Source organism: Myxocyprinus asiaticus, chromosome 30 (genome assembly GCF_019703515.2).
Source record: "Myxocyprinus asiaticus isolate MX2 ecotype Aquarium Trade chromosome 30, UBuf_Myxa_2, whole genome shotgun sequence".
Classification (NCBI taxonomy): domain Eukaryota; kingdom Metazoa; phylum Chordata; class Actinopteri; order Cypriniformes; family Catostomidae; genus Myxocyprinus; species Myxocyprinus asiaticus.
In genome coordinates, this window is record NC_059373.1 from 18,370,131 (window position 1) to 18,658,488 (window position 288,358).

General features: G+C 38.5%; 11 protein-coding genes across 45 annotated transcripts; 6 read left to right on the forward strand and 5 right to left on the reverse strand.

Annotated features, from left to right (window-relative positions):
• Positions 1–1,119: 1,119 nt before the first annotated feature.
• On the reverse strand, positions 1,120–25,140 carry LOC127421321 (upstream-binding protein 1-like). The gene is made up of 16 exons (XM_051664323.1): positions 24,286–25,140; positions 15,884–16,035; positions 15,694–15,767; positions 15,228–15,333; positions 15,013–15,119; positions 10,072–10,224; positions 9,477–9,587; positions 8,338–8,451; positions 8,060–8,166; positions 7,912–7,966; positions 7,733–7,826; positions 7,393–7,483; positions 7,180–7,301; positions 4,776–4,918; positions 4,400–4,451; positions 1,120–2,839 (listed from the first exon to the last, which is right to left on the reverse strand). Exons 1-16 carry the CDS (start codon positions 24,399–24,401, stop codon positions 2,802–2,804), a joined length of 1,635 nt encoding a protein of 544 aa, XP_051520283.1. The 5' UTR covers positions 24,402–25,140; the 3' UTR covers positions 1,120–2,801.
• Positions 25,141–28,356: 3,216 nt separating this feature from the next.
• LOC127421299 (CLIP-associating protein 2-like) lies at positions 28,357–104,799 on the reverse strand. 31 transcript variants are annotated; one of them, XM_051664236.1, is made up of 42 exons: positions 103,887–104,799; positions 92,936–93,014; positions 88,687–88,790; positions 88,262–88,353; positions 86,301–86,376; positions 82,968–83,065; positions 73,113–73,183; positions 65,064–65,210; positions 63,427–63,503; positions 63,183–63,275; positions 61,502–61,647; positions 59,312–59,447; positions 59,159–59,229; positions 58,981–59,040; positions 58,815–58,892; positions 58,562–58,729; positions 58,424–58,461; positions 58,056–58,220; positions 57,058–57,078; positions 56,299–56,403; positions 54,373–54,399; positions 51,597–51,764; positions 51,256–51,297; positions 50,443–50,550; positions 48,990–49,052; positions 47,099–47,205; positions 46,475–46,498; positions 46,103–46,347; positions 45,827–45,890; positions 42,860–42,916; positions 38,413–38,576; positions 38,227–38,305; positions 34,460–34,603; positions 34,122–34,265; positions 32,664–32,770; positions 32,398–32,545; positions 31,962–32,163; positions 31,639–31,832; positions 30,187–30,315; positions 29,842–30,048; positions 29,423–29,539; positions 28,357–29,327 (listed from the first exon to the last, which is right to left on the reverse strand). In XM_051664236.1, exons 1-42 carry the CDS (start codon positions 104,082–104,084, stop codon positions 29,238–29,240), a joined length of 4,653 nt encoding a protein of 1,550 aa, XP_051520196.1. In that variant the 5' UTR covers positions 104,085–104,799; the 3' UTR covers positions 28,357–29,237. The 31 variants fall into 31 exon arrangements, with proteins under 31 accessions (XP_051520196.1, XP_051520195.1, XP_051520198.1 ...); XM_051664235.1 differs by having other exon boundaries at positions 46,103–46,350; XM_051664238.1 differs by lacking the exon at positions 57,058–57,078 and having other exon boundaries at positions 46,103–46,350.
• Positions 104,800–107,159: 2,360 nt separating this feature from the next.
• Positions 107,160–131,390, reverse strand: LOC127421325 (F-box/LRR-repeat protein 2-like). The gene is made up of 14 exons (XM_051664329.1): positions 130,980–131,390; positions 130,316–130,377; positions 130,144–130,198; positions 129,272–129,346; positions 129,073–129,167; positions 128,619–128,783; positions 117,146–117,272; positions 116,972–117,046; positions 113,815–113,945; positions 113,665–113,725; positions 113,472–113,516; positions 112,225–112,281; positions 110,635–110,847; positions 107,160–110,126 (listed from the first exon to the last, which is right to left on the reverse strand). The coding sequence occupies exons 1-14, from the start codon at positions 131,241–131,243 to the stop codon at positions 110,019–110,021; spliced, it is 1,533 nt and encodes a 510-aa protein (XP_051520289.1). The 5' UTR covers positions 131,244–131,390; the 3' UTR covers positions 107,160–110,018.
• Positions 131,391–134,097: 2,707 nt separating this feature from the next.
• Positions 134,098–145,577, forward strand: LOC127421652 (uncharacterized). The gene is made up of 5 exons (XM_051664780.1): positions 134,098–134,154; positions 134,360–134,427; positions 140,216–140,325; positions 140,821–141,009; positions 141,459–145,577. Exons 1-5 carry the CDS (start codon positions 134,098–134,100, stop codon positions 142,970–142,972), a joined length of 1,938 nt encoding a protein of 645 aa, XP_051520740.1. The 3' UTR covers positions 142,973–145,577.
• A 964-nt stretch (positions 145,578–146,541) lies between these two features.
• Positions 146,542–151,325, reverse strand: LOC127421336 (cartilage-associated protein-like). The gene is made up of 7 exons (XM_051664348.1): positions 150,802–151,325; positions 150,387–150,536; positions 148,733–148,904; positions 148,445–148,573; positions 148,009–148,154; positions 147,836–147,919; positions 146,542–147,508 (listed from the first exon to the last, which is right to left on the reverse strand). The coding sequence occupies exons 1-7, from the start codon at positions 151,258–151,260 to the stop codon at positions 147,464–147,466; spliced, it is 1,185 nt and encodes a 394-aa protein (XP_051520308.1). The 5' UTR covers positions 151,261–151,325; the 3' UTR covers positions 146,542–147,463.
• A 2,140-nt stretch (positions 151,326–153,465) lies between these two features.
• On the forward strand, positions 153,466–171,896 carry LOC127421319 (peptidyl-prolyl cis-trans isomerase FKBP9-like). 2 transcript variants are annotated; one of them, XM_051664320.1, is made up of 10 exons: positions 153,466–153,846; positions 154,308–154,453; positions 160,370–160,559; positions 161,824–161,969; positions 162,049–162,238; positions 168,892–169,037; positions 169,178–169,364; positions 169,825–169,970; positions 170,868–171,031; positions 171,146–171,891. In XM_051664320.1, the coding sequence occupies exons 1-10, from the start codon at positions 153,644–153,646 to the stop codon at positions 171,323–171,325; spliced, it is 1,698 nt and encodes a 565-aa protein (XP_051520280.1). In that variant the 5' UTR covers positions 153,466–153,643; the 3' UTR covers positions 171,326–171,891. The 2 variants fall into 2 exon arrangements, with proteins under 2 accessions (XP_051520280.1, XP_051520281.1); XM_051664321.1 differs by lacking the exons at positions 153,466–153,846; positions 154,308–154,453 and adding an exon at positions 157,859–158,279 and having other exon boundaries at positions 171,146–171,896.
• Positions 171,897–173,824: 1,928 nt separating this feature from the next.
• Positions 173,825–189,037, forward strand: sytl1 (synaptotagmin-like 1). Of its 4 annotated transcripts, none has more exons than XM_051664327.1 (15): positions 173,825–174,163; positions 175,034–175,174; positions 175,749–175,891; positions 176,009–176,168; positions 176,511–176,553; positions 176,677–176,716; positions 176,829–176,893; positions 177,009–177,098; positions 177,175–177,341; positions 178,570–178,672; positions 178,805–178,966; positions 179,060–179,138; positions 179,266–179,365; positions 179,472–179,671; positions 187,810–189,037. In XM_051664327.1, exons 2-15 carry the CDS (start codon positions 175,134–175,136, stop codon positions 187,950–187,952), a joined length of 1,536 nt encoding a protein of 511 aa, XP_051520287.1. In that variant the 5' UTR covers positions 173,825–174,163; positions 175,034–175,133; the 3' UTR covers positions 187,953–189,037. The 4 variants fall into 4 exon arrangements, with proteins under 4 accessions (XP_051520287.1, XP_051520285.1, XP_051520288.1 ...); XM_051664325.1 differs by having other exon boundaries at positions 175,034–175,170; XM_051664328.1 differs by having other exon boundaries at positions 175,037–175,174.
• Positions 189,038–191,261: 2,224 nt separating this feature from the next.
• Positions 191,262–206,226, forward strand: LOC127421320 (digestive cysteine proteinase 2-like). Its single transcript, XM_051664322.1, has 11 exons — positions 191,262–191,458; positions 191,698–191,757; positions 193,044–193,136; positions 193,262–193,434; positions 195,947–196,196; positions 196,289–196,484; positions 197,907–198,097; positions 198,231–198,322; positions 199,033–199,194; positions 205,688–205,877; positions 206,002–206,226. The coding sequence occupies exons 1-11, from the start codon at positions 191,413–191,415 to the stop codon at positions 206,187–206,189; spliced, it is 1,641 nt and encodes a 546-aa protein (XP_051520282.1). The 5' UTR covers positions 191,262–191,412; the 3' UTR covers positions 206,190–206,226.
• A 101-nt stretch (positions 206,227–206,327) lies between these two features.
• Positions 206,328–220,130, reverse strand: si:dkey-166k12.1 (solute carrier family 22 member 13). Its single transcript, XM_051664381.1, has 10 exons — positions 219,416–220,130; positions 216,437–216,540; positions 215,804–215,958; positions 214,628–214,796; positions 213,760–213,874; positions 212,356–212,459; positions 211,911–212,122; positions 210,016–210,124; positions 209,573–209,773; positions 206,328–209,125 (listed from the first exon to the last, which is right to left on the reverse strand). The coding sequence occupies exons 1-10, from the start codon at positions 219,752–219,754 to the stop codon at positions 209,020–209,022; spliced, it is 1,614 nt and encodes a 537-aa protein (XP_051520341.1). The 5' UTR covers positions 219,755–220,130; the 3' UTR covers positions 206,328–209,019.
• A 6,723-nt stretch (positions 220,131–226,853) lies between these two features.
• Positions 226,854–231,833, forward strand: LOC127421345 (proteasome subunit beta type-4-like). The gene is made up of 7 exons (XM_051664363.1): positions 226,854–227,003; positions 229,534–229,740; positions 229,934–230,080; positions 230,517–230,598; positions 230,907–231,023; positions 231,157–231,245; positions 231,689–231,833. Exons 1-7 carry the CDS (start codon positions 226,873–226,875, stop codon positions 231,699–231,701), a joined length of 786 nt encoding a protein of 261 aa, XP_051520323.1. The 5' UTR covers positions 226,854–226,872; the 3' UTR covers positions 231,702–231,833.
• A 24,518-nt stretch (positions 231,834–256,351) lies between these two features.
• On the forward strand, positions 256,352–285,289 carry LOC127421653 (retinol dehydrogenase 13-like). The gene is given in 8 exon segments (XM_051664782.1): positions 256,352–256,529; positions 256,739–256,946; positions 268,738–268,781; positions 273,672–273,806; positions 273,996–274,151; positions 274,154–274,186; positions 274,288–274,446; positions 285,180–285,289. Coding segments are annotated over 8 exon segments (1,023 nt in total).
• The last annotated feature ends 3,069 nt before the right edge of the window (positions 285,290–288,358 follow it).

A 288,358-nucleotide genomic window follows, 5' to 3' on the forward strand; every position in this document is an offset into this window, starting at 1 on the left:
AAAATTCTGACATTTAAAAAAATAAATTATTAAGTAATCAACAAAGCAATCACATTACTAATTACTTTTAAGTTACTTAATACTTCAAGTTTTTTCTGCTCAACAAATTAAAAATTATTCCGGTAACACTTTACAGTAAGTTTCCATCCGATAACATTAATGCATTAGAGCCTTTATTAATCCTTGTTAATGTTAGTTAATAAAAATACAGTTTTTAATTGTTAGTTCATAGTGCATTAACTAATGTTAACAAATGCAACTTTTGATTTAAAAAATGCATTAATATATCAAAATTACCTCCTTGTCCATTGTTGCATGTTTCTCCCTTACAACTCTTCAGTTCTCAAACCACCACATAATTCACATTTTAAATTTATTCCACATAATATATTTGATATACTTAAAAGTAATTGTCAATTGAAAGTTAGTTACTACACTCACTGACCACTTTATTAAGAACACCTGTACACCTACCTATTCATATGATTATCTCATCAACCAATCATGTGGCAGCAATGTATAAAATCATGCAGATACGGGTCAGGAGCTTCAATTAATATTCACATTAACCATCAGAATGGGGAAAAATGTAATCTCAATGATTTTGACTGTGGCATAATTGTTGGTGCCAGACGGGCTGGTTTGAGTATTTCTGTTACTGCTGATCTCCTGGGATTTTCATGCATAACAATCTCTAGTTTACTAAGAATGATGCCAAAAACAAAAAACATCCAGTGAGAGGCAGTTCCGTGGACAGAAACGCCTTGTTGATGAAAGAGGTCAACAGAGAATGGTGAGACTGGTTTGAGCTGACAGAAAGTACAATTGTAGTGAGCAGAATAGCATCTCAGAATGCACAACACGTCAAACTTTGAGGTGGATGGGCTACAACAGCAGAAGACCATGTTGGACACTTTATTAAGACCACAGTGTTCGTAATAAAGTGGTCAATGAGTATATAACCTGATTACAAGAATAAAAATTTTTATGCATTACACTACTTTTGTACTAAAATTAGATTACAGTAATCGGTCACATTATATAAAACACTACATATTACAATAGCCATTTACATCCCATTATAATACATCAAACTGCCAAAATAACCCAGAGACAATATATGAAAATTATTTTATTTCTGGTACAGGCATTAATTGTGTACATCTCAGCACCCCTTATGGAAGAGAGGCTTCTTTAGACAGACAGTGACATGAGAGCACCATGATCATAATCACGGAAACACAGAGGACAGACCATGTGATCCACAGAGGAAGAGAAAAACACACATCTCTATGTATTTATACTTTGATTATTTCTTCACCTGGAAACTTTGTGTACACCAAAATGCTAAGTGAATGTCCAACAACAGCAAGGTATCCAAATGGCATGAAATTTGTTGTGGTTTCAGTTCAGTGCAGACTTGGTCATTCTTTTTTTTTTTTTAAGAATCATAAGGAGTCAAAATTCTAACAACCATGCTCCTCAATAAAGTGGCAAAAATATGCACAGTACATGCCAAAGCACAGCTGCCCAATGCATAACTACTGAGATGACCAACTAAGTCAGCTTATATTCAAGGTGAGAAAAAATAAAATAAAGCCACAGATACAACCTGCCTTGGCTGGCCAGTCAAATGTAATATTCCTGTCCCAAGGCAAGGAAAAGGTTAAGATAAAGGAAAACAAAGGCATTATGCAAAATATAATTTATGGAGGTTTATGCAATTGTGCTTACTTCCCATATTAATAGTTGCATTATAATCTGTGCCAGGAGCTACTATAGAGGGCAGGAAATATTACCAGCCAACAACAATCACCATGTTAAAATCAAAGACTCCCACTATTTTAATACAAATGTGGGGCCCAAGTTGATTCAGTTCAGATGCTTAATTCATCCCGCTAAGCACAAAGTAAATGCTAAGCATCCCAAGAAACTACAGTGTAGTTGTCAGTTTTAACAGGATCTTGCAAACAGTCAGAATGGCACCAGACATGATTGGTCTTGATAAAGGAAGTGGAAAAATGGTATTAGCACTGACAATGTCTTCTACTAAAATAGGATACAGCCAAAACGTAGTCTCACAAACATGATGTTAGCTGCAGGGCATCATACTTAAACTCAAGGATCATTTAATCCAGACAGACATAATAGACATCCTGTGCATGCCTAAGACAGGACACATTTCCCCCACTTTTGAAAGAGGGTTCATTATTCCAATGAGGGGTGCAATGGTGACAATACAAACTGTCTATGGGCCAGTCAAAAGGGGCAGGCAGAAAAATAGCTGACAACTCACAAAGGCGAACAAACTCAAGTACGTACTGTACGTTCATTACTTGCAAAGTGAGGACAGAGTCTGAGCACAGACCGTTTTGCCACAGAGGTGGGGAACAGCCACATTATGACATTACACACTCCATGAACACCATGCTGAAGTAAAGTGGTCACAATTCTCCTCCACTTTCTTGCAGATTCTGCCCACCTCCATCCCTCCCAATTCAACCTTTAAAAACACACTCACACACATATTTAAAAGCCCACGGCTCACACACACTGGCATCAGTTTAAGTGTTTTCAATATGAAACAATTTACACACTGAAGTCAGATTCTAACAGTTAGGAGGCCCTGCCCAACCCCGGCTCTCTCTCTCTCCAACATCGGAGACATGAAGAATGAGAGAGCGAGATAAAGAGAGGAAGAGAGAGAAGGATGGAGGGAGCATGTTCAATGCCCTGAAGTGGCAGTATGGAGCCTTAAGACGTCATTGCACTCTCTGCTTCACATGGTTTTTCAGCCATCTCTACTTCAGGACAAGGTGAAATCCATCGGTTGTGTAATCTGAGGGGAAACAAACAAACAAACAAACAAAACAAAAACAAAGAAAACAAAAAAAGAGGAAAAAGAAAAAAAAAAGGATTTTACAGCTGTGTAATTTCTGCACCACTAGCTAACCCCCCCCCCCAATTTCTTTGTTTTAAATGCCATGCCAGCTTCAATGGCTATTTTAATGGCGAAATCCAGGTTAAAATAATGGTAAAACTACTGAAAACTTATAGATGTTTAAAGAGCACCTATTATGTTTTTTCAAATATTACCTTTCATGTAGTGTGTTACATAGCTGTTTGTGAATGAAAAAAAGTCTGCAAAGTTTCAAAAAATCAAAGTGCACGAAATATGGAGTTATAGACACCCAAAAGAAAGAACCGATTCTGAACACCTGAAATGAGTCGTTAGTAATTCCAGACTTATTTCCTGTACTAACCTACGTAATTTGATAACAAAAATCTGGTCTTCATTGGCTGCTCGCAAACAGCTTTGACCCGTCCTCAAACACTACACTAAGCGGTAGACCAATCACAACAGACTGGGACATCTGACCAATCAGAGCAGAGTAGGCTCTCTGAAAGGAGGAGTTTAGAATGAATCCTTTAGAACGGATCATTGAAGGAGTCGTTTTTGACACTGGGAAAAAAAGGTAATGCTGAATTTAAATTATTAGCAAATTAAAGTGTTTTTTTGACCTTGGATGCATGTAAATCTATTGTATGAGACTATTAAAACAAAATTAGGCACGTTTAAAAACCATAATAGGTGCTCTTTAAGATTCATTTTTAATAAAACTATAAAACTGATTCTGGACTGAATTTGATAAAGGAATAGTTCACCCAAAAATGAAAATTCTCTCATCATTTACTCACCCTCATGCCATCCAAGATATGTATGACTTTCTTCTGTTGAACACAAACAAAATTTATTACCTCAGCTCTGTTGGTGCTCACAATGCAGCTGAATGGTGACCAAAAGTTTTAGCTCTTAAAAGTACATAAATGCAGCATAAAAGTAATCAATACAACTCCAGTGGTTTAATGTCTTCAGAGTTATGATAGGTGTGGGTGAGAAACACATCAATATTTACAGTGATTTTTACTATCAATCTCCACATTCACATTCTACTTTTGTTTTTGGCGATTCACATTCTTCATGCATATTGCCACCTACTGGTCAGGGAGGAGAATTTATAGTAAAAAAAGGACTTAAATATTGATCTGTTTCTCACCCATACCACCTATCATATCACTTCTGAAGACATGTATTAAACCACTGGAGTCGTATGGATTACTTTTATGCTGGTTTTGTGCTTTTGGAACTTCAAAATTTTGGTCACCATTCACTTGCATTGTATGGACCTACAGAACTGAATTTTCATTTGAGTTCTGCAGAAGAAAGTTATACGCATCTGGGATAGCATGAGTGTGAGTAAATGATGAGAGGATTTTCATTTATCAAGGAACTATTCCTTTAAAAACCTTTTCAAGGGCATCAGCAGAATATATATATTTTTATTTAGATTAAATGGGTTTTGGAATAGATTTCCTTGTTTTAAGGAAATCTTTGTACCTTGTATTGTGCTGATGATGAAACTGCTCTCGTCAGGGAAGTTACAAACCATCTGTAAGAAAAAAATAAATAAAATAAAAATAATGTCTCTTTCTATCAGTGCATTCTGTTCCAACAGTACATATTACAAACAGTACACTAGACAAATAAGTCACGTGATGTTCATCACCTATGTGGCCAATTAATCTGTCACACATGATAACATGACAGACAGATTTTATCAGTAGCATTATGCAAAAACATTCAAATGTGCAACCGTGGTTGGCCAACTCGTTCCTTCTACCTGATAACAGTAGAGGAAAAAAGATGAGACTGTTTCTAGTTGCTCTGAGTGGGTGTTTGACTGAGGGAAACAGTGGTAAGTTTGTGTGTTTACCTGGTCACTGAGTAGTATGTGTATTCCTGTGGGCCCCTGTTTGTACACTTGGTTAATGTGGGTGAACGGCAGGGCCAAGACACTGGAGATTTTCCTGGTAAGCTCACAAGCGGTCATCTCCTCAAGGTAAAGAGCGTGGTAAACTAAAACAAACACATATGCTTTAAGGCAATGACAATGTCATGTAAATGATCAAAGTGAGCACTGCTGACTATTTAAATAGATGTGGTCATTTGGATACAATACAAAATGCACAGAAAGGCATGATGAAAGGCTATTATATACTGTAAAACATAGTGTTGGCTCTGATTAAGATGAGAAATTAATGAATCTTTACTGGCAAACAATGCAATTTTAAAAGATCACCCAACCTTATAAAGAAGATTTGCATTTTTAAAATGGTTTAAATCCTGATTATGACAGAATGCAAATTGTAAATTTCATGGTTGACTGTACTACATATAAACATACTGGGTCATCATTAAAATATGGTGACAAACATGTCCCTTGAATTTTCAGTCATGAAAAAGATTTCAAATAGTCAAGAAACTCCATTTAAAAGGCATCATTCCATTACCTAACCTTTTATTAAACAATATGCAATGGTTTAACTCTATATTGTTTTAAACATTTTTTTTTTTTTTAAATATATCTGAATGTCAATTCCCTGAAGAAGAAAAAAAAAAAAAAAAACACTAGTCCCCCTCATCTGGTATACCACTTCTATCACATTTACAGTTATTTATGTGTTTATATTTTTACTTATTTATTTTCTCAGGTCAGGAATTAGTGCAAGACCTAAAAAGTCTGCAAAATAGCTAAACAAAATAAGTACTATTAAATTACTTATTTAATAATTTATATAATTTAAAAAGAATGTCTCGATTTCATATCAATGTTAAAAAGATGTGGAAAAGAATGTACATATAATGATTTTCCCACCATGTTGAAAAAATTGTTAATTTACATTTTAACTGTATTTTTTTTTACATGGTTCATTTAAATACAGTGCTGTGGAAAAGTATTTGCCCCATCCTGGTTTCTTCTGTTTTTGTGTATTTTTCATACTAAATTGTTTTAGATCTTCAAATGAGATATACCATAAAACAAAGGCAACCTGAGTAAACACAAAACACATTTTTCAATTTCTTTTTCTTTTTTATTGAAGCAAAAAATTTATCCAACACCTATATCACCCATGTGAAAAACGAACTGCCCCCTTAAACTTAGTAGCTGGTTGTGCCACCTTTAGCAGCAACAGCTGCAAGCAAACGCTTCCGGTAACTGGAGATCAGTCTTTCACAACGCTGTGGTGGAATTTTGGCCCACTCTTCTCTGCAGAACTGCTTTAGTTCAGCCACACTGGAGGGTTTTCGAGTATGCACTGCCTATCTAAGGTCCTGCCACAGCATTTAAATCAGGTTCAAGTCAGGACTTTGACTAGGCCACTCCAAAACTTTCATTTTGCTTCTTTTGAACCATTCAGAAGTGGACCTACTCCTATGCTTTGGATCATTGTCTTGCTGCATAATCCAGTTGCGCTTGAGTTTCAACTCACGGACTGATGATTGGACAGTCTCCTTTAGAATTTTCTGGTAGAGAGCAGAATTCATGTTTCCCTCAATTACTGCAAGTCACCCTGACCCTGAAGCAGCAAAGCATCCCCACACCATCACACTACCACCACCATGCTTGACCATAGATATGAAGTGTTTTTTTTTTTTTTTGTTTTTTTTTGTGGAATTCTGTGTTTGATTTACACAGATGTAACAGGACACCTGTCTTCCAAACAGTTCCACTTTTGACTCATCAGTCCACAGAACATTCCTTTTATGGGTGAAAGCGGAACTGAACTGAAAATGTAAATATTTTGTAAGTTGGAAAGTCAATTTTGTTTTTGAGAATGACCTTATTAAAGTGTAATTATAAAACCAACATAAAGGGCTCAACCTATTTGAAAACAACACAAATGTGGTGGAATAATTAAATAAGGCGATCATCATAAAATTAATTGCAATCTATTTGATTTATTGTTCAAATATATTAACTGACTGTTTTCAGGAACAATTTTTCTCTCTTTTTTATAAATCTTTAGTAATAATTAAATAGTCAATGGTCCATTAGTGCCAATTACATTCCTATCTGGTGCCATTTTACAATGCAGATGTCAAAAACATTATGGTTACCTCCATACATTTTGCATTTATTAATTTAGCTTGCGCTTTTAATAGTGCGTGGTATTGAGCAGCAGAAAAATGATGCGAACACAAAGTTTGGTTTACCAATAGTAGTGTTTTGGCAACAGAGTTGCAACACAATAGAAGTTATGTTGTTTGTATATTGCTTTGTGTTTTGCTGTAACATGTGGTATGTTAGGAATAAAGCCTGATTAATAATTATCTACCATGTATGGATGTTGGACTGCTGTGTTCTCCATTTTTGCTGTGGCCACGTTTCTCCAGAAGAGGTCTCTCGCACTGAGAAGCTTCCAGTGAGACGTAGAGAGTGAGCCTGGGACGCACTGCCCTGTACGTGCACACAAACAAACACATACACACAATATGAAGAGAGTTTCTCATCATTTAGGTTTGTAAGAAAGCATGTCATATTACCTTACCTTGATTTTAGTGCATTGTAGAGTCGGATTCCATCAGCTGCACCACAAATTTGGACTAAATCCTCACGAGTTAATTTCAGTAGATCAGAACCTGAGACAGGAGAGATTACCGGTTTAATTTTATTTTATGTGATCCACAAAAATAATAATTTGGTTTACTTATAGGCATACACAGGACAAAACATACAGACACAGAAAAGGAGCATGCGGTGTGCAAATAATGGCATGGAGGTCGTTTATGCACCAGGATACTGTATACTGTATAACACGAAGAGGTGCACTTCACTGTGGTGGTGTGTGTGCAAAATGTTTGCTTCATAAACTGTGTGTGTGCGCAAACCTGAGAAATGGGTGAAAATACGACTGAATGAGTTGAATCTGTTCTTAAGGAGCCACTTCTGCGTCTCCTGTATAGAGGCTGTGGGACTCAAAGACTGCAGAAAGTGTCAAACACATTGAGAGTGTTTTACAATTTAAGGCAGACTTGTAAAATCATACAGTTCACAAATATGCACAAACCTCCATAGACATGAGGCTACCAGGATCCCCTTGGTGGTTAGGTGAGGATGACTCACTAAAAACAATTGCCAAATTATCAGATGATGCATAACTGTGCTTTATGGCACATTGTCAAAGAAACAAGGAGACACTAAATAATGTGTATCACCTGTCAGGTACTGTGCTGCTAGGACTGTATGTGTGTGTGCTGGAGGTAAAGGTTGGAGTTGCTGCTGTATTGGGGTTGACATATGCATTATCTGGCCACGGAGAGCACTGAAAACAGAGAAAGAGAGAAATGTAAGAAAGTACATAGCGAATGTCAGAGTAATGTATAGCCCTGCAAACATCAACAAAGAAGGTCTAAAATGAAATATGGATCACATCTGAGGTTTTGGCCATGAGGGTAACACTGTTAAAACACAGAAGAGGTGAATGAGTGCTCACACTTCCTCTCTTGCTTTTGGCGATGGAATCGCCACAGTCTGCAGGAAGTGTTCGCTTGCTTGATTTTTTAAGCTCATGTTCCACAGCCTCCTCAATCACAGGCTCCAACCGAGTCTACACAAACACACAGCCCAGTTAAGACATCATTCAAAGAGGCAGACAGACTCAAACAAGTATAATTCAATCAATTATCAGTGCACAATGTAATACTAAAGAAATGAATTGTACTTCAATAAATGAATTTAAAATGCTACATAGTGGCTGACAAATACTACTCATTTCATCTCAGCAACTCCTTAATTATGGGACTTAAAGGGTTAGTTCACCAAAAAATGAAAATTCTCATCTTTTACTTACCCTCATGCTATCCCAGGTGTGTATGAGTTTTTCCTTTACCAGAACACATTTGAAGAAAAATAGAAAAATATCTAAGCTCAGTAGGTCCTTAAAATGCAAGTGGATGGTGATCAGACTTTTGAAAATCCAAAAAGAACAGATAGTCAGCATAAACGTCATCCATACGACACCAGTGGTTAATGTCTTCTAAAGCGACACAAATGCTTTTGGTGCGAAGAAGATCATTCTTTAAGTACTTTTTAACTATAATCCAAAGCTCTCGGTTGGGACATCCAGGATAAGCACACAAACACAACATTGTGAGAAACATACAGATCCAAATACAGATCTAAACCAAAACCAATGAAACTTCTGTACAGCGTTCCTCCTACTCAGTTGTAAACAGCGCTCCTCTTCCGGGTGTGTCACACGTGTTTCTCACATGCGACACGATTACGTCACACATGCATACCGCTGCTGATCAGAAGCGACGATTTATAGTTAAAAAGTACTTAAATATTGATCTTCTTTGCACCACAAGCAATCGTGTCACTTTAGAAGACAATAACTGCTGGAGTCGTATCAATAACGTTTATGCTGACTTTTTATGTCTGTGATCTTCTGATCACCATCCACTTGCATTTTAAGGACCTACTGAGCTGAGATATTTTTCTATTTTTCTTTAAATGTGTTCTGCTGAAGAAAAAGTCATACATAACTGGGATATCATGAGGGTGAGTAAATGATGAAAACAAACAAAAAAAATTACTTGCACGTTTGAGGGCTGAGCTAAATATACTTGCCTCTGATAAGATAGTGGTGTCATAGGAAGGTTGATATTTCTCTCTCTCTTGTGTGGACCGTTTCTCCATCTTCTCTCTGTCCGTTTTCTGTTTTCTATCTGCTCCCTTTGGCTGTTTATAGGAGGACAGAAGACTTTAGAAAACACAGAAGATCAACAGTCAGGTTTCAATTCAAGTTGCAAATGTAGTTTTTTTCAAAAACAAATCAAGCATTGATTCCATCCAGTGTGTTCTAGAGAACAAAATAGTCACTTCTGGGGAAACTGCCGCAAAACAGAAATGGAAATTGTGGAACTGTGGTTCTTTTATTAAAAGTAGAGACAAAATGCTCTGATAAACGTAAATGTAAATGTGTTTCCATCGTAGTTTATGCGCATGCCCTCTTACCAAATGAAAGCGAATGCAAGTTGTTTATGCACTTTGAATTTTTTTTCGCATCTTGTTGTTTCCATCTAGCAATTCTCATGCAATATCCCAAAATTTGCATAAACAATATGTGAATGGAAATTTGGTTAATGTTACCTCCAGGAAACATGGATCAAAACCAATATATATTTCATGTGATGCATTATTTCTTGCGTGCGTGCTGCGTAACCTTAAAGACTTTGATCTGGCAGCTGGCGGAGTGAAGGTGCTCCGTATATTCTCCACTTTCATTTTGCTTAAAGGTGTCAATCTGGATGCGGAACGGAACTCCTTTCTCTCCACCATGTTTCCGTGGGGTAAACTCTGTACTGATGCAATGAACCTTCATTGAGGAGGAGGAAAGGAAGGAAAAGAATTAGTGTGGAATGCATGGAGCAGTTTTGAGATTATGCTTGGCATGCATTACACCATTTTTGCACAGATAAGGTTGTGCCAGACAAGTTAACAACCAGAATGATATTCATAATCATTTGAAACTTGATCGGGCTGCTCGAATGTCAAAAGATAATTTAAAACAGGCAGTTGCCCAAATCGAAAACCCTTCTGTCTCTCCCCAAATTGTCTGGGACATTAATAAAATGTTAAAGATGTCTGACTCTTTTGGCATGGGGAGCACATTTGCTCTATTGGACTTGTCGGACCACAAAACAATTCCACTGTTCTTTCCACTTCAGGTGAGACCGAACCCAGAGAAGAGGGCGGCGCTTCTGGACAGTGACCATGTTCACATGCAAATAATAAATTACAGCGTTTTTGCAGAAAGCGGCATTCAGAAATGTAATATAAACGAGAATATCATTTTCCTTATGCCGCTTAAGGGATTAAGAGAAAACGGTTTAACACACCCAGGTTTCTCCCAGAAAACGTGGCTTATGGGGCCATGTAAACACATAAGCTAAATTTTTACAGATTTTTGAAGAGTGCGCGTGTGCGTGAACAGACCGGATAACAAATATCACAGGATGGAGCCCAACAACAAGTCAACACAGTGGAAAGATATATTGTAAACATTCCTGGGAGTACAGTGGGAAAAGCACATACACTATAAACCAGTGGTTCTTAACCTTAAAGGTCCCAAAGGGGTCACGGGAAAACTTTTATTTTGAACGAGTGTAAAAAATACTTGTATCATGGCACCACCTACCGGCAACTTGATATAATCTAATTACTGCTTATTGCAATACGTCACCTGGGTCTAGTAATTAGTACATTTGTAGTCATCTTAGTTAGACAGCAGATTAGTCAGAGCGATTTCTAACTGGTGCTGACATTAAAAAGCGTCCAACAGAATCAAAAGGAGAGAAAGCCAGAAGCAGCAAATATGATGAAAAGTACTTGGAATATGGCTTCACTCAGACCAGCAATGGGGATCTATGACCACAGTGTGTGATTAGTGGCGATGTGTTAGCGAATGAGAGCCTTAAACCGTCCAAGATGCTAAGGCACTTCAAAACTAAACATTAATCACTACAAACAAAGCCACTGGTGTATTTTTCAATGAAAACTACAATAGCCACGTGGTCAAAAATCACTCCTTCAGAAAGCTGTTATGGTGAATGAGAGGGCTATTTGTGCCTCGTTCATTACCTCTAGGTGAGATTTATTTTCTTATCCTGCTGGGGGGGGGGGGTGGTAATTATCATTTTTAAAAGGGGATCGCTCTTGCAAAAAGGTTAAGACCCACTGCTATAAACTATACCCATTTATACACAATGTAAAATATCAATTGTCCATCACATTCACGTACACTGGCGGCCAAAAGTTTGGAATAATGTACAGATTTTGCTGTTTCAGAAGGAAATTGGTACGTTAATTCACCAAATTGGCATTCAATTGATCACAAAATATAGTCAGGACATTACTGATGTAAAACACAACACCATCATTATTTTAAAGTCATTTTTGATCAAATCTAGACAGGCCCCATTTCCAGCAGCCATCACTCCAACACCTTATCCTTGAGTAATTATGCTAAATTGCTAATTTGGTACTAGAAAATCACTTGCCATTGTGTCAAACAAAGCTGAAAACTATTTGGTTCATTAAATGAAGCTTAACAGTGTATTTGTTTTTGAGTTGCCACAGTATGCAATAGACTGGCATGTCTTAAGGTCAATATTAGGTCAAAAATGGCAAAAAATGAAACAGCTTTCTCTAGAAACTCATCAGTCAATCATTGTTTTGAGGAATGAAGGCTATACAATGCTTGAAATTGCTAAAAAACGGAAGATTTCATACAAAGGTGTACACTACAGTCTTCAAAGACAACGGACAACTGGCTCTAACAAGGACAGAAAGAGATGTGGAAGGCCAGATGTACAACTAAACAAGAGGATCAGTACATCAGAGTCTCTAGTTTGAGAAATATACGCCTCACATGTCCTCAGCTGACAGCTTCATTGAATTCTACCCGCTCAACACCAGTTTCATGTACAACAGTAAAGAGAAGACTCAGGGGTGCAGGCCTTATGGGAAGAATTGCAAAGAAAAAGCCACTTTTGAAACAGAAAAACAAAAAGAAAATGTTAGAGTGGGCAAAGAAACACAGACATTGAACAACAGATAATTGGAAAATAGTGTTATGGATCTTAAACCCACTGAGCTTTTGTGGGATCAGCTAGACTGTAAGGTGCGTGAGAAGTGCCCGACAAGACAGCCACGTCTATGGCAAGTGCTACAGGAAGCGTGAGGTGAAATGTCACCCGAGTATCTGGACAAACTGACAGCTGGACAGCTTAAGAGGTTCTGAATTTTTTTTTTTTTTATTGTAATAGTAATTCTTCATGTTATTAATGTCCTTACTATACACTGTGAACAAAAGTACCAATTTCTTTTCATAAGAGCAAAATCTGTACATTATTCCAAACTTTTGTCTGCCAGTGTATATGCTCTCATACATTGGGGGAAAGCTGCTTTCTGCCAATAAGCCACTTTCTGGCGTCCATGTAAAAGTACTCAGTGTTGATGTATGGCTTCTGCTTTGCAGAGTAAAGCAATGACTTGAATCTGTGGATGCAGCGGTGAACAGTGTTAAATAGAAAAAGGTTTACCGAAGTATTCCAGAGCTCATGTCATGATATCTATTACATCTGCACCATCAGAGGGATCAGAGATCACGCGCATTCAGAAGGTTTTTAGCTTTGACCTTTACGCACTGAGATTTGACCGGATTCCTTGAAACTTGTTAAGTATATTGTGCACTTTCGAGGGTGAAATGTGTGTTCACAAAACGTTAGATTATTTGCTGATGCATCTGGGGGCAAATTAGCAAGCCTCGACCCATCTTAGCTCTTTTGGAGACTCCTTATATACTATAACACGATTGCCTCACCCGTTTAACATCTCCTGTTTCACATCACTGTTTTATTTCAACTTGTCAGATTGTTATTTGTCCTCGTTACACAGCTCTCTGGAATACTCTATTCTGATTGGTCAATGGCGCCATCTAACAGTTTGATATTTCTCAGTAACAATTGCACCTCCACGTATCAGACGACTCATCCGTGTATTGTGCATTTATTTACTTGACAAGTAGTCTTGTAATAAGGTACACAATGAGCAGTCAGACGTTCATTAATTACAAAATAATTTTTTTAGAATTACGACGCAAACCGGAGGTTGATTTAAGCTGTTCAGGAATTTCTTACTTCTCACATAATTACATAACTTAAATGCAAATCAATATTTTATGTCCATGTATTTATTTATTTGACCTGTAATAAGCAGGATAATGTACAGTCAGCCAGTTGTTATCGTAAAATTAATCCGACAGAATGATCAGGATTCCGACGTGAAGCAGAGGGGTCTTGTATCACCCAAAAATGGTTTATTTTGCGTTAAACTGACTGTACATTACCCCTTACTAAATTGCCTGTCTCATCTTTTTCGGAATGTATTGCAGGCATAAATTTCAGAAAAAATGCATACCTTCAAAAAGCAATGCTGTTGATTAGGTAAAACATGAAGAACATTTACAAATCACTCCTTTTGTTTTTATTGGCATTTTGCATACTGTCCCACCTTATTTTGACTTTATTAAATTAAAAAATGTATTATTTTATCCAATATTTCTGTGTGCAATGTATTTTTAAGCTTATTAGGTTATCGCACCATTAGTATAGCAGCATGCTAACGCCAAACTATATCGAAATCAATTGCGAGTGGAGTTTCTCGTGTGGTGTTATTTGTGTGATGCACAGAGTTACTTCACATGTAGTGTGTTCTAAATTAGTCACTTATGAGGTGCCATGACGGTTAGGATGCTGTCTATGTAGGCAGTTGGCAAATCAATGGGTTTTGGAACAAATAGTAAGTTTAGAGTAGACAGTGAATGCTTATTCAACCAAATTAATAATTTTTGGCTATGAAATGTTTCATAAAATCATGTCATTCTCAGATGTTATTGATTTCCCTGATGATTATCTACAGCAGGGTTCGGTGTAATGCATTACTAAGTAATTAATTACTGTAATTAAATTAATTTTTCACTGAAAAAAGTAAAGGGATTACTCTTAATTTTTCAGTAATTTAATTACAGTTACTTCTGATGTAACTGTGTTAAATATTGTATAGACTATAGAACAATTCTATATAAAATCGAAATTTAACGACTAATGTTAAAATGTATGTTTTCTAATTTAATGCATCCCCATTAAATTCTTTGGCCAGTTCATGAATAATTTATTTGATTTTATATAATTTATTTGAAAGAATTAAAAGAACAATTTCATGCCTATCCTTGTATTTTTCATCTGGTCGAGGTTGATAAGGTATTTAGAAAGTAATTACTTTTCAGACAGAGTAATTAGTACAGTAATCTAATTACACTGTAGAAGATGTAATTAGTGGTTAGTAATTAATTACTTTTTAGAGTAACTTACCCAACACTGATCTACAGTAGTCGATCAATGCAAAAAAATTATCTGTACAATGTTGTAGAACATGTGATCTCACACAGCAAGGCATTAAACATTTTGTCAGCTGCCTCATTGACATTTAACCTGAAACTCAGTGGTATGCTTTTTTTTAGGCTTAAAACTACCACCACAACATGAAAGCATGCTTGTGATTCAAGCTCAAATCTGGTTCATGTGAGAGTGGTCATGTGTACCTGCACGAACACTGACGCTCGCTTAGAGAGATCCCACAGGAACTCTGCAGCGTTTAGCTGGGAGGCGTGTGTGCGGGGCTCTGTGATACCAACTGACATGGGGATATCTGTAACACAAACACATGATGCACAGTAAACACTGTTTGTTAACCTGAGTGAATCAATAGATATGGCAAAGCACCAAAATAACACATGATCACACAACAAGCTCCCACCGATGTCAAGAAGGCGGTCACCAGGCCGATTCCATTTCCAGCCCTCCAGCTGCTGGTGCTCCATGTACTGAAGCCTTCGGTCATGGAAAACCACCCTAACTATACTCTATAATTCACCCCAAACCAAACACACACAAACACAAAAAATCAGAACAAGCACTACTCTTGTAGTGTACACAATGTTTTCTTCACTTAATCTACAATGCCATGGTAAAAGAAATTGCATTTGCAATCTAAATGAAATGTGATGGGATAAAACACCTGGGTAATGTGTTGCATTACAAAGACAATATATAGACAACACGTCTTTCTGTTAGTTTTCTTCGCTGACTGCATGCAAATAAACACAGTGCAACCAGTTTAGTCCCATTCACAAACATATGAGCTGGTTATTTTAATGAATCAGTCAAAAATACTCAAAATCACATGTTATTGTTATTCTGAATCAGAATCTAGATAATCTCACCTTCACAGTCTTGTTGAGTTCTGGCATCTCCCCTATTTTCCTGTTATCAAGCAACCGGATCTCATAAGACTGGCCTACAAGAGAATAGGGGAAAGTGTGTTATTGCTAATGTTACTGCTTCTCTTCTCAACAGGTTTGGGGCTTGTTGATCTCCTTGAAGAGAGAGAGAAAATGGAGAGGAGAACAGTACCTTGGTTTAGGTAGGTGAGCGTCTCCTCGTGCAGTTTAATAGCAGGGGACGTGGCGGTGCACAGCACATACTGAAACGGAGGATTCTTGGTGTCAGACTCCACAGGAACGCTAACGTCTTCCTGCTTAAAGATGGGCAGAGCCAACACATCACTGCAGTGAGAAACAAAGACAAAGACAGACAGAGAAACAGATGTTATGATATGTTGAATTGTTATGTCAGAACCACAGACCCTAGCCCGCTGTCACTATGGAAATGGTTGTAACAGAAACAGGTATGGGAAACCCCCTGCATGCATACACCTCTATAAACATCTCACACACATAGTCTCCATTTCAGCATTCTGAACCACAAACATGCAAAGAACACATGTTCCCATCAGAGTACTGAGAAATGAAAAGGAAAATGGAGGCAAGGTCACAAATCTCTAATGTTTATTCTGCAATTTCGTCACTAAAATCAACAAACGTAATTGCAAAAATGATGTCCGTTTTCAAACAGGCTTCCTGAACAATTCCTCCATCATTCACTGGTCAACAATCAGATAGTCCTGTCCTAAAATCATGCAACTGTTTAAGCTAATGTTGCCATGTCGGGCTGGTCAGGATGCTCAAATAGTTTTGATAGTGCCACAAAGTCACAGACAGTGTTTACACTTTTCAGGATGTCAACCTGAAAGAACTCTGCATTTAAAGGAAAAGTTCACCCAAAAATGAAAATTCTCTTACACAATACAACGATACTTGAACAAAAATGAGCTGCATGGTCGAGCTGCCAGAAAGAAGCCAATGCCACAAAAAAGCCTGGTTACAATATCCCTCACAACACCTTGACACGCCTCAGCTTCTGGCACACTGTAATTTGGAGTGACGAGAACAAAATAGAGCTTTATGGTCACAACCATAAGCGCTATGTTTGGAGAGGGGTCAACAAGTATTGTGCTCCTTGAAACAACCACACCATCTTTTTCCAGAGCAGCCTGTATTTCTCCTGAGGTTACCTGTGGGTTTTTCTTTGTGTCTCGAACAATTCTTCTGGCAGTTGTGGCTGAAATCTTTCTTGGTCTACCTGACCTTGGCTTGGTATCAAGAGATCCCTGAATTTTCCACTTCTTAATAAGTGATAGAACAGTACTGACTGGCATTTTCAAGACTTTGGATATCTTTTTATATCCTTTTCCATATTTATAAAGTTCCATTACCTTGTAACGCAGGTCTTTTGACGGTTCTTTTCTGCTCCCCATGGCTCAGTATCTAGCCTGCTCAGTGCATCCACGTGAGAGCTAACAAACTCATTGACTATTTATACACAGACACTAACTGCAATTTAAAAAGCCACAGGTGTGGGAAATGAACCTTTAATTGCCATTTAAACCTGTGTGTGTCACCTTGTGTGTCTGTAACAAGGCTAAACATTCAAGGGTATGTAAACTTTTGATCAGGGCTGTTTGGGTGATTTCTGTTATCATTATGATTTAAAAAGGAGCCAAACAACTATGTGATAATAAATGGCTTCATATGATCAGTCATATTTTCAAAATCAATGCCAAAATTTCACAATTTCTGCCAGGTTATGCAAACTTTTGAGCACAACTGTAAGTGTGGGTGAGAAATATTTAAGTCCTTTTTTTTTTTACTATAAATTCCCTCCCTTCTCAGTAGGTGGTGATACGCACAAAGAATGTGAAATTACGAACTGTAAAAAACAAAAGGAGGATGTAAAAGTGGAGACTGATAGTAAAAAGGGACTTAAATATTGATCTGTTTCTCACCCACACTTACAACGCTTCTGAAGACATGGATCAAATCACTGGAGTCGTATGGACTACTTTATGCTGCCTTGATCCTCAAAGTTTTGGCCACCATTCACTTGCATTGTATGGACCTACAGAGCTTAAATATTCTTCTAAAAATTTTCATTTGTGTTCAGCAGATGAAAGAAGACATACACATCTGGAATGGCATGAGGGTGAGTAAATAATGAGAGAATATTCATTTTTGGGAAAACTATCCCTTTAAGCTGGGATAGGAGAAAGCATTGTAACATTGAAAAAGCTACAAACTTTACCTTTAATGACAGCAAATGTGATGTACACAATATTGTGGAAAAAAGCAATTATTTTTACCCAAAATGTATTCAAAATTCATGAAAACAAAAAACAAAACAAAAAAAACCAATTGTATATAATTCATTAACAAGCCTAAAAGTAGCTTTTTGAACTGGCAGAAGCGAGGATTTACGGTTAAATCGGCCAAGCAGAAATGGTTATCCAATGATGTAATCTCAAAATGGCCAAATATTGTCCAATTATTTGTCCTGGCAGATATATTAATCTATCACTATTTTTTTTTTCTCCCCTTTTCTCCCCAGTCTGGAATGCCCAATTCCCAATGTGCTCTAAGTCCTCGTGGTGGCGTAATGACTCGCCTCATTCCGGGTGGCGGAGGACAAATCTCAGTTGCCTCCACGTCGGAGACCGTCTATCCGCGCATCTTATCACGTGGTTGTTGAGCACGTTACCACGGAGACATAGCACTTGTGGAGGCCTCACGCTATTCTCCGCTGCATCCACGCACAACTCACCATGCGCCCCACCAATAGCGAGAATCACATTATAGCGACCACGAGGAGGTTACCCCAAGTGACTCTACCCTCCCTAGCAACCTAGTCAATTTGGTTGCTTAGGAGACCTGACTGGAGTCACTCAGCATGCCCTGGATTCAAACTTGCGACTCCAGGGGAGTAGTCAGCGTTTTTACTCGCTGAGCTACCCAGCCCTCAATCTATCACAATTTTTTATTATTTTCTATGGTAATCAGCATGCTGCACATGCTGTCCCCAGTGTATTTATGGCTTCTTTATAATTAAAAGTCCCACGTCAAGCACCAGATCTTATTTTTTTTCTGGTTATCATTGGAATTTGGTTGCACAATAAACAGCATTTGGAACTATAATCCACTTGAACTCTTGTATCCTCTGTGTCTGGGCTGCCCCGTCACAGTAAGGAAAGACTAAGAAAATGTTTAACACATTTTATATATTGATTTAAATAAATAATTTGCTGATTAATTGGTTATGAGCTTTCTTTTCTTTGACTTTCTATCTTTCTTCTGAATAACCATATAAATCGAGCAATTCTGTCATTTGGCAACTAAAAAAAATAATAAAAATAAATAGAAATTTGCCACCTACATTTTTTATTTTAGGAACCAATGGCTCCATAGTAATTTTTTTCTTCTTCTCTGGAGCCCCGCAAGACGTAAAGATTAGACGGTTAGTCACTTACTAACCTTAATAGGGTAAAGATACTTCCAATATTCAATCCAACATTGCAAATTCATTGCCATGATGTCAACACTTGTAAACCCTCTTAACGATTTTAATCGCACTAAAATCATGTAAACATGCATGTTGTCATTTTGGGGCTATAGTTTTGAGGGTGTATGGCCCCATTCACTTCCATTGCAAGTGCCTTACTGTAAGCATAATGTTTTGCTTCTTATAAGTAAACAAGGGACTAGTCCAAATTATTTTCTCTCCCTGCAGACAGTAAACACTGTCTGCAAGGAGAGACGGTTGAAGATTGCCATGACCCTGTGCATGACATTTATACATACTCCTTTGCCACTCTGACACATGTAGAGGCGGTATCAGGTCAGTGCAGTGACAGCAAAAGAAGCCGAGTCAGTAAGCTGGCAGTCTGCTTGTCATGATGTGATGTGACGTTTGTAACAGTGCTGCCCAGCAATCTGCATCTGTTTTCTGAAATATAAGCAGCCCCACTGTAACATTCCGTTCCACAGCTGCTCATTCCACATATAGGCATGATCGCATGCTAGACAATCTGCACCTCACACCCTCATTCACCTCTGGGGCTACACAAAAACATCACATTAGCACTTCGTCACAGCTCCGACTTACAGACACTGTGGGAAAATGGATAAGCATATCTCCATACTAACTAGATCCTAACCTGATCTGACCCGGTTCTGGGAAGACACCTGCTACCAATGCAGCAGTAGTAGCCGTGCAGCAGCCGCTACAATATGTGCTAAAAACACCAATACCAGTAAGAACTGTCCTTATTGACATAATATATGTCAATAGGGATGGTCTGGATGCATTTGGATGACCATGTTAACTGCAGAACTGCAGGGTGCTGGAAGAGTAATGAGAAACTTGATAGCACAGGGGCAAAACATGTGAACAGCTCTCTTGCGCTAGTCTAACACTAGAGTGCTCCTATGTCCCGTCACTAACAAAACTTGTAAATTCAACCACTCACTTTACTCTCCCTCACACGCAGCATTGCAGACATTTGCATACATACACTTGCAGAATAACAGAGTGCTCCAGAGAAAATGCTGATTCTGCTTTTTCCACCACAACCTCCCAAAAGCCCGCCAGATCTCAGTGTCACCATTCGGTGCAACCCGACCTCAGATGCATAATGTATATTCCATTCACGTAGTGAACATATTTCAAACTCCTTGTGCCCAGATGGGAACAGCAAGAACCACTGATGATCTGGAAAGGCTACATACACCGATCAGCCACAACATTAAAACCACCTGCCTAATATTGTGTAGGTCCCACTCGTGCCGCCAAAACAGCGCCAACACGCATCTCAGAATAGCATTCTGAGGTGATATTCTTCTCACCACAATTATACAGTGTGGTTATCTGAGTTACTGTAGACTTTGTCAGTTCGAACCAGTCTAGCCATTCTCTGTTGACCTCTCTCACCAACAAGGCATTTCCATCCACAGAACTGCCACTCACTGGATGTTTTTTGTTTTTGGCACCATTTGGATTAAATCCTAGAGACTGTTGTGTGTGAAAATCCCAGGAGATCTGGCACCAACAATCATGCCACAGTCAAAATCACTGAGATAACATTTTCCCCCCATTCTGATGGTTGATGTGAAGATTAACTGAAGCTCCTGACCTGAATCTGCATGATTACATGCACTGCTGCCACACAACTGGCTGATTAGATAATCGCATGGATGATTGTTGGTGCCAGACGGGCTGGTTTGAGTATTTCTGTAACTGCTGATCTCCTGAGATTTTAAATGTCAACAAAGAATGTATATGAAATACGAGCTTGCGCCCGTTATAGCGCTAATTTTCACAACAAGGAAAAAACACCTAAAAATAATGATGAGACAGAGGTTTGGGAGACGTGGGTGATGTTTTTATTTTCAAATTATTTTCTGTCTGCTGCTTACCAATGTCTTTTACTGCTGTTGCACACTGCCGGTCTCTCGCTCATCAGGAAGAGTGTGCACACCTGACAGCTCGTAAGATAATGTTAAGCAGGTGAGACTTAACATTTATGCAGAGCAAACAGATAGAACAGTGCATACAAGATGATTGATAGATTTTTTTAAATAACAATCCCACTATTTATGCCGCTTTATCACCTGTGGTGAGGAAATGAGAAGCTGACATCTACACTCTCACAGAAGCAGATATCTCGTATAATCAACCTGGACCACCAACCTGTAGTTATAGTTAAAATCAAAAAAATCAAAAGGCCTCGGATAGATTTATTCTAATTAAAAACTTAATAATATTAAATAAAAAAATGATTAACAATGCTATCAACATATAAAAGTTATTAATCAGTTGAATTATGTTTTGAAAACCAATTTCTTAAATGTATTTTCTTGTGTAAAGAGGTCAGCGTTTATCTTTTTATGATGACAATACTGCCATACAAAGGCTGTAAATACACTGTACAGTGCACCAACAAAACAGTTACTTAACTGAGTGTGGATTTTGTAATTACTGCAATATTCTATATATACTGCATAATATACACAGGGCAACTTACAGTCTAAGAACCCCAATTTTGGTCAAAAAGTTACTGTGTTTTGCATTTGCACAGCAGAATAATCAATAAGAAAAGAATTGGATTGAATCGTGAGGTGCCTAAAGATTCCCGACTCTATATTGAAGCTCATTAAGTGTTGTATAGTATAATCGGAATATAAATTACAACTACCAAATGCATCTACACTGCGCAATAGTTACGTTTCACACTGCGATTGGCTGCTTTTCATCCCTTCAGTCAACCGAGCAAGCACGAAAAAATTTGTGAGAGACGTTTTAGTCAGCTTGAATGAAATTAAAAGCATCAAATTTTACTTTAAAAGTTTACAAAGCCTGGCCAACTGAAATATGCAGTATCTGACTGTTGTATTGTGTGACAGAAACATTAATTGTGTTCAGCAGTGCCAACTTAGAGTTCTTAAATACATTTAAGAGGACCACACTTCAAAAATTTAACATTGTGCTTTTATATATTTATGTTCACAAGGTGAAGCAGGTGAACATGAGCTGCTGTTTTTTTTTTTTTTCAGACAGCCTTTCAAATGAACTGAAAATATTAAATTTGGTTTATAAGAATTTAAACTCCTTTGTCATGACACACTATGTTCCTGAATTTTGTCATAATTGATGAGGTCACTTTTCTCATGCCTTTTTGTGCATGTTACATTGTGGCACATTATCTAAAAAAAAAACAACTGTGCTTCAAAATTTTTGACTGTGATCCTAATTTTTATTTCTTTTTTTACTTAGGAGCACAACTGCTCCTTAAAAGAATTTAAGTGTAGAACCCTGCTATCCCAGGTTAATATGCAGAGACAACTATAAGTAAGCCATTCATAGGCTGATTTTATCAAAAAGTGTAACTGTGGCACTATCATTGCTTTTTGGGTTTGTGTACCCCAAACAGCCCTACAAAGCAACACTGGCTCAACCAATGGTGTGAGTTTTGGGGGCGGGACTATCTGTTTGTTCAACCAATGGAAGATGGGGGAAGTGTTTCCTAAAACCAGTTTGAAAACAGTCACTATTTTTGCAATTCTTTTGAGTGCTGGAAATGCCTCAGTGGTTACACATTACATCTTTAATAATGGGATATTCATAATTTATATAATTTGATTCTGTATTTTTTGTTATTTTTATTTAATTTGTGAATGGAATCAATAACAATTGTTAATAACAAAAAATAATGGGATATTCAGACAAGATTCCTTTTCAAACAGGTTTCCCAAACAATCTCCCATCTTCCATTGGTCCAACACTCAAAAGCATCATCTGCTGTTAAAGGAATAGTTCACCTAAACATGATAATTCTCTCCTCATTTACTCACCCTCAGGCCACTCCAGATGTGTATGACTTTCTTCTGCAGAACACAAATGAAGATTTTTAGAAGAATATCTCAGCTCTGTAGGTCCATACAATGCACGTGAATGGTAGACAGAAATTTTAAGCTTTAAATAGCATATAAAAGGCAGCATAAAATGCTTCTGAAGACATGGATTAAACCACTGGAGTCTTATGATCTACTTTTATGCTGCCTTGATATGCTTTTTGAAGCTTTAACATTTTGGTCACCATACACTTGCATTGTATGGACCTATAGAGCTAAAATATTCTCCTAAAAATCTTAATTTGTGATCTGCAGAAGAAAGTAAGTCATACACATCTGGCATGAGGGTGAGTAAATGATGAGAGAATTTTCATTTTTGGGGGGAACCATTCCTTTAATGGGGAGGGGGTGAGTATTGACAGGGAAATAAATTTATTACATGTTTTATGTTTTAAATGGATCATAAACTGCTTCCAATCTTACTTTCTTGGCTTTAAAGGCCAATAGCAAAAACTGTGGATAAGCTATCTTGAGGATAATGGTGACCATCATCTTGAACATTTTATATATTAACAACTGGAGTATCCCAAACTGTTAAATGACGTCACGATGGACCGCTCTGTTTGCGCAGTATCATATGACGTAATGGAGTTTAACTTTCGCCTCAATTTCTACAACCACTAAACTCGGTATTCTCCAGCTAATTAATCCCCAGCCAACTAGACATGCGAACTGAACTTATTCTGCCTTTGATAATAATTAATTTAGCATCTCACAGACAAGAAGAGCAAAGAACACCCTGTTCCAGGAAGTAACGTTACTTCAAATGTGACTGTTGTGCTTTCAGTATAACCACTGCTTTATGGCTCCTAAAAAGGAGTGTGAAGAAAATGCATTAATACCACTTTATATCAATGATGTGGTCTTGTTAGTTCTCAGGCTGGTCAGATCAGATAACTCATTGTCTATTGTTTTGAGCTAGCTATAGCCACTATAGCCATATTTGAAAAAGCCGACAACGAAAACTAATTTCGCGAAGAACGAACTGATGAATACTGGCGTCAAAACAAGAGTCTGCGCAACCTGTAAGCAAAACTCGGCGGGTATCATGTGTGTTCTACGAAACAAAAATTGAGGGGGCAAAACAGCTAGCCAACAAGCTCGCCATCAAAGGTGTATCACTCCCGGCTTAGAGACTCTTGGAAAGCTGGTTATCAATTCACACGCTGCTCTAACCTCATGCTGTACGCGCCAGCTCCCAGCTCCTGACCAATGCCAGATAAACTGGCATCAAAGTCGTGCACAAGCCCAGACTCGATGGTAGCATCGTCCATCTTCAGCACCCACGCCATGGCGCCCAGATCCTTCTCCTCCGACTCTAACCGGAGGGCCGCCAGCTTCACCTCGTACCGACGGCACCTGCGCGGAGCTCGCGTTGCAGCTGACGGACCGCAGCTAGTCCTACTAGAGTTGGTAAGGTGGCCACCCGCGGAAGGCTAGCTCATGAAAGCAGGGCAAATGGCTCGAGCCCTGACTGTCGTGTGTCTCGCCATTGCTTCAGCTTCACAGGAACACAGGCGAGAAATATCAGTCTCAGGATGAGTTGAGGCGTCGTGAAGTAAACTCAGCCCTCGCCGTTATGCTCATCAACACTGTATTATCCAGTGGCGGAAACCTTGCGTCTTACCACCCTGTCTGCATTAGCACATCATCTCTGCATGTGATCTTCCATTATATAAAAGCAGGGTGGGAGGACGCTGTTGACAGTCACCGCATTCACACGCAATGTCCGCCCGAGTTAGGGCTGGCAGACCTTGCTCGCTTTGATCTCCGCTGCTGCAATAATCCTAAACGCAGTGAGGTGGCTTTGTGTTCACTGTCTTCCGGAAGCGCTCGCCTAATTTCATCGGGCTGACCCGCCGGTGGTTTAGACTTGACACTTTGTGTTTTTCAGCTGAGGCCAAAGACCACAAACATCGACACGGCCCTCCGTGTGTACACCATTCAAACACCAAACGCTAGAATTCCACAGCCGCAGGAAGGATCCGCTCGGGAACCTGCCAGCCAATCATATTGCTGCTCTCAGCACAACGGAACTTCGCTCAGCCAATGGGCTTCCAGATATCTGTCGTCATCGTCTCCCTGGCTGAAGGGAACTGATACGCTGCTGGCACTCTCATCTTCCAAACAAACTTTAATCTTTAGGAGTAATTCAACTATGGGCGAACAAATGATACGACATATCACCTTGGCAGAAATGTATCGAAGCCGTTCATGTCACATGACAACATTTGTTTTGGTGAGTCATAATTATGAGATACTAAGTCATGTTTATAATAATAAAAAGTCTTAATTATTAGATTCAAAGTCATAATTTTGAGAGAAAAACAATTATGAGAATGTCATAATTATGAGGTAAAAAGTAAAAATGATGATATAGTAGGCTAAGCCATAATTTTGAGATTAAAAATTATAATAATGAGGGGAAGTAATAATACAAAAAATATATTAGATTTGTATCTCATTATGACATACTATTTTTTTTAAACTTTTTATCTAATAATTTTCACTTTTATTTTATAATTATGATTTATGTCCTAATTATTAGATTTAGTCATCATTTTGAGATAAAAAAAATAATTATGAAATAATAATCATAATTATATTAAAAATCAAAAATATTAGATTTGCATCTCATCTCTCAATTTAATTTTAATCTCATAATTATGACTTCTTAAAATCATGACAATCTAAAAAATATATATTTTGATTCTATTTTAGAATTGACTCTTTATCTCAAATATGACTTGTTGAAAAATGTCTCATAATTTTCCAAAGCATGATTATTATTTTTTCAGTGTGGTGGAAATAGGCTACCATAGAAATGCAAACCTATGAAATAACTGGCAAAATCCTTTTAATAGTACATTTAATGATAAGATTCATTTTAACTTTTAATATGTAACTTTCATGGGTTGGCATTATTTTGACCAACAAGTAACCAACACATTTCTATCGTTCTGTTGTGTTGAACTTGGACTCATAATTTGTTGAAATCATAATTTATTTTTGGTTCAAAATTGGAATAGATGCGGACAGCCAGAGTAGCAAAGTCTAAAATCCATTTGATAGGGTTGGAAGGGTAGGTTCACAAGACGCTGTAAAATTACATGAAAATATACACTGGTGCTTGCTGTTCATACTGTAGATAAATAAGGCACAGTGTGAGATGATCAGCTCCCAGAAGGGAACTGTTTTGCTGTGAAATTCCATTCTGAAAAAACAGGTATAGCCACTCAAGGACATCATTTGGGTTTTCCTTTATCAGTCTGATGATGTTGTTTGGACAGGACATGCCTTCTAACATGATTAGGCTCTGTAAACTATAATGTTCATTGGTCAACCTACATAGGTGTTTTCAATGGCAGATAATAGAGATAACTAGAGCATGTTGATGACTGATATAATGCTGATATACACCGATCAGCCAAAACATTAAAACTACCTGCCAAATATTGTACCTAGTACAGTATATGATATAGGCTAATACAATTTAAATAAAGCAATTAAAAAGTACACATACCGAAATTAAACCAAGACACTTCCACAGAATGCACAAGAAATATGCATTATCCATTGACTTTAAACTGACTGTCAATATATCAAGCAAAACAGACTGTAGGTGTTTATTGTTGTTCAGTTAACAGGGTGACAGCAGGGAAATACTTGATTAGTTTTTGCTGAGATCTTTGGTGTCCCTCAGAATGGAATTTCCATGTAAAAATTATATTGGAAATGCAACATACTGTATGTGTATATGGATAATTATGGTATTTTTGATGCAAGTTTCTATTTCTTTTAGTCCTGAAGCTTTAGTGGGGAAAGAGGACAAAAATGAAAGTGTCACCTAAACCTCTCAAATAGGTTGTCCATGGCCAAATATAACCATCAAATGTACAGAGGACCCTTAAAATGATTTTTTTATTTTATATTTATAACTGTTGACTTATTTAATTGCTCATTACAGTTAACTGACTATATTTGATCTGTCTCTCTTCTAGAAATTTCCTATATTATTATTATTTTAATATTGCCTATTTAAAATGTTTGGTATGTCAACATGCTTACAGTGCTTAAATTTATGACATTCAATTGTCAAATTAGCGTGATGTGAATCAGTGTTTCTCAACCAGGGGGCCCACTCAGAGGCCACAGTACTCTTCTAAGGGGCCTGCAAAATGACTCAAAATTAATTTACAATATAAAATATAAAATGTTAAAATGCTGAAATTTTTAAACTTAAAATGCTAAAATTCTTTAAATTAAGATTTAGGCCGACAACTTCTAAACATCCTCTTTCTGAAACTTAAGAAATCAATAATGTAATTGTGATCATTTAAATTTATTGACACCTCTATTTTCGAAAGGGAGGGGGACTTTGAATATCGTCTCCGACAGTGAGTGGCCTTGGAGTCAAAAATGTTGGAAACTACCAATGTAAATAGAGTAAATCTGAGCTTTTGTCAGTCAGTTTTTTCTCACAAACTAATGAATGTGCCATTTGCCCGTTTCATTTCCTTTTTTTATTTTACACTTTATATGTTATATAAAATATATTACTTCCTATGAAGTCACTAAGAAGCAACCTAACTCAACATTAAGAAAAACCCAACTCAACATTAAGCCCCCCCCCCCCCAAAAAAAACAAGTTATCCAGTCATATTGTGCTCGGTCTTACCACATGTAGCTGTAGCACTGTCTCTCTTGAAAGCCTCTAGTATGCAACTGCCAGAACCAGGTCTGGCTCCACAGGGGGCCTGTCCCACCCAATCATGGGCTTGGCCCACCTTGATAACCGCACCCCCTGGAGGGTTCAATGGCTCACCTTACATTTCAGAGCTGGAGCCGGACCTGGCCAGAACAGCATTGCATTACTGGCAATCTCCTGATCAATTAGAGAACAAGCGGTGACAGCGTCCTCTTCTGCGTGTCATATCTAGCTACTCTGTTCCTTCCTTGTTATTCAGTGAACTCAAAACCACTGAAACAGTACAGGCGATCGCCCCTCCATGATGTTGCATTATAACATCAAAACAGAGGCAGGGATGTTAATTTTGTGCAGTGTTCAATTGCCATTTAATGTCATGTAAATACTCCATAAGACCATGTAGCAGAACAACATAACTCAAATTACAGGCCTTAATAAAATTAGTTGTATTTAGAGATGCCATAGCATCTAGTGTGCTGATGACATTAATAACATACCAGTAACTTTACCACACAGTAGGGTACCTACGTTTAATCTAAGGGCGCATGGGTAAAAGATGAAGAGACAGATTGTTCGTGACTGTACATTTTTCTTTATTTTAATTTTATCGTTAGCACAGTTCTAGAAATGCATTGGGAAGAGGGAGAACTTCCTCACAGGGGAGAAAGACTGACACTATAGGAAAGAAGTGACAAGACAGTTGCTGCATTTTGATGTGTAAATACATTTCTACAAATTTTCCATCAGTGAAGAATGACTACGCTACTTAAAAGAATTCACGCGCCCTCAAGGACATCACGAGATCCTCTCAAATATTCCTTTGTTATGTTATATATAGATACATATTACCTATGTGGTGTGGCATCACATCTGGTCTCACAGGAGAGTCTTGGGTGCGGGGCGACAGACCCATGGCCCATCAAGCCATGGACGCAACCACATAAAAAGGTTTTATTCATGACATGCATTTAGCCAAGCAAAGTATGCTTTATAATAGAGCAAGCTGGACCAACCGCTCACTGTTATGAACTGATATGACCATTAATAATCAATAGTGAGCAATTAGGAACGTTAATGACATGTTGCTCAGATCAATGTGTTTTTAAACGTCATCTTAAAAATCTGCGTTATTCAAAAGCTCTTTGATAAAAAGAAATGATCTGCATAATGACATCCACAACATCCCCCTCTTGCCATAGCCTCTGTTCTGAGTTGCCCACAAATATCACTGCCGTCTCCCAATGCCCTTTTGTCTGGAAGGTAGTGTGGGGCCAGAGGAGGGTGTGTAGGTGCATGTGGCTTTGTGTATTTGTTGGCAAGTGTGTGTGAGTGTTTATTTGTGTATGCATGTGATTTAAAAAGCCAGCTAGGGTCCCCCTGCACTATGAAAGTGTTGTAGTTCTGAATCTTGACGACAGAGCTACAGGACCTGCCCTCCCACATCTGAAGACTGGTCACTTCCACTGGAGCCGCTCTGAGCTCGCTTTATGTACAAATTCAACAGTTTCAGCTGAAAAGAGAGAGAACGTATGTTACAGCATACTCCAAAGTTTAGCTCTGCAAATTTGAAGAAAATCAGGTCTTCAACAAGAGAAAATGGCTCACCTTGCTGCCAGACAGCTGGCTAAGATGAGGTTTAAGATCCTCTCCAATGACAGCATAGATGGCCACCAAGCAAAATACACACGCTTTTCGTACACTGCTCTCAGAGTTATCATAACCCTACAAAGAAAAGCACATTTATAAAATCGCAAGCATGCAAAGACCATTTTCACCAAGAGCATACAGTATAACCATACAAGATCCTCATTCCTCAAATAAGTCAATGGTTTTATTAAAGAAAATATTGCATACGTCCATTAGGGGGTGCCCGTAATGTTGAATAATATGCAAGAGGAACAACAAGTTTATTTTGTGCTTTATTGCACCAAATAGTGTATAGGATTCTTGTACAGCATCTTGAGGTATGAAGACATCTCCACAAACCAAAGCATGATGATCTGGCTATATAATATAGTAATTACCTGAATGAGCCCCGGGACCATCTCTGGGAGCATTTGAAGTAGACCCTCTTTGGGCAACCGGTCAATGACTTTGGTGAGCATCTTGATGGCAGCCAGATTAATGGGGTAGTCGGCCGACTGGATGATGGGACACAACACTTTGATACACTGATCGGGACTTATAGAGGTGGCCAACATAGATGCCGCCTCTTCTGCAGCCCGCACCACCTGATACAGAGTAAAAAGGACATTTAGGCTGGCATAAAAAAAAAAAAAAAAAAAAAAAACTCAGTTTAATGTGTCTATTGGGTTGCATGTCTATCTAAACGATCCTGAGTGTGTCATTGATGTTTTGTTATGCCTGACCTCTTTGTGTGGGTCTTTATGTGCTTCCAGGGTCTTCATGATTGTGAGTTCTGCATAGTTTTTAAATCTCCAAGGTTGCCTGTTAAGGATCTCCTTCAACACCCGCAGTGCTAATGCCCGGATGACATGCTGAGAGAGGGTAAGAGAAATATAGGTAAGTATATAAGCAAATAAAATAATACTTATGTCTAGGCCCAGACAGAATCTATTTTTTAGAATTCTAATTTTTTCAAATTTTCTATGTTGATTTTAAGGGAAAATCTGCAGAAATCTTCAGAATGGAGTAAAACATAGTAAAATTTACATTGTTAAATGGAGCTTACACTTGTACTACACTCTTATTGGTAGTTGAAGAATGATGCAAGTTGCCTAAAATGCAGCTTATATGACTTAAAATAATGTTTTATAACAGCTTTTAATAACTGAGATACCACAAGGAATTTGTACTTTTAGAAATTCATTGTCAGTTCATGTAAAATACACTGGTAAAGGCAAAAAGGTGATTAAAATGGTTTAAAACTTAAAGACCCCATTTACACCTGGTATTAAGATGCATTTCAGTTGATCTGATCACATGTAGTCAGTGCTAAATACAGGTCTAAACAAGGTCTAAAACATATTGTGATCGGATAACAAAAACCACATTCGGTAGTAGTCAAAAATGCATGTAACCGCATCACATCTGAGGTGTAAACACTAATCCATCCTGTATATGTCCCGGACAGAAGTGAAGCACCACTTCTCACCTGTCAATCAACCGCTGCGCTAAAACAAGAGTTTAAACCGTGCCGGTTACGATTGGCTTTAAAAGGAAATAACCGTACGTATGGAAAAATTGAAAAAGCGGATATATACACCAGCATGGAAACTTCACAGATCTCCTTCAGTATGTCTGATATCAACATGCAGAAACACAGATGAGAAGCACGAACATCTGAAGCTACTTTAATACCGATGCTCCACTAAAACAATGGTTAATTCTGCTTGAAATGTTGCATTTGTGCCTAAATTACATTTTAGCCGCATTTGGGAGAAACAGCGTGCTGTTTTTCCCCGCTTTGTCTTTCATTAATTCTTTGCGGTTTATTATCATGCTGTAACACACTGACAGAGTGATTGATGTATGTCACCACGAAACCCATCGAAATCCGAATACAAGTGGTCACAGGAGACGCATTTAAGCGACCAGGTGTATACAGTGATGTGTCTCACCTGACCACATGTGATCGGATCACCCGAGATGCATCTTAATACCAGGTGGAAATGTGGTCAAATGATCACCATTTACAGGACCTAGCATATACACTTTCCCTTTTACATTAATTTATATTTCAACCTAAAATCTGGAAATGAAAAATCCCACGGACACAACTACCTGGGTGCAGATTCCTACTCATGACTCCTATTTGAGCTGTAAGAACTTCTAGAGCAACAGCATGTGTTTGTGTGTACCTCTCCATCGCCAAGTGTCTCAAGAAGTAGCAGAAGGATTGTTTTGAAGTGCTCGTCCCAAACATGTAATTGTGTTTCTCTGATCAGCCGCATTAGCTCACACAATGCGGACTTCCTCTCTTCCACTCGCTCGCTATGATTCGAGAGCTCCTTCAGAAGCTCAGCAACCACCTCAGACTGGTCCACACCACTGTCTGCAAACACCACCAGCAGAAAGGAAATCAGACTCACTCACATGCTTGACTTCATCAAGCTGTTATAAAGTCACATGCAATTGCTTAGATAGTACACAAACAATTCACTTAAGAAGTGCACTGTCTTACCATCTGTGAGGGACTCAGTATCTTGGTCTGCATCTTTCAGGCATTTATTAAAAGGGGAGGAGGTGAAGGAGGAGTCAGAATAGCTGACTGGCTGGTATTCTCGTGTTGGGCGGGGACTTGAGGAGAGGAGCGGTATAGTATTTAGAAGAGAGGTCTTGTTATCTAGCGCTGTCCGGCCAGAGTCTGTAGTTTCAGCACCTCTCTGCACAGATACAGGCTGAGGTTCAGGACAGATTTATAATACATCAACACATAAGTGACAGGCATTTAGATCTGTGTACTTTATCATTTTAAACACTAATTTTTCAGTTGAATGAAGATTAAACAAAAGAAATTAACCAACGAAAGGCCAAATAGAATCATAAGCTCAGTGTTGCTCATACAAATAAGTGATATTTCACTAAAAAGAATGTTTTGGCAAGAAATAGATTATTACTTCTTCTCCATCCCCATCTCTTTTTTGCAGTGGTTCTGTCATGTCCTCTTGGCTGCGGACGCTTAAGTTCTGGATTGCCTGACTGACTCCTCTCAGAGAGCTGTAGATCTCCTCAGAGTTCATGTTTTCTGTATCGTATTCAAATGCACTGTGCACACATAAAAAAAAAAGGTAACGTTTTGTTATCCAGAGTGGCTGATCAAACATCAGTTTTATTTATGTTGCATCAAGGTTTGGATTCGGTGGACTGGAAGTGAATGCCGTACCTTGGTGAAGGTGTGTTCTGTGATGTGTTGGTAGGGGAGGTTAAAGGACTTGACCAACTGGCTGGTGATCTTGGGGTGTGTCGGGTGAGAGGGCTTCCCATTGGAGCCTGCAAAAGCAAAAAATGTCTTAGTGCTGAAGGAGAAGCGGGTGTCTTTAAAGCTGCACTACGTAACTTTGTGCTCTCTAGCGACATATGTGGTTGAAACTTAAAATTGCAAGCAATTTGCGGAAGGATACATTACATCAGTCGTATTTTGGCACTGCTCTTCTGGCGGATGAATCTCCCAATTTTAGCTTACCTGATCATCGCCTGTGTGTGATCATGACTGGCGCCGGAGTCTTAACGTGCTATTTTCATGTTGATGTTGTACGATTAAACATTTGAAATGAAAATATTACATGCTTTGACGAAGTTGCTTTTCTGACACTACACTTAAAGCACTTTTAAATAGAGAACAGGGGACTCTCCTCAGCCACCACCAGTAGATCTTAATATGATTTTACAAGTTTTTTATCTACTAATGTTTGAATTGTACTACAGTTTTCAATTTAAGAGTTTCAACTCATGATATGGCTGATACGAGTTCAATAGAAGACTTTATTATAATTGTACTATATTGTCCAGCCTCAGTTACTACAATAGCATGTCTATGCAATGCACACAACACCGTAAACCTAAAACACAAAACGAGGATTCAGTAATGATGGGGATAAAATATACTTTATTAAACGTAAAAATAATATGTTTAAATATGCAATATAACAATTACAAGAAGTAAATTCCAGAAGTCATACATTGCGATCGGTTAACACACGAGTAATGTTCAATTCATACAAGTGAAGGATAACAAGCAATATAAGCTTCAACAACCCTACCAGAAAACATATCCAAGCCTGATAGCAGGTAAACAACTTCACCAAACAGATAACAGATAAACATCCATCTAGACTCCAACAATGCTGTCCTGAACTGTGTGAGTGTTACTGAACTGAGCTGAACAGCGTAGTTAGTTTCTCCAACCAGAACATGAGACAGCCAGCACTTCTTTCTTGTGTGTATGGACATGACGTAATGACGCAAGAATGAACATCACAAGCCAGCGATTTCACGACAAATCGAACCCGACAGCTCAAAATACATATCGTTTTTATAGGCTTACCGTAGTGAATCGGGGTAAGGTAAGGACATTGTTTTGAACACTGATTGCTTATGTACTCAATCAATAAATGGCAATTTGTTAATTTTGTTAATTTTTAACCAAAAAAATCTTACATAGTGCAGCTCTAAGTTTTCCTGAATGTTTTTTAATGGTCCTATAAAGTTTATTGTCCCCTTGGTTTTACTATGCTTATTGTTACTGATGTTTACATGATGTTTTAGTAAAAACTTTTTTTAAAAATCTTGGCATTACTAAAATAAATGGGAGCAAGCATGGTGCATTAGTAACGTTTCTCACCTGGGCTGTGTTGCCTGTGTTCCGCAGGTGATTCTGCAATAATCTGGTGGCTCCATCTTGAAAAGTTTTCGGCAGTGCCGCTAGAAGCATTGTGAATTCTGGTGTGTTCAGTTGGAATAGTGAAATCAATACAGACTGTGCTGCCTGTAATCAAAGGATATGATTAACTTCAAACCAAATTAACACCACCAGAAGAAACAATTTTCAACTATAAATACATGGAAGCCTCACAATTTAATGATTTAACTGAAGGATTTTTTGGGGCATTGACACAATGCAGGACATTAATAAAACTCTTATATTTTGTTTATGCAAGAATGAATGTGCATATTTTGTACCTTTCTGACGTCTGAGCTCTTGGGCTCAGTGGTCCATGTGATGATACGTGACACTGCCAGTCTGGTTTCACTTGAGTTGACAAAATCCTGCGGCTCCATTTGTAGTGTCAGTGTTTCTATGTACTTCAAAATGGCCACCTTCACCTGAAACATTATCCTCATGTTACAACCCTGCAATACAATTAGCTATCTGCTGACTAAAGCAAATTACATCAAGATAGTAACATTCATTACTCCTTCAGTAATATGTCTCCTTTATGGTGCTAAATGCTAAATCCAAGCTACAATTTTACCATCTCATCATAAAAGTCTCATTCACTTAAACATTTCCACAAACTGTACAGGAAAGCCACTCAAAAATCAAACCATTTTAACAGAATTTCCACATCATTAATGCTGCAATCCATCCGTTACCAGCAAACATACTAAGTCACAAAGCTTAACGTACAGGTGCATCTCAATAAATTAGAATGTCGTGGAAAAGTTCATTTATTTCAGTAATTCAACTCAAATTGTGAAACTCGTGTATTAAATAAATTCAATGCACACAGACTGAAGTAGTTTAAGTCTTTGGTTCTTTTAATTGTGATGATTTTGGCTCACATTTAACAAAAACCCACCAATTCACTATCTCAAAAAATTAGAATATGGTGACATGCCAATCAGCTAATCAACTCAAAACACCTGCAAAGGTTTCCTGAGCCTTCAAAATGGTCTCTCAGTTTGGTTCACTAGGCTACACAATCATGGGGAAGACTGCTGATCTGACAGTTGTCCAGAAGACAATCATTGACACCCTTCACAAGGAGGGTAAGCCACAAACATTCATTGCCAAAGAAGCTGGCTGTTCACAGAATGCTGTATCCAAGCATGTTAACAGAAAGTTGAGTGGAAGGAAAAAGTGTGGAAGAAAAAGATGCACAACCAACCAAGAGAACCGCAGCCTTATGACTGTCAAGCAAAATCGATTCAAGAATTTGGGTGAACTTCACAAGGAATGGACTGAGGCTGGGGTCAAGGCATCAAGAGCCACCACACACAGACATGTCAAGGAATTTGGCTACAGTTGTCGTATTCCTCTTGTTAAGCCACTTCTGAACCACAGACAACGTCAGAGGCGTCTTACCTGGGCTAAGGAGAAGAAGAACTGGACTGTTGCCCAGTGTTCCAAAGTCCTCTTTTCAGATGAGAGCAAGTTTTGTATTTCATTTGGAAACCAAGGTCCTAGAGTCTGGAGGAAGGGTGGAGAAGCTCATAGCCCAAGTTGCTTGAAGTCCAGTGTTAAGTTTCCACAGTCTGTGATGATTTGGGGTGCAATGTCATCTGCTGGTGTTGGTCCATAGTGTTTTTTGAAAACCAAAGTCACTGCATCCGTTTACCAAGAAATTTTGGAGCACTTCATGCTTCCTTCTGCTGACCAGCTTTTTAAAGATGCTGATTTCATTTTCCAGCAGGATTTGGCACCTGCCCACACTGCCAAAAGCACCAAAAGTTGGTTAAATGACCATGGTGTTGGTGTGCTTGACTGGCCAGCAAACTCACCAGACCTGAACCCCATAGAGAATCTATGGGGTATTGTCAAGAGGAAAATGAGAAACAAGAGACCAAAAAATGCAGATGAGCTGAAGGCCACTGTCAAAGAAACCTGGGCTTCCATACCACCTCAGCAGTGCCACAAACTGATCACCTCCATGCCACGCCGAATTGAGGCAGTAATTAAAGCAAAAGGAGCCCCTACCAAGTATTGAGTACATATACAGTAAATGAACATACTTTCCAGAAGGCCAACAATTCACTAAAAATGTTTTTTTTTTTATTGGTCTTCTGATGTATTCTAATTTTTTGAGATAGTGAATTGGTGGGTTTTTGTTAAATGTGAGCCAAAATCATCACAATTAAAAGAACCAAAGACTTAAACTACTTCAGTCTGTGTGCACTGAATTTATTTAATACACGAGTTTCACAATTTGAATTGAATTACTGAAATAAATGAACTTTTCCACGACATTCTAATTTATTGAGATGCACCTGTACATAACATTCAACAGTAATTGCAAGAAATGCAGCAAGACAGCAGGAGGCTTGAAGCTGGAGTGAGCGGAGACGGGTGTGATTGGACACAGCATAGTATTTCGAAAACAAAAGCTTATGCATCTCATTGTATTTGTGGTGCCAGGGGATTCATGCTTGCATTCATTGATGCGCCAATCTCTCTCGCTCTTCCTAAGTGGCAGACATATATAATCTATTTAAGAAAACAATATACTTCTTTAAAAGACCTCCCCTGATCAAGGTAATAACTAGGCCAAAATGGAATTTGAGCACTTTTTCATATTTTATTCACTGATTGAGGGGGAAAATCTGTGTAATTGTGGAATGCATTTAAATATGGTAAAATGTGTTAAATAAAGTTGTGAGTACTGCGGTCTTATTGATAGCTGAAAGCAATAAAAGATTAGAAAATATTTAATAAACAAACACACAAGGGTCAAGAAATGTGAAAAACATTTCTGAATAATGGCTATTCTAGTTCTGCAAAATAATAATAAAAAAAAAAAAAATTAAAAAAATAAGTTGAGCAAAAATGTTTGTCGCGCTTCAACTGATACTGATTTTTATGACCTATACATTTATTTTTAAGTGTAAAAAAGATATGCAAACCAATATTTAATTGTTTTATTTCTGACAAAATAACAACTAAACTAATATACTATGCATGGACATTAAATTATCATTACAATGAAAAATGTTGCTTACAATGCTAAGTGACGCATTTCTGTCAATCTTCTAACTTAAGCATGAATGGCTGGCTGTTACATAAACAGTCAAATAATTTCAACATATTAAAACATTGTTACTTTACCTGTGAACTCCACTATTTTCTAATGAATGCAAAGTGGTGTAACAAAGTTTTTGGGTGCTATTCTTTAGAGATGCACCATTGCATTTATTGGTTGACCCGATATTAAAGTAACAATGACCAAAAAATAAAAAATATTTATATATATATATATATATATATATATATATATATATATATATATATATATATATATATATATATATATATATATTGGTCAAACTGATTGTAAGACTCGATTTACTAAAAGTATTCTACTCATGAAAAGCTGGGAGATTTAGTTTGTGAAGGCTGTGCATTATAGATGTGTGAATATTGTTAAAAAATATCGGTCAAACCGACTATCTGTCTTATAACTAAAAGTATTCCACCCATGAGGAGCTTGGAAATTTGGTTTATGGGGGCTGCATGTAATAGATGTGTGAATATCGGTAAAAATATTGGTCAAAATGATCATTGTCTCTTTACTAAAAGTATTCCACTCATGAGGAGCTTGGGGAATTTGTTAGAGGGGGCTTCATGTTATAGATGTGTGAATATTGGTAAAAAAAAAAATATCGGTCAAACCGATTATCGGTCTCTTTACTAAAAGTATTCCACCCATGAGGGGCTGGGAGACTTTGTTTATGGGGGCTGTGCATTATAAGTGTGTGAATTTCAGTCAAACCGATTACTGGTCTCTCTCTACTGTGTTTCACACAGAAGAAGCTGGGAGATTTTGTTTGTGGGAGCTGTGCGTTATAGAATTGCTTCCCCTGTGTCTCACTGACCTGTACTACTTGGTACCACACTTGGATATTTTCCTGCAGTGTGCAAGCATGCCATCGCTTTCTGAGGGGAAGCAATTCTATAGCCCCGCCCCCATACCGGCAACAGCGCCTTTTCCCCTGTTTAAAAATGCACTTACCTTTAGGTTGGGTGTCTGTGTTTGGTCAACTGTGAATCTCATTAGGATGGTGAACTGTAGATCATTAGGGAAAGATTCTCTGAAGAAAATAAAATAAACTCTTGAGCATCGAGCACACTGTGAACACACCAAGTACAACTTTATTATCCAGACTTCATATCTCCAGACACAGTACATCCAACACACCTTGTGACATCTAGGGCTTTCTGTACTTTGGCTTGTACTGAGCCAAGCAGATCTGCTCCCATTTTCTTCAGCAGTTGTGTGAGCAGCACAAAGAGCCAATCCTGCAGGTCATCCTTATGAACTACAATGAAATCCACCAGTGTCTCCAGAAACATGCTAAAAACCTGCACAAAATTTGTCAGTAAAACATATCAGCATTATACAACAACAGCTCTATGAAACAAAAAAACTAACCATGTGCAATAGTAGTAAGCAGTATTGATAAATTCATGCATTCATTTTGTTCGATCTGAGGACATTCATTGTTTGCATTTGTTATAGATAGTTACGGCAGATGTTTTTTTTTTTTTTTTTTAATCTCTCAGCAGGAAAGTATCTAAGTAGTGCCATTGCCATCTCCCCCCTTTGTCTGAAATGTATAGAAATCCATAAGAATCCCCAATTGAATATCCCAAGAGATCAGAATAACTAAGAATAAAATAGTAAGAAAAAAAGTAATCCTGATGGTCCATACAATTAGTCCAGTGTTGGACAAAATGGTTAAAAAAAAAAAAAAAGCTTTGGAATATTTGTCTTGATGACATTTGACAAAATGATAGTTAGTGACTCTGAATATTATATTGACTTGTTTCACTTGGAATGGGAATGAATCACAGCTTTTCAAAGGGCATTGTGGGGTTCAAACTGCTTATCTGGGGAGATGATAAAGGTGCTACTTAGCTATTTACCTACTCAGGAAGTTAAAAAATAAACTGCCCTATTAAAGAATGAAGTTGTTTAAAAGAAACAGCATGCTAATTGTTACAGGAGTGACATTAGAACCAATATTCTGAAACATCAGGAATCCAGAATATTGATAGGATACTGCATTTTAAATAGGGGTCTGTTGTTTTGATTAACAAAACAAATTTGATAACAGCAAAGCAACAGATTAAGAGCAGGAACAACAGATTTTTTGTCATCTGTCAGACATCAGAAATTCATCATCCTATTTTGTTACTGATTAGTGTATTAGTAAAGAAGATCTCCCAGTTAGTGTCCCAAACATACAGCCAAAAAGACTGTATAATTGCTTTGCAGTAGGGGACATGTATTATTAGAGCAGCATCTCAGTTGATGGGTATAGTATAGGCATGACACAAAAACAAGCAGTCAGTCAAAATAAAACGCTTTGCACAAAAGTTAACCAAACTTACTCTCTACAGTTCCATCACAGGGTAAGGCATGAAAGAAAACAACAAAAAACAAAAAAAACGGGTGAATTTTTATAAACGCATACAAGTTAAAAACTGACTGCAACTTATTTATGGAAAAAGACCAAATCAATAATAATAATAATAAATATATATATATATATTAGGGGTGTAAATCAGACGTTTCATCACGATACAACCTTATATCAATTCTCTTGGCCTGCGATCCGATATTTGCCGATACCTCAAAGTCTGCTGTGATACAATTTAGATTCAGGTCCCTGCGATCGCTATTCCGATATTATGTGCCTATTTTACACAATCAATAAAAAAATGTTGGCCCTCAAATGCAACCAAAATATGTGAATATTTTATTGAGCTCTCTTAAAAATGCTAATTTAGAATCCACATTGGGACATCCACAACAAAATAAGGTACTTCAGATGTTGAAAAAAAAATATACAGATAATAATATAAAAAAATAACGTCACACACAAGTGATCATCAATCGTTTGATTACAGCTAATTTTTCAGTTTAATCCAATTCAAAATACTTAAATACCCATGACTTGTTTCCAACTATCTGTGCTATCGGCGGTTTTCTTGGCTACAACTTCCACAGTTGTAATGAAAAATTCTGTTACAGTTAACTGGGATAAATGTTAGTAAGGTTTTTGATGTGTAGATATGTAAAGTCTTATAACTGATGCTGGAGTTGGGCAGCAGGTGTTTCTCTTTCCTTCAGAATGTCGGCGTTGTCAAGATGTTTCACATGGTTGAACTTCTCCATGGTATTTTAAAAAAGTAAAATTCAAATGGGTCGTATGTGCAATGATATCGATGGAAGCCCAAATTAATCGCGCATATGAGCCACTCTGCGTTTGTCACGAGAGTTCACATTATATTGAGCGCCCGGTTGACGTGCTCACACTGATCCTGTCACTGGTTTGGAGCTCGCGTTTCACGGGAAGCATGGTTGACGCGTGCGCAGGATAGCAGAATACAATTTGGCTTCAAAGACCCCACGCACATCCGTGTCCCACATGAAAAGCGTATTTAGCGCTCAAAGTCAAATGAATGCAATAAGGTTGCTTTATCACCTGAAGGAAATGTGTACAGACGTGGCTGACATGAGAGTATTAAAATATAGGTACATCTTAAAAAAATTTCTATATCGATATTTACGCGTTGTATCGATAACACTGGATTGTTGGTTATTGGACTGATGCATCGATCCAGATCGATGAATCATTACACCCCTTATATATATATATATATATATATATACACACACACATACACACACACAGGCGGCCAAATGTTTGGAATAATGTACAGATATTGCTCTTATGGAAAGAAATTCGTACTTTTACTCACCAAAGTGTCATTCAACTGATCACAATCTATAGTCAGGACATTAATAACATGAATAATACAATTTCAGAACTTCTTAAACTACTTCAAATATTTCTCATCAAAAAATCCTCCACATGCAGCAATGACAGCTTTGCAGATCCTTGGCATTCTTGCTGTCAGTTTGTCCAGATACTCGGGTGACATTTCACCTCACGCTTCCTGTAGCACTTGCCATAGACGTGGCTGTCTTGTCGGGCACTTCTCACGCACCTTACAGTCTAGCTGATCCCACAAAAGCTCAATGGGGTTAAGATCCATAACACTCTTTTCCAGTTATGTGTTGTTCAATGTCTGTGTTTCTTTGCCCACTCTAACCTTTTCTTTTTGTTTTTCTGTTTCAAAAGTGGCTTTTTCTTTGCAATTCGTCCCATAAGGCCTGCACCCCTGAGTCTTCTCTTTACTGTTGTACATGAAACTGGTGTTGAGCAGGTAGAATTCAATGAAGCTGTCAGCTGAGGACATGTGAGGTGTCTGTTTCTCAAACTAGAGACTCTGATGTACTTATCCTCTTGTTTAGTTGTACATCTGGCCTTCCACATCTCTTTCTGTCCTTGTTAGAGCCAGTTGTCCTTTGTCTTTGAAGACTGTAGTGTACACCTTTGTATGAAATCTTCATTTTGTGGCAATTTCAAGCATTGTATAGCCTTCATTCCTCAAAACAATGATTGACTGATGAGTTTCTAGAGAGAGCTGTTTCTTTTTTGCCATTTTTGACCTAATATTGACCTTAAGATATGCCAGTCCATTACATACTGTGGCAACTCAAAAATAAACACAAAGACAATGTTAAGCTTCATTTAATGAACCATATAGCTTTCAGTTGTGTTTGATATAATGGCAAGTGATTTTCTAGTACAAATTAGCAATTTAGCATGATTACTCAAGGATAAGGTGTTGGAGTGATGGCTGCTGGAAATGGGGCCTGTCTAGATCAAAAATGACTTTTTTCAAATAGAGATGGTGCTGTTTTTTTACATCAGTAATGTCCTGACTATACTTTGTGATCAGTTGAATGCCACTTTGGTGAATTAAAGTACCAATTTCCTTCCGATACAGCAAAATCTGTACAATATTCCAAATGTTTGGCCGCCAGTGTATATACATATACACTAACGTTCAAAAGTTTGGGTCACTTACTCATTCTTTATTTTTATTTTTTCACATTTTAGAATAATAGTAAAGTCATCAAAACTATGGAATAACATAAATGGAACTATGGGAATTATGTTGTGACTAAAAAAAAATCCAAAATAAATCAAATCTGTGTTATAGTTTAGCATCTTCAAAGTTGTCACCCTTTTCCTAGAATTTTCAGAAATGTACTCTTGACATTTTCTCAACCAACTTCTTGAGGTATCACCCTGGGATACTTTTTAAACTGTATTGAAGGAGTTCCCATCAATGTTGGGCACTTATTGGCTGCTTTTCTTAATTATTCGGTCCAAGTCATCCATTACAAAAACGTTTTTTTTTTTTTAAATAAAATGTTAGTTTTGTAATGAAATAAATTAATATGGTGGCACAATTATATTTTTGTCTACAAAACTAAATTTCAAACATTTAAGCATACGCCTTCAGATCAAAAGATTTTTAAGATCATGAGAAACATTTCAGTCAAGTGACCCCAAACTTTTGAGTGGTAGTGTATATCTATATATAATTATTATTATTTCACTGCTGTCAAGGAAAAAGTTTAACTTGCATACACTAAAAATTAAGAAAAAAAAAAAAAAAGAAAGAAAAAAAAAAGTGATTTTTCAGACCCCTGAAGAACAGTTAAGGGAGCTGTACAATGTGATTGTATTGGACAGAAGAGTGAGAATGAGTGTGTATTATACCTTAAAGGAGGCAGAACTGATACCGGATTCTGCCGTGCCGAAGCCTCTGGAATCACGCTGCAAATCAGAAAGAGGAGCGGGCCATAAGCCCAGCAATCAGATACATGGGGCGGAGCTACGGCCTACCCGACAAGATAGAGGATGCCAGAAGGAGATTCCAGGACAACGTTTCGAGTAAGAGAGAGAGAGAGAGACACCTCAAACGCAGGTTAGTCTGTGTGTTCGTGTGTGCGGGACTGGGCTGTCAAGGGTAGGAATTGGCAGGGAACCTGGCGATACGATATTTTATCAATATTCAAGTTGTGTCGTATTATATCAATAAACCTGCAATGTTATATTGCAATCTTTTACTCTATTCTCTTTCATCTTTATTGGACTTTGCGCATCTAGTGCCCTGCTTTATTTCACTGTAGAGGCATAGAAGCAGCACGTAGGGTGTCAGTAAAGAAATAAAAAAAACGATGCGAGGGAGTAACGTACCTTGGTTTCAGCTAGAGATGTCAAAAGTACTGGCACAAGGGTACCAAGTTAATACTAATATAAAAAAAGATGTCACAATACCAGTGTTTGGCCAGTACCCCCAGTACCAACTCAATTTGATACCCACACACTGTCTGACTTGCACACAACTGCTTTTAAATGCTCACACACGAATCTGTCATATTTGGAGTAAATAATGAATGTGCAATTAATCAAACTAAAATTGTGATGTCCTAGTGTGATTATTAAACTGCAAAATGCTGCAATCTTAGTCTGCATGAACTGCGTGCTTTAAAGTGAATGTGTGAATTCGGCCGCTCATACTCATACACTGGAAACTCCAAACAACATTGAGAATAATTTGCATTGTATGAGATGACAAAGCAGAGCACTAAGCTACTGTGAAGCACGCAGCACATGTAGACTAAACATTTATATAAATAAATCACAGCATTTGCGCTTTAATTATCACAATGAGCCATGTAGCGAATTGTTTATCAGGACAAGTGAAGCCTCCGTCAAAAAGTCAAAATAAAAGCTAGACACTTGAAATTGAAGATATTGTGATGGAAACATATTACAAATGTAAAGTAAAATGAAATATTCACTGTAGTAATAATAATGAAAATATTAAAAGGGGGCCTCGGTAGCTCAGCGAGTAAAGACGCTGACTACCACCTTTGGAGTCGCAAGTTTGAATCCAGGGCGTGCTGAGTGACTCCAACCAGGTCTCCTAAGCAACCAAATTGGCCCGGTTGTTAGGGAGGGTAGAGTCACATGGGGTAACCTCCTCATCGTCGCTATAATGTGGTTCTCGCTCTCTCTTGGGGGGGGGGGGGTGCGTGGTGAGTTGTGCATGGATGCCGCGGAGAATAGCGTGAAGCCTCCACACGCACTATTTCTCCACGGTAACGCGCTCAACAAGCCACGTGATAAGATGTGCGGATTGACGGTCTCAGACGTGGAGGTAACTGAGATTCATCCTCCGCCACCCAGATTGAGGCGAGTCACTACGCCACCACGAGGACTTAAGAGCGCATTGGGAATTGGACATTGGGGAGAAAAAGGTGAGAAAAAAAATAAAACATTAAGCAATATATCACAAGCAAGAGTGCTGTTTTACTGGATAAAAGTTTGGTAAAAAATGCAATGGTATGTTGAAAAGTAATTGTTCTATTTTCATTTGTTTAAAGTTTTAGGAATTGATTAGACACCATTTTGATGATGAAATTAAACTTTTAAACATGGAATTCTTAAAAAATAAAATAAAACAGGATTTGGCAAAATATAAAACAGATTTCAGTAGGGCCCTATTTAAAAACACATAAGCAATGCACCAAGAAACACTTTAAGGAAACATGCATTTGTTTTAATTTATTATATAAATTAATAAATGAATGTTAAATCTAAAAATGTAACTTCTTTAAATAGGCTTAAGGAGTGTTCAAAAGCACATATAAGCATATTTTAACTGTGGTATCGAAATTGGGATCGAAAACCGTGAAATTTCACTGGTATCGGTACAAACAACTGAAATTTTGGTATCGTGACAACTAGTTTCACGTAAACCTTTGCTGTCTATGGAGAATTTATAAACTTATTTTCTTAGCTCTAACAGAGTTTGCATTTTAATTTAATATAAAGTGTTTGTTAACCTACCTAATTTCATCTTTCAAAAATCTAGACATTATATAATACTATTTATCTGTGAAAATTATAACTAAAATATCAACACAGTATCATTTACACTACGTTGACAATTTCCTGTGTGGTGCAGTTTTTTTGTGCATTTTTCTTGCAAACCTGTCATGAAAAGAACTTTGATTTCTCTAGCCAGGTTGCCTTGCATTCTAATAAAGAACATGTTATTTGAATCATGTTGGAATGACTTTTTAGTTGAGTACATTTAAATGTTGAAAAATCTAATCGTTAATCATCCTTAAGTTTGAAGAAAAAAAATCTAGATTTTTTTTTTTTTGCCATATCGCCCAGCCTTACTGACAACAGATAAATACTGTATTTAAGTTTGTAACTATTTAGAATTAAAATACTTAAAATGTATATAGTAAAGGTTCTACAAAGACGCCATCATCTCATCTTTTACTTCTTTGGAATTGAGACAGCCCCAGTATGAGTATGCGTGAGTTCAAACATGAAAGAAAGGAAAGATACGAAGGCAGTTCGGGACTGCTGAGAAAAGACAAGCTAACTGACTGGCAGCATCGGAAATCCACTCAAACCAAACCATGCGATTAGCCACGGTCTTCAACCCGAGAGTTAGTGTGCACAACACATGCCCGATTGTGTGGAACTGTGTGTGTGAGTGTGTGTCTTTGGCGAGAACACGGGCTGTGGGTGAGGCAGAATCCGATATAGTCAAGCGGGTTTGGGTCATGTATGAGTTCATATTGCTGGTTTATGTCTGCAGAAGTGTGTGTGTCTTTATGTGTGTGCTGGAGCACGTGTGAAAGCGGCATGCGAGGGTACCTTGCTGTGTGGGTCTGCAAACATCCTGGTGAAAATTTCACACAACCTCTTCAGCTCGACTCGACTAAAACAGACAGAAAAATAGAATTAGCCAAACACAAGTTGCACAGAACCCCAGTGAGTTCACAGAAAATTATCAGGAATGAAATGAGCCAGTTTGTCAACATGAGGAAAAAATAAAAATAAAAAATAATAATAATTAAAAACTCACCACAATGCTAGGGTGTTTGATAAGCTGAAAACTCAAATGTATGTATGATTGTTTGCATGGATTACCTGAGAGTGCGTTGGTTCTTCAGCAATGCCTGCAATCCCATCAGTCCCTCTTTTCTCTCAGACCAGTTGGCAGAGGCACAGCGATTGAGCACTTCGGCCACATCCTCAGTCTGACGCATATATGTTGGAATACTGCCGTTCCGGGAGCTGTACGAACGCTCCGAGCATGCGCTGGATGCGTCGCTGTTTACATCATCATCAGAGTACATCCCATAGGTGTCATACCGCCGCCGGGCTGGTTTCTTCTGCTTAAAATCATTGAGAAGAACAAACCTTTCAGCCAAGAATAGTTCTGGCAAGTTAAAATTGTACTTTTAATGTTAGGTTAATGCAGAAAGCCAAACAGGGAGACAGAAAGCCAGACAGACTAACCTTGCCCTGCATATCTCCTAATAGCTGGCAGCATTGACAAAGCCAAAGGTTTAAAGTTAAAGCATGACAGAGGAGTTAAAGACAAGACAATTCAGCACATTATACAATGGTTAAGTGAATTTTTATGTTAATCTGTGAGTACGGTCGCTTACAATACTCTTGCAGAATCTGGAAGATCTTTATAATTTTATAATAATAATAATAATAATAATAATAATAAAAGAGCCATCATAAAAATAGCATTTTGTTTATTTACTTCTGCCTTGATGACAGATATTTAGATATATTCTACAAGACAAAATAACTACATTTACACAAATAACACTGCAAGCAAGTTATTCATGCTTGAAGAGGCAACACCCAAAATTCAGAACAAAGAGTTTAATTTTTTTTTTTTTTTACCAGGATAATGTGTGTAATTTCAGTTATTATTTGGTCTTGTGGAACTATATCATGAATACTGTTTTTTTAAGGCAGTACTAAAGGAAAACAAAACAGTTTATGACCTCTTCTTTTTTTAAATAGCTAAAAATCTTGCCAATTCTGCAAGGTGCATGTAAACATACTGGCACAACTGTTTATGTGAATGGTGAGTAATCAAAATGCATGTGTATTCCTATTTACCAGAGCATCTGCCAGGGCTTCCTCCACATCTGATCCAGTGTTCAGCACTCTCATGGCACTAACCGAGGATGAGAGACGACTGGACTGAGATATACCCAACCCAGAACCTATAACACACATTGCACATTTTACAAACACACACAGGCACTGATACAAATAACACACGCTTTTCCAAAAAAAAAAAAAAGAAAAAAAAAAAAAAGACAAAAAAGACAATGCATGCAGTGATCTTATTAAAACTGAACAAATATCAATAACATTCACTCACAATTCAGGATTAAAAATAATTTGAAAATACAGAAATCCACACTAGATAACCAAAAACAAATGATAATCTAATAATATTTATGAAAACAACCACAAATGCCCATACAAAAAAAAGAAAGAAAAAAAAGAAAGGACAGCACGACAAAACTTGGGTTAAATTCGGGAAAACACTGAGAAACAGGTGAATCCACAAATAAATCAACTTGAATTGACAGCAAAAAGCTTCAAATGCACAGTGGCCTCTTTGTGCTTTCATCTTGAATACCTAAATATTCCCCCTTTTCACTTATGACACCAAACAAACCCCTTTTCTTTCATTTCATTCCTTTCTCCATTTCCTTAATCTGTTTAAATCTTAAATCTTCTGAGCCCAGTTGCAAAAAAAATCCCTTAAAGCTGAAGTATGTAATTAGCCACTAGCGTGACCAAACGAAATTGTAAAAAACATTGTTTTCAAACAGCTTCTTCAAACACTCCCCTGTTGGCTATTGATCAAACAAACAGTCTCGTCCCAAACTCACACCACTGGTTTAGCCAATGTTGCGGTGTCGGGCTGCTCAAGTTTTAGCCATTTTTATAGCGGCACAAAGACACAGCGTTCACATTTTGAGGAAATTAACCTACAAATGTCTTAAAAACATACACACTTCAGCATTAAAGGGATAGTTCACCCAAAAATTAAAACTCTCATGCCATCACAGATGTGTATGACTTTCTATTTTCTGCAGAACACAAACAAAGATTTTTAGAAGAATACTTCAACTCAGTTAGTCCATTCAATGCAAGTGAATGGTGACCAGAACTTTGAAGGTATAAAAAAAAAAAGGCACCATAAAAGTAATCCATATGACTCCAGTAAATCCATATCTTCAGAAGCAATATTATAGGTGTGGGTAAGAAACAGATAAAGTCCTCTTTTCCTATAAATTCTCCTTCCTTCCCAGTAGGTGGCGATATGCACTAAGAATGCAAATAGTCAAAAACAAAAGAACAACAACTCTTAGGAGAAAAGAGCGCTTAAAAAGGCTGTTTGAAAGTGGAGATTTATAGACTTAAATATTTATTTGTTTCTCAGCCACACCTATCATATTGCTTCTGAAGACATGGATTAAACCACTGGAGTCTTATGGATTAATTTTATGCTGCTGTTATGTGCTTTTTGAACCATCAAAGTTCTGTCCACCATTCACTTGCACTGAACAGACCAATAGAGCAGAGATATTTTTCAAAAATCTTTGTTTGTGTTCAGCAGAAGAAAGTAAGTCATACGCATCTGGGATGGCATGAGGGTTAGTAAAGGATGAGAGAATTTTCATTTTTTTGGTGAACTATTCCTTTAAATTAAGAAAACCCCTAGTAATAATTATAAGTGTATTATCACTATGGGTCTTGTCAACTTAAGGGGTTTATTGCAATCTTGATCTCTTCTTTGTTGTCTCACATTTGCGGCTGTTTGCTGAGTGTCACACTACAGTTGTTATCGAGGTAATGGGAAGAATGGTTGTTATGAACACTAAACGTAAAGCATGCAGGTCCGATCTAGGCAAAGCAGAAAGATGGGATGAAAAAATTAAATCTGAAGTAACAATAAAAGAGGCCTGTGCTGGCTGGGGTGACAGTTCACCTGCTGCCCCGAAGGCATCTGGGGCATGAAGAGCACCAGTTGAGCGCGAATAATGCCGGGATGCTGCAACACACACACACACACACACACACAAGAATGCACACAAGCACACACACATGCATAAATTACCAGGCCAATGTTCGAACTCTAGAGAAACTCCCAATTAGTACTGATGTGAGAATGTGCCATCACCAAAACACACATGCCCCACTGTAACAAACAATCACACTTCAAGTGTCAGTGCTCAAAGGTACAAGTCCAGTTCTGCATAACAGCAGGAATACTGCACTTTCAGCTGGGTACCCCTCCAACTTTTCTTATGATAAAAGTACCAAAAGTGAGTTTTAAATGCATCATAGCTAACATTAAACATATGATGCTGGCATACGTCAGTCTCTATCTATCAAATGTTCTCATCCTCATTCTACTTTGTGTCTATCAAAATAATGTGAAAACTCCAATAAAACAGCAAAAAAAAAAAACTGTGAACGCATGTATAAAGTAACATTAACGACTATAGCTTAGAATCTCTTTCCCCATTAATAACTTTAATTCTGTGTTTGTTGTCTTGAAATATTTGAAAATGTTTGCACAAAAGTAGTAATGCTTTGAAAAATAGGAGTTCCAATAGCACGATAGTGCTCCATACTTGTGTAATTGTTCAAATCAACATGAAACAGCATTCGCAACCCATTTAACTTCCTTAATGTAACAAAGTATTTATGAGTGAAACAGGATACTCAATGAGAAAAAACAAAAACAAAAAAACAATTAGGGCGGCCTTAATTTTATCATGAAAAGTGGTCTCTATATGACAGGTGGTTTGGTGGTGTTGAAAAATAAGAGGCTGTTTCAGAGGCAAGAGACGTTATCGTATTTTGGTGAATAATTATGAAAACATTTTTTTTTCCCTTTGGAATAACATGAATCCTTCACAATTAGACCAGGAACATGCATTACAAAAGTAAATAGGATCCATTTTCATTTCATATCGACTTTGATAAAGGACCACTTAAAATATTCCTTGTTTGAGGTTTTGGCTTTTAAAGTCCTTTTCTCTGGTGTGCTGTATTTAAGCACCATCTCAGATGAGGCTTATGTCAGCATCCACCAGCATGTTGAAAATGTGAGATCAGGAAAACAAATTAGGCCAGGAAAAAACTGCTTACAAACCAAGCAGAGCCATATGTGAGGTTGTACAACCCCAGATATTTTCTACAAGTAAATAAGATTAATGTGATGCTGGGTCACTGTTCAAACATTCCCATTTGGTAGCTGCAAAAGTATCAAAGCAAACCAAGTCCAGGCAATAGCTTGACTTTCAGTTTCAAATTAAGTGAAGGAGGGCATTTATCACTTTTCAACATAGCATTATCTTGTCTAATCATCCTGGCTACTGCAGAGTTGAGGTTGATTGGTCCCGGTAGATGAAATAGCTGCCATGGCTACTCACCGAGCGGCGTGAAGGAGCGCACGGGGCTGGTGTCTCTGCTGCTCTCTCGGCTGGCCTCGCGACTGCAGCCCTGACTCACGCTAGGACGTGGTATACGACTACCCCTCGCTGACCCACCCCCAAGATAGGGAAACAGACCAAGAAAAGAGAGTATAGAAAAACAGATAAAGAAGAACAGAGAAATTGGAGGATATAAGAGACAGTAAAAATAGAAGAAACAGACATTTACATAGAGAATTGTTAAGCAATGAAATATCAATGGAGTTGTGTTAAGTTTGAAAAATAGAGAGGGCCTATTACAGAACCCTGAGGCACCTCTCAGACCGTAGGAAGGAAGGCAGCACAAAAACCATCAATATTTGTACTAACTTCAAGAGCTCATGCACAGATTCTACATTAGTAATAGATTAAAAATGAGCAGATATTCACCAACAGGGGAAGGGGTTATTAGAAGGGAAGTAATTACAGGTTGAATTTTAGTAGTACATGGGAGGTGGCAGGTGTGGATCTTTGCTTTTATATCCTGTCTCTTAACTGATGTTCATCTGCATTCATGAGATGGACTTCATTCATTCATTCATTCATTCACTTAGCAAAGAGCAGCACCAAGCTGTGGGGTTTAACATCATGACAGACAAGTGGAGACCCAGCTGGTTAATGTGATGGCATGTTCTGCTTTCTCAAAGCAGCGTGTTACACGCAACACAGCACAACCTCCAGCATGAAACCGCATTAGGATGACAGCCCCAGCTCAGACAGGTAGATGGATTATCACTATGGGATGGCTGACGGAGACCAAGACACAAAACATACCTCCTTTGGATCCATTGTAGATGTGGCTGATGTTTGATGGAGCTTTGATTGAAAGAGAGAATTTTGATTTTGGTAAGAACACCAAACTGTAAGCAGTCACCCATTACCAACCCTCACACAAATACAGACATTTATGTGAAGGTACTGAATGCCCAGAAGCGATGCAAGAATTTTGTCATCCCACAGATTTTGTGAACACACAGACTGATCAAGGGGATCTTTTATTCATCAGGCAGAAAAGATAAAGAAACAAAAACAGATCCTAATGGGATAGGATTTTTGGGTTGATAGCAGAAATGTCATGTGATCCATCACGATTACAGACAGAAGCATGTGCTTACCGACAGACAGGCGTGTGGGGCTGGAGTCTCGACTGCAGCCCTGACTGCGTGGGATCCGACTGCGACGGTGAGAGCCTGGAGCTGCACTGACACGCTGCGCTCCCGTACTGAGCGTGCTCAGAGCTGTGCTGGCCAACACCCGGCCTGGGGAACCCGAACGAGAACCCGCTGTAAATACACAGAAAACAAGAAAGAAAAGCAGTGTGAGACTAACAGACTGTTGAAAATCTACATTATCCAACAGATAAGTGTTTTTATATGCACACACAAACTGCTTTATAGCTAGATGTTGAACAGCAAACACATGACTGTCCACCAAAGCCAATCTCAAACATAATCACTGACCTAATTAGAGGTCGACCAATAGTGGATTTTCCCGATAACGATAAACAAGCTGGTGGAAAAGGCTGATAACCGATTATTCGGCAAATAGTTTTTAAAATCTTCTAAGAGTAAAAGATTTAGTCCTTCCTTACTGTGACTGGCACAGACATGGAGACAACAAGAGTCCAAAATGAATATAATCCCAGGTGCGATTTATTGTACAACCAAAATACCAATTATAACCAGAAGATTTACTGCATAACGTGATACTTGTAACTATGAACAAGCACAAACTACACGGGAACTCTTATTTTGAAATGTCTGTGCTAGCAGCTCATACAAACACACAAGCGAAACTAAACATGCACTGTTACAATAATCTACAGTGTATTACAATATAAACACACCATGAAGTAAATATTGTCATTTAGGCCAAGAAATACTGTATGAGCAGTAATTCTTCAACAGCAGATCATCATTAAACCAGCTTCTTATGTGTCAGGCTCTGTGCATAGTACAGTGACATGGCACAACACAATTCACACAGAGTCTGTGATTGTCTTTATTTCACCTCAAGAGGCTGCTGTTATACTGTAAAACCAAAGAGTTCTAACTGTAGAACCATCCAGTGCTGGAAACAGAGAAATAATGATCACAAAATAACTAATCGGCAACTATCTGGGTTTATTTTTGCCAATAACCGATAGTTTCAAAAAAGCAACTCACCGCAGATATATCGGTCGACCTCTAGACCTAATCATCAATGCTATGCTGACATTTGCACTGACAAATTTGAAGTAAACAGCAATAACTCACAAAAATAACAACCACAGACATAGACAGAAGACATTATGACTTAAAGGGATAGTTTACCAGAACTATCCCATTATTTACTAATTTACTCACCCTAATGCCATCCCAGATGTTGAATTACTTACGATCACTTTGGGTGAAAAACAGATCAATATTTAAGTCCTTTTCACTATAATTGGTTACTTCTGGTTGCTCTCCAATGAGCGTCCATGAGGGAATCAGTTCACGCTGCCTCTCGTGTGACTGAAGCGTGCTGGCATGTTCAAATGAAAGCAAAACAAATGAAGCATGTGAACAGTGTTCTCTTGTAAACAACTCGAGCTGCACTTCCGGTTGTATCGTGTCAGTTCTCAGGGGGAAAATGCCAACACGCTTAAGTCACACGAGAGGCAGCGTGAACTGGGTCCTCTCAGGAACGTGCACTTGAGAGCTAACAGAAGAAACGATTATAGTGAAAAGGACTTAAATATTGATCTGTTTCTCACCTAAAGCGATCGTATGGCTTTAGAAGACATTAATTTAACCACTGGAGCCGAATGGATGATTTTACTATAATTGTCCGTGCTTTCTGGAGTTTTAAAGTGCTGATCACCATTCACTTGCATTTTATGGACCTACAGAGCTGAGAAATTCTTCTAAAAATCTTTGACTGTGTTCTGCAGAAGAAAAATCTGGGATGGCATGGGTGAGTAAATGATGAGAATTTTCATTTTTGGATGAACTATTCCTTTAAAAATGCTAGTGTTGTGATCCTAATTGTGCTGACACCAAAAGGGAAGAAGTGGAAATGTACAGACTACACAAACACAGATGAACAAGCCTACGCTGCACTCTGACACGCCAATCACCAAATTCCTTCCAAATTTCCCACTTCATAAGGCGTGAGTTTTAATTAATTTAGAGGTTTGACAAAAAGCACAACCAACAGGGCATCCAGAGCGAGCCAAGCTTAAACACCCTCCATGCAGTGAAGAGAGTGGAGGCTTCTGGGAGACCCCTTGTTTCTTGTTCAACCAGGAAAAGGGAAGAAAGGATGGAAACCCATAGGATGGGAGTGATAAGACTATGAAATGAGTGACAGATGAAATGTTGAAACTCTTACCACCAACAGGGGTAGCAGACTGTGATCCTGAGCCAATGAGGGGGGAGGATTAGGGAGAGGGGCGGGGCCATGAGACCCATTGGGCAGGGAGGAGGAACAGCATATTAAACGGATACAAAGCATTATGGAGTAAAAACATGCAGTGTGTTGTGATGCACACATTATTTAAATGAATGAAACCATCAGGCTGCAAATGAAAACAGCGATACGAGACGCGCACATAGTCGATAAGCCCCGCGAAACACAATTGCATTCAGATGTTACTCCACAATTAACACCGTGAAGGCACAAAAAAGATGACACAACATGACTGTTTTTGCCACTGCTTTGGATTGATGTACCATCAACACTCTCAACATGTTTGTGTTGAGTTTGTGTTTCTATACGCCTGCAGGCAGAAATGGACTGATACCGTCACACCCAAGTGAAGACCACACAGCATGCAGGGCACTTAAGACATAGAAACGCTCGCGCACACACACTCTCACACACGTTTGCATGAATTAACACACTCGCCAACATGTCAGACGAGGGTACCTGCCGTGCAATCAGAATCGTCGGAACCTAGAGGCACAGAAACAGTTGGGAGGAGCTGTTGGTTACATCCTAAGAGCAGGATGACTCCTTAAAAACTCACACACATGCAGTTGACATTGTGTGTTACAGCACGTGGTGCCAGGGATGACTGTTTACAGTCAGGTCCTACTGCATTCTTACCCTATTTGTATAAAAAAAAAAATCTTACATTTCTAGTAGTTGGGACATTCCTATAATGCAGTACATGTTTATGCCCATATCATATATTTCAAGCAAAACATGTTTTCTTGGTCAAATTGTTTAAATTGGTAATTAATTTATATTTTTTTCCTATGTCCTCAATATGACTTTTCATCCCACTAGTCTTTTGTAATATCCCTTTAACAACAAGCCAGTTCCTTAATGCAATCACTATCATCCAGGAAGTGACATCATTTTTTTTATGGGAAAACAACAGCACAAACATCAGTATCGATAATGTATTTTATGAATTCTGTGATGTTTTGTGGTTTTAGTTGGTTTGTCTGTCTCTAATATATTCCATATTGTATGCTAAAATTACAGAAATGTCTATAATAATATAAAAATGTCAAAAGTTGGTAAAAATAAATAAATACATTTTTAATTAAAATTAAGTTGACATCCTCATGTAAGCTAACTTGCAATCCCTTAGTTAGCAATGGCTATTTTTAACTCCAACCTTCTAGGCATCCTTTAATTGTCTTGCCATTGTGTAAATAAGTTATAATTAATAAAGTGTAAGTGTATGAGCTTGACCAGAGCAGACTTCTGAAAATATGGTATACCCCTTTCTAGAAATACTTTAATCAGCCGTGGCCCATGCATTTTAAGTCTAGGCCTTCAGTGCGATTCATGCCATTAAGAAAACACCGTTTCACAATGAATAAGACACCGTATGCCCATCGTACATTACATGGCAGTCAACTAATAATACCAATTGACATTTTAAAAACACGTCCACGCATGAAAGCCATTACCAAGGAGGTCTAATACCAAGAAAAAGCTCTCTAATAATATTTGTGATTTAAATTTTGCTTGCAATAAATTCTGTTTTGTCAGGGTACACAGTTACTTTTCAAAACTTGATCCGACACTGAATGCTCAAGCAGCCTAATTTACACTTAGAAAACTCCTGATGTTGCTATAACAATGCAATAAGCACTCACCAATTTGCTTGAAGTGAAAAACAGTCCTCCTTTCCTGTTTAATTAATCAATCGCACGATCATGCAGAACATCTTATGTTTTTAAATCCATAAGGATCTCTTTCTCAATGGCGATAGAGGCAGTGATGACAGCCGACTCAGCAAGATCATGCGCTCTTCGCTTTCAAATTACATTCATCACTTAAAGCGTGATTGCGTCACTCAAGGCCAGCTAGAAGGCCTGGACTGGGACATATCCTAAAGACCACACCCACCAAGAACAAATAAATAAATCTGATTGGCTGAAGAATCTGACAGTCTGACAATACATTGGCAAAAAGGTCAATGAGAATGAAAGGATGAAAACATATTTTGTTATGCCAACAGGAAGGCTTTGCTGGTCCTGAGAAATCGCCATTGCCTTTAATTACAACACAAGCATATTCATTCTTTTAAGTTACATGTACAGCATAACAGGAATGACCCAAATGGATAAAATATAAAAGTAGTGTATGAAGCACTTTTGTGGAGTGGACAATACTCTATTCTAATGGAAAACATTTTGCATTGACAAATATTTTCTGAGAGTTAAATGCATATGAGAAGTGTAAGCTGGTACAATATTTTATGGTCTGTTATGTGAGCTAAACAAAAGACATTTGTGAGTAAATGTATATAATATATTCAGTACATTTGTGAGTCTTCACTACAGATTTGTAAGAACACACAGCGTGTATTTGTGTGTGTATATAGGTACTTACGTTGTGACTGGGATGCCATCTTTGACCGGGTCCGCCCTCTCGAGTCAACCTGACTGCTGCCCACACTAGATGCTGTTGATAAAGTCTGCTTAGTCCGTAGTCGCCCTGGAGACAAACAGACATCATATATAACCTCATGCTAATCTAAACACTCCATCAGAATAAAAATGTAAAACATTTCTTGCATCTCGCTGGCCCACACACCCACCGACTGACTCCTATGAGGGAATGGATTCATGGTCAAGTTAGAGGAAAGACAATGAGACAGAATTGAGAGTATGAGAGTGTTAGATCTAGAAGGGAGATTTTGAATTAAGCACGTCAATTTAGCACAATCGCAAGCCGAAAGCCACTGGCACCTCCTTAGGCTTCTGCTTGCAATACCACTCGGCAGCAGCAGACGGCAGCAGCGCTACATCACACACAAAGAGCTCCACCCACTGTGTGAGAGGATCATATTCCTTATTATACCTAAGCCATTGAAATAACTACAACAAAAAGCAGAAACAAACTTTCCACCCAACACAATGAGAAACATTAACTATGCAAGCATAGTTCGATATTGACCATAGAAAAGCTTCGATAAATCACACCAAAATTCTGATCAACTATTCAAACACAAACAGTAGGAAAGCATGAGCTGTGAGAAGGGAGTCGATTAGTAAGCAGTAAGAAAGAGGAAGGAGAACAAATAAGAAAAGGAGAGGAAATGTAGATGATGAATTGAACAATAGATGGGCAAATGGCAGATGATCTTACCATCTTTTTCAGAGGCATCATCTTAAGCCAAAGAAGAGAAAAAGGAGCACAGCAATCCAGTTAGAACGAAACACACACTCAACAGAACTACACACATTCCAACAACCACACTAGTACACACATGTAACTTTAAACAATTAAGAAAATTCTTCACTTCAGCTGGTTTTGTATGTGGTAAGTGTAGGAAAGCCGTGTGCTGTGTGAGAGGCCGATCAGCAAATTTGCTTGTTTGACCTGTTCTGCGTTTTCATGAGTTAAAGGACTAGTTCACCCAAAAATGAAAATTCTCACATTATTTACTAACTCTCATGCCATCCCAGATGTGCATGACTCTGTTTCTTCAGCAGAACACAAATGAAGATTTTTAGAAGAATATCTCAGCTCTGTTGGTCCATACAATGCAACTGAATGGTGACCAGAACTTTTAAGTTTCAAAAAGCAAATAAAGGCAGCATAAAAGTAATCCATACGACTCTAGTGGTTTAATCCATGTCTTCAGAAGCTATATCATGGGTGAGAAACAGAGCAAAATTGAAGTCCTTTTTTTTACTATAAATCTCCACTTTAATTTTCACATTCTTCTTTTGCGTTTTGGAAATTCGCATTCTTTGTGCCTATTGCCAATTACTGGTCGAGGCTGGTCAAAGGTGGAGATTTATGGTAAAAAAGGGCTTAAACATAGATCTGTTTCTCACCCACACCTATCATATCACTTCTGAAGATATGGATTAAACCACTGGAGTCATATGGATCAGTTTATGCTGCCTTTATGTGCTTTTTGGAGCTCCAAAGATCAGGCCACCATTTACTTGCATTGTATGGACCTACAGAGCTGAGATATTCTTTTAAACATCTTTGTTTGTGTTGAGCAGAAAAAAGAAAGTCATGCACATCTGGGATGGCATGAGGGAGAGTACTGTTAATGAGAGAATTTTCATTTTTGGATGAACTATTCCTTTAATTTAAAAAAATGTGCATGACCTATTCGTAGCCCCTACCGAGAGATGCGTATGATCCGGGTGGCAGGGCTGATGCGACACGCCCTGCCCCTCCAGCCTGTCCACTGTGTCTGGCTTTAGCACCAGCGGCAGCGTTAACATCCACATCGCTACGGGAACGCTGCAAAGAGCCTGGAGATCCTGATGACTTTGAGCTTGCAGGCACTAAACAAGTAACAAAACAAAATTAAACAAAAGAAAAACAAAACACATCACAAAGAACAATAAAACAAAACAAAAAAATTTGTTATGTGCATATTCATATAGATTTAAGTTTTTAATAAAACATGGCAGGGTTTTTGCACATAAAAACAAAAAGTTGTCACATTGATCACTATGAACACAAATAGCAACATTAAGGATCTCACCTCTGCCTGGAGCAGCTGACCACTTTGACAGCGGCCGACTGGAAACAAACAAACAAAAAAAGAACCAGTCTAAATTCAATTTCACTGCCAACTCATGTCAGTTGTGTAGTCAAATGAGGCAAAGTGAGAAATTCATACTTAAGGCTTTCCTGGGAGCTAGAGGACGAGCGATCAGATTGTGGAAGAGATGCCACGCTGCCTGAGCTCTTTAGATACGACTGTAATGTCTTCTGATAGGACGATTCCAATGAGTTATACAGAGACTCCGCCTCCCCGGGGAAATGAGCCCGCAACCCCCAGTATGCCCTGCGGCAGAGAGAGAGAGAGTGACATGAAATAAAACACAAAAGGAGCAAAATACATACATTTTGTCCATGAGTACACCACTCACTTCCTGGCCTCCACTCGAGCCTCTGAGTCTGCATCTCTGATTCCCTTCTTAATACTTTCCACCAACACAGCCGCATGCCTGAGACACAGCAGACAGATAGAGCAGTTATGTAGTGCAGTATTGGGCTGTCAACATAAGCAGGTTGAGCAAAGATCCTGTGTTGTACCTCTCCAGAGAGTGAGTCTGCCATTCCTGCAGCAGAAGATCTAAAAAGTCATAACAGCGCCTAAAGAGTAATAAATAAACAGAGATACATTTACATATCCAAGGATGAAAAACAATTATATTTCAGCTATATCACTATTGCTCAGTTATAATGTGTTTGAGCAGAACTGATGTCTAACCTCCGGACGGCCACAGACTTTGATGTGCAGTTACTAGCGATGAGTGGAATCAATCGTGGGACGTGAGTGTGCTGTAAAAGAAAAAACACAGTCAGAACACACAGATGCAGTACATACTGACAGATTGAACTTGTGGATGGCAGTGTGTCTCACCCGTATGATGATGCGTATGGCTGCAGTGCCAGATGTGGCCATCACTTTGGCACAGTTTGGGATGAGATTGAAGAGTACTGGGACAATTGCCTCTGCACCATGATCAAACTTATTCCCCAATAATGTGGAGAGATGCCTGCACAGAAAGACAACAAAGCCACAATACAGCAGTGACTTTCAACTGGTGGATTGTGACCCAAAAACGGGTCATGCATAGTTAGGATAGCAACAGAAATAGGGTCGTCAACTTTTGAAAAGACAGTTCCTTTATCTTTTGTTGTCAATGTCAAAGGCCATGTGTCCAATAAAACTATTTTGCCTTAAATGTATGTCCCTTGTAGAAGCCACCTAAATTAAAGGAATAGTTCACCCAAAAATGAAAATTCTCTCATAATTTACTCACCCTCATGCAATCCCAGATGTGTATGACTGTCTTTTTTCAGCAGAACACAATTTAATATTGTTAGAAGAATATTTCAGCTCTGTAGGTCCATAAAATGCAAGTGAATGGGTGCCAATGTTTTGAAGCTCCAAAAAATACCATCATTAAAATAATCCATACTATTCCAGTGGTCTAATTAATGTCTTCTGAAGCAAAACAATATGTATGAAATAGATCAATATTGAAAACTTTCTTTACAAAAATGTTCGCTTCCAGCCAACTCATTGACGAGGGTGGAGTTCATACTGCCTCTCGTGTGACATAAGTGCGAAAGCCTCCTCTGCACAGATATTCATACGTAGATCCCTCATTAGCAGCTGTTTCTTTGGACCGCAATACTGTTTCCACATAAAAGCAGTTTATGCAGCGGTCTGAGCAAGGAGCTCGGTCTGAGGCATCTAATCCACTCACTCACTTGCATTCAAACTGATTCAAACAGCTCTTCTTGTTGACCGTTCCAAGATGGCGCCGCAGTTGACGTATTCAAACCAGCCGAATGAGGCATCTATGTATGATTTCTATGCTCCTCTGTTGTAAACAACACTGCGCTTCCTTTTTTTTTTTTTTTTTTCATATTTCACTTGTCAGTTCTCACGTGAACTTGCCAACACGCTTGACCTCGACCCTTGTGAATATTAAGTAAAAAAAAGTTTTAAATATTGATCTATTTCCCAGGGCGTGCTGAGTGACTCAAGTCAGGCTTCCTAAGCAACCAATTGGCCCGGTTGCTAGGGTGGGTAGAGTCACGCTGGGTTAACTTCCTCGTGGTCGCTATAATGTGATTCTCACTCTCAATGGGGCACGTGATGAGTTTTGCTTGGATGCCGCAGAGAGTGGCGTGAAGCCTCCACATGCGCTAGGTCTCCGCGGTAACATGCTCAAGTCACGTGATAAGATGCGCGGATTGACGGTCTCAGACGCGGAGGCAACTGAGATTCGTCCTACGCCACCCAGATTGAGGTGAGTCACTACGCCACCATGAGGACTTGGAGCGCATTGGGCATTCCATAATTGGCGTTTTGTGTCAGAAGACATTAATTAATCCACTGGAGTCTTATGGATTACTTTTATGATGACTATAAGTGCTTTTTGGAGCTTCAAAAATTTGGCACCCATTCACTTGCATTTTATGGACCTACAGAGCTGAGATATTCTTCTAAAAATCTTCATTTGTGTTCAGCAGAAGAAAGTCATACACATCTGTGATGGCATGAGAGTAAGTAAATGATGAGAGAATTTTAATTTTGGGGTGAACTAATCCTTTAAGGAGATGCAAATGTGTGCCCTCATCCAAACTATGAACAAAACTATGCAACGAATAAAGAAAATACGACACAGGTAACTTTAATAAGTTAATAATTTTGCATATTATATTATTGGGCCTATTCAGTTCATGGTAGTATTCATTAATTTCCATTAATACATTCCCAACTTTGTCAGGTCGCCACTTGATGACCAATGAAAAACCAGCTGAGAATCAATGCTCTAAATATTTGTTCTTTAAAATGTTGAAAGCTCCTTTTAGCAACAGAAACAAAAAAGCAATTGCGAGTCCACTAATCGAAATCCAATTGACTAAACATGGAAACTGCTTTGCTTTAAAAGCTTCTTCACCTCATCCTCAAGCCCTTAATTAAATGGCTGATAGAAACCAGATCTCAATAATCTGCATAACGTGCACACACAGCTTTCTAGAGCAAGAAATTGGAGTTAACATCCCTGTCATTTAAAGATGTCGAGACACTCACGCCATTGTGATGCAAGCCTCCCGCACCACCTGAGAACGCAGGTCTTTTGCAGACAGCTTAAATGCGCCATCCAACAGGCGCAGGTGCTGGTAGAAACAATCATAGTCTGCTGCCCCGGCAACCAGCAGAGATCGGATTTTCTTTAGCTGTGGAGAGAGAAGGGGGAAAGCAAAGTGAGACCCATGACATCACAGAGTTTATTACATTTTATCACAGATGAATGGAAATGTATAGGAAAAACTACAGTACATAAAAACCAGGAAACTTCAAATGCAGTTAAAAGCTTTCAAGTTTTCATAAAATATTTTGTTTTATTTTAAAAGAGAGAAAAATTAAACTGCCCAAAGAGTAAATAAACCACTTTCTATGGTCACAAAGAAGACTTTAGGTCGAGTGCATCCCAATGTCATCTTGTCACCTTTTGAACTTTTTGAAGCCGTTTCTCATGGGAAACACTAATACGGTTTGCCAACCACCACATTTTGCCAAATATTTATTCAGCAAACAAGCTCAGCCACTTGAAAAAGCAATATGGAGACTATAATGGTGCTGTGTCTAAAGAGCAGAGATTTATTAAGTTGGATATGCGTCCAAAAGAGCAGTTCACCCGAATATGAAAATTCTGTCATTATTTACTCACCCTCATGTCATTCTGAACCTGTATGCGGTTATTTTTTTGGTGGAAAAAAAAAAGTAGTAATTCTCAAAGAATCCTTACACAGCTCTAAATAGTGACATATGGCTGTCAAGTTCCAAAATGGACAAAAACGCCATAAAAGTAGGACATACGTCTTTTGCGCAATATTCCAAGTTTTCTGAAGCCATGTGATAACTTTGTGAGGAAACGATCCAAACTGTATTTACTCACTGATCATCATCTCCACCGGAGCTTATTTCTAGGCCACATTTGCATCCAGATTCAAAAATGGTGCATCAACATCATTGACACGGGCGTGTTTTTGAATTCTGGATGCGAACATGGCCTAGAGGCGAGCTTTGGGGGTGGGCAACATTATCAGTGAATAATCACTTAAATTTTAGTCTTATCCCCGGACAATCTATTGTATGACTCCAGAAGACTTTGAACTCAAGTTTTATGGACTACTTTTGTGATATTTAGGTGTGTTCTTTGACTGCCATTGTCACAATGAACTGTTATGGTATGGCAAGAGCTTTGTAAAGATAATTATTTTTGTGTTCCATGGAAAGAGAAAAAAAAAAAAAAACAGCAACACGAGGGCGAATAAATAACAAGATTATACTTTTTGGGCGAACTATTCCTTTAAAAGGTGCACTTCCCTTTAAAAAAAGTTGTACTACTTAAAAATTATTTTGAAACATACGCATGTATAAAATCAGACTTCAGTCATATTAGTTACTTTATAAAATCTTTTAATCTACATGGAGAGGGTCCCCTCATGGGGACAGCCATGTTAGGATCACATGACCAGCTGAACACTACTTAATCTCAGTAACCACCCTGTTATTAGACCCTTTCACTCATGGATTAATCATGGCTGACTGGGAATAATTAATTTCTACAATGGCGTTGGTAACTGAAAACATTTGCATTTGAATGATGCTGCATCCATGCTACTTGTTGTCAGTGCAAGTCCAAGACGACAAGCATGAAAAATTTCTGAGTGCACCTTTAAATTGTGTTAAAAAACGTTTTACTAACCGCGCTAACTCTATGGTCCCAGTCATGTTTATCATCAGACAGAACCTCACGGATCTTGTTCAGATTATCCTCCAGGTCCCGTGAAGAGTAGATCTATAGAAAGACATGGACACAGAAAAAGAAATGAGTTGTAGATCAAACAATTACAAGCCTTTGATCAAACATCATAACATGAAACTTAAAGTCACAGGTGGATTTGAAAGAATTCTGTAATACCTCATTTATATGCAAGTGTGTTTCTCACCTGAACACTGGGGACGTCTGTGAATGCTTTAATGAAATCCTCCTCATCCACAGCTCCTGCCCCCTCTTTAGAGATACCTGCAACACACCATCCACTTCAGTTAAACACACTCACTCTAACAGCTGTCAGTACAACAGTTTATGGACACATTCTCTAAGACATTTTTCTCAATCACACTGAGAGACAACCAACAGACTGCTGCAGTTGTCGCCATAGAAACAGAGCACAATGAGGTGTTCCTATGGCAACTGTTGTATTGCTAGGCGAAAAGGGGGGGGGGGGGTGTTCTGTGTATAGTGTGTTTAAATGTGACATACATAGGTGGAGGGAGGGAACTCATTTGTTCTTGTGCAATTTGTAAATTACATTAAATTATAAAGCAGTTCAACAACCCTTTGCAGTTGAAATCTTGCAAAGGCCTCTGATATCTTATGAATGAACAGATCCATCCTGCACATTAACATCTCTCAGTCCTAATGGACTTCCTGTGTTTTCTTGTCTGCCTGTAACTGAATGATCAATCAAGATACCTCAAGAGAAAGAGGCCCAGAGGAGAGATGGACAACACCCACACAGGGGAGAAAGCCAAAACAGCCTGATAAACACATCAGAATCAGAGATCTGTCAATTATTCTTCAAGAAAACCCCATGTCAAAGCATTCTAGTTAGATTTTGAAACCAAAAGCTAAACACAATAATGAGCCTCAGCACAAACATCAATCCGTCATGAAAGGCCTAATACCTGCACTCTGACCCCAGCTTAGCTGGGATATGTGAAAAAAAGAATTTCACTGTATATGTGCGATAAATTAATAAAATTATTATTATTATTATAATTATAATATAGACTGCCAATGATGATTTAAGTATTGGGGCCATCCTCTTGTTCTTAAGAGTCTGTGGCAACGTAAAATGTGTTAAATTACATAGATTAAACAACTTCAAATAGTTAGACTGCCATACTAAATGATATAATCGAAAGTATAAAAACACATTGAAAGTACAACTAATTTATGGACCTCAAAAAAAAAAAAAAAGAAAAAAAAGAAACTAAACAGCTCTTTTTTCCTAGTACTTTGCTATGCGCTCTAATTTAAATATTTTTGTTGTTCCTGGTCCATCAATAAATACTGTCACACAAGCACCCTGAGACCCAGCAATAAGTTTGACCAGAGAGGCAAAAAGGAAGTGAAATATCATAAGACACCCTTGGACATGGAGTGATACTGGGCAACAAATATAAATATTGGTGACACATTTAAAACTTTAGATCACCATTGACTTGGCCCCACTGACTTCCATTGCAAGTGTCTCACTGTAACCGAGATTTTTGCTTTAAATAAAAGGAGGGACAAGTCGAAATTCATTTTTGTGGTAATAAGCATTATGCCACAAATGTTGTTGATTGAGCTTGTATTGAACCCGGGTTATTCCTTTAAAGCAGCAATGTATCCTTGCAGCACACATGAATAGAGTCCGTCAACAGTATTTTAGATCGATTGCATTAATTTTAAGATTTTCCCAAGCCATGTGCATATTAACATTGCTTTCAAGCATCAAAATCTAAAGACTAAACCTCAGTTACCTCGTCTGAATTTAAATGTAGTGTAAAAGTGCATGTGTGTGTGTGCACTCACCTGTTTTGCTAGCTCCAGTGCCACTGGGTCTTCTGGAACTGCTGGCAGAGTCTCCGGGTTTCTTGGGTATTTTGGGCACTTTAAAGGCAGCCTGAGCCGAAGATGGCCTGCTTCCATCCACAGAGTCATCATCGTCAAAACTACGATCTGAGAAAAACACAAAAGCAGCGGGAAGATGAATCAATCAACTGTCAAGATCTGAACGTGAGGGCAGCTTAATATCAATAGAGCCGTTTCTGGATCAATAGTAATTTCATTGAGGTTAAGTACCAGTTGCAAAACAATTCCTTACGTTTTAAAGGGAATAGTTTGCTCAAAAATGACAATTCTGTCTGCATTTACTCGCCCTCATGTTGTTCTAAACCTGTATGACTTTCTTGCATGGACCACAAAAGATGATGTTAGGCAGAATGATAGGGACTTACAGCCTCAGTCATCATTTATTTTCAATGCATCTTTTTCCTTCCAATGAAAGTGAATGGTGACTGTCAGTCGGTAACTGTGTTCCACAGAAGAAAGAAAGTCATTCATGTTTAGAACAACATGAGTGCGAGTAAATTTTTGGGTCAACTATCCCTTTAATACACAACTCAAATTTTCTTTCAGAATAGATTGTTGACTCAGTCAACAATTTCCTGCACAAGGATCAGCAAAAACTAATTTCTGTATCAACTTGCATATAAGGATTGTCTCATATTCTCATTCTAAAGTAGTCGGTTCAATAATAATAATAATAATAATAATGAATAATATCAAGTAAGTAAATTTATTAGAATATATCAATGAGCAAACCAACCCCTACTGAAACCAAAGACCTTTAGTTTGCCAAGTATGGGTCTCATTTCCTCCCTTCCACAATATCAGCTTTAGTAATCAATGACCAGCCCAGAACCAGAACCTATTACGGGCCTATCAATTACTCACTTGCGAAAACAAAGTAATACAAGGTAATCTGAATCACTTGCACACATATACAGACAAAGAAATGCCTGCATACAACTCAAATGATTGCAGAAATCCACCCACACACACCTACATGCACATGCACAGATTGTGTGGTTCCAGTAAAAAGCAAGGCTTGAAAAATGCAGACAGCTCAAAAGTGGCACAAATCTCCATGGCAATATTACCTGGGCAACACCCACTTTCGGCACAGTCGTAAACATTACCATTCATTTCAAACATACAGTATAGGCTACATATTTTAAACAGTTATATCTTGAGAAAGCACTCACAATCACAGATGCGTTTGCAGATAAGGCGCCTCATGCCTGTAGGCAGGCGTGTCTCTCTCTCATATCTGAGGCAACACCCAAGCTACTGCTCCCATGACAGCGGTTCTCATGGCGACAGAATACCCATAGACGAATTGGCAAGGCATAAACCAGGGTTTACAGAAACCACCACCCAAAAGCTAGTTGGCATCTTCTCTATCAATTACTCTCTCTCTCTCCTTCCCCCTCTTCCCTCCTGTCTCTCTCAGCCTCCTCCATCACTCCCTCGCACTTTCCTCCCTGCCGTTCCCCCTCCTTCACTGAAACCCAAGAACCAATCAGGAGAGTGATGACATCATCTTTAACCAGCCAGTGAGCTTTGAGATTTGAGGCTGCATCTTGCATGTAAATGAGCTCATTTTGTCAGAAGCTCAAGCTAAGCTAATTAGCATTAAAGGCGCTGCGTTACCATCTTAGATTAAAGGGGTATGAAAATTCTGTCATCATTTGCTCTCATGTTGTTCTAAATATGTATGTGGAACAAAAGAAAGTCATACAGGGTTGAACATAACACATTAATACAGGACATGAGAGAAGCCACACCCCTACAGCCAAGACCTGCTCTTTGAAAGTGTGTATGTGTGTGGGCAATAGGCAGTGTGACACTGATACTAGGCCAAGGGGGCTGACCGACACATTATGGATGCTGACCCCACTAGCACGGCTCAAAGGGCTCTGTGTGCCTGCCAATGTGTGTAGCATTATTAGCATAGTAGCATAACCGCCCTTTGTTCAGACATGAGGGCCTGAATAACAATCCAACAAGGACGAGCCAAAAGACTATGAGAGAAAGATCAAGTGAGAATAAGGCAGAGTAAAAGGAACAAAACAGCTACAGGAAGCAAGAGAGAAGAAAGTGGGAACAAGCTGAAGGGAAGAGGAGAAAAAGGGAGGAAAGGCAAGGACAGACCGAGGGAGCAAGCTGCTCTCAAAAGGCTGTTGCCATGACAACAAGAGCTGCCCGCGTCAGTGAAATTGAAATTACAAAGATCTGGCTGAATCTGATTTGAATCTGTCTGCCAAAAATGGCCAGCTGAGATGAGAAAACAAAATGTTTTAAATGCTTTAAACTAATGCTTAATATTTAAGTGATTATGAGGAAGAGGGGTATTATTCAGAAGAACTGCAACATGGCAGAGGCCATGTAAGGGATGATATGTAGTCAGCCGGTCATTCTGACAAAATAAACCCAGACAGGGTGATCTTGTATCACCCTGAATGGGTTTATTTTGCGATAATGACCATCTGATTGCTCATTATCCCACTTATTACAAGACTACTTGCCAAATAAATAAATAAATAGACATGAAATACTGATTCGCATTTAAATTATTTGATTAGCTTACTTGTAGAGATCGCACAGCGATTCGAAAGCAGGGAAGATGACTTGCAGTACCCCGATGACTAGTCTAATTTGACTTTATCCATGAATGTGTGGTCATTAATTCAAAACATCAGACCGCTGCATATTGCAATTGACTAATCAGGATTCCAGGTATTCCTAAGAGCCGTGTTATAATTAAAAATAACAGAAAATGGGGGCCTGGGTAGCTCAGCGAGTATTGACGCTGACTACCACCCCTGGAGTCGCGAGTTCCAATCCAGGGTGTGCTGAGTGACTCCAGCCAGGTCTCCTAAGCAACCAAATTGGCCCGGATTTGCTCTCAATGGGGCACGTGGTAAGTTGTGCGTGGATCGTGGAGAATAGCATGAGCCTCCCGTGCTGCGAGTCTCCGCGGTGTCATGCACAATGAGTCACGTGATAAGATGCACGGATTGACGGTCTCAGAAGCGGAGGCAACTGAGACTTGTCCTCTGCCACCTTGACTGAGGTGAGTAACCGCGCAATCACGAGGACCTACTAAGTTGTGGGAACTGGGCATTCCAAATTGGGAGACAAGGAGATATAAATTAAAAAATAGATAAATAAAATAAAATATGACTGCTAGGGACGTGCTAGTTAGTGACCTCAATAACAGACAAGTAGATTTTTGGATGTAGTGACCCATTACTAATGACTGACTACACACAGCAATAATTTACATATTTCCTACTCACAGACCTGAAAAGACACAAACTCACTGACAGTCTCAAGAATCAACCACCCAATGTGTGCCATTAACACCACATCTCCTGTTATTGCTCAGTGTTTAAGTGTGTTGATGCCTGATCTCTCACTGGTCATTCCGTAACTTAATTAGCCATTTAGTCTGGTTATCAGGATTACGGAGCACAAGAAGTGAACACGCTGAGAGCAGTTTGTGTAGTAAGCCCAAAGCATACTCAGTACCCGAACGCTTTCACAATACATGGCGCTTCATTTATAGTCTACATACACACGCTATCTCTTAAAGTACTTCAATTTCCAGGGCAAAAACTGGAGTCTAATAATGGGTAGCCGCGACAACGAAATGCCCTAGAAACCGGGTCACACTTAAAACTCCCAAGAGACAAAACCCACTGACGCAGAAACCAATATAACTGTACCACATAGAGACATAATACCATATACTTTGGTTAAACTCCATTATATTAATACTTGCAGACTTTGAGGTCAAGCAGGTTCAAACACACACTAAAAAGACACATGCAAATAATAAAAGGAAGATCTCAAAAACCCATAGGAGTGAGTATATTCTGCACATAATATCCGCATTGTCCTTATTTTGGTAAGCTGCTTCATGCACTTAGCCATATGTTCAAAACAAATAGAGCCTAAAAATACTGTAAATCTAATGTACACAGACAACAACAAAACAGCTCACAGACAGTATATTTATCTATAATACTTTGATTTAATAAACACACTCACCATCTCCATCCTCACCAACAGACATGGCTATAATGCTTCTGAGAAGAGGCAGCTCTTTCACTCTCTATGCCTCTCTCTGTCACGCCGTGTCAGAGTAATGCAGTGACAGGCACAGCTCTCTCTCTATAACCCTATCCTCAGTGGCTCTATTGGCAAAGCCCAGTTTTTGCTTAGGAAAAAAAATCTCTTTGAATTTCTACTCCACTTTCTTCTGACACTAGTAAGGAAGTTGGCTGCATAGCTATTGACCCCTTCCTGTTCTTATACTGAAAACTGGCAAGAAATATGTTGTGGCTCCTGGTCAAGAAAAACACTTTTGGAAGATCGCCAATACCTTTGAAGAGCCATTGAAAAGCGTAAGATCGGCCAGATCAGTACATTCATCTGATTTTGTGCATTTAACTGCCCAAAGAAACATCATGTCAATGAGGAAACTTTATTTCCCTGTCTGTTTCAAACCATGGTTTTGCTTTTGAGTTTTATCAAACTAAAGTAGGTACTCCTATACCAATATATTGGCCAGTGTTAGCAGAACTCTAAAATCTACAATCCACATTATCCACTGAAAATCCTATTTCAGTTGACCACTAGAAGTTACTGTTAATTTATAGCTGATATATGAAGAAAATTGAGAATGACTGAGATTATTGTGTCCTACATAGCCATAAGTAACATCCAACACCCTTGTGTATAAGGGCTGGATATCGAAACAGATTTCCCAATTCAATTTGATTACAAATCACAAGCTCTTGATTCAGTTCAGATTCGATTCCGATTAGTAAATATTTTAGTTATATTGTCCAATTTGCTTACATATTAAATCAATTCTCTGTCAGCTAATGCTGTTTATTATACAAGGGACCTTCTAACTAGGTACATTACGAAAATTAAAATTTTACAAATTTTGTTTTATCATTAGTTTTTTTATTATTTTCACTTTGTTAACAATAATAATTTTCCAGAGAGAAAAGGAATTATCTGAAAAATAGTTACACTTACTGTCATTACAGCGCTCTTTTTTTTCTTTTTTCTTTTTTTTTTACATTATAAGAGCCACATTTATGATGTCGCTGTGTTTCAGCACTGTCACGTTCGTAACGTTTTAATAATTCAAACAATATTCATTCAAATAAGTTTATACTTTCTGTACAAAGCTAACTTATGTTGATGTTTAGTATGATGAACAATGGACTCCTTTACTTTAAACACACATAAAAATGCGTTACGGACGTCACCTTTATGGATGCTTCATGAGAATCACAAACTACCACCGCTCGTTCTTTACCATGATGATATTGCTTTGATCTGTGACTTGTTTCAAGCAGCCGCATTTATCACCAGCATTTGGGAAGGGACAATTTTGACAAACATTGCAGTTTGAATTGTAATATGATAAACATGATATTGCTGCGCTACTCTGCATGTTCCGCTTACTCCCGCCAGGGTGCCACTCACTCGCACAGCTCTGTCTGAAGTGGTCAATACAGATTTTAATCCACAGCCTTTTAGGGCTTAGTTTTCGTGCAAAGCCATATCGCGATTTCAGTCTTATTTAAATCCATCATACAGCCTTGATGGATAACATACAGATGTCTCAGAGATCAAAGTCTACAAGTGTTAGCATTTTGATATACTGGTCATGAGCACTTTAAGTTTCCCCTGCAAATGCCACATCCGTAACACTGGAATTGACGATGTTAGCACGTGCTCAAAAAATCTATGTAAATACTTTTAAATAGTACAAATTATGCAATTAATCAATAAACATGTAACAAAAAATAACATGAAATATGTTATTTATTCATTGAATTCATGGATTTGTTAATTTTTATAAAGTCAAAATGTGAACAAAATGATGAAAAACTAATAAACTATAATTAGTAAAAAGTTTATTTTCAAAATGTACACAGTCAGAAGGTCCCCTGTATAATTTACAGCATTAGCTGGAAAATAATTTCTTTCATATGTAAGCAAAAGGGACATTATATCTGAAATATACCAATATGAAACGACATCAAATCGAAATTGTAATCGAGAACTTGTGAATAGGAATCGAATATAAAAATCTGTATCAATAACCAGCCCTATTGTGTAGCACAAAATTTGGTCGCACATGTGAGTGACTGACTGGCATTGTAGAGGGGTTGCCACAAAGGGTAAAAGATTAATCTTGGGATTAAAGAATCAATATCAGGATCATTCAAATGAAGTTTGCAATGTGTCGGAAAAATCTATATTTTTTCCCAGCTCCACTTGCGTGTCTTACTACATACATAATAACTAACTGCCATCAGAGACAATTTACAGTACTACCAAGTCACCAATAAACAGCACCATTTGGCCAACTAATAAACCTTTAAACTCAAGTCAAAGATGCTGTTTGAATCAATAAAAACATGTACAACCACATAAAATCAATGACTGTAACCATAAACAGTTCTATAGGTTCTTAACAACCGAACATAATCACTGCAACAACTTGGAATACACCTCGACCATTCTACACCACAATCAAAAGTGAGAAGCACGAAAAGAGCAGCACAGAGTGATCCGGATGGACATCCGGCTCTTCCATAACAAAACATATGCCAGACACATCATGGAGATTTCCAAGGCCATGGAAGTCTGACACCACCTACCCTTTTTAGATTCCAGCACTCACGTTAAATCTAACTCACTGGAGACAGAAGAGGCACGGTGAATTCCAGCATTTGGAAATAGCCAATCAGTTTAGGTTGATGTTAACCCTCTAGCAGTTAGAAGTTAATGCTAATGAAAAACTAAAAGTTGAGGATTAGCATTTAGATGAATGTAGCATTCCAGTTAAAGCTGGGGCTCAGATGTCAAAACCTTGTGTTCGGTACTGTGGTTAAAGACGCTGCCAAACACTAATATTAGCATTGTAGCTGAAGCGGAAAATAAAGGTGATTTAAAGGTGTTTACACGATTTAAAGGTGAAATGTTTTTTTGTTTTTTTATGTAAAAATACTTTCTGCAGGTTAATATGCAGAGACAAGTATAAGTAAGCCATTACTAGGTTGATTTCCGCAAAATCCATTTACATGCACTGTATAAGCGGCATACTCTATACTCCCATATACATGCAGCTCGTTCGGTAAGCAACTTTCTCCACAGCTAAGTAATTTTCCTGCAACGCTTGTGTTAATAACACACATGGTATCCGAGGAAGACTTCACTATTTTACTCTCTGTTGATTCACTTTATTTCCAGATATTCCAGTGTTATTGCTGTGTTTGATCCTTAACTTACTATCATGACCTGCAGATGAATTGCATATTGGGGGATTCCCTCTTACATAAAACTCTGGGATTCCCCCTATGTATCAGTGCATATATGTGAATGTTAGGGACAGTCGATATTTTTTCATTCGTGTGTATAAATGGGTAGTTTATAGTATATGTGATTTCCCACTGTACACACAGAAATGTTGAATTCTTTTCGCTGTGTTCACTTGTTATTGGGCTCCATACTATGACGTTTGTTATCCAGGCACACGCACTCTTCAAACACCCATCAGAACGCTGCTTGTGTTTACATGAGCACATTAAGCCACGTTCTCAGAGAGAAACCCAGGTGTGTTAAACCGCTTTCTCTTAATCCCTTAAACAGCGTAAGGAAATCAGCGTTCTTGTTTATATGACGTTTCAGAATGACACTCTCTGCTAAAACCCTGAAATAAACCGTTTTCTTAAGTGCATGCCAACGTGGTCATTGTCTCACTCCAAAAGTTGCTCTACTTGTTTTGAACAACCCGAGCTTAACATGGCAACATTGCTCAAGCAGTGGCGTGAGTTTGGGGTGGTACTATCTGTTTTGTCAACCAATGGAAGACAAGAGGTTTGTTTGAGAAATTTGAAAACTGGATAATTATAATTAGCAATTCCGTTTGGTGATGCTAGTGCCACACTTCAGCTTTTGACGAACATACCAAGTCTAACTTACCTTGACTCAGGCTGAGAGCCATGTTCCCAGAATTCAACACTTCATCAAAACGGCTCAGAATAGTCTGTAACCTGCAACACAGAGAACAGAGAGGATTAGAGATTGATAGTAAAATCATGAAGGAAGAGCCAAATTCCATGTTTTCCATTTTATTTTTACTTCTATACTGATCCTCACAGCACAATCCAAAACTCAAAATATGAGTTTTATTTATTTTGGTCAAATACAGTGCTGCACAGTAGAGCATCACGGTATTAATGAAAACAGTGATGAAACTCTTGCTTGTGAGACTTTAGTTAAATATAATGTCATTATTATTGATATATAATTGTCTTATGGTACTAAGAATAGTGCCCGACCGATATATCGGAAACCGATATGCGCCAATATGAAAACTTTTTTCAGAACATATAATGCAGAAAACAATGCTTTAGAATTGGTGTCATAGCGTAGTTATGTCCAGCAGAGCGTGCTCCGACTCCACTGGTTACAGAGCTGACTCTGAGCTGACGGTGGTTCTGCAGACAGGGCGGAGTTAAACGGTGTGGATTTGAGCGATCTCTTTTCCTTAAATTGCTAACTAATTTGTGAAATACATACTGGAAAGTTGATAAAAAAAATGACCCCATCGTTTTATATATCTAACATAACGTTAACCCTGTCCCTGACAACCATGTCACTCATGTTTATCACATCTGTTTGCTGTTAGCCAGCAATAGTTTGTCAGTGCATTCAGTAATGCAGCAGATTGAAAGGTAAACACCAGAGCATCTTTTTGCAGCTCAGCAGACAACGGTGCGGTGGTGGATTCTGTGTGGTGAGTGTTGATTTCACGCTTTGCTGTTACCTAATTGGTGAGACGCAATGCTGGAAAGTAAATAAAGTCCATCTTTTACTCTCAGTGGCAACGAGCTTACAGCAAACTAGCTAACCACGTAGCTACTTTCATGCCTTGTCAGCATGTAAACATGTATTCACCAAACTGTTTTGTTCAGGATTCACAGTTTGGTACCCCCTTCAACTGAACAATTCCAGTCATTGCATTTACAAAATTTTAAATTTAAAACACTGGTTTTCCAGACATTAAAATAGGATGTGTAATAAAAGTAGATTTAATAAATATTATATTCGCCCTGTGTAAATAATAATATATAGGAACTCTATCTAAAATAATTGAGGGGTGATAAATACTAATACAACAGGCTGGAAAAATAGACATTTATTCATTTTAATACATTTATTATATTTTGAATGTGTTGAAACTTGACACCGGGCGGCGCACCCTAATAACGGCACCGTTAAATCGGTTTCATGCTGAAGAGCTGCTTAAAAGTACGTTTTTTTTCTTCTCTCACATAAATGTAAATGAGTGTAAATGCCAACATCATCATATATGTCGAAAGGACTGATGCCTGTCAACCAAAACATGAGCTCACTGATGTCATTAAATTACATAAAAATGCCTTTTTTATTCCATCAGTTACTCCTGATAGGAGGCTGCCGTATCTATTTTGGTTTATACATAGTTACGTCCTACATAAATGTAATGGTGCAACACTCAAATATTTAGTAGAGCGTAAATTGTGACTTCGTGCCCATTTACGCCACAACTAGGCTAAGTTGTAACATACATATAGCTGGTGCAACCAGCCCAGATGTTTATTTAGCTATTTATTTTATTTGAATTTATTCTTTATTTAAATGGTCAGCATTTGACTGATACCAAACAGTAATACTGATGTTTATTTAGCTATTTATTTTATTTATTCCTTATTTTAATGGTCAGCCATTGACTGATACTAAACAGTACTGATGTTTATTTAGCTATTTATTTTATTTGAATTTATTCTTTATTTTAATGGTCAGCATTTGACTGATACTAAACATACAGTACTGATGTTTATTTAACTATTTATTGTATTTTTATTCTTTATTTAAATGGTCAACATTTGACTGATACTAAACATACAGTACTGATTTTTATTTTATTTATTCTTTATTTAAATGGTCAGCAATTGACTGATACTAAACAGTACTGATGTTTATTTAGCTATTTATTGTATTTTTATTTATTCTTTATTTTCTCAGTTTTCATTTCTAGAATTTGTTGACAATGTATAATAATAATAGTCAAATGTTCTTTGATAAAAATATTTAAGAAAGCAGCCTTCTGAGTACCTTTGCATAGTCATATTGGTGCAAAATCAGTGAACAATCCACACAGAAAAGGTCTGTTTTCATTCCAGCTCAAAAATTAAATATATATTGGTCACCATATCAGTAATCGGTGAATTTTCCCTCTCTAAAATCGGTATCGGTCTCAAAAATCCCATATCGGTCGGGCTCTAACTAAGAATTAGAATTTTCTGACAATTCTTTCATATGTCAAGCTTTACAGGGTTAATTGTGTATTTGTACATTCATTTTATCCCAAATATATCAAATTCCGTGACATTCCGCGTTTTATAATTCTGTTTTTATGACTGGATTCCATGATTTCGTCCGTGTTTTCCGCAACATGGAATTCATAGTGCCCTACAACAATATACCTTAAAAAAAGTTCATCCATAAATGAAAATTGTCTCTAGTCACATTACAGCTTGTCTATTGAAGTCCTTGAGTTATCCTAACCAAGAAAAGATCACAACCTACAAAGACAGACAGACATAATGGGAAGGTATGGGGCAATCAAAACCCAATGACCACTTTTCTCCTTAAGTTTCATTGCACAAAAATACATCCTGCATTTTTCATGCTGAATCATGCTATAGCAACATCCCCAAGGCCTTAATCTTTCCATCAAAACAATGCTGCTTCTGATAGAGAGCAATTACAGATATAGACAAGTTTAACTGTTATATACATTCTCAAATACTACTGTCAGAAATGTATGTCACTTGTAGTAAGTCTTCAGGGAAAGCTACTTACCAAACCTCACTTCTCAGCATTGGAACAACACATTTCATTTACAGTACTAGCATTTCTTGAAAGCTGCCCAGTAGGTGGCAATTAGTGCCCGACCGATATATCGGTCGGCCGACATTAGCCTTTCACCGATATATCGGTATCGGCGTATATGTTTACCAATATGAAAACTTTTTTTCAGAACATATAATGTAGAAAACAATGCTTTAGAATTGGTGTCATAGCGTAGTTTGTCCAGCAGAGCACGCTCCGACCCAATTGTTTACAGAGCTGAGCTGACGGTGGCTCTGCAGACAGGCGGTGTTCAGCGGTGTCTTCTCGATAAGTTAACTAGTTTGTGAAATACATAATGGAAACTTAATAAACAATGACCCCATCATTTTCCCTTTTCAATATAACTAATATAACGTTAACCCTGTCCCTGACAACCACGTCACTCATGTCTGTTTGCCGTTAGCCAGCTTTAGTTTGTCAGTGCAGTCAGTAATGTAGCAGATTGAAATGTAAACATCAGAGCATCTTTTTGCAGCTCAGCAGACAACGGTGCGGTGGTGGATTGTGTCTCTTGAGTGTTGATTTCACGCTATGTTATTACCTAGTTGGTGAGACACAATACTGGAAAGTAAAATAAACAACATCCGTCTTTTACTCTCCATGACAACGAGCTTATAGCTAACTAGCTAACCACGTAGCTACTTTCATTGCTTGTCAGCTGAGTGGAAGCTAATGAGTAAACATGTATTCACCAAACTGTTTTGTTCAGGACTCACAGTTTCGTACCCCCTTCAACCGAACAATTCCAGTCGTTGCATTTATAAAATTTAATAATTAGAAGTCTGGTTTTCCACATTTGAAAGTTTCCCCTGAACTTGTACAGCAGAATAGTGTAACACCGCTGCCGCTGTTAATCTTGACTCGGCAGTATTAATATAGTCAGCATTTGACTGATAATAAACAGTACTGATGTTTATTTAGCTATTTATTGTATTTTTATTTATGCTTATTTTCTCAGTGTTCATTTCTAGAATTTGTTGACAATGTATAATAATAACGTCAAATATTCTTTGATAAAAATATAAGAAAGCAGCATTCTGAGTACCTTTGCATATCATATCGGTGCAAAATCAGTAAAATACACATAGAAAAGGCCTGCTTTCATTCCAGCACAAAAATGTAAAATATTGGCCACAATATCGGTAATCTGTGAATTTTCCCTCTCTAAAATCGGTATCTAAATCCCATATCGGTGAATCGCCAAAAACAAAAGTACTCTTAGGAGAGAAGAGTGCTTGAGGGCTGTTTGAAAGGGGAGATTTACAGTAAAAAAAAAATAAAATAAAAAAAAAAGGACTTAAATATTGACCTGTTTCTCACCCACACCTATCATATCGCTTCTGAAGACATGGATTTAACCACTGGAGACATATGGATTACTTTTATGCTGCCTTTGTGTGCTTTTTTTGAGCTTCAACATTTTGGACCCTGTTGACTTGCACTATGAGGACCAACAGAGCTGAGATATTCTTCTAAAAATCTTTGTGTTCAGCAGAAGAAAGTCATACACATCTGGGATGGCATGAGGATGAGTAAATGATGAAAGAATTTAAATTTTTGGGTGAACTATCCCTTTAACAGGCTGCTAAGGGATGTAAATACAATATTAATTGCATTTATTTTTTCCAAATATTTCTTCCTCAAAAGTACTAAAACAATTGTTAATGGAACCGTTAAGGAACCGGAATCGTTAAGAATAATCAGAATTGTTACATTTCTTATGACTCCCATCCCTACTCATAAGCCCAACGTACAGCAGTGTAACAATAAAGACAAAGACAATGAACAAACTATGATGCTTAATTCCTGCATGAGTAGCATAAACAACTGCTCATGTTCAGGTAAAAGTGCTGGCTCAACAGTCCTTGAGACAGACAAATGTGAACCAATATCCTGTAATATCATGCGTGCGCTCACTTTCTCACATGCAGTATGCATATAGACGTACATTCAAGGCCACATGTCAGTGCATCCCTTTGGTTAATGCAATGCTTGCAGATCAAGCATGTTCTTATACACAAACACACCGATCATCAATCCCTATTAACACAACCTGGAATACATAGACTTTCAATTAATTGCCAGCAAAAGTCTTCATCAGCCAACTAACAAAGGACAATGCATCTATGTGAACTTCTGCAGTTAATCCAGGATGAACTTCAAACACATTAGTCATTAATCTTATAGTTCATACAAAATCTTTGTTTAAACACTGACCCTTCACACTTACTTAGTTTCCTATTTTTAAACCATGACTTGCACTGCACATAAATAACTAATATTGGCATTATATTCATGCGGTTTAGCCAGAGGGGAACTGGCCCCCACAGTGAGCCTGGTTTCTCCCAGTGTTATTTTTCTCCATTAACCAACATCTTATGGAGTTTTGTGTTCCTTGCCAAAGTCGCCTTCGGCATGCTCACTGGGGTTCTAAATACAATTATTTAATTATTTATTTTTATACACAATTTACAATCATATTTAATCAAACTACACAATGACGACTTGAAGATTTTACAGATATTACAGTTTCATTTTCTGTTAAAGCATGATTTACTGTAAAGCTGCTTTGAAATGATGTGTGTTGTGAAAAGCGCTACATAAATAAAAATGACTTGACAACCGATTTAGGATCTCTGCTCTCTCTATCTAAAATGGTGCAGTGGCAGAAAGACAAAACAGCCTCAAAGGAAACAAGACCGAGAATGAGACGTGGACGAGAATAAGAATAGAATTAAGGAGACATGCGACAAGAGAAAGGAAGAGAAAGGGTAACAGAGGAACAGCATGAGGTCCCACCCACCTGCTCAGTCATACTGCCTTTGATATGTGGACGAGGAGCGTTGAAAAGACCAGTAACTCCTGACGAATGCTATGCGTGGTGAAAAACTAAGAAACTACCCACCAAGCGAGTGTGTGTGTGTCAGAGACAGCGCAAGGATTCTATTCCCCTTTACATAACCTCATGTCTGGAACACACACCAGGGGGAGGGGCTAAAGCTCAGAGGCTCAGGGCTCACACCCCTCCCCCTCCAGGCACAGACAAACACACACACACACACACTCCACACTGCCCCCCATCTTGCTTTGATTCAGATTGCCCTCTCGCTCTCCTTCCTTCCTGTTTTGACTGACAGGGCCTCCCGCTCACGGCCGTGTCCTTTCAAACCGTATCCATGTCAACAATACGCATGTCCTTTCTTACACCCTCCATCTTCCTCTCACATAAAGGCAGCACAGACGCCGAAATACAGTTTTTGTATATACACTAGCTTAGAGTTATAATTTTTGGACCCGTGTCTGCAACCCCCTCGAGTGAGGGTAATCAGATCATATCATATCAAGATGATGTAATGAAACAGGATTGCAAAGGCAAAGTGTAAGAGACAAACAACCTTGGCCCTTTCAAAATTATACATACACAAAAAAGGAAATGAAAATGTGAACTTATAAACCTAACAAACAATGAAAACACAAATCAAATATTCCTTAAAGGGATAGTTCGCCTAAAATGAAAATTCTTTCATCATTTACTCACCTTCATGTTGTTCAAAAACCCACATGACTTGTTAGGCAGAATACAGAATGTCAGTCACCATTCACTTTCATTGAGTGAAAAAACAAACAAAAACAAACATGTAATGACAGTGAATATGACTGAGGCTAAAATTCAGCCAAACGTCTCCTTTAATGTTCCACGGAAGAAAGTCATAAAGGTTTGGAGCAACATGAGGGTGAGTAAATGATGACCAAAATTTAATTAACACTACCCTCATTCAGACAACACACATTTGTGAGCACTTGACCAGCTGTATTGTCAGAGATGTGTGTCAGAGTCATAGCCATGTCACACACCAGACAATCTGACACATCACACTGTTACTATGGAAACCAAGCTGAATATATACCAGCTTCGACCCTATATAATCTGTATAGAAACATCTGGATTATGCTAAAAGTGAGTCACTCTGTGTGTATATTAGATCTGAACGCTGATTCTGCCAGAATGGAGAATTAACATGAAGGACAGTGCCAAAATCTGGGACCATGAAACCATGAGAGAGGGGGAAAAACTGTTCTACTGAAATATAAACCACTATGAACACACAAAATAAATTGATTCAGCATCATCCCTAATTGGCATTAAAATAGTCTTCATGAAATGTTCAAGATGTGGCCAGTGAAGACTGTCCAACAGCCTGAAGGATCTTACATCAGACAGAGAGGAATGCAGGAGTATTAGACACTGTCTTGCAAAAAACTACAATTATCACAGATTAACATAATGTACTGACGTCAGCCTCCAATATTTCATCAGTTTGCAATGAAAGTTTAAAAAAAAAAAAAAAAACTGTAAAGTGTTCTTTAACAGGAAACTCTGATTTGAGAGTTCAAATTGCAGTACAAGCATGTCCAACACTGTGCATGTACTGAAATTCTTAACAGTTCCGCAATAATCTCAGTAATAGATTTCTATGCCGCTATTCTATGATGTTTTTTAAATGTGCTGTTTGGTTATTTGAAATCGATAGCCTGATCTCAAGAGCAAATGGAAAACCCATCCCTCCAACGGTAGCTATCCATGGGGACTAAAAAAATATAAAGACTTTAAAGGAATGTTTCATGCAAAAATGAAAATTATGCCATAATTTACTCACCTTCGTGTGTTCCAAACCCATACTACTTATTTTCTTATGTGGAACACAAAAGATGTTAATAAATATATCGTTGTTTCCGTTTGTCTTTTCAATGCAATGGCAGTTGATAGTGACTCATTTAAAATCTTAATAAAAGGACCTAAGAAGTATCATAAAATTAGTCCATGAGTCTCATGGGTCACATTCCAAGTCTTCTAAAGACATCCGATATGTTTTGATGAGAAACAACCTGAAATGTAAGTAATTTTTTAAGCTGAAGTCTTGACATGAGGACTTGGGTTGCTTAAAACAACCTGGCATTAAAAGGAATATTCTGGATTCAATTCAAGTTAAACTCAGTCGACAGCATTTGTGGCATAATGTTGATTACCACGAAAAAAAAATTTCAACTCGTTCTTTTAAAAAAAGCAAAACCCCACCTCTGGAGTCGCGAGTTCGAATCCAGGGTGTGCTGAGTGACTCCATCCAGGTCTCCTAAGCAACCAAATTGGCCCGGCTGCTAGGGAGGGTAGAGTCACATGGGGTAACCTCCTCATGGTCACGATTAGTGGTTCTCGCTCTCAGTGGGGTGCGTGGTAAATTGTGCGTGGATCACAGAGAGTAGAATGAGCCTCCACGTGCTGTGAGTCTCCGCGGTGTCATGCACAGTGAGCCACATGATAAGATGTGTGGATTGATGGTCTTAGAAGCGGAGGCAACGGAGATTTGTCCTCCGCCACCTGGATTAAGGTGAGTAACCGTGCCACCATGAGGACCTACTAAGTAGTGGGAATTGGGCATTCCAAATTGGGAGAAAAGGGGATAAAATTTTTTTTAAAAATCGAGGTTGCAGTGAGGCACTTACAATGGAGGTGAATGGCGCCAATTTTTGAAGGGTTTTAAAAAGGCAGAAATGTGAAGCTTATAATTTTATAAAAGCACTTACATTCATTTTTCTGTTATAACTAATGTATTATTTCAGCTGTAAAGTTGTTTTAATTGTCATTTTCATTGACGTTTTAGGGTTTGTTGACATTACATTGTCATGGCAATGAAGTTGTAAAATTGGCTATAACTTTACACAGAAAAGGTTTGTAAGCGATTTTATCACACTAAAATCATGTTAACATGCATATTGTTTATGTGCTGTTGCTATACTTTTGAAACAGTGAGCATTTTAATTTGTACAGATTGGCCCCCATTCACTTCCATTGTAAGTACCTCACTGTAACCCAGATTTTTGCTTTTTTTAAAGAAAAGGAGGGGAAGTCAAAATAAATTTTTGTGGTAATCAATATTATGCCACAAATGCTGTCGATTGAGTTTAACTTGTACTGAACCCGGAATATTCCTTTAAGATGCGTTTTCGGTTATCTGACCACATGTGGTCAGCCAAGACGAATTCCTGTTTCCACCTGGTACTACCCATGGGTCTCAAATGTATCTCCTGTGACCACTTGTGTTTGGATTTCGAGGGGAAGATCTCATTTCATGATGACATACTGTACATCAATCATTTTAACACAACTAGGTTTCTGCCAGTGAATGCGGCTTATGTGGCCATATAAACGCATAGGCGTCGTTCTTAAGGGTTTTGAAGAGCGCACATCTGGGGGAAATTACATCAGGGTGAAATTACGTTGCTGTGGAGAATGTTGCTTTCTAACAAAGCCACATGCATATGGGGGTAAAGATAATGAAGCTTACAAAGTGCATGTAAATGCAAAAGCCACTTTTGTGTCTTAAGAAGGTTCTCGCAATAATCAGCTTTCTGGTGTGCATGTAAACAAGCTCACTATTCACTGCCATTGCATTAAAAAAAATGTACAGCAATATTCATTAAAACATATACCATTGTGTTCCGCATAAGTCATACAGGTTTGGAACGACATGATGGTGGTGAGTAAATGACAATTTTCATTTTGGGTGACTTGTGGCCTCTGGAGTAATCATACCAATCCTGAAACAATCTGGTGGCAAATCACACTAAACACAGGCAAAGTAAATACAGTCTGTGGTGCGGGTATAACACGTGTCTGGGTATTGGACAGAATCATGCTTGTTGGCTTGGCGTAGTGTCCTTATGTCCATAAAATCTGACATTTTGGATTCCAGTAAGCATGTACTTCTGGTGTAGTGTAGAGAAGGTGCTGCAGTACTGGTTTTTCTGTTGTGTCTGGTTGGAATAGTATGTGAGTGTGTGCGTCTATATACTGTATATACGTGTAACAACACTAACCGTGCAGATGGTAGATCTCTCTTGATGAGGTCTGCTCTCACCCTCTCTCCTACATGTCGATACACTTCCACCAGGGCTGTTATAGCTGCCTCCCGAACCTGTAAACAACGCATCCTTTAGTACAACTGTGTTGTTTTTTTAGTAGTAAAACTTACAAAGTGACAGATCATGATTATATGTACTGTACTGTAGTGCAATCTTGATTGGGATAGAAATGCAAATGGTGAATTAATTGAAAAAAAATTATAAATATAAGAAAAGAACAATAAATGTAAAGGTTCACTAAAATATAACAATAATAAGAAAAGTGCAAAGACGTAAAATGTATTATAATTCAAAAGGTTAACATTACTTAAAATATCAGGTGGTAAAACATTTTGGTCAAAGGGGTTCAGCTGACAAAACAAGTTTAGGAACCCCTGATGTAGACTATACAAATGTCATTGTATGTACAAGAGAATGTAAACCTCTTTTTGGAATTAACATTTAAAAAGAATATGAAGGGCCTGGGTAGCTCAGCGAGTATTGAAGCTGACTACCACCCCTGGAGTTTGAATCCAGGGTGTGCTGAGTGACTCCAGCCAGGTCTCCTAAGCAACCAAATTGGCCCGGTTGCTAGAGAGGGTAGAGTCACATGGGGTAAACTCCTCTTGGTCATGATTAGTGGTTCTTGCTCTCAATGGGGCACGTGGTAAGTTGTGCGTGGATCGCAGAGAGTAGCATGAGCCTCCACATGCTGCGAGTCTCCGCGGTGTCATGCACATTGAGCCACGTAATAAGATGCGCGGATTGAATGTCTCAGAAGCGGAGGCAACTGAGACTTGTCCTCCACCACTTGGACTGAGGTGATTAACCGCGCCACCACGAGGACCTACTAAGTAGTGGGAATTGGGCATTCCAAATTGGGGAGAAAAAGGGGATAAAAAATAAATATTAAAAAAAAATATGAATCACCATGTTTGAAAAATGGTGTGCATTTACAGTAAACACAGTCAATGAATGGATTAGTCTATTTAATATTAAAATAAATCAGCTATAGTATATATAGAATATCGGCAGAAACCAAGAAATAGCCCGTATATGCAGCGACTATCGATTGAAGTCGCTAGTCTCTATACTGTGAAGTTGCTAGTGGGAATTCATACAGCTGTCGCTGTAACGTTATTGGTGGACTGCACGTCTTGGCATATCTCTTGAAAATCTGATCACAGATGACAAGGCATTTTCCTAGTAAAACTAAGATTTAATTCATATTTAACAAGGAATCAGTTTTCTTGTCCCTAAAATTGCACATTCTGCAGGGGAGAGTGTTTTTATATGAACTGCAGCAGTGCTCATTGCATCATATCATTAATAAGATTAACAATCTATCAATGTACGAATCAAACTCACTCAGACTGCCGACAATCTCTTTTCCGCGCATCATTCTTTATTATATCCATGTATGTGGTTACACACAAATCATATAAAACATTGAAAATCACTCACAGAAACGTATCTGTCTTGCCTGCACTCAACTCATTATCTCACAGGTGACGTGAGTTCCACTGACACGCTCTTCATTTCAATTGGTTGTCACTCCTGAAAGTCGCTCCTCATTTGCATAAAGTTGAACTTTTCTTAACTTTGCCGTGTCGCTTGCCATGCCCACATCTAGTCGCTAGAGGTCGCTTACACTTGTGCTCACGGAAGTCTTTGGCTCTCGCTAAAAATTCATGAGACCTAGTCGCTTTGTCGCTGTAAGTCACTGCATGTGTGTATGGGGATTAAGGCACCTGTGGCTGCACTCGTTTTTTTTAGAGAACCTTGCCAACCAAAGAATTAATTAATAAATAAATACAAGACTTGCGCATGCGCTTTAACTGTTTAACTCATTCACGTGTGCATGGTTTCAAGATGATTTGCAAATTATAAAATGGAATGCATTTAGAAAAAAAATCATGCGTACAGAATCTTTTTTAATTTATCTTAATAATAAAATTGCCATACATTGACGGATCATTCTACGTACATCTCATAAATGAGGCCCCTGGCTGCTGAAGCAAAACTAGTTCAGAACAGGTTTGGGAATTGTAAGGAATTTTATGATTACAGTTCCTTAATGATTCCAGTAATTCTTTTAGTACTTTTTTTTAAAGAATTATTTGGAAATGAGAAATGCAATTCTTATTGTATTTACTACCCTCTGCTGTCTGTTACCAAATAATGAGATCATTTCAGATTTGTACAGAGCAGATATAACCAATCAGGAATAAATTTTATACAGTTCTTGTAAAAGGTGTGTTTGCAGACTTTTTAAGAGACATAAATACAATCCAATAATTGATCCTTACTCTAGATAATGAAATCTAAACCAACACGAAATGTGATGGCAGATTTCATTCATTCATTTATTATTTGATAAAAGTCCACTTATTGCAACAAAACTTGTGTATCTTTAATTATACATTGTCATATGAACAACCAGTCAGTAAATGCACTGCTTGATTTAATAGAGACACAGCAGGTCATCATTAAATAAACAGTAACAGTTCCAGAGACAGTTTAGACTGTGTTTTGTAGCCTAATGTTGTATTTCAGGCTTGTGAGACTTCAACAGTTCTTATTTCATTTCGAGTTGGACATTCATAACTTGCACACCAGTATAAGATTACTTGTACCGGAAGCGCCATGTGTTTTGCGCTGTTGATTCAAAAGAACCGGCGCCTGTGAATAATTCTTTCGGGAATCGAACTGTACCGGAAGCGCATATGTTTTGCGCTGTAAAAAGAGCCAGCTCAAGACTCGTTCATTTGGGAATTAAATACACTGGTAGAACTGTGTGTTTTTATGCTGTAGAGTCAGTAGAGGGCAGTGCTGCTGCAGAGATGTTCTGCTGGAAACACTGTCAGAGTTTTTGAGGACAGTGTTCCAGCTGCATCGGCGAAAAATTGCACGCTGGAGAACCGAAAGTCATTTTTTTTTTTTTAAAGAATGGAACCGGTTCTGAACAAAAACCGGTTCTCAGTTCCCAAGCCTAGTTAAGAACCTCTGCTCTAAATGACCTCACTCTCAACCCCCCCACCCCAATACTATCTAATGCTATCTAATGCTCATATCTGTGAATGATCTGTTCCCACAGCAGGAGCTCCAACTCAGCTGCACATGTCTAGAAACCAAGCATTAGTGCTGACTGCCTCCCTTGTGCACGCACGCACATGCACACACACAAAAGAACAAGAGAACAAGACAGAAACAAGGAGTGTGTCTTACTCCCTTTCCTTTTTCACACACATTCCAAGCATTGCATACATACACAGACTGACACACAATCAGACACAAGTAGATTGATACCTGGGGGTTTTGGTCTCCTGTTAGTGTACAGAGATGTGGAACAAATTTACTCAAACTCAAAGGCTGAGCACCATACCTAAGAGAGAGAGAAAAAGAGAGAGAGAAACAAATAAATACTGAGTGCAAGTCAGCTTAGACTGCAGACAGTTCACCACCCATTCAAATTCTACATGGATGCATGTATTGTGCTTTTACCACCATATTTCAATATATTGCAATTCTTTTTCTTCACTAGCTGATCAGTCATGATGTCAATTTGATGGCCAACCTGAAGGCTAATGTGCCATGGGTTCCCTCTGGAATTTCTAATGGCTTATGTGAATTCAGAAACCATTGCATGCTGTAAAATGTAAATTGCTACATAAGGACTATGACCAATGAATTAAACATCAGGAATGACATTCTTCCTGGGTTTTAGGACAACAAACTGAGCATATACTTGCTTCCATACTTTAGATCCTTGTATCAATACATTTTGTGTGTGCATTCATGCAATCTCCTACAGCTTAATGAATGAAGCAGGTCGTCAAAATAGGCACAAACTCTGAATCATGCACAGATGTTTTGCACGTTGCAACCCAATTATGATATCATGATGCAATGCGATGTACTGAATCGCTTTAAATGTATCGCAATGTGTATAAAATTGTAAGGTTATTGCTGATATCCAGCACTAGTTCTTACTATCTAACCTTTAATATAACACAAAACCCAAGGTCAAACTTGTTTCATAAGGAACGCAAAATAGATGGTTCCTAGCATTATTTTATTTAATAAACAGTGTTGTGTTGTATTAGGCTAAGTGCATACTGAAGTGATCAGGTGTAAATGACAGCTCCTTTGTCTACTGTGAGGGGTAACATTACTGAGAAAGTTCTGTTTACGTACATGTGCATATGCAGCACTTCAGTGAGAATGTGTGTTAATCTGACCTTCCTGGTATCGATACAAACAGGTAAGAGGATTATATGGGTGGGCCGAGTTTGTTAACACTTGTTCAGGGATTGTGAGAGCTTGTAATGAGTAAATGAACAGTGATGGTTCACCAATGTGTTTTGATTGATAGTGACTGAATGAAGAGCCTTTAGATTAGAGATTGTTTTAAATATCAGTGAATTCAGATGTCAACAACGGTGGTTTGGAATTCTAGGATGATGAATTTAATGAGTAAAATTAATACTTTTACACATCAGCTTAAATTCCAAATGTACACTCCTTCTGGGTCCCCATACATTTTGAATGAATTTCCTTTGCCTTTATGACTTTTCTAGTTGTTTGTGATTACTGGACCTTATTAAAAGGATTTTTTTTTTTTTTTCAGTTATGCTAGAGAGATTGTACTCTCAAAGATATATTTCTAGCAATTAAATATTTTAAAGCTCATAACTTAAAGGGACTGATCACCCAAAACTGACATTTCTGTCATTATTTACTCACTCTCATATTGTTCCAAACTCTTATGCATTCCTTTTTGTCCAGTGGAACACAAAAGGAGATGTTACGCAGAATATTAGCCTCAGTCACCATTCACTTTCATTGTCTAGAGAAACGATGCAGTTAAAGTCAATGGTGACTGAGGCTAATATTCTCGCTTACATCTTTTTGTGTTCAACGAAAGAAATAAAGTAAGTCATACAGGTTTGGAACGAATGAGGGTGAGTAAATCACGACAGAATTTTAATTTTTGGGTGAACCTTCCCTTTAAATTTTACACTCATTGTAGAAATTTCCATGGTTTTCCATGACTTCAAGGCATGGAAATCACAGTCTTAAAATTCCCCGATATTTCCAGGTTTTCTATGAATGTGGGAACCCTGCTCATATCAGTGTTTAAACTGAGAGAATATGGTTGCGTCAACAATCGTGATATGGAAGACCGGTGCCCCCTGTTGGACAAGACACACAACAAATGTGTGTTTGTTTACAAAGTGAGAATGTCTGGGATTGTATGGGAGACTTACGCATTTAGTGTGGCAACCAAGCACAGGCAGAGTCCCTCTCTACTGCGGAAATTTTTGTGTTTGAAGCCGGGAAACAGCCTCTCCCAAACATACTACACAAAGAGACAGAAGGAGAAAAGAAGGGCAGGGAGACCAGAGGTAAAGAAAGAGAAAGAGATTCATGTAATTAACTCATTACAAAGCATTACTGCAAAAGCAGGAGAGAAAAAGAGGATATGCTCAGATGGAAGTAATGAATTACTGGCAGCTGAAACTGGCAAAGAGGATCCAATGTGGTTCAATTCAGAAAGCAGACACAAACAGTGGCTTCAGAGCAGGTTTGTTTGTCTGTATGAATACTGTAGATGCAATAGCTTGGGTGTGTGATCATTTAAAAGTGAACTGGCACTGTACGGTTAGGTCACTTTTGGAGCGTGGTCGCTCACCATGGGCGTTGCTGTCTGATCCATCAGCTTCAGAATGAGCGCTTGTGTCTGTTCTCGAACCTGGTCCTTTGCGTCACCCAGACGATCAACCAATGCAGGCACCACTGAGAGAGAAAACTGATTTTGTATTTTAAAGAGATCAATAAAAAAAAAACAACTATAATAATTTACTCACTCTCATGTTGTTCCTAACCCGTTTGACTTCCACACTGAACAAAATAGGCAGAAAGTTAGAGACTAACAGCCTTACTCACCATTCAATTTTGTTGTATGGAGAAAAAAAAAAAAAAAATCTATGAAAATAATGGTGAATGAGGCTAACATTCTGCCTCATTTTGTGATACCATGGAAGAAAGATTTTGATCGAGGTTTGTAGGGGTGTAACGATTCACTTGTTTTCTGGATGCATCAATAACTAATCCTGCCGATTTATATGCATCGAACTTGAAATATGATTTTTGAATCAAGAATCTTTAGTGTTGTTGGTCAATAATCTATTTAAAATGCTAAAAATCGAATGAATCGCGATTCAACAAAATAGTGTACAATATTTTAAAATATATAAACATTTAATTAGTTTAAAGTGTGATTTAATGGAGACATGAGCCTGAGCTCTTATAGCTCTCCCTCACAGACACGCTGCACTCTTCTGTCGCCCTTTATGGGATCGCGCCCACTCTCAGTTCTCTCCGCAACTCTCATTGAAACTTTTTCTGAACAGCTTTCGAGCACCTCGTGTCTGATCTCTTTTTAGAACGGCCTCTGACCATCACATGAGCAAATGGCAGCTTGCGCTCGTCTCGAGTGAAACGCGCTCAAAGCAGTGTACAGCTGCCAAAGCATTGCGTGGCCACTACTGAAATAAAATGCTTTCAATGCAGGGAAACTTAGCCGTTATTTTCCATTAGTGCCATTTTACTGGTACAATTGTTTAGTTGGGGACTTGGCGGGCAGAAAACATTTAAGTTGAAATCATCTAGTTGATACTGCTTTTCTCTTTTCCTTATTTGTATATAAGGCCTTGAGGAAACTAAATGTAGTCATATGATGTTACTTTAATGCTGTAATAAATGGATTGTTTTACCGATTCAGGGTTCCCATGGTCATGGAAAACCTGGATATAAGGGAATTTTAATATTGTGGTTTCCAGGCCTGAAAAAGTCATAAAAACTAATCAAATCTTAAAAGATCTGTCTTTTTATAGTGAAATATGGAATACTTTTGTAGTTATGCTTGGATCTAAAATATTTTATTAGCACATTGCACTCTGTTGTATTCCAAAAAGCCTGGATCTACATGTGTTTAAGTTCAAGCTGCTTTTGGTGCAATAAGCTATATTAAAAGAGATAATTCGCCCTAAAAATGAAAATTCTCTCATCATTTACTCACCCTCATGCCATCCCAGATGTGTATGACTTTCTTTCTTCTGCAGAACACAAGATTTTTAGAAGAATATCTCAGCTCTGTTGGTCCATACAATGCAAGTGAATGGTGATCAGACCTTTGTAGCTCCAAAAATCACATAAAGGAAACTTAGAAGTAATCCATATGACTCCAGTGTTTAAATCCATTTCTTCAGAAGCAATATAATAGGTATGGGTGAGAAACAGATCAAACTAAGTTAATTTTTTACTCTAAATCTCCACTTTCACTTTTTCATCTGAAAGTCACAAGTGGTGCCTGTTTAGTTTCACTTTCACATCTGAAAGTGAAAGTGGAGATTTAGAGTAAAAAAAAGGATTTAAATATTGATCTGTTTCTCACCCACACCTATTATATAGCTCCTGAAGATATGGATTTAAACACTGGAGTCAGATGGATTCTTTTAGGTTTCCTTTATGTGATTTTTTGGAGCTACAAAAAGTCTGATCACCATTCACTTGCATTGTATGGAACTACAGAGCTAAAATATTTGTGTTCTGCTGCAGAAAGAAAGTCATACACATCTGGGATGGCATGAGGGAGAGTAATTGATGAGAACATTTTCATTTACGGGTGAACTATCCCTTTAAGAATTTTGTCTATTCTTTTTTTTTTTTTTTTTTTTTTGGCTTGCCTAAGACACATTAGGGTATTTTAAGAATCCTATAAATGTATAAATGGGGGGGGGGGGGGTGGATCGTTTCAGCGATGCATACTCAAACGATTCTGAATCGATTCTCAAAAGAATCAGAATCGATACTGTGTTCAGTTTAAATCACGGCAGAGCAGTGGCGCGCGCCAAAGACAGATGTGGAAACAAAGATACGACTTCACTAAAGTCAAGCGCACTCACTAAAGTCAAGTGCACAAACACAACTGTTTGCAGACCAGCTGTATCAAACACATGACCATTTGTGCCCGAATGAAACTACGATCCCGAAATTATTTCACAAACCCACGCACATAGCAACGGGAGAGTTTATTCGTGATAGGAAGACAACAAACAACATGAAAGACGAGCTCGCACCCATTTTTTGCACCGATTTGCACACAACGGGGTAAAACAGAAGAAAATAATGACGAGACAGCAGTTTGGGATATGTTGGTGATGTTTTCGTTTATTTTTTTCCCCGATGCCTTTCTCTACTCTTGCGTGCTCTCCATTTCATTGGCTTTTGCTTTATTGCCGGTCACTCGCTTGTCAGGACAGTGCGCACACCTGATGATAAAGGTTTGAAATCCATCGTAGCTTTTGCGACAGGGTCGTGCGATCTTCTACTCGCAGAGCAAACAGATGGAACAGTGCATACCAGACGCTTGATAAATGTCTGAAGCAACAACTGCGCTAATTAAACCGCTTTACTATCACCTGTGCAGGTGAGGAGAGAAGCTGACAGCTGCACTCTCACAGAAGCAGATATAGCTCTCATCCTGGACCAGTAACTTCCAGTTGTGGTTAAAAATTAAAATGAATAGCATGGCATAGATTAATTTTAAATAATAATGAAATACTATTAAATGATTTACAATGCTTAAAAATAAAAACATGTATATAATCTGTTGAAGTAAAAGTATTCAGTGTGTTCTGATGGAGAACCAATATTTTTTTTCTTGTGCTTTTAAGAGATTTTTTTCTAAGGTTCAAAAGAAAGAAACGGAAAAACTGAGATACTCTTTTAAATTATAGAACCATTTATTTAATCTTGTGGATGTTCCATGTTTTGTTCACAGCTCATACTGAATGTAAAAGGCCAGTTTATGTAATGTGACTTGTTCTGATTTTTGAAAACAGCTGTTAAATAAAAAGCTGAAAGGGAAAAAAGACAGTAAAAAATAAATTGACGAAACTGAAAAAAGAAAAAAATTGAAGGACAAGATGTATCGTGATGCATCGAGAATCGTTTTATAATCGAATCGTTACCCTTTGAATCGTAATCGAATCATGAGGCCAGTGAAGATTCACACATCTATATAAATGCATTTTAAACAATACAGAATCGACTAGAACTTCACTGTAAATACTCATCCTGAATCGAATCAAAAACCTATGAATGCTGAATTGATTTGCATTTGACCCAAAGAGTTACACCCCTAGAGGTTTGGAACAACATGAGGGTGAGTAAATGGTAACAGAATTTATTATCAGGTAAACTATAACTTTAAAATCTAATGCAGAGACAACTATAGGAAAGCTATTTGTAGGTTGTATTCCCCAAAAAGACAAACACTGGAGCTATCAAGCTTTGCTCAGTTTGTCTGAGCATCACAACATAGCAATATAGACTCAACCAATGACAAGAGTGTGGTTCGGAGCGATCTATTTGTGTGACCAATGGAAAACAAGGAAAGTGTTTCAGAAACCTGTAGGAAAACAGTCATTTTATATGCATTTTCAGTTGATGACAGTAGTGGCATAGAAAAGACACTCTTCACCTTTAACTTAAAGTTTTAACATTAAAGTTTAAGTTCAATTGGGCAAACACAAACACTCTTTATATGAAGTCATCCCATTCCCTTCTCTGTGTTCTTTTGGTTCTATGTTTTCATGATGAATGAGGTATGATGTGTATGAGTGCGGGGTGATCTGTTATGATCATAACAACCCGTTTCCTTGGTAACATGAGGAGGTAACGCCAAAACAGCTGAGAAACTAGAACTGAGCCTGTGGATTATGTCATGTGCATGACAAGTTCAGTCACCCTGGTATTTCCCTTTCTGCTGATTATGCAATGGAGATATCTTGAGCTTATAGTGCCTTATTGTATTAGTATGGGGGACACAATGTAAGATTTCCGTAGCAGCACATATTGAAACACAATTGTCTTACCTGTGCCAAAATAACCTCTGAAGCGATCAGTCATCCGATCCACGAATGCGCTGACAATATCGATCCCCATCAATGCAACCTGACACCAAACAAGAAAGAGACAAATCAGCTGAAAATGTCAACTCCTAGATCACTCTTGCTCTCATGTAGGCAAACTGCATGACAGCAGAATCAGTAAAACACAAGATGCCCAAAGCAGAGGAGATATGCAGTTTCACACCCCTGATTCTCCCCTAATTTTTTACGCAAAAAACTCTTGGTGCTGCCTTTAATTTTCGCTGATTCTAATTTTTTTAATCATTATACAATATTTCGTTTTTTGTAATACAGTAAAAAAAAAAAAATACTGTTATGTAATAAGAATCATCACTGAAAATAATGGGAATAGTACAGCTACAACAACTGGACGCATTACAATAATGAGGATATGGGGGTAAAATGTGCTCAAGTGTCCTGAAAATAGCCACAATGCAAAAAAGCATTTTTCACACAAGAGCAATATTTAGCCAATTAAATGTATTAGGCTAGTACTATAAATTGTATTAGAACTATTAGTGTCTGCTGAGTCTTTAAGAATGATTATTGTTATTGTGCTTGTGTGCGAGTGAACGAGCGGGTGAATTAAAATAAGAGATTGTGAGTGTGTGTGTGACATAGTGTATTGAGGATTGCTGCAGTGTATTTCTTGGCAGTGCAGAATGGAAGTTCGCATTCCAAAGAAACAATCAAATATTCACTACATCCCAGAAGCTCCAGTTATGACCTATTTTAGGCAAAGCATCCAGAGAGAGTTGTGTGTAAGGGCAACAGTGTTTGTGCAGTGTGCACCTGCATAAGGAACAACTGCACCTGGAGATTTCATTTGACATTGTTGAATGCATTTCAACTGGACTCAGCAATGAGCCTACTCATACTTTTTAAGAAAATTTCTCAAGACAGACAACCTATTCAGTAAGCATTTCTGGCTCTATCAACTTGTGGTCTATTTAGAAAACATCTTGTTTATAAATAAAGGATATTCTTTCACTATAGTATAGTATACTTTTATCAGACCCATTGAGCGGTCAGCATAATAGTACCGGTACTTCCCTCTATGAAGCACTGCTGTCTGATTCCTGCCAATGTGTTCTTACCTAAAAGTACCAATAATTTCTAATAAAAAAACTCAAAATATAAAAGTTATTTTAAAAATTTAATTCCAACAATCAAAAAGCACAAATATTTCGGTGGAGGGATGAAAACGGTCTACCAGATCTTCTACCAGTACGCCAAGGAATTTTACACCCTGCATTTATCAAACCACATATACTTGTAGCAAGTCTGCAGCTGTGTCTCTAATCTATGAATCAGCCCTATCATTTGTAGTCTGCAATCTCAATGAGTCTGATGTCATAGCAGTCCATTAACATCGGTCCCTGAAGACCTGACCTATCAGCTGAAGGTGAAACACAGATGAACCCAGATGGAGCACTTACAGCATGAGGCACCTGAAAGATTTTCGATGCATCTTTGAAGATGTTCCTATTCCAAGCATGTTCTGGTTCATGCAAACAGTGACATTAAAAAGGGAATTAAAGCAGAACGGATCTTATTTGACTCAGTATGATGGTCTTAAACAATAGCAGCGGCATGAGCCAGCAAAAGAGCTCTCCCTGGCTTCTCAATGTAATACAGAAAGAAGCAAAGATGAATGCTTTCTTAATTAATACAGCATACTCTTAAGTAACTGTATTACAACAAGCATGTGTAAATGGGGTGAACATATATAACTGCACTGGCCCTCTGACATATGTGACATGTGGCTTTTACTGCCTCAGTGCAACTGAACAATACCCAACGCGACCCCTCCCCCATCCTCATGGAACCCCCCACTAGCATACCCAATCTCACATAGACACAAATGAATCTATAATTTATATACACTTCTTTGACTGTACTAAAGTTTGATTCTAGTGGTCAACCGATATATCGTAGAGGCCGATAAATCAGCTGATATTCAGACTTTTTTTAATTATATGCATCGGCCGATAAATTTTCCTGTTTGGCCGATTTGTTTCTTGAGGGCGCCGAGAATCGCCTGCTTGCATGTGAAGCGACTGAGACATGTAAACGACCAGTCATGGTTCGTTTTCTTGTTACGTGCCATCGTGTTACTACAATAATAGACAACACAGTGTCATCTAAACAGTCCGCATATAAGAGCTGCGGCAGACACGTTTGAGGTCAATGTTAAAGTGCTCGCCTGTTTCATTCTACCTCACTCTCCTCAACAGTTCTCTGTAACTTTTAACGGTCTTGTCTAATGATAAAAAGGCAAATAATCAATAAAACTTCTATTATATACCGTTTGCAAATATGCAGATATCTCGTTTAAACAGGTGTAATAAACCAACCTCACATAACTTCAGCAGATCCAGCATCCTGTGAAGCGCTCATTTACCTCTCAAGCATGTATTCTAACGGTCACTCCTCTACAGTTCCCTGTCACCTTTAACTTTCTTTTCTAATGATAAAAGGCAAATATCAATAAAACTTCTATTATATACTGTTTGCAAATATGGAGATATCTCGTTTAAACAGATTCACAAACCTCACGAAACTGCTAATGTGGACACAGCTTTGTGTAAAAATGAGTAAATATAGTGCTAAAAATAAAAAATTGATAATTTTATGTTAATTTACTATTTTAAATTCTGTGATATATCGGCCACACTGCTCTCTGGATATAGGCATCGGCAATTAAAAAACTCATATCGGTTGACCACTAGTTGATTCTCACAAAACCAGTCAAGAAATTGTCCAGGTCATATTTTACTCCAAAATCAACAAGCAAATAAGAAATTATCTTTTGTATACAGAAAATTATGTCTATTTTTTAGGGTCATTAAGATTTTTTACATTTTGATTATTTTCATGAAGGTTATGCATTTTACCCCAAATTCTAATTAGTGCAATGCGTAAAAGATGGCCATTTTATCTCACATCGCCAACATGGGGGGGGGAATTCCCCCATGTAAAAAATATTAAAAAAAATAAAATAAATAATAATAAAAATATATATATATATATATATATATATATATATATATATATATATATATATATATATATATACATACACACACACACACACACACACACAACCGGTCAAAAGTTTTGAAACACTTACTCATTCTTTATTATAATTTGTCTTCACATTTTAGAATAATAGTAAAGTCATCAAAACTATGGAATAACATAAATGGAACTATGGGAATTATGTTGTGACTAAACAAAATCCAAAATAAATCAAAACTATATTATATTTTAGCATCTTCAAAGTAGTCACCCTTTGCCTAGAATTTTCAGAAATGTACTCTTGACATTTTCTCAACCAAATTCTTGAGGTATCACCCTGGGATGCTTTTTAAACAGTATTGAAGGAGTTCCCATCTATGTTGGGCACTTATTGGCTGCTTTTCTTTATTATTTGGTCCAAGTCATCAATTTCAAAAACTTTATTTTTTTATTACAATTTAGTTTTATAATGAAATAAATTAATATGGTGGCACAATTATATTTTTGTCTACAAAACTAATTTCAAACATTTAAGCATATGCCTTCAGATCAAAAGATTTTTATGATCATAAGAAACATTTCAGTCAAGTGTTTCAAAACTTTTGACCGGTAGTGTATGTGTGTGTATATGTGTATATATATATATATATATATATATATATAAATAAATTGTAAATTATTTAGCTGTAATACAGTAAAAAAAAAAAAAAAAAAAACTGTTGTGCAAATGGGAATCATCAATGAAAATTATGGGAATTGTAAAAGTAACATCCATACAAGTTGCAGAAATGAAAAAAGTAAAATGTGCTTAAAGGGATAGTCCACCCAAAAATGATCATTCTATCATCATTTGCTCACCATCATGTTGTTCCAAATGACTCCTTATGACTTTCATTCTTTCTTTGGAACACAAAAAGACATGTTAGGCAGCATATTTGTCACCATTCACTGTTTTTACATCTTTTTTCATATAATGAAAGTGAATGGTGATTGACATTCTGCAATTTGTCTAATATCCAAAAAAGAAAGTCATGCAGGTTTGAAACAACATGAAGGGGAATAAATAATGACATTTTTGGTTGAACTATCGCTTTGAATGTCCTGAAAATGTCACAATGAAAAAAACAAAAACAAATAAATAAGAATTTTCCTTTTTGGGTGAAGTATCACTTTAAGTGTCCTGAAAATAATGTCACAATGCAAAAAAATAAATAAATAAAAAAATAATAATAAAAATACATAAATACTAAAGTTTAATTTTTGGGTGAACTGTCACTTTAAGTGTCCTGAAAATAATGTCACAATTAGGGCTGTTACAATTATGAAATTTGGCTGACGATTAATTGTCAAACAAATAGTATGACAATTAATTGTCTGTTTTAAGGCTTTCATGATTAATTGTTATATAAATTGTCATTTTTTTTAAGGTGTGCTTTTTTCTGCATGTGTGCTTCATACACCTTAAGTCATTTTTACATATTTAACTTCAAATATATAAATCAAATAATAAAGTAGGGATAAACTATGATTTGCTTTTAAGACTTAGGAATGACATGAAAAATAATGTATTAAATATTAAAATATTTCTAAATACTTAAAATATGTCTCTTTTTGGTCAACTTTAATTTACATTTACACTTGTTTTTTGAACTCATTTGAAATATAATATAATAAAATTATATTTATATTATACAAAAGTCAAATATTTATTTTCTAATTTCTTCACTTTCACACATTATTTTAATGCTCTAATTAAACCCACAAGCCTTTATTTCTCATGAAGCAAAACCTCTGAGATTTCATTTCATCATTTTATCACTCCACAGAAATAGAGCAAGTGTGCTTCTTATGAATCAGAGTGCTTGATGCACTCTTCAGGACAGGTGCTGGTTGACCTCCGCGGTGTGGCTCAGTGACGCTCGGAATCGGAGTTCAACTGAATGACATACAAACGTGCCGTTCATGGCAATTATACAGTATATTTGCTTAAAATTCCCTTATTTGGGCATTAAAATGTGACTGGAATTTAAATGGCCAATAAACACGATTGTCTCAAATAACCGCGGTTCGATCAAATAACCGTGATCAGATGGTAACCGTGATTTAATAATTGCGACAGGCCTAGTCAAAATGCAAAAAATACATATAATTTTTAATTTTTTGTGCGAACTATTGCATCCCAAGTGTCCTGAAAATAATGTCACAATGAAAAAAAAAAAAATTAAGAATTTTCATTTTTGTGTGAACTATCTTCTCAGTTACGTATGTAACCTCGGTTCCCTGAGACGAGGGGAACGAGACATTGCGTCACTAAGCTGATGCTATGGGGAGTGTCCTTCTATACGACCTAGTTGAAACCTCTCTACAATAACAGCAATTCTAAAATTGGTTATGGTGTAAGCCACGTCCTTTTAGGTGCGAATCTGTCCGGTATAAAAGCAGATCCGCAAACACCATTCTTGTCTAGAGCGCTTGTCATATAAATTGTCATTTCTTTTCTGGGTTTGACAGTGGTTTTTGAAAGACCCGGACCAAACTCCAGACATGAATTGTCAACTGACAGTGCTTGCAAATCACCGACCCGTTTTACTGAGGTCAAAGCCAGTAGTAATGCGGTCTTAAGAGAAAGCACACACAATTCAACATAGCCCAGAGGCTCGAAGGGAGGCCCCGCGAGCACTTTAACGACCAAAGTCAGGTTCCAAGTTGGGACTGATTGCTGGGCGAGGGGGATTTAGCTTCCCCGCCCCCTTAAGGAATTATGATTAAATCATGTTTGCCTATAGAGGTGCGTGATATGTAGATATAGTTGCCACATAGTCGCAACTTTGAGCATTAACAGAGTGAGCATTACGTCCATTCGTTCTTAAAGAAATTAACGAATTTCACATATGGGGCAGTTCACTGGGTCTTTGCCGTGTGAAAAGCACCAATTAGTGAACACCATTTCCATTTCAGTGTGTAAAGGCATCTCATAGATGGTGCTCAAGCCTGTAAAATGGTGTTCATAAAAGACTGAGCCAATTCTGGCTCATCCGCTGTGCTCTGTTCAAAGTCCACACCTGTAGGCTTCACAGCTCTGGCTGGGGATGCCAAATCGTGCCTTCAGCGGAATTTCCCATGGAGGTCCGTTCAGTATTTCTACCATCTCCAGATACCAGGACTGATTGTGCCATTTCAGAGCAATTAACAAGACTGTTTTCATGTCCACTCGGACTTTGTTGATGACAGAATGAAGGAGGTGCACCAGGGGAAACGCGTACTCGCCAGCGCGTCCTGGTGACTTATGTTGTCTGAACGAATCAGAATGTGATGATTCACGATGATGTCGGAATGAAAAGCTCTCAAAGCTAGAAAGACAGCCAGTAGCTCTAGGTGGTTGACATGCCATGCCCGTTTCGCACCTGTTCAGGTGTCAAAAGTCGGGCGTTCATCACACACCGTGCCCCAAACTGTGTTGGATGCATCTGTGGTCAGCACTTTCCTTCTGAAAATTTGACACCATAACACCCTGTTGGTAGAAGCCGACAATGTCCATGGTGGTAGAGCAGCCAGACAGCAGCGAGTCACCACGATGCGCATGCGCCCAAGGCTCCAGGTGCAATGTGGAATATCACTTGAGTCAGTACTGGAGAGGTCTCATGTGTAACAGACCTAACGGTCTTACGGCGGATGCTGCTGCCATAAAACCCAGCATTCTCTGAAATGACTTCAGTGGTAATGATTTTCCAGTTGGACTGAGACGGACACCGAAAAATGGTCTGTACGCTCTAATTTGTGAGGTGCGCACGCATGCTCACAGAGTCGAGACGAACTCCTAAAAAGGAGATTTACTGGCAGGGGAAAAGTGTGCTTTTTCCCAAGTGACATTAGACCAGATTTTCCATATGGCAAAGCAAGAAGTCTCTGTGTTCGCTCAGTAGTGCCTCTGATTGGCTAGTAATAACCAATCGCTGAGGTAATTCAAAAAACACACACCGTTCATTTTCAATGGGGCAAGCACCGCATCGATGCATTTCGTGAACGTGCGGGGAGCCAGAGACAGACTGAAATGAAGGACTTTAGATTGAAGTTCCTTCCTTCCTACAAAGCCGCCTGTAATGTGGTGCAATTGGTACATTAAGTACGTGTCCTTCAGATCTATTGACGCAAACCAGTCCTGAGGACGGACATGTGATGAGATCAGTTTCTGAGTTAACATTTTGAATGGGCACGTTGCGAGCGCGCGATTCAAATGTCTCAGAACTAGAATGGGCCGAAGTCCGCAGTCCTTCTCCGGAATGTGGAAATAACGGCTGTAGGACGGAGGGACAGCTGTGTGTGTGTCGCAGTCTGGGGCAATCTCTGTCGTGTTTTTTTGCGAGGAGACTGTGAATCTCTGTGCGCAATATCGGCATATTCTGTGGTCAGACCACAGATTACAAGCGCCAGCGAAGCGAGTTGGCCAACGTACAAACTGAATCGCATGACCGTGCTCGATCGTTTTAAACAGCCAGTCTGACACGCCCGTGAGGACTTGCTACGCATTCGCGCAACGGGACAGCAGGCTTATTAATTAATCTGAAACAACCTCTATCGCGTTCTTTGCGAGAAGATTCTGTATTTTGGCTCGTAACACCGGCGCGTCTTCGGACAGAACCGTGGAAGACAACACCGTTGAAACGGATAGCCGACATGGAAATTGGATCGTATAACCACGTTCAATCGTTTTTAGCACCCAGTCAGAATTCCCTGTTAAGGGCTCGCCACGCATCCGCATAACAGGACAGAGGGCAATTTGATTTGTTAATTGTATGATATAATGCACCGCTCACCATTGGGAAGCGGTTGTGCATAATGTGTGGGCTTTGAAGTAGGAAAGCTCTTTATTGAAAAAGTGTGAGCGTCTCGTGCATGTGCATCTAGCACTGTACTTTTTTGCATTCTTTATTGCACATGATTGAATGTGAGACACAGAAACAACATACTGAACAACAATATTCCTTTCCCGACAAACAGCAGTGGGGAAAAGGGGAACAGCATTGTGTTTCAGGGGCACTTTTGCTGCGTGGGGGGGTCCCCTCGTCACGGGGCTTGCACTGAGGCAACTGCCTTCATTTGGGCCATTGCTTGATTGGCTTTCCCGGTGGTTCGGTGGCGACATTTGAGGCAGCAGGCATGGGGTTCTTAGCCGGGTGCTGGCCTGATACAGAGCAGGAGCGAGCCGGTTGTATTGAAGTACTGCTCCGTTTTGGCATAAAATGTCTCATAGCCTGTGAGTGTTGACAAGTCGTGAAATAGCGCTCAGCAAATTTATCCACAGAGCCTCCAAAAAGGCCGGCTGGAGACACCGGAGCAGCTTTTTCCGCGTCACGCATTTCTGTGAGGGTCAGCCAGATGTGACAATCCAAAACCACCAGGTTGCTTATTGACTTGCCAATGGCCTGTGCAGTGACTTTCGTGGCTCACAGCGCTAAGTCCGTAGTGATGCGGAGCTCTTTGTACATCTCTGGATTGTAGCCTTGCTCGTCCATTGCTTGAGGAGCTTAGCTTGGAAAACTTGGAGCACTGCAATCGCGTGGAGTGCTGGACCTGCTTGGCCCGCCGCCGAGTATGCTTTCCCAGCCAGTGCGGACATCAGTCGACACGGCTTGGAAGGAAGAACAGGGCGTGATTTCCACGCCCTTCTACTCACCGGGCAGAGATGTGCCGCTACCGCCTCTTCCACAGGGGGTAGCTGGGCATAAACTTTGTCTCTTCCCTGGTGTCCACTTTAGTGAGGAGAGTGGAACCACTGTGCGAGCGAGCTGAAAAGGACGCGCGCCAGGCAGAGTAAATGTTCACCGGAACACTGCAGGGGAGCGGAGAGTCTTCTAGTTGCCATGAAGATCCAGCCTGCTGACTCATACAGTTGCAATCAAAATTATTCAACCCCCCCCCCAAGACAGTAAGGATTTACAAAGGTAAGCTTTTCTGATGACCCAGAATTTTTAAACTTTACATCTATATCAGTTGAGTGACACATTCAAAGTCATAGTGTGAATATATAACCTAATATTTCTAAATAGCAGGATTTTTTTTTAATACATAATTATTATTGCATGTAGCGGTTTCTTAAATATGTAAGGCTACACAGATAATTGTTTTAAAACAAAGTCATCAATCTGCAGTGGCACTTAAGTTTTAAAATTTAAGTTTAGTGTCGTAAGCAAAAAATGTATTTCTATGCAAAAAATGCAATTAAAAATAAGCTGTCTCAAAAGCTAATAGAGGAGATTATTTCATTACACAAGAAAGGTCATGGCTAAAAGTAAATTTCCAAGGCACTTCAATTTCCAATAGACAAAGTTGGCAGCACCATTCATACATTTTTTAAATACAGTACAACAGCAACCTTGTTGGGGTGTGGAAGAAAGCAAAACTTCAAGTGAAATGTTGACTTGAATATTCAAGAAGTAATTAGGAAAGACCTGTGGAGTCCTGGAAGAAGGTTTTACAGACGTATGGCACTAAACTGAAAATGAGTTTTAGACCCATGGGTCAGCAGTACGTCTGGAGTAAGATGACAAGGTGATGACAAGAACGACACCATCCCCACAGTCAAGCATGGAGGTGGGTCAGTCCTGTTATGGGGGTGTTTTGCGGCTGCAGGAAACGGCTATCCTGACTATGTGACTGACACCATGGATTCTTTCAGGTATCAGGCCATTTTGGCATGAAAAATGTGATGCCTTCAGTGTGTAAATTGAAGCTCGGTGATCACTGGACTTTCCAGCAAGACAATAACACCAAGGATACATCCAAGTTGTCCAAAATCTGGTTCGGGGATAGGTCGTGGAATGTCCTTAAATGACCCTTTCAATCCATCATTAAAATCCCATTGCAAACCTTTGTTGGGATTTCAAGGAAGCAGTGGCAGCACAGAAACCAAAGAATGTCAATGAGCTGGAAACTTTTGCTCATGAGAAATGTGTAAAATTTCTAATAGAGAGGTGTACGAAGCCTGAGAACACTTACCGGAAACATTTATTTGCTGTTATTAAGGATAAAGGATGCTCCACAAATGACTGACTTTAGGGGTTTAATATTTTTGACATGACATTTGTGGAGAGAATTAGTTATTTTTTATTTTAAAATTTGGGTAAACTGAACACTTTGTTCTCAAAATCACTCAAATGTGTATTAAAAACGTACTTTGTTTACTGAGGTTTTAGTTGATGTGTTTTAATTCACATCACCAGAATGTATTGCTGGTCAGGGGGGTTGAATAATTTTGATTGCAAATGTATGTCGCCGGTGAAGTAGTAGAGGACTTCCAAACGAGAGATGTATGGCTGTCTTGAGGGAAGAAAATTCTGAAGAATGGTGTTTGCGCACCTGCTTTTATACAGGACAGCTTCGCGCCTAAAAGGGCGGGGCTTAAACACCATTATTTTGGATGGTTTCAACTCGGTCCTATAGGAGTACACTCCCCATAGCGTCAGCTTAGTGACGCAATGTCAAGTGTACTGAGTGGTAAGGGAACGCTTGAAGAGTCCTGAATATAATGTCACAAAATGCAAGAAAACAAATATATTAATTAATCATTTCATTTTGGGGTGAACTGTCGCTTTAAGGGCCGTGAAAAAAGTCCGATGCAAAAAAAATTAGAATAATAATTTTTTTTTTTTCTTGTATTGCTTTAGGGTTAAATATGGACATTTTCGTGAGAATCACCCAGAAATGAAAGAACATCCACAAGGTAGCCTGATGCAATTAGTGAATTACATCGTCTGGTTAAGATGAAATAAACTGGTGGATCTGGCTCCTTTGCTCAAGACTGTAACATCATACAAGCAAATGGCATAAAACACACTTTTCATGTTTTGTTTACCAAAATATGTATCCTTAAAAAAACAGGCCACTCGCTCTGTACCTTGTAATTGCTTGAATTGACCCATCCCGTCAACTCGTCTATGGTTTTATCCAGGCGCGGTTTGTCCTGCTCCACGTCCCAGGATCGTTGGGGGTCACTCAGGTAGTCTATGAGATCCGGGCCGACCTGCAGCCTCCGGGTCACGTCCTTCTGCAAAACTTGCTGATAAAAATAGTCCATGTTGTCATTGTCCTCCATCGGGACGCTTTGTGGTTAGTCCTCCAGTTGCAGAGAAACAATAACAGTCGCTGAATTACTGTCAAGAGTCGCGTCAACAACACAAGAAAACTGAAACGTGCACAAAGAGGAAGTCCAATACTGCGTTTAAAGAAACTCGAGTTTCTGATCTTTGAAAACTAAGATTACAGGACGTTAAAGTATGAGTTCAGTGCATTAAAGATGAAGTGACAGGAAATAAACAACTTAGTGAAAGTTTCCAGGGCCGAATATGTTTAATAGTTATTATTCCTCGAACAAAAAGCATGAGAAATGTGAGCGACCAGAGAGACACAAAAGGGAATAACGGTGATCCACGGCGGTACGCGTATAAAAACAGTGGAAATGTGTCCGTGAGAGTGCAGCAAGCAGTCTCGGTAAACAGTGCTAGCTTGAAGCCTTTATGGTCGAGTATCCTGGGGCCTGCCGCCGGGGCTCTCTTCTCTCCTGGCCTCCATTGCAGAAAAGCCCGCTTCACGCCGGAGCTGGAAAGCGCGCTAAACGCTGCGCTACTCTCGAAGCGCTCGTGTTTACACTTTTATCCAAAAATAATCCGGAGTGTGACAGCTTCCTTAAAGCCCAGGACTCTCCTGTTAATCGCGGCTGCTGAACCGCCGGTGTCCGATACCACAGTACTGGAGTGTTGAATAGCAAACGATCCCGAACAAGAGTGATTCGGCCGAGGCTTGGAGGTCCTTCAACGCCGCACAGATGTCCAGCATGCTGCCTGAATGAAAATATGTGCGTTATCAGAACCCCTCTACGAAGGGAGCGACCTTCAATGTTAGCAAAACATAGCGTGACGCGGTGGAACGATGGCGAAGAGACCAGAGGCCGTTTATTTTGAATGGATGTTAATGGGGGAGATGCTTCAGAACGCCGAATAAACTGCTTTTTAGATGAAATATCACACCACTTAAGGAACTGAATACATCCGATAATCTTCAACATGTTTTATACTAAACGAGTGAACTCTATGTGGAGTTTACTACGATAAAATTCATGTTTTATAAGAGAAGTCAGGAACCATTTTGCGACAAGTAGTTGACAGTTTACGGCTCTCCCCGTGCATACATATGGTATCCGCAAATTGTGACTTACTGTCGTAACACGCTAGTTGACCGTTACGCTCTCTCCTATGGAAAGCTGAGGTACTTTTAGAAGTATAAAAGAATCTCTGGCATTACTGTAGGATGAGACTTCTTATTAATAAGACGCTGTGTGATACTATCAGGAGAGATACATATTTTTTTATTATTATAAAAACAAATTGTTGTTATTATTATTATTAATATTATTATTATTATTATTGGTGGTGGTAGTAATGTTATCAAAAGAATCCAGTTCCTACTTCAACGAGAATATGATATTCTGATGCTGACTGATGCTGTTCAAGTATGTTTACATTTCTCTTCATTATTCTTCGTGATTAATTACCGTAAATTAATTACCGGACTGAGTAATAGATATTATGAATGATTTATTTAAAACTGTTTCAGAGATGTCTCTTCTCTTTTTTTTTTTTTTTTTTTTTTGCATTTATCAGCACCAAGCAAATTATAGCTGAATAATGTACGTTTGTATCTTAATGACAAACTGTATTGATTGAGTTCTAGCACAAGCTGTTTTAGATGCTTGGTCCTTCGTCTCCGTCTCCCCCTAGTGGCATTTATTTGTCAAACTCAAACGTGAGTGCTCCTTTACACTCATATGCACCGATCAGCCACAACATTAAAACCACCTGCCTAATATTTTGCAGGTCCCACTCGTGCCGCCAAAACAGCACCAACCCGCATCTCAGAATAGCATTCTGAGATGATATTCTTCTCACCACAATTGTACAGAGTGGTTATCTGAGTTACCGTAGACTTTGTCAGTTCAAACCAGTCTGACCATTCTCTGTTGACCTCTCTCATGAAAAAGGCGTTTCCGTCTGCAGAACTGCCTCTCACTGGATGTTTTTGTTTGTTTCTGGCACCATTCGGAGTAAATTCTAAAGAAAGTGTTGTGTGTGAAAATCCCAGAAGATCAGCAGTTACAGAAATACTCAAACAAGCCCGCCTGACATCAACAATCATGCCATAGTCTAAATCACTGAGATCAAAAATTTTTCCCCCATTCTGATGGTTGATGTGAACATTAACTGAAGCTCCTGACCCATATCTGCATGATTTTATGCACTGCAGCCACGCAATTGGCTAATTAGATCATCGCATGGATGATCGTTGGTGACAGATGGGCTGATTTGAGTATTTCTGTGACTGCTGATCTGCTGGGATTTTCACGCACAACAGTATCAAGAATTTACTCAGAATGGTGTAGAAAAGCATCTCAGAATGCTATTCTGAGATGCGGGTTGGTGCTGTTTTGGCGGCACGAGGGGGACCTACACAATATTAGGCAGGTGGTTTTAATGTTGTGGCTGATTGGTGTATCTACTCCTATTGCTTTTGCGCATTGGCTACAGGGTGCAAAACACAAGGAAATTAGCAAAGCACGTAAAAGCTGAAAAAACAACAACGAAATTAAGCCATAACACAACAGCAAAGCCTAAACACAATGGAAATACGTCACAAGACAACAGAAAAGCAAAAACACAATGGAAATAAAACACAACACAACCAAACTATGCCACAACACAACAGAAATAAACCACAACACAACAAAATTAAGCCATAAAAAATTGCTTAAAAATATTTATTTTCTGTTAATTTGATTGTCGCATCTTATTTCCATTGTGTTGTGGCTTAATTTCTTTGTGCTGTGGTTTATTTCCATTATGTTTTCAACTTTTGTTTGCTTTGCTTATTTTATTTTGTTTATTGTGTTTTGCATACTATTTCATAAATTATATGCACTGCTGTATGTGATGCAGTATGCACTAGTATATGCATAAATACTTCAGATATGTGGTGCATACTATATTGTGAATATTCTAAATTACCTACTACATGGAGTACACTACTGACTAGTATAAAGTACTCAGCACAGCATAATTATCACTTTGCTCAGAACACAAATTGAGATACATTCTACAAATTGTTTCAGCCTGCTATTTTTATTCCAATAGTAAAATAGTAAAAAGAACTTCAGTGCAGTTTGACATTTTTGTTAGGAGCTTGTAGTGCAGCTAACTACTTTATCAAACGAGTAGTTTGAGTGTAGCTTACTTTAAATTATCAGCAGCTTGTAGCTTGTCAAGCTAAATTTTAAAAGTATATATTGTAAATAGGCAGACATATACATACATATCTAAAGGACACATGTTAAAGAATCAAGAAAGACAACAACATACAGATACCAACAGAACTAAATGACATCACCGTGTCTTATTTTTTAAGTCCTGGTCAAGTAGATTAGTATAAATCATGAAGAGATCAGAAATGCTAGCTGGAGAAAATGATGTACTATTAAAACCACCAAGCCGCATTTATTCGTTTCGATAATGAAAGGTTTGGAATCATAAGAACCAATCCAGAATGTGACACACTGTTCATAACTTTTATTTAAAGAAATGTCACATTAACAACCAGAACACAAGGACATTCAGGTAACTTGTTTCATCTTTGTCAAAAATATCAGAGAGAAGGGGAACCGATCAACTGTTAAAGAGCAATTCAAAACAAACGTCACTTTCTGTAACAGGTTTAGTATTGCCTTCCAAAGCGACATGGTCGATATAAGGAATATTGGAATCACTGGTGTATGCATTGACAGTAAATGATGTAGTACTTCATCATAATCAGATCTAATGGTAAAAACCAACTAAACAGGGAATACAAGAGAAAAGAAATGTGAAGAACTACACCGCAGCCCTGAGTCAAGCATTTCTGTGGCTGTAATTCCATCCCTCCCCCAACTGCAAAATCAAAGGCACTCACAACGAAAAAGCATTTATATTGATTAGATGATCCACCCAGCAGCTGTTTTCATCAGCATGACTCAACATGTATTTAAAGAAATATGCAGCATTCTTAAAGGGATAGTTCACCCAAAAATTAAAATTTACTCACCCTCATGCTATCCCAGAAGTGTATGACTTTCTTTCTTCTGCTGAACACAAAGATTTTTAGAAGAATATCCTCACAATTGCTTCTCACAATGCAAGTGATTTGGTACCAAAACTTTGAAGCTCCAAATGCAAATAAAGGCAGCATACAAGTAATCTATAAGACTCCAGTGGTTAAATCCATGACTTCTTAAGCAATATGATAGGTGTGGGTGAGAAACATTTCAATATTTAAGTCCTTTTTTACTATAAATTCTCCTCCTTGCCCAGTAGGTGGCGATATGCAAGAAGAATACAAATTGCCAAAAACAAAACAAAAAGAATGTTAAAGTGTCAGTGAGAGTGGAGATTTATAGTAAAAAAAGACAAATATTAAACTGTTTCTCACCCACACCTATCACCTATTGCTTCTGAAGACAAGGATTAAACCACTGAAGTCGTATGGATTACTTTTCTGCTGCCTTTATGTGCTTTTTGGAGCTTCAGAGTTCTGGCCACCATTCACTTGCATTGAAAGCACCAACAGAGTTGAAATATTCTTCTAAAAATCTTTATTTGTGTTCTGCAGAAGAAAGAAAGTCATGCACATCTGGGATGGCATGAAGGTGAGCAAATGATGATAGAATTTTCAATTTTAGGTGAACTAATCCCTGTAAACCCCGTTGAACATAAGTTTTATGCATCCGATGGTATACTTTAAATTATATCATGATTGCATTGTTAAAAATGGCCATTTTTGCCTGATTCTTATTGTTAATTTTTGTGTAACATTATGCTGAGATCACATCTATAAGCTCGATGACATGTAATTGGCAGTGAATATAAAGAAGTGAGGATACAGGGGCTTCTCTCTAGAACCAGGGACATTGCCATGAGAATACTATTGAGACTGTTGCCTAGGAAATGCCTGAATAAGGAGTGTTCTGGATCCTGTCACACACCACAGTTACATACGCCTGGGCTTTCAATATTGCACTGAAACATTGTGAAAGTCAAATGTTAATCTATCCCATATGACCCCCCGTCCCCCCACCCCCACCCTCACTTACCCTTAGTTAATGAATATTGTCTAAATTTGAACATTCACATCAATTATGATGTTAAATTAACTCCGCACTGGAGCGAAATCAACTGGCATGCACAATCTCAGTCTTTCTCAATCTCTCATCCCCTCACTCGCTCACTTGATTTCAATTGCAAATGTTGTTTTTCTCTCTCAAAATGAGTGTGAGCACTAACAGAAAATAAAAACCATTTTACTTCAGTTTTAATACGGGTTGATTTTGTTGTAGTGTTATGTTTTGTTTTCTCTGTTTAAACATTCTCACACACACGCAAACCAGACGAAACGCTCAAACGTCCTGCTCCCAGGTTTGAGAAAGTCACATGATCAAAGAGCGGTAGGAGTATCCTACAAAACTCCAAAGGGTTTTCTGTTTTTGCTATCGGTTCTCATCTTGAGAGAATGCATTCCTATTGGTTGAGGAAGAGGAGCAGGACCTAAACACTGTGTAGCTGTCATTACGGCATTAAACATGCCTCAAAGTTCTTTGTGTATTCATTCCATATTCTGTAGTTCCATAATGCTTTAATTACTTCCTCAGATTTGTTTTCTATATATCCAAATATGAAATATTTTACATGGTAGCTCCTTGATTTTCTTCTTGTATATCCAGTAGGTTGTATTGTATGTACGTAGTATTTATAGGTCACGTTGCATTGTATTTATTTTGCGTAACTTGTTCAGGTCCATCCTGCTGCCAGGCAACCGCTCAGCGAACAAGCCATGCCTCCCATAGCCACATCCCCACACAGAGTCTCATAGTGGTGTGGAGCCGGGGCAGGGCGGAGTTTAGAGGTTGACTGACAGCTTGACTTTCTATGGCATCTCTCAGAGGCTCCTCCTGTCAGAGTATGACACAGCATCGGCAGAGACGCTGGCCACTTCCATGCACTGAGGGAGGGGGTGTGACTGGGGCAAAGTAGGCATGGACTTTGATATCAGGAAGGTGAGCCTACAGAAGAAATAAAAACAGCAGAATGGCAGAAAATGCAGCATTTGACATCATAACACCTAACAAAGCATGATACAACTGCTTTCCAGCGACAAGTAATACTTCTGTCTTTGGAGAAATCTCCAAAAGAGTTGGTCAAGATAACACGCAAATAACATTTGAAATCAGCAATTAAATCTGACAACAATCATTTGATAAACTGTGCTTCTTTAGCTCAGATCATAACAAAAAATAACACTATTTTTCAGGCTGGAAACATGGAAGAGATTTATTGCTTGCCATCTGGTTAGGATACAGTGCAACTAGTCACACCGTCATGTGTTCAGTAAAACAAAGAAACAGGTGTACAGTGTGGGTATCCACCAAACTTTAATGGAAGCACAGCAAACAGATATTGTACATTTTAATTTTGCAAATAAATCCGGATCATTTTAGTCTGTATATGGTCATTACAGTTTAGACTATGTGTGGTAGTTGTGATGTGGTCTAGCTATTGTGTTTCACAGACCCGAATGCGTTTGATGCCCGCGCGGGTGACCTGCTGGCAGTCATAGAGCTCAATGCGTTCCAGACGCTGGCAACTTTTGAGATGTTCCAGTGTGATGTCTGTGATCAAGGGGCAGTTGTCCAACTCCACGACCTGCAGACGCTCGTGACCACACACACTGCTGCTCAGGTGTCTGATTCCATCATCTGTTATCAACTCACAGTGAGACAGGCTCTAGAACACACACACACACACACACACACAGCAAGGTACGAATATAAAAAAAGTGAGTCACACAGGAAACAAATGTACACTGGTGGCCAAAAGTTTGGAATAATGTACAGATTTTGCTCTTATGGAAAGATATTGGTACTTTTATTCACCAAAGTGGCATTCAACTGATCACAATGTATAGTCAGGATATTAATAATGTGAAAAATTACTATTACAATTTGAAAAACAAATTCAGAACTTCTTAAACTACTTCAAAGAGTTATCATCAAAAAAATCCTCCACATTTGGAGGATCCATCATGTCAGTTGTCCAGATACTCAGGTGACATTTCACCTCACGCTTCCTGAAGCACATGCCATAGATGTGGCTGTCTTGTCGGTCACTTCTCACACACCTTACAGTCTAATTGATCCCTCAAAAGCTCAATGGGGTTAAGATCCATAACACTCTTTTCTAATTATCTGTTGTCCAATGTCTGTGTTTCTTTGCCCAATCTAACATTTTCTTTTTGTTTTTCTGTTTCAAAAGTGGCTTTTTCTTTACAATTTTTCCCATAAGGCCTGCACCCCTGAGTCTTCTCTTTACTGTTGTACATGAAACTGGTGTTGAGCGGGGAGAATTCAATGAAGCTGTCAGCTGAGGACATGTGAGGTGTCTATTTCTCAAACTAGAGTCTCTGATGTACTTATCCTCTTTAGTTGTACATCTGGCCTTCCACATCTCTTTCTGTCCTTGTTAGAGCCAGTTGCTCTTTGTCTTTGAAGACTGTAGTGTACACCTTTGTATGAAATCTTCCATTTTTTAGCAATTTCAAGCATTATATAGCCTTCATTCCTCAAAACAATGATTAACTGATGAGTTTCTAGAGAAAGCTGTTTCTTTTTTGCCATTTTTGACCTAATATTGACCTTAAGACATGCCAGTCTATTGCATACTGTGGCAACTCAAAAACAAACACAAAGACAATGTTAAGCTTCATTTAACGAACCAAATAGCTTTCAGCTGTGTTTGATATAATGGCAAGTGATTTTCTAGAACCAAATTAGAAATTTAGCATGATTACTCAAGGATAAGGTGTTGGAGTGATGGCTGCTGGAAATGGGGCCTGTCTAGATTTCATCAAAAATGACTTTTTTCAAATAGTGATGGTGCTGTTTTTTTACATCAGTAATATCCTGACTATACTTTGTGATCAGTTGAATGCCACTTTAGTGAATTAAAGTACCATTTTCCTACCGAAACAGCAAAATCTTTACATTATTCCAAACTTTTGGCCACCAGTGTATGTGCTCTATAATTTCTTTATAGAGAGCCGCAAATAACAAGCATGGGAGGAATACTCCCACACACATTTTCTTGAACTTTCTTGGCACTCACCAGCGCCTGCAGCCGAGGGCAGTGGATTGAGAGCTGAACTAGAGTGTTATCAGTCACCTAAATTGGTTGCACAAACACAGAAAATTTAAATTAGCATTCCTACATACCAGGATAAGAAGCTGTAAGGAAACAGCAATAAAAAGGAAAACACTCAAATAACCTTTAAAACTGCACAAATGATACCCAACATTTTGTTTTATTATTATGCATTCGGTCTCAGACATTTGGCTCATTGGTCACTTCCACCTGAGAGAGCCCCTCCCTGGTTTTGTATTGAACAGGAAGTTCTTGCCCCTATTTCACCATTGTAAAGCCTTTCTATCAAACTAACCGGAGAAGTTATACCCCGTTATCTCGCATTTGCTCTCGGTATGGACAAAAGTGTCCAAAGTGTTTAATTCAGACATTTATTTAAATGTTGCCTCGAGCATATGGCAGAACCCCAAATTATGTATTAATAAATCCCCTTTCTGTTCGTCAGAGTGGATTGTGAAGGAGGTTAATACACTCTGTGACCTATATGAGAATGGAGTGTTGAGATCCTTTGAAAATATGGACATTTTAGGATTCCCAGATCTCAGTTTTTTAGGTATTTACAGCTGCGCCACCTGCTCTGTACTGTTTTAAGGAGTAGCATACACCCGCCTAAAGTGGCAGATACTCTGGGAGAGGTGATTACTGCTTTTTGGAAAAGGTTGTGAGGCATCAGTATATTACTCCCTGTGGTTTAGAACTAGGATTCTAAAACATGTCAAGTCTGCATCTAGAGATGCAAGAATGTAACAGCATTATTGATAAACTGATATTTCAGATGTTAGTTGGCAATTTTGAGATTATCAACATCGCCGAAAACTGCTTCACTTGGCAATTAACAGACGTGGTAGTTCACTCGTAACGGTTACAAAATCTACCAACAGCTGCATTATATTGGTCATCTGTATTATTATATCTAAATATCTGACACTGGAAAAAAAAAAAACAGATGACCACTATACCAAATTCTAAATTTTAAATGTACATTATACAGTAGATGTAAATATTACGCATAATACACTCAAATGCAGCAAGAACTACACCATGAAGAATTAAAAAACAAAACAATACAAATCTACATCCTCTTGCATTTGCAAATTATTTCAGAATTCCTCAAATAAAATGGCTCAAATAGAATAAAATGGGTCAAAGCTAATGACTAGGCAATATACACCAAATAACAGCTTTTCCTCCATGAAAGGCTTAAAACTCACCAAAATACATTCCTCTAAATCCATCTTCTCCAGATCATGACAATTCTAAAACAGAAGGTATAGTTTGTTTAAGATCAACAAGAATCGTGCTATCTCAGAGATGTCTTATAATCTCTGATTCAAGCAGAGTTTAAGAACACAAAGCATGCTCTCCAAAACGCATGTGTTTTGGGGTGTTTGTGCGATTACTCACCCTGGCTAGAACAGTGAAACCAGCATCGGTCACATGTGAGCAGCGAGCAGCCTCTAGGATCCTGAGGAAAACACACACAATGTGAATGAATGACTCTGTGTTGTGTGTGACCGCGTGTGCTTGTCTGCGTACAGATGAAGAAGGCTTTACTTGAGCTGTTGGCAGTTGAGGCCGAGTGCGGTCAGGGAGGCGTCTGTAATGTTGCTGCAGCCAGACACACACACCATCTGTAGTTTGTGACAGCCCCGGCACAAACTCACAAAGCCATCGTCTGTGATTTGCTGCAAGACGGATAAACCATCTTAGTGTAATATCTAGTTTGTATGTAGAATTGCATTTCTTGGATTCTTCTGATTTCTCTTTTTTTCAGCATACCAGGGTATATATGTAACGTTTTTATACCACATGATACAAAATGAAATATTATCAAATGGATAGATCCGACTCGAAATTCTGATCAGATGAGCCGCATTTGAAGCTGTAGTAAAATTACTTTAAACGCTCACATGTGATCGCACATTCAATATTAATTTGCCAAGTTGCTACATTGCTTAGCAACTACAAATGGCCTATAGTTAGACTAATGAAAAATATTTCTTGGTGATAGAATTGTTTATTCTGATAATCATTAATAATACATAACTGTTAGTGGGCCTGAGTAGCTCAGCGAGTATTGATGCTGACTACCACCCCTGAAGTCGTGATTCCAGCCAGGTCTCCTTAGCAACCAAATTGGCCTGGTTGTTAGGGAGGGTAGAGTCACATGGAGTAACCTCCTTGTGGTCGTGATTAGTGGTTCTCGCTCTCAATGGGGCACATGGTAAATTATGCAAGGATCGTGGAGAGTAGCATGAGCCTCCACATGCTGTGAGTCTCTGCAGTGTCATGCACAGCGAGCCACATGTAAAGATGCGTGGATTGACTGTCTCAGAAGCAGAGGCAACTGAGACTTGTCCTCCACCACCCGGACTGAAGTGAGTAACCGCGCCACCACGAGGACCTACTAAGTAGTGGGAATTGGGCATTCCAAATTGGGAGAAAAGGGGGATAAAAAAATAAATAAAATAAAAGAAAACATAATAATACATAACTGTTTATTGACCATTGGTGTCTTTGATCATAGCCGCTTTTTTAGAAAAGCAATAATGTGCTCAAGTCTTTGTGTCACAGTGATTTTATCGCAGATAAGTGGGTTTAAGAGCAACTCTTATGCATGTTAAAATTACTATAATGCTAATGCATGGCCTCTCATGGCTTATAGACTGCAACAGTCAGCTTTCCAGAGGTATAAATCCCACTAATTTTCTCCAAAGGCAAATTGCAAAGCTACCGTGAGCTCAGAGATTGTTCATTAATGGTACACGCTTCTATCAAAACTATCAGTCCACATTATTTTAACTTCATTGTTTGAAAATCATGTTTAATCGCTGAGGCTCCGATAAAGAACTACATTTTCCATGATCCAGCAGAGAAAGATCCACCAATAAGAGAATAACAGCCAACAAAGCATGCCAAACAAACTCTGAAGCAACCACCCACTCCCATGACTTACTGTGAATGATGCAATCAAGTCAGTGACTCTACACTCTCAAACTACTAGTATGTTTGCAAATATCTGAATATTTGCAATGCAATTAAAATGTATTGTTTCTATACCTAAAATCTTTAGGTACAACTTTAAATTAATAGTTTTACATTTTTCCATCTCTTTTAATTCAACTATGTCATAATGCTTCATGGGATTGTTGTTCAAACCCTCATTAAAGACGGTACATATACAGTCTAGTACCACTGTCAATTTGTCAGATTTTTAAATACCTTTTTGCTTCAAATGAGGGCTGGGAAATCGAACGCATTAATTTCTGCGATTAATAGGTTTTGTTAACGCATTAAAAATAATTATGCAATTAATGCTATATCTGTTTTAACTAATGTTTTTCCCCACTTTCTGTGGCTAAAATCAGCATATATAAATTTCCAGGAGGTACACGCTTGACTCAACTGCACACCCTAGCACAGAAACTGATTGTGTAAAGCAGTGCACACTTATTAATTACGCGGAACGCATCTCCCGGGCATGATAATGATGGGAACGTATTTTCTGTACAGAGAATGGAGACTTTACACGCAGTTGGTGAACCAGGCCTGGGAGTGATACGGGCAAGCTGCTGTATCTCTTTGCATCACTCAAAAACACTTTCTCACTGTCATCTGAACTAGTGTCAAAACCAAAACTGTGCGAATGAGACTCGGCGTGTACGCGATAGAGACTAAAGTACCTAGCCGTTCAACAAGCTGCAGCCAGGTATACTTGTACAGACTGAACGACAGCCAGAGAAAAATATATTAAACTTCAGCAAATCAAACTTCAGCATTCAGTATGTTTTATATTTGTATGTATAATGTCTAAAAATGCATTGGCAATGTACACTTAAGTTTCTCTTTCCAATAAAGTTTGATATGGATTGAATCTTACTGACTGATCCTATTAATAAAAAAAGTCGACTCGAAAACGGCTAAAGTTTTTGCCCAACTTTGAATTACAGTATGTTAACTGATTTTATGGCATGTACTATACATATACTTGTATTAAAGATTTATATCTGTAAAAATGTGTCTAATTAACTGTATCCACAAAAAACTTAACATTTTAACATGTACATATTTAAATATTTAAAATAAATGACGACTAACCAATTTCTTTATTTACAATTTCTCTAAATAGTTCTTTGAGACAAAGTATAAAGTAAATACTGTATATTTATGATTATATTTTTTTAATGTTTGTTGTAATGTATCTTGTACCATGATTAATCACGATTAATCATAGAAAAATGTTTGACTGGTAAACAAATAAAATAAAATAAAAAATCGATTCACAGCCCTACTTCAAATCAAAGTTTAGAATGGTGTGACTCACCTCAGAGCTGGATGGTTTGGTTCATTGTTTAGAACTTTTTTATGAGGATTTTATGAAATCCCTATGGAAGAAATGAATGGGAATAATACTTCCAGAACTGAGATGGCTAAAAAATTGTGGGCGGCCACTGTTGCGCTCAGTTGCTTTATTATAACACTGATAGTTCCGATTTTATATTCTGATTGGATTAACCATGTTCCAAGCTGTTGTGAAATGTTGCTACATTGCTTGGCAACCTCAACTACGTCAGGCTACTGATCTATCGCACTTGGAAGAACTAGTTGTGCATAAAAACAACCCTTACCCGTGGTAAAATCACTGTAATGCTCAGCCTCTCATGGCTTATTGCTTTATTTAAACCCAGTAAAGCAAAGATTGGAGTCTTACTGTGCAGGATTGCATGTTGATTGTCATGAGCACAGGACAGTGCTTTTGAAGGTGCTTCAGTGCAGTATCATCGAGCTGAAATGACACTTTGCACAGTTACTTAAACTTGATAAGTGCTTTTTCAATTTCCATGTTCAAGTAACATAAGTGTTTTGTGTGTGAGTGTGTGTGTACTTGTGTGCAGCCTCTCAGGAACAGTGCTCTGAGGCCTGCGCATCCACGGCTGAGAGCCTCAATGCCATCACTCGAGATCTGATCACACCAGGACAGGTTCAGATTCTCCAACATCCGGGAGCCCTCACTAGCACACAGACAGAGCCAATTACAACCATGATGCAACCAAACAATGTCATCAAAAACAGAAAATAACCCAAATACCTCTGCAATATTCTGCCCTACAAGGCGTGGCAGGATATAAACATAACATACACTAATCTACCAAAATTTAGTAATTTAACCCTTAAATGCATGGGCTTTTCACCAAACATTATTACATATTCAGGTCTTTACCGACCCGGCACATATATCTATCACAAATGCATCTAAAAATTGCCCAGAAGTCAATTAGAAAATAATAGAATATATTCTGATATATTTTAATGTTTTATTTTTCATATATCAAAGAGATGATGCAATAAATATATAACAGGATCTCTTAACTTTCACACTAAAATTTCATGAGATGCAACTGGCTATCAAACACACACCGAGCTACACATTACACTTACGCTACACATAAGCTACACATGTATTTTCTCAGGCACTTTCTGAGTCTAAACAGACACACAACTTACAGTACATTTCAGTAGTACACCCAAATGACAATAGCTTCATCATACAATGAATGTATTGTACTTGATATAGTTTACTTCCACATTGCTTCTTTGTCAAATACCAATGTCAAAAGAAAATCAAGTCAATCAATGAAACATAAGCATCACAGAAATACAGGCTGCTCTGGAAAAAGATGGTGTGGTTGTTTCAAGGAGCACAATACGACGATACTTGAACAAAAATGAGCTGCATGGTCGAGTTGCCAGAAAGAAGCCAATGCCACAAAAAAGCCCGGTTACAATATGCCCGACAACACCTTGACACGCCTCACAGCTTCTGGCACACTGTAATTTGGAGTGACGAGACCATAATAGAGCTTTATGGTCACAACCATAAGCGCTATGTTTGGAGAGGGGTTTTCCAGAGCAGCCTGTATTTCTCCTGAGGTTACCTGTGGGTTTTTCTTTGTATCTCGAACAATTCTTCTGGCAGTTGTGGCTGAAATCTTTCTTGGTCTACCTGACCTTGGCTTGGTATCAAGAGTTCCGAATTTTCCACTTCTTAATAAGTGATTGAACAGTACTGACTGGCATTTTCAAGGCTTTGGATATCTTTTTATATCATTTTCCAGCTTTATAAAGTTCCATTACCTTGTTACACAGGTCTTTTGACAGCCCTTTTCTGCTCCCCATGGCTCAGTATCTAGCCTGCTCAGTGCATCCACGTTAGAGCTAACAAACTCATTGACTATTTATACACAGACACTAATTGCAATTTAAAAAGCCACAGGTGTGGGAAATTAACCTTAATTGCCATTTAAACCTGTGTGTGTCACCTTGTGTGTCTGTAACAAGGCCAAACATTCAAGGGTATGTAAACTTTTGATCAGGGCTGTTTGGGTGATTTCTGTTATCATTATGATTTAAAAAGGAGCCAAACAACTATGTGATAATAAATGGCTTCATATGATCACTATCCTTAAATAAAAGACCATTTTTTTTGCATGATCAGTCATATTTTCAAAACCAATGCCAAAATTTCTGCCAGGGTATGCAAACTTTTGAACACAACTGTGTGTGTGTGTGTGTGTGTATATATATATATATATAGACACACACACACACACACACACTACCGGTCAAAAGTTTTGAAACACTCATTCTTTATTATAATTTTTTTTCTTCACATTTTAGAATAATAGTAAAGTCATCAAAACTGTGGAATAACATAAATGGTACTATGGGAATTATGTTGTGACTAAACAAAATCCAAAATAAATCAAATCTGTGTTATATTTTAGCATCTTCAAAGTAGTCACCCTTTTCCTAGAATTTGCAGACATGTACTCTTGACATTTTCCCAACCAACTTCTTGAGGTATCACTCTGGGATACTTTTTAAACAGTATTGAAGGAGTTCCCATCTATGTTGGGCACTTATTGGCTGCTTTTCTTTATTATTTTGTCCAAGTCATCCATTTCAAAAACTTTTTTTTTATTATTACATTTTAGTTTTATAATGAAATAAATATGGTGGCACAATTATAACATTTCAGTCACGTGTTTCAAAATTTTTGACCAGTAGAGTGTGTGTGTGTGTGTGTGTGTATATATATATACAGGTGCATCTCAATAAATTAGAATGTCGTGGAAAAGTTCATTTATTTCAGTAATTCAACTCAAATTGTGAAACTCGTGTATTAAATAAATTCAATGCACACAGACTGAAGTAGTTTAAGTCTTTGGTTCTTTTAATTGTGATGATTTTGGCTCACATTTAACAAAAACCCACCAATTCACTATCTCAAAAAATTAGAATACATCATAAGACCAATAAAAAAAAAAAAAAAAAACATTTTTAGTGAATTGTTGGCCTTCTGGAAAGTATGTTCATTTACTGTATATGTACTCAATACTTGGTAGAGGCTCCTTTTGCTTTAATTACTGCCTCAATTCGGCGTGGCATGGAGGTGATCAGTTTGTGGCACTGCTGAGGTGGTATGGAAGCCCAGGTTTCTTTGACAGTGGCTTTCAGCTCATCTGCATTTATTGGTCTCTTGTTTCTCATTTTCCTCTTGACAATACCCCATAGAGTCTCTATGGGGTTCAGGTCTGGTGAGTTTGCTGGCCAGTCAAGCACACCAACACCATGGTCATTTAACCAACTTTTGGTGCTTTTGGCAGTGTGGGCAGGTGCCAAATCCTGCTGGAAAATGAAATCAGCATCTTTAAAAAGCTGGTCAGCAGAAGGAAGCATGAAGTGCTCCAAAATGTCTTGGTAAACGGTGCAGTGACTTTGGTTTTCAAAAAACACAATGGACCAACACCAGCAGATGACATTGCACCCCAAATCATCACAGACTGTGGAAACTTAACACTGGACTTCAAGCAACTTGGGCTATGAGCTTCTCCACCCTTCCTCCAGACTCTAGGACCTTGGTTTCCAAATGAAATACAAAACTTGCTCTCATCTGAAAAGAGGACTTTGGACCACTGGGCAACAGTCCAGTTCTTCTTCTCCTTAGCCCAGGTAAGATGCCTCTGACGTTGTCTGTGGTCCAGGAGTGGCTTAACAAGAGGAATACGACAACTGTAGCCAAATTCCTTGACACGTCTGTGTGTGGTGGCTCTTGATGCCTTGACCCCAGCCTCAGTCCATTCCTTGTGAAGTTCACCCAAATTCTTGAATCGATTTTGCTTGACAATCCTCATAAGGCTGCGGTTCTCTCGGTTGGTTGTGCATCTTTTTCTTCCACACTTTTTCCTTCCACTCAACTTTCTGTTAACATGCTTGGATACAGCACTCTGTGAACAGCCAGCTTCTTTGGCAATGAATGTTTGTGGCTTACCCTCCTTGTGAAGGGTGTCAATGATTGTCTTCTGGACAACTGTCAGATCAGCAGTCTTCCCCATGATTGTGTAGCCTAGTGAACCAAACTGAGAGACCATTTTGAAGGCTCAGGAAACCTTTGCAGGTGTTTTGAGTTGATTAGCTGATTGGCATGTCACCATATTCTAATTTTTTGAGATAGTGAATTGGTGGGTTTTTGTTAAATGTGAGCCAAAATCATCACAATTAAAAGAACCAAAGACTTAAACTACTTCAGTCTGTGTGCACTGAATTTATTTAATACACGAGTTTGACAATTTGAGTTGAATTACTGAAATAAATGAACTTTTCCACGACATTCTAATTTATTGAGATGCACCTGTATATATATATAAAAAAATTGTAAATTATTTAGCTTCTACATAAAAGCAATTGATACAGCCTTGGTGTTTCCTTTAGTTTTCGCTTATTTGACATAAATTAATTAAAAAAGAAAACTAGTACAACAGCATCTTTTTACTGTAATATACAGTAGTGTGTATATATATATTTGAAATAATCATAAAACATTTATTTATGGAAGCGCCAAAAAAGCAACACTATTACATATCCCGCGTCTTTAATGACCATATACAATTTTGGTAATTAAGCAGTTATATATATATATATATATATATATGCAATTTCGCCTTTTTTATTACACTATTCAGAAGAGAAATGTTGAGAAATACTAAAAAGGAAAAAAACTGATGAAGTACATGGGGTAGGATGAGGTTCTAGGTCACTTAAGGTATGCATTAAAAGGTTAAAGACAAATAAATTCATACCTTAAAAAAACATGCAAAATGAATACCCATTACAGTTAAAAAACAAAAAACAAAAAAAGATTACTGTTATATATATATATATATATATATATATATATATATATATATATATATATATATATATATATATATATATCTCAGTTGAAGTCAGAAGTTTACATACACCTTAGCCAAATACATTTAAACTCAGTTTTTCACAATTCCTGACATTAATCGTAGAAAACATTCCCTGTCTTATGTCAATTAGGATCACTATTTTATTTTAAGAATGTGAAATGTCAGAATAATAGTAGAGAGAATTATTTATTTCAGCTTTTATTTCTTTCATCACATTCCCAGTGGGTCAGACGTTTACATACAATTTGATAGTATTTGGCAGCATTACCTTTACATTGTTTAAATTTGGTAAAACTTTTTTGGTAGCCTTCCACAAGCTTCTCACAATAAGTTGCTGGAATTTTGGCCCATTCCTCCAGATAGAACTGGTGTAACTGATTCAGGATTGTAGGCCTCCTTGCTTGCACACGCTTTTTCAGTTCTGCCTACAAATTTTCTATCAGATTGAGATCAGGGCTTTGTGATGGCCACTCCAATACCTTGACTTTGTTGTCCTTAAGCCATTTTGCCACAACTTTGGAGGTATGCTTGGGGTCATGGTCCATTTAGAAGACCCATTTGCGACCGAGCTTTATCTTCATGGCTGATGTCTTGAGATGTTGCTTCAATATATCCACGTAATTTTCCTTCCTTATGATGCCATCTATTTTGTGAAGTCCCTCCTGCAGCAAAGCAACCCCACAACATGATGCTGCCACCCCCATGCTTCACGGTTGGGATGGTGTTCTTCGGCTTGCAAGCCTCACCCTTTTTCCTTCGAAACATAACGATGGTCAGTATGGCCAAAAATTAACATTTTTGTTTCATCAAACCTGAGGACATTTCTCCAAAAAGTAAGATCTTTGTCCCCATGTGCACTTTTAAACTGTAGTCTGGCTTTTTTATGGTGGTTTTGGAGCAGTGGCTTCTTCCTTGCTGAGCAGCCTTTTAGGTTATGTCGATATAGGACTTGTTTTACTGTGGATATAGATACTTGTCTACCTGTTTCCTCCAGCATCTTCACAAGGTCCTTTGCTGTTGTTCTGGGATTGATTTGCACTTCTCGCCCCAAACTACGTTCATCTCTAGGAGACAAAATGCTTCTCCTTCCTGAGCAGTATGAAAAAATGATTTTTAATGACTTCGGCTTAAGTGTATGTACACTTCTGACTTCAACTGTGTGTGTGTGTGTATATATATATACGGCAGAAGGTACCACGTTCATCTGTACAAACAATAGTACGCAAGTATAAACACCATAGGACCTCGCAGCCATCATATCGCTCAGGAAAGAGACGCATTAGGGGGTCACGTGACGCCATGCAAGAAGCAGATGTGTGAGCGACAAGCTCTGCGCACTTTGCTAAATTTTTTATTATTTTCATGTTATAATCTGGTGAAATTTGATACACCCAGTTACACATTTGCTCTTTGAGGCAAAACATGGCAAAGAAGTCAAAATCCTCAGGCTCTGGAGACATTGAAAGACACTTACGTGTTCAGGATGAAAGCCCCGACAGGCCTACAGACCGGGGACTCGATTTGGATGGCGCGGCGGGAGAGGTGATCCAGCATCAGTTGTCCAACATGTCGGTGATGCTGACGAAGGTTCTTGCTGACTTGGAGGATCTCGCTGTAATACGACGATCAATCACGGCAATGGAAATAAAATTCTCTGAGTTAGTTACAAGAGTGACTGATGTTGAGAGACGAATCGATTGTCTAGAATCTTTGGAGAGGGAATTAACCGCTAATCCCCCCACGACCAAAGTTGATTTGGAACATTACCTTGAAAAGCTTGAAGATCTTGAGAATAGAAGCCGCAGGAATAACGTTCGACTTGTTGGAATTCCGGTGCATGAGGAGGGCAGAAATAAGGTGAAATTACTAGATGAGCTTTTCCCGAGTCTGCTCGACATAACAGGTCATAAACTGGAATTCAAGCGAGCTCACAGAGTCCAAGCTCACAGATTTGCTGAGGGAGAAAGGCCCCGATCAATCCTGGCCAAATTTCTGAGATCATCCGATAAAGATCTTGTGTTGCGCCAGGCGAGGAGCAAAGGGAAGCTTTCTTGGAAGAACCATAATATTTTCTTGTTCCCGGACTTTGCGAGTTCGACAAGAGAGAAATGCGATCGGTTCAAGGAATGTAAGAAAGTCTTACATCAGCGAAAGATCACTTTTGCTCTGATGTTTCCGGCCAAACTGAGAATAGAAACAAAGGATGGTCGCAAAGTATTTACATGTCCAAAACAGGCAATATCTTTTATAGAATCAATGGGTGAGTAAACCATTGGGTGTTTCTCATGTGAGTGGGTCGACTCGCTGTACTTACTCTGGCTTTTGAGGAAGCTGGGCGTCATTTTGATTTCTTTTTTCTTTTTGCGTTGGCTCCGCTGAGCGGCTGGAGTTTGTTTTGTGAATAACATTTTTTCTTAAAGAAACTTTTGCATTGACGAAACATTACTTTTGCATTGAAGTTCCCGGCCAGTTTGAGAGTGGACACTACGGATGACCGCAAAATATCTACATGCTCACACAAAGGATGTCTTTTATAAAGTTGACGGATTGTGTAAATCATGGTATATACTTTTATGTGGCCTCCAAGTGAATTGACTCGACCATCCGGGGAACCGGGATGCCGGTTTTGTTTCTTTTTGTATTGGTTCCGCCTAGCGGCTGGAGCTTGTTCTATTGAATAACACTCCTTTGGAACAGCTGTGGATTAATCTGTTCATTCTTCGTGCTTATTCCTCCTGCTGGCTGGAGTTTGTTTTGTTGAGTATTTTTACAGGACATTGGAATGATTATGTCATCCGCTGAACTCATAACAGCTGGCTCACTGAACATTCGTTTGTCTGTCCGAGGAATCTGAACGGTTTTATATCAGTTGGAATTTGTTTTGTGGAAGATCACACCTTTGAGACAGTTCTGTGAATGAATCTAAATGTTCTTTGTGTTCATTCTTCCTATTGGCTGGGGTTTATTTTACGAAGTATTTTCTGTTTTGTAATTTTGCCTCACAAATTTGTGAGGCAAAATTGAGCAATCCGATGGCCAAGTTGTCGTGGGGGCTCGTGGCTGTTCATGGACCTTTTGAGTTTAGAGGGACTGTTGCCGGTTGTCGCTTTTGTGCGTGGGGTTAATGCGCACGTTTTTCTTTTTGCTGTTTGTTTTGTTCGGGGGGAAGTTCGGGGTTTGATTGTTTCACTAATGGGGAATTTGGTCTGTATAATTTTGTTTTTGACACGCAATTTATTTTTTCTACAATATCAAAATGTCAAATGTTAATGAGTGGATTCTCTCTCCACATGAAATGTAAGTGGGTTGGGGCACCCCATAAAAAGAAGGAAGGTTATTACTTTTCTTAAACTTAAGAAATATGATATAGTGTTTCTTCAAGAAACGCATCTTTCCCCGCAGGAAGCTGAAAAATTTGGGAAGATATGGGGTGGACATGCTTTCTTTAGTGCTGGCTCAAGTAAGAGCAAGGGAGTCATTATATTGATTAATAAACATCTACAATTCAAATGTCTCAAACAGACTAAAGATAAATTAGGTAGAGTCATTATTGTTTTAGCTGGAATTCAAGGGCAAAGGTTGATTTTGGCTAATATTTACACAGCTAACGCTGATGATCAGGGCTTTTTTATAGATCTTGAAGGGATGCTGCAAACCGCTGGCATCCCTCATGATATAATATTGGGAGGAGACTTTAATCTTTTGATGGACTCAGTCCTTGATCATAGTGAAGCAAAAGTGTGTAAACCCCCTAGAGCAACATTGACGCTTCACAGGATGTGTAAAAATCTTGGTCTTACAGATATTTGGAGACTTTTGGACCAATCTGGTAGCGACTATACATTATTTTCATCAGTCCATAAGATTTATTCTAGAATAGGTTTTTTTTATATCCAAATCACTCATTTCATCTGTTGTTGATTGGAAATATCTTAGTCTCAGATCACGCCCTGGTGAGTTTAGAGGTGTTGCCATATACAGAGAAAAATAAATCATATAGTTGGCGCCTTAATATGTCCCTTTTTCAAAATCCTGATTTCCAACAAATGTTAAAGGCTGAACTGGTCCTCAGTATCCTCTGTGGGAGTGGCTTGGGAGGCACTTAAGGCGGTTCTTAGGGGTCGGATCATACATTATGCCTCATTCACCAAAATATCCAAAGCACAAGAATTTGGAGTTGGAAGGAAATATTAAAAGTGCCGAGGCAGAGCTGAAGTGCCGTATGTCATCTGTTGGCCTCAGAGAATTGACCCGATTGAAATATAGATATAATACTATTTTGTCGCGGAAAGTGGAGTTTTGGTTATTCGGGGCAAGACACATCTTTTGGCTAGATATATAAAGCAGAGAGAGTCTTTTTCTACCATTCCCTCGGTGAAATCTGCGGGTGGTGAAATATTTATCTCGGCCATTGATATTAATAATGCTTTTAAAGAATTCTACTTTGATCTCTATAGTTTCACGTCTTCGTCTACTGATGAAGATATTAGAAACTTTGTGGAACCATTAGATCTTCCTAAACTGACGACTGAGCAAAAAAATTATCTTGATTCTGAGATAACCTTGGAGGAGCTTGATGAGGTAAATAAGGCCTTGCCTACAGGCAAGGCTCCGGGGCCTGACGGCTTTTCCTCTGAATTTTCAAATCTTTTGCTACAGAATTGGCTCCACTTTTGTCAGAAGTTTATACAGAATCATTAAAGAATGGAAAGCTTCCGCCAACCATGACACAAGCCCGGATCAGTCTGATTCTTAAAAAGGACAAAGATCCAAGCGAGTGTAAAAGTTACCGCCCAATTTCCCTGATCCAGTTAGATGTAAAAATTTTGTAAACATTCTGGCTAATCGATTAAGTAAAGATATATGGTAGAATGGGATTATCTTTAAGTTTTTGGAAATATATGGATTCGTAAATAATTTTATTGAATGGATTAAGTTACTTTATAGACACCCTGTAGCAGCGGTACAAACAAACGGATTAATTTCAGGTTATTTTACTCTGGATAGGGGCACCCGGCAGGGTTGCCCTCTTTCCCCATTATTGTTCTGTCTTGCCCTGGAACCATTAGCAGCCGCGATAAGAAAGGAGGATGATTTTCCAGGGGTGACGGCAGGAGGTATGGTGCATAAGATTCTGCTTTATGCAGATGATATTTTATTATTTGTCTCTGAACCTACTAGATCTATGCTTTGCCTCCACAGAATTATTAACTCCTTTTCCAAGTTCTCAGGATACAAAGTATATTGGTCTAAATCCGAAACTTTGGCTTTGACAGCGTACTGTCCAGTAACGGCCTTCCAGCAGCCCAAACAGGGAATTAAGTATTTGGGAATTTTATTCACAGCAAATTTGACATTTGGCTCATTGGTCGCTTCCACCTGAGAGAGCCCCTCCCTGGTTTTGTATTGAAAAGGAAGTTCATGCCCCTATCTCGCCACTGCAAAGCCTTTCGATTAAGCTAGCTGGAGAGGTTAAATTGCACCCCGTTATTTTGCATTTGCACTCGATATGGACAAAAGTGTCCAAAGTGTTTAATTCTGATATTTATTTAAACGTAGCCTCGAGCATATGGCTGAACCCTAAACGATGTATTAATAAGTCCCCTTTCTGTTGGTCAGAGTGGATTGTGAGGGGGGTTTATACACTTGGTGACCTATATGAGAGTGGAGTATTGAGACCTTTTGAAAATTTGGTTCAACATTTTGGCATTCCCAGATCTCAGTTTTATAAGTATTTACAGCTGCGCCACCTACTCTGCACTGTTTTTGGGAGTGGCACGCCCCCCCCCCCTCCTTTGGGAATTATGTCGTGACTAAACAAAATCCAAAATAAATCAAATCTGTGTTATATTTTAGCATCTTCAAAGTAGTCACCCTTTGCCTAGAATTTGCAGACATGTACTCTTGACATTTTCTCAACCAACTTCTTGAGGTATCACCCTGGGATGCTTTTTCAACAGTACTGAAGGAGTTCCCATCTATGTTAGGCACTTATTGGCTGCTTTCCTTTATTATTTAGTCCAAGTCATCAATTTCAAAAACTTTTTTTTATTTTTTTTTTATTACATTTTAGTTTTGTAATGAAATAAATTAATATGGTGGCACAATTATATATTTGTCTACAAAACTAATTTCAAACATTTAAGCATACGTCTTCAGATCAAACGATCTTTAAGATCATGAGAAACATTTCAGTCAAGTGTTTCAAAACTTTTGACCGGTAGTGTGTGTGTGTGTATATATAAAAAATTATTTTTTTTTTTTTTTTTTTTTATTTCACCTTTTTTTATTACATTATTCAGAATAGAATATTAAGTACATCAGGTAGGATGAGGTTCTAGGTCACTAAAGATCCGTGGTATGCATTAAAGGGTTAAAGACAAATAAATTAATACCTTAAAAAAACATGCAAAATGAATACCCATTATAGTAAAAAAAAAAAATAATAATTTAAAAAACCTTAGAGTACTGTTTACTTTTTAAGATGCACTTATATTTTAAATTCATACCATGGTGTTAAGTTGTGGGAACAAACACCCATGATCAAAAAAGGTAACAACGAGTTCATAATTGTTCCTAAGTCTCTGTTTAAATATTCACTCTTAGAATTTCCTGTTCCACCAGCTTATACAGTATAATCTACTACAACGGTGTAAAAGACTGTGGTTTTATTTAAGAACACTTTCAATCATTAACAAAGTCACCTTCTTGACACAATAAAATCAGAGCTACGGCTTATGGATCCCCTGAACTCCCTTATCTCTCACATGTTATCTAATTAAACAACTGAGAACTATGAAGTTAAGAGATTCAAATTAATCTGACATTGAATTAAGCAATGAATACATGGACAACAAGTAATGGATAGCAGACATCCAAGGCAGAGCAGCAGAAACTGGGCTTTGCTTGAGTACTCCCTGATTTAATCTTAAATCCCACGGAATGGTTTAAAATAAGCAACAGCTGTCAGGCATGATAGACTCCTGATGCCCAGACTTAAGTATATTGCCGGTTAACCCAAACACTTGATAAATGATTCATTAGGCAAAAGAATCAACCAGCCATGGTTTTGACCCCCTAGTCCTTATAACTGCCACTCACCTTAAGGCCTTAAGTGCATGATTGGTGATAGACACGCAAGAGGTCAGGTCAAGGTGACGGAGCTTGGAGCAGAACTTGCTAAGGCTGATGCAGGTGGAATCAGTGATCTTGGTGCAGCCGTTGAGGTTCAGATGCTCAATGTTGCGACAGTTCTGAGCAAAGGTCCTGTCAATCAAATAAAACCTCACAGCTGTCAATAATGTTCAACACAAACACTACAAGCTATAGCAACATTGTAAACATGGACATGGCCTCAACCAGGACCATGGGGAGAGAAAACATCAAACAATAAAACAAAAATCTGTATGTAAAATCTGAGTCTTATTGATTAAATCTGTATGTAAACATAAATAGAACTGAAATCATATTTTATACTTGAAGATGAATTGCAGGAACTATGCAACTTTACAATGCATTTTAATTAGCAAGTATTGCAAAAAGTAGTACAGCTCACTTCATGGAGGCATCGCCCACACTGAGGCAGCCCCTTAGACTGAGCTGCCTCAAAAACCCTCCACATCGCTTTGAGATGTTCTCCACCACTCGACCCTATAAGAGAGAGAAATACAGAAAGAGCTCAGGCACAGAGGATCAGGGATAATGTTATAGTCTATGGATTCAGTAGACACTCTTTACAAACTTGCTCTTTTCACCTCAATATCTGTCTGAAAGTTGAAGAGATCAATCTTCTGCCAGTTGCTTCCATCTAACGCGAGAACATTCCATGCCTTTTCATCCACAGAGAAAGGGGGAATGATTAAGTATTGTTAGAAAAATACCTTTAAGAGTTAGTTCACCCAAAAGTGAAAATTCTCTCATTTACTTACCCTCATGCCATCCCAGATGTGTATGACTTTCATTCTTCTGCAGAACACAAATGAAGATTTTTAGAAGAATATCTCAGCTCTTTTAGTCCATTCAATGCAACTGAATGGTGACCAGAACTTTGAAGCTCCAAAAAGCACATAAAGGCAGCATACAAGTAATCCATACGACTTCAGTGGTTGAATCCATGTCTTCTGAAGCTATATGAATTGTCAGTGAAAAACAGATCACCATTTAAGTCCTTTTTTACTATAAATATCCACTTTCACCAGCCCTCCTAAGTGCTCTTTTCTCCTGAGTTCTTCTTTTGTTTTTGTATATTCGCATTCTTCGTGCATTTCGCCACCTACTGGGCAGGGAGGAGAATTTATAGTAAACAAGGACTTAAATATTGATCTGTTTCTCACCCACACCTATCATATCCTTTCTAAAGATATGGATTTAACCACTAGAGTCTTATTGATTACTTTTATGCAGCCTTCATGTGTTTTTTGAGCTTCAAAGTTCTGGTCACCATTCACTTGCATACAGATCTGAAACATTCTTCGAAAAACATTTTATTTTGTGTTCTGCAGAAGAAAGCCCATCTGGAGTGGCATGGGGGTGAGTAAATGATGAGAGAATTTTCATTTTTGTGAGAAATATCCCTTTAATAGTAGTCTGTTTAGTTTATTTTAATTGAATAAGCAGTTGAACATACCTTGGATACTTGAGCACACCTACACAATGTAACAACATCCAGGTAGGAGAAAATCCTAAGGAAGGAATGAAGGAAGGATGGAAAGATGGATGGATAATGAAGGTTATTACAATGCAATCTGCCATATATTGCAATAAGTGCATCTGATCACACATTATTGTGACTGACTCACCTGAGCAGAAGCTCTTTGGGAAGTTTTTTGTTGATTGGGGCCTCATCACTGTTTGAGAACACCTGGAAAATATGAAATCAAAGAGATGCTTTCTTATGGCATCGGTTATGCCGGTACACAGCTAATAAGCTCAGTGTTGTTTCAGACACGCCTTGGCCTGGTCCAACTTTACATTTGACACTTATACAAGAGGGGCGAATAGGGAGTGTCTGCAACAGTGACTAAATGAGCCTTCATTAGATAACCCTGTTAGATTATGACACATTCTCAAGCCCTCGCAGTCAAGATACGTAAGCAAGCCTATCAGCTTGATATAAACTCCACGAGCAGCAGCCAACTCCAACGTTAAACGGATTCAGGCGCAGCGCCCGTTGCTGACACGGTCAGCTGGTGCCGTTGTGTTAGGACGGGATTACCCTTGACGAACAAAAGCCTCAACACGGCACGTAAAAATAGAGCCGTGCTCGGTCCAAAACACACAGTCCCTTCCAGACATACACGCACGCGCACCCACCAACACAAACACACACACACTCAAATGCACAAAGATGCGCTTCAACACACTGTCATCCCTCAGACAAGCCTGCCACCGCCCGTTTTCGTTTGCTCGGACAAACTATAACAGCTAAACTCCCATGTCCACGGTTCACTCGATATGGTTTACCTCAAATCTGCTCTTGGTGATGCCGTTCATGTCTGTTGCAGTGTCAACAATAAAGACAGTCCGGCGACGCGAGCGCTGCGCACAGCGACGTTTGGTCGTTTTGTCAGCGTTGGTGATCAAACTATCACGGGACAGAAGCGCAGGTGTAACGAGTGACTTGCTAGCGGTTCGTGTCTGTGCTGGTAACCGGAGAAATCCCGGGCTGGCCGCCGTCCGTGCGCTCCGCTTTGAACCATCACACAGCCAAAATAACAATAATAACATGGACGGAGCAGACTGCTACTGCTCTAACCTCACTTCCGCCTCGCGAGCAGCCTCTCTGACTACATTTCCGTTCAAGCGCAAATTCCTGCCTGAAGTGTGTGTGCTTAATCTTCAAACGACACCAATAAAATTTAAGGGGTGTCTGGCATGTTATCTTAAAATACTCTCCTCTTATTTAGCACTTGGGTGAAGATGCACTCTTGAGCTTTCAAGGGCCCAAAAGAGTGGCTGATGTGACGTCACTTTTGCGGGAAAAACACGCGTGGTGGATTTGTTTTGATAATGGTGACGCGTCGATTGGCACAGATGAAAACGCATGTACGTTGGAAATGGAAGTGTCTCACACGGGCAACGGAGATGGGACACTTTTCCTTAAAGATAATAAGGACCATCAACGATAATATTTTAACTTTTTTTTTTTTAAATCAAAGGTTATAATTCCTGCTGTATACACGATATAATGCTTTTGTAGGTCTTGAACAGGTACAACGTATACTGTCTTTGTAAATTGTGTCAAAGAAAATGATCTGCATTATGTCAGCATAAGTTCACATGAGTCTGACTGCTGTAAGATGTTCATTTTGTACATTAATGTGAAAAAGTTTTTTTAAAAACCAGCACTGGATTGAAATTAAAGGGATAGTTCATCCAAAAATTAGAATGAATAATTATTCACCATCATGCCATCCCAGATGTGTCGTGTGTTACTTTCTTTCTACTGCTGAACACAAACGAAGATTTCTATAAGAATATCTCAGCTCTGTAGGCCCATACAATGCAAGTGAATGGTGGCCAGAACTTTGAAGCTCAAAAAAGCACATAAAGACAGCATAAAAGTAATCCATACGACTCCAGTGGTTTAATCCATGACTTCTGAAGTGATATGATAGGTGTGGGTGAGAAATAGATCAATATTTAAAGGGATAATTCACTCGTTTTTCACTGTACATCTTGCTATTGCAGTCTCTAGGCACGATTATGATTTCAAGATCAGTTACACTTCATAGTGCTTGATGCATGCACAGAGCGAAACGTGATGCTGCTAGGTTGTGTAATCGAGCATGAAATCATGATTTCCAAGGAGATTGCTGATGCCAATATTTATTGTGAAGAAGAAGTTGGTATGTTCTCACCCAAAACCAATTAGATCCAGGAGCGGACTGGCCATCGGGAGAACCGGGACTTTTCCCGATGGGTCGGCCGTGAAACTGGGCCGAATGGGCCGCGATAAGCTGAAATGGGCCGCCGCATTATGCAGAACGGGCCACAAAACAGCACCGCGATATGCCGAAGGGGGCAGCGATATGCAGAAAAGGACAGCGACACCAACAACCTTTGGGCCAGTTTCTATGTAAAATCCCGGGCCGATTTCTCTTCCCAGTCCGCCCCTGATTAGATTGCTTTAGAATACATGGATTAAACCATTGAATTTTATGGATTACTTTTGTGCTGCCTTTATGTGCTTTTTGGACCTTCAAAGTTTTGTTCACCATTCACTTGCCTTGTGAGGACCAACAGTGCAGAGATATTCTTCTAAAAATCTTCATTTTTGTTCTACAGAAGAAAGAAAGTCATACACATCTGGGATGGCATGAGGGTAAGTAAATAATGAGAGAATTTTCATTTTTGGGTGAACTATCCCTTAAAGTCCTTTTGTACAATAAATTATCTTAGCTGCCCCAGGTGGCAATATCCACAAAGAACGCAAGTTACCAAAAACAAAAAGAATGTGAAAGTGGAAATGTATAGTAAATAATAATAATAAAAAAGACTTAAATATTGATCTGTTTCTCAACCACTCCTACCATGTAACTTCTGAAGACATGGATTTAACCACTGGAGACATATGGATTATTGTTATGCTGCCTTTATGTGGTTTTTGGAGCTTCAAAGTTCTGGCCATCATTCACTTGCATTGAGATATTCTTCAAATAATCTTTGTTTGTGTTCTGCAGAAAAAAAAGAAAGACCTGGGATGGCATTACGGTGAGCAAATGATGAGAGAATTGTATTTTTTGGGTGAACCCTTTAAATGGACAGAGTAAATAATTTTGACTTCTGCGCTTTGTCAGCACACCAGCAGAGGGCGAAAGATTGCACCTGTAATTAACTTGGTGAGTGTCAGTTTACGGTCATTATTCGCTTTTTGGAACATTGAAGTGAATGTGTATTTAGAGCGCGAGAGATCAGGCGTAAGCACGCGCGCGTGCGCGTGCCTGCTTTAGCTGTATTTGTTTGGCTAAAGCCTCGATGAAAATAATAAGGTTAGGAATTAGGGGCACACGCAGCTCCGTAATTAAAGTAAATAACAGTAGAAGTTCAGTTCAGACATCCCCAGCCTGTGCTGGCCACAGTCCTGCCACTTTCTCATTAAAAAACAAACATACTTGCTAGTTCACACACTCACTATCTCTTTCTCCAGCACAGACATTCAGATAAAAAGCCTTTGAAATGGTATGAATGTGTTTAGGAGTGTGTGTTTGTGGGCGGTGGTGGGGGGCAAAGACACCTATTATGCTTTCGAGTCTCATAGTGTCCAATAGCGCCCAAATTGGGCAGCTTCATCAAAGTCACTGTGTCTTTAGGTTGGCCCGAAGAATTTGCCTGAATCGCTTTCAGACACAGTTGGTTTTGTCCGACTCGTTTCTGAGCTGTCATGCAGCCAGGCGCTATGGTGACAAGACGCACCTAAATTAAGACTCCGGTCCGAAAAGAGAGAAAAAAAGTAATTACACGGTGACAAACTTTTTTTTACGTGTTATTGGACCACGGACCATTATGCCCTGGACTCCCCATGGCACACTGGAACAATCCCAGTCCTTAGAGCCTCTGTTCTCAGCACAGGTTTTGAGTCATGACGTATTTACTGACAACGCCGTGCGAGTTTTCGCACGAGCGCACCAGCAGCTCGGTAATGCACTTCTTGGTCAGATAAACCTCCCCTTGCACTTCTGCCACTGCGTATGTTTGTTCTTTTCTCTAGGCTAACAGAATCACCGGACCTGTCCTTTTGGAGTGCGCAATTAAATTTGGGATTTTCACCTTTCTTCTCTGATTTGGAAAAGTTTACATCAGTTTTCTGTTCAGCTTCACAGCATGGGGCGACCCTGTAACAGAGAGCTGGCGCTCCTGCCACTGCTGGGATACTTGGCTTACTTGACAGTCGGTCACACTCGCGCGGACGGTGGGTTTCTCTTGATGATTTGGGTGCGGTAATTTGTTTCACGCGCCACTGCAATCCACATTTACGCGTGGTGATGTATGGATGCCCACGCGTGTGTTTAGGTTCCAAAAGATTAGACAGTGGTGTGCATGCATGTCGTTTTTGTTCTTGGTGAATATATATGCTTAAAGGGAAAACTGTGAGTCTATTTAAATCAAAAGTTGACATTTCAAGCCCGTAATAGTTCAAAGGCGCACCTCGGCTATCAATAGCCTTTGCGCTTTGAAGTCTTTTTGCTCCTCTAAATAAGCATTATTAGGTTTAATACATCACGTACGGATATATTTATCAGTTAAGGTAAATTTAAATAAATAAATAAAACAATTATAAAAAAGTGTTTATTGTTAAAAATGCATATTATTGAATATAGACTGCATTCAAGACGATTAAATGCTGCCTCCTGCTTTATTCAAAGGCTTTTGAGTGAAAATAACACAAGGCTCTTGTATGTTGAGAGATTTATTGGTTGGCCTTTTTCTTTAGGGTTGCTCTTAAACTTTAGTTTTAGTTTTTAAGAATTAAAATCTCTTAGATAAAGGTGTAATTTATTGATTTCTTTTTAATGGTAAAAGACTGTAAAAAAAATGCAATAAAAAAAATTAATTGGTTAATGGGTAGTTATATATATTATTATTATTATTATTATTATTATTATTATTATTTAGATGTAAAAAGTGTTATTTTACCATATAATTCATGTTTAAAATATTATGTTTAATAATAAATTAACAGAACTTACATACTTTTTACTGTCAAATATAGTTAAAATTTTGGTAAAAAAAACAAAACAATCGGCTGTTCCCAGAAGTCCCTGCGTGACCCATCACATTTCGCCATATTTCATGGGGAAAGTTAGGTTTCTTCTTATTTTACATATCAGTTATGTACATTGTGGTGTTCTGTGGTATATTTGAGGTACTTTAGTTCATGTTTATTACATTATTTTAGTGTCACATCATAACAAGTGTCAAGACATCATGTGGCCTAGCTACTACTGTGATTAACAATAAATTTTAAAATGGAAAAGCAGGCTTTAATTGTACCAGAAGGGTAGTATATTAAGTTTATAACATTAAATAATGTTAAAGGTAGTAAACTGTAAAATACAGGCATTAAAATGACATCCCCATAAAGCCTGAAACTTGATCGCTGTATTTTTTACGGTTACTTTCTGCCAACCACAGCTGGCAGTATTTTACCATATATTGAACAGAAATTATGTATATATTCGAGACTCATCAACATGACACTAATGAATTTATAACAAAGGGTTGATAAATGACACTTTGTTTGTGGTGGGTCATTTAAGTGTGCTGGATTAGTCAGATGCTTTAATGACTTGACATTTTAATGAACATGACTCAGGCTGGATTTACCTCACTGACACCAACCTGATAAACTTATCTATTCCAGTCCAAATTCATCCCAAACAATGATGTTAACTGATATGTATTTAGATTAACATAATGGATTTGGTCATATTACAATTCACATTCATTATTTAAAGGTCAATTTCTAAATTTTTTATTTGGAAAGCAGAGAAAAGATGCCCGGCTTGAGTACCATTTTATTATCTTTAAACAACATACTGTATGTTTGGTGAATTGATCAAGTGACCTCTTATAACTTATTTCTGACCCAAAATGAGCTTATCTAACCTGATAACTCGCAAAGCTCTTGAAGTAAAACTGAAATATTATTCTCTGATGCTGACACACACACTGAAGCAGACTGAAGATATCTGTGGGCTCTGTGTAAGTTCTATTTCAGAGGGTTGTCATAGGAATTGACTCAAGCTGGTATTTTGGTCCTCTGTGTGAAACTGTGACAAACTAATGATGTAATAAGTAGTTGCCTTATGGAAGAGTCATTGTGATGTTACAGGTGCATGTATGGAATATAACTGCTCAGGGTGGGGCTTGTGATTGAATGGTGCTGACTGTAGAGTTTGTGTGTATGTAGATTGATTTTGGCACCTACAGTCATGAATTCTGTTTGAAGCTGATCTTCATTCCTCTCCACGTTCTCTGTATCTCTGTTTCCTCAACCCTCAGTTGTCATAGTTTCACACCACCGCCATTGCTCCAATACACACACAAACACTACCAAATGATTAAAATAAACTCAGCCAACACTCAACTCACTTAATGCTATTCAAGTAGTATCTTATTTTCTAAAATTGCCTAATTTATGCCTTTTGCAATACAAAGTTTTGATGTTGTAATTCATACCATTCATACCACCTGTAGACACCATATCAGCTTGCTGCTGTTCAAACTGAGTTTGAGTTAATTAGCATTGCATTCTCCTAATTTCTTGATGTCCTTCTCATTTCCCCCATTTGAGGTAATGTGTTGCCATTAATCTAACGGCACTTTCCATGAATAGGGTACAAATAGGGCCTGAAACTCTTTTGGCAAGAAAAATTAAGTAATTCTTTTCAAATAAATGGGTAGTGAAAGGTGTTTAACCTTCAGAAAATGTTAATTGTCAACCTCGGGAGGTCAAACAAAATATTATGTCACCCATATTTAATCTATATTAATTTGATAATGTTTGCAATCCTGTTACTGAAAACTGTCTAAATAAATAATAAAAAATACAGTTATTTTCTAGCAATAAAAATACTTAAACATAAAAATTAAAGAGACAAATAGATTATTAATAAAATAATAAAACAAATCATTTTAAATATTTTTGCTGCCTTGAACTGTTGAATCAAATCAACAGATTATGTCAAAATTATGACATTGTTGTATCATTTTAGTTGTTGAATACTGTACAAACAAGAAGGACAAGAACTTTAATGTGGGACAGTCAAAACTTGCCATTTTAAGGGGGAATGCAGACTTTTGAGATTATTTTACTTTTTAAATTACACTCATTGACCACTTTATTAGGAACACTGTGGTCCTTATAAAGTGCCCAACATGGTCTTCTGCTGTTGTAGTTCATCCGCCTCAAGGTTTGACATGTTGTGCATTCTGAGATGCTATTCTGCTCACTACAATTATACAGAGCGGTTATCTGAGTTACCGTAGACTTTGTCAGCTCGAACCAGTCTGGCCATTCTCTGTTTACCTCTCTCATCAACAAGGCGTTTCCGTCTGCAGAACTGCCGCTCAGTGGAACTTTTTTGGCACCATTCTGAGTAAACTCTAGAGACTGATGTGTGTGACAATCAGGAAATCAGCAGTTACAGAAATACTCAAACCAACCCGTCTGGCACCAACAATCATGCCACAGTCGAAATCACTGAGATACAATTTTTCCCCATTCTGATGGTTGATGTGAATATTAAAAGCACCTGACCTGTATCTGCATGATTTTATGCATTGCACTGCTGCCACACGATTGGCTGATAAGATAATCGCATGATTAAGTAGGTGTACAGGTGTTCCTAATAAAGTGCACGGGGAGTGTAGGTTAATTTTATGTTAGATAATAGTTTCTATAATATAGTATCTAACAGATCTATAAAAAAAAAAACAAAAAAAAACATGGGATTTGTGTCTCTAATGCTTTAAAAACATCAAAGTACATCATATTTGTGGAAAGTGCCTGATGCAAAATGTGCTTTTTAAACACAATATTTAAACTTGTATGTCTATGCCAGTCTCTTCGCTAGGACGGGTATTCTTATTGGAGTTACAAAGTGTTTCAAAAGGCGGACAGGATGCTGGATTTGAGGCAGCAACAAATGCCTGTATTGCTCAAGGGGCCCAGGTGGCATCTGGGGCCGACGTGCATCATGCGGTGTCGGAATGTGCTTTCTCAGCCTGCTCACGTGGTTGGCTCTCTGGACCAAGCATTGGGTAAGAACATGAATTACCTGAAAAACAGAACTGTTACCGTACCTACCTCCCTTGGGCTTAGGCTTTCGGTCAAAGTGTCAGTGCTGAGAATGGTCACTGTGCATTTTGAGACACGATATTGAGATACCTTGTTTCTTTGTGTTAATATCTGTGTCTTTGTGTCTGATTAAAGGACACAGAGTATCCTACTTGTGAATTCAGGCAGAACATTCCTATTTACACCTCAGTTATGTCAGGGCCTGAGAGAAATGGACCTAAGCCTCTGCGAGAGAACATATCAGCACCTTTCCTTTGTTCATTTTCTGTGCTGTTGCTTAGATGTATTTCTTTACCACTGAGCACAACTCCCCAAATAATTATCACATTCGAAATGTGACCAAAAACTACTTATTCTTTGTAAAATGGAAGAAACACAGTGGCCCAAAAAGTATTTGGACTCTAAAGCCACACTTACAAATATGCATGTTATTGCATTTATCTAACACAATATCAAACCAAGTGGACTCTGTAACAAATGATACTAGACCTTTCCTCAGAACAACTTTGGTTTTATTTGCCATTTTTGCAATTATTTTTAACTAACTGGTCCGAATGTCGTTTTTAGTGGATGTACAGTATGTAGTCAATTCCTTTTAAATTCACATGGGTATCTTTAAGATTAACCATATGTGTACTTCATCACATTAACTATAGACATATTCCACTAACGTCTGACAACAAGAAAGTGTCCTGTATATATATATATATATATATATATATATATATATATATATATATATGTTGTTTTTTTAAAATAAATACCACTTGTGTTGGTATTTTGTTATCTAACGCAAACACCTATTGGGGAAAATTTTTGCTTTCGCCAACTTTCAGAAGCAGATCAGAGAAAACTTGCACATAAAGAATAATTTTTCATTATAAGTTTTTTGTTGTTTGAAATCTCTCTCTCTTTTTTTTTTTTTTTTTTTTTTTTTGCTTAATAAATCTATTTCCTTCTGTCTAATAGGCTAGGCCCCTAAAATTCAAAGCTTTCTGTTATGATGAAGTGTGAATTTATTCATTTATAACAAGGACAAACCTTTGCTGAATATCAGTTACATCTGCAAGTCTCGGCAAAGAACTTTCAGAAGGTTTCCTTTAAGAACAACCTATAGATTACACATGAATTTCTTGGATATGACTCATAAATTTCATTTAAATTACGTACATATGGACCCCCCCATACAATCTAACCTTGAGAAAATCTACCTCAGTACAGCTCAGCCTTAAAAAACAAAACTTTGACACTGGGCTAAGAGAGTCCAGTCTCACAAGTACTCACAGTCTGGTGAGTAGATTTGAGCCCCCTTCTGCACCCACTCAGACACAGACATACCCACATACTCATAAGTCTGATTAAGACTTCACAGCCAAGTGTTAAAAGGTGAGGTAAGCAACTTACTACTTGCTTCATGGACATTTGGAGGAATGTCTCTGAAAGATACAAGGGACAAAACAGAGAGACATTCTTGGCTATAGATCCAGTCAGTATATTCAGAAACCTTGGCTGACATACTGAAGTCACTTTTATTATATATTCTTTTAGATACTATTAGATAAAAGTAGTTTTTTCACTCAGACAGATCAATAAATGCACACATTCAGAGAGATACTTAGACACACAAGCTTGGACATGCTCACACACACATAGGCCTATGATAGAAAACAGACCTGCAAAGTAAATTTATAAAAACACTGGAGACATAAGCAATGTGATAGGGATATACTACCTAAAGTGCATGTGTGTGAGAGAGTGAGAGTGGACGTGTTGAAATAGTGCAAATGCTTATCCCCTATGTTACCTTCATAAGAATAAAGACCAAAAAAAATGTGAAAGAAATGGAGAAAGAATTCCTGTAATTCAGTTCCAACTGTATTCCACTGTTTGATTTCAGGACCACAGTGTGCAGAGATGTCTTGGGGAGTTTGAGGCCAGTCGACGTGCAGCTGGAGAATGTAACTGGGGACATTGAGAGGCTGGGCGTGTTCTGTGTGAAAGATAGCGGTCAGTTTTAAATCATTAAAATGAAGAAACTGGAGAAGGGAGCTGTTTTTCCACTTATCACAAGGACTATTTTGTGTCACAAATACCTAAGTACTTTTATGCAATTTATGTTTGGTCTGACATACTGCATTGAATTACTACAGACACAGGCAGAAACAAGAGACTTTGCTCTATATGAATTCTTTACATTGTAAAAATTATTTTCTCAATAACCATATTTGTTCTGCTTTCCATATCTAAACATCCTTACAAGATAAATTTACTAGAGATATCAAGAGTAGGTCTTGAATTAAGTTTATTTTTCCTACTGCATTGGCAAATATAGTAGTTTTTTCTCATGTTAAGCATGAATCTTACAAACAACAACAACAACAATTTACCATATGTTTTTACTGCAACAAACAAAATAAAGATAAAGAAAATGATTGCAGTGTATTTTATGAGAACTCTTCACTTTCATTATTTGCCCTGTTCCTCTTCCTCTTCCTCCATCAGATGCTCCATGTGGACAGCCACCTTCATTCCCAAATTCACATCTGCAGGGGAAAACTGGACTAGACCTGGGGGATGAACTCCTGTATGCCTGTAACCCTGGATACAAACTCCCCAATACAGAGACAGCCTTCAGCCTGCTTTGTGATAGCTGTGGAGAATGGTATGGCCTGGTACAGCATTGTGTCAAAGGTGAGTTGCAAGCACAATGATTTGAGTGGGTTTGCAGACCAAAGGTACATTCACACTGACTGCGATTTGCAGAACAAAGTGATTAGAAGTCACTGGGTTGAGAGTAGGCAAATTGAGCCAACATGAGGGGTAATGAGTTGAGAAGAGTTCAACTTCATGCAAATGTGCAATGATTTGATACTTAAACTACCAATATGAGTGCAGACATTGAAGCTCACCTGATCAGCCACCTGATATAATTGGATACAGCAATTAAGTGGTAACACCTACTAGTTGAACAGAACAGAGATTTGGTGACCTCCAGCACTTTAACCAGTGTCAGTGTGAACGCACATTGAGCCCAAAGGCCTGTTTAATGGCTTAGAGGTGCAGAAGTCTTGGAGTTCATAGGTTTTATTTGTCTTCTGGGTGTAGCCTCAATAGACCTCAAAATGTTTGATTTGTTGCAGATGATCCTGAAGGCCACATCGACTATGACGATAAGTTCACAGATGGCCATCTCCTTCAGAATCCAGGGGAAGTGCATCATGTTTCTTTGATTCCAGGAGGAGCAGAGACCACAGATGATGAAGAAGAGCAATCCACTCCTGAACCAGAGCATGAGCAGACAGCCATGTCAGAGGAGGAAGAGAATGAAGATGATTCTACAGTATCAGTGACTGAACCTCCAGTGTCTCAACTCAGTCAGAAGCATATGTTCTGGTTCCCCTCAGAGGCCTTTCAGGATGAGAAAGAGCCTCCAGTTATCACCACAGATTCTTCTGTTAAAAGCCCTATAGAAGACCAGAATCACAGCCAATTGAAGCCTGACATCATCACAGAAGAACATGACCCTAACCCTGACCCTGATTATGACTATGCGACAGATCCTCCCACTAATTTGCCTGTCAGTCCCAGTGTTGGCAGCACGGAAGACTCCTGGCTTGATGGATATCCTGTTCACCAGGGGGAAGATAAAACTGGCGGTGAGTCAACGGGGGAGGCAGGACCAGAACATGGACTGGATACAGAGAGCGTGACTGACCCTTCAGAAGTGGAGATGTTTGAGGATGCAACCAAAAGCCCAGTGGAAGAGGATATTGGGGGTTTGATTGACCACTCGGAGGAGGAAGACATTGAAGGAGTTGTCAACAATCACAAGGACACAAAGTATAAAGACAAGATCCACAGGAAAGGAGAGGAAGATGAGCTTAGCAGAGGGACAACCAGACTTGAACAGGAGGAATCCGTTGGAGTAAAAGAGGATCCAGTGGTAACACATTATGGAGAAGCCACGGAGAAGGATGAAATGGGGAAAGAGACATCCATACCAGAGGTAACGGAGTCTGAAGGAGAGATTGATGGATCTGAAGAGTTGGGATTTGACAGTGTTACTGAAAGCCCAAATGCTGTGGAGATGGAACCCACAACTTTTGTCAGTGTTACTCAGATGACAACAAGTGCAGACGATATTGATCTACACAAGCAACCCATGATGTACACACCAGCGTCCGCTCCGGAGAATGTGAGCACCAGCCAAGAGGGTTTAGAACCTGAATACACAACCACACCTTCGGGGATGGTATTTCTCGATGTTACACCTGGTTTCACTGATGATCTCATCACCAAGGCCACACCCATTATTGAGGTTTCTTGGGAAACCAGTGACAGTGGCCACATTCTGGAGCTTGACCCTGACCATGACACGACAGAAATCCCTGAAAATAGTGAGATAGAAAGAGGTGGAGATCACAGCCTGGACCAACAAGAGCGGGCTGGGGAGGGTAATTGTGCAGAAGGCCTCTGCCATGTATCTGGTCGTGGACCGATGATTGCCGCCATTATCGTTGGCGTAGTAGCAGCATTAGTAGGCGTGGTCTTGGGAGTGTGGTGTTACAAAAAGAGGCTACAAAAGAGCTCCCACTACCAACTCAATGGAACTAACAGTCAAACACAGTGCATTGAATTACAACAGACTGTGTGATGGCCATGCACATCCTCACAAACCCACACAGCTTACACAAACATCAATACAAAGCCATTAATGTGTGAACATTACAGTCTACATTTACACTAACACAAAAAGTGTCCCTGCGTTCAAATCTCCTTCACCACACAAAGTCTGTTGGATAGGATTGTGTAATACTTATTTTTGATAATGTTTCTGTTTTGTTTTTTCTTTTTCTTTTTTCATTGTATTTTCATTGTATTGTGTTGATAATAATTGACACTTCATAATCTTTCAATTAGGTGTCATGGATCTAAATGTCTTCTGTTATTTTGGATGGACTGCATTGGACTGCAGGTCATTGCATTTGTATGCATAGTGCCCATATGTCCTTGTTAACAGATTATGTGTATGTATGTGTTTATAGCTCTGTCCATTAGTGAGTGAGTGTGCGTAAGGAGTGTGTGTATGATTGTGATTTGGCTATATGTATGTGTGTAAGAGACTGAAAGAGAGAGAAAGAGTGAAAAAGAGAGTGTGGTTGAACTTAGCATTCTGTGCATGTGCATATTGAAAGTTTCTAACTCTCACAGACAGGTGAGACATTCTGTTCAGAGGAACTGAGGGTGAATTCTGATTGGCTTTCAGCACATATATGCCTAGCGCTCGCAGAATAAATAGCTTTTTCATCCCTAAATTTAGAATACAATGAGCATTTGTTCAGTTTAAGCCTTTTTCCTATAAATAAGTCCAGTTTTTTGTGGTTGGGCTCAGGACTCTATTGAAAGAATTTAACTCACAGACAGGTGAGACATTCTGGTCAGAGGAACTGTGGGTGGATTCTGATTAGATTTCAACATATATAGAGCTTGTATAATGAATAGCTGTCACCCACCAGTTTAGAATACCATGAGCATTTGTTCAATTTCTTTAAGTCTATATCAACACTAATCCATTTTTGTTTGAAAATGCATTGATTTCGCTATATGTTTACGCCTCTCATCCACACTGAAACAGGGTTTTCCTCCACTGAAAACTGAGAATTTTGAAAACTCTCTCTAGTACCGCATACTTTGCAAAACTATGACATTATGAAACAGATAATGGACGTTTCAAAATTAAACGAATTAGTGTGGACAAGGCCTAAAAGTTCATGATAGCATTGAAGTATACTTAGATTTAAGGAACCGTTAGGAAAAGTCATAAATTAATATTTTATATGTCTTAAAGCCAGTATTACACTCCTCACTTAGGTATCAAATAAAATATTAAATAATTAATTATTATACTTTTTCACAATTGTGTGATTGGTTTAAACAAAAAACAAACCAAAAAATAAAATAAAAAAATAAAAAAACATTTTGCCCCTCAAAGTAACGATCAAGTCATTATTCATCTCAAACTAAATTTATAAGGGATATTTGTATCAGATGTTTATTACAAATGATTTTTTTGACATTTTAAAACCAGTTAATTAAAACAAAACAAAACAAAACAAAACAGAAATCACATAATGTGTCAAAACTATTGTCAGTGTTTAATTAAAGCTGTAATCGGTAATGTTATTTTTTGGGGGATTTACAGCTGAAATCAAATACATATATAGAATGCTAAGATGTTTTTGTTTTCCCACACATTTCAATTGTGATTTTAGTTTATAAAAGATCTAGTGAAGCTAGATTAGTCAGGCTATTTTCAACATGTTGTTAGTAACAAAGTCTTAAATTGTTGTTTGATTTTATCATAAATGAATAAGTAAGAGTGGAGTAACATGTTTAACTTTTGTTTTGCAGAGTAATTTTTCAATACTTTAAAGATCAGCTGATGTACACAAAATTAACTTTATTTAACTGTTAAGATATGTTTGAAGGTTGTTTGTTACGTAAGGTGCATTATTTTTTTTCATGTTTAAAATATATATATATATATTTCCAGAACTGTGCAGCTGATGTTATATTAGCTTTGTTCTTATTGTAGAATAGGCCTATACACTCTGACTGTGTTATCTGAAATAACTCTCTGTTTAGTTGAGAGGTTATATGGTCTCATTTACTTACAAAACATAAGTCAGATCAAAACAGAATATAGGACATAATTTAATGTCATTGCAAATTTCTGGTGTCTAATTTCTAGTAGATTTAATGCAAAGTATTGTGAACCATTAAAAGTTTAGATGAAAAAAATAAAATAAAATCAGTTCCACTGGGCTCTTGTGCTGGTCAACGCATTAAGGCAATTTTGATTGTTTATAAGCTTTGTGAGGAAATAACCTAGGAAAGACTGGCCCAAATGAACACTTTCCAACTTGAAGTAACAAATAGATACTTCATAACCATTTTGGGGCACTTGTGGCAATTGGAACTCAACATTTTATTTGTGCTGAAATCATATCAAAGTTGTTTTTCTGAATTGTTAAAGTGTTGCTTTTTTTTTTGTGATTGTTGATTGAGTTGTCTCTGAATAGAGTTCTTGAGTGAATGAGTGAAATCTTTTCATCTGTGATTTGTTCATTTGCATTAGAAGTCAAAACTGCTTGTTAATATCTCCCATTACACAGTAACAATGTCAGTTAAATGTGACATGAGGGTATCTGACTAAATATAGCTGTGAAAAACTAACTGACCCTTAACAAATAAATTACTTTGGGGGAAAAATGTCAGCTTTAGTTTTCTTTAGTGTCAACATTGTCGTGGGAGCTAAAGTAAGCTTAAAAAAATAATTTCCTTTCTAAAATAAGACTGCAAACATTTGCATAGTGTGGTCAGGTGTCTCTGTATGTGTGTAAGGTCTGTAAGGCCAGCAGGGCTTAACCTGATGTCATGGGAGAGAGAAAGAGGTAGTCATTGATTAGACTATTTGAACTGTTGTTTTATGTTTTCTGTGTATATTCTGTCACTTTTAGACAGTAAAACAAAGAGTCTCAGAAAAACTTTACACAGTGGGAGAATAGAGACTTGTATAAATGTGTTTGAACATGGAGTATCTGTGCAGTTTATCACACCATAGTAGGAAAAACCCACAGGGATAAGAAGAAAAGGGGGGATGTGGTTTGGGAGTGAGCGAGGTGGAGGGAGGCTGGACATGAGTACATGAGTGTGTACACATGCTTAAGGTCCAGTGTTGGATGAGAACAGACCAAAATTAATTGCAGTCTCTAGGCACAATCGTGATTTCAAGCTTGTTTTCTAGTGCTTGATGCATACGGAAAGCTCTAGATGGCGCTATAGGAAGTGTAATCGAGTTTGAAATCATGATCACCAAGGAGACTGCTGTCAAGATTTATAATGAAAAAAGAGTTACATTTTGGTCTGTTCTCACCCAAAACCAACTGGATCACTTCAGAAGACATGGATTAAACCACTGGAGTTTGATGGATTATGTTTATGCTGACTAGATCTGCTTTTTGGAGCTTCAAAAGGCCTGGCCAACTTTCACTTGCATTGTGTGGACCAACAGAGCAGAAATATTCTTCTAAAAATCTTCATTTGTGTTCTGCAGAAGAAAGAAATTCATACACATCTGGGATGGCATGAGGGTGAGTAAATGATGAGAGAATTTTCATTTTTGGGTGAACTATTCCTTTGAGTCTTTGGTAAGTACATGAGTTTGTATGATTTCATCGATCATCCTAAACTTTTATTGTATTCTGTTTCACACATATTTTGAAATATTGACAAATGAACCTTTGTGAAGTTATCAGCAACATATTTAAGCCATTATTTGGTACAAAAAGATTGTGTGAGGCTTGTCAAAAAATTGACAAAGACAAAGGTGTCTTAATGCTAATCTATTCTTCCAAAATGCCAAGGATTTTATAAAGATACTGAAGCACACCCACAAGCAGCTTTTTTTATCCAGTGATGAAAATATTACTGCATGCCACTTCAGGTAAAAAAATAAAATAAATAAATAAATTATATATATATATATATATATATATTGACTAAAACAATACAACAAGAAAGGTATAGAATATGACTGTTGATTATTTTGGTCATGTTGAGTCATAATTACAGAACTTTAGGCATTATTGTTCTTATTCACATTATTTATTAAAATAACATCTGCATCTGAAATTATCAGCCAAAGAATACAACATTTTCAGTGTTTAATCAGTTCTTGTAGCTCAGGTCTGCCCAAATATCCTCACTTTCCATACTAGATGGTACAGAGACATCCCAAAATGATCTAAACTTGGATACTCTATATTAAATTAGTTTAAAATCAGCATTGGAAAGCAAAGAACAATCAAAAGACCCTTTATTAAAACAATCCAACCAACAAATAAAAACATGGCAGTGATTTCTCACAGTGAGTTGACAGTGACTGATATTCAGATTAATCATTATCTTTTTGAGCTTTTGATGTATGTGCAATATGTACTTGTAAAAGATTCTAACGCTTCCAGTCAATCACCAATCCCAAAATAAATACAAGAGCGACAATGGTAAAGTATGGAAAATACCTTTGTGACCTTTTCACTCTTCAATAATATTTTTTTTATTCAGTGCACATGCAATATTTGTCTTACTCAGCATCAAGGAATTCATCAAGAAACTCTAAAACTTCACCCTGGAACAAAAAAAAAAGGGAGTTGGAGAAACAGGGAGGGAGAGAGAATGGTTGGTTTTAATGTTAAGAACTGTTTATTTTAAATCTACAGTCATTTCACTGCACTCCAATGGAACAATGCTTAAAATAAAATATATTCCACTACTAGAGAGCGGTGTGAAGCTGCGAATGTCTAATCAACCACAGGGTTACCCTGTAAGCATGGGCTACACCCCAGTGCACAAAAGTTTTATTACAACTACTTCTCTGAGGACTATAGCTCCACACACGTGAATATTCAACAAACCACCCCAATCAAAAAATTCTTAAACACTGTGCAACTCTCACCTCATCATCCTGCAGGAGCTTCTGTTTGGCAAATTCCAGAAGCTGCAGCTGTAATGTTGTCTGATTGTGGTACCGAACTGCCTCCTGTCAACATATGAACACACATTATCAGTAAAACATCAGACTTTGAAAGGAAACTGCTCAGGCAGTGGCATTTGAATTGAGGCACTCACCACTCTAGGCAAGAAGTCCTCATCGGTGAGACCAAATTTATCTCTATGGTAATGATAATACTCCACATTATTCTTCATCACCTCATCATTGGGATCAAAGAGCATGTAGCTGGCCACACATGGTACAGCATTCTTTAAATCATTCACTGAAGGAGATTGAAGACGTTATTGACATTCAGTGTTCACATATGTAGTTTAAAGGTTAAGTGTGTAATTCCTAAACCACTAGAATCATTAAACAGGATTGCAAAAATTAAGTTGCAAAATTATTTACCAAACACTCTCCCCATCTGCCATTGGTCATCGCAGTGTTTATACATTTCAAGGAAATAAACATACTAATGGCTTACTTTTAACTGTCTCCGCATATTAAGCTGGGATAGGAGAAAGTATTTTAAAAATCTTCAACTTTAAACAGAGAATCTTTTAGACTTACATTTGTAATAGGCAAACTGGAGATAGTGATACATGGTTGCCACAAATTTCTCAACAACAAATCCACCAACAACTGGCGTCAGTTCAGTCTCACAGCGAACCTTTCTCTCCAGAACCTCAGTGTAATGATCTAGAGAGTAAAAAACAGACATGGCAAGTGAGGAAACAATGATGTACCATTGTTGCTATGTTTCAGCTAATGTTACAAACAATTACAAAGGGAGATGACTGAGAAAAAAGGATACAAAAAGACTGACACAAAAGAGGAAAGCAATGGGTATATGCCAACCTGCAATGGAAGGATAAAAGTCTTTGAACTCTTTGATCTGTCTGGACCCCTCTGAAGCTGCGATGCACTCGTCAAACACCTTGAAAAAATCTCTCAGTGCCAGCTCCATATCTGACACTGATGTTCTGAAGTTATCGCCATTGTACGCCCGGACGGCCCGAATGAACAGCATCTGAACAAGTTGACAACTACCATTAACAATGTCCAAGTCCTAAGTATTAAATACTACACATTTATTACAATTATATACATTTAATGGGATAGTTCACCCAAATAAATGGCCCAAATAATTTACTCACTCTCATGTTGCTCCAAATCCTGTATGACTTTCTTTTGTGGAACACAAAAAGAAGATGTTAGGCAAACTGTTAGCCTCAGTCACCATTCACTTTGATTGTATGGAAAAAAGATGCAGTGAAAGTGAATGGTGACTGATGCTGTCTAACATCTTTTGTGTTCCACGAAAGAAAGGAAGTCATATTGGTTTGGAACAATATGAAGATGAGTAAATGATGGCAGATTTTTTATTTTTGGGGGAACTTTCCCTTTAACAGAGCTTGGATTGCAGGGTAAAACAGTAAAATATCTGATGCCAATGCATGTACATTTTAGATCAAGTTAACATCACTGACATTGTAATTTGTTTGGTTTACATTGCTGACATGGGTTAATTTGCCATTTTAGGCAGAAATGCAAAGACGTTTATTTAAGAATTACTTTGTAGGGGGCCTGGGTAACTCAGCGAGTATTGACGCTGACTACTAACCCTGGAGTCGTGAGTTCGAATCCAGGGCGTGCTAAGTGACTCCAGCCAGGTCTCCTAAGCAACCAAATTGGCCCGGATGCTAGGGAGGGTAGAGTCACATGGGGTAACCTCCTTGTGGTCGCTATAATGTGGTACTCGCTCTCGGTGGTGCGCGTGGTGAGTTGTGCGTGGATGCTGCAGAGAATAGCATGAAGCCTCCACACGCACTATGTCTCCGCGGTAACGCGCTCAACATGCCACATGATAAGATGCGCGGATTGACGGTCTCAGACGTGGAGGCAACTGAGATTCGTCCTCTGCCACCCGGATTGAGGCGAGTCACTGCGCCACCACGAGGACTTAGAGCGCATTGGGAATTGGCCATTCCAAATTGGGGAGAAAAATAATTACTTTGTAAACTTTATAAAGTGTCCTGCAAATGCTACCTTCAGAAGTTATTTCTGCTTAATCTAACCCAATATTTTTGTTGTTGTAACTTTTGTTGTTGTAAGTTGATTTAGTGATGTTAAATATATTTTTAAGTAGTTTAGAACCAGTTTATTTAGAGGTAATCACATGAAGCACATTTTTCCACACACACACACAAAAAAGTTCATCTACAAATTGTGCATCATGTGGTGACATCTAAATTAACTGGCTTGATTCAAGTCAAAAAATGTATTTAATATCACTGAATCAACCTGATTACATTAGGTTACACCAACAAAACAAAATTTTAAAGGATAGATCAGGTAGAAATATCTTCTTAGGGTAAAATTTGGAGGGTAAAACTTATTTTTTTTTTTTTACAATGACATTTATTTTCAGTTAATCAATGCTAGATGGATTTGAAGGAATTGATCTCTCAGTGATATACTCGCCCAGTTTATATGTGAATAGATGTCTTGCCTCATATGACTTGGTCTCCAGGTCTTTCATATGTTCCTCAGACCCAGGTAAGCTCTTGTAATAGTTCATGTTCCTCTGCATCATCTCATCATCTGGATGCTTCAAGAGGAAAGTGTGTGCAGCAGATACAGCCTTGGCCAATTTATCACTCTGGAAAAAATATGAAAATCCATTGTGTCAGACATTTTAAAAACAAAACTCCCACACAACACTTACTATACTAATGGGGAAAAAACATGGTACTATCATGTTTTTGGACATTTACCATGGTAGTTTTCTTTGAAGTAGGGAAGTACTTTGCAAGTACCACGGTATTACCATTACTGTATAAATTCACTTTACATTACTGTTTAAACTGATGTTGGTTTTTAAGAATAGCCTAGCAAGAGTGGAAGTTTATGTACAGTAGTCTCACTTTAAAGTAGGCAAACTGCAGATACTTGTAGGGTTCCCGTTTCTCAAACTCTTCGATAGTTTCACGGCTGGGCATCGTCTGTTTGAAGGCTGGTAACCCCTGTTTACATCGCCTCAGACACTGCGCCCGCTTCATCACATTACCGAAGGCGTGCAGCTCGGGGAACTCTGCGAAGCGCGTCTCGTCGTCGAGGCGTACCGTGCTGCAGTTGAGGTTGCAGAAGGCCTCGCTGTCTCTGAGCAGCCGGTACAGCCGGAGACTCACCTCCAGAAACTCCACAGTCTCGGGCCACTTTTCCTCGTTGTACTGGTCCAATGCGTGGCGATACGCCGAGTCGAGGGGCATCAGCTCGTGCCGCGGGAAACTGCGAAAATTGTATTTCTCATACTGTGCAAGAACGCAAAAAGAAAAGCAGAATAAAAGAAACGCGAGCTTCAAGCAGTGCGATGAGGAGGCCATGGTCCCGTTTAGGAAAGGAGTAAGACCCGCCTGCAACCTCTCCACGTCCCCAAAGTCAGCAAACTCCCTTCCCCCCAATACAGTAGAAGAAAACTGATTGCACTGATTTCTGCTCCACACAGGGTTGCAAAACTAACCTAACCCTAAAAAAATATATAATTAATGAAATAACCAAGTTCCAGATACCATGACAGGAATTAAAGCAATATTTCGTTCAAAACAAGTTAAGCTCAATCGACAGCATTTGTGGCATTATGTTGATTATCACAAAAGCTAATTTCGACTCGTCCCACCTTGAAAAAAAAGAAAGAAAGAAGAAAGAAATGAAAAAGAAGAAAAGGCAAAAATCTGGGTTACAGTGAATGTAGTGAATGGGGCCATTTTTTGGAGGGTTTAAAGGCAGAAATGTGAAGCTTACAAAAAACAAACACTTAAATTAATGTTTCTGTTAAAACTCATGTATTATTTGAGCTGTAAAGTTGTTTAAATCATTGTTTTTAATGGTTGTTTTAGTTTATAGGGTTTACGCCATTACATCCTCATCCTCATCAGAATCTGGAATTTGTCTTGGTGACAGAAGCTTCCAGGGATACTTTTGAAATGTATTCCACTACAGATTACAGAATTCATGCTGTAAAATGTAATTTGTAACGTATTATGTTAGATTACTCAAGGTCAGTAACGTATTCTAAATACTTTGGATTACTTCTTCAGCACTGGTAGATTTTTTCACTTGTTTTGACTATAAAAACTCTGCCAGTACAGTAAGACAAAATACACATGTTAAAAATACATTCTCTGAAAAACCTAAATATCTTATGCAGTGCTGTTTCTAAAACAACATTAATCTAATTGATCTTGTGTTAAGGGTTTTTAGATATTTTTACAGGAAAACAATACAAAAATTATCATCAAGAATACGATTTTTGCACTATCAAAGTCTTACTAGAAAAAAAGAAATTATGATCCAACATTAATTTTTTTTATAAAAAAATATGTTCGTGCCTAGTAACGTGCATGTAAAATGGCTAGAAATAGCATTTTAGCTTAGCATAAAGCTGACACTTTACACAAGGTTTATTTCTATTTCTTCTGCTCCAAACTTACTTCAAACTTACTTCTCTGTCTGCTCGTATGAATGAAACACATCATAAGAAAGTGTTTCACCGCTGTTCAAATGCACTTTGGATCACATCATTTATATGTATAAATGTTTTCCATCTGAAAGGACTAAATATTAAACGAAACAAATGACAATAAAATGCAAAGTAATCTCTTCAGTAATCAAAATACTTTTTGAATGTAACTGTATTCTAAATATCAATGATTTAAATTGTAACTGTAGTGAATACAGTTACTTATATTTTGCATTTTAAATATGTAATCCGGTTACATGTATTACATTACTCCCCAAACCTGTTTATATATATATATATATATACACGTATGTACAAATACAAATCTGTTATATACAGAAGCAAGTGAATGTAATGGCAGAAGAGGTATGGTATATTGGATAAATATAAATAGATTAAGCTGTGTATTGCACATAATTATTGCTCAGTGGGTCAGTTTTAACTGTTCATGAGGTGGACATGGCAACAAAGTTATAAAATTGGACATAACTTTACACCGAAATGGTTAAAGCGATTTTATCACACTAAAATTATGTTAACATGCGTATTGTTTATGTCTTGTGACTATACTTTTGAAACAAGGAGGTTTTTAACGTTTACGGATTGGCCTCATTGGCTTCCATTGTAAGTGTCTCACTGTAACCCAGATTTTTGCTATTTTTAAAGAAAAGAAGGGATGAGTCGAAATTAATATTTGTGGTAAATCAACATCATGCCACAAATGCTGTTGATTGAGCTGAACTTGTACTGAACCCAGGATATTCCTTGAAAATATAACTGACCAAAGACAATGACTGTATTGGATGTAAGAAGAATAAGCTTGTATGTACCTAATATATTATTACATTGACATTTATTAAAGCCTACTTCAATATAATACAGGCATATGAGTGTATGTTGAGAATTGGTCTAATATAAAGCACCAAGGACCAATAAGGCTGTTACATTACGTGATGGGCCTTCTATACTTCCATACTCATAAAACCCCCTTCACAAAATTTGAGCCGCCCCTCTCTGTGCCACGTAGAAAGCATTCCAGCCTCCAGGCTTGCGTTTCCGCATTTCCCGAGCACACTCGAGCCCTTAACTGCGCATTCTCTGAGAAGTTAGAGGGAGTTTGAAGAGCGTTTTCTCGTCTACACACTTCCTCCTCTCAGTCATAGTGAGAGGGTTTGGCTTTGAGGAAACTCTGCTGCATCTCATCGCAGGAGAGGATCAACCAGCCTTTTGCAAGACATAGACGGAAGATGACACGGTTAATGCTAAAGATGATTCTTCTAGCATTCCTAGTGACTTTCGTTGCGTGTAACGCGCCGCCTGTACCGTTAGATGACATCGTGATAGAGAAGACTTCCACTCCGGAGCGCTGTGAGCGGGCGGTGAAATCGGGAGATTTCGTTCGCTATCATTACACCGGCATGTTCCCCGATGGAAAGAAGTTTGACTCTAGGTTAGTGCAAAATCCAAGTCTGACCTAAATTGGTCAGCTTCTCACCTGGCCTAAAGCCAGATGCGTTTGTAACCCTGTTTATAGACTGTTGACCTCAGAGCCACGCAGGCAGAGATTTGTCTTTTTTTTTTCTTTTTTTTTTTTTTTACTTTCGTAAAACCCATAATCTAAATGAACAGCTGATGCATAGCAATGTTCCAATTTGCAGTAGAGTAATTGAAATGCATGATTGCATGCATGCATGCATGAATGAAAGAATGACGATGGGTAAGAGAAAGGGGGATGGCTGTGATTTTCAATATATGAAACAAAGCAAAACAAAATTGTTCCTAAGTTTAAAGGGCTGCATCTCTTTTCTGAAATCAAACTGATTATAAATAGACTTTTATCAAATATTAGATATAGCATTACAAATAAAAACTTAACTCTCTGTGTTTCTTGATATATGTGTCTGTTTGCAGTTATGACCGTGGCACCACCTATAATGTGTTTGTTGGTCAGAAGAAGCTGATTGCTGGGATGGACAAAGCTTTATTGGGCATGTGTGTTAGCGCAAGATGGATGATAAAAATCCCCCCTCAGCTTGCCTACGGCAAAGACGGTTATGGTAAACACACTCCTTTTCAAAGCACAGCTCTCTGTTTACCACTTTTGCATAGATGCATGTCAGAAATAGGCCACCTTGTTAAGTAAATATCTGTCTGTATTGATGCTATCCGTACATTTACACTTATACAGGCACATACCTTTTGGTAATATCTGTGAACCTCATTGAGACCTACAATACCCATGATTCTCTGATGAGTCAGAGTGGTTCATGGGAGGTCAGGGTGGGGGTGGGGTGGTGGGGATGCTCAGAGTAATTAAATGAAGAATGTTGAGCCCTGTCCACTTGTTGAAACTAGCTGTGAAGTTAGTGTGTGCGTCTGCCCAGTACAAACAGACAGATGTGCATCATTTCACTGCACATGAGGACATTAGATTCACACATATTCTCAGACACATTAATCTCATTATAGTTTATAATGCACTTCCACTGCAATACACAACACGCAGGGTGATCAACCACCTCCCCTCATTCTGTTTGTTACAATTAGCTGCTGCAAAAATGTATAAAAAAAAAAAAAAAAAAAAAAAAAAAAAACATTTATTGTCCTTCTTCAGAGTAGCTGGTTTTATGTTACATTTTATAATTCAGAATCAGAATTATGTTTCTGCCAAGTAAGTTAGAGGAATATTCCAGGTTAAATACAAGTTAAGCTCAGTTGACAGCATTTGTGGCATAATGCTGATTACCATAAAAAAATAATTTAGACTCACTCATCCCTCCTTTTCTTTAAAACAAAGCAAAAATCGAGGTTACACTTAGCCCTTTTCCACTGACATGGTTCGGGGGCAGTTTCCTTGGCCGGTGCGAATTCTTGAACTGTTCCGTGTGTTTCCACCTCAGAAAAGGCCGTTCCGTAGCCAAAAACCTGGTTCGACACCAGCCACAAAAGCTTGCTGGTCTCCACCCAGGAACTGATTACGTCAGGGGGTGGAGGGCAGGATAATGAAAATTAATCTACGAGAAGATTCAGCATGAAATGATGCACGCCGGTGTTATAGATCAGTTGGGGATCATGTTAACTGGGGATGTGTGTGTGCATGTGTAACCGGTCCTGTTCGACCTGCTCCGAGTGGGATTCGAACTAGGGTCTCCGGCATGGGAGGCGGGCTTGCTAACAAGGAGGCTAAAGGCTACAGCCTCTAGGGTCAGTTGCTAGCGCACCTCATGAGGCCAGGGGAGTGACAGTTACACACACCGCACAGCTATCACGTACCAGCTGGTTCCTGTTACACTCAAACCCCTAAACTTCACTCCCATCCGGGTCACGGCACCACTGTAACCGGTCCTGCTCGACCCGCTCCTAGCAGGACTCGACCGGCGCCTCCAAGTCTCCAGCATGAGAGGTGGGCCTGCTAACAAGGAGGCTAAAGACTACAGCCTCTATCGTCAGTCGCTAGTGCGCCTCTTGAGGCCAGGGGAGTGAGATTTACACATACCGCACAGCTATCACATACCAGCTGGCTCCTGTTACACGTGAATAATTTTACTTGCCTTTTCAGCAGATTCATTCAATGTGAATTGTCAATATGTAAAGAAAAGACGTTTTGCACATTATAATTTTTTTTTTTTAATCATTATTAAACCGAGTTGTTTCATCGATGTCTGTTCTAATGAATTTTACACAGATTAAGAGTGATTTTAACGGTTTCACAGAGTAACATCTGGTTTCCCCATGTTAACGTGGGACATTGGTTTGAATGGGAACTGACGATTACACTTGTCAAAAGCAGTGAATCGCAAGTGGACATTTTTTTATATGCAACACTAAAGCATCATAGATTGATGTCTGTCAATAATACACTTTCAATTGCTTTTTTTTTTCTTTATAATGAATAATGGCTTAATTAACCATGATAGTTTGAGTAACTTTCTCCTACCATTGAAAATGAACAAAGTGATGTACTAGTTAGAGCTGGGGTGCTGGTTCGGTGGCAAGTTGCACTGGTAGTTCACTCATAGCCCTTTTTCACCGAAATTGCAATGGTTCTCGTAAACCGACCGCGTTTTTCCACTGACCTGAGAGCCGAACTGTGACATAACGGGTTACTGTCTATGTGGTAGTTTCATTTCTACCTCAAACATAAACAAACATGGTGCGTCACAGTATGTTTGTATACAGCTTTTACTCTTGTTTTTGAGGACATATTTAAATATACGGATTAATGCAATCCATCGTTATTACATTGCTCAACAAGATTGTCAAAGACGACATCTACGCTAGAGACATGTAATGGAATTAATTTATATTGTATGAACTATGGCTTAACTTGCTAAACTCTGTAAGCTGTTATAGTGGAATCATTATTAACATTGGTGTAGCAGATGGTTATATTAATTTTGCCATAGCATATAATATAATGTTTACTTCTTGATTGAGAATCCCACCAGTTTACTAAACAGATAGCCGGGATCTTCCAAAGTTAGTGAGTAGCTGGTCAAAAATGCCCTTACTGAACAAAACAGTGCACAAAATAAGAGGACTACAGTGTAAGAAAAGCTAACAAAGTTGGCAAATATAACAACTTACTGAGATCAGCTGCAGAGGACACCGGCGAGTCACTGTTAATCACGAGCATTACTGGCTGAATTTAATTAAGATTAAGTTAAGAGTAAATGCTGTACACAAACACTGTTGTGATGTGCTATGTTTGTTTATGGGCAGGTACAGTAGTTGCGTAACCTAGTGGTTCTCAACCAGGGGGTCGGGACCCACTAGGGGGCCTCAGCACACTTCCAGAGGGGCCTTAAGATCTCTTAAAATTATTTAAAATAAGGTAGATTATTATAATTTGTATATAATTCATAATTCATCTTATTGAAAATGCTAAAAACAAAAATTATAATATTTTTATGAAGAACATACAGTTTTAGACATTTCTGGAATCACAAAAATGTATCATGATTAATAGCTTTAATCTATTGATGCTAGTAGTTTCTTACATAAAAAAAACAACAAAAAAAAACTTTGAAAAAGAAGCTTGATCCTCATTACATTAGAAGTAGCAGAGGAAATATCTTGTAATAGATATGTCTTATAAATATCTAATAGCCTACATGGGGGGCCTTCAAATATTTTCTCCGACAGTGGGGGGCCTTGGAGTAAAAAAGGTTGAGAACTACTGGCGTAACATATTAGGTCACCATTCGGTTCGCATTATTTTTCCCCCACCCATATTCTGGTAGGTCCCGCCTCCTGCGTTCGGATTGGCTACTGAGCTACTTACAAGCGGTCTGCGATTGGCCAGTTGAGAACTCGTTCATATCCACCTTTTTCCTGAATGCGGAAGTTGTTCCACGATTTGACTGTTTTCAATTTCCGGTATCCAGTGTTTTCACCCGCATAGTATATTCTAGCGGGTAATGTAAAGTTTAAGGTATTACATTTGTATAAAAAAAAAAAAAAAAAAAAAAAATGCCGATACTTCATAGAGTCGAGATGACCGTTTTTTATCGACAGTGCCTTACCAGAGTGTGTAGATGACATGAAGCGATGGTCCGAAGTTAGTTACGTTGATATCATTCATTATTCTGAGTTGTTATGGCAGCCAACAACGGCACAAGTTGAGCCTGAAATTAATTTTTACACCAAGTAACACTTAAATGGTTGTTGTTCTCCTCTGGATCGCTCGTTTTGGCAGTTTTTACTAGAGAAACAGATCAATGTTTAAAGGAGCAATATGTAACATTGCCATCAAGCGTTTAAAAATATTGGAGAGAGTTGTCTCCCCCTCCCCCTCAGACTCGAAGCACACGCGGGTTGCCAGGTTGAGGACAAGCAACAGGAACGAGCAAACTGACAATGGCAAGCGACGAGCCTTTCACTGTAAGTTGATCAGCTAATGTATACGTTTGCAATGTTTATATTGTTTGCAAATTATATACCAGCTCATGTGGATTTTTTATAACTCTGTCAATGTTAGCTAGATGTATTGTTGGCTTCCATGGCTGCAGCGCGCTGTGTTTTCCCGCTAACTTATTTCTAATCTGGCAACCCGGGGTGTCGAAATACTATTGGGAAATAGGCAGTGGGCGGGATCACACTGGCCAAAACACAAACAGAAATTCCGTCCCGGAATGGACATTTCAAAGTAGAATATACTGGCTGTAGCATTGTTTTCGTAGAAGCTTGTATTTCAACTTAGCATATTTCCTAAATCTCTAACATATTAAGATAATTTTATGCTTTATTACAGTAAATATTACATATTGCACCTTTAAGTCCTTTTTTACTAAAGTGAAAGTCAGTGACTTAAATGTGTATCTGTTTCTTGGAATATGGTTTACATTACAATATTTTCAGTTCTAATGGTGGCTATGTGCTTACCACCAATTGCTATGTGCTTAACTGATCAATTTATGTTCCACAGCATTCAAATCAAATCAAATCAAATCACATTTATTGTCACACAGCCATATACACAAGTGCAATGGTGTGTGAAATTCTTGGGTGCAGTTCCGATCAATATAGCAGTCGTGACAGTGATGAGACATATACCAATTTACAATAACATCAGATTCTCAGAAAAGTCTGAAATAGTTCATTACAAAAAATACACATTCTCTCATGGGAAGTGATGGTTACCTTGATATTTTTATATTCTTATATTTGGTATACAGTGAAACCATAAATGTGGGAGCCAGGCAAATTTAATTTGTCATAAAAAAAAAAAATCTCATTCATATCACTAATTATTTTCTTTCCAGTAGATTTATTCAGCCATTTACTATTAATAAAAAGAAGAACACAAACAGTTTTTCTACTATCGGAACGGCAAAGTGTCAGAAGTTTTAGAATTACCTATGCCTTATCTTGAAGATAACCATCCAATCAGAAGGCGTCGTCAAGCTGGTGACGTATAGATAACTTTTGACAATTTGATGTGTAATTATTTCAATAGTGGGAGTTGACGGAATACAGGTGGGGGGAAAAAATCCTGATAGGTAGCATATATTTTCAGGACACCGGTTTACGAAAGGCTCCAGATTGCTCCGCCAGTGAACCAGCAGATTACAGGCTCAGCATTCGAACCATTGCCATTTCGGTGGAAAAGGGCTAACAAAGGCACTACAATGGAACTGGGGGCCAATTTTTAAAGGCAGAAATTTGAAGATTATAATTTTATAAAAGCACTTCTTCTGTTAAAACATGTTATTTGAGCTGTAAAGTTGTTTACATTGTCATTTTTACAGTCATTTTGGGGTTTTAGGGTTTGTTGACATTACTTCGTCATGGCAGCAAAGTTGTAAAATTGTCTATAACTTTACACAGAAAAGGTTAGTAAGTGATTTTATAGCACTAAAATCATGTTTAAATGCATATTGTTTATGTCTTGTGGCTATACTTTTGAAATAGTGAGTATTTTAATGTTCAAAAATTGGCCCCCCCATTCACTTCCATTGTAAGTGCCTCACTGTAACCTCAATTTTTGCTTTTCTTTTAAAGGAGGGGCAAGTGAACATACATTTTTGTGGTAATCAACATTAAGCCACAAATGCTGTCGATTGAGCTTAACTTGTATTGAACCCAGAATATTCCTTTAAGCATCCATACACAAGAAATTTGCCTGGATGAGCCATAAACACACATAGTGCACAATAAACAAACAAGGAAAACACGGTGTAAAATAGAGAGCGGAAAGAGTACAGAATATTATTCTGTGAAATCCCCCATGTTTTGGCACAGTTGAAACAAATAAAAAAAAACATTCAACATGAACAGGTATACAGCCTCATTCTACTAACAACAAAATAAAGTTTTATTAGATTAAATAGTTGATCTATAAGTGAATTGTATAATAGTTCATAGTTAATCATTAAATTAATTAATTTTTAAGTAGTTAAAAGATGTGCAGATTTTCAAAAATATTTTCAGTGCTTTATTTCTTACAATATTTCTGTGTTGTTCCATGTCAGATGACATCATCCCCCCAGATTCCATCCTTCACTTTGATGTGTTAATGTTGGACATTTGGAACACAGAGGACAAGGTGCAGACACAGACCTACTATAAGCCAGAGAGCTGTGGCCGCACTGTGCAAGTGTCTGATTATGTACGTTACCACTACAATGGTACTCTGCTTGATGGCACGCTTTTCGACTCCAGGTGAGATTAATCTATCCACAATAAAATATGTTGAGCTCAACCAATAAACGCTATAAACAATAAGGAAAGAGCTAATAAATAAAGTTCAGAGTTGGGAGGACCATTTTCATATAATCTACAGTATAAAATATAATAATTGAGGTAAATGAATAACTGTTAACTCTCTTAAATATATGTCCTTGAGGGAACTGTTTGTGAACCATTTTTACATCTCTTTCATGCACTAAATATATATTATTAGTATATAATAAAAAAATACATGCAAACATGTGAGTTTTGGGAAATAAAAGTGTTAAAAACTATGGGCTCTATTTTCATGACCATGCTAGGTGCAGCGGTATGCGCAACGACCGTGCTCTGCGTCTTTTCTCATTTTCACGAGAGCACTAATTCTAAGCGCAATTTTTGTGCCATTGCAAAGCGCAAGTGAGCGTGAGTGGGAGTCTGCGCTGTCTGTGGGTGTATGCTCGCAAACTGTGAATTGTATGTAAATGAAGTGGCAAAGAGCTCAATTTGCTATTTTCCTGAGCAATAGATCAATGCACTAAGACGTCTGAGAACCGTGTCTATTTTCAAGTCTAAACTCAGTTCCTGCACTTGCAGTTTGGAGATTCCACCAGCAGGTGGTAATAAAGTTAATATTCAAACTCTGAAGATACAGTGGAAAATCAAATGATGTCCCTGACAATCACTGTTAATACTAGTCATGATTTGTGTGTCAGTAGATCAGTATGATAAATTATAGTTATATTGTCTGTATTTTAACGGATCCTACATCTAATTAGTCCTATAAGGAACTTGTTACTGTCATAGATATGTGCCTGACATTCAACAAGTTAATACGCAAAAAAACGTAAGTCCATATTTCTATTCTTCCAGTTCATTGCATACAGCCTATTTAAACAACCAACTTCTTATGAATGTTATTAAAGCTCAAAAGTAAATGTAATACTGTTTATCATTAGTAGCAGATGGTGCAATAACCAATGGAGAGCCTGCAAATTAAATTGCACTTGACCCAGCCCATTAGCGCTTTGCACTTGCGCCTAGACTTAGGCTTTTGCTTGCACCAAAATGGCCATACCCACTGACTTGTTGTGTATTTTATATCACATAGTGCTGCGCTTAAGATGTAGTGCTCTCAAAATAGGGCCCAATGTCTCCTAAGTATAATTATTTATTTATTTTCAATTATGTAATACATTTTTTTGCTGTGTGGATATCTAAGATCTAATGTGCAATTCCTGATTGTTTCATTCTACAGTCACACACGCATGCGCACTTATGACACTTATGTTGGGATTGGCTGGCTCATTGCGGGAATGGACCAGGGGCTTTTGGGAATGTGTGTGGGAGAAAAGCGCATCATCACCATGCCACCCTTCCTTGGCTATGGAGAGAAAGGGGATGGTGAGAATGATTTTATAAATATAAAGATTATTTAATGTGTGAAACAAGTGTTACAACATCAGTTTATCTCCAATTACAGGAAGTGACATCCCTGGTCAGGCCTCTCTGGTGTTTGATGTGGTTCTGTTGGACCTTCATAACCCCAAAGATGAAATCACTGTAGAAGTGCAAAACCTTCCAGATCCCTGTCCACGCAAGAGCAAAGTTGGAGACTTCATGCGTTACCATTATAATGGAACCCTGCTGGATGGGACATTTTTTGACTCCAGGTAAATCCCCTGTATTTTAAAATATATATATTTTTTGTTTAAAGTGAGATACAGTGAACTAATGGCAGGGACAATCTCCCTAGAGAAACCTGGACTTGAAGGGATAGTTCACCCAAAAATGAACATTCACTTATCATTTACTCACCCTCATGACATCCCAGATGTGTATGACTTTCTCTCTTCTAAAAATCTTTGTTGTGTTCAGCAGAAGAGTATTTCAGCTCTGTAGGTCCATACTGTTGGGCCTCATGTATTCAGGTAGAAGACAAAGGCAGGCCTAACACAGTCGTAAAAACATAACTCAAGCCCCCACCTTCTAAGTCGTAAATTTTACTGATAAAAATCGTGCCAAAATCAAACAAAGGGAGTCCAAAACAGACTACAAATCCATGAAGCCTTGCTCACTAAAGGACTGAGCTCTCAACTCCTATTGGATGAGGCACACAACAGAACGTCCCTCAAACATGACATCATCAGGAGTTGAAATACCTCTGAAATGTTTCGTGAATTTACTTCCAGCGACTTAGTTCACCGAATATAGACGTAGCTTTTTGCTGCTCTCAGGTGCAACCTCGTGGCACAAGGAAGTAATGTCCAACTTGAAACTGTAGCCATACAATCTCCATCTCGCTGGACGAGTTGAGATTACTCTGTGTTCAACCAAACACTCTAACGGATCCGAAGGAGACCGCCAAGCAATTCGCATCTTCATCTGTTTGCCTGCAAAAGTGAAGAGATTAAAGATTTCTCTTCCATCTTCAATCAAGTCGACATTTCTGAGTTCTCCGCCAGCCCGCCGAGAATCAACAGCCGTACCGCCCACCGACAATCAACAGCCGTACCGCCCGCCGACAGAGCGAGGAAACGGCCTCCCATCATCACACGAGCCTCAAGGAACCAGGTCAAAGTTAAAGGATGGAGGAAAACACATTCTACCTGTGTCCTCATGCGATTCAAGTAAGAGGTTACGTCTGGGCAGAGATAGAATATTATAGCGTGTTATTCTTGTGTTTCAAGGTTTTTGCTTGTACAGTTTACGGACCGCCATTTCCGCTCATTATTAATACTCAGGGTATTAATTATCACAAATTTGTTTTGCTGTATTGTGGTCCAACCAAATTGGATTGTGCAATTTCGCCATCGCGGGTGAGACAGAAACTGAGTTCATCCATTAAAGAGTCAAATAACGCAGACCCGCTCGTAAAACCGTGTCTCTGAGTGATGAACACAGCTGCTTTCTCTCCCGCTATCGCGAAATCAGCTTTAGGGCTGTCACTTAATCATCTCTCTCTCTCTCTCTCTCTCTCTCTCTCTCTCTCTCTCTCTTACTAATCAAACACACACACACTGTATAATAAATTTGACCAGGTCTGGAGGAGGAACGAGCTTTCAAGTCTCTTTTCCTTCACAACCTCCACGAGTGCGTGCGATATGACGTCACGATGCACTGCAGAATGGGCAACCCCACCATGCAGGAAATCAGAAAGTACATGCAACTGGCATGGGAGACACGCGTGCGCCCTGCCCGAGGGCACGAAGGCGACGCCAGAGCCCTGGGGATCCAAGCCTCATATGCAGGGTAGGCAACAGAACCAGGGTGGTGGTAACCAGACACACCCCCAGGGTCACGGCAGGCCTAAACAACAAAACGTTCACCGGCTGAAAACAAATGCGCGTTTCGAATGAAAACCCAAACAAGAAGGTGAGTGGGTAGGCAAGGTTTCAAATCCCCTCAGAGAACAAGATTTGAGAGAGGAAATGGAGGATATAAGGAGACGCTTGACTGAGTTAGTAACTAAGCTTGATGTGCTCCGTTGTTCACCAGGTCCGTCGACTTCCTCAAAAGGAACACGGCACTGAAACCCCGTCAGTATGACTAGACGATGTACCCCCTCCCGTTAACGCCAAAGTTTACTTTGTAGGTCGGGAAAAGAGGAACAGTGTCCAAGTTGCTCCCCAAAATAGTCACTCCTAACATGCCACACCCTCCTTTTCTGACCTTCTTGGGCGATCTGTACCGTAAGGGCAATGCCTGACACATGGGTCATTCAACTCCCACGCACTACTCAACACCGGTTCCGAAATAGTCTAATGGGTTCAAACACCTTCGCAGAGGTGACTAGAGCAAAGCTCTCCCTTGGCAAACCGTTATAGACAGAGACCTGTAACGTAAGCATCACAAGCTACACGCAAGATAGGTCGTCTGTCACAAAATGGGCCTGGATTGACACCTTTCAAGGGATGATGCTAATAGACTCTGTTTACATATGTCCCATTAATACGGAACCACTGTTAGTTGGCCAGGACCTACTGAACCGATTGGCTCTGCTCACTGACTGCCGTCGTGGACACATGTGGGCTCAGGTTGACATACCGAGACCACTTGGTCCAGAAAACAGTTCGCCAGCTTCAGATGCACACGTCGCCATCGTCCAAAAATCCAGCAGAGATGACGACTCCAATAAGAACAATTACAGGGCCTGGGTAAAACCCTCCAGGGTACTATAGTCACTGTAAATTTGCAATCCGTTCTTATCAATAACACTTTGCACACTTTAGGGAGAGAAAACAACTTATGCGTGTATCGTTAGAGATCTAATGCAGGACCTCCTCAGGGAAATTAGTTCCTCAGTCAACAGTCTGAGTGGTGGAAGGATTCCAGCTTACCTGGTATCCCTAGACCTTGTCGAACAAATCCTTAGATCTGCTACTATCTCCGTTGTGCAACCTTCACAGATACACATGGCATATAGTTTTGGCATTGAAATTCCAATCCATGTAAATCCTCAGAACCTCAAAACAGGATTTATCCTCAATCTACCGTCATAGGCAGAATATATATAGACTAAAATCTGTATTTAATGTTGGTTTTCAGAGAGGTAATGCACACATTCACCTCAAAACACCACCAACACTCGCCTACCATGATGAGGACCCCTCGCTCTACCTTATCTCTAACCTAAACATGTGTACCAAGACAAAGTACATTCATTGGGTTTGTCAAAACGCAACCCCTTTGTTAGAGAGGTGACTAACTACCTCCCTGAACAAGTGTCATGGTAGCATGTCCATCAAAGATGAAGGAACAGAGACAAAGGTAGAGCGAGCAGGCAGTCGCTGGCTCGTCAACACACCAGCCACCGAAGTCATACGACTGCCATGATACAGCCACTAAGCTAAGGCCATTAAACTAAGGCTACCAAACCAAACGGTGTTCTTAATGGTTCCCCAAGGAGCCATCGTGCACATTGACGATATTGTCCTCCATCATCTCAACGTCGACAAAAATGACGCAGAAATTGAGATCATGGACGCATTTAGAGGTTACAGCCTCACCGTTGATGACACCCTTCAACAGCAGCTTCAGGCTGAAGGGATGGAATTAGTGAAGTTCAGTCTCAAACCGACTGGCTTGACCACTATATTTCATAGTCACATAAGCAGATCGTCATCTTACCGAGAACACCCTATTAGTTTGGTTGCCCTCTGGCTCCTCCTTAGTGGTTGGATCATCATCGCAATTATTGCACACGCCATGTACAGGTACATTCAACACCTACAGGCCAGACTGGACTCACTTCTCATACAGCCGTGTTTTACACACCAGTCTGAGTCCATCCCACAGGTTAACCCCATCATTTCCAAGGATACGCCTTTTAACCTTTAACCCTCCTTTCCTCTAACATTTTGTTCCTAGTAACCAATGTCAGGTTCTACTTTGATTTTGTGTTATGACCAAAGAACAACAAAGGATTGTGTTATGGTTAATGCTGTGCCTTCCAATAACTTGAAATGTTTATGTGTGATGAATGTAGTTTTAGAATTAGCTAGAAGTTCTATGCCCAGATGTGCCTCAGTCTCTGTCAGACGATAAAGCCTCTGTGAACTCTAATGAACTGTATGGACTGTGCAACCATTTTTCTTTCCTATCAGGAATACATGGATGGCGTAACCCACAGGTTACTGTGAACTGACAAGAACTGTTCGGCCCTTCAGTTGCTCTAAAGATGCTGGACAACAACCAACTCTTCAGAACAAAGGGGGGAATGTTGGGCCTCATGTATTCAGATAGAAGACAAAGGCAGGCCTAACACAGTCGTAAAAACATAACTCAAGCCCCCACCTTCTTAGTCGTAAATTTTACTGATAAAAATCGTGCCAAAATCAAACAAAGGGAGTCCAAAACAGACTACAGATCCATGAAGCCTTGCTCACTAAAGGATTGAGCTCTCAACTCCTATTGGATGAGGCACACAACAGAACGTCCCTCAAACATGACATCATCAGGAGTTGAAATACCTCTGAAATGTTTCGTGAATTTACTTCCAGCGACTTAGTTCACCGAATATAGATGTAGCTTTTTGCTGCTCTCAGGTGCAACCTCGTGGCACAAGGAAGTAATGTCCAACTTGAAACTGTAGCCATACAATCTCCATCTCGCTGGATGAGTTGAGATTACTCTGTGTTCAACCAAACACTCTAATGGATCCGAAGGAGACCGCCGAGCAATTCGCATCTTCATCTGTTTGCCTACAGAAGTGAAGGGATTAAAGATTTCTCTTCCATCTTCAATCAAGTCGACATTTCTGAGTTCTCCGCCAGCCTGCCGAGAATCAACAGCCGTACCGCCCGCCGACAATCAACAGCCGTACCGCCCGCCGACAGAGCAAGGAAACGGCCTCCTGTCATCACCCAAGCCTCAAGGAACCGGGTCAAAGTTAAAGGACGGAGGAAAACACATTCTATCTGTGCCCTCATGCGATTCAAGTAAGAGGTTACGTCTGGGCAGAGATAGAATATTATAGCGTGTTATTCTTGTGTTTCAAGGTTTTTGCTTGTACAGTTTACGGACCGCCATGTCCGCTCATTATTAATACTCAAGGTATTAATTATCACAAATTTGTTTTGCTGTATTGTGGTCCAACCAAATTGGATTGTGCAATTTCGCCATCGCGGGTGAGACAGAAACTGTGTTCATCCATTAAAGAGTCAAATAACGCAGGACTTTTACGAGCCCCGCTCGTAAAACCGCGTCTCTGAGTGATAAACACAGCTGCTTTCTCTCCCACTATCGCGAAATCAGCTTTCGGGCTGTCACTTAATAATCTCTCTCTCTCTCTCTCTCTCTCTCTCTCACTAACCACACTGACACACACACACACACTGTCACACACACACACCTTATGTGTTATAGGATTATTTTGATTTCCATATCTAATCATATCACTGTTTAGTTTGTAGTTGTAAGTCGGAAGTTTATTGACTGCATTGTATTAATTATTAATTGATATTACTGCATAAATAAACTTTGTTTATATTACAAAGAGAAGTGTTTTGGTTTGTTTTGCATACACCTGTGTCATGCTGACGGGATGTCAGTGCTCGGATTCAAACCTTCATTCATTGTTTTTTTTCCCGAAAATCGATATTCTTCGGATGTCGATTTTCCTAAGAAAACAATCTAATATTGAGACTGTTTTACTATTCGGTTATTAGTCCCTGATTTCAGGGTGGTGCCCCGTCAATGTTAATCCTTATTTATATTCTATTGATTTTTGATAATTGATAATTATCTTTAATGATTGAATTTGAATGATCAATAAGCTAGTGTTAATTTTAATTAATGTTTCACCGATGTTAACAATTAATGATTATCTTTGATAACTGTTGATTTAAAGGATTTAAAAAAGCTAACATTGATTCTAATCAATGTTATATTGATTTGAATAATTAATAATTATCTTTGATAATTATTAATTATTGCTAATAACCAAACTTGCTCCTAAACGTAGCACACTACATTTACTGGAGTTCCATATGAGGTTTTAATGAGTTAGATCCAATTAATTAATTTAAATATTAATTAATAACTACAGAAATAATTATTAATTATTTCTGATAGTAACACTGATTTAAACAACCAGTAGCACCTACAATACTATGCAAGTGAATGGTGACCAGAACTTTTGAAGGCAGCATAAAAGTAATCCATACAACTCCAGTGATTAAATCCATATCTTTAGAAGCGATATGATAGGTGTGGGAGGGAAACAGAACAATATTTCTGTCCTTTTTTACTATAAATCTCCACTTTCACTTCCACATTTTTCTTTTGTTTTTTGGTAAATCACATTCTTCATGCATATCGCCACCTACTGGTCGGGGCTGGTCAAAGGTGGAGATATACAGTAAACACTGAATACTGTAAATATTGATTGATTCTCAACCACACCTATCATATCGCTTCTGAAGTCATGGATTAAAAGCACTGGATGTGAAGGATTAGGTTGATTGGACACTGGAATCAAATGGATTACTTTTATGCTGCCTTTATGTGCTTTGTGGAGATTGAAAATTTTGGTCACCATACACTTTCATTGCATGGACCAACAGAGCTGAGATATTCTTTTAAAAAATGTTGTGTTCTGCAGAAGAAAGTAAGTCATACACATCAGGGGTGGCATGAGGGTGAGTAAATGGTGAAAGAAAATTCATTTTTGGGTGAACTATTCCTTTAAGGTTTTTCCTCAAAGACACAGTGCTAGTAGGGCAGGAGTAAAAGCTCAGTTGCCCCATTTAGGATCAAGCCTGATCTATTAGCCTAACACCATATAATGTGTAAATGCTTATATTTGTGTTGATGTATGTTTCAGTTACTCGAGGAATCGCACATATGACACCTATATTGGTAAAGGCTATGTAATCGCAGGAATGGACCAGGGGCTCCTGGGTGTGTGTATTGGAGAGCGCAGGAGGATTACTATCCCACCACACCTGGCATATGGAGAAGAGGGCACAGGTGAGCAATATGTGTGCATTTGAATTTATGTACTGCATGATCACTTTTTTGATAGGTAAAAAAAAAAAAAAAAAAAGAATATAAAATGAACTTCTCTCTCTCTATAAATCTGCATAAATCTCTTTTAATCCCTCATACAGGAACCAAGATCCCTGGCTCAGCTGTGCTGGTGTTTGATGTCCACATTATTGATTTCCACAACCCATCTGACAAGGTTGAGATCACCAGTGTGAAGCCAGAAAATTGCACCTACAATGCAAAACGTGGTGACTTTGTCAAATACCACTACAACTTCACTCTCATGGATGGCACTGACATTGGATCCACGTGAGTATCTATCTATCTATGTGTCTGTCTGTTTGTCTTTCCATCCGTCCGCCTATCTCTGTCCATCTGTCTGTCCATCTGTCAATCTATCCATCTGTCTAGATATCTGCCTGTCTGTCTGTCTGTGTCTATCCATCTGCCTGTCTGTCTATCTGTCTGTCTGTCTGTCTGTCCGTCCATCTTTCCATCTATATATCCGTCTGTCTGTCTGTCTATCTGCCTGTCTGTCTATCCATCCGTCCGTCTATCTATCGATCTGCCTGCCTGCCTGCCTGTCTGTCTTTCTATTTATCCATCCGTCGATCCCACTATGTGTCTGTCTGTCAATCTAAGCCTTTCCAGCTTAACATCACAAGTTTAATCATGTCATTTCTAATGAGAAAAAAGAATGGTGATAACTATGTTTAGAATTTTTTTGTCTAAATTAATGTTTTACCACTGTGTTTGTGTATAACTACAGGCACACCTTTGGCAAAACATATAATGTGGTTCTGGGGGCTGGACAAGTGGTCATAGGCATGGAACAAGGGCTTATGGGAATGTGTGTTGGAGAGAAGCGCAGGCTAGTTATTCCACCTCACCTTGGCTATGGAGAGAGGGGAGTTGGTAAGACACTCTTCTCACAGACACAACTCACATATACATACAATTCAAAATATATCCATAATTCAAATCCCCCTTATAATCTTATTTGATTCTGAAGAGAATGTGCCTAGAGCACCATGTCAGACAGGTTACCAGTCTTACTAGAAGTCAATAAAATGTATCTAGGCAAATCAAAAAGTCAAGATGTTATGACAATGCTCATTTGTACTTCTTGCATGGAGATTTATATCGCAATTTGTGGTGGACCCACTAGAGGGAGCCAATGGAACCCCGCAAATTCTTTACCAACCTGTTATTACAAACTCAGTTGAGAAATATGACTTAGGTGCTGATATGTTGGCTTTTTATGGGAGTTTTAGTCTTTTCAAATAGCTTCAGCTGTGTCAGCGAATTAACAGCTTCTAAATAATGGGTTTGGCTATTTCAGCTCATTAATAACAGGTGCAAAATATAAAGAATACAGCCATGCAATTTCCTTAGAGCACAGAAGAACTTCTGCACAAAACCCAAACCTGAACCATATTGGACACCTTATGGAAGAATTGGAACACTGACTAAGAGGAAGGCCCCACTGCCCAACATCAGTGCCTGACCTCACTGATGCTCTTGTGTCTGAATGAAAGCAAATCCCTGCAGCCATGTTCATGTTCTGTCATCTAGTGGAAAGGCTTCCCAGAAGAGTGGACACTGCTATAGCAGCAAAGGGAGGACAAATTCCCAATTAATGCCCATAATTTTGTTTAATTAAGTGTCCAACAAGCACATAAGTGTGTATTGTTTGGGTGTCAGAGGGTATAAGGAACCAGCAGCTTTAGTCATCTGGTTCAAGCCTCTCTATTGCACACAAACAGAATTTTTGCTATGCTTTCCTAAAGTTTGTACCATTTCTTTGCTCAGATGGGGAGGTCCCTGGCAGTGCTGTGCTGGTTTTTGATGTTGAGATGATGAACCTGGAGGAGGGTCTTCCTGAGGGCTACATGTTTGTGTGGAACAGTGATGTCTCTCCTGACCTTTTCAATGAGATGGACAAGAACAAAGACTCACAAGTGGATCCCAGTGAGGTATATTGCATGTGACTATGTTTGTGTGTGTGTGCAGTACATCTGCAAATAATTTAATACTGCTTCCCTTCTTCATTTTCATCTTTGTTCTTGTTTGTCTGTCCCTTCCTACAGTTTTCAGAGTACATTCTCCAGCAGGTGGAAGAGGGCAAAGGTCGTCTGGCGCCAGGTTTTGAAGCTCAACGTACCATAGAGAACATGTACAGTAACCAGGACCGCAACAAGGATGGGCGAATCACAGAGGATGAGTTTAAACTCAAGGAAGATGAAACAGCCACTCATGATGAGTTATGAGGTTGGACTCAGGAATGGAGGGGCGTGATTGGTTATGTGGTTAAATATTATAAAAAGTGGAAGTGAAGTGTCACTTAGTGCTGTTGATGTTGTGTTTTAATGTTTGTCTGAGAGAAGTGTGCATATATGAGTGTGCTTAATTGTGTTTATATATGATTTTTTTTACATGTCTGAGTGTTTGAAAGAATCTGGATTGATACAATAGTGCAAAATGTTACTTTGTAAAAAATATCCCTTAAAATAAACACATTCCAACCCCAATGGGTTTAACTTTTTTAATGTAACTACTATTTTATTACTATAAAATTATACACTGAAAATGTGGTCACCTGTAGTTGTTACCTCAAAGATCTATTTCTTCTTGATCTAAGCTATGTTGATGTTACCTAACTTTTTAGGATGATTAAGTCAGATTTAAAAAAAAATTATTTGAATAGATCCAGTTAATTTAGACGTTACCACATTAACCATATTTTTTAAGTTACCTGACAATGATTTTTTTTACAGTGTAATATTAAAATGATACTTTTTAAACACATGATACCATAACCACTGTGTTGTTTGCCATGTTCATTTCACCCACAGATTCCTGAAACATAACCTAAGTAAACAGGTTATGTAAAAGCTTGCAGCTTCCTCTTGAGTTAATTAGTTGTGTAAAAAGTGGTATCCTGCATTTGTTTCCTTTAGGAGCTATTCTACTTGACCTAACCCTCAAAATCAGGTTGTTTTTAATGATGTTAAAGGGGTCATGGCATGAGGAATACATTTTTCCTTGATCTTTTAACATTTAAGAGGTCATTGTACTATAAAAACATACTGAAATTTTAGAACTCGAAACGTCCTCGCCACTACATAAAGAGCATTTTTTAAACCAAGCTGCCAAAACCACTCGTTTTCTAATTCCTCCACATTGTGAGGTCAGTCAGTCAAGAGCCAATCATAACAGTGGGCGTTTACTGTCAAGTGTTAAAGGAGAAGCACCACCAAAATCAAGCGTTTCTGACAGAGGGTCAGAATGATGTTTTACAAATATATGACTGTCTTTTTGTGCAAAAAACTTTAATAATATGAACCTCAAGGAGCATGCTGAAATAATAAAAAGGCATGTCATGACCCCTTTAAATAAATTTCAGGCTTGAATAAAATCAGTTATTTAGATTTTACACTCTTTAAAATAAAGATTCCTAAAGTGTTTTTTTTTTTTTTTTTTTTTTTTTTTGCTGTGATGACACATTTAAAAATGTATTTTAGCCTATTTTTAACATTTACGCATTTCAATTTCATAACAAAATTCCATCAAACTGAAATGTGTAATGTTTAACAAAATAAATGAATAAAAAAAATAATAAAATAAAAATTATATATATATATATTATATTATTATTATTATTAATTAAAGATTACTCAAATTTAACGTAATGAAATTTTGTTATAAAACTGAAAAGCGTAAATCTTAAAATTATTATTTTTTGAATGTACAGGAACCATTTTTGGTTCCCCAAAAAACCTTAAAAGAACCATTTTTGAAGGACTGTTTTAGTCTAAAGAACACTTTTCCACTGCAAAGAACCTTTTGTGCACTGGGAAGGTTCCATGGATGTTAAAGGTTCTTCATGGAACCATACATGCCTATTAAGAACTTTTATTTTGAAGAGTGTACCATATAAAGTACATTTTTAGGTTTACCTTTTTTCAATGTACCTTTCATTTTAGGCTTTTACATTGTGGCTAATTTACTTGGTGCCTTCACTTAATGTAATCAAATGTGACTTAACCCTTGTGTTGTGTTCAATTTGTCCTAACACATTTTGTATTCTCGGTCAAAAATGACCGGCAAACTAAGATTGTTTATAAATCTCTCATATTGCATATTTCTTCACAATATTTTGCATTAGATCTATTTTTAAAATATATATATTTTTATTGCTAGAAAGATTAATTTAACTGAGCTCATGCCAGTCCAGTGGGGGGCACTCCCATCGGATATAAAAGTAATTACATAATAAATGAATAACCACTTGCTTGATCTGAACAAAATAGGTGTAATTTTAAAGCTTAGAATCTGGACTTTACAATGCATATAGCTGAATCTAATTCTTCAATAATGCTTTTTCATTTACTGACTCATTTGCAAATTTGTTAGTAAGGGTTAAATATTTAGATATTAGGATATTTGTTTGACTTTTTCAGTTTTGAGGCATATCATTTAGAAAAACAACTTTTTCACGGTTAGCACGTGCATTCTGACCTGATGATAATAAAATGTACGTCTTAGTAAATGGGAATTGTCAGGTTACATGGTTAAATGAACACTGCCTACAAGTAACATTAGCATCTAAACCCATGTGTGCCAGGTGTTTTCACAATCCTCTGTACCAGTGTATGTTGTATGTTTAGCAGGTGTGGGCTGATAGCGACTCCAAACCGGAACTGACTGTATCAGACAAGAGTAGTACAATGCGTACATACATGAACATTCCAGCAACCACAATTCATTTAGTCGGTAAACTTTGAGCAAAACACACTTCATATCGACACTCGAGACAAAATACACAACAGCCACGGATAATTTTACTCCCTGCCACAATATACAATAATGACAGAAAGGAAGGAGTGAGAGAGAAAGATACCATACGGTGTGAAGTGCTTAATAATTACATACATCGGTGATGTATGTGAATCCGGTTCGTATTTTGCTCTGCGCCTGAGGGCGGTGTGTGAGTGTGCCAATCCAAATCAGACTCACACGGGACTAGTGAAGAGACGACCTACACAACTGAAGTTAACAAAGAAATAACGAGGAGAATGAATGAGCCAGAGCATCTTAGATAAGAGGTATGGAACTTTGTCGATTAAAGTGATAATTGTTTGCTTTTTCCTCAATCTTATGCACGGTCCTTTGAATCGGTGCAATTGAGCGCTGACAGGTGCAACTCAGTCTGTTAATTTAGTCTCAAGTGCTTTACGCTAAATTGTTCGAAAGTCTTTAGCAGCAAGTTCATGGTTATATGCGGTTTTGTAGGGTTAAGTTTCCCAGTGCACCACCACAGATGCAATTAATATGCTATCCGAAATCTAATGAACATCTAATCGTCAACGCGCTAATGTACTTAAATATAAACTACATCCAGCTGCTGTATGTTGTCGAGATTGAATTATAATAGATCATGTTTTATGGAAGTAGATCTAAAAACACTGCGGGCTCGATTGCAATGAATTTGTTTACTTTGTTTTGCCTTGTTTGCCACTGTTTGTTGTGCGCGTGCGTGAGTGTCGCTATTAAGCAGCATCACTCTGTCATTAGATTCAGACTTCACATATATTGTGCTTTTTCTTGTTTTAGGGAACTTAAAGTCGCTTTATTGCAACTGGAAAATATAAATAATAATTAATGAAGGTTAGAGGGTAAAAAGAATCCCAATTTTATAGTTGAAAATATTGAGAGAAAAAAAAAGTTCTTGTTCTTGTGATGGGGTTACCCAACAGTAACATCCCAAATAGTAGTCACTTTGAAATCTCTCATTTGTGCATCCATCACCATAAGAAAATGATTAATATTTAAAACACCCACACAGTAGTGTAAGAATTCACACTGAACCAATGTAGTCATGTGGTCTGATAACGACACCTGTCATGCCATTCACTTCCCAAATATTTATCTGTAAAACTTGGGTGTGGTTTCTCATAAATCATCACCTTATAAAGCAGGTGTGATCTGTGCCGGTGATGGAAGGGGAACCGCTACTGGATCTTGGTCACTTGACTGAGGAGGAGCAAACTGTTATTCTCAATGTGCTGCTGAAAGATGCTCAACTGCGTAGCAAAGAGGAAGGGAGAGTACGGTTAGTGAGTGTACCATGAGTATATTTGGCAAATATAAATTAAAGGGATAGTTCACCCAAAAATGTTCTCATTTACTCAACCTCATGCCATCCAAGATGTGAATGACTTTCTTCTGCTGGACACAAATTAAGATTTTTAATAGAATATTTCAGCTCTGTAGGTCCTCACAATGCACAAAGGCAGCAAAAAAAATAATCCATAAAACTCCAGTGATTAAATCCATGTCTTCAGAAGTGATATGATAGGTGTGGGCGAGAAACAGATCAATATTTAAGTTATTTTTTTATATAAATTCTCCTCCCTGCCCAGTACGTGGCGATATGCACAAAGAATGCAAATCGCCAAAAACAAAAGAAGAATGTGAAAGTGGAGATTCATAGAAAAAAGGACTTGAATATTGATCTGTTTCTCACCCACTCTTGTGAAAGTCATACACATCTGGGATGGCATGAGGGTGAGTAAATGATTAGAGATGTTTCATATTTGGGTGAACTATCTCTTTGAATGTGCACACATTCTATGTGTATGGTCAGTATATGTTCACAATGAAAGGTGAATAATTGTGCGTTATTTTCAGTAAGCTGCACCAGACAGAGTCAGACCCTGTCCGTCTGCGCTCACTTTCTGGGGCGTGGTTTCATGAAGAACGCGCTAAGAGATATCAGATAGGAGGATCTGATGTTGTGCATGCATCTATACGCCGAAAAAAGCGTGATAAAGGTCACATGATCTCTTACACCTCCCTATAGTGTAGTTGCACATATGGATTTGTGTGTAAATACTCAAGGTTTTCTTATTGCATCCTTAAATTCACTCTGTTTGTTTTTATGTGTGTAGGTGTACCCCTGATGGCAATATTTGGTGGAGAAAAAAATAATAACTCCTCTTCTCCATTACCTGAGCAGCAAGAAGGAAGGTGTGCAGAGAAAGAAGTGCATGAAAATATAAGTGTAACAGTGGATGACAAGAGTCAGGGAGAAAAGGAAAGTGGGGAAAGGTTGGTGCAACCTTTGGTGTCATCTCTCTACCTTAACTCTTTATAAGGTGGCCTTCAGACTAGCCATGCAATACTGCCAACAAACAATTGAATGCATCGTAACAGATCAATCTGTACACTACAGTGAGGATACATACTGATTATAAGGGTCCATTGTATGATGAGTGCATGTCAGGGCTTGATTACCGAATGAGAAACAGGCAATTATTGGATTTTAGAATTTAAGTTGTTTAAAAACACTTTGTAATCTTATATGTGCCAAACATTTTATATGCTATTGGTTGAACATCTAATACATTGTCATGAATAATTGTGTTAAATACTTTTTCGTCTCATTCCCAGGGTGGCCAGTGAATCTAGCCCTAAGATAAGACACGTCATAAAGGTAAGCTTATTAGATGTTTATTTAGTTTGTATTTAGATGTGTGTGCAAGAGAGATGTACATTGGCATGCTGAAATATATGTTAGTGCATGTGAGGCATATAACATAATCTTTCGCTTTAACAGAACAGTGCAGTGGAAAGAAATGGTGTTTCAACTCTTGAAGGTAAAATAAACTACTGGCATCAGAGTCAAATCATAGGATAGCGTAAAATAAGTGGCATAAGAACAGATTAGATCTCAACTCTGCTGACTTCTTTTTTTACCCAAATGTTCAGGAACTGTTGTGGAGTCAGGGGACATAGTCAGTAGGATTCTGCCATGTGCATCACCGCCTCTGCAGGTCTGTTCAGCAAAGCCAGCTATACAGATACATACAGCACATCACTGAAAACTACCAGTATATGCCGTTGTTGCATTTTGTTTCTTTGTATGTGACCTTTAAGTTATTTGTGTAGGTTGACTCAGAGGGGGATATTGACTCTTTCAGCACTGAACTGGACCATGCTAGATTTGGCTCAGTTAGCAGCTTGATCTCCCATCAAATGGTAAGACACACATACATACTCTTTTACACCAACAGAATCATTGAAGATATCAACATGCCAGTTTTTGTATGTGTAGATGAGTGGCAGTTTGATGAGCCTGTACAGCGTGGGGGATTTCAGGGATGTTGTTGTATCAGGGCGGATCCAGTTTTCTTTGCAGTATGATGACAAGAGGGAAGAGCTACATGTACGCATTATACGCTGCCAAGACCTTGCGTCGGCCCGCAAAAAACGATCAGACCCGTAAGTACACAGACAGCGGCGATGGTTGATTTGGGGAGTGTTTGTACAGACACAAATTTTCCATTCAAGTTCTGCTGATTTGTATTCTTTCAGCTCCACGCCCCACGGTGAGACTGGTTTCCACCAAGGTTATTTTTCTCCATAACCTATATGTTATGGAGTTTTGTGTTCCTTGCACAGTCACCTTTGGCTTGCTCACTGGGGGACTAACGACAAATGATATTTTGAAGGCATTTTCTATTACCACGTTTTTAATCGAACCGCACAATGAAGACTTTAAGATATTACAGCTTGATTTTTTTTGTTACAGTGTAATGTTCTGTAAAGCTGCTTTAAAACGATGTGTGTTGTGAAAAGCGCTAAATACAAAAAAATTACTTGACTTTCCATTTTTTTATGACACCAGAAAGGAAAACAGTCATGTTAATGCCCAGCAAAGGCAAAATGAAGTAACTACTACACCAACACTGAAATGGCTTTAAAAATGGCTTTAAAGTTACTTGTTTTTTGTTTGGATTTCGTAGTTACTACAATTTTCTCAGAATCTGAGAATAGTTGAGCCAAACATGTCTGTCTCAGGACAGATTGTAGTCAAAGGGGTCATTCAGAGCGAACATGTTCTTGTGTTAAAAGCTAGATGATGGAACCGAATGGATCAAATTGAACTGAAATGTTTCTCCCCATCCCAGAGTCTGTGATCCATTGGCATCACCAAACTCCTTTGAGATGCTTTGCCAAGCCTTTACTGCAGCCATTTTCAGCTGTTGAATGTTTTAGAAAGTTTCTGCCTTCAGTCACCTCTTCACTGGGTGAAATGCAAGTTCACTCGCATTTAACTCCGATGAACTCCTCTGCTGCATTGGCAGTGTGTTTTTGGTCATTGCCCTGTTGCAATGTTCCGCCCAAGGAGTCTGGTCTCGAGACACGTTTTTAAATGTTGAAGTTCTTTTAACTTGACATGGTGTCTTAAAAACATGGTGCTCCTGTGCAAGATACTGAAAAAACAGTAAGATCTACAGTTGAAACATCAGCGGTCAAAGATGCTCATCTTGCACATTCAAAACAATGACAAATACAGTGCATGCTTAATCATGTTTGGTGTGAACTGCCCATAAAAGACCCAATTTCTGTCATAGCTAAATTTTGCCGTTGCACAGCAGTATGTCTCCCAGATTTCAGATTTACATTATTGTTCCACTGAAGGTCTCTATCCCTCTCTTACACCCAGGTATGTGAAGGTTTACCTTCTCCCAGACAACACATCCCGCAGTAAGAAAAAAACTGCAGTGAAGAGGAAATCATTAAATCCAGTCTACGATGAAACCATGAAAGTGAGTTCAGCTCAATCAATTATATCAAAAATATGGGCTTCTGAAGATTTTACCCTTAAAATGCATTTTAAATACATTGTTAAACTTACTGGTTATTTCTCCACTCAACCATAAATTGTTGCTCTTGGCCAGTACAAAGTGCACAGGCTGGACCTTCAGGCACGTGTGTTGAGTATGTCTGTCTGGCACATGGAGCGAATGAGAAGAAATGTCTTCCTGGGGGAGGTGGAAGTGAGGCTGGGTCAGTGGGACTGGAGCCAGAGCCAACCAACCTGGCACACTCTCCAGCCAAGAGTGAGCCAACCACATGACAGAGATAGTTTATTGCAGTACAGTTATTGGACTAAGGTTAATTTCTAATCATGAGTCTCCTGCGCTTTGACTTAGGTTCGAATAAGTCCAGATGCCATCATCAGTAGGGGGACAATTCTGTTCTCAGTTAAGTTTATACCTCCAGACACAGAGGGTGAGTATAAACAGACACTTTAAAAAAAATATATATATATTTTAAATCCACATTGTGGTGTGTACAGGTACAGCATATTAGGCTTCTTAATGTGGACATTTAATTTTTGTGTGTTTTATGCATGTAGAAGGTGGTTATCCACTGACTGGTGAGCTGCATATTTGGTTGAGAGAGATTGTCGGTCTCCTTCCTACAAAACGTGGGGCACCCAATACGTATGTGAAAAGGTATGTGTGCACATTCATAACTGATCGTGTATGTTTATTTATTATTATACTGTATAATTTAAGTGTATCAGTATTAAATTGTATGGTGTGTGTTTTATATGAGCAGTGTGGTACTGCCAGATGAAAGTGGTGTCAGTGGTCAGCAGACTCGTGTGGTACGGGGTTCTGTCAACCCACTGTTCAACCACACCATGGTTTATGACGGGTTTCAGTCCAGTGACCTCATTCAAGCCTGTGCTGAGATAACTGTGTGGAGCCCACAGCCCTCCAGCTGTCTTGGTGGAGTACGGCTCAGCACTGGTTCAGGTAATGCAGATTGAGGTTTATTATTCATATTAAAGACCTTAAGCTTGTCTAGAATCTGGTATGAAAATATAAAAAAAATTCTGATTAACATTTTTATTGATTCATATAGATAAAGAAAAGCAAAACATATATATATACAGAATCAACATTTAACCCCACTATTACCCCATCCTGACCCTCAACAACATCCCTGTGGTAACACATGATTATAGACACACACAAAAAAAACCATAAAACAAAAATATATAATAATCACACAGATTTAAAACTAAACTTCTCTCTCCACTGCCCCTCCCCGAGAGCCCTCCAAAAATGCCAAATAACTTCCTCATTTCCATCAAATGAATCCCAACTCCCCAGCCTTCTACATGACGCTTCCTCAAAAGCTGCCACACTCCCCATCTCCGTGGACCATTCTTGAAATATTTATATTTATTTTTCACATATTATACATTTGCGCACATACAGTGAAATTCTTTTTTTTTCACATATCCCAGCTAAGCTGGGGTCAGAGTGCAGGGTGAGCCATGATACAGCGCCCCTGGAGCAGATAGGGTCAAGGGCCTTGCTCAAGGGCCCAACAGTGGCATCTTGGCGGTGCTGGGGCTTGAACCCCTGACCTTCTGATCAGTAACCCAGAGCCTTAACCGCTGAGCCACCACTGCCCCTGATGAGGGTGCTCCAGCCGACTTCCATCCCCTCAAAACAATTTGTCTGCCGATCATGACACTGTTTAGAACCCAATTTTTTAAGTGTTTATCCCCCAAATTTGTGACCGCCCCATCGCCCATAATCAGAGGTAGGTAGAGTAGCCAAAAACTGTACTCAGGTAAAAGTACAATTACTTTAAAAAATAATTACTCAAGTAGAAGTAAAAGTACTAACATAAATAATTACTTGAGTAAGAGTAAGAAAGTATCCAATTAAAAGAGTACTCAATAAGTCAAAGTGAGTGACAATAAGGAGGTTTTAGACAGAATGTTTGCCTGAGTCACTATTTACTTTCAGTGAATGTGTTTTTTTTCTCCATATTTTGAAAGTGAATGGTGACTGAGACTGTCAGTCCCTAACATTCTGTCTAACATTCTGTCTAACATATTTTGGTTTCCACATAATACAAAGCGTCACACTGGTTTGGAACAATATGAGGGTAGGGAAATTATGACAGAATATTAAATTATGGCTGAGCTATCACTTTAAAGAGATAGTTCACCCAAAAATGAAAATTCTCTCATCATTTACTCACCCTCATGCCATTCCAGATGTGTATGACTTCCTTTCTCCTGCAGAACACAAATTAAGATTTTTAGAAGAATATTTGAGCTCTGTTGGCCAAAATTTTGATGCTCCAAAAAGCACATAAAGGCAGTATAAAAGTAATCCATAAGACTCTAGTAGTTAAATCCATATCTTCTGAAGTGATATGATAGGTGTGGGTAAGAAACAGATCAATATTACATTCATGTCATTTTTTGCTAGAAAGCGGGGTGATATGCAGAGAAGAATGTGAATCACCAAAAACACAAGAAGAAGAATGTGAAACTGATCTGTTTCTCATCCACACCTATCACATCGCTTCTGAAGATATTGATTTAACCACTGGAGTCGTATGGATTACTTTTATGTTGACTTATGTGATTTTGTTTAGCTTTAAAATGTTGCCACCCATTCGTTTGCATTGTATGGACCTACAGAGCTGAGAAATTCTTCTAAAAATCTTCATTTGAGTTCAGCAGATGAAAGAAAGTTATACACATCTGGGGTGGCATGAGGGTGAGTAAATAATGAGAATTGTAATTTTTGGGTGAACTATCCCTTTAAGGGCTCTTGACAGATCTGGATGAATTTGTCAATAAGAAGAGAGGTTTGGAAACATTTCTAGTAATTATTATAGTGAAAACGTGAAAATGTCTGTCAAGGACATTATATATAATGCTGACATATAAACCAAAGCAAGATCATGCTTTATTAATGCCTTCTTTTGCTATTTCATAGCTTTTAAAGTCCTGCGTGGATTCTTATTTCAGTGTAGTTACAGTTTTCAGTGTCGTAAGTGTTTAGATCATTAGTTCTGTACAGCAGTACCTCCACTCTCTAAATGCAGAGTACACAGCCTAGTCCGTAGGGCACCAACTCACTCACTGTGTCTGAAACCGCCCCCTATCCACTATATAGTGCATTATTTCGGGTGTCTGCCATTTTGTAGGAGTGTCTGAATTCTGAGTGAGCCACTCATTCCCTACTTTTGTTCACTCATTCTTACCCACAATGCACTCTAATTTCAAGTGTACATTTGATCCACCACAGGGAAGATGTACGAGCTGGGAGTTTACTGCTTCCTTCACTCCTGCAATGTTTTATTTCATGCTGAATGTAGTAAATTACTTTTTGACAAATCATTACTTGATTAAAATAACATATAGAGAGACATACAGATACATTTTAAAATGTACTCTTTATTTGATCAAATGTGTTTACTCTTTATATTAACACACAGTATATATAAAAAATGACAAACAGAATTAAGATTTATTGTATTAATATATTATTTAATAAGAATAACAAGTAAGGCCCAAGTATTTTAAAAGTGTATACGTGACGTTGTTTCTGAAACAGCCCCAGAGCTCCGACACTCGGTGTATACATCAGCGTTCGAATTCACTCATTTCGTTCACTAACTGCCATTCACTATATAGGAAATAGTGAACGATTGCGAACACAGCCACTCTCTTCACCATACGATCGCCTCGCTCCCGCACATCTCTCACACGCGCACCCTTATCTCTCACACCCGCGCCCTGTGCACCTCACTGTGCACGTACAGAAATGCTGTCTGTTCGCACTCCAGTTGTCAATCACGTGAATGGCAGTGATTTACACTTAACTTGGATGTTTACATGGATTTATCCGCCTGAAGTAGCTGCGATAGTTTCCAGTACCCCCGCGAGGGTGCGGGGTAAATGTGTAAATACTGCTCATGACATGCGGGACGCGGGACAAAGCGCACTGATATATTGCTGCACTGATTTAAAAATGTACACTTAAAAACATATGTCATGAGCCCACTTCCAGAATCACCCTGAAAATGACCATCTCATTACACAGAAAAGCCCGCGTTAGGATTAGAGCCAAAACTAACTTACCTCAGAGTGCTGCCTTAAGTTGGAGCTGTGATTGTAATCTTGAAATATCAGCTTGACTTGGTGTTAAATGAAGGCACTGCATGACGAAACTATTCTTTTTTTTTTTTCTCTTTGTGGAGTAAAGAAAGTGTTTCACATTGAAGAGCTTGATGCTGCAGCAGTGATTGAGTGACAGTCTGTGACAGCTGCTCAACACGCACAGCTGTGTGAACTTCCGTTCTCATAAAAGTCCCATTCAATAATCTCTCAATATATTACACATTAACTAAAATTAAACTCAGTAATGTAACGACCGGAATGCCACCCACTGTAAAGAAGTAAAAGTTAAAAAAATTCATTAGAAATTTACTTGAGTGAGAGTAAAAAGTACCCACTTTTAAACCTACTTTTAAAAGTAATTTTTTTTTTTTTTTAAGTTACTCAAGTAAATGTAACAGAGTAAATGTAGCACTTTACTACCCACCTCTGCCCATAATACAGAGTCTGGGGCAGAATGAAATTTGAGTGCCCAAAACGTCATATATGAAACTCTGAACCTTCAACCAAAATTCTTGGATCTTAACACTCCCCCAAAAAACATGGGTTGTGTCTCCATCTTCTGATTGGCATCAGCAGTAGGTGGGTGTGTCTTTAAGACCAAGCCTATACAATCTAGAGGGGGTCCAGTAAAATCTATGTAAAATCTTGAATTGCATAAGGTGAACCCTTGCATCTCTAGATGCAGACTTGACATTTTTTAGAATCCTAGCCCACACTCCCTCCTCCAATACCAAATTTAAATCTTTCTCCCATAATCTCTTAAGAGAAGTTGAAGCTCTGTCCCCCAGACACTGAATTAGCAGGGAGTAATACACTGATGCCTCATGACCTTTTCCAAAAGCAGTAATCACCTCTCCCAGAGTATCTGTTGCTTTAGGGGGGTGTGAGTTACTCTCAAAAACAATACAGAGCAGGTGGCGTAGCTGTAAATTCCTATAGAACTGAGATCTGGGAATCCCAAAATGTTTAACCAAATTTTCAAAAGATCTCAACACTCCACTCTCATATAGTTCACCGAGTGTAGTAACCCCCCTCCCAATCCACTCTGACCAGCATAAAGGGGATTTATTAATACATAATTTTGGGTTCAGTCATATGCTCGAGGCAACATTTAAATAAACATCCGAATTAAACACTCTGGACACATCAAGTGCAAATGCGAGATAACGGGGTGTAACTTCTCCGGTTAGTTTCATAGAAAGGCTTTGCAATGGCGAAATGGGGCAAGAACTTCCTGTTCAATACAAAACCAGGGAGGCTCTTTCTCAGGTGGAGGCGACCAATAAGCCAAATGTCTGTGACCGAACGTATAATAATAAAAACAAAATCTTGGGTAGGCCTAGCCCACCTTTGTCAATCAGCCTATGCCTTACTGAAATGTAATCTGGGACGTTTAACATTTCAAATGAAGGACTTTGCTATGCTATCAAATTGCTTGAAATAAGAGAGGGGGACATCTACAGGGAGAGATTGTAGCAGGTAGTTGAATTTTGGAATACAATTAATTTTAATAACATTAACCTTAACAATAGATAAATGTAATAAAGCCCACCTGCCCACATTGCTCGAAAAACTTTTTATTAAGGGGTCAAAATTAACTCTAACTAAATCAGACAAATTTGCTGGGAATAAAACGCCCAAATACTTAATGCCCTGTTTGGGCCACTGGAAGGCACCTGGCTGGAAAGCCTTTATTGGGCAGTACGCTGTGAGAGCCAAAACTTCGGATTTAGACCAATTGACTCTGTATCCCGAGAACTTAGAAAAGGAATTAATAATTCTATGGAGGCAAGGAATAGATCTAGTAGGGTCGGAGACTAATAATAATCATCTTCCCTTCTTATCGTGGCTGCTAATGTTTCCAGGGCAAGACAGAACAATAATGGGGAAAGAGGGCAACCCTGACGGGTGCCCCTATCCAGAGTAAAATAATCTGAAATTAATCCATTTGTTTGTACCGCCGCTACCGGGTGTCTATAAAGTAACTTAATCCATCCAATAAAAGTATTCCTGAACCCGTATATTTCCAAAATCTTAAAAAGATAATCCCATTCACCCATATCAAATGCCTTTTTGATGGCAGTGACCGGAGTCTGACCATTCACCACTGACCACATAATATTGATGAAATGCTTAATGTTATCAGAAGAACTACGGCCCCAAATAAACCCCACCTGATCTGTATGTATAAGAGATGTCATAACTTAATTGGTTAGCCAGAATTTTTGACTATTTTTACATCTAGCTGGATCAGGGAAATTGGACAGTAACTCTTACACTCACTTGGATCTTTGTCCTTTTTAAGAATCAGACTGATCTGGGCTTGTGTCATGGTTGGTGGAAGCTTTCCATTCTTTAATGATTCTGTATAAACTTCTAACAAAAGAGGAGCCAGTTCTGTAGCATAAGATCTAAAAAATTCAGCGGCAAAGCCATCTGGCCCCGGAGCCTTGCCTGTAGGCAAGGCCTTAATTACCTCGCCAAGCTCCTCCAAGTTATCTCAGAATCAAGAGAATTGTTTTGCTCATTCGTCAATTTAGGGAGTTCTAATGGTTCCGCAAAGTTTCTAATGTCTTCATCAGTAGACGAAGACGTGGAACTATAGAGATCAAGACAGAATTCTTTAAAAGCATTATTAATATCAATGGCTGAGGTAAATATTTCACCACTAGCAGATTTCACTGAGGGAATGGTAGAAAAAGACTCTCTCTGCTTTATATATCTAGCCAAAAGCTTCCCTGCTTTGTCCCCTGACTCAAAATATGTCTTGCCCCGAATAGCCAAAACTCCACCTTCCTCGACAAATTAGTATTATATCTGTGTTTTAATCGGGTCAATTCTCTGAGGCCATCAGACGACATTTGGCGCTTCAGCTCTGCCTCTGCACTTTAAATATTCCCTTCCAACTGCACGAGTTCTCGTGCTTTGGATTTTTTGATGAATGAGGCATACTGTATGATCCGACCCCTAAGAACCGCCTTAAGTGCTTCCCAAACCACGCCCACAGAAGATACTGAGGTCCAGTTGGTCTCCATATAGATTTCGGCCTTTAGCATTTGTTGGAATTCAGGATTTTGCAAAAGGGATACATTAAAGCACCAACTGTATGATTTCTTTTTCTCCGTATGTGTCAACACCTCTAAACTCTGAGACTAAAATGTTTCCAATTGAGCAATCAACGACAGAAGAAATGAGGGACTTAGATATAAAAAATAAAAAAAATGGACTGATGAAAAAAATGTATAGTCCCTACCAGATGGGTTCAAAAGACTATAAATATCTGTAAGACCAAGATTTTTACACATCCTGTGACGCATCACTGTTGCTCTAGGGGGCTTACACACTTTCGCTTCACTATGATCAAGGACTGAGTCCATCAAAAGATTAAAGTCTCCTCCCAATATTATATCATGAGGGGTGCCAGCGACTTGCAACATCCCTTCAAAATCTATAAAGAAGCCCTGATCATCAGCGTTAGATGCGTAAATATTAGCCAAAATCAACCTTTGCCCCTGAATTTCTGCTAAAACAATAATGACTCTTCCTAATTTATCTTTAATCTGTTTGAGACATTTGAATTGTAGATGTTTACTTATCAATGAAATGACTCCCTTACTCTTACTTGAGCCAGCACTAAAGAAAACATGTCCACCCCTTATCCTCCCAAATTTTTCAGCTTCCTATGGAGAAAGATGCATTTCTTGAAGAAACACTATATCATATTTCTTACATTTAAGAAAAGAAATAACCTTCCTTCTTATGGGGTGCCCCAACCCATTCACATTCCACATGGGGAGAGAGACAATCCACTTATATTAACATTTGAAATTTTGACATATTAGAAAAAATAGATTGTGTGTCAAAAACAAAATTATAAAGACCACATTCCAACATTAGAGCAACAAACAAACTCCGAACTTCCCCCAGAACAAAAAAAAAAACAGAAAAAAGAAAAACATGTGCATTAACCCCGCGCACGACATCGTCAACCAGCATCCATCCCTCTAAACTCAAACAGTCCATGTACGCCTACGAGAGCCCCCGCGACAACTTTGCCATCAGATTGCTCAAGTCCAGTGCTTCTATACAAATTTTGTGAGATAGAATTACATAACAGAAAATAATCTATAAAACAAACTCCAGCCAATATGAGGCATAAGCACAAAGAGCATGTAGATTCATTCACATAACTGTCCTGATGGTGTGTTCCTCCACAAAACAAGCTCCAGCCGCTAGCGGAACCAGCACAAAAAAAAAAAGCCTGTTCAGTTTCCTCGGGCAGTCAAAGCTGAGCACATTAGTGTCTTTTAATGTCTCCAGAGCCCAAGGATTTTGAATTCTTTGACATATTGTCTTCCTAGAACAGTTATGGAACAGAGTGTATCGAATCTCACCGGTTTATGACATTAATAGTGTTAAAACTAGCAAAGTGCGCAGAGCTCGCCGTTCACAATGTCCGAACCTCGCATGGCATCACTTGACTCCCTCATAGCTGAACAACATTAAAATTAAGTGGAATTCAATATGTGAACATTGTACATAAGTCCAGTCTTTTTCACCCCAATTTGGAATGCCCAATTCCCAAGTCCTAAGTCCTCGTGGTGGTGTAGTGAATCGCCTCAATCCTGGTGGCGGAGGATGAATCTCAGTTACCTCCGCGTCTGAAACCGTCAACCCGCGCATCTTATCACGTGGCTTGTTGAGCGCGTTACCGTGGAGACATAGCGTGTGTGGAGGCTTCACGCCATCCACCGTGGCATCCCCGCACAACTCGCCACGTGCCCCACCGAGAGCGAACCACATTATAGTGACCACGAGGAGGTTACCCCATGTGACTCTACCCTCCCTAGCAACCGGGCCAATTTGGTTGCTTAGGAGACCTGGCTGAAGATAATTCCAGTCTTTAACATTTTACCTAATGTTGTCTTTGGTGTCTTCTCTTGTGTTTTGTGACAGGTGTGAGTTACGGTCAGTCTGTTTGCTGGATGGATTCCACAGAAGAGGAGATCAGTGTGTGGTCAAGTGTTATTCAGAGCCCTAACAGCTGGGTGGACACTTGTCTGCCAATCAGAACCAACTTACAGCTCTGCACAGAGTAAAATGTGTTAGACCTATGCATATACAACATGTGATCTTGGCTGTGCAACATTCAGAGCAATTAATCATTTCTATGTAGATTATTTGTGAGATGCATAAATTGATCTAAATTGATTTTGATTTCATGAAAAATTCCCTAATGAAAGTTTGTATTTCATTTGATGGCTATAAGAGAGAATCAGGATATAAGTGAGAAACCCAGGGCAGAATTTTAATATGAATTTAGAAGTACTCCAGGTCAGCAAAACTTCACATTTTTTGCAACAGAACAGAAATTAGATCAGCCACCTCTACATAACACATATTTTGTCCATATGTAGTGGATTTGTTGTAAAATAATAATAATAATAATTTCTTTATATTGCAAATGAATACTATAGTTTGTGTGTTTAAATGTTGTCACCATTAGGGGATATGAGTGTTTTTGCTTTTGTCATACGAGTTTGTCATACAATATTAGAATCTGAATAGGAAAAGAATGAGAAATCACAGTCGTAGCATAAGTAATTCAATTAACTTAAGCTGTCCTCAGATAGGGATAGTATTTATATTTTTTCCCAGAATTTTTAATAGCTATATTTTTTAATAGCTATATTTTGTTTAATGGAGAAACCCCATCTTCAAGCTATTTTCGGGCCAGTTAAGAAAGTGCTGAAGTAAGTTTGTCATGTTTAATGATCCTGCAAATTTGATCCTTTTAAAATTTTGTAACAGGTCTTGTTTGTAACAGTTCTCAGGATGACTCTGCTTGTCAAGTCCCATTTGTAATGAAAGATGCTAACTGATTATTACAATGTTTTCTGCCATTACAAATTTATATAGCATCAACAAAAATGACTACTTATAAAATAAAGGTTTACTGATGTTGTATAACTTTTTTGCAAGACTACCCAATATAATCCTTTGCTTGCTGTAAAGGATTAGTTCACCAAAAATTCAAATTCTCTCTTCGTTTACTCACCCTCATGCCATCCTAGATGTGTGACTTTCTTTCTTCTGCTGAACATAAAAGAAGTTTTTAGAAGACTATCTCAGCTCTGTAGGTCCTCACAATGTAAGTAAATGGTGAAGTAATCAATAAAACTCCAGTGATTAAATCCATGTCTTCTGAAGTGATATGATAGGTGTGGGTGAGAAACTGATCAATGTTTAAGTCTTTTTTTAATATCTTTAAAAAAAAAGATTTATAAATCTCCACTTTCACTTCCACATTCTTCTTTTGTTTTTTGGCCTTTCGCCATGCATTGCCACCTACTGGTTGGGGCTGGTCAAAGGTGGAGATTTATTGTAAAAAAAAAAGGACTTAAATATTTATCTATTGTTCTTATTTTTTTCAAAATGGATCCCTTACAAAATAAACTTACTTTGTACATACTTTTATATAATATATAGTAATTGTGATTTTAGTAATTGCTGTAGATGTTGTAACTTGATGTTTGCCACAACTGTTATAAAAAAGTGAGTCTGTTAAAGGAATATTCTGGGTTCAATACAAGTTAAGGTCAATTGACAGCATTTGTGGCATTCTGTTGATTTTCACAAAAAATTATTCTGAGTCGTCTCTCCTTCGAGGTTACAGTGAGACTTACAATGGAAGTGAATGGGGCCAATTTTTGGAGGGTTTAAAGGCAGAAATATCAAGCTTGTAATTTTATAAAAGCACTTACATTAATATTTCTGTTAAAACTCATGTATTATTTGAGATGTAAAGTTGTTTAAATCGTAATTTTTACAGTCATTTTAAGGTTTGTTGACTACATCGTCATGGCAACGAAGTTGTAAAATTGGCTAAAACTTTACACAGAAAAGGTCAATAAGTGATTTTATCACAAAAAAATGTTTACATGCATATTGTGCATGTCTTGTGGCTATACTTTTGAAACAGTATTTTAATGTTCAAACATTTGCCCCCATTCACTTCCATTGTAAGTGGTGCACTGTAACCTCCTTTTTTTTGCTTTTTTTTAAAGAAAAGAAGGGACGAGTCAAAATTAATTTTTGCGATAATCAACATTATGCCGCAAATGCTGTCGATTGAGCTTAACTTGTATTTAACCCGAAATATATTCCTTTAAACTCAATCAACAGCATTTGTGGCATAATGTTGATTACCACAAAAATTGACTCTTCCCTTTTTTTCTTTAAAAAAAGCAAAAAATGGAGGTTACAGTGAGACACTTCAGAATCAGAATGAGCTTTATTGCTAAGTATGCTTACACATATAAGGAATTTGTCTTGGTGACAGGAGCTTCCAGTGTACAACAATACAAAACAGCAACAAGACTTTAAATAAATAATTAAAAATTTAATAAAAAATAAATAAATATTGAAAATAAAATAAAGTATATATAGAATACACAATAGACTATATATATATATATATATATATATACACACACACACACACATACATACATACATATGTACATATATGTAGTGCAAATGTAAATACAAATCGGTTATATACAGTGCAAGGGAATGTAATGGCAGAAGAGGTTGGATGTGTTACAATGGAAGTGAATGGGGCCAATTTTTTGAGGGTTTAAAGGCAGAAATGTGACGCTTATAATTTTATAAAAGCACTTATATTAATATTTCTGTTAAAACTCATCTATTATTTGAGCTGTAATTGTTTAAACCGTCGTTTTTACGGTCATTTACATTTTGGGGGGTTAGAAAGCTATTTTATCACACTAAAATCATGTTAACCCACATATTGTTTTCATCGTGTGGCTATAAATTTGTAAAAGAGAGTTTATTAAAGTTTACGGATAGATCCCATTCACTTCCATTGTAAGTACCTCACTTTAACCCAGATTTTTTTTTTTTTTTTTTTTTTAAGAAAAAGAGGGGCATGTCCAAATTAATTTATGTGGTAATCAATATTATTCCACAAATGCTGTGGTTTGAGCTCAACTTATTTTGAACCCGGAATTCCTAATTCCTTAAAAAAGTTATTTTTCTCCCAGAATGATCTGTTGTTGTAGGTCTACATTCTTTCATTCTAGCAAACACAGTAGTTTTCATCTCACATTTCAAGCATTTCTGCAGTTACATCTCATCTCTCATTTCACTACACTTGTCTTGAGGTGAGGGAGAGATTAAGTATTTCGGTTTTGCGTTTAATTCTGATTCATGCTTAACAAACACATGTATTTATTTAAGATGTTCAGTAAATCTTAACTTTCTTTTTGTAAACGGTTTAACCACCATAAAGCTGACAGAGGAAATTGCTCCAAGTAAACAGATGACTAAAATCATGTGATCAACGGACTCTCGTGTCATATGACTTTAATTCAGTCCCTCCCACGTGTGTTTTTATTGGGCCGTTTCCTTATCAAGTCTTGTCACTGTCTCAAACACTGGTCGTTTTGGGTTGGTTTCGGGACTTTTTTATTGTCCGAAGAAAGACAGTTTTCTTTCTCTATACTGTGACTGTGTAGTTTAAGATCTGTTTGCACTATGTGGCTTCTTCTAGCGGGAGTTGTGCTTCTGTGGCGTGCCTCAGGTAAAACGTTGTTTATGAGGAACTTAAGAAACATAGGCAGGAGGCGACAGCTTAATATTTTAACTAGAACGCGTGTGATTGTTGATAAAATCTCAAAATTGTTGATGTTATACCTGTTGCGTTATTTTTCGCACTTATCTTTCATGAAAATGAAATGGTATATGTCACGCAATGCCGAAGAGAATGAATGGTTAAAAATGAATAAATTGCCTGTGATCTCTTTGTATTTACATCCCCAGATGCTTATCTACTTGGTGGCAGAACAGTTCCTGATTTTGGAAATAAGTATCATGTGAAAGGTGATTTTTTTTTTTTTTTTTTTTTGCTTAAAGGTGCAAGTTTTACTTTATTATTATTAAACATGCGTATAACATCATGACCATGATAAACACACGAGATGAAGACTCCAGTCATATCAGTAACCTTTTTAATGCTGTTTTACTCTACATGGAGTGGGTCCCCCTCATGGGGGCTGCCATGTTAGGATCACATGACCAGCTGAGTACTACTAGATCGCATCATCTCAGAATTACCATAATAACGAGATTCCGACTTGCAAAAAGCATTCACGTCTTTGTAGAACTGGTAATTACAAGTTGTAAACTCAGAATTTTATGAAAGCTCCAACTTGACAGTTGTGATGTAATTTATAAAGAACCAACTACCACCCCTGGAGTCGCGAGTTCGAATCCAGGGCGTGCTGAGTGACTCCAGCCAGGTCTCCTAAGTAACCAAATTGGCCCGGTTGCTAGGGAGGGTAGAGTCACATGGGTTACCATCCTCCTGGTCGCTATAATGTGGTTCTCGCTCTCGGTGGGGCGCGTAGTGAGTTGTGCATGGATGCCGCGGAGAATAGTGTGAAGCCTCCACACGTGCTATGTCTCCGCGGTAACGTACTCAACAAGTCACATGATAAAATGCACGGATTGACGGTCTCAGACGCGGAGGCAACTGAGATACATCCTACACCACCCGGATTGAGGCGAGTCACTACGTCACCACGAGGACTTGGAGCACATTGGGAATTGGGCATTCCAAATTGGGGAGAAAAGGGGAGAAAGTCAAAAAAAAAAAAAAAAAAGAACCTATATGGCAGCTGCCTCAACAGTTAAAGGTAACACATATTTCTGTTTGTTGTGCCAATGATTTTTTGTTCTTAAACATTTTTCAAGAACCTACAGATGTGAAATAATGAAGTGATAAATATTTTGCTGTTATCAGATTCAGTTCTTATTGTTCACAATATACTACTAGCAAAAAAAAAACAAAAAAAACACGTGACTTCAAAATTCATGTTTGAGGTATGACTGTGTAATTTATGTTCTATAAGAAAACATCCAAGTATCTTCAGGTAATGTTTACCACAGACCATATTTACTCATATATTCAAAACTGCCATTATAAGAAAGTCCAGAGGAAACCCATGGGTCGAAATTGCTAATTCTCTTCCAGGTTTTTGAACTAAAACCTGAACAGGTCTATTGACCAGCACAACAGAAATAAAAATTACTGAGAGCACACCACTTTTTCCAGTATGTTTGTTCCCAATATGTTGCATATCATGAACATATTTCCCTTTTTGTAGGTGTTATCTCTTTGCCTTATGCTGAGATAAAGGAACCATTTGAAGCTTGGTATGACCTCAAGGGGAACAGAAGTCGGATTGACTATTACCACGGTCGGTAATCTCCTCCCAAAAAATCATCTAGCACTGAAATTGTTCAACCATAAAATACAATAAACCACAAGCTACAGAAATTAATTTTGTAGTCAAGTTTCTGTGTATTGGTGCCTCTTATGTAGGTCAGGTGAGCACTTTTCAGATTGGAACAGACTTGGACTATGGTGCCAGCTACAAGATCACACCAGTTACCACTGAGACAGAATTCAATACCATGAAGTGTTTCCAGCTCAATGGCACCAAGGAGCTTCCAGTTCTTCCACAGATAGCACTGCCTGATCTGCAGGGCTTTGAGGTATGTGCTTGGTCTGCTTTAGAAAACTGAGTATTGGAACATGTTGGAACTGCAAGCCTGCTGTGTGGCTGAGATTTTGACACACCAGTAAAATAGATTAATGAGCTCTCTAATGATCCAGTCTAGCTAACCACATTTTGGAAACCTATTACATCCCATAAATGACCAAAGTTTAGCCATGAAACTCTGTATGGTGGAAGCTGATAGGTTTTTTGACTTGTAATTGTGTAGCCAATCAACTTGCATCTCTCTCTTTTATGGAGCTAATTTAGTGCCAAAACTAAACAAACAAATAAAACGCTTTGCAAACAAACACAATCTGCTTCTCAAAGAAAATCTCGACTCTCAAACAAATAAAAAGCTATTTGCAAATACAAAGGGCTGTTTGAGAGAAAATTAAGGGAAGTTGTTGTGAACCAATGGCTTAAACAAATGCGCTGTTTTATAAGTATAATAATGTGTTTCATATGAGCATACATCATATTTCTTAAAGAAATACAATCTATTCTACAAATGCTACACAATCACTTAAATACACACCACTTGTGTCACGTGACTTTTGGCAAAATTTTCTCAACCACCATCTTGATTTTATCACAAATGCGTCAATGTAGATTTTTAAAAAAAATGGGCTGAGCAATGTCTTTTAAAACAGTAGATGGTGCAGTGCTGCCACAAACTTCTTTAACAACTTATTCAACAATAATTGTCTAGTAAGAATGAGATCCTTTCTAGTAATTACAAGATATTGTGTCATGAACAAATGTTTTTTTTTTTTACTGAATTGGGCAAAAAAAATAACATAGTAATATGATAAAAATGAGATAATTGTGTCATCCTTTCTCATTTTAACTAGATGTTTTTGGCTTGACAATTAATTGACAGCTTATTAATGTGCTTCATTCACTTTTGTCCTTGGTACACTTTCTGTTCAGTAATCGGCACGTAGACAGCTCATTAACAAGTATAATTTAAGTGCATTGTTAATGTAGCTGTCTTTTCCAAAGGTGCTGGGAGCTGATCTACAACTGAAACTTTAACCAATATGTCCAAGTTTGTCTCCTCAACACGAAAATAATGTTGAACATAATGCTGCCAAACATGGAAATTGCACATCATCTTGTATAGGTCCTTATTAAGATGATTAAACATTTATTTAATAAAAAACAATTATGGCTTTGGTAAATATATACTACTCCATATCTACTGTAGAGATACTTTGTTCATTCATTGATCATCTGGTTTCAGGACGAAGCACTGTGTATCATAAAATAATAAACAACATAAGATGAACTTGAAAGCATGCAGCATTAAAGTTGCAAAAGTTGCAACATTATTAGGAAACCCAGCCTTAGACTTAAAGCTATTAAAATTTCTTTATAGTTTAAAGTAAGGATAAAGTGTATAGAGGTCAGTTAAATTAACTATACTATGATGATTACAAATGCTGTTCCTGTTGGTTGGTTTCATTTCCAGTTATTCCATACTGAGCAGCAAATGTACCATGGACATAACAGTGAATGAAGTACATTAATAAGCTCTCAATTCATTGTCGCATTAAAATCATCTAGTTAAAATGACAAAGGATAATTCTCTTGTTTTAATCTCGTTATTACAAGAACATTTCTTGTTTTTACCAAATCAGATGATTTTTACTAGAAAATAGTTTTACTTTAAAATATCATTATTTATGGCATATCATCTTATTTCTCGTTCTTGAGGATCTTGTTTTTACTATAAATGAGTCATTTTTATTATCTAGTAATAACGACATAATTGAGTGAAAAAAATATAAAGTTTTTGGCAGCACTGTGCCATCTACTGTTTTAATAGACGTTGCTCAGCCCATTTGTGAGCAAATCTACATTGATGCATTTGTGAGTAAATCAAGACCATGGTTGAGAAAATTGTGCCTAAAGTCACATGACACAAGTGGTGTGTTTTTGTTAAGTGATGGTGTAGAATTTGTAGAATAGATTGTATTTCTTTGTGAAATATGATGTGCTCATATGAAACACATTATTATACTTGTAAAAACACAGCACATTTGTTTAAGCCATTGGTACACGACAACTACCCATCATTTTCTCTTAAATGGCTCTTTGCATTTCCAAATTGCTTTTTATTTGTTTGAGAGTTAAGATTTTCTTTGAGAAGCAGATTGTGTTTGTTTGCAAAACGTTCTACTTGTTGGTTTAGTTTTGGCACTAAATTAGCTCGATACGCTTTGTCTAACATTTAAATGACTCAGTTTTGCAGATAAGCTGGTTTCTCTGCAGCACGCTGCCAGAGTTTTTTCCTGAAATCCTCCTCCACCCCAGCTTCACTTGTCTAGAACTGCTACATGGGGATTGTTTGTAATGCCTATTTGTGCAGCAGCATGTCATACATGCTTGATGCAACATGTCTTGCGTTTTGTCTAATTGTGCAGCATTAGCAGTATAAATTATGATTGCATTAATTGTGACGCAAACCAGAGCAACAAATGTGTATGAAGTCATTGTGTTTGCAGTTTGAGAAGATGGAATATTATGCAGGTGTTCTGTGTGAGGTCTGGAAAAATGTCACAGTAGTTGGCCATAAAAAGAGCACATATCGTCTGTGGGTAACACGCCCGGAGGAAAGAGATTCCCCAGCCACGCCCTGCCACTATGAAATGATGGGCTTCAACACTCTTTTGGGCTCCCACTTCGACAAATACCTCATCGACTACAGTGACTACAGCTCCCAAATGGACCCTGACATTTTCAAACTACCTGAAGGTATATACAGTAAATAAAGAGCACACGTTGGTTACATGCCTCTGTTACACTTGAAAACCACCTAAATGCTCATTAAGGTATTATGCCTTTAGGAATGACCTGTGGTGCATATCCTGGTCCTGGTTTGGAGCATTGGCTTTTGGCAAACCCCATTCAAGATCTGGTCAGCACCTCTCCTGTTGGCCATGCACATCGTATGTTTGGCCACTTTAAAAAAAAGTATGATCGTCAATATGACAGCGAGAAGGAGCATGAAGAGCGTGAGCACAACTTTGTGCATAATATTCGGTGAGGAAAACACATACTGTTCATTTACCATCTGCAAACTTGTGTGTGATTTAAAGATACACTACTGAGAATTTCTTGTTTAATTTTGCATCATAAAAATACCATTTATTAAACCAGTACAGTTCTTCAGTTCTTGTCTAAACCCTAGTCACTATGGTAAGCCTACAATAACGATTTTACACTCAGAGCTGTCACGTATTGTGGACAATTTGGGGTGTTTACATTATGTCCACAAACAAAGAAAAAAAGGTCTGGCGGCAGTCGGCAGATATGCTAATTACTTGCTCAAAGGACATGTTTTTCTAGTATATGTCTTATAGGACTTTCTTCTCACTATCAGTGATAGTATTAGAGGTCAACTGAAAGTGGATTTTGCTGGTACGAAAACTAAGGTGGTGGAAAAGGCTGATAACCAGTGAACTGGATGATAGTTTTTTTAAATTGATTCGTAGAACGTTGAAAAGTTTTCTTAGATTTTCCTTACAATGATAGGCACAGACATAGACGCTAAAAGAGTCCAATATGAGTAAAATCCCAGATGCAGATTATTGTGAAACCAAAATCCCAATAATAACCATAAAAAATGATTTGCAAAAGATTTGGTGCACAACTTTTAATTATAAACAAGCCTAAAATTCACCGTCGACACTTGTTTTAAAATGGAGACTTTTGGCACAATTCGGAGTAAATTCTAGAGACTGTTGTGTGTGAGAATCCCAGGAGATCAGCAGTTACACAGATGCTCAAACCAGCCCGTCTGGCACCAACAATCATCCATGCGATTATCTAATCAGCCAATCATGTCGCAGCAGTGCTTAAAATCATGCAGATACGGGTCAGGAGCTTCAGTTAATGTTCACATCATCCATCAGAACGGGGAAAAAATGTTATCTCAGTGAATTGGACCTTGGCATGATTGTTGCTGCCAGACAGGCTGGTTTGAATATTTCTGTAACTGCTGATCTCCTGGGATTTTCACACACAACAGTCTCTAGAATTTACTCCGAATGGTGCCAGAAATAAAAAAACATCCAGTGAGCAGCAGTTCTGTGGACGGAAACACCTTGTTGATGAGAGAGGTCAACAGAGAACGGCCAGACTGGTTCGAACTGACAAAGTCTACGGTAACTCAGATAACCGCTCTGCACAATTGTGGTGAGTTTCAAAAATCAACTATCTGCACCGATATATCAGTCTACCTCTAGATAGTGTACCACAGACCATCAGACTAATCTGCACAGAAGAGCAGTGATTAGTTTTACATTTACAAAACAATGTTTATCCACAATTGACTTGCAGTTTATGTATTTCAACCACAGATGTCAACAGAGAGCCAAGAATTCTGTAGTGTACCTTTTTCATACAGTTATGCTTTCTCTTTTTTTATTTATTTTTTTATCTTCTCTCACTTTGCTCCCTCAGGTATGTTCACTCTATGAACAGAGCTGGTCTTTCGTTCTCCCTCTCTTTGAATCACCTGGCTGATCGATCAGAGGCAGAGATGGCTGTGATGAGAGGAATGAAAGGGAGACGGACTCACAGAAAGGCTCAAGCTTTTCCTTCTGATCTTCACTCTATTGCCACCCCTGATTCAGTGGACTGGAGGCTGTATGGTGTGTGTTTCTAGACAACTTTTTTTTGGACATTTGTGATAGTCTATCTGTATCTGTGTTTGTTTAAATTAAGTTTTGCAAGAGTGATTCAAATTATACTTAGGCATATTGTTATAGTGGTATGTGTTTTCAGGTGCTGTGACGCCAGTGAAAGATCAGGCTGTGTGTGGATCCTGCTGGAGCTTTGCCACCACTGGAACACTAGAGGGAGCACTTTTCCTAAAGGCAAATCCACACAATACACTACGCAAACAACACAGTACAGTCAAACAGCAACAAACCCTAGACACCATGTAAAGTCTTACATTAACTCGACAATAAATGTAGACAACCCAAACTAAATGACTTATGCACAGTCTTGCTTGACAGAACTGTAAGTAGTGTTAAATCTTATTAAAAGGGATAATTCACCTGAAAATGAAAATTCCCTGTCATTTACTCATCCTCATGCCATTCCAGATGCAAGCTCTGAAAATCAGCTCTGAAAATCACATGAAGGAAACAGAAGCAATCCATATGACTCCAGTGGTTAAATCTATATATTCAGAAGCAATATAGTAGGTGTGCATCAGAAATAGATCCAAATTTAAGTCCTTATTTTACTCTAAATTTCCACTTTCACTTTTACATATGAAGGTGGAGATTTAGAGTTAAAAAAAAGGACTTAAGTATTATTTAGTTTCTCACCCACACCTATCATAGCGCTTTTGAAGATATGGATTTAACCACTGGAGTCATATGGATTACTTTTGTTTGCTTTGTGATTTTTGGAGCTACAAAGTTAATAAGATCAATAACAAAATGTTTATTTTTTTGTTAATGTTATATTGCGACAAATATATTGGGATGAATAAGAGGCAGTTAAAAACTTACTGAGTGCACCTTTAACAGTTTTCTCCTTTTTTTCTCTCTCTCTCTCTCTCTCTCTCTTTCAGACAGGACAGCTGGTATCCTTGTCCCAGCAGATGCTGGTGGACTGTACCTGGGGATTTGGGAATAATGGTTGTGACGGAGGAGAGGAGTGGAGAGCTTTTGAGTGGATGATGAAACATGGTGGTATTTCTACTGCAGAGAGCTATGGTGCTTATATGGGCATGGTACGTGCACAATACCAAACTAATACCAAACACCTCAAACCTAACCCAAATATCTTACCAAGACATTTCATATAGTTTCAAATGGTTGTTTAGGTCCTCACTCTGCAAACTTTTCATAATATATGGAATATTATATTTTCTAAAAGTACCTAATAACAAAAAACACAGTCATTTGTAGAGCTGGGTATTGACACAGATTTCCTGATTCAGCTTGATTCTGATTCTTTTGGGTATATTACATTTATAATGTCCATTTTGATTACATTTGAAATTCTCTCTTGACTAATGCTATTCAGGGGACCTTTACCTTAGTACATGGGGCAGCTGTGGCTCAGGTGGTAGAGCGGGTTGGCCACCAATTGCAGGGTTAGCGGTTCGATTCCAAGCCCACATGACTCTACATGCCAAAATGTCCTTGTGCAAGACACTCAACCCCAAGTTGCTCCCAATGGCAGCTCTGCTGTCATTGGTGTGTGAGTGTGAATGGGTGAATGGGTGAATGAGTCACAGTGTAAAGTGCTTTGGAACCACTAAGGTTAAAAAAGGAGTTATATAAGTGCAGACAATTTTATGAAAATATTTATTTTACAAATATTATTAATAGTTTATCATTTTGGTCACATTTCACATCCAAAGCCTTGAAAATGCCAGTCAGTACTGTTCAGTCACTTTAAGAAGTGGAAAATTCGGGGATCTCTTGATACCAAGCCAAGGTCAGGTAGACCAAAAAAGATTTCAGCCACAACTGCCAGAAGAATTGTTCGGGATACAAAGAAAAACCCACAGGTAACCTCAGGAGAAATACAGGCTGCTCTGAAAAAAAGACGGTGTGGTTGTTTCAAGGAGCACAATACTTGTTGACCCCTTTCCAAACATAGCACTTATTGTTGTGACCATAAAGCTCTATTATGGTCTCGTCACTCCAAATTACAGTGTGCCAGAAGCTGTGAGGCGTGTCAAGGTGTTGTCGGGCATATTGTAGCCAGGCTTTTTTGTGGCATTGGCTTCTTTCTGGCAACTCGACCATGCAGCTCATTTTTGTTCAAGTATCGTCATATTGTGCTCCTTGAAACAACCACACCGTCTTTTTCCAGAGCAGCCTATATTTCTCCTGAGGTTACCTGTGGGTTTTTCTTTGTATCCTGAACAATTCTTCTGGCAGTTGTGGCGGAAATCTTTCTTGGTCTACCTGACCTTGGCTTGGTATCGAGAGATCCCAAATTTTCCACTTCTTAAGTGATTGAACAGTACTGACTGGCATTTTCAAGGCTTTGGATATGTTTTTATATCATTTCCAGCTTTATAAAGTTCCATTACCTTGTTACGCAGGTCTTTTGACATTTCTTTTCTGCTCCCCATGGCTCAGTTTCTAGCCTGCTCAGTGCATCCACGTGAGAGCTAACAAACTCATTGACTATTTATACACAGACACTAATTGCAATTTAAAAAGCCACAGGTGTGGGAAATGAATCTTTAATTGCCATTTAAACCTGTGTGTGTCACCTTGTGTGTCTGTAACAAGGCCAAACATTCAAGGGTATGTAAACTTTTGATCAGGGCCATTTGGGTGATTTCTGTTACCATTATGATTTTAAAAGGAGCCAAACAACTATGTGATAATAAATGGCTTCATATGATCACTATTCTTAAAAGAATTTTTTTTTTTTTGCATGATCAGTCATATTTTCAAAATCAATGCCAACATTTCACAATTTCTGCCAGGGTATGCAAACATTTGAGCACAACTGTATGTATATGTGTGTGTGTATGTGTGTATATGTGTGTGTGTATATATATATATATATATATATATATATATATATATATATATATATATATATATATATATATTAGGGGTGTAACGGTACACAGAAGTCACGGTTCGGTACGTACCTCGGTTTTGGGGTCACGGTTCGATACGAGTTCGGTACAACAGGAAAAAGCAACAAATCCCAAATGCTAGGTTTCTTTTCATTTATTTTGAACAGACAGTAGTGCAAATTACAGTTTGTTTCGCCTAGCGGCATTTAGTACCCCCTGAGGTAGTTGGTACAGTACAGCCTCCTTTAGTGTATTAAGCACTAAGCAGTAAACAGAATGCACTCTTGCATAGGCCATATTTTTTTGTAGGGTTAATAAATAAACAAAAGGTATTTGGTCACAATCAGCTACAAAACTGAAAAGCATCTCTTGTGTTATAAAAGTACAAAATAAATAGAATAATTAAAAGTAAAACTTGTGCATTAGGAGAAGCCATTCTTGTTTTGGGTTGGTGCATAGATGGTCTCTTCTTCTGCTCTTTTTCCTGTGGTGGCGGTTAGCAAGCAGTGTTGCATTACCGCGCGCGCCCCCTTCTGGATTGGAGTGTGGATCGCCTGTGACATTCTCGGATTTCTTTGTCTGACTGCATGCACCGAGCTGTGACGTCAGTACCGTGACGGATCAGGATGAATACATGTACCGTTACACCTCTAAAATATATATATATCAGATTTTTTAAAATCTCAGATTTTGCTGTTTTGGAAGGAAATTGGTACTTTAATTTACCAAAGTGGCATTCAGCTGACCACAAAGTATAGTCAGGACATTACTGATGTAAAAAAATACAGCACCATCACTATTTGAATGAAGTCATTTTTGATCAAATCTAGACAGGCCCCATTTCCAGCAGCCATCACTCCACCACCTTGTCCTTGATTAATCATGCTAAATTGCTAATTTGGTACTAGAAAATCACTTGCCATTATATCAAACACTGCTGAAAGCTATTTGGTTCATTAAATGAAGCTTAACATTGTCTTTGTTTTTGAGCTGCCACAGTATGCAATAGACTGGCATGTCGTAAGGTCAATATTAGGTCAAAAATGGCAAAAAAAGAAACAGCTTTCTCTAGAAACTCGTCAGTCAATCATTGTTTTTAGGAATGAAGACTATACAATGCTTGAAATTGCCAAAAAAAACTGAAGATTTCATACAAAGGTGTACACTGCAGTCTTCAAAGACAAAGGACAACTGGCTCTAACAAGGACAGAAAGAGATGCGGAAGGCCCAGATGTACGACTAAACAAGAGGATAAGTACATCAGAGCCTCTAGTTTGAGAAATAGACGCCTCACATGTCCTCAGCTGACAGCTTCATTGAAGTCTATCCGCTCAACACCAGTTTCATGTACAACAGTAAAGAGAAGACTCAGGGGTGCAGGCATTATGGGAAGAATTGCAAAGAAAAAGCAACTTTTGAAACAGAAAAACAAAAAGAAAAGGTTAGAGTGGGCAAAGAAACACAGACATTGGACAACAGATAATTGGAAAAGAGTGTTATGGATCTTAAACCCATTGAGCTTTTGTGGGATCAGCTAGAATGTAAGGTGCGTGAAAATTGCCCGACAAGACAGCCACATCTATGGCAAGTGCTACAGGAAGCGTGGGGTGAAATGTCGCCTGAGTATCTGGACAAACTGACAGCTAGAATGCAAAGGATCTGCGAAGCGGTCATTGCTGCACATGGAGTATTTTTTGATGAGAACACTTTGTTGTAGTTTAATTCAAATTGTAATAGTAATTTTTCACGTTATTAATGCCTGACTATACATTGTGATCAGTTGAATGCCACTTTGGTAAATAAAGGTACCAATTTCATTCCATAAGAGCAAAATCTGCTTTGTGATGGCTACTCCAATATCTTGACTTTGTTGTCCTTAAGCCATTTTCTAACAAATTTGGAGGTATGCTTGGGTTCATTGTCCATTTGGAAGACACATTTGCGACCAAGCTTTAACTTCCTGGCTGATGTCTTGAGATGTTGCTTCAATATATCCACATAATTTTCCTTCCTCATGATGCCATCTATTTTGTGAAGTGCACCAGTCCCTCCTGCAGCAAAGCACCCCCACAACATGATGCCTCCACCCCCATGCTTTACGGTTGGGATGGTGTTCTTCGGCTTGCAAGCCTCACCTTTTTTCTTCCAAACATAATGATGGTCATTATGGCTAAACAGTTCAATTTTTGTTTCATCAGACCAGAGGACATTTCTCCAAAAAGTAAGATCTTTGTCCCCATGTACACTTGCAAATGGTTGTCTGGTTTTTTTATGGCAGTTTTGGAGTAGTGGCTTCTTCCTTGCTGAGCAGCCTTTCAGGTTATGTCGATAAAGGACTCATTTTACTGTGGATATAGATACTTGTCTACCTGTTTCCTCCAGCATCTTCACTAGGTCCTTTGCTGTTGTTCTGGGATTGATTTGCACTTTTCGCATCAAACTATGTTCATCTCTAGGAGACAGGATGCGTATCCTTCCTGAGCGGTATGATGGCTGCGTGGTCTCATGGTGTTTATACTTGCATATTATTGTTTATACAGATGAATTTGGTACCTTCAGTCATTTGGAAATTGCTCCCAAGGATGAACCAGACTTGTGGAGGTCCACAATTTTTTTTCTGAGGTCTTGACTGATTTCTTTTTGCTTGACATCATGGGAAAATCAAGAGGCATTGAGTTTGAAGGTGGGCCTTAAAATACATCCACAGGTACAGCTCCAATTGACTCTAATTAGCCAATTAGCATATTAGAAGCTAATTGTCTAATTGTCTAAAGGCTTGACATCATTTTCTGGAATTTTCCAAGCTGCTTAAAGGCACAGTTAACTTAGTGTATGTAAACATCTGACCCACTGGAATTATGATATAGTCAATTAAAAGTGAAACAATCTGTCTGTAAACAATTGTTGGAAAAATTACTCGTTGTACGCAAAGTAGATGTCCTAAACGACTTGCCAAATCTATAGTTTGCTAATATGAAATCTGTGGAGTAGTTAAAAAAAAGATTTCAACCTAAGTGTATGTAAACTTCTGACTTCAACTGTGCGTGTGCGTGTGCGTGTGTGTGTGTGTGTGTGTGTGTGTCTATATATATATATATATATATATATATATATATATATATATATATATATATATATATACACACACACACACACACACACAAAACAGTTAGTTCCGGTCCTTGAATCTGATTGGACGAGAGATGTTCCATGAGTACTGATGGACTCGCACCATCAGCACTCCGACACTTCACTGTATCACTCCGCTTGTCTTCGTACTGTTTTTAATTCAAATGTAAGAGCAGTGCAGATGTGTTAAGAGCTATCTGTCTCTTTACATTTAATTTTGTGACATTACATATTTTAGCCAGCAGGTGGCGGCAGAAGACCATTTTTGTGTGTATTATGAGCCAGTTGGTGACATGGAGTCAGCATCACTCAGTGTTTACATTTAACAACACTCCGTTATCGCTCATATTACTACTACACTACTAAAGCTAGGAAATAACTTTAAACGGCTTTAAACTAACAACTTCAGCATTAATGCTGATCACAGCTGAGAGACAACTCAAGGTGCTTACCTTTTACCGGAGTTTCCACATTGGAGAGAAAATACTGTTCAAAATGGCAGAGGAGATTGTGGTTTCTATAGTTAAAGGCCCTTGCGTACCAGCTACTGCGAAATAGGGAGGAATACCCCCGTTTGGACGGCTATTTTCCACTGAGAAAATAGGATGAATATCACCAAAATGACATTCTTCAGAAAGCTGACTAACACACTACGGCATTATTAACAGGTGATCGCACACGCTCCTCTCTCTCTCTGTCTATCTATTCTATGGCACTCAGCCTATGGCATCGTGCCTGCGGCCGAATCACAGCAGTGCTGATCTGGGCCATATAGCACTCTTGCTCATGTGATATTGCTATATATATATTTGTTTGATGTTTGTTGTTTACATGCATTATTTGTACTATATGTAAGTATTTACATTGACTTGTAGAGCAAGTGCAAAAACGGCAGTTCAGTGAGCGTCAACAGGTGTTTTTTTTTTTTGTTTTTTGTTTTTTTAGAGCACTTTTAGAGTAATCACACAATTTCTTAACTGCACCTGTGCTATGTGTAATTTGAATTAAATGTTTCCAGATTTTTTTGTTTTGTTTTTATCAACAACTCACTGTAAAGAACAGAAAGGGCACTAAAAGTGACATTATTCAGTGACAAACGTATTGAGTGGATCCCGTCTTTGGACACACACTACTAACTTTTGCTCTCAAAAGGAACTCTGTGCTCAAGTTCTTCTTCTCTGTACTACTAAATCTGTGATGAGAGAAATACACATTTAACATCCATTGGCTAGTAATCACAGACATTTTTAGTCGTATAATTTGGTCACATATGCAAGTTATTTACTCTCATTGATCTTGGGAGTTAAGAATCAATATCGGGATCGTTCAAAGGAAGATCGCGATGCATCGGAAAAATCGATATTTTTACCCACCCCTAGTCATTTGTGTTTTGATCGATCTAGCCCACCTACTAGAATTGTTGCTTTCTTCTAATTCAGTTTTTGATCCATGAGATACATGGTGATATAAGTGATGAGAATGAGACTAGTTTATTTTACAGCTTGTATAACTCTAGCGTATGTACTGTGTATGTGTGTTTCAGAATGGTTTGTGCCATTACGATAAGTCCTCCATGGTGGCGAATGTAAGAAGTTACACTAACGTGACCAGCGGTGATATTGTTGCACTGAAGGTTGCACTCTCTAAATTCGGCCCTGTTGCAGTCAGCATTGATGCTGCTCACCGTTCCTTCGCCTTTTACAGCAATGGAGTCTACTATGAACCAGCATGCAGTGAGTCTTCTTGAATATATGCTTTAACATACAGCCTCACAAAAGTACACTAATATTCTGTGTATGATCTTACAAATGCATATAGTGTATGCAGTTCCTTACGCTTGCATTTCTATTTCCACAGAAAATGCGACGGATGACTTAGACCATGCTGTGCTGGCAGTTGGTTATGGGATACTGGATGACCAGCCCTACTGGCTAGTGAAGAACTCTTGGTCGACTTACTGGGGCAATGATGGTTATATACTGATGTCCATGAAAGACAACAACTGTGGTGTGGCCACTGATGCTACTTATGTCACATTAGCCTAATACACACACACACACACACACACACACACACACACACACCCTCCTACAAATCACACAAGACAAGAAAGGAATAGTTTGTTTTCGTCAGTTTTAATGCAGATTCTGTATGATGCACCGTTGATCACAGTTTTATTGTGCTTCAGTTGTAATGTCAATAAATGGAAAACTTTGATAATAATAACAACAAAATGTTCTTTTTAAAATCACGTTAGGACATTCCATCATGCGGCGTAGCACACAAACCTCAATACAGAAACAAACACGCATATACTTGCTCACAGGCAGTGGTCAGCATTTAGCTGGCATATATATGAGTTTCATTTGACCCAAGTAAAAGTCATACTCATGTTATCTTCATGGTTGTGGTAACAATCCAGAAGACTTTCTAAAGGGTGGTTTTGCTCTGTTGGAAGAGCCTCTTTCCATTTTGTCATATTCTAATACAGTGCCCTTCACAGGAGTACCAGGCTGTCCCACTTCCAAATGAATTAACATCACAGAGAAAGAGCATTTAAATGTAATAATCATGCACTAACATAGAAACATTTTGGTTAAGATCTGATCCCCTGGCTAAATATAGTTGCCAAACTCTGAGAAATCAGCAAATGAGTGTACCCAAAGTAAAATACAGAGTGTATTTTTTTTTTTTTTAAAGACAAATTGCATAATAAAATCGTTCTTTTCTCTCAAATATTTTCATGAAGTAAAACTACATTTTCCTATTTTGAAAAGTCAATGTCAGGATACGAATGCAAAAACTAGACTTTATCATTTGGCAGTGTGTGGCTAAGGCTGGACAATCCATGGGTCCAGAACTACGACCATCATCGTGTATGTGTCATTGTTTCAATCAAAATCATAAACCCATAGAACATTAGTGCCACAATCCATAAAAAGAATTAAGTTCAAATCTATCATCAGCATCTGTGGCATGCTGTTGATTACCACAAAACATAATTTTGGCTTGTCTCTCAGTCAAATGTGTGTTATTTGAGCTGTAGCAACCTATGTAAGTTGTCTACATCATGCATTTAGTGGTGGGCTACTGTTATGGTTCTGTGTTACTAATGTAATTCCTGTGGTTGGAGATTCCTCCACGTAAACAGTACTTTGGAAAAGGTTATGTCACATCTCTTACTGGTATTTTTGTTACATAGTCATAACCGGAGTAATTTTATCACACATTGGTCTCTTGTTAACCTGTATAAAGTTTGAGGTATACTTGCAAAACACTGTATTTTGACATTTATTCCTTCACAATGCCTTGCCCCATAGGCTACCATAGTAAGTGTATTACTATAAAAGTGATTTTTGTTTGTTTTGACAAACTAAGGGACAATTTGAAATTATTTCTTTGGTAATTGACAGCATGTCACAACTGATGTGATTGATAGAGCTCAACTTGAGTTTAACCCAGCGCATTGCTTTAAACCTTAAAATTTTTCTATTGTGCGTATGACGTTTTCTTTACTAAAACAATATGAAAAACAATTGCAGTCATATAGACAGCAGTTAAATCAGCACTAAACTCTTTGATATTTTTCTCTGTAACTACCTAACTAAGATTATTCAGTATACACACATGCTATTAAAGTAATTTCAGCCAGGCAGAAGCTTTGGGCTTCTCAAGCAAAACTAAAAGAAAATTTCCCCCCACAAGAAAAATCTGTGGTATTTCTTAAACAGTGGAGGTATACTTCAAAATCTACACAGAAGGCACTGATTAGTTCCCCAATAGACCAAACTCTCAAATGTTGTCTCATGCTTAATGCTCAGTATTGTTAGCAGTATTGTTAGCAAGGTCATTTGGACAACTGTAAATCATAAACTCCCAAGTCTATAGGTTCATCTTAAACATCTTAAACCATTCAATTTGTTTGGAGTACTGTGAAGAAGGTTGGCATCCTGCTATTAAATTTCTAATGAAAAATTCTAAAGATGATACACAAAAAGACACTGTATGGAACAGACTACACGCTTCATTAGAGCACACTACAGTTCAAATAATCAGTAAATACATCAGTACCTGGATAAGCAACAGAATCATCACATACTGTATACAGTTAATTTATAGTGAAGTGATATTATATGTGCTTAGTGATATGATGAGGTTTACAGATGCAGTTCTGCTGAATTAACTTTTGCATATTTAACTTCAAGTTGATGGTTACTTAAATAGGAAGACCGATGTGTAAGTATATGGTTGTGTGTTTGATTTCAATCTCTGTGAAGCGGAGATATATGGAGACATATGTACTGTATATCAGGGAAAGTCATGTATGTAATGTGTATGCAGAGTTTAAAAAAATTTTTTTTTTACATACTGGTCATTTGAATTAATTGGTGTAGATGAAAGCCATAAGGTAAAAATAAATACAGTATTATTTTCTGCTTTCTCATTCACAAATGTTCTCCACATGTGTAGGTATGTTTGGGGTATCTCTCTTTATTTTGCGTAGAGAGGCCCGATAAATAAAGTGGTTGCATAGAGAGAAGCGATGCACCAATCACATTGTGTTCTGACCCACTGTCATGCATTATTTAAAACTTTAGACTTTAGTTTATATCAAAACTGCTAGTCCCGATGCAAATCAGTAAAATCTTCAACCTACAGCCGAAGTCATTTTAAAAATATTTAGAAAAAGTTCAAATATGTGTGAAATTGGCACAAAAGAGGCATTGTTGTTTTGTATCAAAACCTGAACAAATCCGAGCCAATTGCAAGTTGCATCGTTCATCAGCAGAACTGATAATCTAACAGCTCTTGAAAGGGAGTCTGCATAGTGTTTTTGTGTATTTGTGTGTATGCATTTTATGTGATCATTTATTTCTATCTGGACTCATCTGCTAAACTCTGCAATTCCTGCCCTTCTGTACTGCTTGCTGATTGGCTGGTATGTACTGGAATTTGTCCATCATATTTCAAAGGAGTAGACCTAAAGGAGGGGAGAGGAGGAGAAAATAACACAGTATGGTCAAAGGGACTGTTATTTAAAAAAAAGTGTATAGGAGTCCAAAACTAACACACACCAAGCCTCAAATGCAAGTTCAATTTGCTTTGACGTGTAAATAAAAGTTACTCATCATGTGGCAAATTTGTTAGGAACTACAACATTACAGGGTTTAAATCGAATTGTAAGATCTACAGTATAGTTCGCCGACACTCACTGATGTAAGTGATGTGATCAGTTCAAATAAAGACATACAAACTGTACACATATGCAAGGAAAACAGTTAAACATTTGCATTGACATACGGAACAAAAACATAACTTGCAATGTATTTTGGATTGCATGGATGGTAAAAAAAATATTCAAGACCATTGGCAAAAAGGTCATTTTAGACCCTGTTTCCAGGTGAATATGGTGATTTGGAGTATTTACTTCTCTGCATCATAAATGCTGTCTGGTAGTGGTTGATTGACTGTCTCAGGCAATGCCAGGGCGAGCACTGCAGCGAGCAGAGGGGTGGAGCCAAATATCACCATGGGCACAACAGGTGCATGGCGTCCAAGCAGATTTATTAGCGGAGCTAAAACTCCACCCATCCTTGCAAACATAGAAGACACACCAATACCTGTCTGCCTGTAGGAATAAAGCCATAAAAATGTTAACAAACAGGCCGCTTTTGCAATGGTATTAAAGAATCTAGATGACACTGCTTCTATCGGGATTCACAAACTGCCAAACTGAGTCTTTAGCTCAGACTCAGTTCTTGATATCAGCTGCACTGGTTTTCACATGCATTGTACACTGTAGTGGCAATTATATAGTTTCATATTTCTGAATACTGTATTTATTTATATAGATTATGTGAATGATGGTACCTGAGAACAGTTGGGAAGAGTTCTGCAGAATAAATATAGATGATGGCAAAAGATGCTGTAATTCCAAATTTTCCCACCATGGCCAAAGCAGCCCGAATTTGAGCATTGTCTGAAAGAAGGAAAGTGTGAAAAGAGTACTGTAACCTGTAAACATGGGCATAGTAGAGATGGGCATTTTGTACATGTTGTACACTCGAGTAGACATATATCAGCCGACTAAAGCACTCAGGGGGGTTCCATTTGCACTATTTTTAATTGTGGGTCAGCGTACATATGCATCAAATGTACGTCTTTGGCCCTAACTTCATGCCTTGCTGTTTTTTAAATAACATTTTGGACCATGAAAGTGACACTTTTAAGACTGTGGGCTCTATTTTCATGACCGTGCTAGGCACAGCGCTATGCACAATGACCGTGAGCAACTTCTTATCTAATTTTTGTGAGAGCACTAATTCTAAGCGCAATTTTTATCTGTGGGTGTATGTTAATAAAGTGCCGCAAAGCGCAATTTGCCATTTTCCTGAGAAATAGGTCATTGCGCTAAGACATTTCAGACATCTGTCTGTTTTCAACTTAGTTCCTGCATTTGCAGTTTGGAGACTCCACCAGCAGGTGGTAATAAAGTTAATGTCCAATCTCAGAAAATATAGTGAAACATCAAATTATGTCCCTGACAATCACTGTTGTAGCCGTTTTATGAAACAATTTATGAGATTTGTGTTAAACTGTCTAGAGGTCATGATTTATCTTTCAATTATTATTATGTTTATATTTACAATTGTATTTATGATCTAATTGTATTAGTAATTTTCCACCTGTTGTCACAGAGTGATTTTTAAGTCACTGCAAAAGGGGTCAGAGGAGGAAGTTGGAGAGGGTAAAATGTTTGGAATTGGGGAGGTGGTTTTTCAATAAATGAATTTAATTTATAAAGAAAAATAGTCTGGTAGAAGTAAAGTGCGTGCAAAGAAAGAAAAAAAAGATCCCTCGATCCACAGTCTAACCTGGAAGGCTGATAAAATTACTGTTAATACTAGCCATGATTTCTGTCAGTAGATACAGTAAATATGATTAATAATACTACTAATGGGGGCCTGTGTAGCTCAGTGTTAAAGATGCTGACTACCACCCCTGGAGTTCGCTAGTTCGAATCCCAGGGTGTGCTGAGTGGCTCCAACCGGGTCTCCTAAGCAACCAGTTGGCCCGGTTACTAGGGAGGGTAGAGTCACATGGGGTAACCTCCTCGTGATCGCTATAATGTGGTTCGCTCTAGGTGGGGCGCGTGGTGAGTTGTCCGTGGATGCCGCGGTTGATGGCGTGAATGCCTCCACACGCGCTATGTCTCCGCGGTAACGCACTCAACAAGCCACATGATAAGATGCGTGGGTTGACGGTCTCAGACGCGGAGGCAACTGAGATTCGTCCTCCGCCACCTGAATTGAGGCGAGTCACTACGCCACCACAATGACTTAGAGTGTATTGAGAATTGGGCATTACAAATTGGGAGAAAAAGGGGAGAAAATCCAAAAAAAAACAAAAAACAATAATAATAATAATAATAGTAATAATAATACATTCTCTATAATTTACCTGAGCCTACATCCAAGTCCTAACGAGAATCACATTTTCAAAAATTGCTATCTGTTGGACCACAAGGTAGCGCTGAAAATTACGCCGTAACCAATCACCAAAATTAAAATTGAGGCACTTTTTGGCTCCACTGTGTATAACGTGTTACAGGCTTCAAAAGGTGTGAAATGTTTTGAAGTAGAAAAAAATGTCAAGTCACAAACATTTTTTCTTGTAATGATCAATCATTGCTGTCACTGCCGAGTACTGGAAAATGTACTGAAAGAAAGAAAGAAAGAAAGAAAAAAGAAAGAAAGATTGGTCACCTGCAGGAACAGTGAGAGTGAGTAGACATGCTCCACCTCCTACAGCGAGGAACACACTCTGTGGGATTCTCCGACTGCAGGGCAGGAGGACCAACACCAGCGACCTTGCAGGAATTTCCACCAATCCAAACATGAACTGAGTAAGGTAAAGATCTGCCCCTAGGTCAGACACACCCAGAGACAGCCCATAATACACCAACACATTAACAAACCTAGAGAAACATAGAGAGAAATAGTCAATCAATGTGCACATGTTCACATGTGTAGTGTAGGGAATGGTTTCAAACACTGAACATGGTATACATATAACTGCAAACAATAGACTTATATTACATATGGGTAGTTGATGCATAACATGTAAATTTGTGTCATTTTCCCAAAAGTATTCCATGTCAACAACCCGTCTATACAATAGCACCACAAAATGTACTCATTGTAATCTCACCAGATGTAGAAGAGTATGAGGGCCCTCTTCCTCATCTGTGGAGTTCTAAGCAGGTCAACAGCAGTGTATTGACTCCGCCCTTGTGGGACCTCATGTCGCTCCACCTGTGATAGCAGAAACATACTATGAATGAATTAGTACAGAGAATCTGACACAGTTAATTAAACACCATTGAAACTTGTTAAAGTTTGCACATATATGTGACACTCAAATTGTGTTAAACTTGCAAAGATGACACCAAGGTGCTGATGTTCGCTCAACAGACTGTAACAAATGTTTTTTTAAATAACATCATAGTTTCCACTACTGCAGCATTCCTTAACGGACAATTTCAAGCAACTTAAATGTATATATTTTCAGTGGTTTTATTCATTATTTGAGCTCCATATTGCAGAGTAGATTGATTTTGGATTGTTCATTAAACAGTTTTGCTCAGAAAGTTGATATTTAACTATATCATATGTGCTTTATTAACAGAGCGATTGTGAAGTACTGGAAAAACATATAACTATAAATACATTCATAAATAATACCCCATCGAAAAATGGATCCGTCAAAATGATCTAAACACTTTGAGGAGCCAATAAATTAAAATATTAAAGGAACCGGAGACCACCCCCCCAGACAGCTATTTTGCGAATAACCGGATTGGATTCTTGCTGATGCAGATCTGAGCAGATCCCTTCCTGTTCGCTGGAACTCCACCTCGGCATGCACTTCAAGTCCTCGCAAGCAAACCCCCCCCCCCCCCCCCCACACACACACACAATTTCCATTCTTTTTTTGTTTTTGTTTTTGTGCTGGTAGGAAATAAAGTTTGCATAAGTTAAAACAGTATCAAGTTGATTATACCTAATTCAACCACTCTGAATGTACTTGTAATTAAACTAATGCTTGAAATAGAAGTAGAAGCTGTAAAAATTTAGTAGAAATGCCAGAAATTAATATGTTGTGAAATCAATGAGTCAAATCAATTAAATAAAAATAATGTTGTTATAACAATGTTGAAATGTTTTTTTTTTTATAATACTTATTGTAATAAATTATATATATATATATATATATATATATATATATATATATATATATATATATATATATATATATATATATATAATTTTGACTTGTAAAGCAAAATGGGGGAGACCTTGTGTATGTATGTACTCACTCAATGGCCTTATGATGCGAAAGTCATCTCCTTGTTGCCCTGGTGATGTTAACCACTAGCTTCAATCTATCACTTCTTAGAGAATAATAAACAAAGGCCCCCTTGGTAGACTGGTTGCTAAGGGTGGTGATGGTTGTTGTCATGGTGATGCTAACGGAGCTAATAAGAGGTTTTATGGGATTTGAAAACTATGCCAAAAGCGTGACGGGGAGAATAAAAAGGGCGGAGGGTTCTACCTGAATAGTTGGAGGTAAGGTGCGTCCATTGACCACAGCTGCCTTACGCAGAAGAACAATTGCCTCCTCTTTCCTGTTATTCACCAAAAGCCAACGGGCTGAATGTGGAAGAACCCTGAGACAGAGGAAAAGAGGACGATGTAAGGAGAAATTTATGTTGTCAGAGAGGAAGTGGGAGAGTCAGAAACAGACAGTGATATAGTGAGGGACAGAGAGTCTTAAGTACTGCTTTTTATGTACTTTTTTTATAAGGCAACCACAGAGTCTCTGTGCCTAGTTAAGGCCAAATGTAAGGCAAAATGCATAAAAAAAAATATACCATCAATGCTTTATAGTTGTACTTGTGTACACTTGATGAATATTTCTTTATTTATTGACTCCTTTCTTTTTAATTACTGTTAAATTATAAACATTTATACTGTATTTAAAAGTTTTATGCACATACTGACAGTATGATACTATATAAACATTTACATAATATATTTGTGTTCTACTAAATAGAAAATATTTGTGTTTTAATAAATGAACATTTAAATAAGCTTGCAATAATAATAAAAAAATATTTTTTTAACAAAACATAAAATATGTGTTCTAAAATGTGAACACGTCAAAATAAGCTTGGAATAATAATGAACATGTTTTATAACACAACAGAAATTATTTGTGTTCTAATGATTGAACATATCAAAATAAGCAATAAAAAATGTTTTTTATTTTTTTATTTTTTTAAACAGTTCTCACTTCTAATAAGTGTTGTGCAAGTATTTAATGCTGAAAATATTCAGTAGATCTCCTACATGACTTATTACAACTGATGTTGTAACTATATTATAACTAACGTACAACACAGGTGTCTGTGTTGTCTCACCAGATATAGAATATGAAGAGAAAGCCTGGTGCAGAAATTGCGAGCTGCAGCTTTCTCCAGTCTCTGATTAGATAGGCCACACCCGCCAGCAACATGTAGCCAAAACCAAAGAAGTAGTCGGTGAAGATGCCTGCCAGCATTCGTCTCTGTGTGCATGTCCATTCTGTGCCTGAGGAAGAGGGGTTTGGTAGGAGGTTAAGATTTTAGGGCTGGCTGGGATTGAGGTTTAAGGGCTAAATTAATAGGGTGTTTTAGGGCAAAGAAGAGGGGGGAATTTGTTACTGTTGGCATATACAGTAATTGTGTCAGTGTCATATTGTGGTAAAATGTATCATAAATGCCCTACTTGTTACTTATGCCACTAAATTTCAAGAGATTAAGTTAGTGTGCACATGAGCAGGAGCTCAGTATGTGAATTTTCAAAATGATCTCATTCACATTCATATGTCTTCAGATGTAAAGTGTACAGATACATTTTTGAACAATTCAATAGATACTGATACAAATATTATCAACCTATGGACAGCACCTAAAACGTCATCCTAAACATATGTTCTACTTTATAGATGTACAAAGGTTTACAAACACTTTGAGGTTCATAGCTTATTGAATTCATAAGTTGATATTATTGTATTAATAATAAATTAGATTAATTACATATCATATTAAAAAACTGCTATAAATAATAGGCTTTACCGTCCATTTTTTGATATTTTAGGTATATGTGTTTTTTAAAAACTTTAAAAATGAACTTGCTAGAACCACATTTATATAAGAATACAATATACCTACGAATTATTCTGAGATCTTGTTGGAATTAAGACTTAAGTTAATTGTCATTTAGACTATACTTTTAACCAAAGTGTCATAAAGTAACTTAACTGCAGGAACAATCTGTCACCTTTAAACTGGGGATAAAAGCATTGCTTAAGGGCATAATGACCAAGGTCAAGGGTCATCCAAACATGCAACATTTTGTGTTACAACCTATAGATCCTCAATCATGCCATTAAAGCTCTACTCATACTCTATTATTAGTAAATGTTTGTTAACTTGCCAAATGATCATCTTTTTTTCGCCAAAGAACAGCTTGACGGGACGTTCATGATCCAAAAACCTATATGGTTACAGTTAAGGTTCTGTATATTAATGGCTAGATAGTTCTCCGAGACTCACCTAACACAAAAGCATTGATTATTACGCCCGAGACTGAAGTTCCTATGATGAAGCGTAGGGTGACATAAACAGGGAAGTTTGGAGCGAAGGCAGCAGCCACACCAAACACTGTCTGAAGGGCTAAAGACAAAAGCATGGCAAACCTCCTCCCATACCTTATACAGAAAGAGAGAGAGAAACAGAGAAACAGAGAAAATTGATGAGAAATGTTGAAATGCTAAAATGTTCGAGGTTGGATTTTTTTTTTTTTATAGTTACTATCCATAGTAAAGTCTGTAATAAAATTATTTACTGAGTGACTTTAGGTAAATTGGGCCACTTTTGACAGTCATCTCTTTGTCAAAAAGTGGCCCAATTTATTTGAATTCACCTTACTCATAATGCAAGTATACAGACCGCTATATTTGATACAATGGAGTGTATTTACTTTCTATGAATACATAAATATCTCTGGGGTATATGATATCATTAATAATTTATCAAAAGAAAATGTGCAATGGGAATTAAATGCAGAAAGAGTTGAATGGGAGAGGGACAAAGAGAGGGAGAGAGAGAGCTAGGAGCAGAGCATGACCTACCTCAGGCTGTTTAAGGTTGAGAGAACAAAGCGCACATGTGAAGTGTGAGATGTACCTGTCTGCCATAGCTCCAAACACAATAGCTCCCACAAGTAGTCCCAGCATATAGACAGAGGAACCCAGACTGCTTAGACCTGCCTTGTCACACACCAGATCCCACTGCAGACATAAACACACACACAAAATACTAAAATTAGTCGTTAGAGAACTCATTTTGAGAGACATTATGTATGGCAGTTGGGCTATATGCAGTGTGGCATTTATTTAGATATGTTTGAGGACACATGTTCTCTGTAATTAGTGCATCTGAGTGGAAAATAGAGGGGAGGGGTGGGGTTTCAATGTCATGTGAGCTTATTGTTTTTGTAAAGTAAAGCCATCTTTCCTCTGCAAAGATGGCACAAAAGCAGCATCTGAAATGGAATTTAGTTGTATTTTCAAAGACTGTTGTGATGAGAAGGAGGGTGACTATGCACGCCCGGACCCCAATTGGGCTAATTAGCCGAGGAGAGGGATAAGTGCAGCGGAATGTGGCAGTTCGGGAGAAAGAGAGCCACACGCAGCTGCAGTGTGTGTGTGTTTGTGTTCTGTGTCTTTTTGTTTAAGTTTTCATTAAACCATTATTTTGATGGTTCAGCCGGCTCCCGCCTCCTCCTTTCCCATTTTGAACCTTGTTACACTGGTGCCGAAACCCGGGAAGGAGGAGGGATGCTGTCGTGGAGTCCTCGCCACTACCAGCCAACCAAGGGACGGAGCCGTCACTGCCGGCTGCCGAGGATTTGAGGCACGCTGCCTTTCCCCCCATAGAAAAAAAGACACAGAACACAAACGCACACACTGCAGCTGCGTGTGGCTCTCTCTTTCCTGAACTGGTGCATTCCGCTGCACTTATCCCTCTCCTCAGCTGATTAGCCCAACTGGGGGCCGGGCGTGCGTAGTCACGGCCCGGCCCCACCCTCCTCCTCGTCACAACTGTTTAAAGCTGCTCAGAGCAGGCATAAATGCATTTACACAGCAATTACATAAATAATGTTATGAGATGAATATTTAAAATGTAAAATTATGAATATAAATGAATGAAAATAAGAAGTTATACTTTAAAATATTAAACTAAATTATGAAATGTATGATCTATCATTACAACATATTTGCATAATGTTGATTACCACAAAAATTTGTTTCGACTCGTCCCTCTTTTTCTTTAAAAAAGAACCAGCAAAAATGGAGGTTACAGTGAGATACTTACAATGGAAGAGAATGTGGCCAATTTTTGAAGGGTTTAAAGACAGAAATGTGAAGCCTATAATTTAATAAAGGCTCTTGCATTAATTCTTCTGTTAAAACTCATGTATTATTTGACATGTAAAGATTTTTAAATAGTAAATTTGACAGTGATTTTAGGGTTTGATGATATTACATAATCATGGCAATGAAGTTGTAAAATTGGCTATAACTTTATACAGAAAAGATTGGTAAGCGATTTTATCACACTAAAATCATGTTTATACGCATATTGTTTATGTCTTGTGGCTATACTTGAAACAGTGAGTATTTTCATGTTCAGAAATTGACCCACATTCACTTCCATTGTAAGTGCCTCACTGGAACCAAGATTTTTGCTTTAAGAAAGTGACAAGTCAAAATTCATTTTTGTGATAATCAACATTATGCCAAAAATGCTGTCGATTGAGCTTAACTTGTATTGAACCTGGAAAATTCCTTTAAGGCTCTCCTAATTAGAATAAGGGAGGATGAGGAGGTATAGAAAGAAGCAGAGCTTTCATTATTGAAAATGTAAAAATGCAGAAAGTTTTTTTGTGAGGGTTAAGTTTAGGGTTAGGTTTAGGGGATAGAATCTATAGTTCGTACAGTATAAAAATCAAGTCTATGGAGAGTCCCCATAAGGATAGCTGCACCAGTGTGTGTGTGTGTGTGTGTGTGTGTGTGTGTGTGTATGCTTGCTATTTGATCAGTTCTTCATGATGAACATATGGGTCAAGGCATGACGACCATTTTTTGTCTGGATCAAAGTTATTCAAAATACATTTAAAATGCAATTCATACAAAACGGTCTCAAGAAAGTCTCCTCTTCTTAACAGATATTTATTTATTTTAGTTCAAAGTCATTTTGATTATTATTATTATTATTATTATTATTATTATATTTTTTTCTGGGACTTAAAGTACAAAAATGTTATGTGGTTTAACATTTAACAGACAATAATAATAATAAAAAAACTACATCTCATTTAAAGCTGAAATTAGTGAAGAAAAAAGAACAGTTGGCATTAGTAGTGCAGAATACATTTCATTACTATTTCTTAAAATAAATAAATAAATAAATAAATAAATAAAAAGCAGTAAAACCATTTTGTTTTAAAATATTATTAATATTTACAAAGCTTTTATCCACCAAAGTCATGTGGTGCAACCAATGTGTGGCTGCCATTTTTTGTCATGTGACAAAAAAAATAAAATAAAAAAAAAATCAGAGAAGACCCCTTTAGACTCTCAAAACTATGTGTGAAATAAAACAAAAACAAAAAAACAAAACAAAACAAAAAAATCGGATATTTTGATATTTTTATGAAAAGGTACATTTTGTTCAGATAATTTGGAATAACCCTTAGAAATCTTCTTAATAGCCTATTATTGACTCCAAAATTCATGATATAATTTAAATAATATTTTTGTATGTTTGAAAACATTTGTGTACACTCTCATGTCTTCAAGGCACAAGGAAAGTATTTTAATACCTTTTACTTGATGGTTACACCACATGACATTTTTAAAGTCATGCTTTTTTTTTTTTTTTTTTAGAAAATGTTTCATAAATGTTTTTCAAAATGTATGCAACCAAATTAGAAGGAAATATTGCATTTCTTTTAACTTTAAACTAGATGTTTAAACAATTAACAATGTTAACAATTATATGTCTTGCAAAGAAAAGAAAAGATTACAAGAGAGCTGAGCAAAGTTGCAAAGCTCACTGAATTGCTGAAGACCATGTGAAGGACCGACGCCACCGTGTTACCTCAGTGACAGTGGTGCTCTCGAAGATGTCGTGGCTATACACCCATCCTGTCTCACAACTTGAACTTGAACTTTGGTTCTCTCCTGAAATGACGGTGCACGAGTCCGCATGCCCAGGCAGGAGGGAGATGCTCAGGTTCACATTTGAACGATTGCTGCCGGTGAGTGACCAGTCCTCGAGCTTTGAACCCCGACAATGGTGCGGCGGTGTGGCGCCCGTGAAGACGCTCGCCATCATGTGGAATGCGAGAAAGATCTGCGGTAGACATATCCACACATACAGAAGCTTCTGGTATCTCCCGAAGCCACCGATTGTGGCTAACAGCTGATCGAAATTCATTTCCGATCTTTAGAAAATGAAGTCTCAATCACACCCCCATCACAATACAGTGCTCACGTGCAAAGTCAAACTCACCCAAAGAATTGCAAAGATTTCTGAATAATACAAGCACCAGAACCACATAAGATTAAAAACCATCATCTAATGTTCATCTTGAGGAAAGCGCACAGAGATCAATAACAAGTGTTTACGCAGTTTCAGCGCGTTCAGTTCTTTGTTGTTGTTGCTTGGTTTGTAAGACATCCATAACACACATATATTTGGGCTTAAAGGGGTGCTCACGCAGTTCTGCAACTGTTCACGGAAAAGATGTGGATATAAATCTAAAGAAACAATTCTTAAAAGCCAAAAGGAACAAAAAGCCAGTTGATGTCCACTCTCCACGCGTCCACACTCTTGTCCATGCCTCGAGACAGAGTATTGCTTTGAGCGTATACTGTATCACCAAAAGTACGTTACACCCCGCGCGCTCCGCTCGTTACAAAATCGTGAAACAACGAGAAAGGCTGGAGCAGAACAACACCGTCGACTGGAATGGATCGAGAGCTGCTGTACTGCTTTCGCCCATTCGGTCAGAGTCTAAGGAAAATAAAAATGCAAACATTATTTTTGCTCTACTGTCTGGAGTGGATTGGCTGATTCGTTTGAAAATTCTTATTGGATCATATTTGAGCTAAGCCTGCAGTGAAGTCCTAGTCTAAATGGGACACGCATAATGAGACTGTAGATCAAAGCCCTGTAAATTAATCCCACGCGAACCCACTGCACCTTACACGGGAGAAACATCCTCCGGTTGAAAACAAGAAATGAGATACGGTGACTTTGAATAACAAAAGCATGCACGCACTCCTGAAATGGCATGATACCCAGGTCATTCAAGATCTTTAAAGTGTACATAAAAACAAAAAACCGTGAAAACCACTGCAACAGAACAACAACACTGGAAAAATGAACGAGTTGTCTATTAATGGAAGATGTGTGCAGCAACTCTGTCAGAGTGTGTACGCTGCAAAGAGTAATGATAATGACAACAGTTTCCACAACAATAGGCTATTGGTTTTGAACAAGCAAATTATTTATTCTGTGTATTCAGTGAATAACAACCCTGCTTGTGTAGATAGGAAAATAAAATGAAAAACGAATTCAGTAGGCTACACATGAATATTTGCACAAATATACAAATTATTCAGTCAAAAGAATAGTATAAAAAATGCTAGTATAAATCCAAACACACATTTGCAACAGTTGATAATTGCATTGTTGCATAAACTTAAAAAAATCCCTGTGTGTCAATTGATGTCTTTCACTCTGTGATATTCTGATAACAACAGATTATGATACTCTGAAAAGAAAAACAGGGTATAGGCCTATATACCCTAATATGTTATTTAATGCAACACTGTAAAAAATGTCTGTAATTTTAACGGTAAATGACTGTAATAATGCTACAGGAAAAAATATGTTAATTGATTAATGAGTATTAACTGTAAAATATACAGTAAACTTTTTAAAATATACATAAGACAATACAGTAGTTTCTACTATAAAATGTTGTAAAAATTATTTTTTTAGATGTCAAAAGTATGATTTTCCTGTATAATTAATGGTAAAAATGTACATTGTTGAACAAGAGAGTATATGTACTTTTTACAGTAACTTATTGTTAAAATTACAGTAAAAAACAATAATCGGGCATTCCCACAATTCCCTACATAACCCATCATATTTAATTATATTTTATGGGAATAGGTATGTTTATTTTAATTTTTAATATCACTTATCTACATTGGGGTGTTCTGTGTTATATTTGATGTAGTTTAGGTCATGTTTATTGCATTATTTTAATTTCACATGTTACCCTGATGGTGTTTAGTGTTTGTGTGAGTGACACTGAGCACTGTCTCTACATGATTATTGATCATTGCTCCTGAAAGAGCTGCTATTGATGAACTTCATGTCATCATGTGCTCTTCTGTAATTTTTACGGTGATTAACAATACATTATAAAATAAAAAGCAGATTTTTACAGTTTCAGAAGGTTAATATCAAGTTTATGCCTTTTTTTTTACTGTAAATTTAACACATTTTTTTTTTTTATTATTTTTTTTTTTTTTACAGTGCCAGCGTGGTCATGTAAATTACAACAGTTTTAAACTAAAATGTACAGGTTGTTCTGTAAAGTTGTTTACATTTAGTTTATTATTTGTAAATTATTCTGGCAACCACAGCTGCCAGTTTTTTTGTAAAAATAACAGGATTTTTTTTACAGTGAATTGATATGCTCAAAAGCGCACACACACATCTACTTATAAACTGTATGAACAGTGAGTCAACATGGAAACTTAGTTTCACTAATACAAAGACAGTACTTCCTTGCTTACCATATTTGACAGAATGGATTTTCTGCATGTAAAGGGTTAAACTGGGTGCCCTGCTCCTGCCTCTCTTAAGTTAGTGGCCTGATCAGATATTAACTCAAAGGGCTTGCTTCATCATGTAATAAACTGATGTAGTAGAGCGATAAGAAATTAATCTGTGTCAGTGTCATATACTGCAACAGGTCCAGGTGGATAGACATTGTAGTGAGTAGCATTTATCCTGTCTTTTGCCCACCTTTACAGTAAATGGTCCAAAATCATATATACCTCAACCAAAAAGGATGCTGGTAAGGGACGAGCAGCAGAGAGTTCAGGCATTTAAAGTGACCAGATTTTTGTGACACTTACCTTCCATGCATTGATGCTGATGTCTCCTGATGGTCTGTCTACTGCATGTTCTGAATGTTCTCAGCAGCTCGGAAATAACATGTTTTCAGCCAGGATCAGGATATAGGAAATGGTTGTCATTATCTAATAGGAGTTTAGTTTATCAGGTGCCTACACAATGGATTGCAATTACCCCCTACCAATATTACTCCAATGGCTTGATCAAAGTGCTTAATTGGCTGCTAGAACATATGGCCTTTCCATTCTGAAATGCATGCACTTTATTAGGGAAGCTGTGCTCCTGGTGTGCTTGCTTCAGGTGCAGAATATCAGTGTCCACATGTTGTGAGGCTGGACAGATTGGTAATTAGCTTAATTTAAATTTGCCCATGTAGTGTGTTATGCTGGATCTAGTCAAGAGGATTGAAGGACAGCAATATGAGCACAGAAACCTGATTTTCCTCACGTTCATCTACAGTCGAGACTAATGTAGATTGTATTGGTTAATATTGAGACACCTGCTATAGGGCCCTGATTCCATTGGCATGGCTGGGAAAGCATTTTAAGTGTTTTCCTCTTATGTCATCAGATGGGTTCTGTTCGAACACTACACATCTCCAACTATCCACACTAAGCCCGGAAAGAATATGGTGAAATATAACCTAGAGGATCATATTTAGAAGCATACACCTGATAAATATTGAGCATTGTAAGGTCCTCACATCTGATAATTTGTGGTGTTTGCAGCAGGGGCAAGATCAAATATAGAGTGGTACAGGTCAGAGTGGTTTAGAGTGGTACAGGTCCACCCAGATTAAGGCTGGTTCAGGCTGTGGATAGTTTGGAAATAATAAGAAAATAAAAACAAATAAAGTGCATTTTGTTGCACAAAAAAGGCCTAATCTTAGTTTATGCATGTTGAATATATAGTTTAAGAAATGTATTTTTATTATAAAGATTTATTTTAAATGGCCATATTTGATATGAGAATTGGATATCACTGTGGGACAGTAATTGTGGGTCTGTTTTGTGTACCACACCTCACAGCCCTCAACAGCCCTCAAAAGTGAGTTAACATGATCATTGAGTGTTTTTATTTTATTTTTTTTATACTTGATTTATAATTTGATTACATTTCAAATTGCCTTTGGAAACACAGCTTCAAAAAATAAATAATAAAAAAATCTCTTTTCAGTTGATCTCTATCAAGTAGAGCTGCATCTCAGGCTACCTTTAATATAAGCAAAAGGCTCTTTAGTTATCTTCCATTTTCCCTTTGAACATTCTCTTACTCATTAACTAAACAGGCCTATGGCAGCAGCATATATTTGCACCTTTACAGTTCAGTAAAACCAAATCAATGAACTGAAGCTTATTGTATTTCTATAGGACACACAAAGGTAAAGAGGACCTTCTACCAGAGCCCATCTACCAAGTGGAGCTGACAAGGTTAGCAACAAACTGCATAACGCGGTGGTTCCAGACATTGGGTACAATGGCGAGGAGACAAGAGGCCATTCTTTTTGAATGGATGTATGTAAAGGAGCTTCAGTGTGCTGAATAAACTGCTTTTGTGATGTAACATCTCATCACTTAATTAATTGACCGCCTGTCCATAATCTTCAACATGTTTTACATCAAACAATCCTTTTGGAATTAACTATATGCAGAGTTTACTACGATAAAGCTGCAGTTTATAAGTGAAGATTCAGACAATTTTGCGACTAGAAGGTTTCAGTTCATGGCTCTTCCCATTCATTTGAATGGGATCCGCAAACAGTGGACAGTGTCATAACACACTAATTAACCGTTACGCTCTCTCCTATGGTAAAAACGCGAAGGTTGTTATTCAAGTATAAAAGATCTCTGCTACTACAACCAACACACACTACTGACCTTATTCACGCTAGCGTGCGTCATTTTTGATTTTTACTGGGAATGACAACGAGGCTGTGAGGGATAGAATTACAGTCTCTTCAATGGCACGAATGGAAATATTGATTGTAGTGATTCCACAACTCATGTTGTCTAGAGTTCTTTGTATACTGAATGTTCTTGGCCAGATGTTTTATCAATGTTTTGTCCGCGGAACGATTCAAAAACACTTTCAACTGCAGTACAGCCCATTGAACAGACTGTAAAGTCATTCCCATTAAAAATCAAAGATGGCGCTAGCGTGAATAAGGTCTATAAAGGCATCTTTACAGAGCCAAGTTAAAGGGATAGTTCACCCAAAAATGAAAATTCTCTCATGACTTACCCTGCTGGCATCCCAGATGTGTATGACTTTTTTTCTTCAGCAGAACACAAATTAAGATTTTTCAGCTCTGTAGGTCCTCACAATGGAAGTGAATGGGTGCCAACATTTTGAAGCTCCAAAATCCACATAAAGGGAGCATAAAAGTAACCATATGACTCCAGTGGTTAAATCCATGTGTTCAGACACGATATGATAGGTGTGTTTGAGAAACAGATCAATATTTAAGTCATTTTTATCATAAAATCTCCTGCCCAGTAGGGGGCGATATGCAAGACGACTGTGAATCACCAAAAACAAAAGAAGTGAAACTGAAATGGAGACTGACTGGGCAGGGAGTTGAATTTATCTACACCTATCATATCGCTTCAGAAGACATTGATTTAAACACTGGAGTCGTCTGGAGTACTTTTATGTTGCCCTTATGTGGATTTTGGAGCTTGAAAAATTTGGCACCCATTCACTTGCATTGTATGGACCTACAGGGCTGAGAAATTCTTCTAAAAATCTTTGTTTGTGTTCAGCAGATGAAAGAAAGTCATTCACATCTGCCACGGCATGAGGATGAGTAAATGATGAGAGAATTTTCATTTTTGGGTGAACTATCCCTTCAAGCCTGCTCTGAGCCTTCTCAGAATCCTGTGTAAAGATGCATAAACCAGAGTAAATGATACCTGCTCTGACTCCCCTCAGCACCTAGTATCAAAGTCAGTTCTGATGTGGCTTAGGTTCTGTGTAAATGAAATTCAGCATCAGAGCAGCCTTAAAGGGATAGTTCACCCAAAAATGAAAATTCTCTCATTATTTACTTACCCTCATGATACCCCAGGTGTGTATGAATTTCTTTCTTAACCAGAACACATTTGAAGAAAAATAGAACAATATCTCAGCTCAGTAGGTCCTTCAAATGCAAGTGGATGGTGATTCGACTTTTGAAACTCAAAAAATCAGACAGTCAGCATAAACATCATCCATACAGCTGTTAAATTAATGTCTTCTAAAGCGATACGATCACTTTTTGTGCAAAAAAATATCAATATTTAAGTACTTTTTAACTATAATCCAGCGCTTCCTGTAAGTTTCACGAGAGGGTGGAGTTCACGCGGTCTCTCGTGTGATGAATTCACGTTGCCATGATACAGAGGTAATCTCACGTTCTCCTCTCGGTTGAGACATCCAGGATAAGCACACAAATGCACCACTATGAAAAACATACAGATACAAATACAGATCTAAACCAAAACCAGCAAAGCTTCTGTATAGCATTCCTCCGACTCAGTTGTAAACAGCGCTGCTCTTCCGGGTGTGTTGCACGTGCGTCAGTTCTTGCATGTTTCATGTGCCAACATGATTATGTCACACGTGCATATCGCTGCTGACCGGAAGCGATGATTTAGAGTTAAAAAAGTACTTACATATTGATCTTTTTTGCACCAAAAGTGATCGTATCGCTTTATAAGACATTTAACAGCTGAAGTCATATGGATGATGTTTATGCTGACTATCTGTTGTTTTTAAAGCTTCAAATGTCGAATCACCATACACTTGCATTTTAAGGACCTACTGAGCTAAGAAAATGTTTATAATTTTCCTCAGATGTGTTCTGGTGAAGAAAGAAACTCAGATACACCTGGGATATCATGAGGGTGAGTAAGTGATGAGAAAATCTTCATTTTTGGGTGAACTATCCATTTAAACATGGTTATATATTTCATATTTTAGTTTCATATTTAAAAGTATAACTTTTCATTCATTTCATATTTCTATATTCAGAATTGTACATTTAAAATATTAATCTCATAACATTATTTATACATTTGTAACTGCTGTGTAAATGCATTTATGCCTGCGCTGAGCAGTCTGTGTAAATACAACTAAATGCCTCTTCAGATGCTGCTTCTGTGCCATCTTTGCAGTGTAAAGGCTTAACACACTCTTCAGCCAAATAATCAGTTCAACATTATTTTGACAATAAATAAATCTTATTTGGCTATCAATATGAACTGTAAACATCTTATTTAGGTAAGGGCCTATATAAACCCACAGAAATGAATAAACCATAGAAATCAAATGCATGCAACCTAACATCCCATAATGCCAAACTCGCAGAGAGTTTAGAGGCGTCATGAGTGTCGTCATTTCCGTCAATCTTGAACATGGAGGCGAATGGTTTGAAGCTGAATTTCTGGGAGAATGGACCGAAACCCGGTCAGTTTTATTCATTCCCGGGTAACAGCAGCAGCAGCAGCAGTACGGTTCCTGGATGTGGACCCATCAAACACACACTGTAAGTTAATTTCAATATTGTGTTTATTTGTCGCTCGGAATGCGGTTTCGATTTGCCTTCTCTGTGCTGCATCATCATGGAGGAAAGTTGCTGTTTACACTGGCGAACTGTCTCCAGTGTATGTTGACGGCTCTTTGTTAAGTTTTATGCCATCTTGAATCCATTTTATATACTTTTTTCTTTATCTGTTGGTCTTTGTAAAAAAAAAAAAAAAAAAAAAAAGTACAATTTGAAAGGTCCAGAGATCAGCTAGCTTTTTTAGCAATAATGCTAATGATTAGGCAATCATCTGAACCAGGTTTGAACCTATCTAGAACTGTAAAATATATGTAGAATAGAGTGTTTTTAATTGAATTTCTAAGGTTGTAATCATTGTAATTTAGTATAATTGTTGACAAAGTGTATTTAAAATATAGTGACATACTGATAAAATAAAAATAATTGAAAATCAAAAATGGACAATATTTATAGAAATGCACAATGTACAATAATATATCAGGTATTACAATTTGCAAGTATATAATACTGATTTTTTTGAAGTGTAAACACGTGCCATGATATCAAGTGTTTGACAAATTAAATCAAATGAGTTGTGAACTTTGAAGTAATTTAATTAGACTTAAAGTACTGCTACTAACAAATGTCTTTGTACCAAATTTTAAAGGTGTAAAATTAAATGAAAATTCTCTCCTCATTTACTCGCCCTCATGCCATCCCAGATCTGACTTTCATTCCTCTGTAGAACACAAACAAAGATTTTTAGAAAAATATTTCAGCTCTGTTGGTCCATACAATGCAAGTGAATGGTGATCAGACCTTTGTAGCTCCAAAAATCACATAAAGCAAACATAAAAGTTATCCATAAGACTCCAGTGGTTAAATCCATATCTTTAGAAGTGATTTGATGGGTGTGGATGAGAACCAATATTTAAGTCTCTTTTTACTCTAAATCTCCACTTTCAGATGTGAAAGTGAAACTAAACAGGCACCACATGTGACTTTCTGATGTTAAAGTGGAGATTTAGAGTAAAAAAATGGATTTAAACACTGGAGCCATATGGATTACTTTTATGTTTCCTTTGTGATTTCTGGAGCTACAAAGTTCTGGCCACCATTCACTTGCATTGCATGAACCAACAGAGCTGAGATATTCTTCTAAAAATCTTCATTTGTGTTCTGCAGAAATAAGTCATTCACATCTGGAATGGCATGAGTAAACTATGAGAATTTTAATTTTAGGACAAACCAGAAATATATATATACTCACTGTATACACTGGCGGCCAAAAGTTTGGAATAATGTACAGATTTTGCTGTTTCAGAAGGAAATTGGTACTTTAATTCACCAAAGTGGGATTCAATTGATCACAAAGTATAGTCAGGACATTACAGATGTAAAAAAAACAGCACCATCACTATTTGAAAAAAGTCATTTTTGAGCAAATCTAGACAGGTCCCATTTCCAGCAGCCATCACTCCAACTCCTTATCCTTGAGTAATCATGCTAAATTGCTAATGTACTAGAAAATCTCTTGCCATTATATCAAACACAACTGAAAGCTATTTGGTTCATTCAATGAAGCTTAACATTGTCTTTGTGTTTGTTTTTGAGTTGCCACAGTATGCAATAGACTGGCATGTCTTAAAGTCATTATTAGGTCAAAAATGGCAAAAAAGAAACAGCTTTCTCTAGAAACTCATCAGTCAATCATTGTTTTGAGGAATGAAGGCTATACAATGCTTGAAATTGCCAAAAAAAAACCTGAAGATTTCATACAAATGTGTACACTACTGTTTTCAAAGACAAAGGACAACTGTCTCCAACAAGGACAGAAAGAGATGTGGAAGGCCAGATGTACAACTAAACAAGAGAAATAGATGCCTCACATGTCCTCAGCTGACAGCTTCATTGAAGTCTACCTGCTAAACACCAGTTTCATGTACAACAGTATAGAGAAGACTCAGGGGTGCAGGCATTATGGGAAGAATTGCAAAGAAAAAGCCACTTTTGAAAAAGAAAAACAAAAAGAAAAGGTTAGAGTGGGCAAAGAAACACAGACATTGGACAACAGATAATTGGAAAAGAGTGTTATGGATCTTAACCCCATTGAGCTTTTGTGGGATCAGCTAGACTGTAAGGTGCGTGAGAAGTGCCCGACAAGACAGCCACATCTATGTCAAGTGCTACAGGAAGCGTGGGGTGAAATGTCACCTGAGTATCTGGACAAACTGACAGCTAGAATGCCAAGGATCTGTAAAGCTGTCATTGCTGCTCATGGAGAATTGTTTGATGAGAACTCTTTGATGTAGTTTAATTCAAATTGTAATAGTAATTTTTCACGTTATTAATGTCCTGACTATACATTGTGATCAGTTGAATGACACTTTGGTGAATAAAAGTACCAATTTCTTTCCATAAGAGCAAAACCTCTACATTATTCCAAACTTTTGGCCACCGGTGTAGATAAATGCACTGAAAACCTGTTTGCTGAATCACTTTTTCTTTCTTTTTTTTTTTTAATGTTTATCAGCAACCCCATGGTAACGGGCACATCAGTGCTGGGTGTGAAGTTTAATGGTGGTGTAATCATTGCTGCTGACATGCTCGGCTCTTATGGGTCCCTGGCGCGGTTCCGCAACATCTCCAGATTAATGAAAGTCAACAACAGCACCATCCTGGGAGCCTCAGGAGACTATGCTGACTATCAGTACCTCAAACAGATCATTGAACAGATGGTGTACGTATATACACATTTGTTTACGATTTGGTTGATTTTTGTTAAAACATTTTTCATGTATCGGGTTTGTATCGGTGTAAGGCTTCAAATTATTAATATATCAAACCAAGAAAACGCAGAAGTGTGTTGTATATTCAGTCTTTAAAACTAACTGATATTTCAGAAGGCAAGCTTCTAATCTGTGATTGTTTAGGATCGATGAGGAGCTTCTTGGAGATGGACACGGCTACACTCCCAAAGCAATCCACTCCTGGCTCACACGGGTCATGTACAATCGCCGCAGCAAGATGAATCCTTTGTGGAACACAGTGGTCATTGGTGGATTCTACAATGGAGAAAGGTGAGACCATTTCCATCCAAAAATTATTCAGTGTACCAAGTAGTTCCTTTTTTTTGTTAGAATAATTTAATTCAGCTGTTTACCGTTTCTTAAAGCTGAAGTATGTAATTTCTGTGCCACCAAAATGAAATTGCAAAAAACAATTGCAAAACCACTTTCCAAATAAGCCCCGTCAAACAAAGGGATAGTCCTGCTCCCAACTCACGCCATTGGTCCAATCAGTGTCACTGTGTTTGTATAGATGGGTTGCTCATCACAGAGGATTTTCATTGTGCCACGGCAACACAGTGCTTAGTTAAAAAACTATGAATGTCTTATAGTTGTCTCTGCATATTATGGCTGGCTAGGTGAAAGTATTTTAACACAGAAAAAGTTACATACTTCAGCTTTGAGTTTCACTGAACAATACATTTTTTTGTTCATTGTCTCCCTCAAGCTTTCTTGGTTATGTAGACAAGTTGGGAGTTGCCTATGAAGCCCCAACAGTAGCAACAGGATTTGGTGCTTATTTGGCTCAGGTAAGGTTTTTGAATGCTATTTTTGATACTGTTACTTTTGAAAATGTATACGCCATTGAAAAGATGCGCAGCTGCACTCCTGATCCATCTTGGATTATATTGGTCTCAACAGTACAAAAGTATCTTTTAGAAAGTTGGATATTGGTGTATACATTTCAGTGGCGAATTTTCAGTTGGAACAGAGTATGTTGCTGTTTATATAAAACTAAAATACTTTTGTCAGCTTTTCATTCACAGAGTCAAGTAATGTGAAGAGCTAAGTTATAACACGAAGCAGGAGCTTATCAAATGTGTGTATATTTTTGCAGCCATTAATGAGGGAGGTGCTGGAAAACAAGGTAGAAATTACAAAGGATGAGGCACGAGCACTGATAGAGCGATGCCTTAAAGTTTTGTACTACCGTGATGCCCGCTCCTACAACAGGGTAAGACGTGCTCTTTGCTCTCTTCATCAAGAGACAATAAATTGAATAGATCATCCCAGATAAAACATTGTATGTGCTTTAAGTATATTTTTGAATCATTTAAAATTATACATTTTCTTGGGTTTTGCCATAGCATGAGATCGCTATTGTGACAGCTGAAGGCGTTGAGATTATCGGACCACTGTCATCTGAAACAAACTGGGACATTGCCCACCTGGTTAGGTAAGCTGAAATGATTTATGTGAAATTTTCATTCACAGTTGCACATATGTTTTCCTACAATGGCCGTTTATTACTAAGCAGTGAAACTCTGGATAACACTTTTACAATAAAGTTCCATTTGTTATTGAACTAACTAACTAAAAATGAACAATACTTTTACAGCATTTATTAATCTTAGTTAATGTTAATTAAATAATATACTAATACATTTTTAAAAATCAAAAGTTGTATTAGTTAACATTAGTTAATGCACTATGAACTAACATTGAACATTTGTATTTTTGATTAACATAAGAAAAAAAATGCTGTAAAAAAGATATATTAATAGTTTGTTCATGATACTTAATGCATTAACTAATGTTAACAAATGGAACCTTATTGTAAAGTGTTACCAAACTGGATCAGTTATTTTATTGACTCAACTGTTCTTTTTTTTATTGCAGTGGTTTTGAATGAGCCATCATCCTGCACTGTTTTGCGACATCATTTTGGACATGCCCTTAGCACCACCAGATCATTATTGTATTGTCGAGACTATAGTTAGACTTGTTTCTCTTTTGTTATACATAAATACATTTTCCAAAAGTTGTTTGCTGTGTCACCGTTGTACTTTTTTACATTTAAGTTGTATATAGATATTTAACGTGGACCCATAACAATTACATTAGGACAAACATCCATGCTTTGACCCTCAGATTAACAAATTTTATAGTTACAATCATGTACACAGCTGCCCAGAGTTTTAAAATAATGTATCTTTGATATTTTTATTCACCGAGCATGCATGAAATTGAAAGTTACAAAAGACATGTTACAAATATCTTTAAATATACACTTTATTTAAATTGTTCCTCAATGCTCAAGTGAAGATTCATTCATAGATTCATCTATCCATAATGCTCTTTTATTATTGTTTACCATCAATTCTTAAGGTTCTTTTCCTCTTTCTACCATTTTCTTCTTTGCCTCTTTCTTAAGGATGACTTACTGTTTTCTTAGCAATAATGGTTATTTGGGCTTTGCCATAACAGGTAAAAAGAAATGCAGAAATAAAAATTAAAAAAGATAAAATAATTTTATAATATTTGATTTTGATCAGATATTTAATAATAAAAAAAAGTCTCAAGTGATACCAAACATTGGTAGTGTAACTTATGTAGGTTTTAATTACTGGTAGTTAAGTACACATTCCTACACTGTTCATTAACTCTTATTAGTTTTAACTGACCATCATAAGAACTACAGTAATAGTCACACTAAGAAATACTTCTAGCTTATATTTGTTTGGAGGACCATGGTAATTTCTTTAAAGGACAACTAATAATACATTGCTTAAAATGTAACAATGCTTAAATTATATACCTATTAAAAGTGTTTATTCATTAATATATAATCAAATATGTTACAATATAGCCCTAAATACAGTTGGCAACATGATTTCAGATTTCCATTAATGCACATTCCAACAACAAATCAAACCTGGTGAAAAGGGAAACAGTGATATACTGAACTGAAGAGTGTAACAAGCTGCAAGTCAAAAGAACAACATAAGCCATGATCTGTCAACAGAGAGCTTCACACCAGGGACCTTTAGCAGCCATCAGAGCAACAAACATTTACATCTGCAATCATACAGACATGTTCAAGCAATAGCCTTCTACCTTCTGAGGTAAAAGAGGACTCATCATTTCAAAGACAGTTTTCTTATTTTTCAAAATTGAAATCTCTATCTGGAAGAAGGCACACAAAATGCCTGGAGGTATGTGCAAGAGTCTGAAAATACTCTTGAGCTGCAGAGCCAGTAATATAAAATGCTAATCCATTTAAAAGGAATTTAATGATCTATCATTTCTGACTCCTCAAAACCATGGAAAGATTCTAGGTCACTGTCTTTCTCGAAGATCTTTCTGAATGCAAGGATGCTGCTTGTTGGGGAGGGCCAAGAGTTTGGAGAACCAATATTACAGGAATCAGCTTTTTCCTCAGAATGTTGCTGCTTAGCTTTCTCTTCTTGCTCTTTACTGGCAATGAGAGCATCAGTAAGACTCCGCACAAGTTCAGAGGGTTCCTCAGATGTTGCCTCTGGGTTTGTGCTCAAAACTTGATCAAAAGAACGATAAAGTAGTTTTGGCTCTGCTGTCACGATATCCAGTACCTCAACAAGCCAGCCAGAGAACAGAAGAGCCAGGTCAGCAGGTGTTGCCCCAACTAAGTCCTGTGGCGCTGTTGTCACGTGCTGGCTCCAGCAAGCATGAAGAAACTCATGCAAAACAGACCCCATACAGACCTCCAGGGGCTGTAGATGACCAGAGCAACTGCAGGGGATCACCCTAGGCAGGGTGCTAGCACTGTTGAGCACTGCCAAGAATTCATCATCAATGTGTCCTTTGTAGGTGTCAATAATCAGTAATCCTTTGCCTCCAGAACTGGGGTTCACATGTGGCCGCCAAACCTTGTCCAAACAAAGCTGAAGTCTCTCTTCATCTGTGAACCCCTGCGGTCTTGCCTCCAGGACGATGAAGTCAGGCATGGAAGATGCATCTGGTCTGAGAGGTTCTCCTCTAAGGAAAAGCATAGTGGACAGCATGGTTCCGTCAGCCAAGGCTGTGAACACAACATCTATCAGTGGCGGCGTTGTACCCATCAACTTAAAAGCAGACATCACTGAGGATGAATCAGCAGAGGCTTTCTCAAGCTGTTCCATATCAATAAAGATGGAGAGCTCATCCATGGCACCAATAGCAGACAGTCTACAAGTTTGTAAGGTAACTTGCTGTTTCAAAAAGTGGCTAAAGGAGTGCTCAAGCTCCTGAGATTTTGGTGGTAGCAATTTGCTGGATGTGGTAAAAGCCTGCAAGCCCAGATCATGACGCAGAAAGAAATCAACCACCCAGTCATAAGAGATGTTTGGTCTACCTTTACTGTCCATGAACTCTGAGGCCTTGCTGAACAGGTTAAATTCATCAATAGGCAGCTGTTGCTCACGTTGACACAGCACCCATTCCACTAACCTGTTGGCTGACTGAGAAGTCAAGCCTTCTGTGCTTCTCAAGGGCTCAAGCTGACGTTGACAATTCAAAAGTAGAGACTGGACTTCTGGTTGAATGTTGAAATGATTTGCTGACCGAGGAGCCCCACAGCAGAGAGCATACAGTATAATTTTCAGTTGGGCTATACTCAGTGACTTTTCCATTGTATGTCCTATATCAAGCTGGTTACCTCTGGACATCTCTCCATTCACAGCTGATTTTGATGTGCCTGGAACAGCACTTTGTTTAATAGGCTGAACCTGAATGGGCAGGGATGGTGTACAAGCAGGGACAGGAGGTAGTGTTACTCTGTTGCTGGCTCGAAGAAGGCGTTTAGTTGAGAGAGGAAGTAAACTCTCCAATTGCTTCAGTTGCAAATTCAAACGGACTCCATTGTTGAGTCGCTGACCTCCTGGGATTAACTTCGTTGGAATGAAGACAAATCTACAAAGACATAAATTCATAAGATACAGATGATGGAAACTAGGAATGTGCAATTAATATAAATTGCGATATGAGCATGTGCAATTTCAAAACGGCAGCAAGCTGAAATATTATTTTATTATACACAGAATTATGTGATGTTTAATTTACTATTCTGATTGGTGCACATCTTTTGAACATCTTGCTAATCAGAATGCAGTGCACAAAAAAGGTACCAGTGAGAGAACAGAACAGAAACCTGGAATGTGAAGAATAAAGTAAAACAAAAAGGCATAAAAAGAGATAACTGACGCTATCATCTACCACTAATGCAAAGACAATGTTTTCCCACCTGAAATGTGTTTCTGAATAAAGATTATGTAAAATATATGAATAAAAAAAATAAATAAAAAAAAACACACTTGCCAAAATCACATAAATCGCAAAATCGATCATAAATCACAATATTATTTGTCTATCCATATTGCACAGCCTTAATGGAAACCCAGTTACCTCTTTTACCTTCTACTAAACATAATGTGAAGCATCTTCATTATGAAAAACTACAGTGCAATAAGCCCAGAGGCAGTGGTATGCATGACTTGACTGATTTGGAGAACTGAAATCAACTTACCTTTTATATCCATGTGAAAATCCATCTGAAATATGAAGAATATGATAAGTAAAATGACTGTAACTAGCACTATCATAAAAGATTTTATTAGACAAAAACACATCTTACCATGCAGGGTGCATCGGACTGCATGATGGTTAGGATTATCAACAAGATGCTTGGCCATCAAATCTCCAATCCGAGTTTTGAATTTACATTTGGTACAGCTTATCCACCCCTTCCTGCAAAACATTTCAAAATCAACACTGATCATAAAAGCAAAAATACAAGCATACCAGAAAAAAAGAAGAAAAAGCATCTCTTACTTTGGGCACGGTTTGTATAAGGTAATGTATTTGTGTGTGCTTTTGCGAGGAACATGTACACTGCAAATGAAAATAAAATAAAATATAAGAAAACAATCTTTTTCACAAATAAACTGTTTCAACACTACGTCACAAACTAAAAATCTCTTCTTTTTTTTACCTGATCATGTGATTGGCATAAGCTCTGGAGCAGCAGGTGTGGTATCGGCAGAGGGAACAGCGCACATAAGTGGGAAAATGGTTGGAAAAATATGGAATCTCATAGTTAAATTCCACGCAGAAGTGTTTTTCTGTCGGCTCGCTGGAGGAGTAAGAAGGTCATTCGTCAGAAGACAGTTAAATATTGTTTCTAAAGTCTAATAAATATTTTTGATCTGTAAACAATTAAAATGTAATACAATAACTGCAAAACAAATAAATAAAACTCAAAGAGAAAATACAAGGAAACACACTCACCACTGCTTCTCAAGCTTAACCATGAGCTCAACCATGTTCTCCACTGACTTTTTCATTGTAGGAATTACTGTCCTGTTGACAGTTTGAGACCCCACAGATGTTGATGAGGTGTTTGTCAAGGTCTTTGCCACACCAATGGTGGGAGTGTTCATCAGAGGTGCTCCTAAAAAGCCTTGAGCAATTAATGAAACATTTTAGTATTCTGACAATTCTACAAAGTGAATCTTAAGATTGTTGTTTTTTGAGATATAGACAGTTAACCGATATAACAAAGCAAAATAAAAGGGTTTATCGTGTACAGCATGTTACTTATGTACACGTTAGACTGCTATATAAACATTATTTACATATTTAAAGATACAACATTAAAGTTTAGTGGTAGTCTGAGTGCAACAACAAACAGTTCACGATGCGATGTGAGGAGATCACGCAACAGGTGTGTAGGGTGATCACAAAGCATATTTTGCCCATTACCTTGATCAGAAATAATTTTTAATGAGACTGATGGATGGAACAGGGAGCAGGTGCAGTGAACATAATGTATCCTGCTAGAAATCGGAATAAGGTTAAATGTTCTTGCATCCTAATTACGTAACACCGTTAGAATAATTTCAATATTCATAACGCCTGCATGTGTGTGGCGTCATGTGTTTAATTTAAGGTTTGTCGGTTAAGAGTTAAATGATCAATAATGGTCGGTGAACAGTTCAAAGTATTTGCCAAAATTTTCATCCCTCCCTAGTTGTATTTGTTCAATTTCTTTGTTAAAATGACTGATTAAATTTACAGATTAAATGTGGGAGTCTCTTACCTTTGTGCCAGGCCTGAGGCCCTCCAATTGCTTGGGCCTAACAAAGGACCTGTGGTACTTTTCTTGGTGTTTGGCATTTTCCTTTGGAAAAAGGAACTGAAGTCGGCATCTGTCACAATGTGGCACCGATGTTTTCTGTACAAACAAATGCACATATTAACAGGACTGAAACTGATGCAGTCTAGTAACATTCACATGCCACCAAGGTAATCTAACTAAATTATCCAAATGTACTTTGTCACACATTACTTAAGTAATTCTCACAAAATATTTGTGTATGAAAATTTCAATGTTTATCATTTCATTTGGTTACTGCTCAACTTTCAAGAAATCATATATTCCCAGCTCAGGCCCAAAATACCAGGGTCTATGTGCCTGACATAGACATTAGGGGACCACCATGGGGGTATATTTAGATTAGTAGACAATTAAAGGTTTTCAATTGCAGATTCTTAAACCATTATCTCAATTCTTGTACAAAATTGTCCCCCCCCCCCCATAACAGAGTTAGAATATTGAGGCCATACTTTTAAGTGTAAATATTATGAAATATGGACAGACATTGTAAAATTGTACACAATTTACTTTTTTTTTTTTTTTCAATGTCACTCCATCAAATATGATGTCAGAAAGATCAAACCATTATTTTTAAAGAGGGAAAAGTCATAGCATATTCGTGTTGAACAGAACATGATGGACGAAGACTGATTCTGCATTTTCAATACAGGAAGCACTTTAGAAAACATCCATAAAAAAAATCAAAGTATAACTAGAATTCCACTGTGTATACAGTATATCCCTTCAAAATGTAATGGGGATTATATTGAATGGGCACATGTACATTGGCTGATATTCAGATGATAAACAAACGTAAATGTTTGTTTTTTAAAATAAGTTTTGCATTACACAGTAAACTGAATTAAACAAAAATCACTTTTTGAGGTTCAGTATCCTGATAATAGTTAGTAATCGGGACACTAAGAGATCACAAAGTGCAACATTTCCTGAGAATGACCCACTTATTGTTACAAAGACAAACCACTGTAAGCTTTAGTTTCTGAACTGCAAAAGATTAATTAATTAATTAATTGTATTTATTTATCACACATTATACATTTGCACATATACAGTGAAATTCTTTTTTTTCACATATCCCAGCTAAGCCGGGGTCAGAGTGCAGGGTCAGCCATGATACGGCGCCCCTGGAGCAGATAGGGTCAAGGGCCTTGCTCAAGGGCCCAACAGTGGCATCCTGGCAGTACTGGGGCTTGAACCCCTGACATTCTGATCAGTAACCCAGAGCCTTAACCGCTGATTAAAACAGAGCAAAGCATGTTAAGTTATTAATTGTTTAGGAGACTTAATCAATACCTATAAAATTGAGAGCTTGGATGGTTGTGGTGCCAAACACGGTCTTTACCTGATGCTTGGTGAAGTGCAATTGGAAGCCGTTGCAAGACTTGAATACTTTTAGGCAGAAAGGACACAGTAAGTTAGCGGTGTCCTTGTGGAGCTCTGTGAAGTGGGCTATAACATCTTGGTAGAAAGAAGCGCGGAACTCGCACACCTGAGATGCAAAAACATAAGACAAACCTCAGTACTTTCCAAGGTTCTCCAGTAAATGAAACAACTGCAAAAGTTGAGTGCCTGCTTAAATAACTGAAATGAAGCATGATTGCAGAAACTCAGACAGCTGATTAGTAGTTACCTGACACCTGTAGGGCATTTCCCCAGGCTTGTGAGCTTGTTTCATGTGGTTCAGCAAGAGAAGCTCAGTCTCAAAAGAGAACTCACAGATCTTACACACTCCTTTAGAACAGAATGAAAAGTTTAAGCTGGTTGACATTAAAAGATTTCCAGTCATGCATTAACAAGGGCATACACCAACTGTTCTGTACCAACAGTGGTGCAAAACACCTAGGGGTGAATTCAACAGATGTGCCATTATGGCACCTGGTGTTTCAGTGTAAAAACTTATTCAATGTCTTATTCACTCTCCATCCGCAATGTAGTGTAATCAGGTGAAATCAGTAAGTATTTAATTTAAAGGGATAGTTCAACCAAAAATAAAATTCTCTCATCATTTACTCACCCTCATGCCATCCCAAATGTGACTTTTTTTTCTTCTGCTGAACACAAAGATTTTTAGAAGAATATTGCAGCTCTGTTGGTCCATTCAATGCAAGCGGATGGTGATCAGAAATTTGAAGCTCCAAAAGCACATAAAGGCAGCATAAAATAATCCATACTCCAGTGGTTACATCTATATCTTCAAAAGCAATATGATAAGTGCTGGTGAGAAACAAATCAATATTTAAGTCCTTTTTTACTATAAATGATCTATTTCTCACCCACACCAATCATATAATTTCTGAAGATATACTGTAGATTTAACCACTCATACGGGCCACGTTCACACAGCAGCAGAATACGGTTGTCTGAACTGTTTAGAGTGCCTAATACGGTTGCGTTAACACACAGAACGGTTATTTACGGGTGTGACAACTGCATTCTATAGCTGAACTGACACCCGCAAATTATCAGGTCTCACAACCGCAACTAGTTACGTCATGCACAGTGAGAGACAAGCTGCACTGTACATGCACGTGTCTCGTGTGTTTCATGTGGGGTTTCAAATAATAGGGTTCAAAACAGTGTTACATGAATGCAACTTTTAATACAGTGAAAAAGACACTCTATTAGCATAACAAATATATATAAATAAACATTTACAACATTCTTTTGAATGTCCATGTACTAAAATAAAATATTTGATGCCATGAGTGTACCTTCATTTACTATTACTATTATTTTGAATGGCCAATGAAAATGAAGCAATGTGTTAAAAGTTTTACCTGGGTCGCAAAAAGTAGTCCGTTCATTTACCTGATGAACTTTCACCTTTTGCTGACCCTTTATGCTTCACAGAGCTAATGTGTGCTTCTAAATCACTTGCACCTTTATTAGCAACTGACACATAAGTGCCAGCTTTACATGTCATACATTCTGCTTCCCATGGATCTCGACCTGGACAAAGGCATCGGAATTTTTCGTGCAAATCTTCTGTAAATTTGCACTCTCGTTTGGGCATTGTTTCCACTCAGCTGTCATTTGCTGCTGCTGTCAAGCAACCGTTTGATGCCGAACACAACAGCACTTCGCGTGTTCGCGGAGAGATTGACAGGCAGGATTTGGCCATTAGTTGCTGCAAGCCTCTTATAATCGACCAATTGGTGTGCGAGAAGGCAGGACTTACAAAGAGAGGTTAAAACAATGCAAATATGCGCGTACACACAATGAAGTATTAGACCAAATGCACATCATAATGCAACTAAAGCCGAATCCTGGACATTTTTGCAAATTTAGAAATCCCGGCCGGATGCTTAAGGTCCGAAAAAGAAGACATGTCTGGGAAAAAGAGGATGTATGGTCACACTAAATGAGCATACAGTGTAGCGTGGATTGGTTGCATCAGGTGCGTTGAAAGAGGGCTTGTGCAATTTGATGCACAAAGAGTTGTTTCTCTGCAATGCATACTGCATAACTTACATTTTACTGCTATTTTCTATGTTTTATAATGTATACATGTTATGAATTCAAAATCAGGTGCGTATTTCCTCATATTTAGCAAAACTGTTTGTTTTTACAACATGCGAGTCTCCACAAGCCATCAAACAAAGCCGAGCTGCTTGAATTTTTGTGCCAGGAGTGGCATAAAGTCACCCAACAGCAATGTGAAAGCCTGGTAGAAAGCATGATAAGACACATAAAAGCTGTGATTGAAAATCAGGGTTATTCCACCAAATATTGATTTCTGAACTCTTCCTAAATCAAAACAATAGTATTGTGTTGTTTAAAAATGAATATGAACTTGTTTTCTTTGCATTATTCAAGGTCTGAAAACACTGCATCTTTTTGTAATCATGACCAGTTGTCATTTTCTGCAAATAAATGCTCTAAATGACAATATTTTTATTTGGAATTTGGGAGAAATGTTGTCAGTACTTTACAGAATAAAACAAAAATGTTCATTTTACTCAAACACAAACCTATAAATAGTAAATCCAGAGAAACTGATAATTTTGAAAAGTAACCTCTTAAGTAATCTCCTCCTCATGGACTGCACCAGATTTGCCAGTTCTTGCTGTGAGATGTTACCCCACTCTTCCACCAAGGCACTTGCAAGTTCCCGGACATTTCTGGGGGGAATGGCCCTAGCCCTCCCTCCAATCCAACAGGTCCCAGACGTGCTCAATGGGATTGAGATCCGGGTTCTTCGCTGGCCATGGCAGAACACTGACATTGCTGTCTTGCAGGAAATCACGCACAGAACGAGCAGTATGGCTGGTGGCATTGTCATGCTGGAGTTTCATGTCAGGATGAGCCTGCAGGAAGGGTACCACATGAGGGAGGAGGATGTCTTCCCTGTAACGCACAGCATTGAGATTGCCTGCAATGACAACAAGCTCAGTCCGATGATGCTGTGACACACCGTCCCAGACAATGACGAACCCTCCACCTCCAAATCGATCACGCTCCAGAGTACAGGCCTCGGTGTAATGATCATTCCTTTGACGATAAACGCGAGTCTGACCATCACCCCTGGTGAGACAAAACCACGACTCGTCAGTGAAGAGCACTTTTTGCCAGTCCTGTCTGGTCCAGCGAAGGTGGGTTTGTGCCCATAGGCGACGTTGTTGCCGGGTGATGTCTGGTAAGGACCTGCCTTACAACAGGCCTACAAGCCCTCAGTCCAGCCTCTCTCAGCCTATTGTGGACAGTCTGAGCACTGATGGAGGGATTGTGCTGATGTAACTCGGACAGTTGTTGCCATCCTGTACCTGTCCCGCAGGAGTGATATTCGGATGTACTGATCCTGTGCAGGTGTTATTACACGTGGTCTGCCACTGCGAGGACAATCGGCTGTACTTTTGTCTCCCTGTAGCGCTGTCTTAGGCGTCTCACAGTACGGACATTGCAATTTATTGCCCTGGCCACATCTGCAGTCTTCATGTCTCCATGCAGCATGCCTTATGTATGTTCACGCAGATGAGCAGGGACCCTGGGCATCTTTCTTCTGGTGTTTTTCAGAGTCAGTAGAAAGGTCTCTTTAGTGTCCAAAGTTTTTATAACTGTGACCTTAATTGCCTACTGTCTGTAAACTGTTAGTGTCTTAACGACCGTTCCACAGGTGCATGTTCATTAATTGCTTATGGTTCATTGAACAAGCATGGAAAACATTGTTTAAACCCTTTACAATAAAGATCTGTAAAGTTATTTGGATTTTTACAAAATGATCTTTAAAATACAGTGTCCTAAATAAGGGATGTTTCTTTTTTTGCTGAGGATATATATATATATATATATATATATATATATATATATATATATATATATATATGTGTTTTTTTTTTTTTTTTTTTAAACAAAATACAGGAAATAAATGTTTTTTTTAATCCGGCATTAATCCATAATTGTTAGTTGCAGCCCTAGACCTGATGGATGAACTCGCACATCGATTGGACTCATTTAATAACGCGGCAGCAATTGTGATAAGACATGCTGGTGTTATGGACGTTGCCATCTTTTAATCACTGTCACCATGGTTACAACTGTTAGAATACGGTTGTGACATTGGTTGTTCGTTCATACAGACAGCATTTGAAGTGCTACTGTAAGCTGTTGTATGAATGGGACTTTTCAAAACTCACACCTGTAAGTAAATACGGGTTTCAATCCTAAACACTGACTGTGTAAATGTAGCCATGGATTACTTTTATGCTGCCTTTATGTGCTTTTTTGAGCTTCAAGATTTTGGTCACCATTCGCTTGCATTGTATGGACCAACAGAGCGGAAATAGTCTATTAAAAATCTTTGTTAGTGTTCTGCAGAATAAAGAAAGTCACACATCTCGGATGGCATATGGGTGAGTAAATGATGAGAGAATGTTCATTTTTGGGTGAACTATTGGGTGAACGTATGTGTTATGAACCAGTTAAGTTTGACGTGCATTGAGTCAGCAGACGTCAGTCAGCGAGCGGTTTCTTTGAAGTCATCGGCATTGTCTCTCATTCCATGATCGCTCGGATTACTACTACTACTACATTAGAGCTGGGAAATACAGCTGAACCAACAGCTTCAGCATTAAGGCATGTCACAGCAGAGAGACACAACTGACTGAGTAATTGCACATACACGATACTATTGGATACCGGAGTGTCTGCGTTGGGAAATGTAAACATTCAACAAGGCGGAGGAGAGTATGCACCGACTACCACAAAATACTCAGGGGGGAACCGCTCGGATGGCTATTTTTACACAGAGAAAATAGAATGTAGATAGGCTATATATGGGAGAATCAAACATCCACCACTCCTTTTGCCATGATGATTCAGATAGATGGCTAATTATTACTTTGTTCTGTGATGTGTTTCAAGTGTTCTGCATCTATTGCCAACATTTGGCAAGCGTCATTTTGACAAACTTTGCTAGTTGAATTGTAATGGTAAATTAATTCATATTGCAGCGCTGCTCAGCGTGACCCGCTAGAGGACGTGTCTCTATCTGCAGGGGTTTATGAATATACACACATTGTTTGATATACAAAGAGTACTTTCTAGATAAACTTGATAATTTATAGATATTGACTTCTAGATAACTTTCTAGACAGACTTGGTTTAGATCAAATGAATATCTACACTGGCTAAGAATTATTTAGCTGTTTTCTTATACTATTATTTCTGAACACCTGGGTTTTAGATTTTCATTTATTTTACATTTACCCTATGTTGACAACTTCCCCTGTGGTGCATTTGGTGCATTTTTCTTGCACACCTTTGTTTCCTATAATGAAAAGAACTTGGATTTCTCTAACCAGGTTGCCTTGCATTCTAATAAAGAACATACAATTTGAATAATGTTCGAGTTTATTTAAAAGTTGGAAAAGACAAAAAACAAAATAAATAAATAATCGAATCGTGAATCGTCCACAAGTTTTATAAAAAGAGATTTTTTTTTTGTGCCATATCGCCCAGCCCTAACTTGTTAGAAACAGCACAAGCTGTCGTTTCTATTCCTAAAGTGACGTTTTTGATTTTGTAACGGAGGCTTGTGCGCATCTTTTGAACTAGCAATGGCAGATCCTGATCCGTGGATTAAGAAAGTATTCCAAGCACAAGTGCGTTTTTGTGAACCCTTAGTTTTTCCTCATTTTTTTTTTTCATTTACTTGTTCATTGAACTGTTGTATAAAAGCAATATCAAACACGCAATCATACTGTATGGCCCTAAATCAGCATGGCTGTGATTACCTGTGGCTGAATTACAGCTATGCTAATGTAGGTAATAGGGTATTCTTAGTGAATTCCCCCCACCCTCCAGTACTCAATAAACAAATTAAAGGGTCTGGGATACATCATTATGTTAGACTCACTTGAGGACTCTACTTGGCTATGGACTGCCTCAAGGTGGCACTGCAGACTGAACGGTGTTGAGAAGTTTCTTTAGCAATGCTGGCACATGGTATGATAGTCTACCCCTATTTGATGCTCCATTTCCATGTGGTGTTTCATGTGATTCATCATCCTTTAAAATTGAGGGTTGAAGGATAAAAAAAAAAAAAAAAACATTCTCGATCTAGAGTACATTCTTACACAATTAGAAATTCTAAAACTAGAGTAAAACTAAGAATCTCTCCAAATGTACACCATGTAACCTCATAAATATCAGACTAAATATCTTGATCACCCTCTTCCAGTACACAAAATGTCTTACTTGATGTTGCCCTTCACCTTCATATCACAGAGCTGGCACTTCATCATGACAGGTTCCACAGGCTCTACTTGGATTGGCCGGCCAGGATGCTGGCCATAGAAGAAGTCTTCAATTGATATGATCAGTCTAGTCTGGTTGCCAAAATCCCCAGTGCCAGGACTAGGCATTCCCTCTGGGATCTCAGGAGTGGTGACATGTTGGAGAGAGGTGTCTGAGGATTTGGAAAAGGAAACATTGGATGTGGAGGGTGGGGGATGGGTATTGTTCATCAGGCGCTTACTCCTATTTTTAGTTTTGGCTGTCAGATGCTGGATACTCTTAATAAGCTCTTGATTGCATTGCTGGAAAATAGGGAATGAAAAAAGAATAAACATGACTTGGGTATAGTATATGACAATATAGTTTTGTTATTAAAACTCAATCTAAGAAATTACTTTACAGCATTGTATGTAGGCATTTAATCTTGAAAGGGAACAAATAGAAACCTACACAGAAGTATCCACGGAGGGACTCATTCTTTAGGTAAATAAATCGACAATGAATGCAAACAGTTGGCAAACTGGAGTCCCTTTTGTTGAGCACTGTAAAAGAAATATTCAGGTCAATCACTTCTCAAAGACCTCCTACATTGCAAAAACTAATTTCTTTCCTCTGATTTTTGCCTTTGTTTTCCAGTAAAAATATCTAAACATGCTTAAAACAAGACAAAGATTCATGAAAACAAAACTTAAAATCTTTACTCAATTTAGTGAAGTTTATGCTTAAAAAAAAAAAACTATACACTAATGGTGTAAGAAAAATAGACGTAATTTAATTTAACTTAAAGGGATAGTTCACCCAAAAAATTTAACTTCTCTCATCAATCATGCCATCCCAAATGTGTATGACTTTCTTTCTTCTGCTGAACACAAATAAAGATTTTTAGAAGAATATCTCAGCTCTGTTGGTCCTCACAATGCAAGTGAATGGGTACCAACATTTTGAAGCTTAAAAAAGCATAAAGACAGCATTAAATTAATCCATACGACTCCAGTGGTTAAATCCATGTCTTCAGAAGTGATATGATAGGTGTGGGTGAAAAACAGATCAATACTGAAGTCCTTTTTGACTATAAATTCCAATATGTGGCGAAATGCATAACAAATATGAATCACCAAAATCAAAAGAAGAATGTTTAAGTGGAGATCGATATTAAAAAAAGGACTTAAATATTGATCTGTTTCTCACCCACGCCTATCATATAGCTTCTGAAGATATAGATCAAACCACTGGAGTCATATGGATTACTTTTATGCTGCCTTTTTGTGCTTTTTAGTGCTTCAAAGTTTTGGTACCCATTCACTTGCATTGTGAGGACCAACAGAGCTGAAATATTCATCTAAAAATCTTGATTTGTGTTCAGCAGAAGAAAGAAAGTCACACACATCTGGGATGTCAAACTGTGAGTAAATGACAGTTTGCCTTATTGGGTGAACTTTCCCTTTAAAGGAAAACTTTTTAGTTTTTCTTGTTTTAAGCATTAAACTCTCAATATAGTATCTTAATTATTTGTTTCTTAAGTAAATTTATCTTGTTCTAAAGAGGTTTAAATAATTTTACTGAAGAACAAGACAAAAATACTGATTAAGAATTATTATTATTTTTTATTTTTTTGCAATGAAAAAGAAAAGATGCTTTAATCAATAAATTGATGCCAATATCTAAAAAAACAAAACTCCACACAACAACAAATAATTGCTGAAAAACAGCAGCATAAAAATAAAATCACTTTGTAAAGCTGACCGTTAGTTGCTGTGACAGGAGGGGGAACAGTGTTTAGTGCATGAGGTCCTGTAGTCTGAGAGAGCCAACCAGAAAGGGACTGTGTTGGAGCTCTGGATGCTGTTATGTTTGGGATGGTGACGGCTTTGGTGGGCTGCACTGGTGGACTCACGACTTGACGAACAGCTGCAGGTATTGCACCTCCAACATTAACCTTTGTAAACTTTATAACCTTTAAAGTTGGTCCTAAGAAAATACATAAAATGGACAGGTACAGTTGAAGTCAGAAGTTTACATACACCTTAGCCAAATACATTTAAACTCAGTTTATCACAATTCCTGACATTTAATTGTAGAAAACATTCCCTGTCTTATGTCAGTTAGGATCACTACTTTATTTTAAGAATGTGAAATGTCAGAATAATAGTAGAGAGAATGATTTATTTCAGCCTTTATTTCTTTCATCACATTCCCAGTGGGTCAGAAGTTTACATACACTTTGTTAGTATTTGGTAGCATTGCCTTTAAATTGTTTAACTTGGGTCAAACGTTTTTGGGTAGCCTTCCACACGTTTCTCACAATAAGTTGCTGGAATTTTGGCCCATTCCTCCAGATAGAACTGGCAGAAAAAGTAGATGTCCTAAACTATTTGCCAAAACTATAGTTTGCTAATATTAAATATGTGGAGTGGTTAAAAATTTGTTTTAATGACTTCAACCTAAGTGTATGTAAACTTCTGACTTCAACTGTAAATGAACAAAGAATGGACAAAGAGTAAATTCCTGGCAACTACTAGGGGTGTAATGATCCATCGATCTGGATCGATGTATCGATACAATTATCAGCGATCCAATGTTATCGATTCAACGCTTAAATATCGGTATAATTTTTTTTTGTTTTAAGATGTACTTATATTTTAATAATCTCATGTCAGCCACGTCCGTACGCATTTCCGTCATGCGATGAAGCAACCTTATTACATTCATTTGACTTTGAGCACTAAATAGGCTATTCATGTGAGACACGGATGTTGCGTGAGATCTTTGAAGCCAAATTGTGCTTGCTATCCGTGTGGCATGCGCACACATCAACTGGGCTTCTCACGAAATGCGAGCTCATCAAACGGGCACTCATTAAAATGTGAGCTCTTGTGACAAACGCAGAGTGGCTCACATGCGCAATTAATTCAGGCTTCAATCAATATCGCTGCACATGCGACGCATTTACATTTTACATGAGAATTTGCTATTTTAAAATACCATGGAGAAGTTCAACCATGTGAAACATCCTGACAACGCCGACATTCTGAAGGAAAGAGAAACACCTGCTGCCCAACTCCAGCATCAGTTATAAGACTTTACATATCTACACATCAAAAACCTTACTAACATTTATCCCAGTTAACTGTAACAGAATTTTTCATTACAACTGTGGAAGTTGTAGCCAATAAAACCGCGGATAGTTGGAAACAAGTCATGGGTATTTAAGTATTTTGAATTGGACTAAACTGAAAAATAAGCTGTCATCAAAGAGTGATGATCACTTGTGTGTGACGTTATTTTTTATATTATTTATCTGTACAATTTTTTCAACATCTGAAGTACCTTATTTTGTTGTGAATGTCCCAATGTGGATACAGAGAGCTGAATAAAATAATAAAATAATATTTTGTTTGCATTTGAGGGCAAAAAACATGTAATTGTGTAAAATATGCACATAATATCGGAATATCGATTGCAGGCCCCTGAATTGATGATTTGTGGCAGAATTTGAATCGGCAAATATCGGATCGCAGGCCAAGAGAATCGATTCAAGATCGTATCTGATGAAACGTCCGATTTACGCCCCTAGAACTACCTACACTTTAGGTAGTTTACAGTTTCCAAGCAGTATTGCAACTTAATGCATTAACAGGCATTACCAAATTTCCAAACCCCTTTTCACTGATTTTCCAGCAATACTAACCATGTTGTTATATTGACCTGTTTCAGTGACATCACAGCATTTCAGTTCCCCGCAGCGGCCATATTTGTGAACATCAGCGGGAGAAAGCAGTGGCGGTGAATGGAAAAACACCCATAAAACAATGTCAAGAAAAACATTAAAAACTGCTTTTGATCCATTTCAAGTCCCAGGGAAAATGTATACAGGTCTGAAGTCAGCAAAAATATTGCCAAATTTAAATTTCACAGATATTTATATATATTTTATGCTTGATTCATCTCCATACGGTGGCGAGTCTGATGTATGACCGGCGAGTACACGCCCACTACATCGTCGTAAACTTCTCTCATTCAAAGTTACACATTTTGTTTGTGATGTTTTCTGGTCTGACTTTGTCAAAGTATTACAACATTATCTGAGATAATCCCCTCTGTATGTATGTAAGAGCTGCTTTTAACTCATGAAGAAGACAAAGCAATCAGGTCATATTAGTGTATATGACTAATACTGCATGTTTACATTGTAGTCTTGTGGTGTGTAAAAAGTCTGTGCTTCATAATCTTATTTTGTGTTGTTGTTTCTTGACTATCATTAGAATCTACATGTTAAACATATACTGTATATAGACATTACAGTGATTTTTTTTTATTACAATGTGATACAATTATGAAATACCTTTCTACAGTCTGGGTGTTATGAATTTAACTTTGTCCTTTGTGCGTTTCCAGTTTAATTGTATCCGACTCAATTATGTTATTAAGATAATGGACAAGTGTACAGATAACTGACATGTCTGAATATATCAACAAAAACCAGCAAGTGTTTTATCCCTCCTCTTCCTCCTCATTACTGCTGGACTTTGGCAAAATTAAGCCATTTCACTTGAAAGATATAATGTCACAAAAAGAAAAAGAAAATTTTGGCTTTGCTAAGTAAACTGCATTATCACTTTTTCAAGATTTATGAATAGAAACAAAAATTTTGCCAGCTTTTGTCACATCTCACTGCGCAGCATATGGTGATATAAAAAAAATTTGTACTATGATATAAGATGTTGGTCAGATGGCCCAGTCCTATTACTTCAGTACATATTTACATGTACATAATGCTGTAGTATAAAAAAAAAGAACATACAGTACTGTGCAAAAGTTTTAGACACTTGTGAAAAATGTTGCATAGTGAGGATGCCTTCAAAAATAATGCCATCAATATTTTTCATTTATCAATTAACATCATACAAAGTCCTGTAAACATAAAAAAAGCTACATCAATATTTGGTGTGACAACCTTTGCCTTCAAAACAGCACCAATTCTCCTAAGTACACCTGGACACAGTATTTCTTGGTTGTTGGCAGATAGGATGTTTCAAGCTTCTTGGATAATTCGCCACATTTCTTCTATCGATTTAGGCTGTCTCAACCGCTTCTGTCTCTTCATGTATCCAAGACTGACTCGATGTTCAGTGGGGGGCTCTGTGGGGGCCATGCCATCTGTTGCAGCAGGGCTCCTTGTTCTTCTATTCTATTCTATTTACAAAAGTAATGTTTGGGAGTGTAAAATGTATATTTCCTATTGACACACTAAAGCTGAAGATATAAATAACCATCTTAAGACAGATGCTTTGGTAAAACATCTTTTGTGCCTAAGACTTTTGCACAGTACTGTATATTACAAAAATGTTCACCTCCTGTGCGTGTAGTTGTGTTTGGTAGGACACCTGAGGGAGTCATGCTCAGAGGGGTCACCCCAGGGGCTACTGAGGTCATACTCTGTAAGTTTGAGGGGCTGCAGAGGGTGAGGGTGACCGGGATCTGCACTGTAGAAATGTTTACGGGGGGCGCTGGCAGTGCTGCACTACCTGAGGTGACCACCTTTGGAGTAATAATCTGTGGTGCTGGAACTAAAGAGATATGACAAAATAATTTCAACAACATGTGTCCATGCAATGTTCCATACAAATATAATAGTAGCAGTAACTATAAATTTAGAGAACAATGCATGGTGACAGACATCTGGCACAATTATTAACATCTGAAATGTGCACATTCATATTTTGTACATAGAAATGTTCATGCGAGTACCGCATCGCTCAAAAATGCGCCAGGGAGTAACACTGAAATAAAGCACTGGTTTGGATTAAGACTTACCAGCATTCAGAAAAGTAATCGGCTGTCTATTCAAGACGTAACTAAACAATGGTCCCAAATTCACTGAGCTTGCCAGAGGCTGACCTGGATTAGCCTGAAACACAGACAAAAAAAAACTTTGAATGAAAAAGAACTACACCTAAATCACATATTATCGAGAGAGTACATGTAGGGCTGTTTTAAGAGGTGTCATGCCTTTTTGTTTGGAGTAAAGGTCCTTTCACACCAAAATAAAACCCAAAAAAGTGCTTTCATCACTGGACGAAGAAAAGAATCGTCACATGGCACAAAAAATACAAAAACAAATGTTCATCATCAATGTGAATAGCTCTGCAGGAATTCATTGCTTCTATTCAAAATCTTGTTTGCTCCGAATATTGGCCCTTTGATGTGAAAGGCCATATTTAGTTCCTGAATGTGAACAGAAGATGCCTCATTCAGGAAGAGAAAAAAAAAAAAAAAGGCAAGAAAAGAAAAACAGGAAACCTGTGTAGTGATGTAGATAGTTCGGCCAAGTGTGCCACCTGCTGCCCCATTTGGCTGGACAGCATTAGGAAGTAATGTAACAGCAGGAGCTGTATGAAGAGAAAACCCAAAGAAAATTGGTCACTGTCCCACAGCGATTTTTAGGACCTGTACCAAATAGTGCACTTGATGTGCATTTGCGTACTGATACAAACTCCACAACAGTTTATGCGGTATTGCTACACCAAAGTGTGGACTCCATTTATGGACTAGAAGGGCTCAGAGTGGCATTTGGAACAGGACCTTTGAACGTTTCTTGGCCAAACCTATAGAAGGTGTGGCATGTTCCTAATGACCACTAGGTGTCAGTATATGGTAGGGCTGAAACGATTAGTCGACGTTATCGACAACGTCGACAATAAAAAATTGTCAACAAATATTTTCATTGTCTGACTGAGGAGAGGAAGAATTACACAGCTCACAGTCCAGATGCACTCTAAACTTTCCAAACAGCTTCAGGTGATGTAGATCGCAAAGTATGAAGGAATTATAATGCAAAAATACAAAATAAGTAAATAGAGAAGCACTCTCGTTGTGGAATAAATGGAGCTGCCGCTGAATCAAAACTTGCATGTCGAGCATCTTTAAAGGAAACACTCCAGCGTTACATCTTTAATGCAGTTATATTTAATGTGTTATAGCTTTAATAAAGTTCAAATAATACAGAAACAGATCATGTAAATAACTACAAACTCCGAAACTGGCATTTCTCTGTGCGGTCAGCACCTCTTCTACGAGTTGTGCAAATGTCCCGATCAAAGGGGGAGCGATTGAAACTGCACCTGGCTGAGGCACACTCTGTCATGGGGACACCCGTCCCTCAGGCGCACAGGCTTAATTTTAACATTATAATGTGATAGCTCGTGACTTATTGAATCATAATATATGTCACTGTGCATTTCTTATCGTGAAGAAAATTGGCCAAACGCAGCTTTATTAATAAGAGAGAGTTTGTTTTTTGTGAGTTAAAGATGGATTGAAGTGAACAGAAAGGTGAGAGAGGGTAGTTTCACCCCATTATACACTGCATCAAAATACGTTTTTGATATGTTTTGGCTTGTTTTACAATATAAATGTCTAAAACTCCTTTGAAACAACGTACATTTTCTTTAGCAGCTATAATGCAGATGAAAAAATTGTTATCTGAGAATGTTGAATATAATATTAAAAATACAAATATTTTTTACTTAATTAAACCTAATAAAAAGTATTTTTTCCCCCTTTAATTCAGTGAATGTCATTTAGAAGAATTTTTTTCTCCCCTTTTCTCCCCAATTTGGAATGCCCAATTCCCAATGCGCTCTAAGTCCTCGTGGTGGCGTAGTGACTCGCCTTAATCTGGGTGGTGGAGGACAAATCTCAGTTGCCTCCACGTCTGAGACAGTCAATCCTCTTATCACGTGGCTTGTTGAGCGCGTTACCGTGGAGACCTAGCGCGTGTGGAGGATTCACGCTATTCTACTCGGCATACACACACAACTCACCATACACCCCACCGAGAGCGAGAATCACATTATGGCGACCACGATGAGGTTAACCCAACGTGACTCTACCCACCCTAGAAACCGGGCCAACTGGTTGCTCAGGAAGCCTGACTGGAGTCACTGAGCACACCCTGGATTCGAACTTGTGAATTAAATGACATTCCCTGTAATTCAGTGAATGTCATTTAGAGGTATTTTTAAAAGATGATTTTGTCCTCTTTATTGTTAGTAAGCATGTTTAGTACAACTTTTCAGTCGGGGCACAAGCTGAATAGTCAGTTAAGAGCTAATGATTAATCGTTACAATAATTGCCGAATAGTCAAATAATCTTTCAAATAAACGGTAGAGTAATCAATTATCAAAATAATCGTTAGTTGCAGCCCTAGTATATGGAAAAGAAGTTGTAAGCCTCTAATAGGGCTGCCACTAATGATTATTTTGATAATCGACTAATCTAATGATTATTAGAACGATTATTCGACTATTAGGGCGATTATTGCAACGATTAATCATTAGCTCTTAACTGACTATTCAGCTTGTGCCTCGACTAATAAGGATTAATATTGCCAGGGCACCACCCTGGAACCAGGGACTAATAACCAGATAGTATAACAGTCTCAATATTAGATTGTTTTCTTAGGAAAATCGACATCCGAAGAATATCGATTTTCAGAAAAAAAAAAAACAATGAATGAAGTCTTGAATCCGAGCACTGACATCTCGTCAGCATGACACAGGTGTATGCAAAACAAACCAAAACACTTCTCTTTGAAATATAACAAAGTTTATGCAGTAATATCAATTAATAATTAATACAATGCAGCCAATAAACTTCCGACTTACAACTACAAACTAAACAGTGATATGATTAGATATGGAAATCAAAATAATCCTATAACACATGAGGGTGTGTGTGTGAGAGCGAGTGTGTGTGTGTGTGTGTGTGTGTGTGTGTAAGGAGGGACACGCTCAAAATGGCGGACGTGACTCTCGTGGAGAGTATGTCACGCGAGACTTCCGGCCAGAGAATATGGCCACGAATGTGGGCGGAGAGAAACCAGTCAATGGCGTCTACCAGTTTACCGCGTGTATCCGCTTGTATGATAGCTTAGGGACAAAGCTGAGCTTTATCACAAAGCTATCTACTAGCCAAAAATGTGTGCGAGAATGTTTGTGAGGGGTCGCGTGTGTGTTTGTGTGTGTATGTGTGTGTGTGTGTGTGTGTGTGGTTAGTACGAGAGAGAGAGAGAGAATAAAGTGACGGCCCCAAAGCCGATTTCGCGATCGTGGGAGTGAAAGCTCGTAAATCGTCCGGCGGTCTTTGATTCTTTAATGGATAAACTCAGTGTGCCGGTCTCACCTGCGATGGCAGAAATGCACAACAGTCCAATGTGGTTGGACTACAACACAGCAAATCTCATTCGTGATAATTAATACCTTGAGTATTTGCCGCAATGAGTGGACTCGGTGGTCCATACACTGTACAAGCAATAACCCTGATACACAAGAATAACACACTATAATATTCTATCTCTGCGTATCGTATGAGGACGTAGAATGTGTGTTCATCCGTCCTTTAACGGCGGTACGGCTGCTGATTCTCGGCGGGCTGGCGGAGAAATCAGCGACATCGACTTGATTGAAGATGGAAGAGAAATCTTTTATCTCTTCACTTCTGCAGGCAAACGGATGAAGATGCGGATTGCTCAGCGGTCTCCTTCGGATTTGTTAGTGTGTTTGGTGGAACCAGAGTAATCTCAACTCGTCCAGTGAGATGGAGATTGTATGGCCACAGTTTCAAGTCGGACGTTACTTCCTTGTGCCACGAGGCTACACCTGAGAGCAGCGAGCAAAGTTGCTGGAAGCAAATCCCGGAAGCATTTCAGAGGTATTTCTACTCCTGATGATGTCATGGTTGAGTGTCGTGTGCCTCATCCAATAGGAGTTGAGAGTTCGATCCTTTAGTGAGCAAGGCTTCATGGGATTTGTAGTCTGTTTTTATCAGTAAGATTTATGACTTGGTATGTGGGCCCGAGTTTTACGACTGTGTTCGGCCTGCCTTTGTCTTCTATCTGAATACATGAGGCCCAACATATAGCTCCTAAAGTATATATACATTGTTTTAAAGGAGTTTTAGATATTATTTTTGGAAAACAAGCCAGAAAAGACAGGCTAAGACTACAAGCTCTCACCTTTATGTTCACTTCGATCCATCTTTAACTCACAAAAACAAACTCTCTCTCTTTGTTCTCTCTCCCCTTTTCTCCCCAACTTGGAATGCCCAATTCCCAATGTGCTCTAAGTCCTTGTGGTGGCGTAATGACTCACCTAAATCTGGGTGGCGGAGGACGAATCTCAGTTGCCTCTGCGTCTGAAACCGTCAATCCGCGCATCTTATCACGTGGCTTTTTGAGCGCGTTACCGCGGAGACGTAGCGCGTGTGGAGGCTTCACGCTATTCTCAGCAACATTCACGCACAACTCACCACACACCTCACCGAGAACCACACATTATGGTGAACACGAGGAGGTTACTCCATGTTAGAGCCCTGCATTTCACCCCGAGCCTGACGGGCCCCGACTTATTTACGCCCCTAGGGCCGGGCTTCGGGCCAATTTTCACGTCATAGTTCACACGCGGGCTGGGCATCGGGCCTGTTTTAGGCTCCTCCTCCTTTTTATATTTTAGAAATTCATTAATTAAAAGAAACTATGAGAAGTTGATGATGGTAAAACAAATATAGAAAGACGTTTTATAATCTATCACACTGACACACGACACAGTCTGTTCACGCACACACACGCACACCGGTTTCCCACGGCCCATGATTCACCTCACGTGCAATGGAGAACATAAAGAGAAAAATCGGCAATGGCGAACTTAAAACTGAGAAAAACATGAGGAAAGGCAAACTTCTGGGCTGTTTTTCAAGTAGTGACAACCTTAAATGACGAGCCTACTGGTTATGCACAATGCACAACTTGCAAGGCTGTGCTAAGCTACAATAGTAAGAAGAAAGGATCATCTTATTTACAAAGACATTTTGAGTGTGGAGGATGTAGCGGACCAACCAGCAGCAGCAAATAAATGAGTGTGAGTGATTTCCTCGCCAAACCTCTATGGTGAAATCACTAATCACAGCTAAATGTGTGAATTTCTGTTGTATGGACATTCGGCCATTTGAAACAGTAGCAGGGGAACGGTTTCACCCAGTTAGCACAAGAGCTAATAAATGTAGGTGCAGCCCACGGCTGTCTGTCAGCTACAAGTTTACTCCCTGACCCCACCACAATCTCCCGAAAGTGCAAGAAATGGCGACTGCTAAGAGAGGGGACGTGGGTGAAGAGATCAAGTGGGTCATGTCGTTGATAAATGTGGGCATGACAACTGACATGTGGACAGATGATCACTATAAGATAAGCTACATGTCAATCACGTCATTATGTCAAACCACAATATGACATGAAGAGCAAGGTACTCACCACAACAAGCTTCCCAAACGAGGCCAAAACAGGAGACAATATCCGAAAAGAGTTGCAGCAGCAATTAAGTCAGTCAACGCTGAGTTACAGGAGATACTTCAGAGCCGTGGTGAGAGCCAGTGACTACATGATGTGTCCCCAGATGTGCTGGCCTTCCTGGTGCAATTTCTGCGCCCGTTCTACGATGCACAAAGGGAGTTGGAAGGGGATAAATACCCAACACTGAACCTCGTCATGCCTTGGCTACACAAACTAAAACAACATTGCCAGCTAGATGTGTCGGACACTCCTTCCCAAGCAATTATCTGCCAACAACACTTTGAGTGCATAATGAAGAAAGTCCACATCCAGCCACTTCACAAACTGGCCATATTCATATGGCTGATGTTCAGTCAATTAAGGATGTTCACCGACGCCGAGAGGGATAACATCCATCAGCTGGTGAGATGTCAGATAGCCCGCTTCAGAGAGGAGAGGGTGGCGGCGCAAGGGGCTGATCAACCAGCCGGTGTGATTTTCTTTTACGTGTGTTGTTAATAATAATAATAATAATAATATGATAATAATAATAATATCATTATCATTATTATTTCACTTTATTTTGCACCGGCAACCACACCAAGTCACTTCCCTTGTATTAAGGCCTCTAAATTAATGTATTAATCATAGCCTACTTGGCCTTGGCCTAACTAATAATTATAATTATGATTCATGCAGCGGTGGGCACAGCTGTGCCTGCACCTGTTGCTGCGGGCCACGCAGCAAAGAAGAGAGTGCTGGCTGAGTTTGAGGAAGAGTGGGAAAACATTGTGGAGCAGGAGGAGGATAACGATGAAGTACAACATTACCTGCGCCTCAATCCCAACATGGAAGGTGATGGAAGAGATGTGCTGCGCTGGTGGAAACAACACGAGACCATGCTACTGTGACTGTCAAGACTGGCTCGCACGGTGTTTAGTGTCCCCGCCAGCAGCAGTAGCAGCGAGCGTGCCTTCAGCGCAGCTGGAAGAGTTATAGAAGAAAGGAGGACTGGATTGAAACCTTCCACTGTGGATGCTGTGCTTTTTCTCCACGATGCTCTGTAAGAGACTGTTCTTCTGGCTGTAGCCATGTTAAGACTAGGAGGCTGTCTTGTTTTTCATTTGATTGGACTTTATTTGTTGGAAACTATTGGAAATAAGAATGGCCATGTTCTGTGGTGAACTTGATTTTTGAGGTAAGGTAAGATAACCTGCATGGTTTTTTTTATTTTATTTGTTTAGATTGTATAGTCCATTCGTTTATTTTTCCACATGCTGTTGCGAGCAGGGCAGCATGCTTCAGCTTGTCAAAAATGCCTTTTTACTGTGGTGGTGATAAACATTTAAACTAACATTGTATGATATGCTTGAAGTGTTTTATATCTATGGATTTTATTGTAGGCAAGTCAAGTGTTGATTTGAGCTGCTAAATTGATCAAACGTGATCAACTCACTGTCGGCCGCTGGCCGCTTGGTCGTCACTTTAAAAAACAAAAACTTTAACAAACAAAAAATGCTACAAACGTTTTTCTAAATTAACTTAAAGAATAACTACTTTGCTTTAAAAACAAAACTAAACTATTTTAATGGCTGCAACAGTAGTATAGGCTGTGTAATTAAAAAAAAAAAAAAAAACACGGGCTCCAGTCGGACTCGGGCCGAGAATTCTGATAAGCTGTCGGACAAGGGCCGGGCTAGGGCCTGAGCGTCACAGGCCAGGGCCGGGCTAAGGCCTAGATTTGAGGCCCGTGCAGGGCTTTACTTCATGTGACTCTACCCTCCCTAGCAACCGGGACAATTTGGTTGCTTAGGAGACCTGGCTGGAGTCAGCACGCCATTACATCATGATGGCGCTGCGGATGGCTGCCTCTGTGTGGAGCGCTTCTATTGTTTTGTTATTTTTGTTTGTTTGTCCTGTGTTTAGTAATCTTTTTTCAGTCAGTTTCACCAGAGACGAACTGCTGAACATTCGACAGCATACACCAGTCAATATTGTCCCGGATTTTGAATATTCGGACGTTTTGTTTGACATTCTAGTCGGAGGCACGGCTGTGTTGTTTAAACATGCTAGGAGACGCAGGCGAGGGAGACAAGCAGGCGCGCTGGTCAAGCTCCGTCGGCGCGGCTTTCGAACAACACTGCCGAGCATTCATCTAGCAAATCTCCGCTCTCTCCCTAACAAATGGACGAACTACATCTCCTCACCTGCACAAACAAGGACTTTTCAAACTCTGCTGCCTTATGCTTCACAGAAACCTGGCTGAGTGATGCCATTCCGGACAGCGTGTTACATCTGCCGGGCTTTCAGCTGTTCAGAGCGGATCATATTGCGGAGTTAACGGGGAAAACAAGAGGCGGTGGAACATGCTTTTACATCAATGAAAGTTGGTGTACAGATGTAACAATGTTAAAGAGGATGTGCTGTCCTAATTTGGAAGCGCTCTTTATTAACTGTAGCCTTTCTACTCGCCGCGGGAGTTTTCCTCGCTTATTCTGGTGTGTGTGTCTATAGCGCCAAACGTGTGTTTGAACACAGCGCTGCAACAGATGGCTAATCAAATCACAGACACAGAACAACAATACCCGGACTCAGTTATTATTATTCTTGGGGATTTTAACAAAGCAAACCTCACACGTGAACTGCCCAAATACAAACAGCACATTACATGCCCAACCAGAGACAGAAATATACTGGATCACTGCTACACAACAATAAAGGATGCATATCGCTCTGTTCCTAGAGCAGCTTTGGGACTATCTGATCACTGTCTGGTTCATCTTCTTCCAACCTACAGAGAGAAATTAAAATCTGCCAAACCTGTATTAAGGACTGTAAAGAGATGGACCAACGAAGCAGAGCTGGAACTACAAGCCTGCTTTGACTGCACTGATTGGAGTGTTTTTGAGGCTGCAGACACCAATCTGGATGAGCTCACATATACTGTTACATCATATATCAGTTTTTGTGAGGATATGTGCATTCCTACTAGGACTTATTTAACATTTAACAATGACAAACCATGGTTTACAGTGGAACTCAGGCAGCTTCGTCAGGCCAAAGAGGATGCTTACAGAGTTGCGGATAAAGTCTTGTACAATCAGGCCAAGAACACACTGAATAAGGGAATCAGAGTGGCTAAAAGAAGATATTCTGAGAAGCTGAAAAACAAGTTTTCAGCTAACAACCCTGCATCAGTGTGGAATGGCATGAAACTACTTACGAATTACAGGACTCCTGCTCTTAACCCTGTGGTGGACCAACAACTGGCTGACAACCTGAATGTGTTCTACTGTAGATTTCAAAGGCCCAATCTCACACCCCACACCCACTCTGACCTTAACTTCACACAAACACCAACACCTCCTGCAACCCCCCTCCTGCTACTCAACCTGCACTTAAGATCTGTGAAGATGATGTGAGCCGCGTCTTTTGACAGCAAAAGCTAAGGAAAGCACAGGGCCCAGATGGCGTTTCAACTGCATGTCTTAGATCCTGTGCTAACCAGCTGGCCCTCATCTTCACACAGGTCTTCAATAGATCACTGGAGCAGTGTGAAGTCCCATGCTGCTTCAAACGTTCCACTATCATCCCCATCCCAAAGAAACCAAAAATCACAGGACTTAATGACTACAGACCTGTCGCCCTGACGTCTGTGGTCATGAAATCATTTGAGAGACTAGTGTTGGCCCACCTGAAGAACATCAGTGGACCCTTTCTAGATCCCCTTCAATTTGCTTATCGAGCAAACAGGTCTGTGAATGATGCAGTCAACATGGGATTGCATCATATCCTGCAACATCTGGACAGACCAGGGACATATGCAAGGATCCTTTTTGTGGACTTCAGTTCAGCTTTCAATACCATCATCCCAGCTATACTCCAGAATAAATTACACCAACTCTCTGTTCCCTTGTCTATCTGTCAGTGGATTACCAGCTTTCTGACAGACAGGCAGCAGCTTGTGAGACAGGGGAAACTCACTTCCAGCACCTGTACAATCAGCACTGGTGCCCCCCAGGGATGTGTGCTCTCCCCACTACTCTTCTCCCTCTACACCAATGACTGCATCACCAAGGACCCCTCTTTCAAGCTCCTGAAGTTTGCAGATGACACCACTGTCATCGGCCTCATCCGAGATTATGATGAGTCTGCATACAGAAGGGAGGTTAAACAGCTGGCTGTCTGGTGCAGTCAAAACAACCTTGAGCTGAACACGCTCAAAACGGTGGAGATGATTGTGGACTTTAGGAGGAACACCCCAACACTGACCCCCCTCACCATTCTAAACAGCACTGTGGCAGCAGTGGAGTCATTCAGGTTCCTGGGCACTACCATCTCACAGGACCTGAAGTGGGAGACCCGCATTGACTCCATTGTGAAAAAGGCCCAGCAGAGGTTGTACTTCCTTCGCCAGCTGAGGAAATTCAACCTGCCACAGGTGCTGCTGATACAGTTCTACTCAGCAGTCATTGAGTCGGTCCTCCGCACTTCAATAACTGTCTGGTTTGGTTCAGCTATGAAATCAGACATCAGAAGACTACAAAGGACAGTTCGGACTGCTGAGAGGATTATTGGTTGCCCCCTGCCCCCCCTTCAAGAACTATATACTTCCAGAGTGAGGAAAAAGGCTGGAAAATCACTCTGGACCCCACTCACCCTGCCCACTACCTTTTTGAACTGTTGCCTTCTGGCCGACGCTTCAGAGCTCTGAGCACCAGAACTGTCAGGCACAGGAACAGTTTTTTCCCTCAGGCTATCCATCTCATGAACAGTTAAATTGCCCCATTGAGCAATAACTATGTGCAATACACAGTTTAGTACTATGTTTACTTCTGCCATTTCATTCCTCTGAGAGAGAAAATAAATAAATAAATAAATAAATAAATAAATAAATAAAAAAATTGCACTGTACATAACAGATTTGTATTTACACTGTACATAACAGATTTGTATTTACACTGTACATAACAGATTGTATTAGATTTGCACTACCCATGTGTATGTATGAATGTGTGTGTCTGTACGTATGTGTATAATTATTTTTTATTATTATCTATGTCTTGCTGCTGTTTTTGTATTGTTTTTGTATGGTTGTACACTGGAAGCTCCTGTCACCAAGACAAATTCCTTGTATGTGTAAGCATACTTGGCAATAAAAGCTCGTTCTGATTCTGATTTGAACTTGCAACTCCAGATGTGGTAGTCAAAACTCTCTCTTCTTATTAGAGCTGCGTATTGCTGATTTTCTTCACAATAAAGATACACACCATGACACATACAGTATATTATGATTCAACACATCGCAAGCCATCACTTTATAATCTAGCTGCAGCAAATGCTCACGAGGGACGAGCGTCCCAATGCTAGAGCATTCATCAGTCGGGTGCAGTTTCAATCTCTCCCCCTTCACACGACTCGTAGAAGCGGCGTTGATGGCACTGAATGCCATTTTCGGAGTTTGTTTATCACCCACTTCCTTATTTTCTGAACTTAAATAAAGGATGCATTAAAGATATAATGCCAGGTTGTTTGCTTTTTACACGCTCTGACATGCAAGTTTTGCTTAAGCGGAATGCCAGATCAGGCTCTGCTTTATTTCATGATGACAGTGCTTCTGCATTTACTTATTTTGTATTTTTGCATTATAATTCCCTCATACTTTGCGATCTACATCACCTGAAGCTGTTTGGAAAGTTTAGAGTGCATCTGGACAGTGAGCTGTGTTTTCTTCCTCTCCTCAGTCAGGCGCGAGCTGCAGTGCTGCTCTCGCGCACCATCATTAGAGTTTCATATAATCTCATGTTACCTTAAATGAGATCCAACGACTATTTGACAACAAACATTTTTGTCTACAATTTTTTTTATTGTCGACACTGTCGAGAACGCAGACTAATCGTTTCAGCCCTAATTGGAATTTTATTGTTCACACCTTTGATGCATGCTTGCTTACCAGTAGCTAAAGGCACAGGTTGATTCGTAATGCCAGTAGTAGCTGATGTTTCTTCGGAGGAGGTGCCATCAGGTCGTGCTGGCACAAGTGCACTATTGCAACTTTTGACTACAGTAAATTAATGTAAATGACAAGTAAATGAATGAATAAATAACTATGAGACATAAAACTTTTTTTGTATTTAAACAAACACATTTTCTAAATATATAACCATTAAATGCCTTATTCACACACATTTGAACAAGACATAATCAAGCATGTTGTTTTTTGTCTTTAAAAAGTAAAAATAAACATTACATACCTGAGTCTGTAAAATTCTGACATGGTTCTAGATCATCTTCATCACAAAGCATAAAAAGGTCTTGATTTTGACCCAGTGATTGCTCAGGAAAACCATGGATAACTAATGAATTTTGAGAAATAATGATTGTTCCCTTATAGCTCAGTACACTTGACATTGCATTCAGCTAACGCATATGGGGAGTGTCCTTCTACACGACCTAGTTGGAACCTCCTTACAATAACGGCAATATTCTAATACTGGCTATGGTGTTTGAGCCCTGCCCTTTTAGGCGTGAAGCTGTCCACTCTAAAAGCAGGCACGCGAACACCTTTCCTCAGAATTTTCTTCTTTCACGACAGCGATTCATCTCTCGTCTAGAAGCCCTCTACTACTTCGCCGTCGACTTCCAAGAGTCAGCAGGCGGGATCTTCATGGCAAGGAGAAGACTCTTCGCTCCCCTGCAGTGTTCCGGTGAACATTTACTCTGCCTTGGTGCTTCGCTGGTAAATGGGCCGCTTCAGTTTCCTGATTCCCTGCAGCCCTACGGCAGGAGTTTTGTATCCTTATAAGCTATTGTGTTATTGTGTGTGTGTACAACTCCACAGATTTAATATTAGCAAACTATAGTTTTTTCGACAAAGAAGTCATTTAGGACTTTGTGCATGACACAAGTAATTTTTACAACAATTGTTTATAGACAGACTGTTTCACTTTTAACTGACTATATCACAATTCCAGTGTGTCAGAAGTTTATATTCACTAAGATAACTGTGCCTTTAAGCAGCTTGAAAAATATCCAGAAAATGATGTCAAGCCTTTAGGCAATTAGCTTCTGATAGGCTAATGGGAGTCAATTGGAGGTGTACCTGTGAATGTATTTTAAGGCCTACCTTCAAACTCAGTGCCTCTTTGCTTGACATAATGGGAAAAATCAAAAGAAATCAGCCAAAACCACAGAAAAAAATTGTGGACCTCCACAAGTCTGGTTCATCCTTGGGAGCAATTTCCAAACGCCTGAAGGTACCATGTTCATCTGTACAAACAATAATACGCAAGTATAAACACCATGGGACCACGCAGCCATCATACCACTCAGGAAGGAGACACATTCTGTATCTATATCCACAGTAAAACGAGTCCTATATCGACATAACCTGAAAGGAAGAAGCCACTGCTCGAAAACTGTCACAAAAAAGCCAGACTACAGTTTGCAAGTGCACATGGGGACAAAGATCGTACTTTTTGGAGATGTGTCTTCTGGTCTGATGAAACAAAAATTGAACTTTTTGGCCATAACTATGTTTGGAGGAAAAAGGGTGAGGCTTGCAAGCCGAAGAACACCATCCCAACCGTGAAGCATGGGGGTGACAGCATCATGTTGTGGGGGTGCTTTGCTGCAGGAGGGACTGGTGCACTTCACAAAATAGATGGCATCATGAGGAAGGAAAATTATGTGGATATATTGAAACAACATCTCAAGACATCAGCCATGAAGTTAAATCTCGGTTGCAAATGGGTCTTCTAAATGGACAATGACCCCAAGCATACCTCTAAAGTTGTGGCAAAATGTCTTAAGGACAACAAAGTCAAGGTATTGGAGTGGCCATTACAAAGCCCTGACCTCAATCCGATATTAAATTTGTGGGTAGAACTGAAAAAGTGTGTGCAAGCAAGGAGACCTACAAACCTGACTCAGTTACACCAGTTCTATCTGGAGGAATGGGCCAAAATTCCAGCAACTTATTGTGAGAAGCTTGTGGAAGGCTACCCAAAACACTTGACCCAAGTTAAACAATTTAAAGGCAATGCTACCAAATACTAACAAAGTGTATCTAAACTTCTGACCCAATGGGAATGTGATGAAAGATATAAAAGCTGAAATAAATCATTCTCTCTACTATTATTCTGACATTTCACATTCTTAAAATAGTGATACTAACTGACCTAAGACAGGGAATGTTTTCTACAATTAAATGTCAGGAATGGTGAAAAACTGAGTTTACATGTATTTGGCGAAGGTGTATGTAAACGTCTGACATCAACTGCATATATATATATATATATATATATATATATATATATATATATATATATATATATATATGTAAAACTAAAAGTGCCGCTTACATGTTTTGTGATCAGTAAGTGTTTTCTTATGCAAGGGACACATCCCGCCGTCAGATCAGCATGAGAGCTGCATTCACTGTCTGGGCCGCGCCCATGCAGACACTGCTCTCATAGAGACAGACTGCCCTCACTGCGAGTCTCAAAACATGTTCTAAGGGATGGTTCAGCCTCACGTGCCCTCCCACCCGCCTGTTCTGTGACACCCTATAGATAACATGAGGCGGCACAGCAGGGCCGCGAGGTCGAGCAGGATGAATTTGAGATGGACCTCGTACCGGCACACGCCCCGCGAGCCCCTCAATCTCCATGTCTATGCAGATACAGTATGTGTGTGACGAGCTTTGGCCCTCTGTAGAAGGAACCTCGTCACATTCTGTGGTTCTGATGCTGGGGATGATGATGTTATGTCTCTCACTGCATCTGGCAAGTGGTCAGTGGATGTCGCTGCCACCCCTTCCCCCAGCAAGGGCGAGAAGCGTGCAAACGCCACTGAAAAGGAGATGCTTGGCGTCCTTTCAAGGGTGGTAGAAGAGCTCGGTCTCGAGTAATCTCCGGAGAAACCTGAAAAATCTCGCCTATAATGGTCCGTGCAGTCCGGACGCCATCAAGCGACCGCGTTCCGCAGATCTGCCATGCTCTTCCTGGAAGTTCAACTGACAAAATCCTGGGGCACGCCCTATTCAGCTCACTCGCACAACGATTCCACTCTTCTCAATAAAGTGGACCATGGGGAAGACAAGAGTTATGCCCAACTACCCCCCTGAAGAGGCGGTAGCAGCACATCTCTGCCCGACAAGTAGCAGGGCGTGGAACTCATGGCCCGTTCATCTTTCTAAGCCATGTCGACTAACGTCCGCACTGGCTGGAAGAGCATACTCAGCAGCGGGCCAAACTGGTTCAGCACTCCATGCGATGATGGTGCTCCAAGTTTTCCAAGCCAACTTCCTCAAACAAATGGACAAGCAAGGCTACAATCCAGAGACGTTGAAAGAGCTCCACACCGCTATGGACTTAGCGCTGCGATCCACGAAAGTCACTGCACAGGCCATTGGCAAGTCAATGAGCAACCTGATGTTTTTGGATCGTCACATCTGGCTGACCCTCACGGAAATGTGTGACGTGGAAAAAGCCACTCTATTTGATGCTCTGGTGTCTCCAGCCTTTTTGGAGGCTCTGTGGATAGATTTGCTGAGTGCTACGTCACGACTCAGCAACAATTACAGGCTATGAGACTAGGGCTGCAACAACTAATCGAAAAAATCGATAATGGAAATAACCGACAACAAATTTTATTATCGATTAGTTGGATATTTGCGGTAAGCACGCAGAAGCCCCATCAGTGACGTCACTTCACAGCCCAGTGAAAAATGTGTTGCATTATGAAACTCATGAAAAACAACGGAGCAAAGTTGAAGCCAAGTTGTCAAGTGCACGAGAGCACTTTATAAACACTTCAAAGAAGATCATAATAAGCGTACAGTTTAATGTGGAGCGGTTGCTGCGTCAGGTGCGTTGACCGAGTGCTTGTGCTGTTTGGTGCGCGAGAATTGTTTCTCTCCAGCGCATCACTTACATTTTTCTGCTATTTTCTACATTTTATTATGTTAACATGTTATGAATTCAAATCAGCCACGTATTTCGCAAAACAGTTTGTTCTTACCACAAGCGAGTCTTTGTTAAACTCTTATGAGCAAGCGAGCACGCGCATCAGCGTCAATGAAACCGATCACAATGGAGAAAGGGAGCACAATCATTTACATCATACCACGATTTGAGTTTCATTGTAATCAACTGTGCAGCTTTCATGGATGTCAGACTGAAGTCTCAGCAGTCAAGGTGTGCTGGTTTTTAAAGTGTTTTCTCTTGCTCATGTAAGCGCATGTAATGCAGTGAGCACCGGGATAAGTCTTTTCAGTGCGAGAATGAATTTGCACAGCGATTACAGATGATTGTACTATATTAAACTGTATATAATGATGAATATAATATATAATAATAATGCTAAGGGTCCTGATATTTGAAAGTCCTCCTGATAATTCCACATGTAATGTCTTATTACAGTAGTAAATTTATACTATGGCAAACATTATTTTACTAGATAAACAAACAATTTTTTGAAAAGAATAGTTTAGAAACATGTAATCAGTGAAAATACTATTTTAAAAACTATAATATTAAAATACTTAAATGTATGTAATCAGTGACAGTGTACAAGGATATGTATCTAACATAATTATGTATTTTTCAGCTGGGCAGAATTATTAATATTTCTATTCTTGTGTCATTACTGCTCTGTGCTGGGCTGATTTTTTTGTCCCACTCCATGCTGTACAGATCATTTTACTCTTTAATGATGAGCATTTTTTAAGTTTAACAAGAAAAGGAACTGTTTCAAATATGTCATGAAAGTAATAATAATAATAAATTCAAACTTTTCATGATTCAGGCTTTATTCAAAGTTAAGTGAGAGTATAGAATCGTGAGTTCAGCATACAGTAAATCAAACCAAATTCTTATGCCCTTTATCATTTCAGTTTTTTGAAAAATCATATTTGAGTAAAATACAGGAAATAACATTTCATTTTTATCCGATTAATCATAGAAATAATCGAAGATTTACTGATTATTTTGATAATCGATTGTTGCAGCCCTATATGAGACATTTTATGCCAAAACGGAGCAGTACTTCATCACAACCGGCTCGCTCCCGCTCTGTCTCAGGCTAGTGCCCGGCTAAAAACCCCACACCAGCTACCTCAGCGCCGCCAAATGTCGCTGCCGAGCCGCTGGTAAAGCCACACAAGCCGTGGCCCAAATGAAGGCAGCCGCCTCAGCGCAAGCCCCACGCCGACTGGAAACCCCCCCCATGCAGCAAAGCCCTCCTGACACACAATATTGTTCCCCTCTTCCCCACTGCTGTTTGTCGTGAAAGGAATATTGTTGTTCAAAATGTTGTTTTCTGTGTCTCACATTAATCACTTGCAATAAAGTTTACACATTATACACAACCGCTTACCAATGGTGAGCGGCGCATTATAACATGTTTGAACATACAAAGATTGCAAAAAGAGTACAGTGCTACCACGAGATGCTCACACATTTCAATAATGAGCTTTCCCACTTCAAATCCCACACATTATGTGCAACCGCTTCCAGATGGTGAGTGGTGCATTATATATTATTATGAACATACCAAATTGCCCTCTGTCCTGTTACGCGGATGCGTGGTGAGCTCTTACTGGCATTCCAACTGGGTGCTAAAAACAATCGAACATGGTTATATGATCCAATTTGCATGTCGGCCGCCTCGTTTCAATGTGTTCCGTCTTCCACGATTCTGTCCGAGCACGTACAGATCATTCTTCAGTGTCCGTTTCAGTTCAAAGTGAAAAACATTGAAGTAATTTCATTTTCATGGGCATCGCAGTGACTCGCCACTGTCTGGCTGCTCTAGCACCATGGACAGCACCAGCAACAGGGTGTTATGCTGGGTCAAGTTTTCAGAAGGAAAGTGCTGACCACAAATGCATCCAACACAGGTTGGGGTGCGGTGTGTAATGGACACCCGACTTTCAACACCTGGACAGGTGCGAAATGGCCATGACATGTCAACCACCTAGAGCTACTGGCTGCCTTTCTAGGTTTGAGAGCTTTTCGTTCCGATACTGTAATCACAACAGTAGAGGCGTACTTATGTACCATGAAGCGCTGGCCCACGTATGACCGGCGAAACGCCAGTATGCATTTCCCCCAGTCGCCTCCTTCATTCTGTCATCAGCAAAGTCCGAGTGGACATGGACACAGTTCTGTTAATTGCGCCGAAATGGCCCAATCAGTCCTGGTTTCTGGAAATGGCAGAAATACTGGATGGCCTCCATGGGAAATACTGCTTAAGAAAGATCTTCTCTCTCAAACACAAGGCACGGTTTGGGATCCCCAGTCAGAGCTGCGAAGCCTACACGTGTGGCCTTTGAACGGAGCACAGCGGACAAGCCAGAATTGGCTCGGTCATTTATGAACACCATATTACAGGCTAGAGCACCGTCCACGAGACGCCTTTATGCACTGAAATGGAATGTGTTCATTAATTAGTGCTTTTAACACAGCAAAGACCCAGTGAACTGCCACAAACCTGAAATTCGTACATTTCTTAAGAGCGATTGGATGCAGGGCTCACTCCGTCTATGCTCAAAGTTTATGTGGCGATTATATCTGCACATCACGCACCTGAAACTGGCACCTCTATAGAAAAACATGATTTAATCAAAACTCCTAGGGGGCGGGGAAGCTAAATCCCCCTCGCCTGGCTACAGCCCGACTTGGGACCTAACTTAGTCCTAAAAGTACTTGCGGGGCCTCCCTTCGAACCTCTGGACTATGTTGAATTGTGTGCGCTTTCTCTTAAGACCGCATCACTGCTGGCCTTGGCCTCAGTAATACGGGTTGGTGATTTGCGCTACACATATACGTTAAGCGCACACGCTATTTCAGACTGTCTAACCAACTCTTTGTGTGCTATGGAGGACACACGAAAGGAATGTCCGTCTCCAAGCAAAGACTTCCTCACTGGATCGTTGATACAGTCTCCCTGGTTTATGAGTCGCAGGGTGCGAATTGCCCGATTGGTGTTAAAGTACACTCAACTAGAGGCGTGGCTTCCTCAAGGGCATGGACGAACAGTGTGTCCTTACAAGACATGTTTTGCAGCAGGATGGTCTTCTCAAAACACATTTGTAAGGTTTTACAACCTAGACATAACGTCTCTCTCAAAACAAGTCCTCTCTGTCTAGAGCGTTTGCTATTTTATTGGCCAAATATATACTTAGGCCTCTCTTTTTAAGTACGGGCTCCCTGTCACTTTACATAACCGCCTGCATTCGGTCCATTGTGCTCCCAAGTTACAGGCTCTTCATTATAAATAAACTTCCTTTCCGACTGGGTTCGTGAAGGGGTTAATCCATACTATATGACCATAGTTCATATATATATTCTGAGTGTTCCCCTCCTGGCTGACCATGAGGGTCATTCACTTGCGGCATACTCATGTCGGTCGCCGTCCCACTAGACTGCGGTGTCATGTTTCCTCTATGGGAAGGTTATGTCGTGTAGTGCGACGTGATGGGATTCTGTTCCCCATATGCGCAATGTCACGTGTACTGAGTCGTAAGGGAACGTCTCAGTTACGTACGTAACCTCGGTTCCCTGAGACAAAGGGAACGAGACTTTGCGAATCCTGGCCGCACTACAAGACTCAGAGTTATTTGAGGTGCAAGAGATGCGTTCTTTGTCCCTCAGTCTGAAAATTCTGAGGAATGTTGTTTGCACACCTGCTTTATAGCACACAGCTTCACGCCTAAAAGGGTGGTGCTCAAACACCATAGCAATATTAGAATATTGGCGTTATTGTAGAGAGGTTTCAACTAGGTAGTGCAGAAGGACACTCCCCATATGCGTTAGTAGAACGCAATGTCTCGTTCCCTTCATCTCAGGGAACCAAGGTTACATATGTAACAGAGATATTTTCAAACAGCCACCCCCCATATTAAAGGTGCGATCAGTAATTTTTTCTAATTAAAAAAGTTTTAATCCAACGGAAATGAATAATCATTTTAAAACATATACAGTCATGACCGTCCCATGAGAGGAAGACTCTAGTCATACAAGTAACCTTATGAATGCTGTTTTATTATACATGGAGAAGGTCCCCTCATGGGAGCAGCCATGTTAGGATCACATGACCAACCAAATCCTACTGGCTTGGTTTCAGTAACAGACCTGTTATTGGACACTTCCATAACTGGATTAAATTAATAATGGCTGACAGTGAATAGTGAATTTCTACAATGGCATTGGTAACAGAAAATGATTGCGTTTACTAATGCTGCATCCACTCCCCTAGGTGTCAGTGTAAGCCCGAGATGACATAAACAAAAAAATAAAGAGCGCACCTTCAAGCTGGGATAAGTGAAATAATTTTAACTAAAAAACAACCGATAACTGATTTTTACATAACGACAAGCATAAAGAATAAAACTAGAATGTAATATCAGATATAGAAACATGTATTTGCGCCTGTCGTTTTTAATTATTTTTGTTTACAGTGGTTGTTTTGTGATTCTCAAATATTGTTTTCATTTGCGTGTTTAAATTCTGTCGTTGTCTGAAAGTCTGCCAATGGACATGCATTCATCACTAATGAACCTTAAAACATGAACCCTTTCGGGATCTCCTGGTTCCTTCCATACAGGGTGCAAGACTAACATTATCCCTCCAAATGCGAGGCACCGTGCAGCTGTGTGAGAATAGCTACAGAGGCTAGCCTTTACCTGCCTGTGCAACTTTTAACAACTCCCATACAACCATTGCTGTACTGTTTCCAATGAGACGACAAATCTTACCTCATGCACAGTTTTGCATGAATACAATTTTATAATCCGTTACTTCCCACAGGCTTTGCCATGATAAAAGAAAAAACAAAGATCTGAGCTCTGTCTCAGACCTGTTCCCTCCTCTGTGCTCGCTGAAACATTTAAAAATGTCACTTCCATGAGTGTTCCTTGCACACGGATTGGCTACAATATTTAAGAGAAAGGGGGTTGATCGTGATTATGCATGATTTAATAATAATAGCAAATAAAATACTTGTTACAAATGAACATGAATTGTTAATGCTGCATTCATGGTGATGAGGAAATGTGTCTGTAATAAGTAATAATGTTATAATCTCATATATTACCATGATTTCTGGCATTTATTCGAAGCTAATTACAAAATATGCTAAAGACGGTACCATTGCATTATTTTGCACATGGTGAGAGCAGATGTCGTTATCTGCTACACCGATTGACTGAAACACAATTATAAAGTGATGTTTGCACTCCCCTAAACAATATGCATACTAGTAAAAAACTGTTGAGATCCAAAATCATCTCTGCTGTGTTAATGACACAAAAACGGCGTTGGACACTCTTTTTAGTCAAAGAATGCTAGTGCTGCAAGTCTAACAGTTTTCCCGCCCAATCGTTTTCTCCCATATTGATTCAGATGAGTCAACTATTCCCAAGATGGCGACTGAGGATTCCAATTCAAGACTGAAAGATGCATTCACCCCTATTAAAAGTTTCTACTCAATGTATGAGATCCTGCATATGCAAATGACACATTTAATCGCAATTTTAATTTCCCACACTAATTCATATTTGTAAGGATACTTGATTGATCAATGTGCTCAGATAAAAATACCAAGTAGTTTGCTGTTGGACAGATCAATTATCTTGTAATTCAACGATTATTTGATCTGATATAAATTACCATCCGTGCTATAAATAATATAATGTTGTGTATCACTTTATAACCGACAAACACAGTGAACGCAACGCACTGAATTAAACAGCCCCTTCAAAGTGAGCACATCGCGTTCCTTTTACATTTCTGCGAAAGCCAACGTTTCAATCGCTCTTATTCCAAGAATTTACCAAACATAACTATACAGAGTTATAATGTTCATAATGTTTCGACTGATTTTATTGCTTAAATAATCAGTGAAAAATCTGCTTTTAGGGGAGTGATGCGCAGTTTTGCCTTGAAAAAAACAAAAACAAACAACAATGACTTCGCATTAACACACATTACACAACAAACGGTTGGCAAATATAAAGACGAGTAGTTGCAGGGAACGAGAACTATTTTTCTTACCTAGGACTCCATCCTGTGTTCAAAACAAAAGTAGGTCATTTGCAATTGCAGGATTAACCGTGTTTAACAAAAGTGGGGATTAAAAAAAAAAAAAAATTATAATCAATTAATTTAATCAAAGTGATAAAAATTTTCTGTTTGTGTGTATATGTGTGTGTGTGTGTGTGTGTGTGTGTGTGTGTGTGTGTGAATTGTCATAATTTCCTCACTCTCTTGTTGTTCTAAACCTTTATGATTATTGGAACACACAAGGTGATGGTCGGCAGAATGTTAGACTCAGTCACCATTCACATCCATTGTATGGAAAAAGATGCAATAAAAGTGAATGATGACTGAGGCTAATATGCCAACCATCGCCTTTTGTGCTCCACTGTTGAAAGTCTTACAAGATTACGTGTATATTCGTGAATGTATATTCATAAACGCATTAAATACCTTTCCTTTATCTCTGAAAGGTCATAAATGGCGTAAGAATAAACCAGTCGAAACAGGTAGATTTTTGCCCATTACAGCAATTTCGCGTTGCATGTAAACACCGTTTTTACTGGCTCATCCAATGTGTAGGTGTTGTGCGCATGCCTCTTCACGGTTTGACGTCAAAAGCGGAAAATAACATGATTATTTTAAATGTCATGTAGACGCAGTTTTCTTGATTTATCGTGTGTGTGTGTGTGTTTTTTCTTTTGTTTTTGTTTTTTTGTTTTTTTTTAAATAAGCGGATTTTTAGGAGTTATCAGCATCTTGGTGTGCATGTAAACACGCTCATTGCCATTTTGAGGTGAACTATCCTTTAAGCAAAACCACCTTGTGACGAGGAGGAGGGCATGGCCGGGCCGTAACGATGGACGCCCGGCGCTGAATCAGCCCAATCAGCCGGGAGAGGGAGAAGCCGTGGACACCAGTTCGAGAGAGAGAGAGAGAGAGAGAGAGAGAGAGAGAGAGATATGCAAGTAGCCGCTGTGTGTGTGAATTATTTTTAAGACAGTTCTAACTGTGCTGAAGGTACAATGTTGTGGCTCAATTTGGTGTAATTTAAGGGATTTTATTGATTTTTTAGGAATCTAACAGAATTCAGTGTGGCTGTGCTGTATTTTCATTAAACTGTAATATTACATTTATTAAATAAAAAAGAAAAGTACTGAAACTCTATGGCAAAGCCAAACAGTCTTACAGCACCTAAACATCACAACCTAAATATATATTCAGTAGAATATCTGTAGTATATATTAATATAACTAGAAACTAATTAATGAAATCTGAAAGAAATAATTATGCTTGTGATTTGTAGACTTAAATAAGACATAATCCCAGCAAGACTTTTTTTTTGGAGAGATTATTAAAATTTAAGCAAGCTTCTTCTTTAAAAAAATAAATAAAAATAAAATGTAAATATTGAGCATGTGTTGCTGTCTGCCATGCCTAGCTCCAGAAATTTTAGAGTTAGTAAGAAGAATTTGAATGCCAATTGAAATTAAATTTAATTGGACATTTGTCCAAGTTGCAGGGTATTTCATAGAAATTGGGCAAATTTGCTGCAGTTCTGAGAATTTTGCCTATAATTAGTTTTCCTCAAGGTTTGGTTCTGCTGAGAAAGTGGATTGCAGGTGGAGTATGCCGCTGTCCTGTGCGATTGGGTGGGAAGACAATTGTCATTACTGGCGCCAACACAGGGATCGGAAAAGAGGCCGCACGTGACTTGGCCATGAGAGGTAAATAGACCTCTGACTGTTGATTTTGACTGTTCATCAACTGATCCTTATGAAGAAAGACAAAATACTAACATTATGGAGGATTTTAAGGATTTAAGGTCACAATGCATGATCAAAAATTATTAGGCTAGGCCTGATTCATGGACATTATTTTCTAATGAAGTGATTTTTTTGTGTGCTTATTTTTAGGGGCTCGGGTTGTGATGGCTTGTCGAGATCTTTCAAGAGCAGAAAAGGCTGCAGCAGAGATTCGCAGGTCTACAGGTAATGGCAATATAGTAGTTCGGCACTTAGACCTGGCATCTCTGTTCTCCGTACGTCAGTTTGCTCATTAATACACTGCCACTGAGATCGACTGGATATACTTATTAACAATGCAGGTGAGACCTTAGAATAGATCTTTGCAACAAATCACACTGTGCTTTTAGCTTTGATTAATTATTGCAATATTTTGTGGACAACACCATTGTCGTACTATTAGGATTATTGATGTGCCCAAAAAGCCTTACGGAGGATGGCTATGAAACCCAGTTCATGGTCAATCATTTGGGCCATTTCCTCCTGACTGTTCTGCTCCTGGACATGCTGAAGAACTCTACTCCTAGTCGAGTTGTAAATGTGTCCAGCATTGCTCACAATGGTAGAGATAGAAATGGCAAAATAACTAAAATATTAAAGATGGATTAATTTGGATATGCGCCTAAATGGTCAAATACACTTTAAAATTATGCCAAAATGCCCATCTTGGCGAGGTATTAATGTAAAGACAGTCAGTTATGCCAAGTGAATGTAAACAGTGGGACAAAAAAGCTGATTTGTATTAAAATGTCAGACTTGAAGTATAAATGTAACATAATAGACCTGCCGCTGTCTACTATGTTGTTATATCACTTAATCAAACAATATAGGAAATGAGGAAAGGATACAACTACTCACTGCTCTTGACTGAATAACTTTAGTAGCTTTAAAAAGTATTAATGTATTATCGTACAGCGAAGACCAGTAGTGGTTTTATTTCACATTTCATTCTGAACGTTTATTTGAATACTTGATACTGCTGTTAAAAACTTTTAAAGCTGTTAAAAGTTCTTAATTTGTATTTTGTGTTCTATTGTTTTTAATTTCTTTCTATTCTTTGCTTTTATTCTTATTTCTTTCTATTTGTGTCTTTGTTCTTATTTTATTACGGACTGTTTACTTGTCTTGAATAATTAACTAAGAACTTGAAACAGTAGCCTATTTACATAATTAACTAATTCAGAATCAAAATGAGCTTTATTGCCAAATGTGCTCACGTACACAAGGAAATTTTATTGGTGATAGGAGAAACAAGCAAGTGCACAAAGAACATTACAGTGAGACACAGAATATAAAACAAGGTAAGAGTATAAATAGACATACACTGGCAGCCAAAAGTTTGGGATAATGTAAAGATTTTGCTCTTATGGAAGGAAATTGGTACTTTTATTCACCAATGTGGCATTCAACTGATCACAATGTATAGTCAGGACATTAATAACGTGAAAAATTCTATTTCATACTATTATCACTATTTCAATTTGAATAAAAATTTCAGAACTTCTTAAACTACTTCAAAGAGTTCTCATCAAAAAATCCTCCATGTGCAGCAATGACAGCTTTACAGATCCTTGGCATTCTAGCTGTCAGTTTGTCCAGATACTCAGGTGACATTTCACTCCACGCTTCCTGTAGCACTTGCCATAGACGTGGCTGTCTTGTCGGGCACTCCTCACGCATCTTACAGTCTAGCTGATCCCATAAAAGCTCAATGTGGTTAAGATCCATAACACTCTTTTCCAGTTATCTGTTGTCCAATGTCTGTGTTTCTTTGCCTACTCTAACCTTTTCTTTTGTTTTTCTGTTTCAAAAGTGGCTTTTTCTTTACAATTCTTCCCATAAGGCCTGCACCCCTGAGTCTTCTCTTTACTGTTGTACATTAAACTGTGGTTTAGCAGGTAGAATTCAATGAAGCTGTCAGCTGAGGACATGTGAGGCGGCTGTTTCTCAAACTAGAGGCTCTGATGTACTTATCCTCTTGTTTAGTTGTACATCTGGGCCTTCCACATCTCTTTCTGTCCTTGTTAGAGCCAGTTGTCCTTTGTCTTTGAAGACTGTAGTGTACACCTTTGTATGAAATCTTCAGTTTTTTGGCAATTTCAAGCATTGTATAGCCTTCATTCCTCAAAACAATGATTGACTAATGAGTTTCTAGAGAGAGCTGTTTCTTTTTTTGCCATTTTTGACCTAATATTGACCTTAAGACATGCCAGTCTATTGCATACTGTGGCAACTCAAAAACAAACACAAAGACAATGTTAAGCTTCATTTAACGAACCAAATGGCTTTCAGCTGTGTTTGATATAATGGCAAGTGATTTTCTAGTACCAAATTAGCAATTTAGCATGAATACTCAAGGATAAGGTGTTGGAGTGATGTTGCTGGAAATGGGGCCTGTCTAGATTTGATCAAAAACTACTTTTTTCAAATAGTGATGGTGCTGTTTTTTACATCAGTAATGTCCTGACTATACTTTGTGATCAGTTGAATGCCACTTTGGTGAATAAAAGTACCAATTTCTTTCCATAAGAGCAAAATCTGTACATTATTCCAAACTTTTGGCTGCCAGTGTATATACAAAAATAAGACATATAACATAGAATGGCGTATGTACATGTCCAAGTGGTAATATACAACCCTGATTCTGAAAAAGTTGGGACTAGCATTCTCATTTTTTTGACCAGTGTTGACCAGTAATGGGGAAATGCTCCACAAAACCCCCATCTCTAGATCAATACAGCACATAGACTACTAATTTATCAAAAATAGTAAAATATCAAATGTAAAGCTGTTCTGCCTGATATTGTACCTCAATTTCAAGTGATGAAAGGGAGAAAATGAATATCTTATGTGACCGAACATTACAGGAATTAGCAATGGCTGTCAGGGTTTTATGTGTTTTGATCCATGCCATGTTTGTTCCTGTCATGTGATCTTGTCATGTGGTCCCATGGTCATGTGATTTCATGTTTCCCTCTTCTGTTTTGTTTTCATTGGTTTATTGTCTTGTTAACTCGTTATCAGGTCTAGTTTGTCATTGGTTTAAGTTATCAGTCTTGTTATCTTGTTTATAGTTCTGTCTGTTCATTGGTTGTCTTGTTACCCATGTCTGTGTATTTAAGCCCTCATGTTTGCCATTGTCTCTTGTCAGGTATTGTTAATGTAACATTGTCAAGTCAAGTCGAGCCAGAATGAGCTTTATTGCCAAGTATGCTTACGCATACAAGGAATTTGTCTTGGTGACAGGAGCTTCCAGTACACAACAATACAAAACAGCAACAATATTTAAAAATTGAATACAAAATAAATAAATATTGAAAAGTATATAAAGAATACACAATAGACTATATATATATATATATATATATATATATATATATATATATATATATATATATATATATATGCACACATACATACACATATACATATATATACACATACATATATATATATATATATATACACACACACACACATATACATACACATACATATATACATACACACACAGACACACACATACATACATACATATACACATATGTAGTGCAAATCTAATTACAAATCGGTTATATACAGGGCAAGGGATTGTAATGGCAGAAGAGGTTGGATGTGTTGGATAATATGAAAAGACTAAGCTGTATATTGCACATTAATTATTGCTCAATGGGGCAGTTTTTATTTATTTATTTATTTATATTTTTTTGTTATTAACATTTTTTATTGATTCCAAGACAGATAAAAATAAATTGAACCACAAAATTATGCATTTGGAATCAACTTATAACCCTTTATACCCCCCCGTGCACAAATACAAAATAACTTCATACCCACATATATACAAACACACAAATAGAAATACATAGGTACATAAAAAAAAGACAAAGTTCAACATATAGGGAAAAAAATACAAAATAATTGTCTCCCTCCACTGCCCCAGACTAGGACCCCTCCAAATGAGATAAATAACTGCCCCATTTTCTACCATAAATCGACAGGTTCCCCAGCCGCCTGCAAGTCATTTCCTCGAAAGCTGCCACTTTACCCAACTCGGTGCACCACTCACGAAATGAGGGTGCATCAGTTGACTTCCATCCCCTAAGGATTAGCTGTCTGCCAGTCATCACGCTGGTTAGGACCCAGCTTTTCATGTATTTATCTCCTATATTCAGGACCCCTCCATCACTCAAAATACACAGTCTGGGGCAAAATGAAAACTGAGTGTCCAGTACGTCACACACAAAACGCTGGATCCTCAACCAAAATTCCTGAATCTTAATGCAACCCCAAAAAGCATGAGTTGTGTCCCCGTCTTCTGACTGGCATCGCCAGCAGGTGGGTGAGTCTTTAAGACCAAGCCTATATAATCTAGAGGGGGTCCAGTAGAACCGATACAAAATCTTAAATTGCATCAGATGGATCCTTGCATCTCTAGATGCAGACCTGATGCTTTTTAGGATCCTAGCCCACTCTCCCTCTTCCAATACCAAGTTGAAATCTTTCTCCCATAATCTCTTGAGAGAAGACGAAGCTCCATCCCCCAGACTCTGAATTAACAGGGAGTAATACACAGAAGCTTCATGGCCTTTCCCATAAGCAGTAATCACCATTTCCAGAGTATCTGCCGCTTTAGGGAGATTTTTACAGAGCAGGTGGCGCAGCTGCAAAAACCTAAAGAACTGGGATCTAGGAATCTTAAAATGCTGAACCAAATTATCAAAAGATCTCAGTACTCCACTCTCATATAGGTCACCGAGTGTAGCAACCCCCCTCCCAATCCACTCTGACCAACAGAAAGGGGACCCACCAACACACAATTTAGGGTTCAGCCATATGCTTGAGACAACATTTAAATAAATGTCTAAATTAAACTCTCTGGACACTTTAGTCCAAACCATGTGCAAATGCGAAATAACGGGGTGTGACTTAACTACTCCGGTTAGTTTGATCGAAAGGCTTTGCAATGGCGAAATAGGGGCAAGAACTTCTTGTTCAATAAGAAACCAGGGAGGGGCCCTCTCAGGTGGAAGCGACCAATGAGCCAAATGTCTAAGACTGAACGCATAATAATAATAAAACAAAATATTTTGTAGGCCTAGCCCACCCTTGTCAATCGGCCTATGTAACTTATTGAAATGTAACCTGGGATGCTTTCCTTCCAAATAAAGAACTTCGCTATGCTATCAAATTATTTGAAATAAGAGAGGGGGACATCTACAGGGAGAGACTGTAGCAAGTAGTTAAATTTTGGAATACAATTCATTTTAATAACATTAACCTTCCCAATCATAGATAAATGTAATGAAGCCCACCTGCCCACATCGCTCAAAAATCTTTTAATTAAAGGGTCAAAATTAACTCTAATTAAATCACATAAATTTGCTGGGAATAAAATGCCCAAATACTTAATGCCCTGTTTGGGCCAATGAAAGGTGCCCGGTTGAAAAGCCGTTACTGGACAGTACGCTGTCAGCGCCAAAGCTTCGGATTTAGACCAATTATCTCTGTATCCCGAAAATTTAGAAAAGGAATTAATAATTCTTTGGAGGCAAGGCATAGATCTAGTAGGGTCGGAGACGAATAATAAAATATCATATCATATCTTTTGCACCACACTTCCCTCCATCACCCCTGGAAAATCATCCTCCTTTCTTATCATGGTTACTAATGGTAGAGGATAACCCTGCCTAGTGCCCCTATCCAGAGTAAAATAATCAGAAATTAATCCATTTGTTTGTACCGCTGCTACAGGGTGTCTATAAAGTAACTTAATCCATCAAATAAAAGTATTCCTGAACCCATATGTTTCCAAAATCTTAAAAAGATAATCCCATTCTACCATATCAAACGCATTTTCGGCGTCAAGTGAGATGGCCGCGACCAGAGTCTTATCATTCACCACTGACCACATTATATTGATGAAACGCCTAATATTATCAGAAGAGCTACGGCCCCAAATAAACCCCACCTGATCTACATGTATAAGAGATGTCATAACTTTACTTAATCGATTAGCCAGAATTTTTGACAAAATGTTTACATCTAGCTGGATCAGGAAAATTGGATGGTAACTTTTACACTCGCTTGGAAATAAAAACAAAAAACTTTGCCGTCAGATTTCTCGGTGCCTCTACACAAATTTTGTGAGGCAAAATTACATAACAGAAGAAATGTTATGAAACAAACTCCAGCCAATAGAAGGCATAAGCACAAAGAACAAGCAGATTCATCCACAGCTGTCCCGATGATATGTTCATCCACAAAACAAACTCCAGCCGCTAGGCAGAACCAGCACAAAAAGAAACAAACAGGCGTCCCGGTTTCTCGGACGGTCAAGTGTATATTTAACGAGATGAGTTGACTCAGAGGTCACATAAGAAACACACCATGATTTCCTCAGTCCATCAACTCTATAAAAGACATCACTTGTTATAGGCATGTTGGTATTTTGCTGTCATCCTTATCACTGGATGGGAACTTCAGTGTAAAAGCGATTGTGGCAGCGGGGGCATGGTCAAGCGCCCGTCCGGAGAGAGAGAGCGGTAAGGGCACTTACACCTGAGCTAATTTATGTCTAACACCTGTCTCTAATTCCAGTGAGCTTGGGGAGAGTGGCATATAAACAGCCACGCCACCCCCAAAAGAGCGAGAGAGTCTGACACGAGAGAGCCTACAGTGATCGTGGAGGCTGATTTATTTATGTTTATGGAGCTAATGTGTTTACCTATGTGAAGCTAATGAGTTGAGTGCCTACGTGCCTCTGAGACTGAGTTTGTGAAGCTGTAAAGCATTGAAGTGGATGATTAAAAGCCTTACCTCCTTCCCTTCTGCTTGTGGAGTCATTATAGCGATCTTCCGTAAATGCAAATGTTTCTTGAACGAGTGATACTCCAAAAACAAACTCCAACCACTACCCGGAGTCAACACAAAAATAAAGAAAAATGGCGCCCAGCTTCCTCGGACAGCCAGAGTAAGCACAGCAAGTCAGTCCACTCTCATGGGAAACATCAAATGGCTTACTCACTCCAATGTATTTATGAATGACAGTGCTTGATTGGGACACATGTATACTTTGCGGTCATCCTTCATTTCTATTCTCAGTTTGGCTGGAAACATCAGAGCAAAAGTGATCTTCCATTGATGCAAGAGTTTCTTACACTCCTTGAATCGATCACGTTTCTCTCTTGTCGAACTCGCAAAGTCTGGGAACAAGAAAATGTTGTGATTCTTCCAAGAAAGCTTTCCTTTGCTCTTCGCCTCGCGCAACACTAGATCTTTATTGGATGATCTCAGAAATTTGGCCAGAATTGTTCGGGCCTGTCTCCCTCAGCAGATCTGTGAGCCGGGACTCTGTGAGCTCGCTCGATTTCCAGCTTGCGGTCTGTTATGTCAAGCAGACTCGGGAAGAGCTCATCTAGGAATTTCACCATATCTCTGCCCTCTTCATGCTCAGGAATTCCAACAATTCGGATGTTATTCCTACGGCTCCTATTCTCAAGATTTTCAAGTTTTCAAGAATGTGTTCCAAATCAACTTTGGTCGCCAGCGGATTATCAGATAATTCCCTCTCCGATGACTCCAGATAATCGAACTGCCACTCAACATCTGCCACTCTTGTGACCAACTCAGAGAATTTTGTTTCCATCGCTGTAATCGATCAACGTATTACAGCAAGATCTTCTAAGTCGGCAACATCTTTCGTCAGCATCACAAACATGTTGGACAGTTGACACTGAATTTCTCCTGCTGTGCCATTCAAATCGAGTCCCCGGTCTGCAGGGCCAGAGGTTTCTGTAATGATGCTGGCTGCTGGCAATACGATGATGAAGACGATGATGATGAGAAGAACCCAAGTGCAGTTTATTTACAAAAGTGAAACCAAAATCCTAACTATAAACATGAAACATGAACTTGACTTGACATAAACATAACATGGCTTGACTTGGCTAGGAGCAAAACACATCCACGTACATTCAATACTTGACAAAAGACAATGGTGAACAAGAGGGCTTAAATACAAGACATGGGAGAACATAAACCAATGAACAAACAGAGCTCTAACGAGATAATTAAACAATAAACCAATGAAAACATGACACATGAACATGGAGGGAAAACAGGAATCACATGACAAGGGAAACAGGAACTAAACATTTCAAAATAAAAGACATGAATCAACAAAATACACATGACAGTTTCAGATTGAGCAGGTAAGTGTCTTTTAATATCTCCAGAGACCGAAGATTTTGAATTTTTTGACATATTGACTTCAAAGGCAAATATGTTGCAGGGTGAATCAAATCTCACCAGATTTTAATACAAAAATAACTAAAAACCAGCAAAGTGCGCAGAGCTCGCCGCTCACACGTCTGTTTCTCGCATGGTGTCACGTGACTCCCCTCAATGGGGCAGTTTTAACTGTTCATGAGAAGGATAGCCTGAGGGAAAAAACTGTTCCTGTGCCTTACGGTTCTGGTGCTCAGAGCTCTGAAGTGTCGGCCAGAAGGCAACAGTTATCAGGTCAAACAGTTCAAAAAGTGAGTGGGGTCCAGAGTGATTTTGTCCCGATTTTTTCCTCACTCTGGAAGTGTACAGTTTTAGAAGGGAGGGCAGGGGGCAACCAATAATCCCCTCAGCAGTCCGAACTGTCCTTTGTAGTCTTCTGATATCTGATTTCGTAGGTGAACCAAACCAGACAGATATTGAAGTGCAGAGGACAGATTCAATGACTGCTGAGTAAAACATTATCAGCAGCGCCTGTGGCAGGTTGAACTTCCTCAACTGGTGAAGCAAGTACAACCTCTGCTGGGCCTTTTTCACAATGGAGTCAATGTGGGTCTCCCACTTCAGGTCCTGTGAGATGGTAGTGCCCAGGAACCTGAATGAATCCACTGCTGCCACAGATAGACGTGGAACAGAGAGTTGGTGTAATTTAGTCCAGAGAATAGCTGGGATGATGGTGTTGAAAGCCAAACTGAAGTCCACAATAAGGATCCTTGCATATGTCCCTGGTCTGTCCAGATGTTGCAGGATATGATGCAATCCCATGTTGACTGCATCATCCACAGACCTGTTTGCTCAATAAGCAAATTGAAGGGGATCTAGAAAGTGTCCAGTGATGTCCTTCAGGTGGGCCAACACCAGCCTCTCAAATGATTTCATGACCACAGACGTCAGGGCGACAGGTCTGTAGTCATTATGTCCTATGATTTTTGGTTTCATTGGGACAGGAATGATGATTGAGCATTTAAAGCAGCAGGGAACTTCACACTGCTCCAGTGATCTATTGAAAATCAGTGTGAAGATGGGGGCCAGCTGGTTAGCACAGGATTTAAGACATGCAGGTGAAACACTGTCTGGGCCTTGTGCTTTCCTTATCTTTTGTTTTTGAAAGACACGGCACACATCATCTTCACAGATCTTAAGTGGAGGTTGAGTAGCAGGAGGGGGAGGAGGGGGGCTGCAGGAGGTGTTAGTGTTTGTGTGAAGTGAAGGTCAGAGTGGGTGTAGGGCGTGAGATTGGGCCTTTCAAATCTACAGTAGAACACATTCAGGTCATCAGCCAGTTGTTGGTCCACCACAGGGTTGGGGGCAGGAGTCCTGTAATTTGTAAGTTGTTTCATGCCACTCCACACAGATGCAGGGTCGTTAGCTGAAAACTTGTTTTTCAGCTTCTCAGAATATCTTCTTTTAGCCACTCTGATTTCCTTATTCAGTGTGTTCCTGGCCTGATTGTACAAGACTTTATCCCCACCTCTGTAAGCGTCCTCTTTGGCCTGACGAAGCTGCCTGAGCTCTGCTGTAAACCATGGTTTGTCATTGTTAAACGTTAAATAAGTCCTAGTAGGGATGCACATATTTTCACAGAAACTGATATATGATGTAACAGTATCTGTGAGCTCATACAGATTGGTGTCTGCAGCCTCAAAAACACTCCAATCAGTGCAGTCAAAGCAGGCTTGTAGTTCCAGCTCTGCTTCATTGGTCCATCACTTTACAGACCTTACTACAGGCTTAGCAGATTTTAGTTTCTGTCTGTAGTTTGGAAGAAGATGAACCAGACAGTGATCAGAGAGTCCCAAAGCTGCTCTAGGGACAGAGTGATATGCATCCTTTATTGTTGTGTAGCAGTGATCCAATATATTTGGGCAGTTCACGTGTGAGGTTTGCTTTGTTAAAATCCCCAAGAATAATAATAACTGAGTCCGGGTATTGTTGTTCCGTGTCTGTGATCTGATCAACCAGCTGTTGCAGCGTGGCATTCAAACACGTGTTTGGCGCGATATAAACAATCACCAGAATAAATGAGGAAAACTCCTGCGGTGAGTAGAAAGGCTTATAGTTAATAAAGGGCGCTTCCAAAATAGGACAGCACATCTTCTTTAACGTTGTTACATCTGTACACCAACTTTCATTGATGTAAAAGCATGTTCCACCACCTCTCGTTTTCCCTGTTAACTCTGCAAAGCGATCCGCTCTGAACAGCTGGAAGCCCGGCAGATGTAACGCACTCTCCGGAATGGCTTCACTCAGCCAGGTTTCTGTGAAGCACAAGACAGCAGAGGTTGAAAAGTCCTTGTTTGTGTGGGTGAGGAGATATAGTTCGTTTTGTTAGGAAGAGAGCAGAGATTCGCTAGATAAATACTCGGCAGCGCTGTTCGAAAACTGCGCCGACGGAGCTTGACCAGCACGCCTGCTCATCTCCCTCGCCTGCGTCTCTTGAACAACACAGCTGCGCCTCCAACTAAAATGTCCAGCAAAACGTCTGAATATTCAAAAACTGGGAAAAGATTGTCTGGTATGTGCTGTCGAATGTTCAGCAGTTTGTCTCTGGTAAAACTGACTGGAAAAAGATTACTAAACACAGGACAAATAAACAAAAACAACAAAACAATAGGAGCGCTCCACACCGAGGCGGCAATCCACGACACCATAATGATGATCAATCAAGTCAAGTCAAGTCGTTTATGTTTGTTATGTTTTGGATTCACGTTTTTGGTTATCACTTATGTAAATAAACTGCACTTGGGTTCTTCACTCCATCGTCATCGTCTTTGTCATTGCCAGTGCCAGCCTGTCGTTACAATGGCAGCATAACCTAATAATATTCATGTAATAAGCCTTGACCTTTGACTCGTATGATTATTTTGTTTGTAAGAGAAAGTACCCATGAGATAATTTAACATGCATGTGTGTGGCATATTTTGTGCTGCAGTTCCTGAAAATATTTAAAATATTTTTCTGACATGTTTATGCTGATTATTTGACAACAGAGATTATGAGATCTTATAGACAGTGACTGTAAGCTTAAAGAATTAGCTCCAGAAGGTAAAGATGATCTCGCTGCCCTGAGGTTGTGGAATGTTAGTGCAAAGCTTGTGGGCAACAGCGAAGAGGACTGACACCCCTGACATCTCACCAAGCTCTACTCTTTATATCACATTCATATAGAGGAATGCTATGCATTCTTTTCCAGTCTCCTTTGGCATCTTTGAATTGTTTTTATTTTTCTATCTTACATTGAATTGATGATTAAAATTAGCAGTTTAATCAACTGACACAGAATCTAAAATATGTAGTAGTCTGGATCAAACGTAGTAATTAACATGAAGTCAGTGTTGGGGAGTAACGGAATACATATAACGTATTATACAAAATATAAGTAACTGTATTCCACTACAGTTACAGTTTAACTTCAAATTAATATCATTGGTAATTAGAATACAGTTACATTTAAAAAGTATTTTGATTACTGAAGAGATTACTTTGCATTTTATTGTCATTTGTTTCATTTAATATTAAGTCCTTTCAGATGGAAAACATTTATACATATAAATGATGTGATCCAAAATGCATTTGAACAGCGGTGAAACACTTTCTTATGATGTGTTACATTCATACGAGCAGACAGAGAAGTAAGTCTGAAGTAAGTTTGCAGCAGAAGAAATAGAAATAAACCTTGTGTAAACTGTCAGCTTTACGCTACGCTAAAATGCTATTTCTAGCCATTTTACATGCACGTTACCAGGCACAATCATATTTTTTTTTATCAAGAAAATTCACGTTGGATCTTAATTTCTTTTTTTCTAGTAAGACTTTTGATATTAGGGCAAAAATCTTATTCTTGATAATAATTTTTTTATTGTTTTCCTGTAAAAATATCTAAAAATCCTTAAAACAATATCAAATTGATTTATCTTGTTTTAGAAGCAATGCTGCATAAGATATTTAGGTTTTTCAGAGAATGTATTTGTAACGTATGCTGGAACTGCTGACAATGATGACGATGACGAGGACGTGAAGATGAAGAACCCAAGTGCAGTTTATTTAGAGACCGTGAAAACCATTAACCCTGACTACAAACATGAAGCAATCATAACATGAAACTTGACTATAACCAGACTAGACTTGACTTGACTTGGCTTGACTTGACCATGGCTTGACAAACACATACGATAACATTCAATACTCGACAAATAGACAATGCAAACATGAGGGCTTAAATACAAGACATGGGAGAACATAAACCAATGAAAACATGACACATGAACATGGAGGGAAAACAGAAATCACATGACTAGGGAAACAGGAACACATGACATGAAACAGGAACTAGAATTTCAAAATAAAAGACATGAATCAACAGAATACACCTGACATATCCCCCCCACTAAGGGGTGGCTCCTGACACCCCAACACATAAACAAAACACGTAATACATGACATAATTCAAAGTTCTGTAGGGAGCGGGGGGGAGGGGGGGGTTGTGTCTTGAGGTGTGGGGCATGGTGTGGCGAGAAAGGGCGAGGGGCATGGGACCAGGGCAAAGTCCGTGGGAGGTGAAGCCATGAGAGGCTTGAGGGGCGGAGCCATGGAAGGTGGAGCCGTGAGAGGCTCGAGGGGTGGAGCCTTGGAACGTGGTGCCCGGAGAGTAGCCGAAGACTCGAAGGGCCAGGGTGGAGCTGATGGCAGGGAGGACCAAGGCGGAGCTGAGGGATCGAAAGACTGAGGTATAGCCGGTGGGACTGAGGACCAAGGTGGAGCCGTAGGGAAGAAGGTCCCCGGTGAAGCTGACAGATCGGAGGGACGAGGCGCAGCCAGAGGATCGGAGAGCCAAAGCGGAGCCAGGTGACCGACAGACCAAGGAGGAGCCAGAGGGACGAGGGACCCCGGCACAGTAGTAGACCGTAGTGGAGCCGAGGGAACGCCGAGCTGAGGCAATGTCGAGGGACCGACAGGCCAAAGCGAAGTCCAGGGCTCAGAGGGTCCAGGCGGGATCGGAGGACCAAAAGTTCCCCTTGCCTGCTCAGGAGAACTAAAGGTGGGTATAAGGGTGGGAACCATCTCCAGGTCCCACTGCTCAGGTGTGGCTGTGACATGGCATGGAGCAGGCTGAGGCGTCGCTGTGACGTGGCATGGAGCAGGCTGAAGCGTCACTGTGACGTGGCATGGAGCAGGCTGAGACGTCACTGTGACGGGGCATGGAGCAGGCTGAGGCGTCGCTGTGACGTGGCATGGAGCAGGCTGAGGCGTCGCTGTGACGTGGCATGGAACTCTGGCTCGGCGGCGGCCATGTCGTGGAACTCTGGCTCGGGATCCGCCTTCCCCACAGTGAACGGGGAACCGATGAATCGAAGGGCGAGGTCGATATATTGAGCCAGGCTGAGGGAACTGCGATCGCCAGGCATCAAAAAAGAAATAGACTCATTTAGTCCAAATCTAAAACAACCCTTGAGGGCAACCTCATTAAAGTCTACCTGGCTGGCTAGACTGCAGAAGTCCTCAACATAGTCCTCCAGAGGACGATTCCCCTGACGTAAGCGCAGAAGTAAAACTGCTGGGTCCATGGGTGGTCGAGTATTCTGTAACGTATGCTGGAACTGCTGACAATGATGACGATGACGAGGACGTAAAGATGAAGAACCCAAGTGCAGTTTATTTAGAGACCGTGAAAACCATTAACCCTGACTACAAACATGAAGCAATCATAACATGAAACTTGACTATAACCAGACTAGACTTGACTTGACCATGGCTTGACAAACACATACGATAACATTCAATACTCGACAAATAGACAATGCAAACATGAGGGCTTAAATACAAGACATGGGAGAACATAAACCAATGAAAACATGACACATGAACATGGACTAGGGAAAACAGGAACACATGACATGAAACAGGAACTAGAATTTAAAAATAAAAGACATGAATCAACAGAATACACCTGACAGTATTTTTAACGTGTATTATGTCTTACTTTACTGGCAGAGCTTTTATAGTCAAAACAAGTGAAAAAATCCAACAGTGCTGAAGAAGTAATCCAAAGTATTTAGAATACGTTACTGACCTTGTGTAATCTAACGGAATACATTACAAATGACATTTTACAGCATGTATTCTGTAATCTGTAGTGGAATACATTTCAAAAGTAACCCTCCCAACCCTGCCTGAAGTAAATGCAAACA

What these genes read in the sequence shown, in the direction of transcription:
- LOC127421321 (XM_051664323.1), bottom strand. Translation starts at nt 24,401, where the DNA reads ATGGCGTGGGTGCTGAAGATGGACGATGCTACCATCGAGTCTGGGCTT. An exon ending in TATTTTCACCCATTTCTCAG is followed by an intron (nt 7,484 to 7,732) that starts GTTTGCGCACAC and finishes CTCCTGTCTCAG; the next exon opens with GTTCTGATCTACTGAAATTA. An exon ending in CAGTCCAACATCCATACATG is followed by an intron (nt 4,919 to 7,179) that starts GTAGATAATTAT and finishes TGTTTGTTTTAG; the next exon opens with TTTACCACGCTCTTTACCTT.
- LOC127421299 (XM_051664235.1), bottom strand. Translation starts at nt 104,084, where the DNA reads ATGGAGGACAATGACAACATGGACTATTTTTATCAGCAAGTTTTGCAG. An exon ending in GTCAGCTGCTCCAGGCAGAG is followed by an intron (nt 58,221 to 58,423) that starts GTGAGATCCTTA and finishes TTACTTGTTTAG; the next exon opens with TGCCTGCAAGCTCAAAGTCA. An exon ending in GATGGCATCCCAGTCACAAC is followed by an intron (nt 54,400 to 56,298) that starts GTAAGTACCTAT and finishes CTGTGCCTCTAG; the next exon opens with GTTCCGACGATTCTGATTGC.
- LOC127421325 (XM_051664329.1), bottom strand. Translation starts at nt 131,243, where the DNA reads ATGTTATTATTGTTATTTTGGCTGTGTGATGGTTCAAAGCGGAGCGCA. An exon ending in GGTGTGCTCAAGTATCCAAG is followed by an intron (nt 129,347 to 130,143) that starts GTATGTTCAACT and finishes GTGGATGAAAAG; the next exon opens with GCATGGAATGTTCTCGCGTT. An exon ending in GTGGGCGATGCCTCCATGAA is followed by an intron (nt 128,784 to 129,072) that starts GTGAGCTGTACT and finishes TTTGATTGACAG; the next exon opens with GACCTTTGCTCAGAACTGTC.
- LOC127421652 (XM_051664780.1), top strand. Translation starts at nt 134,098, where the DNA reads ATGACGTATTTACTGACAACGCCGTGCGAGTTTTCGCACGAGCGCACC. An exon ending in ACGAGCGCACCAGCAGCTCG is followed by an intron (nt 134,155 to 134,359) that starts GTAATGCACTTC and finishes ACCCTGTAACAG; the next exon opens with AGAGCTGGCGCTCCTGCCAC. An exon ending in CGGTCACACTCGCGCGGACG is followed by an intron (nt 134,428 to 140,215) that starts GTGGGTTTCTCT and finishes GTTTGATTTCAG; the next exon opens with GACCACAGTGTGCAGAGATG.
- LOC127421336 (XM_051664348.1), bottom strand. Translation starts at nt 151,260, where the DNA reads ATGGCCTCCTCATCGCACTGCTTGAAGCTCGCGTTTCTTTTATTCTGC. An exon ending in AGGACTTCTTGCCTAGAGTG is followed by an intron (nt 147,920 to 148,008) that starts GTGAGTGCCTCA and finishes ATATGTTGACAG; the next exon opens with GAGGCAGTTCGGTACCACAA. An exon ending in AGCTCCTGCAGGATGATGAG is followed by an intron (nt 147,509 to 147,835) that starts GTGAGAGTTGCA and finishes TTTTTGTTCCAG; the next exon opens with GGTGAAGTTTTAGAGTTTCT.
- LOC127421319 (XM_051664320.1), top strand. Translation starts at nt 153,644, where the DNA reads ATGACACGGTTAATGCTAAAGATGATTCTTCTAGCATTCCTAGTGACT. An exon ending in CTACGGCAAAGACGGTTATG is followed by an intron (nt 154,454 to 160,369) that starts GTAAACACACTC and finishes GTTCCATGTCAG; the next exon opens with ATGACATCATCCCCCCAGAT. An exon ending in ATATGGAGAAGAGGGCACAG is followed by an intron (nt 169,038 to 169,177) that starts GTGAGCAATATG and finishes TCCCTCATACAG; the next exon opens with GAACCAAGATCCCTGGCTCA.
- sytl1 (XM_051664325.1), top strand. Translation starts at nt 175,055, where the DNA reads ATGGAAGGGGAACCGCTACTGGATCTTGGTCACTTGACTGAGGAGGAG. An exon ending in TCTACGATGAAACCATGAAA is followed by an intron (nt 178,673 to 178,804) that starts GTGAGTTCAGCT and finishes GCTCTTGGCCAG; the next exon opens with TACAAAGTGCACAGGCTGGA. An exon ending in GGCACACTCTCCAGCCAAGA is followed by an intron (nt 178,967 to 179,059) that starts GTGAGCCAACCA and finishes GCTTTGACTTAG; the next exon opens with GTTCGAATAAGTCCAGATGC.
- LOC127421320 (XM_051664322.1), top strand. Translation starts at nt 191,413, where the DNA reads ATGTGGCTTCTTCTAGCGGGAGTTGTGCTTCTGTGGCGTGCCTCAG. An exon ending in CTGATCTGCAGGGCTTTGAG is followed by an intron (nt 193,435 to 195,946) that starts GTATGTGCTTGG and finishes TTGTGTTTGCAG; the next exon opens with TTTGAGAAGATGGAATATTA. An exon ending in AGGGAGCACTTTTCCTAAAG is followed by an intron (nt 198,323 to 199,032) that starts GCAAATCCACAC and finishes TCTCTCTTTCAG; the next exon opens with ACAGGACAGCTGGTATCCTT.
- si:dkey-166k12.1 (XM_051664381.1), bottom strand. Translation starts at nt 219,754, where the DNA reads ATGAATTTCGATCAGCTGTTAGCCACAATCGGTGGCTTCGGGAGATAC. An exon ending in AGAGCACCACTGTCACTGAG is followed by an intron (nt 216,541 to 219,415) that starts GTAACACGGTGG and finishes TTATGTCTGCAG; the next exon opens with TGGGATCTGGTGTGTGACAA. An exon ending in AGCATTTATGATGCAGAGAA is followed by an intron (nt 209,126 to 209,572) that starts GTAAATACTCCA and finishes CCCCTCCTTTAG; the next exon opens with GTCTACTCCTTTGAAATATG.
- LOC127421345 (XM_051664363.1), top strand. Translation starts at nt 226,873, where the DNA reads ATGGAGGCGAATGGTTTGAAGCTGAATTTCTGGGAGAATGGACCGAAA. An exon ending in CAGATCATTGAACAGATGGT is followed by an intron (nt 229,741 to 229,933) that starts GTACGTATATAC and finishes GTGATTGTTTAG; the next exon opens with GATCGATGAGGAGCTTCTTG. An exon ending in TTGGTGCTTATTTGGCTCAG is followed by an intron (nt 230,599 to 230,906) that starts GTAAGGTTTTTG and finishes ATATTTTTGCAG; the next exon opens with CCATTAATGAGGGAGGTGCT.